This window comes from Phocoena phocoena, chromosome 20, assembly GCF_963924675.1.
Source record: "Phocoena phocoena chromosome 20, mPhoPho1.1, whole genome shotgun sequence".
Taxonomy (NCBI): Eukaryota; Metazoa; Chordata; class Mammalia; order Artiodactyla; family Phocoenidae; genus Phocoena; species Phocoena phocoena.
The window spans coordinates 57,595,698-57,878,098 of record NC_089238.1 but is presented as its reverse complement, the minus strand read 5'-3'; the positions used below and the strand labels follow the sequence as shown (position 1 = coordinate 57,878,098).

The window sequence follows — 282,401 nt, the reverse complement described above, 5'->3', positions numbered from 1 at the left end:
ACTGTGGGGAGTCGGACCCCTTATAGGAAACCAGCTAGAAAAACCTCCGTCTTCCTCTCAGAACTTTGCAGACGAGCTTCCAGGGCAGGGTGGCTGACAGCTGCCCCATGGGTTCCATCTACCCAGTGGCCACGGGCCCTGTCCCATGCCCACGCTGGCCTCCAGTTCCTGTCCCCTCCGGTGACTCACAGCAGGTGCCGGGGACCGGGGGGCACGTGATTCCACACCCCCAGTCAGTCAGGGTAACCTTCCTGGGCCCTTGTCTGGATTACTGGCTGGGGGAGCTGCCCAGAGCACGCCTGTCCCCACCAACGGGCCTTGTCCTGTCCTCTCCCCCCAGCAGGACCACTGCCCAGTCCAGCAGCTTCTTGGCTCGGTGGTTGGGGTCCCCTGTACATCCTGGCAGGAGTTCCCTGCCCAGCTCTTTCCTTAGTCCTGGCAGGATCCTGCATTCTTGCTTGGGAGTGTGGGTTGGCGGGGCAGCCGGAGGACACACACCCTTGCCTGTGTGTCCAGACCTGCCTTCAGGCAGGGGCGTCCTCCGGGCTGTGCCACCCTCCCCCAGTGGGATGCGCCTGCCCTGTGAAGCCTCCAGCCTGCTGCAGGGAACCCAATCTGCCCTCTGCGTCACCCTGACCTTGGCTGCTGGCTGGCAGCCTGATCGTCTGTGAGTCGCCCCGAGTGTAGCCAGTACAGAACCGAGGCCCCTGCCCAGAGACGTGGGCCCATGGCCCACCGTAACCCCGTGGCCCCCTAGCGCTTTGTCCCTGTCCACGTGAGCTGCCCAACGCCGGTACAAGATTCAGCCCTCGGCATGGACGCTGGCTGCAGGGCTGTGTCCTCAGCTGGTCCCCTTCTAGGGCACCCTGTCAGCCTGAGTCAGCTGGCAGGCCTGCGAGGGCCCTGGCTCTGGCTCTCCGGCTGCGTGACCCGGGGCCTGGGTGCCGGGCCTCACGGGGCCTGTGTTCCAGAGCCTGGGGCGCGGTGGGGTGATCGCGTTCTGCCCGCAGGGGGCGTGTGATTGGCCGGCCCGTCACGGCAAGGGTCTGCTGTTGGAGGGACTGTCGAGGAACGCAGCACGACAGAGCAGGTGTGTCTGGCACAGCGGCAGGTGGAGGGGCCCTGGCTGGGCACCCCACACAGCAGCAACCACGTGTTACCAGCTGTGGTGTCAGACCCCTGCAGAGCTGAGGGAAAGGACAAGGCGGGGCTGGGGTGCGTGTGTCTGGGAGGGGCGTGGGGAGAGAAGTTGCCCCCGGGCGGCCTGTTCCAGGAGGGGCTGACAGCTCGGGCTGAGGGGCCGGGTTCGGGGGTCTGGGTGGGGAGGGAAGGTCACCAGAGTCCGGTTATGAGCACTTATTCCTGGGTCGGGGGGTTGGGGGGTCAGCTCACCTGCTGAGGCACAGAGGGTCGTCGAGGGTCCACGTCTGGCCTCCTCCCAGGTGACCAGGGATTGCCCTCTCGCTGTATGGGGAGGGACTCTCAGCCCGGGCTGTTGTCCAGGGTCGTAGGGTTCTGAAGTCAGCCTGCCAGGCGCCCCCTGCCCCCCAACCACGACAGCCTGCTTCTGTGCCCCCCACGCAGCCGTCCCCTCCCCTCCACGGGTGTCAGTAGATGTGTGTTCGTGGTGGGTGGGGCCCTGTGGGACTTGCTCTGGTTGGTGGGTCTCTTCCCTGGCTGCACCTTGGACCATATGGTCGGAGGACTGACGCCCAGGCCCTCCCAGGCAGAGCCAGGTCTGTAATAGTGCATAGTGTGTGCTGGGGGAGCGGGGTGGGGAGCCTGTCACGGGCAGCTGGGGTTGAAGACCCCAGTCTAGTGGCCAGAACATGGGAGTGGGACTTAGGAGGCCTGGGCGTCCTCACCCCACTCCCCTGGCGACTGCTGTGTGACTTCCAGCACGTCGGAAAACCTCTCTGAGCTCCACTGACCCCAACTAGCAAATGAGGGGGCTGTGTGGATGCTGTAGTGTCCTCTCACCCTCAGGGGCTGCAGCAGGTTTGGGTGGGGGGCGGATTCCAGACCACAGAGGTGCGAGCCAGGGATGGAGACTAACCACGGACTCCCCTGTACACACAGCCTCAGCCGTCCTCAGCACGTCTTTACTCAGCAGGCGTGCCAGTCGGCGTGTCTGCATGTTAAAACGCACCCGTGGGGCCAGCAGCAGTATTCCTATTTAGCTGATGAGGAAACAGAGGCTCAGACCCACTGAGTAACCTGCCCAAGGTCACACAGCATGTTAGAAATCAGGGCCAACTTGGAGGGGGGCTCCCTCCTAAGGGCCTGGCTGTCCTTGAGGCTGGGGTTGGAGTGGGGGGACCTTTGGGAACCTCTGTATTCTGCAGGGCTCTGCTTCAGAAGAACCAAAAAAGGTGAGACTTGAGGGGTTTCTGTTAACTTCAGGGCTCGGGTGTCAGCAGATCTCAGAGTGAACTGAATCTGCCTTTTTCTGGTATGTTTTGTTTATTATTATTTTTTTAATTTATCTATTTTTGTTTTGGGCTGTGTTTGGGTCTTCGTTGCGGTACACGAGCTTCTCATTGCGGTGGCTTCCCTCGTTGTGGAGCACGGGCTCCAGGTGCGCGGGCTTCAGAAAGTGTGGCACGTGGGCTCAGTAGTTGTGGCTCGCGGGCTCTAGAGCGCAGCCTCAGTAGTTGTGGTACACGGGCTTAGCTGCTCCACGGCATGTGGGATCTTCCCAGACTAGGGATCAAACCCGTGTCCCCTGTCTTGGCAGGCAGACTCCCAACCACTGCTCCTCCAGGGAAGTCCTGGTGTGTTTTGAAATGAAGTGTCAGCCCTGTTCCTGATGCGCGCTGAGACCCCCACCACCAAGCAAGGGGAGCTCTGTGGCCAGGCATCACCCAGCCCCAGTTAAAAATGGAAAACGTGAAACACGTTCCAGGGCTGGTCGCATTTGAAAATGTGACTCGGCCTGTTAGCAATTCTTTTTGCAGGAAATCAGTGGCTCGACAAGGGTGGGGGTGTTGGAGGGGCATCGTCCCAACTGGACTGAGGTGTCGCGTCCTTTGGCTCCTGTGGCCGCTGCCTCTCTTGGCGGAGATCAGACACTGGAGTTGGAGCCCTTGGTCCCACCTGAGCAGCCCCTGCCCCTGAGAATTCCTTCATTTTCTTTCAGTTTTCCAGACTCTCCGGAGGCTCCGATCTGGAGTGGCCGGTGGTGGGGTCCTGGGTGGGTCAGGAGCCGGACTGTCACCCTGAGCGGGCTCTGTATTTGAGCACGCCTGGAAGCGAGGTCGGCCTTCTTAGGTGTTTGGGGTACAGCTGGGTCCTGTGTGTGCACTCTCTTAGAGCCAGTAAAGGTGAATTACACGTCGTGAAGTCACCCACTGGTTCTCCCTGAACTGTGAGAAATGCAGGTTCTCGGGCCTGCCCAGTCAGACGCTCTGGGTTGCGGGGACCTGTGTTACGAGGTCCTCAGGGATTCTGATATGCTCCGGGGTTGGGGGGAGACCTATCTGTTATTAGGAGGCAGCAGAGTTAGGGCAGGAGGGGAAGGTGCTGGGTTGTGGAGGCACAGGCCATCGTGGGGGCCGGGCCTGGGGTGGAGGGGGCTCTCGCCAAGCCCAGTGGATAACTGGGTGTCCAGGACCAGAGTGGAGGCCCTGGGTCCCCGTGTGCTGGGCGGTTTTGGACAGTAGAGTAAAGGCAGGACAAGAACGCCAGAGCGACTGGACGCTTTGTCGGTGGTCACCCCCGCTGCTGGCCACTCTCCCAGACGCCTGGGTCACTCAAGCCCAGGGTTTCCCTGGCCACAGTCGAGGAGCCTCGGCCCACCTGCAGCCGGGGCTCCGGGTCCAGGGGCCCCGCGGGTGCTGCTGTTCGGCGGGTAGAGGCTCCGGACGGCAGGTGGGCCGGCTGCCTGGGCCCAGGGCTCGTCCGGCCTCAGTCACAGTACTCAGCTTCTGCTGCTCTCCGGCCCCGTGACAGCTGCTGCCCCAAGAGACCAGGCTGGCCCGGCTTCCTGCAGCACGCCCCGCCTGCCAGCCACTTCCGCTCCTGTCTCGGGGGCCGCCGGGGGCCTGCCGGCAGAGCTGCGGGTAAAACGGGGCTCCTCTGGCTGGCGGCTCGGCCCCTCCCACCTGTGTGGGGTGGCAGTTACCGCTGGGCCTCAGACTGGCTTTGCCTCAAGTATTGGCCCTTTTTCTTAAGCGTCGTGAAGCCACGTACAGAAAGCACCTTTTTCAGAGACTCATTTGAGGACGCCACTGGCGGCTTCGTAGGACTCACTTGGTAGTGAGGTTCTAGGCTCTGGGGCTCTGACCCGTGGACCCTGCATGAAACCCAAGTGATACCTGCACTCCCCTTTCCATCCTGGAGGGGGACGGTCCCTACAGACACTGGGCCGGGGACGAGGGAGGGTCCACGGCTGCGGCCCCATCAGAGACGTGGGGACAGTAGACGGGTGTTCTCATGAGTGGGCGGCCAGCCAGTCCCCAGGTGCTTTGCTTTCAGATGGTTCTCTTGGCGTCAGTCATGCCGTTGTCTGGTGTGTTTGTCCTCGAGTCAGCAGAGGGGGTGAGGGTGAGGGGACCCCCGGCAGTGCCGAGGACGCTGAACGATGGAGAGCACGCAGCAGGTGCTCATACTTGGCCCTCGTTGCCGGGTTTGTTGAAGATTTTGTTACTGGCGTACACGAAATCCAGGGGCAGCCCTGGTCACTGGGCCTGATAAATCCCATCAGGGTGTCACCCTCTGTCAGAGAGGGAAATGGATTTGGGTATGTGGTTTCTTTGTTTTTTTTTAACTTAAAATTTTTTAATTTTATTTTCGAGTATAGTTGATTAACAACGCTGTGTTAGTGTCAGGTGTACAGCAAAGTGATTCGGTTATGCATATACATATACACATATCTATTCTTTTTCAAATTCTTTTCCCATTAGGTTGTTAACAGAATATTGAGCAGAGGGACTTTCCTGGTGGTCCAGTGGTTAAGACTCCGCGCTTCCACTGCAGGGGGTGCGGGTTCGGGGAACGAAGATTTGGGTGTGTTTTTTGTATTGTTTTGTTTTGGTGTTTTAAAATGCATTTCAAGCTCTCCCTTGGGAGTGAGACAGCCAGTCGGCTGTGGCTGTGCAGCATGTACCAGGGGGCTGGGAGGCTGGCCCTCAGTGGCTGACAGCTGACAGCAGCCTATGTGTGAAGAGTTATCACCAGGAGGTGGACCCTGGGGCCTGGAGAGTGAGATAACCGGTCAGGCCGGGGTGAGAGGTCACGTCAGGCGAGGCTGGGCAGGAGCCTTTGGGAACTGCTCAGATAAGTGCCCTCCCAGAGACTGGTGGCACCCGTCCCATTTGTACGCTGGTGGGCGGAGCAGTGGCAGCTCCCCGCCGGCCACCCTGTGCTCAGGGTCTGGGAGGGTCCCGGAGGCGCTACCCAAGGCGGGTCCTGAGAAATAACAGATGGGGGGGCTGCCGTGCATCCCCGAGCCCGTGGGCCAGCCCCTGTCCTCGGCCCGGGTGGCCCCCTGGGCACGTGTGGCCCTTGCGGTCTGCAGACAGGACTCTGAACTCAAGCCACCTGGTCCGCCAGGCCGCAGCTGGAGTTGGCGCTCATGGCCCGGCTCTAAGTGTGACCAGCTGTCCCCAGGGCCATGGGGTGAGAGCAGCCCAGGAGGCCAGCCAAGGGGTTCTCCCTCCCCCACTGGGCAGCGCTTCCTGCTGTCTCGGGCACGAGGATGGGGTATGGGTGGAGCCCCTCGGGTGGGGAGCGGTGGGCCAGGGTGTGAGTGCGAGTTCGTGGGTCCGTTGGCAGAGGAACGGTGACTTTGCAGAGGGTGGCGGGCCCTCCAGCACAGCCCCGGGGACCCCGGCTCATTTGCGAGGTTGAGCTGGGGTGCCCCTGCAGGCCAGCTAGGTGACTGTGTCACGGCGGGATGAGGGCAGGACAGGCACAGCCCTGAAGGGCGGGCTTCCCGCTTGGCCCGTGGCACCAGCCGCCAGGCCCCGCCTGCTCCCGCCTTCTGCACGCAGCCCACTGCCGCTTCTCTCCGGAGGCCGCTGGGCTCTATCTCCCCGGCCCCAGCTGTTGCGGGGTGCTTATCTGGGGGTGCTGGCACGGGGAACCCCGAGGGGGCCGGCTGCCAGCCGGGGTGCCCTCCCGCCAGTGTGCTGGCCTCACCCAGCAGCCCGCCTGCGGGTGCGCTGGGGTAGACTGTCGTCCCCCTGCCACGCAGCGCAGGTGGGGGTACTGCCGGGAGTAGTGGTAGTGGCGGCAGCAGACCCTGTGTGACACCCGGAGCCTCTCGTGTCCCTGTCACCCCCCTCCATCCTGCGGGTGTGGAAGCTGAGGCTCTGAAGAGTCAGGCACCTTGTCCAGGTGACGGGGCCTAAAACCAGTGTAGCCGAGAGGCAAATCCAGCCTCCCAGACAGCCTCCCAGCGCTGCTTTCCTTAAGGCTAAGAGACACGGGTCCTAGTGAATCCCCTGATTTACTTTAGATTCTGTTTCATTTCAGAGTTTTTTAGAAAGGACACTAGGGAGGATAATAAAGTGTTTGTTTACTCATCAGCTGAAGTCAGTGGACACTAAAGTTTCATCATATGTCTGAGTTCTTCTTTCTATAAAGGAAATGAATATTACAAAGTCCACTTTGTTCTGGGATCCAGCCCATTCCCCTCCCTACTGCAGACGGCCAGCCCGGCCTTGCCTGTCCACTCTCTGACACGGAGCTGAGCTCAAGGAACAATACCCTCTGTCCACAGGGGCTCGGACACCTGCCGGGTGGGCTCCGCTCTGCACAGGCAGGGTGGCACCCTGTGATCCTGAAGGGGAGGGCCTTGCGTCGGTAGAGGAGGGGCCCTGGGCCTCGGTCTGTCCCGCCCCCAGTGACCACCGCAGGGGGATGGCCCTGGGGCTGGGGCTCTGGGCCAGCCACACCCCCTTCCTGGATCTTCCAGGTCCTTATCTGTGAGGTGGGGAGAGGTGCCCCTGCTCCCCTTGGGGTGCACACCCCAAATGGGGTGAGTCAAACCAGGTGAGTCGTGCAGCGGTAACAGTGAGGGCAGCCGGGCAGGGCTGGCGGCGGGAAGAGCCACCTCCCCGTGTGTGGCTTGGCCACGGCTCTCCCCGCTTCCTGCCTGGCGTGAATGGAGGAGTGTGATGCAATCTGTCAGCCTCTTGGCGCGTCCGGAAGGGAAGGCCTCAGGGCTGCCACATTCCCCATAACGTGCGACTGTCCTGGAAGAGCCCCCTCCCCGCCTTACTGTGCACAGGCTCCCTGGGGCCAGTGATGGGAAAGAACCTGGGTTGCCCTCCAAGGCCCCCTCACCCTGGGTCCCAGCCACGTGGCAGGTCGCACCAGCCTGGATGCCCAGGAGAAGGTAATTCTGCTGTTCAACCTCCGCCCCCGCCCCCGCCCCCGACCTGGCGGTGGGAGATCAGTCGGGCCTCAGAGATCTGGGTCTGCCCCTAGCACCGTGTACAGGGGTCCTCTCTGAGCCTCTGTTTCCTCTTCTGTGCTGGGAATGGCAGTGCTGATGTACTTAATACGGGACAGCTGTCTCTGCCTTGGTCCCGAGGGCCCGAACTGAGAGTGTGTCCACCCCAGAGCCACACGGCGGAGGTCACTGGTCCTGTTTGTCCCTTGCACACGTCGGCCCCCTCATCTGAGGCCGGGCTCAGCTCCTGCTGCCGGAGATGGCTTCAGTGCTGTGACATGGATACTTTGTCCCCCCGTTCTCACAGCCTCGTGTAAGCGCCACCACCCTGAGGCAGCTCATTTTACCACGAGCCTCTGACAGGTGCAGACTCGGCCCGGGTCCCCACGAGTGAGGGCCACTCCAGGTCCATTTGTGACGGCTCTTTGCCTTCATATCTGGTCTGGGAACATCTGAGGGTTTCAGTTTAGGGGTAGCAGCCAAAAGCAACTGGTTTTGAAAGTTTTCAGCCTGAACTTCCTGAGGGCGTAGCAAACAGTCGTGGTCAGCCACTGCATCGGCCAGGCTTAGGGCGGCAAAGAGAAAGTGACACAGCAGGCGGTATTTGGGTATCAGTTAATTTCTGGAAGCACTAAGCGTGGGTGGGGTGCAGTGTGGGCCCCCGGTCCTAACCAGAGCTCAGGGGGCCATTTCCTGTTTTTCTCACACCTGAACTGTCAGGTCTCATCTGGTTAAATAGCGTGGATTTATTTCGTTGTGGCCTTTCCCTCACGTTGTAAAAGTAAACGTAATTGATTTAGCTGGGGGAAGAAGCCACATGGCATCTGCCCGCCCAGGGAAGCCCGGTCCAGACTTTCTCACCCACCGCAGCCCTTGGGAAAAGCCGGTGTGTGCGGGGCATGGTGGACAGACGCCCTTCCCTTGGGTCCAGGCTGTGCTGGTTAATGTTTGACCGCCAGCCTGCCGAGAATAAAAGGCCCCATTTGCGCCCCAGCCATCTCCCTGGGTAGCTGGCGTCAGCAGTGGCGTGGGCACTGGAGCGCTGGCCTCACGGCGTGCGTGTTTCCACGTGCGACTCGGCCGACAGGTAGGAACCACCGAGTAGGAAGGCACGGGTGTTGAGTGTTGGTTTGTTGCCTTTGTTTTCATCTAATTTTGTTCTGTGGTGAGTTTGCAGAGGGGCTGCTGGCGAGGTCCCTGAAGACTGAGCGCTGCCTCCACCTCTGCTCAGCACTTGGAGGGTCACCCTGGGGTCCCAGGCGGGGCCTGCGTGTGTCGGCACATTTGGGGAGCCTGGCTTAGCTGCCCGCCCCCCGTGTCTCCTCTCCCTCCCCGTGGTGGTGACTGGCATGGAGTCTGGGTCTTTAGTATCTGCTGTGACACCAGCCGCAGAGTTCGTGCTCGTTTGCTATTCTCACCACTGGGAGCCTGGGCTGTGCATCTCCTTCAGCCCCCGTGACTTGTCAGGGTGATGCCGCACCCCTTGTGCCCCTGTGGGATCCTACGAGGACCCTCTGAAGAGAGGGTTCCCACCTTGAGAAGTTTGGGTGCCTGTGGGAGAGCCTGACACTTGTGCTGAAGTGTCAGGTGGGAGCAGAAAGGTGACTGAGCACCCCGCCCCCCCCCCCGCCGCCCCGAGATGGCAGTGTGGGCGTTCAGCCTGCTCTGAGCACAGCGCTCTCCTCGAGGGCTCCTGCAGGAGGGACTCAGGTGGCGGTGACGTGTTGAAATTCATTCATTAGGACAAAAAGACCTTTTTGGCAGCCTGGGGGGCACCTGGGCTCACAGCTGTCTCTCAGCCTGTGACCTCAGGGCTGGGGTTCTCCCCACCGGCCCCTCTGCCCGCGTTTCCGCGGGACTCACTCGCTGCCCCTGTCTCCACAGTACTGCTCACGGCCGTCAATTGTTACAGCGTGAAGGCTGCCACCCGCGTCCAGGACGCCTTCGCCGCGGCCAAACTCCTGGCGCTGGCCTTGATCATCCTGCTCGGCTTCATCCAGATCGGGAAGGGTGAGTGCAGCCCCTGGGGTCTCCCAGCTGTCCCGGGAGGCCCTGCTGAGCCTGGGGGCGTGTGGGGGGAGGGGGAGGGGGCCCCGTCTCGGAGCGCCCGGCCCCTAATCCACCGCCTTAGCTAACGGGTGTCACTGGAGTCGGCGCGTCACGCGGTCCCGGGAGAAGCACTGACACTGAGTTAGGTGGGCTGCACGTCACCTGGCGGGTCGTCCGTCCCAGAGCAGCAGGAGAAACAGGTCCGCCACGCAGAGGCCGCTGTCCTGCCCACACAGGGTGGGCCTGGTGGTGACCGGGGTGGGCGGTGGTTCGTGGGGAGAGCTTGGCGACGCGCCTCCTGCATTAGCAGCACGGCCGAGAGGCGCTATTGCCGGTGCCGCTGGATCTTCCACACGGGAACGTGCCCCCAGCCCCCAGCAGGGTCCCCGTGCCCTGTGGATGGCTGCCCGCCATGCCGACCCCTCCCACGATGGGCGCCGATGCAGTGGCGTTTGGTGGCAGTGTGTCTTCCCGCTGGGCCGCGTTCTTGTGAATGGGACGCGAAGTTTATGCTGTGGGCAGGTGGAGTCTCCCCGTTTCTGGCTACTGAGAGGGATGCTGTTGGGAACATTCTCGAGGGTGTCTCTTGGTGAACGGAGGTACTGGCTTCTCCAGGATGGCTGGATGGCAGGCCCACGCTAGCCTTGTGCATGGCTGCCACAGATCTGTGGTCTCGTAGGGGCTGAGGTCACCGTGACGACACAGAGCAGCACCGCCCCCACCCCCCTAGCCCCGTGTGTCGGGGAGCGGGGAGAGCAGCCTCTGTGTCCCCTGGCTTCCTGGGATCTCAGGTTCCAGCATCTTCCTAAAGACAAGACTTTGTCTGGAGGACCCCGGCCGGGCTGGGTTCCAGGTACCAGGAGTGCTGACGGGGGCACTAAGGGAGCTGAGGGACTCCCTGCCACTCAGAGCTTATGGGTGGAAACCAGTGGGTAGGAGGAAAAATCCATCCTGCGCCCACCAGACGGTCTAGCTGGGGAGCACGTTCAGTGTCATTTGAAGAGGACTTGCTGGTGAAGGTCTTGCTTGGCTGGTGTGATTAGATACAGGCTGGTGAAGAATGTAGGGGGGCCGGAGTTTTGTAAAAACAAATTTCAGCAGGGATAGCAAAGCGCCTTTGTTCAGCTTGAATACATAACGTGTTTATAATTCTACTGCCATCGAAAACGTCCTCCCCCCGAAGCCATTCCTTTCTGAACCTGGGAGGCAGTGCAGTGTCTGCAAAATTCCTGTCCGCTGGTTTCCCTCCCAGATGGATGCCCTCCCTTGTAGAGGACACTTTGTGAAAACAACCCTTTCCCCACGAGAGTCGCCTGACTTACCCCTTGGGCGGCTGCCCCAAGGATCCCATGCTGAATGTTGGCGGAAGGGCCAGGGCCCCTCGGGCAGGGGCTCAGCGTGATGGTGCCCAGATTGGCTGCGAGCCACGGTGCATCTGGAGGACATGACCCGCATCTCGCAGACCCGCCCACGTGCCGTCTCTGCCCTTTACCAGTGCCTGGCCCCGCCTGGCCTGCCTGGTGCCCAGAGGGGGGCCTGGGGGCTGCAGAAGGGGCTGGGGCGTGGAGCCTGGCAGGTCCAGGTTCCAGGCCTCTGTTCCAGGCCTCGTCCTCGTCGCAGTCCTGCCCGCCTTCCTGTCCTCCCTCACCAGAAGTTTCTGAGGCCCCGGGTGTGGCTCTGTGCTGAGACCCAGTTGAGGACTCGGCCCTGCCGTCCGGGGCTCGCGCTGTGTCTGGTGTGCGGACATCAAACATGTGCACAGGAGACTCGCAGACGGGCAGGCAGGGCTCGGCCCCGATCAGGAAGGCCCTTCTGAGGGCCAGAGGGACGGCTGGATGAAGGCTCAGAGTTGGTGTGGCCGGGGCTGGCTCTGCAGGGCCCGGGAGGGGCTCAGGTGGCCCGGAGGCCGGGGGAGGCACGCATGCGGGGCCTGGCACCACGCGAGGCCTCTGGATTCCCCCCAGCCTTCTCAGGAGGGGGGCACTGAAATCAGGCCGGCATTTCAGAGCCCGGTGGCCATGAAGTGTGGGTGGCGGAGGCTTGGCCAGGGGCGGCCGCAGAGAGAAGCAGGCCCGGCACGTGGTGTGGAGGGGGCGCCCCGAGGACCAGGGCTGAGTGACAGCGGTGGGCCGAGGGCACTCTGTGCCCGCTTTGACTTCTCCCTGTCGGCCCTTTACCTACAACACCCAGCAGGCCCACGGCCCAAGGCCAGGCCATTCTGAGACTGGAGGGTGGGAGTGGGGAAGGCTCGTCCCTTGAGCCCCAGCCCCTCCTAGAGGACACGCAATGGGACCGTTGTGGTTTTGCTCGGCTGTGTCCTCTGGTGGGCGGGCCCCCGGCGTCTCCTGGAGCAGTTGGAGCAGCTGGTGTCACCCTGCAGGTTAAGGGTGCCCCCTGGGGGAGCTCACGGGAGGGGGAACCGACAGGCCCGGCCCCGGCCCCTGGCCTCCATGGCAGTTCCTGCGAGATCACCTGGCGCTGAGACGTAGGCCCCCGTGTCCGGGAGAGCTGGGCGTGGAGGCTCCTGGCCCCTGTGCTGATCATGTGTGTCCGGGCACTGCCATGGAGTGACCTAGGGCAGGGGTGGCAGGGGTCCACCTGGGCCGAAGGGGATCCTGGCAGTGGGGAGGCCCCGATGGAGCTGTGAAGGCCAGCGTGCCCGCAGGGCTGGGACTCGGCTGGCAGTCACTTGACAGTGTGTGTTTTAGTTCTTAGGTTAGTGGGCCCCCAGGCCACAGAGCAGTGGTGGCCCGACCCTGCCCGGCTTGTAGCAGGGTCGGGGTCCAGTCGTGACCCCACAAGGCCTGTGATGATGGGCACTGTGTGCGGGGACGAGAGCTCCCTCGAGGGACGGCCCACCCTGCGTCCTGTCCCAGGGTGGTGTCCGGAGCTGGTGGGGAAGGCCCAGCACTGGGGGGCAGGGAGGAGACCCTCGTCCTGGGAGGGTCTGGGTCTCAGCAGGGCCTTCGCTTGCTAGAGCCTCGGCGTCCTCACGTGTGAAGTGGCCACATGGCCCCAGGCCTTGGTGCCGCCTGAAACTGTCTTCAGGTTGTGGGCAGGCAGCTTGGGCGGCCTGTGAGCCCGGCTGTTGTCCTCACAGGGAGGGGAGACATTTCGGGGGCTCCCGGGCTCGGCCTCCCCTAGTGCAGGACTTAGGGGCCCTGTGATGGAGGCCGTCTCAGAGGGGCTCAGGGTCATGCTGGGACCGCAGGGTGCTGTAACGGGGGCCACGTGGCTGGGGTTCAGTTCCCCCCACGGTCACCTGTGCCCCAGGAGACAGGGGCGGGGCCGAGGGGGAGGGCGGGCCAGTCTGCTCCTCGCCCAATGCCCAGAGCAGCAGGTCACGTGGCAGACATGGGCACCCCTCAGCCACCGCGGGAGGGCTTGGACGCGAGTGGCTCTTTCCTCTGGACGCTCTTTTTTTTTTTTTTGCGGTACGCGGGCCTCTCACTGTTGTGGCCTCTCCCGTTGCGGAGCGCAGGCTCCGGACGCACAGGCTCAGCGGCCATGGCTCACGGGCCCAGCCGCTCCGCGGCATGTGGGATCTTCCCGGACCGGGGCACGAACCCGCGTCCCCTGCATCGGCAGGCGGACTGTCAACCGCTGCGCCACCAGGGAAGCCCTCCGGGTGCTCTTTGATTGTTTTTAATTGAGACCTTTCGATCAGCCTGCGTGGCTCTGCAGATTCCGCGTCCAGAGTCATCACAGATGGGAAGACACATGCTTTGCTTGTGCTGCCCTCGGGGATGAGACCAAAGGCCTGGAAGTTGGCTCTCTCCCTGCCGACCTTGCTCACCCATGCCCTGGGTGGTCAGCTGCTCGGATGGGGCCGCAGCAGGACGGGGCGGCAGCCACACAGCCCTGTGCTGGGCACACTTTGTGCCCAGGGGTCTCTGCAGCCTGTGCAGTGCAGAGAGGGTCCTTTGAGGCTTGAAGCTGATCCTGAGGCCCCGGGGCAGCTCCTCCAGGAGTTTAAAAGACGGACGACACCGGAGACAGACGCTGGCCACGGTGAATGGGCACCGTCACCACCCCCGCCCCGAGGCAGAGCGGAGAATAGGCACCAGACACCGTGCGCTCAGCCCGGGGTGTGGAGACGGGAAAGAGGGACCCGCGGCAAGCCAGCTGTGGGATGCAGCCTCCCAAGGGTGCCTGGTTTCTGGGTAGAGCAGGAGACCCGCTAAGGGCAGGGGTCCTACAGAGCTGACTCTCAGATGGGGCTCAGTCCCACGGCCAAGCACCTGCTCGCTTGGCCCGTGATGGTGAGGCGGGATCCAAGGCCCCGGCTGTGGCATGTGCTGACCTTGCCTGTGAAGGCACAGCGGAAACGGGGGTGTTGTGGGGCAGGGGCAGCACAGGACACAGACCAGGGCCTTAAAAGGACAGCAGTTACCCCCTCACGGTCTTGGGGCTGGCAGTCCAAAACCAGGCCGGGCTCCGTCTGGAACCTGGAGGGAGGAGCGTGCTTGCCTCTTCCGGCTCCAGTGGTTCCCGGGCTCGTGGCTGCATCACTCTGCCTCTGTCCTCACGTGGCCCCCGTGTTTCTGTGTCTTATAAGGACGCTCTCGGGGAATTAGGGCCCACCCTCGTCCATGGTCTCAACGTTGAGATCCTTGCGTTGATTCCATCTGCAAAGATCCTTTTCTAGAGCAGGTCGCCTTCTGAGGTTCCGGGGGGACATGAACTTTGGGGGTAACCTGTGCAGTGCGCTCTACCACATACACGACCATTATGTGGAACCCCAGAGGGTTCAGGAGGGACCAGGTGGAAGGTTCCTGCACAGTGGACACCCGCCCACCCTGGTTTGGGGAATGACTTTCTCACAGTCAGCGTCCTGGGAGGAGTACCCGTGGGCAGAGGCAGGAGGGAGAGCACTGGGCAGGGCGCGGCCTGGTCACCCTGAGGCTCTGGCATTTTTCCAGCTTGCCCCCAGCTGCCATCTCCAGGCTGGGCATTGAGAGACTGTGGGTTCCCATGCCCGGGCCCAGGCCAAGCCTTGGTGAGTGTGACGTAAGCCCGGCAGGATCTTGGGGGGACGCAGACACCATGAGGAGCCCTTGTCCTCTGATTCAGAGGGGCTGGCACATCCCCCGGGGCTCCTGGTCCCGTCCCCACGCGCACAGCTCCTGAGAGTGGGGTGCCCTGCGCCCCCGGGTCGAGGGTTGCCATGGCTCTGTCTGCATGACGCAGGGGTCTGGGCTGCTTTCCCTGAAATCGGCTCCTGGGGCCTTGTGAACACTCCCACCCCAGTCAGCCTGGTTCCCGAGGCTGCCAGAGAGCCCAGGATGTGGCTCTGCGCTAGCTTTCACCTTCCCGCGGCCCTCTGAGATGGGCAGACCCTATGAAGCGGCCTCGGGGCCTGCCTGTGCCTGCACCTCGGGTGAGCCTGGGGGCGGGGCGGGGCGGGGCGGGGCGGGGCGGGGCGGGGCGGGACCCACCCCAGGTGGCACCACCTTCTGGGTGAGCAGCGAGTTAGAGGCGGCTTTGAGGCCTGCCGAGAAGCCCCAGAGACGGGGTGGCCCAGGGGACCCACACCCCCGGCCCCTGCGGGAGGGCCTGTGCTCCCCCATCTGTCCATCGTGATGACTTTTCTGCCTGCCTGCCTTCTGTGGGCCTGGGGGCCCCATGAGGACAGAGCTGGAGTGGGGAGCTCGGCGGTCATGGGCGCGGGTGGGGGTGTTAACGAGGTCATCCATCCCGTGTCTGGCCGGCATCTGGAGCTCTGTGTTTTTAACAAGGATGGCATCCCGGTTTGGGGTCCACTGGGGGGACGGCCGAGGACATGAGCCACGCACCTGCCAGCACCGTCTATAGCGGGATCCCACCCGGCACTGTTCGCTGTGTTGGCCGTCTCGTGTGTTGCCGGGTATTTGCATCACCCAGACTCCACCCGCTGGATGACGCCCCCAGCCGTGACAATCCCAAGTGTCTCCCATCACCGCATGTCCCCTGGTTGCTGGGGCCGGTGGGTGGCTGAGACCACCGTGCGGGGTCTGAGATCTGCCCTGATCTGCCCTCCCAGGGGGTTTTCTTGTGTCTCCTTTGGTGGCCGCCAGGCACCGAGCGGCTGCGGACACACATCATTCCATGGGGTGTGGCTGCCTCCCTTCTTTTACTGCTCTGGAGACTACCAGGCAGGTGCCGCGCACGCCCCCCCAGCTCTCCAGACCTCTGCAAGCCCAGCTGCTGTGAGGGCTCCAGCCCCAACAGGACGCCCGGGCGGCGCGGGCAGGTGGAGCCACTGTCCCCGGGCGGGCTCCCCCGAGCCGTGCCTGTCCTGGGGGTCCCGGGGCCAAGTGCCGTGCAGAGCCAGCAGGCCCGGCGCCCATTCCAAGGTGCCCGTGGAGAGGAGGGCAGAGCTCGGCCAGTGTTTGGTCGGGTGCCCAGCCCGGCTGCGGGTCTGATCCAGGCGGCCCTCCAGCTCAGGCGGAGGCTGGACAGACCCAGGAGTTCTGCCGAGGGGGCCCATGTGTGCACCCAATCGGGCGCTGGCTGTCGGCAGGAGGGAGGTGACAGGGAGGGGGCAGCACAGAGGGACTTGCAGTGGTGGATGGGAGCCCAAAGCAGCCACATTCCTGGCGGAGCTCCCCCTCAACCCCCTCCCCCCCACACCACCGTGCCAGGAGAGAAGCAGGGGGTGTGCTGGCCTCTGTGCACCTGGATGCCCACTTTCCTCCAGGGCGTTCGGGTGCTTTGTAGACAGGGAAAGAGGCCCCGGATAACCAAGAGAGCTCCCAGCAGGACGGCCCGGCCACACCTGTCCTACCGCGGCCCCCAGTGGAGCCCGTGAGAGTCTTCAGTCTGCGTTTGGGCCAGAGCAGCTAGTATTTTCTTGGGGTTTCAGAGGCTGCAAAGTCACTCTAAATCCAGGAAATAACCGTTCTGCAGCAGGAATTCCATCCACTGTCTCAGGGCGATGACGCGTTTACGTCAGGACTCCAAGCTGTTAGCACGGAGCCCCTTGATGAAAACAGAGGCTTCCCAGGCCGCGGGGCTGAAAACGGTGGTTCTGTAAGCCCAGCCTGTATTTCAAGCCTTGAATTTTATTCTCAGCAAGAGCACAGCCCGTCCTCCTGCGTAGCCGTGTCTCTAGCCCACACGCGCACGTGCGTGTATCCATGGTGTGTGCACACGTGTGTACGGTGTCACTAATTCAGGATCGTGCTCGAGGTGGGAGCCAGGTTTTTAAAATATATTTATTTATTTATTTATCTTTGGCCGCACTGGGTCCTAGTTGCTGCGTGCGGGCTTTCTTTTAGTTGTGGCGCGCGGGGGGCTACTCTTCGTTGAGGCGTGCAGGTTTCTCATCGCGGTGGCTTCTCTTGTTGCGGAGCGTGGGTTCTAGGCGTGCGGGCTTCAGTAGTTGTGGTGCACGGGCTTAGTTGCTCCGCGGCATGTGGGATCTTCCCGAACCAGGGCTCGAACCCGTGTCCCCTGCATTGGCAGGCGGATTCTTAACCACCGCACCACCAGGGAAGTCCTGGGAGCCAGTTTTAATGGCTGCACCAAGATCTATCTTCCAGCATGTGCGAAAAGCAGTTCCCCTTGAAGCACAAGCAGGAGATCGAAGTATGTCCTGATGGGGAAATGGTGCAGATTGAGGAGAAAATCACAAGTGCCTTACTTGTAAGGAGCCCTTGCTGTGAAAGGCCTTTAATGTTCCAGAAGTAGTTGCAAGACCCTGACGGGCAGCAGCGACACCCTGTAGGGGTGCAGGGTCTTCTGGAGACCTGGGGTCGTGGGAGCAGCTGCCTGCCTGCTCAGGAGGCCAGACCCAGGTCTGTGGGCAGGTGGCCTGAGCCTCAGCTTCCCCAACTTGTGGGACAGATGCCCCTCCCCCTCCTCACAGATGTAAAGGAAGGCACATTCCAGAACATTCCATGGGGAGCAGCCAGGCCCTGGGTGCTGTGCTGGGGTGCCCTGTCCTGAGCCGGCTCTCTGCACTGCCCCCGCCCACCAGCCTGCTGACCACCCTGTGACCAGGCGGTCTCAGGACCCGGGCCTCCAACACAGATCCACGTGTGGGTGGCGGGCTGGGTGAGGTGCCACCCTCCCTGGAGCCTTTTCTCATCACGAGACCGTGGCCTCATCTGGGGAGCGGAAGGGACCTCCTGCGTCCTAAGTCCTTCTCCCAGCTCACGCCTGAGCACACCTGCAGGGCAGAGTCCAGGCATCCAGGGCATCTGGACCCAGAAAGGAACTTGGGGTCCCTCCCCTCCCCCCGCGGTGTTTGCCAGAGGAAATCAGTGCTGCCTTGAAGTGCAGGCTTTGGCTGGGTAGAATGACGGGGTTTTATGGGAGCTTCCCTGCCATGGGTCCGCTTTTCGACCTCCTCCTCATACCATCACCGTGTTGTGTTCCTGGGGTGACCAAGGCCATCGCCCTTGCGGAAGGCATGGCGTCCTCCATCCCCCCATCCCCCCGTCCCCCGAGGGACCTGCAGATCCTCCAGCCACGGGCGGCAGTGACCCATGTAGCAGCCCCAGGGTCACGTCTCAGCCTGGTCCCTCGGGTCCTAGACCATGTGCTTCTCGGCAGCACGGGGCACAGACCCTCATATCCAGAGCCATGGGGCCTGTGTCACGGCCGCACCCAGAGCCGCGGAGCCAGGAACGAAAACCCCGTGGACTCTGGCCGAGCCCCTGCCCGTGTCTGTCGGCACCTGGCTGGCAGGCTGGTCCCTCCTTATGGAGCGAGTCTTTCTGGGCCTGGGTGTTATGGGGCCATTTCACGGATGGTATAACAGCCTCAGAAAGGGCCAGACACTGTCCTAGTAGCCAGGGACCCTTCTAAGGCCCCCACATTTCACGTCTACCATACTGGATTGAGTGGTGGCCCCCAAAACATGTCCAACGGAATCGGTGGATGTGGCCTTATTCAGGAAAAGGGTCTCTATAGGTGTAATTAAGGAAAGGATGGAGCTGAGATCATCCTGGGTTAGGGGGGCCCTAAGTCCAATGACAGGTGTCCTTTTGGGTCACAAGAGGAGCCACAGCAGAGGTGCCAGTGAAGGCAGGGGCAGAGGTTGGAGCGATAACAGCCACAAGCCCAGGACGCCTGGAGCCATTCAGGGTGGAAATGGTCAGCAGAGAAGCCGACCCCCTGTGTCCAAGAGCCCAGTACGTCCATCTGGGTTAGGGAACAGAGCTGAGCCCACCGTCCCTCACCAGCTGCAGCCCCTCGGGTGCAGCCGCATCCCAGGGCGGGTCCAGGTCGTCTTCGGGAGCTCGTGTGCCCAGACGAGAAGGCTGGCTTACGCTTAGCAGCTCTGGGCTCCCAACACTAAGGGGGAGAGTGGAGACGCAGCCCAGGTGCCCTGACTGGGCCGCATCTTGAGATCTGCAGGGAGCGTCCTCTGAGGCGCCCAGCGCCCTGCAGCCCAGGCAAGGCAGACCCACCCCGGTGCCCGCCCGTCCCAGGCATCCTGTCCCACAGGCACAGATGGGCGCTGGGTGTCTGCCCGGCCGGGGGTCTGCAGAGCTGCCCTCCCCATCTCGAGTGGGCGGGGCCAGGGGCCTCAGACCTAGCCGAACCGCGCTCACCCTGCCTGCCTGCCCCGGCCCCTGGGAGTCTGGGGGCTCACAGGTGCATTTAATCTGTTGCATTTTTGTCTATTACTGTATTTTGATCCAGGAACGTTGCGGAACTTGTGGCTTGGCCTCCGTGCCACGATTTCTAACCCAGAATCCCTATCTGTCTGTTTGGCCCCTGCCAGGTAACATGTTCAATCTGGACCCCAAGTCCTCGTTTGAAGGCACCAAAGTGGACGTGGGGAACATCGTGCTGGCCCTGTACAGCGGCCTCTTTGCCTACGGGGGATGGTAGGTTCTAGAACATCCGGGCCCTGGGGCACATGTGCCAGACCCCAAAGTGTCCAGAAATCCACACCTCTCGGCCATCCACGGGCAATTCTACGGGGTGGGGCCCCGAGGAAGCACAGAGGGGCCCTCGTAGCAGTGCTGTTCTCGGCTCGTGTCCTGCCCCCGAGAATGGGGCCCCGAGATAAACCTCTGCTGACACCTCAGGGACGGTGCTGCTTCCCAGGGGGGGTGGCGCTGGGGAGGGGCAGGACCATCGCCATCTCAGGAGGCGCCCCCATGGCCCCAGCTGCTCACCAGGAGGGAGTGAGCGTCCCTGGGGGTGTGGGCGTCCCCTCTCCACCGGCCCAGGGCAGCCAGGTCGGACTCCCCGTGGAACCTGCGTTCTTTCTTCCCGATGACTGCGGGAGGAACGTGTAATAAAAGTCTGCTCTCTCAATTCTAGGAATTACTTGAATTTTGTCACAGAGGAGATGATTAATCCCTACAGGTATGTATGCGAACAGAGGCGCGTGTTTTTATCATTTTCACCTGAGAGAAGGAAGAAGCCTGGTTCTATCCAAGAGCCCATCCTTGGGCTCAGCCCAGCCCCCGACAAAAGCAGTGCATGGCCTTCCGGGAGGGCCCCTGGGGTCAGGATCATGGGGGCCGTGTGATCTAGAAGGAGGTTCGTCCTCAGAATGGGCAGGAAGTCCATTTCACAGATGGGGTGTGGAGGCCGGCAGGGCTGAGTCGCTGGCCCAGGTTTGCACAGCTGCCCTGCCCCAAGCGCCACCTTCCAGCTACTTGCTGGTCACGTGCCGCTTCCCCTGCAGCGAGGGACGGGCCCGGCCCCGTCGGGGGCTTCATTTTGGTGATGCGCCCGCCCGGTCCTTGCAGAAACCTGCCCCTGGCCATCATCATCTCCCTCCCCATCGTCACCCTGGTGTACGTGCTGACGAACCTGGCCTACTTCACCACGCTGTCCCCTGAGCAGATGCTCACGTCGGAGGCTGTGGCCGTGGTAAGATGCCACCTGCCGCTAAGAGCCGGCCGCGGCCCTCCGAGCCCACGATGAGAAGCAGGCCGGGCCCCTCGTCTGCAAAGTGTGCTCCTACTCAGAGGGGTTGAGCTGGTGCTTTAGCAAGCCTGCCAGCGGGTGCAGGGCACTGGCTGTATGTGGGGACCACAGGGAGCTTTAGCAGCGCTGGTGCCCAGACCACCCTGGACAGTTTTAAGTTGGCACGTCTGTGGTGGTTCCAGTGATGGTCGCTCTTAGAGCCGAGGGGCTGAGTCCATTACGGACCTCCAGCCCCACCTCAGAGGCCTGTCCCACGTTCCGAATAGATACTGAGCCCTCGGGGAGGGGATTGTGTGTGGGCCAGCCCGGGGGTGGGGGGCGGTGAGGAGCCTGCGGACGGCCAGGTGGGGCAGTCGGGGCGTCACGGGGCAGGGCTCACGCTCAGCGTCCGTCTAGGACTTTGGGAACTACCACCTGGGCGTCATGTCCTGGATCATCCCCGTCTTCGTGGGTCTGTCCTGCTTTGGCTCCGTCAACGGGTCCCTCTTCACGTCTTCCAGGTGAGCCCCACCAGGGCCGCCGCCCTCGGTCACTCAGGCTCTGGCGGCAGAGCGGGGGAGCGGGCGGGGCTGCGCGTGGGGAGCTGCCACGTGTGGCTTTCTCGCGTGCTCTCGGAGAGCTCTATTTTTTGTTACTTTGAGTAATAACATAACTGTCAAAACATTCAAGTGACACAGAAATAACGCACGTTCCTGCCCAGAGGTGACACAACTGCGGTGTCCGTCCAGGCTCTCTCGTGGGTTCACGTGAGCCCTGCGGGGGGCTGGAGGTGACAGGGCCCCTTGCCAGCTGGCTCCGTGGGGGACACCAAGGCCCACGGCAGGGAGCCCGGTCCTCAGCACAGGCCCCGTCCGCTCCCCACCTGCCTGGGTCCCTCGGCCGAGGCCGACCGCCTTCCCCTCTGTCCGCAGGCTGTTCTTCGTGGGCGCCAGGGAGGGCCACCTGCCCTCCATCCTCTCCATGATCCACCCGCAGCTGCTGACGCCCGTGCCCTCGCTCGTGTTCACGGTGAGTCCCCGCCCTCCATGGGGCGGGGGTCACTGGCGGGGCGAGGTGGAGGGTGGGCGTGTCCCTCGGGGATCGTTGTGGGCTCTGCAGAGGGAGTCCGGGGAGCGGCCACGCCGTCCCGGCTCCGCCTAGTGTCACCGGGCTGCGGGCCGGAGGCCGAGGTGGAGGTGAGACGGGCTATAGCGCGAAGTGTGTCTCCACGTCGTGCTCTTCGCCACACGCTCCCCTGAACTCCACAGGGCGCCGGATGGTTTTTTGTTTCTCGTTCCAAAATTAATACATGGTGGTTATTTAAAAAAAGAGAGAGAGAAACAAGAAGCAGAAACAACCTGGAGGCGTGTGAAGCCAAACCTCCCCCACAGGGCAGCGCGTGGCCTGTGACCCCTCCTTGAAATCCAGGCGCCTTGGCCCCTTCCCCATCAGCGCTTTCGTTTGCCGTGAGGGCCTGCGTGTCCCACAGACCACATCTTCCTTTAAGACGGGAGTGGGTGCGTGCGGTCAGCCCGCCCGCCAGGCGTGTCCCGGCGGCAGCGGCTCACGGCCCATCCCCGTGCTTGCAGTGCGCCATGACCCTGCTGTACGCCTTCTCCAAAGACATATTCTCCGTCATCAACTTCTTCAGCTTCTTCAACTGGCTCTGTGTGGCCCTGGCCATCATCGGGATGATCTGGCTCCGCTACCAGAAGCCAGATCTGGAGCGGCCCATCAAGGTGAGGGTCCGCACGGTCCCCACGTGTGCCCGGGCAGCCAGCGTCGCTCTGTGGGCCTCCGTCCCCTCTGCACACCGGGGCTCAGGGCACCCTTCTCCAAGGGCCCTGGTGAGAAGCCTTGAGTTCTGTTGATGACTGTTTGATTCTAGGTGCTGGGGTTCGTCAAAGGACACGATAGTCACCCCCCACCCCCAGCACCTAATCCTCCTAGAGCTTATCTTCTAGCGAAAGGAGAGGAGCAGAAGTAAAGCAGCTTGCGGCCCCGGGCGGCCGGGGTGGCCGAGAGCAGACCGCACGTGGGCGGAGGGGACGGGCCCCACCTTGTCTGGGGAGGGCCGCGTCCTCTGACTTTGCCCCTGAGTGAACGGAGGCTTTTCGGCACCAGGCTGCCCACCGTGCCCCCGGCCTGAGGTCGGCTTTCTGTGTCCTCATAAACTCAGTACTGGGCACAGCTGCCCAAGGGCGACCTTGTTTCTCCAAAAAGGGCATCACACCCCTGCTGGGGAGGCCTGGTGAGCACGTCAGCTATGCCCCCGACAGGCATGCCGGAGTGAGAGGGCAGAGCCCGTGGCGTGGCGGCTGCCGACCGGCAGCTCCTGCCCTTCATCCGGTCCTGGTGGCGTGTGGCCAGCAGCTGGCGCCTGTCCACGGGCCCCTCGCCCACCGAGCAGTCCTGCAATGCCAGCCAGGACCGGATTTCCTGTCTTGGACAGGTTCCGCCAGGGGACCCGGCGGCCTCAGTGCCCTGGACCGCCTTGCTCCCTGCTTGTGGGGAGCAGGCCTGTCCTTGTGGAGCTGCGGGTGGAGCAGGCATGAGGGCCGACCTGATGGGACCCTCGCTCACCCCAGGGTCTCTTGCCAAGGTGTAGACAGAGGGCGGGTTCCGGGTGTGGACAGGCCGCCTGGCAGGAGGCACGGTGGGTGCAGACAGGGGACAAGTGTCCCTGGGGCCCTGGCTGTGCTGTGGGTGCCTCTGTGGCTCCTCTTCTGGGCCCTGTGTGGGCGGGGCTGTCTGCCAAGCGGCCACGCAGCCTGTGGTCCAGTCCATCCGCAAGGACTCTCTGAGAAGGTGGGTGCCCCTTGCCTATTGGTGGGTGGCCACGGCCTTCCCAGAGGCATTGTCCCAACGCCACGGGACAGTGGTGAGGGGCGGGGCCGGGGTCCCGCCCTGCGATGTGGGAACCAGGGGGGCCCACCTTCCCCCACCTGGGAAGCCTGGTTGGTCCAGCTCACCCGCCAGCACCAGCTGGGCTTTGGGTAGTCACTGCCCAGCGCTGGGTGCTGAGGTGGGTAAACGGAGAACAAGGTTCTCAAGAGACCAGCACGACCCAGGGGAGCCTCAGGCCCTAGTGAACCCTGGAGACGCCGCAGGGCGAGTGCGGCAGCCCGGGAGGTCGGGCCCTTTTGGATCCGGAAGGAGAAGCTGGGCGCAGGGCTGTCCGGGGGGGGGTCCATGGGAGGGGCTGGGTGGGCCCAAGGGCGAGGCCGGCTCTGGCAGGGGCACAGGGAGGGTGCCGTGCTCCCAGGGCTGGCCAGGACACCGCAGGTGCAGGACCCGCGGGGAGGTCCCGCTCCCCGTGTCAGCTGCGTCCCCTCCCCAGGTCCACCTGGCTCTCCCAGCGTTGTTCATCCTGGCCTGCTTGTTCCTGATCGCCGTCTCCTTTTGGAAGACCCCCGTGGAGTGTGGCATCGGCTTTACCATCATCCTCAGTGGCCTGCCTATCTACTTCCTCGGCGTCTGGTGGAAAAACAAGCCCAAGTGGCTGCTGCAGGGCATCTGTGAGTACCTCCCCCCAGGCCGGGCCTCCTCCACCCGCCCTGGGGTCTGCCCCGCCCGCCTGGCCAGGAGTGACGCGGCAGGCAGTGCCCACGGCCCTGGGTCAGCGGGGGGTCGGGGTCGGGACGTGTGAGGCCCTGGCCGAGCAGACGGTGCTGGGCGTGTCTGGTGGTGACCTAGCCCACGTATTTCAGGGCAAGGCGCTCAGCTGCGCCCAGCTAGTCTCAGGACAAGGGATTCCAGAAATCCAGGCCGCCCTTGCCAAGTAACGAAATCCCCGTCTGCCGCCAGCTTAAACCCGGCCGGCTGAGGAGGAGAAAGCAGGATCTGCACTGTGGCCACAGGGCTCATTTACAAGCCTGGTTCAGGACCCTGTGCCGAGACCGCTGTTAGTGTGACAGGCTCCTGCATGGGCTTCAAAATCCCCCGGGGTAGCCGTCCCAGAATTCTGATGGGCACCTGCCCGGGGCCCAGGACGCTGTCCATCATGTCGCTGGAGCTTTGCCTCCAGCCCGGACTGTGGTCCCTGTTGAAGAGCTGTCAGAACACACCCAGGGCCTAGAGCAGGGCCCCTCCGTTCTGAAATCTGCCCCGAGTGATGCTCGTGAAGGCTCTGTGGGTGAAGGGTTCTCCTGGGCGCCAGCACACCCGCCTGTTCCAGCCCCTCTGAGGTCCGCGGTGGGCGTGCTGGCTGCCGGTCCTGGAGGTCTGCCAGGCGGTGGCCCGGGTGTGGTGTCACAGGCCTCCAGCAGGGGGGCCACCATCTAGTTACGTCTCTCGATGGTCCTGGGGTCTGAACCGGGATGAGGGGTGGAGCCGGCACCCGCCTGTTGCCGGGATCCTTGGCCACACCTCCCTGAGTAACGTAACCGTTAGGAGGCCTGCAGGCCCGATGTGCGCACGCGCGCGCGCCCACACACACGCAAATTGGGAGGTTCCACATAAATTTCTGGCTTTCTGGCTTCTCCTACAACCTCAGGACGGGGCGGGGTGAGTCCACATCCCTTGCTGCCCTGACCCCCCAGGCCCGGGACCAGAGGATCCCCAAGTAACTCCGCTCTTCTCCTGGCAGTTTCCACGACGGTCCTTTGCCAGAAGCTCATGCATGTGGTTCCCCAGGAGACGTAAGCGACAGGATCTGAGAAGCTGCCGGAAAGAAAACGCAGAGATTGTTTTAAACCACCCACCCCTTAGAAAGCGACTCCGGTTCCATCATCCAGGCAGCTCAGCTGGGGGCCCCCACTGTCCCTCCCCCGGGGTGGCGGCCGGGCCACTGTGAACCCTGGTACGAATTTAGTCCCAGAAGACGGATGTCTGTGGATACCTCTCGAGCGTGGAGGCGGGAACGTTGGACCGAGGAGGCCGCGGGGCTTCCTGCAGAATCGGGCCTTCTCCCTTCTCACCTTTGTGTATTTGTACTTTTTTTTAACTTTATTTTTTTGGCCGCGCCGTGCGGCACGTGGGATCTTAGTTCCCCGAGCAGGGATTGAACCTGTGCCCCCTCCATTGGGAGCACCGAGTCTTAACCACTGGACCGCCAGGGAAGTCCCTTTATTATTTTTGTTTTAACTTAATCTTAGGTCGCGTCGACACCACCAAGATGATTATTTTTTAAAGAAACGTGTGTTGGCGGGGGCGGGGGCGCGTCTTTTCTCCCCTAATGCCACCCATAGCACAATGTGTCTCAGAGGGACCAGATCCTGTCGCCAGATTCCGGCACGTCTCGAGAACGGAGGGGTTCTGAGAACCCCCCCTGAGAACCCTCTGGACGGTGGCCTGGACACACGCGCTTGGGCTTTGCCGTTTCTCTGTTACCGTAGATGTAGTGACTTTCGTGAAACTAACCCACGTGCTCATGTCTCGTTGCCTTAAAGACCTGCGTTAGCTCCCTTCCCAACCCCAGAAAAGAAGGAACATCTGAATGAAAGGCTTGTAGAAGGAAAGGCCTTGGGCTGATCGACAGTGGTGCCCTGGTGCCTGCCACGGGCAGGGGGATCCGAGCGGAAGTCAGGGGCAGCTGGGAGACCCCGGACCTCCCACCGGGACGTGCAGATCGGGGCCAGTTTGGGGGCTAGACCCTGTCACTCAGGACACCTTCGGGCTCCTGACTGTACAATCCCTCCCTGGACACCAGCCTGAGCAAAGGCCAGAAGCTTCCAGCAGCTCCTATGGTGGGCAAGTGGGCAGTGCTGTTGCAGGTCTGTTCTGCGTCGGTTTTGGAGCCAGGCTCTAGTCTTCTGAAAGCTTCACACTTGAAATCTGGAAGCAGGCGCGGTGACCCCTCACGGGCTTCTCCTCCGTGTTCCCGGAAGGTAGCTCTCCCGGGCCTCGAGGGCTGCACGGCAGACCTGCCAGCTGTCTGGGGCTGGCTCTCAGCTCCTGGCCAAGGCACTGCTGTCCCCGCCCCCGTCACCTGTCCCAGGCTCGGGGAGCTAGAGTCCAGGCCTCGGCACTCTGACTGCACCTGCTCTGGAGGCCACCTGACTCCGGGGGTCTGGCTCCCGCTGAGACCAGCATGGTACACCCACCCTCCCCTCCGGGGAGGCTGTGCTCGCAGGCTTTTGTGTTCGTGGTTCCCATAGCGTTTTCCCCAGGGGAGGCAGCCGAGGCCCAGAAGCTCCTCTGGCCTGGCCACCGGCTGGTTTTCCTGTGCTGTCACTGTCCACAGAGTCAGCTTGGGGAGCAGCGTCACCAAAGGTCAGATCGGCTCCCTCCAGGCCCCTCTTAGGCGCTGGCGGCTCTGCCTTGGTCTCTGACCCCTGACCGTCCCACCAGGGGAAGGATGAGACTAGCCCTTGGGCATTGAGCCTCACTGCTCTGCTATAGCCATTTCCCAGGGGCCATGTGAGCTCCGAGTGGCCAGTCCATCCACTGCCACCCACCTGGGCTCCGGGGCCCCACATGGTCCGATGGGCCCAGAGAGACCTGACAAGCAGCTTGTTGTGGGGGGCCAGGCTGGGCATTGAGGCTGAAACAGAGGTGGCCACGTGTCCGCCCCTCCCTCTTCGTGCTGGTCAGGAGACCCCTGCCCGCCTGTAGCGCCTGACGTGTGAGGAGGACCGACGTCCACGGAAGTCTCCTCACCAACTCAGTTGTCCAGGGGCTGTAAACCACGCATCTAGGGGCTCAGCCCAACGTCTGAAGGCAGAATGTCATCCAGGAGGTCAGAGACCTGGTTTTAGACTTTCTGTATTGGGGCCTCAGTTTTCTCACCTGTAAATGGGGCCCGCAGCTGCTGTACTACCTGCCTGGTGGGACTGTGCCCCTTCAGGAGGAGACTGGCCGCCGTAGCCACCGCAGCCCCTCGCACAGGGGGCGGGCAGGGTGCTGCCTGGGGTGCACTGCCCACTGCCTTTCCGCGGGGGTCCAGCAACCGCTGAGCAGATTTTGGCCTCTCTCCCTCCAGGGTGTTGGGGCGACACTTAGGACGCATCGTGGTCAGACCACTGGCTCTGGATGTGACCTGGCAGAGTGCAGGGAGCCAAGTGTCCCTGTCCAGACTGCAGTGGCCTTCCCACCACGTGCATCTTGGGGAAGTGGGGTGGTGCCACCCCTGCAGGAGTGACGGGGTCCCTTTACGCACTGAAAGGTCAGAGGTAGTTCTGAAGCGTGGCTCTCCACAGCATGTGGGAAGGCAGGTTGTGGGCCCAGGCTGTGATTCTTGAGGCTGTGGGGTCCCGCCCCGCCCGCCCCTTAGAAGGCAGGCGTGTCTGTGTTCTGGGGCAGAGACCACTCCTGACCACACTACTGACAGGTGTCCTGAGCGTTCACCTTCGTGGGTTACTTTTTTTTTTTAAGCCACATTTTGGCGTAACAAGTGTGCAGCCGTTCTGCTTTGTTTCGTCCTCACGTCTCACTAGCGTAAGGGATGCTGTTGGCACCGTGTTGACTTATCGTGGGAGTGGCGTGCAGCCCCGCTGCCCCACGGGCCCCAGCCACGCCAGCCGCCCCCCACGATGTCACGCAGTGACGTGTGTGACTTCACGCCTCTCTCTTCTGCCAACCGCTAACCTGTTACACGCTTGGCTGGTTCGGGATGGGGAGTTCTGTGTTTTGTGGGGGGGGTTGTTTGTTTCTAAAGAATTATAAGCACTGCTGATGGTTTTCTGTCTTGTATTCAGTGCCAGGTTCTGGCTGTAGGGAGGTTCCCGGAGGTGCCTCCCCGGGGTTGGGGGGGGTGGGGTTGATCATACACCTCCTTGCCCAGTTCGTTCGTTCATTCATTCATTCATTTGCCAACAGCCTCCTCGAGGCCACAGGTGGGTGCTCAGGGCCAGGGAGGAGGCGAGGGGATGGGGGGGGTAGTTTGGGTCCACCTCTCAGGAGGGACATTGAAGTCGGGACCTTGGGGCGACAGCCAGGCCAGGACCAGCACCGGGTCGGGGGGGAGGCACGTGCCATCTTGGGGTCGGAGGGAAGGGACAGGCTTCCACAACAGCCCTGAGGGTAGTCATCACAGCCTCGGGTGGAGCAGGGCCCAGAGCCCTGCCAGCCCTCACTCGATGCCGGCAAACTCCACTCCTCGCGGGGCCTTGCGTGGCGGGACGGGGGTGTGCCAGGATGGGAAGGCCGCCTGAACTTCAACGAGGGCAGGGGGCTCATCCACGGCAGCTGCCGAGCGAGCCCAGGCTGCTGGGACCAGGGGCCTTGGGTCCCCCTGGGGAGGTTTCCACTCCAACCCCTGGGCTTGGGGCAAGGGAGTACCAGCCACGGGCCAGGTCCTGGTGCGGCCCCCAGCGGGTTGGGTGCCCAGGGTCCCTGAGCACCATGTAGCTTCGCTTTTTGCTGGAGAAAACCTATTACTCCAGGGAGACCAGCTGAACAAAACCCCAGGGGCAGCTCCGTAAGATGCACAGACTGTGATGCATCGACTAGTGTGTTAAAAGTCCTACTTCCATCTCCATGGGAGCAGGTGGGACACATGAAAGGGCACTGGCATCCTGATCGTTCCTTGGCCCTCAACGAGTGTGCCTTTCACGGTCACTGACGGAAAAGGGTCTGGACACGAAAGGACAGGTCTCAAAGCAACCTGAATGAACTGCCCCCCCCGCGTGTGGCCTGAGCAGAGCTGGTCAGGGTCCTCTGGGGCAGGAGGGGGCGAGAGAAGAGAAATGCCTCCGGGTGGGGGACAAGGGCACATTCGCCCAGCCCTGTGCACGGAGAGAGCAGCCTGTTTGGAGAAGGTGGGGAAGAAGGTGGTGGGATGCTGGCTGCTGGGGGAGGCCTCTTCTCGTAGTCCCCGAATTCTTGGGAAATTGCCTGGGGAAGCGGCCGGTGGGGTCAGGCTGTCGGCAGCGAGGCAGGGACCTCTGACATCGCTGAGCCAGCCCTGCCCATGGGGTTAGCCAGAACCACGGTGAGGGCATGGGATCTCGGCAGACTGGGGATGGGGGCCAGGCAAGCGGAACTGGATTCCAGGCAGAGTGGGAGGGGGTGGGGGTGACATCCAGGCCCAGCGGGAGAGCTCAGACACCCCGTGATGTTACAAGGACTCCGGGGAGGAAGCAGCACCCCCTGGCGCTCCTGCCTCTGGACAGGACCCTTTCGTGCGTCCTAAACGTGTGACCCTTCCATGGCCTCCAAGATGGTGAAGGGGGTGGCCCGAGGCCCAGGAGAGCAGCACATCCTCACCCCCAAAGGCACCCTCTGCACTCGTGGGGCTGCGCCAGGCTACCAGCCTCCCTTGGGGCCCCAGAACCCTTCACCCTCCTGCCAGAAACTGCTCCCCAATTTCTTCGTGTGCCCGGCCACGCCACACAGGCCCCAAGCTGCACTCGTTACTTCTTGGGGCCCAGAGTGTGGCAAGACCCAGATCTTTGTTCTCCAGCCACAGGGTGACTTAATTCTGCAAGTGGGAACTCAACGGTGATTAAACTTAAACGCCTAGGTCACACCAACACCCCGGGTGATCAGATCTTCACAGAACCTGTCTCTCCGTTTCACCGGAGAACACATCCTCTCCGGGTCAAAGAGGGGCACAGAAGGTTCCAGAAGCCACTCTCCCTCATTGACCTCTGTGCAGGCTGGTCGAAGGATGGCATGTGGCCCCCAGACGGGCTCTTACCCTCGCCCCCTCCCCGAAGGAGGGCTCTGGGGCCCAAAGTCGGCGTGGGTCTGGCCCTGCCCACATCGTGGTCCCAACCCTTCCAAGCCTGGGCAGGTAGTGGCCACCTGCGCTCTCTGGACCAGCCAGGCCCCTGAACTTGGGAATGCAGCAAGTCCAGGGTAAGGAGCCCTCGGGGCCGACTGGGTCTCCCCGCTCCAGAGGCTGCAGGCTGGGCCGCTCTTCGTCTCCACAGGGTTCCACCTCATCATCCCTCCTGCACGGCCGGCGAGGCTGGTTCCCCCGGGGAGCAAACATTTTCCCACTGCCAAGGGCCGCTGTGTCCCGGGCGGCCATGGGAGCGGGAGGGTGCCCCTGGACGTGACTGCACTTCCCGCCCGTCCCTCTGGCTACCATGACGTCTTCCAGGCTCTGAAGGTGGTCTCGTGGGACGGCCCTGCCTGGTTCTCAAGGAGCCACGGGGGCGGGGTCTGAGTCCCCAGTTCTTCCAGTAAAGCCGCTCCTGTCTCTGGGCTCCGTCCCTTGACTCGGGCTGCGAATCCCCCAGGGAAAGAAATGTCACATGGAAGCCAGATCTGGCCTGAGTAAGGAGGGATGTTGGAAAGGTCACTGCAGATGGGCCCTGACCACAGGACGGGCAGTCGTCTCGGGGGAGCTGGGGGAGGGTTCGGTCTCCTCCGCAGGGAGGGGAAGGGGCTGTCGCCTCCGGCCGAGGGGCTGAGTTCGGGGGTCTGGGCGGAGAGGGAAGGTCACCAGAGCCTGGTTATGGGCGTTGTGTTCCCTGGGTCGGGGGGAAGAGTGGGTCCTTCGTGGGTCCGAGTCCGGCCTCGTCACAGGGAGCCAGGCAGTGTCCTCTGGTCTTCGGGGCAGGGGCGCTGGGCTGGGCTCTTCTCCAGGCTGGCGGTTCGGTGAAGTTCAGCCCCCTCTACGTGAAGTCGGGGGTGTTTTCTCCTGTCGTGCCTGGCATGCCGCCCCCCACCCCGGCCACCTCCTGCTGCCTGCTGCCCGAACCCTTCACGGGCTGTGGACAGGAGAGCCTGGCCTTGCCCTCCTCTGCTCCCCACGAGCCCCCGGGTTATGGGAGCTGCCTGTCCCGTCGGGGAGACAGAACCTCACCCGATAAGCCCGGTGCATGCAGATTCCCAGGAAGACGTGTGTACAGGGTCGAAGTCAGACGTGCCCACCGTGGGGAAGCAGGAAACAGGCGTTAAGGCCGTCTGATCTCTTAGGAACATCGGCATAGCAATAGGAAGCTGCTTAAAGAAACTGGCTCCACTGCCCACAATGGAGTCCAAGGCAGCCGTGAAGACCGACGAGGTGATGAGAAGGTTCTGTGGTGCTGGCTGCGCAACGCTGGCTGATGTACTAGAACCCGTTGGACTGTATGCTTTACATGGGTGAATTGTTCAGTATTGTGAATTATGTCTCCATAAAGCCGTTACCCCAAAAAAAGGAAGACAAAGACGGACGACTCGCCTTATAAACAGCATGTACCACTAAGCAGGGTGTGGAATGGTGGACGTGGTACGCTACGATTTTTACAAAAAAGGGGGAAAAAGACGATACAAGTGTATTTTTCTGAGTATGGAAGGGTTCTGCAGAAGTCGGTAACCCCAGCTGTCTCCAGGGTGGGAATTGGAGTACCCAGCGAAGGGGCAGGAAACATATTTTCATCTTGTACCCTTTATACCTTTTGAATTTTGAATCCCATGGGTGATTTACACATTCACAGAAACAATACTTTAATTTTTTAATATATTTATTTTTAAATTTTTATTTATTTTTATTTTTTTTTAGAAACATTACTTTTAAATTAGCTTTTTAAAAAATCAGCGGGCTCTCTGGGACGCCGGCGCTGTTCTGTACTTAGATCTAGTCGGGTGGAAATTGACCCGGCTGCGCGTGAAAGAGTCACACGCTTTTCTACACGTGTTTTAAAATGTGCGCTGGACGCTTGGCTGCCTGGATCTTGATGTGCATTTTTGATGTGCCCAGCAGACCCCAGGACCCCACCCATCTGACAGACATAATGCAACACCTACTGCATTTGAGACAAAGACCCACCTCCATAGGACCTCGCACGTCTGCCGCTGGCTGCTCTTCCAACTTTGTTGACCCACCCACGCCCTCCCTCTGCGCCCGCCATGACGGGCCGCCTCTCAACGGCTGGGACACTCCCAGGGCCTTCGCATGTGCTGCTTCCTCGTGGAGCAGCTCACCTGCTGACGTCTCTTGACCCCTCACCCCCCTCCCTCTCTGGGCGCTGGGATCCTGGGACCTCTCTCAGATCCCAGGAGGTTTATTGGAATGTCGTGAGTTGCCTTTTGGCTTTTCCCTCGCTCACCTCTGAGAACATATGGGCTGCTGGGGACTCCCAGAGACACTCAGATGGAAGCCAGAGAAGGGGGACGAGCTGCCCTGAGTCCTCCCGGACGTGAGCGTGCCGTGTTCCGTGAAGAGTCCCGGCCCAACGCTCCCCAGCTATGAGAGTTTGAGCAACCTCCTCCCCCGCCGAAGCCTCTGTTTTCCCACCTGTGAGGTGGGTGTAGGAGGTGGAGAGAGTTAAGGGAAACGGCCTCACTCTCCCCGCCCCCAAGGCACACCCATGTCTGCGCTCCTCCCCTCCGGGGACCCTGAGCCCACCACCGCTCCAGGGACAGGTGGGCCTATGGGCAAACACACGCCCGTCCAGCACGTGTTCCAGGAGCAGCCAGTGGCTCAGAGAGGCCCGAGGCCTGAGGGAAACGTGCTGGGCCTTCTGGGGAAAGTGCCAGGAAGAGGCAGTTTTCTTCCTCGGGTCGTGGCTGAGCGCAGCGTGAGGTCTGGAGCCGCTACTTCTCTGGCCGGGGCCTGAGAAAGAGGCGGAGGAGTGGGGGAGAGGCTGCCAGAGGCACCCCTCCCCCAGATGGCGCTCCTCACGGCTTGCCCAGCTGGAGGCCCCTGACGGCAGATGCCTGCCTGCCTGCCTGGGTCAGGCAGCTGGGATGGACGCTGTGGGCATGGGGCCCACCCTGCCAGGGTGGCCGCTGACCACTCTCAGCTGGGCCTCCCCGAGTTGCCCTTGGCCGGACGGGCCCTCCTCCCCCAGAGCTAACCCTGTCTCTGCGGGCGGCCAGCATCCAGTGACAACTGGACACGTCCCCGGGTGTCCCCGGTTTGGGACTGTAAGCGAAAGCTCAGCGTCTCTGTACACGGGTGCCAAATCAAATCTCAGGGGCAGAGCTTTGGGTGGAGTAGAAGGGGATGGCTTTGTTGCTTTGCCAGGCAAAGGGGGACGCAGCAGACTCCTGCCTCGAAAAGCTATGCGTCCCAACCTGGGAGGATGTGATGAGGGTTTCTAAGAAGCGTTCAGAGTGGGGTGCCGACAAGGTGAGGGGGTGTGCAGGCTCTCAGGTGGTCGGTCTCACCTTGATGGGCTTCTCTGGTCCCTGTGATCTCGCCCCAGGTGGTTTCGTGGCTTCTCCTCCCTTGATTAGCCAACTGTTCAAATCTGCCCTTTGGAACTCAGGGAAGGTCGTGGAGGCTGGAGTCTTGCCTACAAGAAACGGGGCCAAAAGGGCCTCCATGCCCGGATTCCCTCAGGGCCCCACTCGGTTTCAGGACAAGCCCGGGGCCTCCCCGCCCCTGAGCTCCCATGGGGTCGGCTGGGGTCTCGGCCGTGACCCCGTGCAGGTCAGCAGGACACGGGACACCCCAGTACGCCTGCCTCAGAGATGCTCCTGGGAGGCCACCCAAGAGGGGCCGAGCCGGGCGGGGGAGGGGTCTCTTCCACCTGTACGTTCCTCCCCGTGCCGTCGTGCACTGGAGGAAACCTAGGGGACGCGGGGGCTGGTACCCCGGGTCACGGCCCGTCTCCGCCCGAGAGTCACGGTGTCCTGCATCTCTGCCCATTTCTGGAGCTCCACAACAAGAGAAGCCCCGGCAATGAGAAGCCCGCAACGAAGAGTAGCCTCCGCTTGCCTGTCCATGCCTGCTTCTCTCTTTGGCTCCTTCCAAAGGGAAATCTGCATCTCTCGTCAAACGTGAGGTGCTGGGGACCCCACTGGAGACCTGGCCCGCGACAGCGTGTTTCTGCCGATGTCCTGACGGCACCAGAGGCCCGCAGGCCAGGGCGCAGCGGGGAATCATTAATTCTGCCAAAAGGAACTAAACATCTTGATCTCGATGATCTGGACCAGTTTAGTCCAGCTCTGTACACATTTTTCAGGACTCTGCAAGCGGCACAAATTCCATTCAGACAAATCTCCCTGGGAGCGGGTATAAGTGAATTCAACCCTTTTGGAAACGGTAAGGCAGCTTTCACTAGAATCCATGACTCACTAATTCGCTTCTGGGTGTGCACCCAGCACACACTTTCAAGATGTGTGCAAGGCCCAGGGCCAGTCTCAGAATGTTCCATTCACCACAGCCCTATCTGGGAACTGCCTGGGACCTCGTGAACCATCAAGGGAGAGACTGTGGTGAGGTCACAGGTTGGGTAATAAACTGTGATGAGGATGATGGCCCAGCCATGCCCGGCCTCGGCCACGTGGAGAAGGTCCACGAACCTCACGTTGGGTGAGAGAATCCTGGACCGTGTGCCACCCCCGTGTGACCCCATCCCAGAAAGTCCGAACTGGGGACACTTCATGGAGATGCATGGCAAGCAGCTCTTTGTACCAGTGTCCCTGGGCTGCTGTCACAACTTAACACAACCCAGGGGCTTAAACAACAGGAAGCTATCCCCTTGCAGTGCAGAGCCCTGAAGTTTACAATCAAGGTGTGGGCAGGGCTGTGATCCCTCCTGGGTTGATGGGAGAGGGTCCTTCCTGCCTCTTCATGGAGGCGTCTGTCCTCACATGGCCTCTCCGTGTGTCTCTGAGTCTGTGTGCGTTTTCCATTCTCTTACAAGGACACTCTCAGGGATTTAGGGCCCATCCTAATCCAGGATGAGCTCATCTTGAGATCCTTGCCTTAATTACATCTGCGATGTCCCTATTTCCAAATAGGGTCCCATCCTGAGGGTCTGGGTGGACATGAATTGGCGGGGGAGGGTGTCACCATCTAACCCACTAGAGATTCCGTGGGACTCTCTGCCCACGTAGGACTCTCCCTGTCTCCCGATGTGAAGATCTCCAATCTGGGTCCATGTAGAAGTCCCTGGTGTCTGGTAACATGTCCACTGGTGGGACAGCGGGGCCCACCCGCAAACTCGACCCGGATGGTAGTATGCGTGGGTGATGGGGAAGGGGTGAAGCTGGAATCTCGGGAAACTTGACAACTACCCCATCTAGACCAGAGTCTTTACACTGCGGAGGAAACGAGCCTCCCTGCAAACCACAGTTAACAGGGAGCCAGGGGTGAAGCAGACAGACCGGTGGGACCTCCCACCTCTGCCCCTCACCCTCACCCTGCAGGGTAACTGCCCCGGACAGTGAGGGCGAGAAGGCTGGGGGGCCTGGATCTGGGCTACCACGGCCTCCTGGCTGAGATGGCAGCCTCTCAGCCTCCACGTGTCCCCAACACAAGGGCCAACTCCCAGGGCCGCTGTGAGGATCGACTGAGTCAGATAAACGTGGCTGACAGGTGTCGATGCCTGAGGACACCTGCTGGGTTTTGCAGTGCTGACCCTGCACCCCATGAGATTCCAGCAGCTTCCATTTCTGGATTGGCATCGCTTACGTTAATAAGCATTCATTCAGAACCACAGACCCAGACAGAAACAGCCAGAGGCTGCCGGACCTCACAGCTGAGAGCACCGTTCCGTGCTCTGCTCTTAGGACCAGGGCACATAGCGTGCTGCTTCCCGCTGCACTCAGTAGAGCCCCTGGTAAACCAGGCCAGCCTGCTGCCCAGCCTGGGAGCCCCCAGCAGGGGCTGGAAGAGCGGACTCAGCTGGGGGCTTCACTCGGCCCCAGACCTCCCTCACCTGCTACCACGAGGGTCGGTCACAGGTCACATGCTCAGCAAGGCCTTTCCATTTGACTTTTTTTTTTTTTTTTCGCCACACCTCGTGGCATGTGGGATCTTACTTCCCCGACCAGGGATTGAACCCACGCCCCCTACATCCAGACTGAGTTCTTTTTTTTTTCTAAATATATATGTTGGGCTTCCCTGGTGGCACAGTGGTTGAGGGTCCGCCTGCCGATGCCGGGGACGCGGGTTCGTGCCCCGGTCCGGGAAGATCCCACATGCCTAAGAGCGGCTGGGCCCATGAGCCATGGCCCCTGAGCCTGCGCGTCTGGAGCCTGTGCTCCGCAGCGGGGAAGGCCGCAACAGTGAGGGGCCTGCGTACCGAAAAAATAAAAAAAAAAAAAATATATATATATACACACATATATAACTATTTTTTGGCTGCATTGGGTCTTTGTTGCTGCGCGTGGGCTTTCTCTAGTTGCGGCGAGCGGGGGCTACTCTTCGTCGCGGTGTGCGGGCTTCTCACTGCGGTGGCTTCTCTTGCTGTGGAGCACGGGTTCTAGGCGCATGGGCTCAGTTGTTGTGGCTCGCGGGCATACTTGCTCCGCCGCATGTGGGATCTTCCCGGACCAGGGCTCGAACCTGTGTCCCCTGCATCGGCAGGCGAACTCTCAACCACTACACCACCAGGGAAGTCCCCAGACCGCATTGTAATCCCACTGAGTCACCCCCACCTTTTCACCCCAGAGCCCAGTGCTCTTGTCCAGGTATGTTCCTAGCTTTGTCTCTGGAGTTAGCACCCGAATGCAGAGTTCCACAAAAGGAGGAATCTCTCTGCTGTTTCCTAATTTACAACCCGGCGCTGAAACTGCCCGCAGCTGCCGAGCGACCCAGCTTTCTCCAGCCAGAGCTCCGCGGTGACAGGAAGTCAAACCCCGCTCTGAGGCTGGGGATTGGCCCCTGAGAAGGAGGAGCCCATCAGGTCACGCCCACCGCTCCATCCTGGTCTGTCCTGGTTTGTCCGGCCCAGGTGCCCCTTATCTGGGGAGAATCCCCACCTCCTTCAGGCAGCTTCCTCTCAAAGGGTTCGGAAGGTCAGGGAACTCTGAGCCTTTTCCCTGGCCAGGCCAGGCGGAGCTGTGGGCTCCGGCTCAGAGAATAAGACCCTCCAGGGACCCTCCAGGCAGCCGAACTGCAGCGGGCATCGCCGGCCTCCCCGCTGCTTCGAGGACCCGGCGCTGGAGGAGAGAGTTGGCCCTTCCAGCTCCAGCAGGAGGTTAGTGAGATCGGGTGTGGCCACCGCCTTCCCTCCACGGCCACCGGGCTCCCAGCCTGTGGCTCTGTTTGCGCATTCAGCTCCCCCTCGGCTGCCGCTTCACCTGGGTTGGAGGGCGCCGTGCAGCGACAGGTACCCTTGCTCACCTGTGCGGTGCTCTCGGGAGTGGCCTGCCCTCCGCGTCCCCAAGCTCTGAGCGGTCGTCACGGCTGCGGGGACACGGCTGCCTCCGTGGCACCAAAAGGGAGAGGCTGTGTTTCTCAGAGGCAGCAGCTCCGTGAGTCACCACGCGGTGAAGCCACGTGGGCGCCGGTCGTGGCCCCGGGGAGAGGGGCGCAGCGGCTGCTGCTCCCGTGGGGCCGTGAGAGGCTGCAGCAGCCCTCAGCATCAGCCTGGAGGCCTGCGGGGGACACAGGCCCTGAGACCACGCACCCACCAGGCCAGGAGCGGGCGTGGGCGGTGCTGCCTCGGTGTCCTGGGGCTCAGATGACCAGGAGCCGGGGGCTCAGACAACAGAAATCCATTCCCTCCAGGCCTGGAGGCCAGGAGTCTGAAATCAAGGGGTCGCAGGGCTGGGCGCCCTCCGGAGGCTCCGAGGAAGGGTCCCTCCTGCCTCTTCCAGCTCCTGGGGGCTCCAGGCGTCCCTGGCTTGTGGCCTCATCCCTCCAGTCTCTACTCCATCTTCACGCGGCCTCCCCTCTGTGTGCACCTCAAATATAAGGACGCTACTCCTTGGATATAGGGCCGCCCTAATCTCAGTTCACACCCCACCTAAACTTAGCGAATTATATCTACAAGGACCCATAGGGACGCTACTCCTTGGATATAGGGCCGCCCTAATCTCAGTTCACACCCCACCTAAACTTAGCGAATTATGTCTACAAGGACCCATAAGGACACTACTCCTTGGATATAGGGCCGCCCTAATCTCAGTTCACACCCCACCGAAACTTAGCGAACTATATCTACAAGGACCCTATTTCCAAATCCGGTCACATCCGTGTTTCCAGGTGGAGGTGAATTTTAGGGGGGTCACTGTTCCACCCACGATGGGGTGGGTGTGTGTTAGCAGCTCCTGGCGCGTCTGGCATAGGTGGTCCCGACCGCTCCCTGGGGAGCCCCGGGTCAGTCCGAGCCCTGCAGCCCCCCACCGGCACCCCAACCTCGTCGCTTCCGTGTGGGTGGGTTTTTCCAACGGGGCTAGTTCTCCCATCTGGCAGGAGGACTGTGTGGACGCCTATATTCGGATGAGCCTGCCGACGGCTGTCACCTCCCTGGTGTCAGGCGTGTTTGCGGGTGTCCGTGAGTCTCTGGAGAGAGGGTGACCTCAGGACATCTCTGACAGGCTGGAGACTGGCCGCCTTTGTATCTCCACTGTGGAGCCACATCGCCAGGGAGGACAGGGGAGAAGCGACAGAAATGTCCCGGGGCCTGGGGGATGGGCCTGCTGCAAGTGGGAAGGGGGAGAGGGTCTCCAGCAAACGCAGAGCCGGGGTCTCAGGTCCCTTCCTTCCTAGTTGAGTCTACTGCCTGTCCTCCTGGGGCCAGCACACCTGGCTGAGCACAGACGGCCCTCACCCTGGGAGGGACTGGGGGGTGCCCGCTGTGCAGAGGTTGAACATCAGCCTCAGGCCGTAAAGCATCTCTGTCCTCTCTCCCAGAGTGTCTTCCTTTTTTTTTGCGGTACGCGGGCCTCTCACTGTTGTGGCCTCTCCCGTTGCGGAGCACAGGCTCCGGACGCGCAGGCTCAGCGGCCATGGCTCACGGGCCCAGCTGCTCCGCGGCATGTGGGATCCTCCCGGACCGGGGCACGAACCCGTGTCCCCTGCATCGGCAGGCGGACTCCCAACCACTGCGCCACCAGGGAAGCCCCCAGAGTGTCTTCCTTTTTGAAAAATTTATTTTTAGAAGACTTGTAAACTGAGGTATAGGGAGTTCCCTGGTGGCCTAGTGGTTAGGATTCCAGACTTCCACTGCCGTGGCCCAAGTTCCTGTGAGCTGCATGACGCAGCCAAAAAAAAAACATTGAGGTATAATTCACATAACATAAAGTCAGTCATTTTAAAGTCTACCGTTCAGCGGCATTTAGTATATTCACGATGTTGTACAACCGGTACCTCTATCCAGTCCCAGAATATTTTCGTCACCCCCAAAGGAACCACCGTAGCCGTCGGTAGTCATGCCCCGTCCCTGCCTCCTCCAGTCTCTGCAACCACTGACGTGCTCTCTGTGTCTGTGAATTTGCTGCTTCTGGACTGTTCATACGTGTGGAATCATACAATATGTGGTCTTCTGTGACGGGCTTCCTTCACTCAGCATGTGATGCTGTCAGCGTTCTCCCAGGTGCTAGGTGTGTCAGTGTTCATTCCTTTCTGTGGCCTAGTGATACTCCACTGTTTGGCTGGAGTACTATTTTTTGGCTTGCTGCCATCAGCGGATGGATGTCTGGTTGTTTCCGCTTTGCCACGGCGAACAATGCTTATTCGGAAGCCCGTGTTCATTTCTTTGGGGCACACACCTGTGGGTGCAGGTTCTGGTCACCTGACTTTGCTCTGACCAGTGGTTTGGGGCCGGCTCTCATCCCTACCTGCCCGAGGCTCCCAGCTGCCCAGCCTGGAGGGGAAGGGGGCCTTGTTCCCATGCTTTGCTAGCCAGCTGCGCCAGGGAGTGAGGTGCAGGGCATCCCTCCCTAAACGTGGCGGGTGCCTCTACCCTCACCCGCCCCGTCACAGCCCCTCCAGTGGCATTGAGAAAGTCCCAGTTAGAACGCCTCTCAACTCTTGTGAGTTTCCCTTTTGGCCAACCCGCAGTTCCCATCCTTTGGCGAAACAGCCGAACCTGCTAGAATCGGTGGTGGGGGAAGAAATTTCTAGGTTCTTTTGGCTGGTCTAAGAATTAAATTGACATGAGACTAACGGGAAAAAATCAAACAGAAGTTTAATGGCCAAAACCCTCACCTTAAATATCATCTTTAGCTAAACACGAAAGAGGATGTTGAGTGTAGGGGAGAGTCAGGTGTGGGGAGTGAGGAAAAGCCCGGTGGTCCAGGATGAGGTCGTGATGGAGATTTACATCATTGACTTCCCCACTGATGAGAGTTTCCAGAGATGTGGTCCTTTCCTTCTGGATACAGAGAAGGAGGCACCCTTACAGCCGGAGATTTCCCTTACAGATGGCCATGATTCTTGCAAAAGGGTAACTTCTACTTGGCTTTCAGAGTTTTTCACCATGTCTGGTGTGGCCTGGAAAATAACCAGCTTAATGTGGTACTCCACAAGGACACATCTGGGGCTGGCGAATTCTGCCCCGCTGCAAATCTAAGGCGGTGTTTTGTTTACATTGTTTTTTACAGTTACCTTCTGTTTACGGCTGGTTTTCCCTTTAAGTAAATAAAGTGAGTCCATTTAAAGAAACATAGTGAGAGGACAAGCGGCTGGGGAGAAAGTGAGATGGTTGGTTGAGTCGTGGGATGACTGGGGTCTGGGAAACCCCAGGAAATCAGTCCTATTGGACCAGAAGGTGGGAGACCAGCCCACTTGTGTTCAAATGTTGCATTACGGTTCTCTCTCTCTCTCTCTCTCTCTCTCTCCCCACTCCTCCCTCTCTCCCCCTCTCCCCCCCCCCCCCCCGCCCTTCCTCTCTCTCCCGCTCTCTCTCCTAGGGGAACAAAATTTGCCATCCCAAATGTCTCTGGCCTGGGAATTATTTCCAGCTGAGAACAATAAGGCCCAAAAGACTCAGGAAGAGGCATTGATCTTCTGTCTTAGCTTACTGAATTAGAATTTAGACAGAGGGCCTGTTTCAGGAATAGTATGGTCACCAGAGATTTGCACAAGGAATGAGGCCAGGTGTGGTGAGGAAACTCAGACTACAGTCCACTCTGTGTCCCATTGTCTCTGCAGGCTCAGCAAACATTTGTTTACCAGACATGTGCTTTTCCATCTCCCTGTGAATTCCCTCTCTCCCCTTTGAGGTCCCAAACCACGACCCCAACATCCTCATTTGTCTTTACCTGAAGGTGGTGTTTAAGGTGAGGGCTTCAGCCATTTTGGCAAGTTACTCAGTTTTTCTGGGTGATGTTATGAAATTCTGTCTGATTTTTTTCCTCTTAATCTGTCTCATGTCAATTTACCTCTTAGACCAGCCAAAAGAACCTAGAAGGTGTTACCGAACTGAAATTGGGTCCCCTCACCCGCTGTACAGCAAAGCCAATCTACTGACACCAGGTTGTGGTGAAGGAAAGTGTAGTGTTTATTTACTGATTGATTTTTCATAATTTTTATTGAAATATAGCTGATTTACCGTATTGTGTTAGTTTCAGGTGGAAAGTACAGTGTTTATTTGCAGAGTGTCAAGCAAGGAGTACGGGCAGCTCACGCTCAAAAGACCCAAACCCCTGATGGCTTTCAGGAAAGGGTTTTTAAAGGCAACATTTGGGGTGAGGGTTGCATCTTGTGGACTTGCCTCTGATGGGTTGGTGGTGAGGCAACAGGGTGGTGTCCCAGGAATCTCAGTCATCGGCCTTCTGGTTCCAACAGGGCCAGGGGTCTCAGCATGTAGTCACCATCCTCCACCTGGGCGGGGGTTCTTAGTTTCTGCAGAACTTGAAGATATCCGTCATATTATTATGTACATCCCTTGAGGAGGAGCTAGGGTTCTGTTTATTGTTAGGGCTCTCATTACTTTTCTTGCTTAACTGCTTTTCCTTTGTTCCTGTGTCCCCCCACTTCCCTAATTAGTAACTGTTTGAGTCCGCTCTCTGGAACTCAGGGAAGACTCAGGAGACTAAAGCCTTTTTTACAAATAAGAAACGGGGGACACAGAGGGGCTTTTGTACCCAGAGGGCCCCACAGGGCCCTGCTCATTTTCACAGGGTAGAGGAACATTTCTTCTTCCTCGACACTCCCTCTTCTCTTCCTTCTGTTCCTTCTTTTTAGTTATTTATTTTTTGGCCACCCCGTGAGGCTTGCTGAACCGTCACTCTTGGTAGTGAAAGCACAGAGTCCTAACCACTGGACCACCAGGGAATTCCCTGTTCCTGCTTCCTTTTTTTTTTTTTTTTGCGGTATGCGGGCTTCTCACCGTTGTGGCCTCTCCCGTTGTGGAGCACAGGCTCCAGACGCGCAGGCCCAGCGGCCATGGCTCACGGGCCCAGCCGCTCCGCGGCATGTGGGATCTTCCCAGACCGGGGCACGAACCCGTGTCCCCTGCATCGGCAGGCGAACTCTTAACCACTGTGCCATCATGGAAGCCCCCTTCTTCCTTTTGTAAAATTACACATCACAAAGTACACCGTCCGCAGTGCATCATGGGATGAGTTGGGACAAACACATACACTGAGTAACCCAACTCCACATAAAGATACCGAACATTACTAAAACGCCTTGAAAAACAGATTCTGGCTTGGCAGATCTTGGATGCAGCCCAGAGGTCCTTAGTATAAGGGGTCCCTGGAGGGTGCTGTGGGGATCCAGTTGGGAGGTGCTGGTCTGGGGCCAGGATCCACAAGCCCAACCATGGACTAGCCCCTGGGTCTCACTGTCTCCCACCCTCTCCTCACATGCACACCGTGCTCTCAGCCCCAGGCCCTGGAGTGAGCACCCTCCAGCAGGTGGTGATACGATCCATCACAGCCTGTCGGCCTGGACCACGTGGGGACTGCTATCATTTGAGCAGGTGCAGTCACGGTCACTTAGGGCGCTGGGACCTGCCTGACCAGCACAGGGGCAGCTGATGGGGACCCACAGACTCCTTTTCCCCACACACACACTATTTTCAAATAATATGCATTAATATTCAAAGATCGGGAAACTTCACTTTAAAAAATGACCAAATTTCTAATTTTTTTTTGTCTCAAAACAAAAAACAAAAAAACCCCAAGGATCTAGCAATGTCAGGCTGTCCGTCCGCAGGGACCGAAGTGGCTGGAGCACACAGCAGCTGCCCTGGTATGTAACCATCACCTCTACCTGCCCACTCAACTCATTTCTCTTCCGGGTCTGGCCCCTGGAGACATGTGAGATTTCAACTCCCGGACCATATAAAAACCATCCCTGAGAAAGCGGTAACCCACATAAGGCCACCACATCACAGGACCCCTGGAATAGGGTGACATGTGCCCCGGTCCAAACACCTCTCCTCCCTGGGGCCTGCCTGCGGCTGGCAGTGCAAATGGGCCATAGGTGTAAAGTCCCCAGATAGGAACGAGGGAAGGTGGAATGTATTGATTGGTCTCACCCAGGATCATTTACCAGGTGAGACTGGGATGGAGACTAAACTGTGTGAGCATCACCACCTTCCTTTTCTGTGCCAGTGACAGACAGAAGCAGGGGATTACAGCTCTCTTTCTCTTGCAGCCAGGGTTTACCAGTCTCGGCTATCGACATTTGGGGCTGAATCACTCTGTGGCCGGAGGGGGGAGGAGAGTGACCTATGCATTCACTGTAGGAGCTGAGCAGCATCCCTGACCCGGCCCCACCAGATGCCCTCCTGCGCCCCCCGCACCCCCTGCTGTGACAACCAAAAATATCTCCAGGCACTGCCAGGCACCCCGCAGATGCCATTCAGGGATTGAGACAGGACCAGTTGATTAGAGCTGGCCCAGGTGAAGCCTCTTTGCCGTCCTGCGGGGTGCGCGGGTCCTGGTTTGCATATCCGTGCTCGATCAGCGTGACTCCCTCCAGGACCTCGCTGCATCAGACCAACATGCAGATCCCACGCTTGGCTCTGCAGCCCCGCCCTTCAGTGTGGAGCAGTGATTCGGAGACGGGCAAAGGCGGGCACCTGTCAGAGCAGCTCCAAGGAGCGCTGGCCCCGTTACAGCCGGTCTCCATTTACACGAGGGCCGGCCTGGGCAGAGACGATGGAGCGTGTTCTGTTGAGAAGGAAGCCCCCAGGGCCACGTTCATCTCCTCGCATCAGTGAACCCGGGAGCCAGGTTAAGCCTCCGGCGGCCTCTTCGTCCCCTCCCCCTCGCGCAGAGGCTGCCTGCCGGCTGATGCAAGAGGCTCCGGGATTGCGTGGCTTCTTTCCCCAGAGCGGCAGTTCACGTGGGACGTGCGAGTGAACCGCCTGCTGCCGCGGTCGCGCGCACAGGGAAAGCGCAGGCGAGGGGTGGCGCTGCCGGCAGTCTGCTCGGCGGGGAGTTGGAGGGGCTCGGCTGGAATTCTGCAAGAGGGGGACCACGGAGGGACCCTGCGTCCTCCTGGAGCCCTTACAAACGCTGTGGGCATAGAAGGGAGGAGGGGAAGTCAGAGTGACTGTGTGCGCATCTCCCCAGGCACACCGTCAGAGAGGGGGTGGTGGGGAGGGGCGACGTCCTCAAGAGGGATAGAAACACCGGCTTCAGCAGCCCCGGGGACTGTGGACGAGGCTCAGATCCTGGACGCAGTGGGGCTTTCTAGACGTGGGAGCATCGTGCCTGCAGAGAGAGGGGCCGGGTGGACTTGATGCTGCCCCTGCACGGCAGGCACGCGCCTTTGCTTAGCTGTGTGTTGGGCGGGGCCTCTGACGCCGGTTAGCTGTCCTCCGTGTCACCATTGCCTGAATGAAGAGAACCGGGCAATGGCAGGAGTTCGGGGGCTGTGCCCTTTGTCACAGGGGTGCACGCCCACCACACGAACATTTGGGCTGGATGCACCTGGGGGACGGGGGCGCGTACGTGGCGTACGGGCGACCGTACGCGGTCGAAAAGCACCCCGCTCTCCACCTCTAGATGTCATGGCACTGCCCATCCACCCCAGTACTGACAATCAAAAATGCCCAGTGTCCTGGGGGTGCCAGCCTGGAGGCCCCGAGCACAGCCCAGTGAGCTGTCCTTTCCTCCTCTACCCAGTGGAATGTCCCATCCCGTCCCTCAGCCCGCCACGTCCACATCACCCTGTCCCTTGAGCTTCTTGGCCCTGGCCTCTCTGGAGCCTGGCCGCCCTCTGCCTGGGATCTGCTGCTCTCCTCGGGGCTGGGCTGCTGGGAGGAGGCTCCTGCCAGACGTCCACAGGAGGGGAAGCTGGCACCCGCCGCCTGATGTGAATACAGACTCTCGGTCCTCTCGGAGGTCTCCTGAGAGGCCCCCAGCACCTGCTTGGTTGTCTGGAACATGGACATCTCCCTCTCAAAAGTCAGATTTCCCTAGAAAGCGGAGAAGACACGCTGTGGCCTCTGTCCCGCGGCAGGCATGGGGCTGGGGGCTCCGGGGGCTCTTTCCCTTCCGTCCCACCTGAGTGAACCACGGGTGTTAAAGAAAACATGATTTCATCACACGTGCTAAAGATGGTGAGGCCGACCCAGGGCCGTCGCATCGCGGTGGGTGTAGGGCCGCTGCAGTGGGGCTTGCAGGAGGGGAGAGCGCTCAAGTCTGAATACAGCGTCAGCAAGTGGGGTGTTGCGGCCAAGGAGCAGGTGGGGGTCGTTGGATGGAAACATTAATAGTAGGAAGCATCAGGGATGGATGAGGGAGACTCTGGCTACCCAGACCCAACACTGAGCAGGCTTCTGGCTAAAACTGGTCTCTCGAGGACATGCCCAAGGACGAGGCCTTGTTGAAAAAGTGCTCAGAGGCGCCTGACTGGGGCTTGGTCCAGGGAGAGCCCCTGCCGCAGTGCGGAGGCCGTCTGTTACCTCTGTTACCATCACTACTCGGGAAGAAGTGGCACTCGGGGAGCCCGGGTCACTGGCTGCAGGCCCCCAGCGCCGCAGCTGGGCAGGCATATGAGGCCGGCAAGGCCACGCTGGGCCCAGGCGTGTCCCCGTGAAATGTTGGCGTCCGGTGAGGGAGGGACGGGAGGCCGGGTTTCCTCTTTCTGCCCCGCACTCCCCCGCCATCAGGCCCCAAGATATGGAATACAGTGGACAACCCTTACTCGACATCCCTCAGGGGTTTTCGGGGAGGCGGAATGAGGATGAGGCCTTTCTCACCAGTGCTACAAGCTGTTGCTCTCCCTTCAGTTCCACACCAGCAGGGCCCTGGCGGGACAGGCGGCCTCCAAGGACGGCAGCCTAGGGACCGCCCTTGGAGCTGAGGGCCCTGGGGGCGGGCAAGGGCAGGAGCAAGGACACTCCCAGGTGCCTGCAGTGGGTAGGGGAGCGGGGAGACGCAGCGCCCAGCCTTTCAGGTCCGGGTAGAGCAGGCTGCGTCACGACGCCAGGTGGCTCCGGGAAGCTGGGGTCACCTGGGGAGAGGGTCGGGAGGGGCACACCCGCTTGCAGCAGACGCACACAAAGATCAGCGGGGCGGGGTGGCTACTGGGTTCCGGGTCGCGGCTCCTGTGCGTCGTCCCCAGCAGCAGACTTCAAAAGGGCTCCCCCGGGGCTGGACGAGGCCGGGACGAGCAGTGACTACCGACCTGTGCCCGGGAGGTCGGGTGAAGTCCTGGCCCGTGGGCCGCAGGGCCTGGCGGACAGCCTGCCTGGTACCCTCCTCCACGCTCTCCTGGCACCCGGGCCTGCCTCTGCCGGCACGCTCCTCCGGCTCGCTGTTCGGCTGAGCCCCCCGGCAGCCGGAATGGGCCAGGAGGAGGGAGGGGCCCCGTGGTGACTGAGCAGCAGATGCGGTGGAGGTGTGATGGGAACGGTGGAGCGCTCATCCGAAACGGACACTCCCCACCTCCTTCTTTTTTAAGATTCTTACTTTCTCACGTGGACCATTTTGAAGTCTTTATTGCATTCGTTGTTACAATATTGCTTCTGTCTCACGTTTTGGTTTTTTGGCCACAAGGCATGTGAGAGCTCCCCGACCAGGGATCGAACCCCCACCCCCTGCATTGGAAGGTGTAGTCTTAGCCACTGGGCCGCCAGGCAAGTCCCTTCCCCCCTCCTTCTGTCTGTAGTGAGGCTTCTACTCAGGGCCGCCATGTACGGTGGCACAGACTGTGCACCGCACAGAGGCTCCCTGGCCTGGCCTTCCTTCATCAGAGGACGGGGCACCTGCGTCTTTGTACAGAGATGCTGTCCGCTACCTAAGCCTCCTGTGGGACTGTGCCCACCCAGAGGGGCTCTTTTTAACAACAAATCTCCCCAAGGGGAAGACTTTTGTAGTTCTCGCCAAGCCGCCTGCTCCAGCTATGGCCCCAAGGTTACTGGCTTAAGACAATTGATTATGAGGGCTCCTGGCTCTGGGCAGTTGGGCTCGGTGGGTGGGTCCTGCTCAGGGTCTCACACAGCTGCAACCACGGGGCGGGTGGATCTAGTGTCCTCTCCCAGCTTCTTGGTCCTGGGCTGGCATGGCGGGACGTGCGGGGGCTGGGCGGGCATCTCTCTCTGCATGCAGCCTCTCCATGGGGCCTTCCAGAGGCTGGCAGTCTCACGGTGGTCAGACTTCTTACAGATCACTTCCTCCAGATTGTATTCGTCCAGCAGCTACGGAGCGCACCCACATTCAAGGAGAGGAGTTGTAGGCCCTACGGACTTCGCGTGCCTATGTTAATCCACCCTGTACCACGTTGGGGTGGCAGCCCAAGGCAGGACCCCGTACTAGGACCTGAAGGGGGCTCAGAATGAGCAAGTCCCACCCCTTTCACAAGGCTCTAGCCTCGTCAGGTAGAGGAGCGTTCCTGGAGGGGCAGCTCGGATCACAGGGGATGTCGCTGTGCCGGGACAGGGTGTCCCATGCAAGGCCTGGTGGCCCCTGGCGGGGGTAGGAAGGTGGGGTCTTGAAATGTGAGGGGAGTTCTGTCCTGTGTTTACATTCCACCTCTGTTCCATCCGCTGGGATGGACCAAGCCTCACAGCTTCCCAGGTGTTAAGGGCAGGGCTGGGAGCTGCCTCTGTGAGAGCGGTGGGGAAGGGGGCTTCCTGGCAGAGGTGGTCAGAGCCTCGGGAACCCACGGAACTCAATTGTGACAGTGGGAGCAGGGAGGGGCGCAGGGAGGAGGAGGGAGGCTGCGAAGAAGGACCAACACCGGCCAAAGCAGGGAGGCCGGAGCCCTGGGGTCCAGGAAGCAAGCAGTTCCCTGGCCGGGGAAGGATCCCTGCTTGTGACCTTGTCCACCACTCCCACCAGGTTGTGCTGGAACTTGTCAGATTGGGAGGAAACGGCCGAGAGGACGTAGACTCTGTCCTGTCAGATGTTCGGCCCTCCTGGCGGGCACCCCGGGCTGCCCCGAGGTGCCGGGGTGTGGAGGCACTGGCCCCTTGGATGGGGGTAGCCCTGGTCCACGGCTGGTCTAGGGGACTTTCTGACAGGGCCATGCAGAGCCTGGGGGAGGGAGGTCCACACCCTGACAACCTGCTAAGGGGTGAGCGCCCGAGTCACACCCGTGGAATCAGCAGAGGTCCACCTGCCTTCTCCGGGCTTTCCAGGGGACCTGCAGCAGGCAGCCGCGCTTGCCACGGCTGTTTCCTGACCAGGCACCTCTAATCGGGGCTCCTGCGGCAACTTGGCCTGCCCTCCAGCCGCGGGTCACAGCAGCCACAGAGTTGGAAAGGCAGCCTGGGAGGTCTTCTTAGTCGAATGTGCTCTATTAGAAAGAAGAGTAGACAGAGGCCCAGAGAGGGGAACTGTTCATCTAAAAGCCACGGTTACAGCTCCTCTCGTGTTAAGTTTGCTATAAACGCAAACACTACAGAAACCCAAAGTCCTCGGCGGCGAAGTTCCCTCCCTCCCCCTCCATCCTCCTCCCTGTCGGGTCCTCAGAGGTAAACCTGGCTTCTCTCCCGGTAACATCTCCTCTGAGGGCTGGGGAGGACAGCAGTCTGGCTCTTCTTCTGGGGGAAGCTGTGAAATTAAAGCGTCCTCCACCCTCAGAACCTTGTGAGCACATGGGTAATTGTGCATTTCAGAGCAAGAGTGAGGCTTCTAGGGACAGGTTCCCTAAATAGCTCAGTATTGCCTCTCTTTCGAGTTTGGTTTGGTTTGGGTTTTTGAGAGCTGCTGTAACGAATTACCATAAACCGTGTGGTTTAAAACAATAGGAATGGATTCTCTCATAGTCCTGGGGGCCAGAAGTGTGAAGTCCAGGTGTCAGCAGGTCTGAGCTCCCCCCAAATGCTCCAGAGTAGAGCCTTCTGTACTGGTCAGGTTTCTCCAGAGAAACAACCAACAGGATGGCTCCATATACAGAAAGAGATTTATTCCAAGGAATTGCTCATGTGAGTGTGGAGGCTGACAGGCCCCAAGATCGGCACCCTGGACACCCAGGAGAGCTGTCGTGTGGTCCCAGTCCAAAAGCCAGCACGCTTTAGACCCAGGAAGAACTGATGCTTCAGGTTCCAAAGGCAAGAGAAAACTGTTGTCCCAGTTCAAAGGCCATCAGGTAAGAAGAATTCTCTCTTACTCAGTGGAGGGTTGGCCTTTTTGTTCTGTTTAGGCCTGCAACTGATTGGATGAGGCCCACCCACATTATGGAGGGCAATCTGCTTACTCAGTCCACCAATCTACTTTTTTTTTTTAATTTATTTTTGGCTGTGTTGGATCTTCATTGCTGTGCACGGGCTTTCTCTAGTTGTGGTGAACGAGGGCTACTCTTCGTTGCAGTGCGCAGGTTTCTCACTGTGGTGGCTTCTCTTGTTGCGGAGCACGGGCTCTAGGCGTGCGGGCTTCAGTAGCTGTGGCTCGCAGGCTCTAGAGCACAGGCTCAGTAGTTGTGGCGCACGGGCTTAGTTGTTCCGCGACATGTGGGATCTTCCCGGACCAGGGCTTGAACCCGTGTCCCCTGCATTGGCAGGCGGGTTCTTAACCACTGCGCCACCAGGGAAGCCCCCACCAATCTACATATTAATTTCATCTAAAACACCCTCAGAGAAACACTTAGAATAATGGTTGACCAAACTGCTGGGCCCAGTCAAGGTGACGAATAAAATTAATCTTCACACCTTTCCTGCCTCTTCCAGCTCCTGGGGGCTCCTGGTGTTCCTTGGCTTGTTGCTGCATCTCTCCAATGTCTGCCTCTGTCCTCACGTGGCCATTGGAAAATCCAGTGTCTCTGCATCTCAAACTTCCCTCTTCTGCCTCTTTAAGGACACCAGTCATTGGATTTTGTAACTTGATCACATCTGCAAAGACCCTGTTTGCAAATAAGGTCACATCCCCAAGTACCAGGGGTTAGGACTATGGACATGCCTTTCGGGGGACACTAAATCCAGTGAGGGTGGGCCCTAGATCCAATCACTGGTGACCTTATATAAAGACACGTGAAGACACAGAGAGGAGGAGGCCTTGTGAAGATGGACAGAGATTGGAGGGATGTAGGTATAAGCCCAGATGCCGAGGACTGTCGGCCACCAGAACTGGAAGGGTTAAGAACGAACCCTCTCCTAGAGCTTTTAGAGGGAGCACAGCCCCGACGACACCTTGATTTTGGGCTTCTGGCCTCTGGGATGGGGAGATAATCAGCTTCTGTTTTTTCAAGGCCCCCAGTTTGTGGTAATTTGTTCTGGCGGCCCCAGGACACTCAGACACCCTGTTGGTTCCTATTTCTAATATGTTCCTTTTTCTTTCTTTTTTTAATTGTAGTATAGTTGATTTACGATATTGTGTTTCAGGTGTACAGCAAAGTGATTTATATATATTCTTTTTCAGATTATTTTCCATTATAGGTTATTACAAGACGTTGAATATAGTTCCCTGTGCTCTATGTTAATTACTTGTTGCTTCTTTATCTTATGTATGTCTAATATATTTCTGGTCCCTTTAATCTCTATGCCGACCTTGTTCGTTCTGTGTTTTCCTTGCCATTTGTTTCTGTCTTGGGTTTATTGTGAAATCAGGCTAACAGGAAAGTATCTGACTTTTTAAAAAAAATTTTATTTATTTTATTTATTATTTTTGGCTGTGCTGGGTCTTCGTTGCTGCATGTGGGCTTTCTCTAGTTGTGGCGAGCGGGGGCTACTTTTCGTTGTGGTGCGTGGGCTTCTCATTGCGGTGGCTTCTCTTGTTGTGGAGCACGGGCTCTAGGTGCGCGGGCTTCAGTAGTTGTGGCTCACGGGCTCTAGAGCGCAGGCTCAGTAGTTGTGGCGCACGGGCTTAGCTGCTCCGCGGCATGTGGGATGTTCCCGGACCAGGGCTCGAACCCGTGTCCCCTGCGTTGGCAGGCGGATTCTTAACCACTGTGCCACCAGGGAAGTCCCAGTACCTGACTTTTTGACCAAAAGAACTAGAATCATCTTTTCTGATTATTTACGCACATGGACAGCGGTGTCTCGGGGCAGCTAGACAGCAGAAGGGTGAAGGTGAAGGGACAGGCCGTGGAGGACCACCCTCCTGGGCCTTCACCATCACCCGTGCCCACTCACCGCCCCCCACGCCTCTGACTCCGGCCCAGAGCTTCCCCGTCAACACAGGGACCAACGGCTGCTGGTCAGCCAAGACCCCATCCCCTCCTGCCCGCCTGCCGTGGGACCCTCAGCTGTTTCTTCCTCTCTGTGCTCTGTGACGCAAAGCATGTCAGCAAACCTGGGCTCCTGGGTACTCAGCTTTCTCATCTAGACCACACCAGTGGCCTCCTGCCATGTGTATTAGTTTCCCTTTGGTGTAATTACCACCAGTGTCGTGTCTTAACACACACAAATTTACTGTCTCACCGTCCTGAAGGTCAGGCGTTCAGTCTGGGTTTCACGGGGCTATAATGAGGGGATCGCAGGGCTGGTTCCTCTAGAGGCTCCAGGGGAGGACCCTCTGCCTTTTCCAGCTTCTAGAGGAGCCACATTCCTTGGCTTGCGGCCCCACACCGCTCCGACCTCTGCTTCTGTCCTCACCTCTCCTTCTCTGACTCTGACCTCCTGTCTCCCTGATACAGACCCTCGGGATGACATTGGGACCCTCGGACAACCCAGGGTTGTCTCACCTCAAGGTCCTTCACTTAATCCCAGCTGCAGAGCCCCTTTTGCCGCGTGAGGCCGCACATCCACAGGTTCCTCCTGGGGTCAGGTCGTGGTCACCCTGCCCACCTCCCCAGCCTGCTGTCACCCCACAGTGGCCAGAGTGCCCTTTCTCCAGACGACAGGCCCTTTCATGTCACAGCCCAGCACTCCTTGGTGCTTAGAACAAAATCCAAACCCCTCTCTATGCCCATCACCCATGGGAGGTGGTCCTGTCCCCCCGCCTACCCCGCATCACAGCACAGCAGCCCCTGACACCCAAGTCACTCCAGCAGGACCCGTCCTCAGGAGCCTTCCCGCCCCTGCCCTGAAGGAGGCCCCGTCCTGCCTACCAGGCTGCCCTGTTTCATTCATTCCCCCATTTATCATTGTCCCAAACTACCTGTGGCTCCGTTCACCTGTTCCTGTCTGTCCTCCTCCGAGGACCAGCTGTGAGTTCCATGAGAGCCGAGGCCTCTGTGTGCCCAGAGCGTGCCGACCACACTCACCAAATATTTGTAAAGCAACGAGGAATTCCAGCAGAGGCTAAAGCCGGCCCATCACCGGTCTTGGCACGGAGCATTGTCCAGTTCCCGGCCAGTTACTCAGACACACAAAGAGCTCTTGGCCTCGGCGGGGGAAGAACAGAAGGGGCAGTGTCCTGTGTAGAGGCTCAAGTCTCGGCCTCTGGGCGTTCACTGTGCCACTTCAGCAAATGAGGTTCCCTCCGACTGTAACAAAGCGACACCAGGAGCAGAGACACTGTGCTCCTCTCTTGTCCCCCCTCCACCCCCATCGTCTGGGAACCTTGCTCGTTTGACCTCCACCCCCAAATCTGAGCTTGGCCTTGGCTACCGGCAGCAGGGAATAATATTTATTGGCGCCGCAGCTTGGCCGAGCTCTGTAACGACGAGATAAATGGCACCCGCATCTTGGCGGTAGAGTGTGGCTGGTTCCTCCGGGTGGGAGAGCCTTGGGAGCGTGGAGGGTGGCGATGCTCAGAGACAAATGGCAGCCACGCCCGGGAGGCGCGCACGGCCAGGTCCCAGCACGTGTGCCATTCCTGCCCTCTGTCCCAGGGACCTTCACACAGTCTCGCGTGGCTGTTAATTATAGCGAGTTATACGATTACCTCCAGAGAATGCAATGTTGCATGATTTAGCCTAGGGCTGAAAAGATGTGTCCACCAGCCAAGTAGATGGAAGGCCAGGGAAGCAAAAGTCTTCTCTGAGTTAATAGAAGTGGAAACCCTAATGTGAGTTTATTTTCATTTGCTCCCCCAGGAAGGAGCCCTCTGGTGTCCTGGAGACCCCCAAGGTGCCCGGCAAAGAGGCCAAAAGCAAACACCCAATGAGAAGGACTCGGCTTGCTTTACACGGGAGAGGGTCCACGGTGCCCAAGAGGGTCACACAGAGCCTCCGAGAGGCTGCGGGGCGGGGGCTGCTGTAGGAGTTTGCCGTCAGAAGACCCCCACCTACACCACCACTCTTGGTGGGCATGTGAAACACATTTCACACGGGAAGTTCTGCATCCTTCTTAAGCCTCATTTGTATCCCATGATGGACAGTTGAAACTGACTCGTGACCATCTCATGGACGGAGGGACCCTGCACATCAGCTGGTACCTCATGGGCCACCCAGGACCACGGCCTCGGATGCTCAGGGCATGACCCGCTCCCCTCTTCTGGCCTTGTTTGTTGAAACCTGCAGGATCCTATGCGCTAATTCCCAAGGAATGAAACAGCCCGAGGGACCCCGGAATGCCGGACTCTCATTCCAGCGGATTAATGGCTCTCCCAATCCGATTGCACAGGTTTCAGAAGCTGCTTCCCTCCCACTTGACTCCCCTCCTGGTCTTTGGTTCCTCCTGCCTCCCAGGCAGGAGTCCTGGGTTGGAATAAGGGAAACTGCTGAATGCAGACTTGCGGGCCATGTAGAACACAAGCAAAGAGCGTGAGTGGCTCCTGACACTGCACTTTGGTCCAAAGATCTGCCAGTCTTTTTAAAATGAAATTGACAAACAATAACTAGTTTGGCTTTGCCTTTTGAACTGGAGGCCCCCGGTAACTGGGCAAAACCCTGCCAAAGAACTGGGGTGACCCCAGAAGGAGCCAGCAGAAGGGGAGGCCGGGCATGCCAGGCGTCAGAGTTGATGTGAGAGATCAGGAGCTGGTCTCAAGATGCCTAGACCGAGTTCCCACAGGCCCTGAGCGGTGAGGCAGTCAGTGAAAGTGCAAGCCGTGTCCTGGTTTCCTCCTTGCTCTCTACTCCTGTGGCATAAAGTGTACCGAAGCCATCTCTTTGGGGATTAAAGGAAAGTGTTGGTTTTCTGAGAAGTTACGACACGTCCGAGCTCTTGCCCGCACGTTACTTGGCACGCGCTGCCCCTTTCTGATGACACCTGGAAACTAAGCCCCTTTTCTCTCCCTGCTGCTCTGTCATCTCCATCCTCTGCATTTCTATTTCAATTTAGAATCAGCTGGTCGGTTTGCATGTGCACGGCCCGCACGTGCGCACAGGACACCCTCTGGGATTTTGTTGGGTGGCACTGAATCTATAGATCAGTTTGGGACCAATGGACACCTTTCTGATGTTGAGTCTTCCCTCACTTAGTCACATCTGTGCCTCCACCTACTCAGGGCTCCTTAAATTTCCCCTCAGTGACACTTTGTGGTCTTCAGTGTCGAGGTCTTGCTCATCTTTTGTTCCATTTATTTGTTGGCATTTGACATCTTCTGATGCTCTTATAAGTGGTAACTTTTTTTTTCAGTACGCAGGCCTCTCACTGTTGCGGCCTCTCCCGTCGCGGAGCACAGGCTCCGGACGCGCAGGCTCAGTGGCCACGGCTCACGGGCCCAGCCGCTCCGCGGCATGTGGGATCTTCCCGGACCGGGACATGAACCCGCATCCCCCGTATCGGCAGGTGGACTCTCAACCACTGCGCCACCAGGGAAGCCCCTAAATGGTAACTTTTTTTTTCCCCAGGGGAAAGCACGAACGCAGTCTTCCACTACCACAAACTATGCAGTCGAGTTTCCCACATTTGGGGAAATCGCAGAAGTCATCACATCCGGAGTGCAATGGATGAACCTCACCCTGGGAAAGCCACCTTTGTGATCATGGTATCTCCCCTTCCAGTTAAGTATATAAATGGTAACTTTCGAAGATTTTTATTGTTGCTGCTATATATATAAAAGAAATTTGGATGTTAATCTTGTATCCAGCAATCTCGCCACATTTAAGTGTTAATTCTAATCGATGATTGGTAAACTCTTTTGGTAAACTCTACATTATGTTGTGTCTGAATAATGAGAACTTACTTTCTCCTTTCCCAAGGCTTATGCCTTTAATTTCTTTCTCCTGCTGTTTCACGCTGGCTGTGTTAAATGGATGGGGTGAGAAAGGATGTCACAGCTTTAGCTATTTCTTCCCCCTTCCCCCCCCCATTAAATAGCTTATGAAGGATTCTGGGAAGATTGAAGTAGTAACATAGTTTTTGGATATTCCAAGAGCCCCGCTTAAAAACAGGTAGTACACCAGATAGAAAAAGAAAAATTCCAAGAGTATATGGTGGAGTTTCCCAGAGGCCACGTGACATGCTACAGCCCAACAGATTGAATGCACAAGCAGATGTAAGAATCCAACTGTCTTCTTTTTTATTTTTTTAGTTAAAGTAGTGGGTTTTGTTTATTTGGGTTTTTTTTTTTTTTTTTTTTTTCTTTCCTGGCTGCACCACGTGGCTTGTGGGATCTTAGTTCCCCGATCAGGGATCGAACCTGTGTCCCCTGCAGTGGAAGCTCAGAGTCCTAATCACTGGACGGCCAGGGAAGTCCCAAGAATTCAACTGTCTTCTATTAATCCAGACATTAAGACATTTGCAAGAACATGAAACAGTGACACTTTTGTTACTAAATGTTGTGTTTTCAGAGATATAGTTACTTTTTATTAAAAAATGTTTTTTATGTTAACATGTAATAGGATTATTATTGCCATTTTAAGTGAATGAAGAAATATATCTTTAAAATAAAAAACATTCCATGGACAACATCTATAACAAAACAAGGAGCTAAGGTGTTCCCACACAGCCTGGAGCCTCAGTGTGTGGGGTTGAGCGTCTGTAGGCCCAGACCGTGCGGTGCGGGGTCTGTGCGGAGAGAGCAGAGGGCAGTTACATGCTGAGTGTAGGGCCCCCGAACGCCCACAGGTGCGCCCTGCACAGCGCGGCAGCGGGCCAGGTTGACATCAGCAGGTGAAGCTGGCAGAGGCGTGGCTGCTGGGATAGTGGGGTGAGTGCGGGGCAACCTGGTCGTATCTGAAGGGGCTGGAATGGTCCAGGCCCTGTGAGCTCTCAAAATGGCCAACCTGGGCCTCCTTCCAGGACAGAGCCCTACATGGGGGGAAAACCACAGGGCTGGGATCAGAGTTAAGCAGGACAGGGAGTATGGGGACAAATGAGGGAGACGGTGGGGATGAAAGGGGAGCTGCTGCCATGTGTGTTAAAATCACATGAGACCAACAGAAGGAGTGTGTCTATGAAACAGGAAAAGCCTTTGAACCAGGTCTCCTGCTAAAAGCTCATGAACGTTACATTCACATAAAAAGCGACAGAAAGGGCTTCCCTGGTGGCGCAGTGGTTAAGAGTCCGCCTGCCCATGCAGGGGACACGGTTCGAGCCCTGGCACGGGAAGATCCCACATGCCGCGGAGCAGCTAAGCCCGTGGGCCACAACTACTGAGCCTGCGCTCTAGAGCCCGCGAGCCACAACTACTGAAGCCCACGCGCCTAGAGCCCGTGCTCCGCAACAAGAGAAGCCACCGCCATGAGAAGCCCGCGCACCACAACGAAGAGCAGCCCCCACTCGCCTCAACTAGAAAAAGCCCGTGGGCAACAATGAAGACCCAACGCAGCCAAAAATAAATAAACAAATTTATATATAAAAAAAAAAGGAACAGAAAACTATCAAGGTCAAATCCCATACAAAGTTACTACAGGAAAAATGAGAATACGCAGCAGAATGACATTCCTACAGAGAATGAGAAGACTTAGAAGGAGGCATCGAAAAAAGATAAAAACGGAAACATGCTGTTTCAAAATAAGCTAAAAATATTTAGGACAATGATACAAAATATGAGAAAAACACCATTATAAGTCAATTTTTAAAACTCAGAAATGACAGACTCCAGAAAAGAATTAAAAAGAAAAGAAAAGGGGGCTTCCCTGGTGGCGCAGTGGCTAAGAATCCACCTGCCAATGCAGGGGACACGGGTTCGATCCCTGGTCCGGGAAAATCCCACATGCCGCGGAGCAACTAAGCCCGTGCGCCACAACTACTGAGCCTGCGCTCTAGAGCCCGTGAGCCACAACTACTGAAGCCCGCGTGACTAGAGCCCGTGCTCCACAACAAGAGAAGCCACCACAATGAGAAGCCCGTGCACTGCAACGAAGAGTAGCCCCCGCTCGCCGCAACTAGAGAAAGCCCGCGCGCAGCAACGAAGACCCAACTCAGCCATAAATAAATAAACAAATAAATAAACCAAAAAAAAGAAATTAAACAGAAAAAGAAAAGAAAAGGGATGTCCCTGGCGGCCCAGTGGTTCAGATTCCGCGCTTCCACTGCAGGGGGCAGTGGTTTGATCCCTGGTCGGGAATTAAGATCCTCCGTGCCAAAAAAAAAAAGAGGAAAAAATCATTTCCTAAGTGAAGACTAAATTAGAAGAAACACAGGAGTCAATAAACACCATAAATAATGCTTTAAGAGAAGTAGAAGGTGAGAAGGAGAAATGTTTTAAAATTCAAAAGGAAACAAAGAATGTGGGACAGATTAGTTCAGGGATATTCTAATTCCATCATCCCAGGTGTCCTTGAGACTCCTAATCCCCTAGTGAGTTCACGGAGGGAATGGGGTTGGCCAAGCCAGAGGCTGGCTTTTTAAACTATATATCTATATGTTCTTTCGGATTCTTTTCCCTTGTAGGTTATTACAAAATATTGAGTAGAGTTCCCTGTGCTATACAGTAGGTTCTTGCTGGTTATCTATTCTATGTGTAGTAGTGTGTTGGCTTTTTAAAACAACAGCCTTTATTGTTTGGAGCAGTTATAGGTTCACAGCAAAATCAAGCAGCAGGTCCAGAGTCCCTGCTCACCCTGCCCTGCATGGACTTCCTGTACCACGGTCCTGCACCTGGTTCAGTCACCCAGGTTTATTCTCTCTCTAGGTTGGGGGTGACTTCTTTTTTTTTTTTAAATAAATTTATTTATTTTTATTTTTGGCTGTGTTGGTTCCTCGTTGCTGTGCGCGGGCTTTCTCTAGTTGCCACGAGCGGGGGCTACTCTTTGTTGCGGTGCGTGAGTTTCTCAGTGTGGTGGCTTCTCTTGTTGCGGAGCACGAGCTCTAGGCACGCGGGCTTCAGTAGTTACAGCGCGTGGGCTCAGTAGTTGTGGCTCGCGGGCTCTAGAGCGCAGGCTCAGTAGTTGTGGCCCACGGGCTTCGCCGCTCCGCGGCATGTGGGATCTTCCTGGACCAGGACTTGAACCCGTGTCCCCTGCATCGGCAGGCGGATTCTTAACCACTGCGCCACCAGGGAATTCCTAGGTTGGGGGTAACATCTGAGGCCACTGCTGCATGGTAAGAGGGGGTTTGTTCTGGTATCATTGTCCTGAGTAGATGGAGGTGGAAGTGGATGTGGGGTGGCCATGGGGAACCAGGGAAAGGGACGGTCACTGAGCCAGGGCACAGCTCAACGGGAGCCGGAGGGGCTGGAGTGGGTGTCACCGTGCTCCCGGCCTGTCCCAGGTACAGAAAGCTCCTCGGCCGAGAGGCCCCTGTGGCCCGGGGCTCGGGGCCTGGACGAGGGCAGCAGATCCCTGGTCCTGGCTGCATGGCTGCAGCCCCAGTGGCTTCTCTTTGTGCTGTTCCTGGATATTCCCAGATTTGCGGAATCAACCCAGGGGTATTCTGCAAAGCCAACACGGGGGGAAGGGGAAGGGGGAAGACTAATTTGGGCAGTGCATGTGGAGTGAACTGTAGCTTGGGCCTGGGGCGGGGGGAGCAGGGAGAGGGCACAACCATGGGTACGGAGCTCACGGGTGGAGCCACTGCCCGGTGTGGGGCACAGGAATCAGCGCCTCGGCCTCAACCGCCTCCCCAAGCTCCGCCCTCCCAGGTGTGCAGGGGCCACGAGCTCTCCCAGCCCAAGATTGTTTAGAGGCCACTGCAGAAAGACCGGGACCTGGGTGAGACACTGTCCACTTTCTCCAGTTCTGGCCTGAAGGGCCGAGCGGCTCCGGGTGAGCGACTCAGAACTCTGCTCAGTTATGCGGCCCCGCAGGTCACTGCAGCTTTTACTGTGGTCACTGATTCAGAAAACCAGTGCTCCTCAGACCCCTGGCTTTGGCCTCGTTTGACAATCACATGAAATAAGGACTGTCCCATGGATGAAATCACTCACATTCCCGGCTCCCTGTGGCCGGCGGCCCCTGAGTGGGAGAAACAGGTAACTCAGTGTTCCCTTTGGTGCACGGTGGGGACATTTTGATCTTTGCATCCCTTACCTAGGGGTTTGTTTTGGTTTTCTGAGTGGAACTCCATGATCTTGGGCAGCTGGAGGAAGGTATCCTGGTTACCTGGTTACCGGGAGACCAGTGGTGGAGGAGGGCCCGGCCTCGGCAAGATTCTCTTACAGATTGCCTTCCTTCTTTTTCGAGTAAAGACCTCATCTCGCTGCATGGAAGTGAGTCTTAAATGACGTCCTGTGTCGGTGCTTCAGCTATGGGGTTCGGGGGAAACTCTGGGGGGTGGGTGGGCATCAGTGAAACACAGCACGAGGATCTGTGCTATTCCAGGCATGCGTGGGGAAGGGGCAGAAAGGGCCACGGTCACAGGAGTGAGGGGAACTCTCTAAGTAATGGGACTCTCAAAGAAAGCTTTAATCCCTAAAGCCACCCGAGATTCTAGACGATTCCCACCCCAGAGAGCTCGGAACCTTCACAGCTGCTAAGCAAAGCCCGGGCTACGCACTAAGTAGTGAATGACTGATACCCAGAATCTCGAGAGCGAGGCGACGGGAGCAGTGAGGACGGAGGGTACCCCAAAGGGACGGAGGACAGCCATTGTGGAGGCTGCCTGGGGAGAGGCCAAAGGAAGGCCTTCCAGGGCTTCCCTGGTGGCGCAGTGGTTGAGAGTCCGCCTGCCGATGCAGGGGACGTGGGTTCGTGCCCCGGTCTGGGAGCACCTGGAGCAGCTGGGCCCGTGAGCCATGGCCGCTGAGCCTGCGCGTCCGGAGCCTGTGCTCCGCAACGGGGAGAGGCCACAACAGTGAGAGGCTTGCGTACCGCCAAAAAATAAAAGGAAGGCCTTCCAAAGGAAGGTCTCCATTGTAGCCCAAAGACATTTCAGAGACAGCCGGACACTTCCACTCAGGGCGTTTCTCCCAAGAGCAGCAGATGGGGTCTTCTGGGTGGGAGCCACACCAGGTGGGCAGGGGTGCTTTGCAGTCCACACTCTGAGAAGTGAGCTGCATTGAAATGTGACGTGCATGGGATCCTAAGTGGGACCAGACAAAGGATATTAGTGATGTCGACTTAAACAAATATTCACAACCTAAAAGTTGAGAGTTATGTTTTATTCGGCGGGAGTTTTTAGGACTTCAAGCCCAGGAGGCAGCATCGCAAGTAACCCTGAGAGAACTGCTCCCAGGAGGCGAGGGCGGGTACAGCCAGATTATATCGAAGTTTTGCAAGGAAAGGCAGGTAGTCTGAACGTCCAAAGATTATCGTTAATTAAAGGAAAACCAGATATCTCGAGTTAAAGGAATTTAGTGCTTTTCCATGTATGGGAAGATGCAAGAGTCTGGGCTCACTGAACTCATTCCTTTGATATGCACCTCAGCTCTCTGGGGCCAGTATCCGCTGTTTTCACCTCCTGAGTTTCCCCAGGGCTCACCATGGGGAGTGGCTGCAGTCTGATGGCTGCTAGGTGGCAGGTATTCTTCTCCTTCCAGAGTTCCCTCAACGGCTCACCACCGGCAGTGGCTGCAAGCGCTGACGACTGTGACATCCTTTGTTTACTGATATGGCAGAAAATACTCCACTTCTCAGAGGGGACACCAGCCAAGTCCAGATAACGTCTGCAGTTTAGCTAACAGGCATGTTCCCGTGTTGGTTTCTCCATTTTGACCGACTTACCATGCCCTGGAAGATGAACACACAAAAACTCAGAACTATCTTTGCAACTTTTTTGCAAATCTAAAAGTATTCCAAAGGAAAAGTATCTTATTTAAAAAAAAAAAAAGGAGCCAAAGGTGAAAGCAATAGTAAGGCACGGGAGGGGAGAGGGCAGGTGCGGGGGCAGGTGCAGGGGCAGAGGGCAGAGGGTGAGGCCGGAGAGCCCATTATAAACCCGGTGGAGAGAGCCGCGTGGGTCTGACTGCAGGAAGCACAGAGGTGGGTCGGCTCTAGTTCTTCCCGACACTTTGATGACGGAGATGATGTCATCATCACCATCAGAGATGACAGTGTTGAAGGTTGAGATTTTAAGAACAAACAGTTGGCCTCCACGTGAGCCCTTGGTAGTGCTTTCCTCACCTGGCAGGCAGGAGGGAGGATTCTTCCTGTGCCCAACAGTTGAGCAAACAGTAATTTTCAGGTTTCCATAGACATCTGAAGACACTGGGTGACTGTGCCGCCAGGGATTGCAAACAACCCTTTTCCCAGACATCACCCCCCGCCCACATCCCCGTCATCTTTCCGGATTAGGAAAGCCTGGCCGACTCCTCTGGGGCCCCAGGGCTCCGGCTGTGCCTGCCCCGGTGTCCTATCTGAAGGCTGGCAAGCCTGGTCCTCCCTCGGTTCATCCTACAAAACAATCACAAAGCCTGCACCGAAACCGCTCTTAAAAACGCAGCTTCTGGGACTTCCTGGCAGTCCAATGGTTAGGACTCTGAGCTGCCAATGCCAATGCCGGGGGTCCAGGTTCGATCCCTGTTCGGGGAACTAACATCCTGCAAACCAAGCGGCGCGGCCAAAAAAACCCTCGAAAAACCAAAAACCAACGCAGCGCCTAACACGTTATTCATCAGGGAGGTAAGTTAGTTCGAAGAGCTACTTTTCCCAGCCTCCCGTCCCGGCCCCTCTTGGCTCCCTGCCTGGGGACCAGCCAACCTCCAGTGTGACAGGCGCAGGGGGCACAGTCCGTGCCACGGAGAGCTGTGGCTGCTCCTACTTGCAGTGCCGGGGGTTTTCCTGCGGGCTCAGCCCTAGCAGCGGTGAGTCCCAGGCCCTCCTCCCGGACGCCATGCGGGGATGATGCAAGGTCAGTGTCACATGGCCTGCGGCCGTCTGTGGGGAAAGGCTGACCTCTGGTGGCCAGTTCCCATATTGCTGCCTCCGTGCTTCTCCCGGCTTCTATGCTGTCTGCGTCACCCCACGGGAGCCTGGGGACACCAAGGTTTGTCCGTCCCGTCCGGGGTGACCCAGGCCCTCCCCACCCCACGGGCGCCTTCCTGGCGGGGGGTCATGAGGGTGTGTGGGGGAGGGTGAGCTCACCCCTCAGGCCCCTTTCTCCCCGTGCGGACTGTGTCCACAGCCCCGTGGCCCTGGGCCTGGCTCCCGGCTATGGGTTCTGGTGGTCCACTAGGACCATGGGGCTGCTCCTCAACCCTAAGGGAGCTCCGTCTGCCCTTGCTGAGCCCAGATCCCCCAGTCTGCGTCTTTCCGTCCTCGGCCCAGGAGAGGGTCCGGTCGGCTCTGTCTCAGCAAAAGCCAGAAGGTACTCAGCCTGCCCTGCCCTGGCCACTCGGACCAAAGTGGCCTGATGCTAAGACAAAACGAGACACCCCTTTCTGCCTTTAAGAATATTGTCACCAAGTCATTATTTTATCACCAAGTAATGCTGACAGCAGACCCTTCGATGCCTCCTCCATGTCAAGGGTCAGAAGTGGGGAGGGGTCAGGGCAGGGGGAGGATGCCCAGTTCTCATAGTACCTGGTAATTTCCTTTTTTTTTTTGGTTGCACCGTGCGGCACGTGGGATCTTAGCTCCCCGACCAGGGATCGAACCTGTGCCGCTTGTGGTGGAAGCGTGGAGTCTTAACCACTGGACTGCCAGGGAAGTCCCAGTACCTGGTAATTTTTAATGAGGTAAGTCTGGTGACTGGGTTTTCTCTCTCTCTTCTTCTTGTTCTTTTATTATTATTATTAAACATATACTAATGTGAACATTTCCCATGTGCCTGTGGGTAGAGCCCCTGCTAGGCGGCCCAGCCTGTGACAGATGTTTCCTCATCTTTATTGGGGTATCTCAGAGGTATCCCAGGAAGACGGGAAGCAACCATGAACGTCAAATGCACAGCAATTGGTCGGTGAGCAGGTTGTAGTGACACCGTGAGCCTTGCATGCCACCCACTCGAGAGCCTGCAGTTTCATATCCGTGTCCCAGAGAGAGCACCCCCTAAACCTACTTTCTGGGAGGTGGGCATTGGCTCCCGAGACCCCACCTGCTGTAGCACTGCTCTTACAGGCTTGCTACTTTGTTTTGGATGAATCGAGGGTAACATTAAATACATCACTGTAGGGGAACAAAATTTGCAGGCCAGAGACACCCAAAATGTCTCTGGCCTGCAAATTATTTCAAGCTGAGAACAATCAAGACACCAAAAGACTTCGGGAAGAAACTTTGACCTTCCTCCAACTGCCCGAAGGATTTAGATTTAGAGGGCTTGTTCCCAGAAGAGAGCTATCACCCGATATGTCTGCAAAGAATATGGGCCAGGCGTGGAGATCAGAGTCCACTCAGCGTCCCATTGTCTCTGCCCAGCCCAGCAAACGGATATTTACCAAACATCTCCACGTGAATGACCTTCCTCCCCTTTGAAGTCCCAAACCACTGCACTCACCATCCTCGTTTGTGTTTAGCTGCAAATGGTATTTAGGGCGAGGGTTTCGGCCATTTTGGTGAGTTACTCAGCCTTTCTGGATCTCTCCCATGTACACGTGTTATTAATCTTTGATTTTTCTCCCGTTAATCTGTCCCATGCCAATCCACTTCATAGACCAGGCAGAAGAACCTAGAAGGTAGAGGAAAAGTCTTCCCCGACATGACTCGTGTAAACACATGCCCCAGGTCCTCACCAGCATTTGGTATTGTCGGCGTTCTGATGGGTGTGTGGAGGCGTCTCCTGGCTGTTTTAACTTGCAATTCCCTGATGACGTGTGATGTGGAGCATCTGCGTTACTTATAAAATCACTAGTTAATTCTGTCGTCCTCGAGAGAGGTTATCTGAGAGACCGGGAGGTAAGACATTTGGATGGGGTGTTAAGGCCTCGGAGTGGAGCCCCACCTGGGAGGGTCCGGGTGGCAGTACAGCACGAGGGCCTTGCACAGCTTCACAGCAATTTCACCGGCGTCACGATTTTGCCTTTGATCAGCTTCCACCCGTTCCCCGGAATAACCTACTTTTTGTTTCTACTCTCAACGTTGACAGTGTTTCCGGGACCCATCGGGCCAGAATTTCCCCCTGTCCACCCCAGGCCTTCCTTCTCAGGCCAGAAGGAGAAACACTAAGAAAGGAAGGGGGGTGGGGGATGGAGGGAGAAAGAAAGAGAAAGAGAGAAAGAAGGGAGGAAGGGAGAGTAAGGAAAAAAGGTTGCCCGCCACTCCACGGCTACAAGTATCGAGCCTTTGGCCCCTGCAGTCGCCCACCAACAGTAAGGGGAATTCAGGATGGAAAAAAACCAGGAAACACTCTGTGCTTTGGATACAGACCCCCTAGATAGTGAGGTTACATATCTAAGGAAACGTTTCAATGACCCCGGATGCTTGCATCTTTCCATACATAGAAAAGCACACTAAAATCATTAACTTGAGATGTCCGTTCTTTGTGATTAGCTGTAATCTTCTCATGCTTGATTACACGAATTCCTATATATCCTGGCTTCTCCCTTACCTCTTCTGAGAGCGGTATATAGTCCTCAGGAAGGTCCCCGAATCAACTTAACTGACAACTTTTACGCTGTGCCTTTTCCTTTCAGTCAAGAGAAGGGAGGAAGGAAAAACAGCAAGTGTGAGACAGGAATCGGGGTGAGAGCCTACCCCAAACCCCTTAGAGTTGAACAGTTTGCTATGAGAGGATCAAACCTGCAATCAAAGCCGCTTCACAGGGAAGACAGGACAGGCATGTGTCGACTGTGCATTTATTCACTGGTCCTGTGTTCCTCTAATAGATCTTTTGAGATCTTCATGTTTACCTCCCTTGAGTTTTGATTTCCCATGTGTGTGGTTCTTAATCTTTGGGAATGAATGATCCACATACAGGACATTACCGTGAAATATTTGACCAGCTCAAACATTCCCCTCCTCTGACCATGCTGGACAAACCTTCTCTGCATCAAGTCGTGGTGTCATTTGGGGGCTTTGATTCATTCACTGTTTATTCATAATTTATTAACATTTAGCAAATAGTGCAACATTTTTGTCCTGGGGATACCAAGGTGAATGAGATACAGCCTGAGGGAGACTGCCACCTAGCGGAGGAGAGACACAGCACATGGATAACTATTAAGCTCCTAGCGTATCCTGGGGACCATTCCAGGAAATGCGTTAATGGGAAAATCTTGACTTACTTGGAAATCAGATAACATGAACATGATTCCTGGCATGCCTTTGAAATACTGGGCACCACTTAACCAATTCTCCAGTCCGGTCTTTGAGTGCTTTCTAACAACGTAGGACTCTCAGGTTTTGATGTAGAAGTCTTTGTTGCATTTCACATGTTTTAGATTAATTGCATCATTCATGAATGACGCAGTTAATGGCCAAGGATAGGAGGATGTGGTTAGGTCTCTGCCCAGAACCTAGGTTTCAGAACTGCGTTTCTGTGAAGGGTTAACACCTGGCCCCCTCCAGATGGCCTGAGGTCAGAGCCTCTCTGGAAGAGGCGAGAGAACAGCTCTTCTGGAGAATTAGAACGTTTAGTGCCGTGCGGATCTATTTTCAAAGCCAGGCAGCTGGAATTTAAGGGGCTATGGCTGTGAACCCTGAGCATAAGTTGTTGACTGTGAGATGATCAGGCTTGAAAACCGAGCTGGTTCCTGGGTCAGGCAGGATTAAAGGGCCAGATGCTCAAAACAGTGATATTATGGGGATTTAAAAACTCAACTTAGGGCTTCCCTGGTGGCGCAGTGGTTGAGAGTCCGCCTGCCGATGCAGGGGACACGGGTTCGTGCCCCGGTCCGGGAAGATCTCACATGCTGCGGAGCGGCTGGGCCCGTGAGCCATGGCCGCTGGGCCTGCGCGTCCGGAGCCTGTGCTCCGCAACGGGAGAGGCCACAACAGTGAGAGGCCCGCGTACCACAAAAAAACAAACAAACAAAAAAAAAAATCAACTTAAAGAATCACCAATATCTCCAACTATTTGGGCAAGGAGTTTTACCTTTTTAAAAACAAATTTAACCTTGGGGACAGATTTGCAGTTTCGCACACTGCATGTTCTCTAGGCTGGTGCCTCGGAATCTGCGTGCAGGGTAGCTGGCTTTGGGCTGCGTTTGGGTAGGTTTAGGGGACACAGTGGCCGGGAAACAGATGAGCAGTTGCAGGCTCACAGGGCGGCACGCAAGGTCGTTGGCTTCATCGCAGCCTGTTCCCTGACTCGCTGTGATGTTACGGGTCCGTTTCGAGTTTGCAGTTAACATACCCAGCATGGCTCTGTCTTTTGTTGCATTTCCTGCACTATTGTCTAGGTTTTGGTGTTTCCCCCTCCCCAGTTTTGGCATCTGATGACTTACAGAATGTCCCTGATCCTCACGTGATGGCTCCGAGATGGGTGATAAAGAAGATGGGGCAATGGCAAGGATGAAGAAACCCTGCACGTGTGAGCCAAGCAGATGAGTGAAACTACAACACAGATCTTTGCTTAAAATCAGTCAGCAGGAAACTCCCCCCCATGCTAAGCGTGGATGTGCGTGGGAGCGAAGAAAGACAGGCTGTGCCTGTATTTTCCGAATTTTAACAGTTAGGGTATTAATGACGCGCTGAAAAATACCATTTAAAGACTGAAGCAGTGCTGTAATATGGTAGACTAAGTTATCTGGACCAATCCTCCCATTCAAACTAGAAAATGATGGATAAATGTTGAAATGAGTCTTCTTAAAGGCATCAGAAGGGTAACAAGGAGTAAAGAATCACCAAATCGGAACCTAACGGGAGGTACATACAGAAAAAAAACTGAGTAGAGGCTGGGCTCTGAGACGGCTTTTGCTTCTGGCATGGGCGAGGGTTGCCATGTTTGACTTGGGTTTGACAGCCTCGAAGGGCAAGGAGGAAGCTCAGCAAATCCAAGGCTGTCCCAGGTGGGAGCTACAGGGCCATTCCCTGCGGGTGAAGCTGAGGTGCCAAGAGCTGTGCCTGAGGATGAGGGTGGAATAGAAGTAAGCCTGCTGCCCAGAACGTCGGGAACAGAGAGAGTCACCCCAGTGCCGAGCGGGGTATGTGGGAAGGCAAGGTCCCTGAGATACTGTAGCCACATCCAGGCTTGCCTTGGATGCCCAGCCTCAATTTACATCACCTGGGTTGTCCAAAAGAAACTTAAGACACTAATCTGGACTCAGGATGTCATGAGCTGGCAGTGTCCGAGGCTGTCCGGCAGAAGCAAAAGCAATTACCCTTGGGAAAAAGATGCTTTCGCTGAAATCTTTCAAAGGTCATTCACGAGCAGGTCTTCAAGGATACGAGCAGCGTCACCGCAGCACAGACCGATTGACATACATTATTTAAGGACAAGACCAGCGTGAAAACATCTTCAGGGAACTGAAAGCTATAAAAGTGATCCAGCAGATTTGAGAAAAATTGAACTTCTGAAAATTACTAATCATAATAAAAAATTATATGGACAAGTGAGACAGATGTGATGGGGTTGAGCAAACAATCCACGAACCAGCAGATAAACCAGGAGGAATTATCCAGAATGCAGCATAGAGGGACAAACAGAGGGAAAATGGAGAAGAGAGGTTAAGAGACCCAGAAGAGAGAGACGAGGGGGCAACAGCGTCCTCTGAAGAGAGGATGACAGAGAAATCCCAGACCTGTAAGGCCACCACACACAGCCTCACGAGGACCAGCAATTCCCAAGCAAAGTGAATACAAAGAAATAAATATCTAAACATATCTTAGTGAAACTGCAGGATAATAGAGATGAAGGAAAAAACCGCAAAAGCAGGTGGAGAAAAAGTATTACTCTCCAGAAAGATCGTTAGAAAATCTCCAAATATCTGGAAACGAAATAACACACTTCTAAGTAGCCCAAGGGTCAAAGAAGAAATCAAAAAGGGAATCAGGAAGTGTCTTGAACTGAATGAAAATCGAAACAACATGTTAAAATTTGTAAGGTGCCGCTGAAGCAGAATTAAAGGGACATGGAGAGCACTGAATTCTGAGATCCCTCAAATCAATGAATTGGATTAGAAATAAATAACAGAAAGATCTCCAAATGTTTGGAAATTAAACAGCACACTTTGACCCCAAAGAGGAGAAAGTTTTGCTTTCAGCCACGATGGAGCAGAGAGACTGGGTTTCCCCCTTTCCCCTCAGATGTCTATTAAACTGGACAAAATACATGAAACAAAGGTTTTGGTGTCACTCCCTCCCTTGCCTTCCCTCTTCCCTTTCTCCCCACATCCTCTCCTTCTGTACTTATTCCCTGCTTCATTTCACAGAGCATTTGAGGAATGTCATCATGTTGGTCTCATTAGAAGAAAACCTCCTTGAAGCTGGTGGCTGGGTCTTCTGTTTTCTGTCTCATGTGTCCCGGTACAACATCCCCGCGTTGTGGTAACCAATTCATGTTGTTAAATGAAATGATCGTCAGCCAGTTCAAAACCGTGACCCCACTTTGCAGCACAGAGAATCTCTTAAATTTGTATTTTGCTTTTTACTTTTCTAAGCTTTTTAAATTTCACTTGATTCTCTCAAGAGTTCTGTGTAGTAGGTGGGTGGGTTTAATATGATCACTTTCCAGGTGGGAAAGTACAAAGACCCACTGCATCTATAGCATACTTGGGAGATCTCTCCAATTACACTGATTATTTGTGGTGAGGGTAATTAGATGTTAGGTGCTTTGTTAATATTTTTTTCTCTTCTAGATTTCAACTTGAAGACAGCAGAGGGCGCCTGACCACACAAAAGGTACACTCTAAATGTTAATGATATATTAGATTTAAGGTTATTCATTAAAGTTTCAGAAACGTGAATTTCACTAAAATAGGACCGTGTACTTCATCTTTCTACTATTTTAGGATCCTGATCTCATTTTAAGTGTTCTATTCTTTCTTGGTAATGAGAGTTTCAACCTCACGTAAATCACCATGACACTATTAATTCCAAGAGCCTTCCAACTGAGCTTTGAGATTCTTTCAGATAATAAAAGTACAAAATCCTCCATCTATCAGATCCTTCCAAATCCTCAGCAGGGCATAGGCTCCCCCTTCCGTAGCTCTTAAGAGGCGACCACTGTAATGTGTTGCAGACAGATGCGCTGTGACTGAAGGGCCATCTTACTTCAAGTGTATTGCCTCCAGGTTACCCAGTATTCTCAGAAAAGTATAAAAGGATTAGGCATGCTCTTAGTCATATGGCACTAGAGGGAAGGTAACGGTTTCTGAGGAGCACTAGTGAGGCTTTCGCCATTTGTAGCTCATTGTTGAAGGCGATTATGTCTGCAGGTTCAGGGGCCAGGGTACTGTGAAATTCTGCAGCTCCCTTCCAATTGGCTTCTAGCTGGTTCTTTTCTCTATCATCTCACGTGTTCTCACATTCTCCTACAATCGGTGCTGGGGACGGCGGCAGCCTGAATCCTGTTCCACCTCCCCATCCTCCCCACCCCCCGTAGTTCCCCAAATTTTATTTTTCTTCTTTTTTTTTAAAGATTTAATTTTTTTTTTTTCCTGTATGCGGGCCTCTCACTGTTGTGGCCTCTCCCATCGCAGAGCACAGGCTCTGGACGCGCAGGCTCAGCGGCCATGGCTCACGGGCCCAGCCGCTCCGCGGCACGTGGGATCCTCCTGGACCGGGACACGAACCCACGTCCCCTGCATCGGCAGGCAGACTCTCAACCACTGCGCCACCAGGGAAACCCTAAAGATTTAATTTTTAAATTTATTTTTAGCTGTGTTGGGTCTTCGTTGCCATGCGCGGGCTTTCTCTACTTGTGGCGGGCGGGGCTACTCTTTGCTGTGGTGCGTGGGCTTCTCCTCGTGGTGGCTTCTCTTGTTGCAGAGCACGGGCTCTAGGCGCACGGGCTTCAGTAGTTGTGGCTCAAGGGCTCTAAAGCGCAGGCTCAGTAGTTGTGGCGCACGGGCTTAGTTTCTCCGCTGCATGTGGGATCTTCCTGGACCAGGGCTCAAACCCATGTCCACTTCGTCGGCAGGAGGATTCTTAATCTACTGCGCCATCAGGGAAGCCCTATTTTTCTTCTGAAAGACTAGGTTAATGGACAAGGCTTGGAGTTGGCTGAAAAAGCATTCCTCCCTGGCTGCTCAGAGATTAGTAAGTTGATTGGATCTAAGTTGATTTTGTTACCGATTAGGATTCTTTTGTTACCGATTAGGATTTTGTTACCGATTAGGATTCTAATCAATAGAAATTGATAAGAGGCCAGAGAAGAAATTCAGGCAAGGCTTTATTGGGACTTGTGCTGCAGCACGAGGGAGAGAAACCAAGTAGCAGGATCCTTTGCTCGCCCCCTGACGGGGGATGGGGGTGGGGGGGGCGAGCTTGCACCTTACGTGGGGTGAGGGCACAGGCGGGTCCACGGGTTGGTCCCCAACAGTGGCTTGGGTGGTCTGCCCCCTCCAACTTGGCGGTGCTGAGTAGAGGGATCATTTGCAGTACCTGTGCTTTGCTTCCTGACTCCTCAGAAGTGGCAGTTGGGTCTTTGGTCCTTTTGTATCTTGTTCATAGTTTGCCCCAACTGCCACACGCATGCAGTTTTTTTTTGTTGTTGTTGTTTTTCATGCAGTTACTTTTAATCCCTTAGTTTCTTTGTATTTTGTTTGGACGAGATTTGTCCAGGTGCAAGCACCGCACCAAAAGGTCCCAGGTCTCAGCCTGTCTCAATTTCTTTAAGGCTGAGCCTTGTGGCGGTTCACCCACAAAGTAGGAAAGGAGATTATTTCCTGATTTATACTTTCCCTTTGCCAAATGTTTGCTTGTGCTTGTCCTTCATTTGTCCTGTTTCCTTGATCACAAGCCCAAAGATGACATCTTCTAAGCAATGAGAAGCATTTTCACTCTGCTCTGTCCAAACCATAGCATTCCACGTTCTACCTGTGGTTTTTCCCATTTACTAAGTCGTTTGAGTCAAATGCTAGCGGGCGGTTTGGCTTCTCAGACTTGGAACACTGACTGCTCTTGGAGGGGGTGTCATCAGCCCTGCTCGATCATGGAGAAACAAGTCGCCTCACACAGGACACTTAAGGAGTCACCTAGAAGGCGGACTGGCAGGGCTGTTTTTCTTGCTGAGCACAGTACCCTCAGCCCCTAAGAATATCTGGTGCTCAGGGTCTGCGAATCCTTTAAGTGCATAAGCGTCTCTGTGGGGAACGAAGGCACAGCAATCATTTGACTCGTACAAGGGTTCGCGCTGACAAAACGCGGCTCATTTACCAAGTCACCCAACTGGGTCACTGTGCAATGTGCACGCACTAAGCAATATGCGTAAACACGGCAGAAACTGAAGCCAATCTTCAGGCCCGGGCCCGGTGGCGGCGGAAACAGCAGGCGTCGAGTCCCCGGGAGGAGGTCTCCGAGCTGAGGGCGGACGGCACGGGGACGGCGACGGGGCCCCACAGCTTCCTGGCGGACGCCACCCAGAGCCCGAGGCCTTCAAACCCGTCTCCAAAGGCGGAGCACAGACAACCAGTAAAATATCCATCCCCGGGCCGAGGCCCGCCCGCCCCGCCCCGCCCCGCCCGTTCCGCCCGTTCCGCCCGTTCCGCCCGTTCCGCCCACTCTCTCGGAAGCGCGCGGTGGGGGCGGACCGGAAGTGACGCGCTTTCTGCGCGCCGCCTATCATGTATTTTTTGCGCGCTGCGCGCCGCTCGAGACTTGCGGGCGTCCCGGCATCTCCTCTGACCCGGCGTGATGGGCAAGAAGGGCAAGAAAGAGAAGAAGGGCCGCGGAGCGGAGAAGACGGCCGCCAAGATGGAGAAGAAGGTGTCCAAGCGCTCGCGGAAGGAGGAGGTGAGCGGGGACGGAAGGCGGGCTGGCCTCCTTCGTCCCGGGTCTCGTGCGTAGCCGGGCCCCCTGTGCTGGGCGCTGGGAGGGGCCGGGCTGAGCGGGCGCGCCTCTGCGAGCCTCAGCCCTCGATTTTAAAAGAGGGTACGTGATCCTCACGGCAGCCCTGAGCAGTGAGCGTCAGTGGAATAAGTAAGTGGAACTGTGGGGCGTTCCAAAACAGTTCTCTGTGTCTCTCTCCGTCTCTGTCTCTCCTTCTTCCTCCCTCCCCCTCTTACTCTCTTCCCCTCTTTCTCTCTATCTTTAGAAGTGTGTACACATGGATCAGTGCTGGGCTTAGAGGAGCGCTCTCTGCTCTTAATTGACTGTTGTTCACGGGCTCCCTAACCCGGGGCGGTTTATAGTGGTTAATGAGTGTTTGCTGTGTGCCAGGCATTGTGCTCTCTGGGCTTTAATTCTTACAACCAATTGAGTTAGGTAGCTTTGGCGTCTCCATCTGACAAGAAGTCAGAAGCTAACAGGTTACACGCAGCTCAGGGTCACACAGCTGTGAGGTGGCTTGGAGCTGGAATTTGACCGGGTGTCCCTGATCCAGAGCTCTTAACCACATACCCTTGTCCCTTTTCTTCCTAAGGCATTCGTGTCTCCATTTCCTCATCTGTCAAATAATGGGGTTGGGCTTTTTCTCTCCCTGTCTCCTATCATTTTTTGGCAGGGGGACTAAGCGAGTGGTCTTGGGGGACAACTTGGAGTTCTGCCCAGTGCAGAACTCATGTCTCAGATACCTGGTTGACACCTGCAAGTGGCTGTCGCGCAGATTCCTCCCCTTCTAAACTGTCCTATTGAAGCTCCATCTCTTCACCCTCCTGGGGAGACCTACATCACCTGGGCTCACTCCCCTCCAGCCACACAACTCTGTGCTGTGTCTCAGATATGCCACCTTCTTTCTGCACCTCAACCCCAAATACATTCTTCTACACTGGCTCCTTTTCATCTTTCAGCTTGTTGTCACCTTGGAGAGGCTTTCCCAGACTAGGCTGCCTGTGCTACCAGACCTGCCCTGTCCCAGCCCCTCGGCCCCGTGATTGTGATGCTCAGCCGCTTGAGAAGTGCTGCCTTAGAGTGGTAGGAGGGAAGCTTACCTGGCTTCTGGACCTTGTTTTAATCTGGTGAGATTTGTTCAACGTGCGGGCATGGGGAGCGGCTACTAGATTAACTGGCGAGATGTGGAGGAGGTGGGGGTTGAAGCGAGTCACCCGACAGCCACCGAACCAGAGTTGGGTCCCCTTGCCTGCACGCAGCAAAGCCAACCTACATACCCTGGGTTGTGGTGAGGGAAACTGCGGGGTTTATTGCAGGTGCCCAGTAAGGAGTCCAGGCAGCTGGTGCTCAAAAGACCCGACCTCCCTGAAGGCTTTTAGGGAAGATTTTTAAAGACAGGGTCAGGGAGGGGGTGCTGTGGGCTGTGTGATCAGCTTGTGGACATTCTTCTTGTTGGTTGGTGGTGAGGTCATCGGGAGTCAACATCATTAACCTGTTTCCAGCCTGTCTGAGGTCTGCGTTCCGGTGGGCAGCATGTAGTTAACTTCTTCCACCTGGTGAGGGTTTCCATGTCTGCAAAACAGCTCCCAGGACATGGCGCAGAGTATCGAATGCAGCTGTTGAGGAGGGACTAAAGGTCCTTGACTTTAAGATCAAACTATTATTATTTTGTCCTCCTTGACTCTTTTTTTCTTTCTGCATTTTCTCCCTTCTCTGATTAAATTTATTCTTTGGAACTCGGGAAGGCCTAGGAGGCTAAAGTTTTTCTACAGACAAGAGGCAGGCAGAGGACATGTTGGCGGGGGTGGGGGGTTGGTGGTGGTGGTGGTGCGGTTTCTTGTTCCCGGAAGGCTTCATAGGGTCCTGCTCAGTTACACGACGGCAGAGCCTGTGCTCCTAACTAAGGGGTTGATGAGGCCTGCTCCCAACCAGAGACGCCGCGCTCGTGCCTGCCCTCTCGTGATGGGGTTTGATGCTTCCTGCCGGCCTAGCCAGGTGGGTGTCAGTGCCACTCGCCCCAGGACTGATACAGCAGCTCTCCCTCCAGGCCTGCCGCTGCTCGTCGCAGCCACGCCTTCCTCCCACCTTGTTCCCGTCTTCCCTTCTCCCTTTAAGGAAGACAATTTCTCGGGTGAGTGACAGTGGGCTGGGAGCTCTGAGCTTACTGAGGCCCCTGCAGTCACTTCTCCACGCACGTCTTCCTGTAAGGGTGCAGCGGTTCAGTAACTTATCTTGAGTACCTAATTACACGTAGGAGTAGCAGGATGACGGGTGTTTTTGTGGACTCCCGCGAAGGTGAAAATTGGTAGAGCCAGTTGGGTCCTAATTTGTCAATACCTAGAAAAGTGGAAGCTACAGCCTAGCAGTTACCCACCTAAAGGTTAACTTTGGAAAAATTACCCCCAGCTACACAAAGACAGGTACTGGAACGGCCGAGGTAGTATTTCTTGTAAAGAAGAAAATTTTGGAGTTGACCCAGGATTGGTGCAGAAGCCATGTAGCTCCGCCACCATGACGACGAGCGGGTTCAGGGCATCAGACCTGCCTTTCAGCAGTGTTAAGCAGAAACGCGAGTTGCGAGGGAATGTTCAGTACGGTAACAGTTACATGGAATCGAGGGAATGTTCAGTAAGGTAACATTTACATGGAATCGAGGGAATGTTCAGCACGGTAACATTTACATGGAATCGAGGGAATGTTCAGTACGGTAACATTTACATGGAATCGAGGGAATGTTCAGCACGGTAACATTTACATGGAATCGAGGGAATGTTCAGTACGGTAACATTTACATGGAATCGAGGGAATGTTCAGTACGGTAACATTTACATGGAATCGAGGGAATGTTCAGCACGGTAACATTTACATGGAATCGAGGGAATGTTCAGCACGGTAACATTTACATGGAATCGAGGGAATGTTCAGTACGGTAACATTTACATGGAATCGAGGGAATGTTCAGTACGGTAACATTTACATGGAATCGAGGGAATGTTCAGTACGGTAACATTTACATGGAATCGAGGGAATGTTCAGTACGGTAACATTTACATGGAATCGAGGGAATGTTCAGCACGGTAACATTTACATGGAATCGAGGGAATGTTCAGCACGGTAACATTTACATGGAATCGAGGGAATGTTCAGTACGGTAACATTTACATGGAATCGAGGGAATGTTCAGCACGGTAACATTTACATGGAATCGAGGGAATATTCAGCACGGTAACAGTTACATGGAATCGAGGGAATGTTCAGCACGGTAACATTTACATGGAATCGAGGGAATGTTCAGTACGGTAACATTTACATGGAATCGAGGGAATGTTCAGCACGGTAACATTTACATGGAATCGAGGGAATGTTCAGTACGGTAACATTTACATGGAATCGAGGGAATGTTCAGTACGGTAACATTTACATGGAATCGAGGGAATGTTCAGCACGGTAACATTTACATGGAATCGAGGGAATGTTCAGCACGGTAACATTTACATGGAATCGAAGAACCCAAAACAATAACGTGCGTAGGTGAGGGGCACACAACGCGTAGTAAAAGTATAGAGAGATGGCGTGAGAGTAACGAGCCCTCCGTTCCAGAGAGTGGCTGCCTTCGGGAAGGTGAAGGGGGTACACACGGTGGGGGCGGGGTTGTGGGTGGCTGTTCAGGCCCAGGGGGTGTGATGCTCTGAGGAAAGGAGCTGAGAGGAAGCCAGTGCGGCTGGGAGAGTGAGGAGGTGGGGTGGGACGTGAGGCAGGCGAGGGAGGGAGAAGGGTCTGGAAGACCTGCTTTCAGGCCCTGCAGAATGTGGAGCCTGGGAAGGAGAGCCGGGGTAGTGTGGGGTGGGGTGGGGTGGGGTGGGAGGAAGGATGTGGGGGACAGATGCCAGGTGTCAGCATGAGCAGGGTGCTGGGCTGAGCGCTGAAGAGAAGGATGATGGGAGACTTTCCCGTGACAGACGTCGTGCATCACTGCGGGGTGGGCGGGACTACTGCAAACGCAGGGACTGAGGGCGGGAAGACTGAGTGCCAGTGCTACCCAGCTGTGCGCGGAAATGGGCGCCTTAACGTCTAAATTGGTTTCTGCGGCCCTTCTGCGAAGGTGGAGGCCTTCGTACACGGATTGGCTGCAGCTGAGAGATGGCGGGCCCCCACCGCGCAGGCGCCGTTCTGAGCCGACTGACATGTCTGGTTCATTTGGAGCTTATGTTTTATGTTGGTGGGAGGGAGGTGGCAACAAAATAAATAAGTGAGCAAGAAAGCATCAGACCCTGCTCTGCAGACAGCAAAGCAGGCTGGTGCGGTAGCCCAGGCCTGGGTTTCCAGGGGTGGCTGGAGGTGTTGGCGTGAAGTTGGGTGGGCTTGTCTGAGAGGAAGGCCTTGGGGGGCGGGGCGAGAGTTTGGAAGGAGGTGATGCACATGCCGTGCGCGGGAAGGCCAGGCCCTGAGCATTTGCGCATGTGTCAGGTCCTGTGTGTTTGAAATGGGAGGAGCAGGTTGTAATTCACCGATGGGACTGGACCCCGGTCAGGTCAGAGGGGCTGGGGAAAGCTGACCCAGGCATCTGGCCCCGTGACAGGGTTTAAGAAAACGTCTCACGTGTGGTGGCTTGTCTGTCTATAGGAGGACCTCGAAGCCCTCATAGCCCACTTCCAGGCTCTCGATGCCAGAAAGACTCGGATCGTGGAGACACCCTGCTCCCCACCTTCTCCAAGGTAAGCAGCACGGACTCTCCAGTGTAGCTTCTGACCTGAAGTTTTCTGGTATAGATTGGAAAAGTGCTTGAAGTAGGCACCGTGTTTTTGTAAGTAACCAGGCACTTGGGACATTTTCATCATGAAAACCCGCCAGATCAGCTCCCACAAAACATTTTTTTCACTTCCACTTAGGAAGAATGGGAGTGAGGCAGCTCAGCTTCATTGTCGTGTAGAAACACGGTGATGAGCTCTCCTGGCACAGCTGCTCTGCCCGTCAGGGAGGTTGTGTGGGCTTGGTTGCTCGCCACCTGGTGACAGTCTGTGGGCAGTCCATGAGCGTCTCCTTGCTTCTTAGGTTTCTAAAGGCCCATCACGGTGCGAAACTTAAAATCGTGATAGCTTTTTGCTGTGTGCGTTCATAATGCTTTCAAATTCTCGTGTGAAAAGTGTGACCATTAAGCGTAAGCTGTCTATTAGCCATTTTAGGTGGGTTTGTAGTTTATGTGAGGAGCTCCAGCATCTTTTGTGGGATTTGAGACCCTGTGGAAGGAGCAGGCTGTGGGGTTTCTTTTGCTTTTTAAAAAAGTAATTAATTAATTAACTTTAGGCTGCGTTGGGTCTTCGTTGCTGTGCGTGGGCTTTTTCTAGTTGCAGAGAGTGGAGGCTACTCTTTGTTGCGGTGTGCAGTCCTCTCGTCAAGGTGGCTTCTCTTGTTGCCGAACACAGGCTCTAGGCGCGTGGGCTCCAGTAGTTGTGGCTCGCGGGCTCAGTAGTTGTGGCTCGCGGGCTCTAGAGTGCAGGCTGAGTAGTTGTGGCGCACGGGTTTAGTTGCTCTGTAGCGTGTGGGATCTTCCCGGACCAGGTCTCAAACCTGTGTCCCCTGCATTGGCAGGTGGGTTCTTAACAACTGCACTACCGGGGAAGCCCCAGGCTGTGGTTTTCACTGGCTTCTTGCTCCTTTCTTCTCATCCCCTTGGCTCCGGAATGCCAGTTCTCTAATTTGATCACGATTCAGGCTCAGTAGTTCTTAGACTTGCTCCTGGCAGAGCAGGAGGCCAGACACGGAGTACGTCAAGCTAGGAGCCCAGGGAGGCTGAGTGACCCTGATAAGGAGATGCCGTGTCCTTTGGAGAAGGGGAAGTGCCTTAACTGCACGAGCATCCGGGGCTGTCTTGATCAGTTGAGAAATGATTTGCTTTGTTTCCCTCAGGCCTGAGTGGAGGCCTTGGTCTAGCACGTCAGGAAGGGAGGTGGTAAGAGTGCCCCCTCTGCTTCAGTGGGTGCAGGGCATGGCCCCGAATCCCACGACTTCGCCGCCGGTGTGCGATCATTACCTGTGCAGGGTCGGGAGCAGTGTGCTCACCCCTGAGCAGACACAAGCGACTTTGCAGCCGCTCCCAAAGTTGCAGATCCTTCTTATTCTTTGGCTCGTAAATTCCGTTAGGAGTCTGCTATTATTTTCTTTGTATTTATCATGTTATCGTTGAGGCCAAGCATAAGAGTCACACGTGGTCGGTGGATGTTTTCATCTGAATTGTTGAAGCGGTTAAGTCCTTGAGACCTTTGAGGCTTTATCTGTACAGCACCCCTGAGGGAATTCACTTTGAATGTGGGTTAATTTTTTTGGATGACATTTTTCCTAAAGTATGCTGCCCAAAAAGGCCAGGTGTAATGTCACAATGTGATGTGAGACATTGGCAGTTCCATGGGTCAGCTGGGAAGCTTCCTGGCAGAAGGGAGCAGTTGGAGCTGAGATGTACTGGGATGCAGATCTACTGGGTTACTCGGTGGTAACCTTAGTACCTTCTCACCTCCACCTCTCTATCGCATTATGGGGAATAACCCATGAAAATTACCAAGTTTAAGTGTGTGCGTCCCCACGTCTTGGCTCAGAGGTAGTTTAATGGGGACATGAGGATGAGGTGCTTGGTTGTACCAGAGCCCAGGGTGCACTTTCTTGACTTGAGGGTTTGGCTACAGCGTTTCTCAGCCTATAGAATGTCTCTGTCTACATTAAATCCCCAGGAGAAAAAGTTTTCAGATTTCCCAGACTTCCTTGACCTTGAAACCCTTTTCCCTTTGAGAAGCGTCCTGTGGGATTAACGTGGTGGAGGGCACCTTGGGGAATGCCGCTCTAAGGGTTTCTGCAAGAAGGGTATTTTCCCTCTCAGTCACCATACCCTTCATTACTTCCTGCTGCAATGGTCAGGACCTCCTTACAATTCCCTTATGGCTATTCCCTTGTCCTCGTGTGTGAAGTAAGCAGAAAAGTATTTGCATTTTCTAGATGGGAGGGATCTGGGTTGTATATTGAAATGCTTCAATACTGGACCTCTTGGAACAGTTTAGATTGTGATTTAAGAGGATAGACCTTTGAAACAGGAAGTTCTGGAAAATTGGCACATGAACAGGAGCCCCTGGGCTTCCCACTGCTGCTGATTTTCAGCCAAACGCTGTGTGAGTAGCCCCTGCCCTCGTAGGAGACTGAGCCGGGGTGTTAGTGTCTTGATGGTGAGGCTGCTTTTAAGGGCGGTGCCTCAGCTTCTGTCCTCAGCGCCAGGCTCCTCTTTCACAGAAGTTTAGGACAGGCACGTCCCTGGTGGTGAAGCCCTCTGATGGAAAGGAGAACGGCTCTCACTTTGGGCGTCACGTGGTTTGATTTTGTGTTGAGCTGCTGCTTGTGTCTCTTGCAGGTTAAACGCCTCACTCTGTGCTCATCCTGAGAAAGAAGAATTAATCCTTTTCGGAGGTGAATATTTCAATGGCCAAAAAGTTACGTATATATTTTCTTCTTTCCCTCCAAGTTTTCATGGGTCTCATTTAGAGGAAACTTCATTTTAAGCTGATATCAGATATTCATGGTCCTTGAACTCCCCTCTTGTGTGTTTACATGTCAGGACTGGCCTGGGCCATGGTCCTTGACAAGCCACCAGGGTCCTTTAGGGACCTTTAGGGTCGCGTCTCTTACCGCCTGCGTGAGGTGGGCCAGTACCCTGCTGTTCTTCCTCATGATGGGTTTCCAAAGGTGTTTGAATAGGGAAAGTGCTGATAAATTGCAGGGCAACTGATAAATTGTAAAACCTGTAATTTTTAGTTTTGAGCAGACCAGAAAGCCCTGGGTGTCAGAGCTATAGATGAAACAGCTCCAAAATCCTGAGTTCGCCTTCCCTGCGTGGCGGTCCAGAGATGGTCTTTGTCATTGTGTCATCACCCTGGAGGGCCCGGGGACCAGCCTTAGAAAACACGTTTCCTGAGGAGAGCTAGTGATTGAGATCCTACCTTCCACTTGCTGTCGCTTGTGTGGAAGCACCATTCGTGACGCTAAAGTACCTCTTCCTTTCTGCAGACTTTTTTATATAATGAACTCTACATCTACAACATCAGGAAGGACGCCTGGACTAAAGTCGAAATCCCCAACCCACCTCCGAGGCGTTGTGCTCACCAGGTGCGTGTCCGTATGGCCATCAGCCTCCCCTCCTCTCGCTGGGGCTCTGGCTCGGGATTCCACGACAGACCTTTAGAGCTGGTAATGGCGGGCCGCCTGGTATGGAGATGCTGGACCTTGCCCCTGGTCCTCGCTCTGCCGCCTCCAACTTGGCCTTGCTTCTGAGCTGCTTCACCCTCAGCCTTCACCTGTGAGGCTGGAGATGAACTCCTGCTCCTGCAGGTGGTGTGGTGCCTGGCGTGGAGCAGTCAGAAAAAGGCTCTTGGATTTGAGTGAGAGAGGCTCCCACAGGCCCAAGATCTGGTGACCAGAGAGATGAAAACAAGAAGACAGAACGGAAGGTGTCAGTGGTTACGGAAAGTAGCTATTGCAGAGTGAAGTGAGTCGTGCCCGGGGACGCTGAGGGAGCAGCGCCAGGTTGGCATGCTTTCAGCTCGTTTCCGCTCACCCCAGCGAGCTCCTTCAGAGCCGATGACTTACCAGGGAAGGAGTCCTGCTTTCGTGGTTCCACATTCGTACGCTCCACGAGGACAGGCATTGGTCTTTCTTGTCCATTATTGTACCCGGGACAGTGTTGGGGCTCAAAAGATAATCTGAAAGAGTGATACCTCTCCGGTGTCAGCCTACTGCGGCATGACTGAAACATCCCTCCACAGCGTGTGGTTCTCTCTTTTCTAACCCTGTGCTCAGAGTAGCCTCCCGATTGAAATGGGGTCTGTGAGGGGGAGCTGACTGCCTGAGCTGCATAGGTGTCTCATGCATAGCCGGGCTTGCAGGCATGTGGACTGGTTCGTCTTCTGGAAGAGAGGCATGCACTGCTTTCTGATTTAAAAGCTATACCTCAGTAAGACTAATAAATGGATCTCGATAAGTTCTAGTCCCTTCGCCGGAGCCCTCTCCAGCTCTGAGAATGCATCCACCCCAGGCCTCCAGGCCAAGCACTTAGTCCTGTCCTGTCCCATCCCGGCCCATCCGGCGGGGAGCGCTCAACGCCTCTCCAGTTCCTGGGCCCCAGGAACGCAGGCTGAGGTGCTTCTTTGATGTTCGTTTTCTTATCCGTTTTAATCCGTTATTGCCTCTGTCCTTGAAGTATTAGTGTCGTTGAGGTTTTTAGGTGCGTTCCTCTGGCAGGCTCCGGTTTGTGTGAGCATCTTGTGAGTACTTCATGAGTCTGAGCTTAGTGTTTCCCCTGTAGATAAAGTCGGCTTGCTGTTTACTCTGTGAATCTCACAACAAATCAGGGCCGTGGGAAACATAATTGCTTATAAAGTCTTTGCCTAAAGGTCATTACAGTTCAAATTCCACTACGTTAAATTCTGAGACATAAAAATTTCCTCATGGGACTTCCCTGGTGGTCCAGTGGTTAAGACTCCGTGCTCCCAACACGGGGCCCGGGTTTGATCCCTGGTTAGGGAACTAGATCCCACGTGCTGCGACTGAGACCCGGTGCGGCCAAATAAATAGATAAATAAATAGTAAAAAAAGTTTTCTCCTCGGGATGGACGAGGTTGTGAATGTGATGATAGAAGCCACGTTCTGTATCTTGAATCGGGCAAAATGAGTAGAAAGAGAAAGCTTATACGTGGACCCTTCGTTCTGTCTTTTCTCTAGATTTTCGGGGGGTTATTTTACTTTGTTCATTCATTCGTTCATTTAGCTGTGCTGTGTGCCTTGTGGGATTTTAGTTCCCCAACCAGGGATCGAATCCGTGCTCCCTGCATTGGGAGCGTGGAGTCTTAACCCGTGACTTCCCTGGTGGTCCAGTGGTTAAGTTATTTTAGCGTGTAATTTGAGAGTTCAGTGGCCTTTTCTGAAATGAATACAGCCAGTGAGAGAAGGGAAAGGGTCACGAGGCCCATTGAAGGTGCGCCTGACGACGACCTGTCAGGCCTCACCTGTCAGGCTTTGGCAGGTGCTCCCCTCCTTGGGCACCCTCCCTTGGGGAGAATGTTCAGACGCTCCTGCCTGGACGGGCTGACGGGACTGTTGAGGATTGAGGCGTGGGGGAGTGGGAGGTGCGGGCGCAGACGGAGTTCACATTTTGTTACTTGCCTGATGGTTTGTTTCTCCCCAAGCAAGGACTAACTAAACTCACTTGAAACAAAATGCATTCTCTCATACAGTAGAACAGAAGGTTCCTTATGGTTAAAAAAATGTCACCTCCGTTCTCATCGGCCTTGGTGCAAGCATGAGCAGTAAGCCGTTTATGTAGAAGAGTCAGCGTTTACAAAATGCCTGTTCCTGTGTGAGCAGAATTGCACCGACAGTGCCCACATGAGCTGCAGGGAGTGTTTTCCTCCAGCGCAGTCACAGCTTCGTTGCCGTCCATCTGAGAAGGTGTTGCAGGCTTGTTCCTTGGGAAATTCTGAGCATCTTTAACATGCAAGGCACTCTTCTAGAGCTGGGCTACAGCGACAAAAAAGACACACTTGCCGTTCTTGGTGATGCCCCATATTTTGTGTTTCCTTTGGTCCTGATGGCCTGGCACGTTTTTAGGACTTGGCTTTCACAAAGCTGACGTATGTGGCTGAAGTCAGAATCCATTCAGAGTCTGTATGTTGTTTGGACTCCATTGTGCCTTTTTTTGGAGAGTTGTGAAGTTAAGGTTTTCTAGACATGATTTTATTCCAGTTAAGACAACAATACAGAAACCCAAACACCTGGGAAGCATACAGCCTCGTGGGCCAAGTAGCAAAGCAGATGCTGGCTAGGACAGCCCTGCCTTGTATGGGGAGCAGTGCCGTCCTACTTTGGTCTCTGGGCAGTGCTTTGCCTCTTAGATCCAGGGAATGTTGGTTGTTTACATGTTTGTTTATTATGTTCATGTTTTCTCCTAAGTCTTTGGACATATTTATAAGTTTTCAGGTCCTTGTCTGCTGATTCTCTCATCTGTATCATTTCTGGTCTCTTTGTATTGACCAACCTTGTTGATGTGGGTCAGATTTTTCTGCTGGAACTGTGTGGTTAGATGATAGATTTTGTGGATGCAAAAGCAGATCTTAGGGAAGCCTGGGCAAGCCCCAAAGCTGAGATACATCCCTGAGCACTAGGGCGGTTCTTGTCTTTTCAGATTCTCACATGTCTTCGCATTCACAGCATTCCCCTGGGGTCTTCATACTCCTTCTCTGTCAGCTTGTCCTTGTTGAGATGCCTTCTGCAGTTCCAGCCTGGCCCACAAGGAGACAGCGTCCTCAGTCTGTGTCACGCCAGTAAAGTGGGTGGTGTTTGGGACGCCCAGACCCCTCCTGCCGTGAGCATGACGCCATTCAGCAAAGGGCAGCTGGAGGGTTGACTGTCTGCGTTTGTTTTCATTCATCAACAGATGATGCGTTTCATTCTGGTAGGTGGCTCAGCCTCGTGCAGGTCACCGTGAGCCTTTGGAGGCGCTCTCGGAGGATGGTAGCTCTGTGGCGTGGCCTTGCTGGGGTCTCTAGTGAACGCCCTGGGTATTCAGTGGCACCTGTCACTCTGGTTGGAGCTTGTCTGTCTCCGAGCCCCCCGTGAGCTCAGGTCGTTTTCAGGTTTTCAGCCTCACAGTGATGGTGCCCACCGTGTGCCCGGCCTCGGGTGGTCTCAGTCTGCACACGTGCACCTTAGTGTTTATGGGCTCCCGGGGAACCCAGCCAGACTTCAGGCTGCTCGGCCCTGCAAATTCCAGCTGCCCCAGCATCCGGGAGCTCTGGCTTCTGTTTCCTCAGCTCAGCAGGACCACGAGGCTGTGAAACTGCCTGTGGGGTCAGAGGGCTGACCTTGCCCGTTTACCGTGTCTCAGGATCACGGTCCTGCACGTCGTGCTGTCTGGCTGTCGTGCTTCATGGGTTTTGTCCAGTTTTCTCCTTGTTTACGGTGGGAGGGCTGGCATGGTGCTGATTGCTGAGCCTGGGCAGAAGTGGAAGTTATATGCCTGTCCCTATAGTTTTCATCTTCTCTTGAGTAGTATGTTAGCTCTTTCTTGGTGTTTATGGTCTTTGAGGAGGAGGTTAATACAGAGCCTTCAGATCACTGGCCATCAATCCACCTTCGTGTCGTCCCCAGAGTTCTGCCTGTGATGGGACGTGGGAGACACACTCTGGTCGCAGTCTTTTTTCTTGCCTGGAGTTTGACTTCATTTTTTAAGAATGACTCTGAAAACTGATTATGTAAGTAATAAATATTCATTGTGAAAAAAAAAATGAAGATAATGAAAGCAGCGTAAGTCCATTGTCCATTCTTCCAGAACTCCTAATTTATATTTTCTGCATCTTTTCTCTGCACCTGTGATTCATATTCCTATGCATTTCATATTAGTTGGACTGTACGCGTACATACGTGTGTATACGTGTGTGTGCACGTATGTGCACGTGTATGTGTATGTATATATACATACATTCTCCCTGTACCGTTCTTCCCAGTTAATGCATTATTTGTGGTGTTATCCTGGGACATTCAGTAGCTTCTATAATATGATATTTCAAAACTACATTGTATCGAGTAGCGTGAAAGTACTACCTAAACTTCATTAAGCTCAAAAAAACGTGTTAGGTTTGGGCCTGAGCTAATCCTCACGTCTGGTTTAAAGATTTGAAGTGGTCAGTGTCTTTCTTTATAATTACTGGGGTTTTAGAGTCCTAGGAAGCTGGCTTGTCTCGATAGGTCAGTCCTGAGAGGATGCACAAGACTGAGTGAAAATGGTGGGGGGGGGGGCACATCACCCTAAGTGTGTCACCAGGACCCTCCAGTTAGTCCAGGACAGGAGCGGCATCGGTGATGGAGCCGCGGTTCTGCAGCGTTAAGCTTAAGCGAAGGACCGCACTGCAGTGCAAGCCCCAGGGTGCTCGGAGGGTGCCCGGGGCGGGCCTTCTGGGAACCACCATCTGACCGCCCGCTGTGTGCTTGCCCGTGGCGGTTTGCGAGGGCAGGAGGCCTTCACACGGGCTGCTTTGGAGCACCTGGCGTCTAGCTGCCCCCGACCCAGTTCCCCTGCCCTGGCCACACTGTGCCTGCTGCCGTTGGCACTGCACGTGAGCCCCTGGCCAGACGGCCCCTTGACGGGTTCCCGTCCTGCACCCCCTTGGTGTGAAGGACAGGCCCAGTTGCCTCCTTCGCTGTCTGGGCCCAGGGCTGGTGACTCTCAGGGCGGGCTGGCCCACCAATGGCTTGTGTGGCTCTGTCAGCCCAGGCGGTCCCGCCTGGTTCCCACGTGGCCTGTGAGTCCTGGGCCTTCAGCAGAACCACAGAGGGGCAGGATACGAGAAGGACCTGACGGGGCAGGCATTTGAAGACGAGGTCAGGGCTTGGCACCGGGTGTTCTGGGGGAGGGGCTCCGGTTTTCCCCGAGAGCTGTATGGCTGTGCCCTGACCTGTCACCATTCTCTCAACAGGCTGTGATGGTGCCCCAGGGCGGCGGACAGCTGTGGATCTTTGGCGGGGAGTTTGCCTCTCCCGATGGAGAGCACTTCTACCACTACAGGGACCTCTGGGTCCTGCATTTGGCCACCAGGACGTGGGAGCAAGTCAGGTAAGGTGAGGAGCGTGACCCCTGGGCCCGCCCCTGCCCCGTGCCGGCGTCTGGGGTTCACGGTGACGGGGTCGGCTCTTGTGGGATAATTCCAGGCCTCTGAGGAGCGCGGTTGCCCCGCCTGGGAGACCAGTCTGGCTGGTGACCAAAGTGAGGGAGGAGCTTCCCCTTCGCGGAGCGGCCCTGCCCGGTGCCGGCTGCCTGACATCTGGCTTCGTGGAAGGCATTGCCAGGGTCTCTGGGACCAGCGCCGCATCCGGGCTCGTTTTCCTGGTCCTCCCCCCCCTCGTCGGCGTCAGCAGTGGTCGTATTTTCCTGGTCCTCCCCCCCCTCGTCGGCGTCAGCAGTGGTCATGTTTTCCTGGTCCTCCCCCCCTTCGTCGGCGTCAGCAGTGGTCATGTTTTCCTGGTCCTCCCCCCCCTCGTCGGCGTCAGCAGTGGTCATGTTTTCCTGGTCCTCCCCCCCCTCGTCGGCGTCAGCAGTGGTCATGTTTTCCTGGTCCTCCCCCCCCTCGTCGGCGTCAGCAGTGGTCATGTTTTCCTGGTCCTCCCCCCCCTCGTCGGCGTCAGCAGTGGTCATGTTTTCCTGCAGTTCTCCTGTCCGTTTATCGCCCCGGAGGCAGCTCTGGGTTTCATCTTGCTGCCCATGGAGTGCCGTGTCGCTGAGAGGAGGTACCCGGCTAGGTCCGCTTGATGTAGGAATAGTGGAAGCGTATCAGAGGAAGGACAGGGAAGCCTTTATGTCACTGTTGAATAAAGCAGGCTCGGCCATCGTTGGTGCTCGATTCCTGCTTCTGTCGGTGACATTGACGTGTGGTTGTCACGTTCACCCCTGCAGTCTCCGTGGCCAGAGCCACACACCTGACTCTGTAGAGAGACGGACGGTGTGTCTGCATATAAATTATGTACAAGAAGAAGCCTAGTAGCGTGACGGACTGAAAGTCGAGTCAGTGGCTTTGCCCTCGTGGGGCGCATGCGTGGCTCTGGGGCACCAGCTCTGTATTGTTAAAGCGGCCGCCAGGCTCCCCGCCTCAGCGGAGCGGAATTCGGGGGGGTACAGGGCTGCTGTCAGGTCCCGGGACTTGCATCCAAGGGAGGTCTCTGGAGGGTGTGCTCCGTGGTCCCCTGAGGGGCCTTTTAGGAGCCCGTGAACACCCGGCTGTCGGCCTGCTCAGATCGGCTTCCAGCCTGGAGTGTTAGACTAGCCGTGTGAAGAGTTGACCGTGAGAGTGATTGGAAGGTGCTCAGAGATTCCCAAGCTCGCTAAGCTGCCGGGGAAGCTCTGGAGAGCAGTCCTAGTAAAGTTGGACCCAGGGTGAGCCTTGGTGTGCTCTCCCGAGCGCCGCCTGCATCTTCTTGTCTTACTTGCTTTGGGAAAGGCATGGCAACTAAGAACTTTTCATATTAGAAATTGATTTCAAAAAAAAAAAAAATTGATTTCATTGTGCATATGTTGAGACCTAGTCATTTTCATTTTCCCCGTAATTTAAAGAGTGTTCAGGCCCAGAGCATGTACCCTTTTTTGTCTTTCTTGCTTTGCTTCAGTTATTCTTTTCAAAATCCAGTTGTTAGGTCTTTTGTTCACTTCTGGCGAATCGGTTCTTGATGTTTTCGTTGCATTTTTGTCAGCTTTGGTAGCTTTTGCCTGTAGCGTATGGGTGAGGGACGGTGAACGGCCCCGTGGGGCCTGCAGCACCCGTGGGGCCTGGTGTTGATGGTGGTGGCATGTTGTGGGCTGTCCCGCAGTGCCCTGCCGGGCTGTGCTGTGGCGCGTGCTTTCTCGTGGCCTCCAGACCTTTCCGCTTCTGTGACAGGTATTGCAGGTGTTGGCTCCAGGGAAGCAGGGAGGCCCTAGTGCCGTGCAGTCAGTGCCCTTTGCAGAGCTCGCCGGGTCTGCTGTCCCGAGCCTCGCCTCACTGCGCGTCGTGAGCTGTGTCCCGGCGTCGTCGGCCCGGTTGCGCCTGCTTGGCATGCGAGGCCTCTGTCCTAAGTCAGAAGTTGTTCCTGATGAGCAGGTCTCTCATTACCTTTTTGCTGATTGTAATTAAAGTGGGAGAATTCCTGAAGGTATACTGGGGAACCTGCGAAATGCTAATGTGAAGGTTCAGAGACAGAACTGAGCTGCCTCTCTCGGCACCCCTGTTCTAGCCTGGATAGAGTGGTGTGGCGGGGAAAGGGTTAGGCGCTTTATTTCTTGTCTTTTTTGTCTACAGCATCTTTTTTTTGAGCCTACCTTCTGGGCCGTCATCTCTGGTTCTCGGTGGGGAGATGGGCAGCCGGGCAGAGCTGCGCTGAGCTGTTCTCTTCAGTGGCCAGGGTGCGGCGGTGCATTTCCCCAGAGCCCATGGTCCCTGCGGGGCTGAAAGTTGGGGCACGGAGGGTCTGTCCCTGGCTTCTCCTCTTAGCCTGTTTGCCGGGAGATTTTAAACGACCGGCTCAGTTTCTGTGTTTCTGCTGCTCAGCCCAGTTCACTCACTACTGCTTCACGTGCCTGCGGTTCCCAGGTGCGTGGTGTTCGAGGCTGGCTCTGTTTTTAAGGCCCCTGGTGGGGTGCAAGAAATCGGAAGCGGTGTGTGAGAGATACTGTGGGGTGACGACCTCCGTTCCCCTTTGTCGTCGTGGGCGCTGGGCTCGGTGCCTGGGCATGCGCACAGCCGCAGCCCTTCCCCTGCCCTGCCCCAGCGTGTTCTGTGAGACCAGCGAGGAAGGTGTGCCCTGTGTGGCCCGTTCCTTGCTGTTACAGTGTCTGCAGCCACTGTGTGTAGGGAGCAAGCACGCCTCAGGGAAGGTTCCCTGAGTGAGTCACACACCGGAAGCCACAAGAGGGTGACTGTCTGACCATGGGAAGTGTTAAGGTTTTTGTATCAGGAATGATGCCACCAGGAAAGTGTGGGAGTGGTGCCAGGTTTACAGCATGAAGCGAGCTTGTGTTCAGGATAGAGACTTTGTGTAGAGTAGTGAGCGGCCAGCGGCCTGACGTGAGAAGGCAGCACGAGTGGCTCACACGGAAGGCCGGCCTGTCAGGCGGCGAGGGCTGGGCAAGCAGGGGTCCCTCCCGCTGGCTGAAGTGTCGCCCGCAGCACCTGTGGTTCCAGCGTCCTGTTGCTTGCGCCTGCCCCTCGACCCCATGTGCGCTGTTAGGAGTATACCCTAAAGAAATGTTCCCTCTCATGTTGTACAAAAAAGCTTGTGCAGAAACCTAAGGTACAGAGCAGCACGTGCCTGAGTGTGTGTGCACGCACGTGTGCCTGCAGACTGGGCCAGAGAGCCGGTGCAGGCACACGTGCGTGCACACACGCAGTCCAGAAGGGTCTGGATGTTTCCGGGTTTTCTTCTGATTCCTTGATCTTCTCTTCCCACCTGTTCTAGTATTGCTCCATTTTAATCACTATAGCTCTGTGGTTTATTTGGATAGCAGGAAGGTTTTTCTCATTTACTTAAAGCATTTCTTTGTCATGCACTCATTTTTTTTTTAATTTTTAAATTTTTTTAATATTTGGTCGCATTGGGTCTTCCTTGCTGCGTGCGGGCTTTCTCTAGTTGTGGCGAGTGGGGGCTACTCTTTGTTGAGGTGCGTGGGCTTCTCATTGCAGTGGCTTCTCTTGTTGTGGAGCACGGGCTCTAGGTGCGCGGGCTTCAGTAGTTGTGTGCAGCCTCAGTCGTTGTGGCTCGTGGGCTCAGTAGTTGCGGCTCACGGGCTCTAGAGCGCAGGCTCAGTAGTTGTGCATGGGCTTAGTTGCTCCACGGCATGTGGGATCTTCCTGGACCAGGGCTGGAACCTGAGTCCCCTGCATTTGCAGGTGGGTTCTTAACCACTGTGCCACCAGGGAAGCCCCACTCATTTTTTTTCATAAGAGCTTCAGAATGTTCAAGTTCTGTTGTATAAACGTTCCCGTGGGATTTCGATTGGCTCGCAGTTTGTCGATTTCACCTAGGGAGAATCGACGTCTGTCTAATCCTTAGCCTTCCCAGTCGGGAACATTTCACTTCTCTCCTCTTAGGAGTCTCAGTTAGGTTTATGTTTTATCCTCCAGAAACATTTAAACCGGCCCAGAGGTAGAGTTTCAAAGTCAGAGGGCATGTGTTCCTGGAGCCTTGTCCCCGGGTCTGACTTTCTCCCCAGGCACTGTGGGCACAGCTGTCTGCAGCGCACAGGTGTTTTGTCTGGGGCAGTTCTTACTGCCCTCGCTTCACAGTGTAGCACATACTTAGTCCGCGGGGTGGCTGCCCTGTCTGCACTTTGGAGGGGGTGTCTTAAAGAACTTCCAAGGTTTCACAGCAAGAGTCGGTGGTGGAGTGGCTGGGAGACTTGTCAGCCTGGGGAGATGGCTCACAGCTGAGAGGATACCTCTCTGGGTGATTCTTGGGCTTCCGTGCACCGATTAGCACCTAGGGAGCTCTGAAAATGCATGTTCCTGTCCTCGTCCCCCTAAACATCAAGTCTGATTCAGAGCCGCTTTAAGATGGGGCTCAGGAATCTGCATTTGACAGTAACCCCCCACCCCCCTTAGTAACCTTGATCCAGGCGGCCCTGGATCACAGCTGGAGGCCTCGCCTACTGGCGCATCTCAGGCATACTTGGAGCACTGTTCACTAATGTGAAAACGTCGGCTGCCTTTTCAGAAGTAAGAGAACTCATGTAAAATGCCTCTTAGATCCTTCACAATGAAGAACGGTGTGGGTATTGCTTTTGTAATTTACTACTTATTCCACAATGAAAGCGTCACCCCACTGTTGTTGGCAGGGCTGTGCATGCCTAATTGACGAGGCCCGGTGTAGCAGCGGAAGCAGGCCGACTAATTACTGAAGTTGGTCTATCGATCCTGGGGGCTGGGTTACAGCCCGTGGGGTTTTGCCTTGGAGCTGCCGCCGCTCGGAACTGGGCTTGGTTATTAATAGGCAGACACAATGGCTGCTGTCTCCTCTGTAATTTTTTCTTACTGACCTAAAAGAAAAGGGAAGGCGCTTCAGCCGAAATGAAGGCTGATATTGCTATTTCTGGGGAAAATCACTGAGTCTGGGGGAATCCACACGGTGTGAGCTCAAATCATGGGAAAAGTGCAGGAAGAGGTCCCTGTGAACCAAATTTATTCAGTCTCCAGGGCTTGGCCCGGCACTCTGCATTCTTTTTGCCATGCTGCAGGGCTTGCGGGATCTTAGCTCCCTGCCAGGTTTTGAACCCTCACCCTTCGCAGTGAGAGCACCGAGTCCTAACCAGGGAATTCTGTGCATTCATTTTTTAGGAAACATTCTTCACTCCCGTGGGGGTAGTTTTACGTTTGGGGAGACTGAGACCAAGAAAAGCTTACATAACAGTAAAGGCCGGCAGAGGCAGAGTTAAATCAGTATGTGGTATATGTGGTCCCTTTGTGGGCTTTTAAGCAGGTTTTTCTCGTGGGAGGGCAGGGTGATTGATTCCCAGGCATCCGCTTTGTCTTTCAATTTTGCCCTTCTCGGGTTTCATCTGTAGCACTGTTTACAACGAGCAGACCCTTAGGAGTCTGTATTGTCTTCCTTTATGCACATTCTCCATTCTTGCAACGTTTAATGGACATCATAACAGTTTGAAAATGAGAGGAAAGGTCGTAGTGTTACTAACGTCAAGAAGACCAGAGCTTAAATGTCAGCACAGCCTCCTGGTTTACGTTGGACGAGTGTGACCAACTTTAACAGATGTTTTGAGATTCCCTGCGATGTCTGTCTTCGGTGGGACGTGCCTGCACAACTGACCTGATTTAAAAAAAACAACCAAAAAAAGGCCTGATTTGGTAACACAGATTCTGTCCACTAATCGCGTTTTTATTTTTATACCATACACAGCCTCTCCCCCGTTCCCCGCTGCATCTCCTCCAGGAGGTCGGGGAGGAGAGTGGGCTGTGTTTAGGTGTATGTGCACCTGTGTGAGTCTGAGGGCAGTTCGACACCAAAGGCAGGACTCAGCATTTGCCTGCCTGCTCAGTCTCTCACAGCGCAGACTCCGCTATGGTAGGGTTATTATATATAAACACTCCCCAGATGGTTTCGTTACTTAATAGTAATAGTTAAGGTAGAAGGGCACAGTTTGATAGGCTGCCTGGATTCTAGAGACAGCTACTAGTTATTCTGTGCAATGTGAGTAAATACTTACTAAGTCCCAAATTTGTCGTTTAGTGGTACTCGGAAAAGTGGCGCTGAATTCTGAAGGTGCCCTGTTTGATGAAGGGAGAGATGCTCTTGCCTACGTTGCCTGCTCTCCACGTCGGAACCATTCTTGGAGGAGGGCCCTTTCCTTTTCTGAGGATGGGCCACTAGACTAAGTTCCCCGTCAGGTCGGCCTGTGTGGCCTTGAATCTCTGGGTTGGTGAGAGAAATTTTTCCTTTGCTCAGTAAATATCTCGGGAACAGCATGGTACTATGGTGTATCTTTTGTAAGGTGTAAACTTTCAGATAACTCAGGGAAGCCTTTGCATACTGAGTGCTTAACACTCTGTTTGTACCCGAAGCCCGTGGAGCTATTAGACGCGTGTGCGTCTTCTGTAAATGTCACCGCAGCAGCTGGCTGGAAGGGGCCTGGGTGATGCTGAGTGGCAGTGTGCCCTGCCGCAGCGCTGCTCTGCACGCAGCTCAGATGCGCTGGAAGCACTCACTCCCACAACAGTACACATGTATTTTTGCGCTGCTTATAGAGCTGGCTGAGTAGGACATGTTAATTTTTTAAGACTCCATATTTAGGAGTGACGGCAGTTGAAAAGTGCCTGTTGGAGATTCAAATATAAACAGGCTTTTTTGGGTGGCTTTATTTTCTAAAGGGGTATATGGAGTCTTTTTATAGAAAACATTTCCCTTTTTGGTTACAAAACACAGTGGTACTTGGCTGCTGCCACAGAAAGTTAATTGAGTCCTTAATGCCTGGCTCACCAGAGGACAGAACACCCATGAGATTTGTGGCCAGAGGCTGCAGGAAGCCCTAACCTGGCCATCTCGACTTTGGGGAGTCATCTAGAGATCACTTGGCTCGCTGGTGCTGTTTCCATAGGTCACTGGGCCATTCCATTCACGGTTACTGGAGTAACATTGGGAGCGTTTTGGGCTCTCCTGTGTACCTTTTTTGAAGTAGAATTGGAAGCAAACCTATTAGTTTTTGAAAGAAAACCTGTTTCCCAGGTTGTACTTGTAAAGTACCGTAACAGACAGTTTCTCAGAAGGGGGGTTTGTTGCTTGCCCGGCACGGTGGTGGTCTTCTCATTCACCTTCTCTGTTGTGCAGCTGTACACTGTGGCTTGTCTCCTCGGCACCCAGTCTCGGGACATGGAAAAGTCGTGCCAGCTGCTTCAGCCTGTGGAGTGGGGCCAGCTCCGAGGAGAGCCCTGCTCTCACCGTGCAGAGTGCACGGGCGGGGTCAGTGCCCAGTGATGGCGTGAACCTGTGGTGGTGATGTCGTGGCGTGGTGCAGACCCTCCTGAACCTTGTCCGTCTGGGATTTTTATCATGAATTTGGAAAAGAAAACATGCTTACTAGATTTGTGGGTGATAAACAGCTAGGAAAGGACTTCCCGGTGGCACAGTGGTTAAGAATCCACCTGCCAATGCAGGGGACGCGGGTTCGATCCCTGGTCTGGGAAGATCCCACATGCTGTGGAGCAACTAAGCCCGTGCGCCACAGCTACTGAAGCCCGTGCGCCCAGAGCCCGTGCTCTGCAACAAGAGAAGCCGCGCAATGAGAAGCACGTGTCCCGCAAGGAAGAGTAGCCCCCGCTCACCGCAGCTAGAGAAAGCCTGCGCGCAGCAACGAAGACCCAAGGCAGCCAAAAAAATTTTTTAAATAAATAATAAATTTTAAAAAATACAAAACTAGGAAGAAAAGCAAATAAATTGGTTGGCAGTTCAGCATCCAAAATTCTCTTTGTGGACCAAATCTAGCAAGATGAAATTGAAGTGGGATAAGTTTTCCTTGTAGGTTGCATATAAATGTAGCATTTAAAGAAGCTGCCCTTGCTAGTAGGAGAGAAGTATTTAGTAAGTTGAAATGCCGGTAGTCATCTACATATGGTGAGGCTACTCCAAGACTGATGCTTAAAGATGAGATTAGCAGGATGTAGTCTTCAGGAATAGGAACTGGTGATTTTTGGTTGACTTTCCATGGATGAGTACCGTGGTTGGCTTGAACGACACATTAAAAGGGAAGTTAATAAGCTGAGGGCATTAGGGGAGAGAGACTAGGACGTTCAAGCATTTCAAGAAAGGTGAGAAGAAGGGAATTTTTTCTAGGTTGGAATAAGGGAAGATCCTGGAGGTCCTCATAGCAGTGTGTGATGAAATGTTCATCTGAGATTTGCTAGTGGGGAGATGCTGGGTTGGGCAGCTCAAGCTTCTCTTTCATTTTGAGAGTCTTTGTGTTGTATTTATTTTAGGGCACCTGGTTTGGGGGAAAGCTTTGTGGAAATAAATGGAGAATAATGCCTTGTAGAGAGAAGTACTGGATTGGGCAGCTCAGGTTGTAACCATCTTTTGCAGCCTTGACGTCATGGTTGGATTGTGTAGGTGGGAGAGCGAGATTGAGATAGCACCAGCGCAAAACGGTGGGCAGAGGTACCTGGTGAGGGTGCCCGGGTGACCACGTCAGCTCTTTTCACATCAGGTTGTTTCCTTACTGTTGAGCTTTAAGAGTTGTTTGTGTATTTTGGATAATAGTCGTTTATCAGATGTGTTTTTTGCAAATATTTTCTCCCAGACTGTGACTTTTAATTCTCTTGACACTGTCTTCTGCAGAGCAGAAGTTTTACATTTATAGGTCCAGCTTATCTATCAGTTACTTTACATGTAGGCCTGTGGTCCATTTTGAGTATTTTTTGCCGAAGGTCTGTGTTCAGGTTTATTCTTTTGCGTGTGGATGTTCAGTTGTTGCGACGCCATTTGTTGAAGAGACTGTCTTTGCTCCATTGTATTGCCTTTGCTCTTTTGTCAGAGATCAGTTGGCTGTATTTATGGAACTCTGTTTCTGCGTTGTCTGTTCTCTTCCATTGATCTCCCCGTTTACTCGTTCACCAACACCACACTGTCATGATTACTGTAGCTTTATAGTAAGTCTTGAAGTCAGGTAACATCAGTCCTCCAACTTTGTTCTTCTCCTTCAAGATCGTGTTGACTATTCTGTGTCTTTTGGCTTTCCATATAAACTTTAGAATTTGTGTGTTGATATCCATGAAATAATTTACTGGGATTTTGATTGGGACTGTTGAATCTATAGATCAAGTTGGGAAGTACTGACACCTTGACAATACTGAGTCTTCTTATCCATGAACGCGGAATGTCCCTCCATTTACTTAGTTCTTTGGTTTTCTTCATCAGAATTTTGCAGTTTTCCCCATATAGATTTTCTATATATTTTGTTAGGTTCGTACCTAAGTATTTCATGTTGTAGTGCTAATGTAAACAATACTGCTTTTAATTTCAAATTTCACTTGTTCGTTGCTGGTTTATAGGAAAGCAATTGACTTTTGCATATTAACTTTGTTGCCTACAACCTTGCTATAAATGCTTACTAGTTCCAGAAGTTTTCCTGTCAGTTCTTAAGTATTTTCCACATAGATGATCATGTCATTTGTGAACAAAGAGAGTTTTTATGTTTCTTCCCAACGTGTATACATTTTATTTCCATTTCTTGCTGTATTGTGTTAGCAAGAACTTTTCAGTACGAAGTTGAAAAGGAGTGATGAGAGAGAATATCCTTACCATGTACCTGCTGTTAGTGGGAAAGCCACTAACTTTTCTCATCATTAAGTATGACTTTAGCTGTAGTTTTTTTGGTAGATCTTTATCAAGTTGGAAAATTTCCCCTTTATTCCAAGTTTACTGAGAGTTTTTATCATGAATGGATATTAGATTTTGTCAAATGCTTTTTTTCAACTGTTGATATGATCATGTGATGTTTCATTTTTAGTCTGTCAAATGTGATGGCTTATATTGATTTTCAAACCTTGAACCAGCCCTGCTTACCCGGGATAAATTCCACGTGGTCATAGTGTATACTTCTTTTTATATTTTGTGGATTCAGTTTGCTAATATTTTGTCGAGGATTTTTGCATTTTATGTTCACAAGAGATATTGGCCTATGGTTTTCTTATAATGTCTTTGTCTGGTTTTGTCATTAGGGTAATGCTGGATAGAGGCTAGAAGCTCTCCTCAGAGAGATTGTAGAGGATTGGTATAATTTCTTCCTTAAATGTTTGGTAGATTTCACCAGTGAACCCTTCTGGGTCTTGTGGCTTTCTGTTTTGGAAGGTTATTAATGATTGATTGCTTTTACTTAATAGACATAGGTCTATTCAGATTGTTTATTTCTTGTGTGGGTTTTGACAGTTGTTTGGAGGAGGAGGTCAGTCCATTTCATACAGGCTGTCAAATTTGCGGGCATAGAATTGTTCACAGTATTCCTTTGTTTTCATTTTAATTTCCATGTGATCTGTAGTGATGTCCTCTCTTCCATTTCTTTTTTTTATAAATTTATAAATTAATTAATTTATTTATGGTTGCGTTGGGTCTTTGTTTTTGTTTTTGTTTTTTTTGCGGTACACGGGCCTCTCACTGTTGTGGCCTCTCCCGTTGCGAGGCACAGGCTCTGGAGGCACAGGCTCCGCGGCCATGGCTCACGGGCCCAGCCGTTCCGCGACATGTGGGATCTTCCCGGACCAGGGCACGAACCCATGCCCCGTGCATCGGCAGGCGGACTCTTAACCACTGCACCACTAGGGAAGCCATTTTTTAAAATTTATTAAATTTATTTATTTTTTGGCTCTGTCGGGTCTTCATTGTTGTGCGCGGGCTTTCTCTAGTTGCGGCAAGTGGCCGTGTGTGGGCTTCTCATTGTGGTGGCTTCTCTTGTTGTGGAGCACGGGCTCTAGGCACACGGGCTTCAGTAGTTGTGGCATGCAGGCTCAGTAGTTGTGGCTCACGGGCTGTAGAGTACAGGCTCAGTAGTTGTGGTGCACAGGCTTAGTTGCTCCGCGGCATGTGGAATCTTCCTGGACCAGGGCTCGAACCCATGTCCCCTGCCTGGGCGGGTGGATTCATAACCACTGCGCCACCAGGGAAGCCCTCATTTCTGATATTAGTGCTTTGTATCCTGTCTCTTTTTTTCTTAACTTGGCTAGGGATTTATTGATTTTATCAATCTTCTCAAAGAACCAGCTTTTTGTTTTGTTCATTTTTTCTCTATTCATTTCCTGTTTTCAATTTCATTAATTTCTGCTATAATTCTTTTTTTTTTTCTTCTTCTGCTTACTTTGGGTTTAATTTCCTCTTCTTTCTCTAGTTTCCTAAGGTGGAAACTTAGATTATTGATTTTAGATCTTCTCATATGAGCATTCAACCCTATAAGTTTCCCTTTAAGCACTGCTATCATGGCATCCCACAAATTTTGGTAAGTTGTCTTTTCATTTCCATCTGACTTAAAATATTTAATAATTTCCCTTGATAATTATTCTTTGGCCCATGTGTTATTTAGAAGTGTGTCGTTTAATTTCTACCTTTTTTGGGATTTTCCAGTTTTTTTTTTTTTTGTTACTGATTTCTAGTTTAATTCTATCACGGTCTAAGAGTAGACGTTATATGATTTCTATACTTTTAATGTTGTTACAATGTGTTTTATGGCCCAGAATGGGAAAAATGAGAAAAATGTGTGTTCTGCTGTTGTTGGACGAAGTAGTCTGTAGATGTCAATTTTATCCACTTGATTGATGGTTGTTGAGTTCAACCATATCCTTACTGATTTCTGCTTGCTGTATCTTATCTGTCCATTTTTGAGAGGGGGGCATTGAATTCTCTAGCAATGATAATGGATTCATCTGTTTTTCCTTGCACTTTGGTTAGTTTTTGCCTCATGTAGTTTGACACTCTGTTCTTAGGTGCATACCTGTTAAAAATTGTTATGTATTCTTAGAGAATTGACTCCTTTATCATTATGTAATGCCCCTTTTATCCCTGACAACTTTCCTTGCTTTGAAGTCGGCCGCATCTGAAATTAATATAGCTGCTGTTACTTTATTTGATCATTGTTAGCATGGTATATCTTTCTTCATCCATTTCCTTTTTTAAAAAAATTATTTATTTTTGGCTGCATTGGGTCTTTGTTGCTGTGTGCAGGCTTCCTCTAGTTGTGGCAAGTGGGGGTTGCTCAGTAGCTGTGGCTCACGGGCTCTAGAGCGCAGGCTCAGTAGTTGTGGCCCACGGGCTTAGCTGCTCTGCAGCATGTGGGATCTTTCCAGACCAGGGCTTGAACCCGTGTGTCCTGCATTGGCAGGTGGACTCTTTACCAATGCGCCACCAGGGAAGTCCCCATTCCATTTACTTTTAATCCATATATGTCTTTATGGTTAAAGTGGGTTTCTTGTAGATAACATGTAATTGGGTCTTGTGTTTTGATCCTCTCCGATAGTGTCTGTGTTTTAATTGGTGCATTTAAACCATTGACATTCAAAGTGATTACTGATATAGTATCTACCATGTTTGTTATAGTTTTCCGTTTGTTGCCCTTGTTATTTGTTCCTGTTTTTATCCTCCACTCTTTTTTTTTGCCTTTTATGGTTTTAATAGAGCATTTTATAATTCCATTTTTTCTCCTTTCTTAGCATATCAGTTATACTTTCTTTTTTACTTTAAGTGGTTGCCCTGTAGTTTGCAGTATACATTTATAACTAATCCAAGTCCACTTTCAAATAACACTGTACCACTTCACAGGTGGTGTGAGTACCTTGTAAGAACAAGATAATCCTAATTTCTTTTTCCAATCCCTTGTATCATTGTGTCATTCATTTCACTTATATGTACACATATGTGAGTATATACACACACAAATATATATTCCTTAGCGGCATATACATGTATACACACACACTCACGCACACAGGCACAAAAGCAAACATAACTGAATACATTGTTGCCATTATTATTTTAAACAGTTACCTGTGTGGTCAGTTAAGTTTCTGACCTATATTGTTTTCCTTTTCTCTGAAGAACTTCCTTAAACATTTCTTGTAAGGCAGGTCTACTGGCAACAAATTCTCTCAATTTTTATTTGTCTCATAAAGGCTTTATTTCTCCTTCACTTTTGACGGATTCTAGGTGATGGGGTTTTTTCTCTCAGCACTTTAGATATTTCCAGTCTCTTCCTGCTTGCATGGATTCTGGGGAGTAGTTGGATGTAATTGTTATCTGTGTTCCTCTATAGGTGAGGTGTTTTTTCCCTTGGTTTCTTTCAGGATACTTTCTTTATCTTTGATTTTCTATCATTTAAAAATGATATATACCAAGGTGTAGTTTTTGGCATTTATCCTGCTTGGCACCCTCTGAGCTTCCTGGGTCTGTAGTTTGGTGTCTGAATTTAAGTTGGGGAAATTCTCAATAAGTGTTATTTCAAATATTTCTTCTGTTCCTTGCTCTCTTCTCCTTTCAGTAGTCCCATTACGTGTACATTACACCTTGTGTGGTTGTCCCACAGTCCTTGGATATTCTGTTCTTTTTTTCCCCCCCAGTCTTTTTCTCCTTGCTTTTTGGTTTTCAGGAATTCTATTGAGATATCCTCTAGCTGGGTGATTCTTTCCTCAGCTGTGTCCAGTCTAACTACAAGCCCATCAAAGGCATTCTTCATTTCTGTCACTGTGGTTTTCACGTCTAGGCTTTCTTTTTGGTTCCTCCTTAGGACTTCCATCTCCGCTTACGTTACCCATCTGCCCCCGCATGCTGTCTGCTTTGTCCATTTGAACCCTTAGCATATTAAACATAGTTTCAAATTTCTGGTCTGAGAATTCCAGCATTCCTGCCATGTCTGGTTCTGACACTTGTCTCTTCAAATTGTGTTTTTTGCTTTTAGGATGCCTTGTAATTTTTTCTCGATTGCGGGACATGATGTATCTGTTAAAGGAACTGCTGTAAATAGGTCGCTGGTGATGAGGGGGGACGGGAAGCGTTCGCTAGTCCTTTGATTGGGTTTAGGTCTTCTAGTGGAGCCTGTGCCTCTGGACCATGAACTTCTCCAGTGTTTCTCAGTTTTTTCCATCCCCTTAGGTGGGACAGGGTGCCTGGAGTGGGCTGGAGTTGGGTATTTCTCTTCCTCCAGGTCATTTTGGCTCTGTTGATATGCAGCAGCTTAGGCTGTGGTTAACTAGTTTCCCTCGAGGGCCGGCCTTGTTAAGAACAGGGCTCTGATGTCTCTCAAAGTGGTTCCTTTTCCTCTCCCCCTGCCAGAGGCACGAGGGGGTTTTTCTCTGATATTTACTGTGGGACTTTGGTCGAGCCCCTGGCGGTAAATCTTACAATATTGTGGGTACCCTGGTGATGAGGTCCACCTGGGGCTTCCCACTCTCAGAGTTGTCTGCACTGGGCCTCCAGCTGAGCTAGGGTTTCTACCCTGGTTTCTACCCCAGCACTGGTTCCTTCTGGGGTTTCTGCTTGTGTGTGTCCCGCCTGCCCCGAGCACAACTCTGTGTCACTGCCCGTCTCTCCAGTCTGTGGGCAGCAGTGTTCCCTGTGTCCTCACCTCTCTTACAGATCAAGAACTGTGGATTTTTCAGTCTGTTTAGCTTTTTATAGGACAGAGTAGCAACTTCCAGGCTCCTTATGGCCGAACCAGAAGCTGGGACGTCCCTTTTCCTGTTTTTTTATTGCTGTGTATTTTTATATCCGTTTTATTGAGATACAGTTACATTCTATAAAATGTATACCTTTTATGTGTACAGTTAGATGAATTTCAGCAACTATATATACCTGTGTAGCCACCCCCATACCCGAAACAGAACATGCCATCACCCTGCAAAGTTCCTTTCTGCCCCTTTGCAGTCAGTTCCCTCCTAAGCTTGGGCCCCAGGCAGCTGCTGTCACCAGGGATTCATTTTGCCTTTTTATAGTCTCATACAAGTGGAGTCACGCAGTCCGCGCTCCTCCGTCTCCCTGCTTCCCTGTCCGTGGTGTATTTGAGACCGTCCACGTCGTGGTGTGTGTCAGTAGATGGCTCCTTTCCATGGCAGACGCGTGTTCTGTCTGATGAACACGCCACACCTTGTGTATCTGTGTACTCGGAGCACTTTCCACCGCTTCCAGCTTTGGACAGCCGTTAGTAAAACTTCTCTGAACACGTGGAGGTGTCTGTGTGAACCTGTGTTCTCATTTCTCTTGAGTAAACGTCTGGTGTCACATTGCCGGGTTGTGTGCTGAGTCTGTGTGTGGCAGTTGTGAGAAGCTGTTGTCCCGTTTTCACCCTCCCCACAGCAGAGAGGGGGAGGGGGAGCGAACTCCAGCGCTTCCTGGCCTCATAGCTCTGGGTGCCATCTTTTGTCTCAGGCCCCCGGGGGGTGGGGGGGGTGCAGGGAGGAGCTCACTTCTGGTATTAAACAGCTGACATCTAATGACCTTGACCACATTTCATATTTATGTTAGTCGTCTGTATGTCTATACATAATTTTTCTATCTTTTGTAAATTTTGTTTTCATATCTTTTGTGAACTTTCTGTTCAGATCTTTTGTCTGTGGTTTTTTGTTTTCTTCTTTGCGGTACGCAGGCCTCTCACCGCCGCAGCCTCTCCCGCCGCAGAGCACAGGCTCCGGACGCACAGGCCCAGCAGCCATGGCCCACGGGCCCGGCCGCTCTGAGGCATGCGGGATCCCCCCGGACAGGGGCACGAACCCGCGTCCCCTGCATCGGCAGGCGGACCCCCAACCACTGCGCCACCAGGGAAGCCCTTGCCTGTGTTTTTATTGGGTTATCTTACTGATAAGGTAGTAAGGGTTCTTTATATATTCTGGATACAGGTCACTTGCAGATGTATATTTGCAAATACTTCTCCCAGTCCGTCACTTGCCTTTTTATTTTTTAATGGTTTATTTTGAAGAGCTGAAGATTTTTATTGGGATGGAGTCCAGTTTGTTAGCTTCTATCTATATCTATGCCAAGGTCATAGAGATTTTCTTGTTTTATTCTAGAGTTTATAATAGTTAGTTATACTCAGGATGGTTTTGGTAGCTTGTGGTCAAATTTGATGGTACCCAGTAAGTGCTTACAGAATAAATTGGTGTAAAAAGTGGTTCTTTTTTATTTTTAATTTAATTTTTCTTTTATAGTGGAGTATAGCTGATTTACAGTGCTGTGTTAGTTTCAGGTGTCCAGCTAAGTGATTCAGTTATACATATACATATATCCATTCTTTTTCAGATTCTTTTCCTGTATAGGTTATTACAGAATATTGAGTAGAGTTTCCTGTGCTATACAGTACGTCCTTGTTGATTATCTGTTTTACATATAGTAGTGTGTATATGTTAATTGCAAACTCCTAATTTATCCCTCCCCCCTCCACGTTTCCCCTTTGTAACTATCACTTTTTTTTGAAGTCTGTGAGTCTGTTTCTGCTTTGTAGATAAGTTCATTTGTATTATTATTATATTTTTAGATTCCACATATGAGTGCTATCATATGATATTTGTCCTTGTCTGACTTACTTCACTTAGTATTATAATTTCTAGGTCCATCCATGTTGCTGCAACTGACATTATGTTATTCTTTTCTATGGCTGAGTAATATTCCATTGTATATACATACCACATCTTCTTTATTTCTCTGTCAGTGGATTTTTAGGTTGCTTCCATGTCCTGGCTATTGTAAATAGAGCTGCAGTGAACGCTGGGGTGCATGTATCTTTTTGAATTGTTGTTTTCTCTGGATATATGCCCAGGAGTGGGATTGCTGGGTCATATGGTAGCTCTATTTTTAGTTTTTTGAGGAACTTCCATACTGTTCTCCATAGTGGCTGCACCAATTTACATTCCCACCAACAGTGTAGGAGGGTTCCCTTTTCCCTACACCCTCTCCAGCATTCATTCTTTGTAGATATTTTGATGATGGCTATCTGGCAGGTGTGAGGTGTACCTCATGGTAGTTTTGATTTTCATTTCTCTAGTAATTAATGATGTTGAGCATCTTTTCATGTGCTGTTTGGCCATCTGTTTGTCTTCTTTGGAGAAATGTCTGTTTAGGTCTTCTGCCCTTTTTTTTTTTTGCGGTACGTGGGCCTCTCCCGTTGCGGAGCACAGGCTCTGGACGCGCAGGCTTAGCGGCCATGGCTCACGGGCCCAGCCTCTCCGCGGCATGTGGGATCTTCCGGACAGGGGCAAACCCATGTCCCCTGCATTGGCAGGTGGACTCTCAACCACTGCGCCACCAGGGAAGCCCCTTCTGCCCATTTTTTGATTGGGTTCTTTGGGTTTTTTTGATATTGAGCTGCATGAGCTGTGTATATATTTTGGAGATTAATCCCTTGTCAGTCACTTCATTTGCAAATATTTTCTCCCATTCTGTGGGTTGTCTTTTTGTTTTTTATGGTTTCCTTTGCTATGCAAAAGCTTTTAAGTTTCATTAGGTCCCATTTGTTTATTTGTTTATTTTTGTTTTTATTTTCATTACTCTCTAGGAGGTGGATCCAAAAAAAATATTGCTGTGATTTATGTCAGAGTGTTCTGCCTATGTTTTCCTCTAAGAGTTTTATCATATCCAGGCTTACAGTAGATCTTTAATCCATTTTGAGTTTATTTTTGTGTATGGTGTTAGAGAATGTTCTCATTTCATTCTTTTACATGTAGTTGCCTAGTTTTCCTAGCACCACTTATTGAAGAGAATGTCTTTTCTCCATTGTATATTCTTGCCTCCTTTGTCATAGATTAATTGATCGTAGGTGTATGGGTTTATTTTGGGGCTTTCTATCCTGTCCCATTGATCTATATTTCTGTTTTTGTGCCAGTACCATACTGTTTTGATTACTATAGCCTTGTAACATAGTGGGAAGTCAGGGAGTCTGATTCCTCCAGCTCCGTTTTTCTTTCGCAGGATTGCTTTGGCTATTTGGGGTCAAATAGCCAAAAAAAAAAAAAATTTTTTTTCTAGTTCTGTGAAAAATACCATTGGTAATTTGATAGGGATTACCCTGAATCTGTAGATTGCTTTGGGTAGTATAGTCATTTTGACAGTGTTGATTCTTCCAGTCCAAGAACGTGGTATATCTTTCCATCTGTTTGTGTCATCTTCGATTTCTTTCATCAGTGTCTTATAGTTTTCAGGGTATGGGTCTTTTTTCCTCCTTAGGTAGGTTTATTCCTAGGTATTTTCTTCTTTTTCATGCGGTGGTAAATGGGATTGTTTTCTTAATTTCTCTTTCTGATCTTTCATTGTTAGTGTATAGGAATGCAAGAGATTTCTGTGCATTAATTTTGTGTCCTGGAACTTTTCCAAATTCATTGATGAGCTCTAGTAGTTTTCTGGTAGTATCTTTAGGATTTTCTATGTATAGTATCACGTCATCTGCAAACAGTGACAGTTTTACTTCTTCTTTTCCAATTTGAATTCCTTTTATTTCTTTTTCTTCTCTGACTGCCGTGGCTAGGACTTCCAAAACTATGTTGAATAAAAGTGGTGAGAGTGGACATCTTTGTCTTGTTCCTGATCTTAGAGGAAACACTTTCAGCTTTTCACCATTGAGAATGATGTTAGCTGTGGGTGGGTCATCTGTGGCCTATGGCCTTTATTATGTTGAGGTACGGTCCCTCTGCCCACTTTCTGGAGAGTTTTTATCATTACTGGGTGTTGAACTTTGTCAAAAGCTTTTTCTGCATCTGTTGAGATGATCGTATGGTTTTTATTTTTCACTTTGTTAATGTGTATCATACTGGTTGATTTGCGTATATTGAAGAATTTTTGTGCCCCTGGGATAAATGCCACTGGATCGCGGTGTATGATCCTTTTAATGTGTTGTTGTATTTGGTTTGCTAGTATTCTGTTGAGAATTTTTGTGTCTGTGTTCATCAGTGATACTGGCCTGTAATTTTCTTTTTTTGTGGTATTTTTGTCTGGTTTTGGTGTCAGGGTGATGGTGGACTCATAGAATGAGTTTGGGAATGTTTATTCCTGTGCAGTTTTGGGGAAGAGTTTCAGAAGGATGGGTGTTAACTCTTCTTTAAATGTTTGATAGAATTCCTCTGTGAAGCCATCTGGTCTTGGACTTTGGTTTGTCAGAAGTTTTTTAGTCAGTTTCAATTTCAGTACTTGTGATTGGTCTGTTAATATTTTCTATTTCTTCCTGATTCCATCTTGGAAGGTTGTACCTTTCTCAGAATTTGTCCATTTCTTCTAGGTTGTCTAGTTCATTGGCATATAGTTGCTTGCAGTAGTCTCTTATGATCCTTTGTATTTTTTGTGGTGTCAGTAGTAACTTCTCCTTTTTCGTTTCTAATTTTATTGATTTGACCCCTCTCCCTTTTTTTCTTGATGAGTCTGGCTAAAGGTTCATCAATTTTATCTTTTCAAAGAACCAGCTTTTAGTTTCATTTATCTTTGCTATTGTTTTCTGTCTCTGTTTTATTTATTTCTGCTCAGACCTTTATGATTTTTTTTTTCTACTAACTTTGTGTTTCCTTCTTCTTTCTCTAGTTGTTTTAGGTGTAAGTTAGGTTGTTTGAGATTTTTCTTGTTTCCTGAGGTAAGATTGTATTGCTGTAGATTTCCTTCTTAGAGCTGCTTTTGCCACATCCTATAGGTTTTGGATTCCCGTGTTTTCATTGTCTTTCATCTCTAGTTATTTATTTGTTCACTCTTTGATTTATTCAGTAATCCATTGGTTGTTTAATAACATGTTGTTTAGCCTCCACGTGTTTGTATTGTTATTTTTTTAAGTTATTTCTGTTACTGATTTCTAATCTCAGAGTGTTGTGGTCGGAAAAGATGCTTGATATGATTGCAGTTTTCTTAAATCCACCAAGGCTTGCGTTGTGGCCCAGCATGTGACCTATCCTGGAGAATGTTCCATGTGCACTTGAGAAGAATGTGTATTCTGCTGCTTTTGGATGGTCTGACGTGTTACTTATGGCCTGGGTTTTCTCATTGATGTTCTGTCTGGATGATCTGTCCATCGATGTAGGTGGGATGTTAAAGCCCCCCACTATTACAGTGTTACTGTCAATTTCTCCTTTTATGGCTGTTTGCATTTGCCTTACATGTTGAGGTGCTCCTATGTTGGGTGTATATATATATATATATATTTACAATTGTTATATTTTCCTCTTGGATTTACCCCTTGATCATTAGGTAGTGTCCTTCTTTGTTTTTTGTAACAGTCTTTATTTTAAAGTCTATTTTGTCTGATATGAGTATTGCTACTCCAGCTTTCTTTTGATTTCTATTTGCATGGGATACCTTTTTCCATCCCCTCACTTTCAAACTGTATGTGTCTCTAGATCTGAAGTGGGTCTCTTGTAGACAGCGTATATATGGGTCTTGTTTTTGTATCCATTCAGGCAGTCTTTGTCTTTCGTTTGGAGCCTTTAAACCATTTCCATATAAGGTAATTCTCGATATGTATGTTCTTATTGCCATTTTGTTAATTGTTTTGGATTTGTTTTTGCAGGTCTTTTTTCTTCCCTTCTTCTTTTGTCTTCTTCTCTTGTGATTTGATGACTATCGTAGTCTTGTGTTTGGATTGCTTTTTTTGTGTGTGTGTCTGTTGTACCTATTGTAGATTTTTGGTTTGCAGTTCCCATGAGGTTTTGGTAAAGCAGCCTATATATTGAATATATACAAGATTGTTTTAAGTTGCTGGTCTCTTAATTTCAAACACACTTCCTATATCCTGCATCTGTACTTTCCTCTTCTCACGATGGCTGGTTTTGATATCATATTTGTGTGTGGGTGATTTCCTACCTTTACTGTGTGTTTGCCTTTACTGGTGAGCTTTCCCATTCATAATTTTCTTGTTTCTAGTTGTGACCTTTTCTTTTCCACCTAGAGAAGTTCCTTTAGCATTTGCTGTAAAGCTGGTTTGGTGGTGCTGAATTATCTTAGCTTTTGCTTGTCTGTAAAACTTCCGATTTCTCTTTCGAATCTGAACGAGAGCCTTGCTGGGTAGAGTATTCTTGGTTGTAGCTTTTTCCCTTTCATTACTTTAAGTGTATCATGCCACTCACTTCTGGCCTGCAGAGTTTCTGCTGAAAAAACCTTATGGGGATTCCCTTGTATGATACTTGTTGCTTTTCCCTTGTTGCTTTTAATATTTTCTCTTTGTCTTTAATTTTTGTCAATTTCGTTAATATGTGTCTTGGCGTGTTCCTCCTTGGGTTTATCCTGCATGGGACTCTCTGCACTTACTGGACTTGAGTGAGTGTTTCCTTTCCCATGTTAGGGAAGTGTTCAGCTATAATATCTTCAACTATTTTCTTGGACCCTTTCTCTCTCTTCTTCTAGGAGTTCTATATTGTGAATGTTGATGTGTCTCACGTTGTCTCAAAGGTCTCTGAGGCTGTCCTTATTTCTTTTCATTCTTTTTTCTTTATTCTGGTCTGTGGCAATAATTTCCACCACTCTGTTGTCCAGCTCATTTATTCATTCTTCTGCCTCATTTATTCTGCTGTCGATTCTTTTCAGTGTAGTTTTCATTTCAGTTATTGTGTTGTTCGTCTGTTTGTTCTTTAAATCTTCTAGCTCTTTATTAAACATTTCTTGTATCTTCTCGGTCTGTGCCTCCATTCTTTTTCTGAGATCTTGGGTCATCTTTACTATAATTACTTTGAATTCTTTTTCAAGTAGCTTGCCTATCTCCACTTCACTTAGTTGTTCTTCTGGGTTTTTATCTTGTTCCTTCATCTGGCACATATTTCTTTGTCATCTCTTTTTGTCTAACTTTCTGTGTTTGTGGTCTCCTTTCTGCAGGCTGCAGGATTGCAGTTCCTCTTGTTTTTGGTGTCTGCCCTTGGTAGGTGAGGTTGGTGCTGGGCTTGTGCTGGCTTCCTGGTGGGAGGGACTGGAGCCAGCCCACTGGTGGGTGGAGCTGGGTCTTGTCCCTCTGGTGGACAGGCCCATGTTAGGGGGTGTGCTTAGAGGTAACTGTGAGCTCATTACAACTTTAGGCAGGCTGTCTGCCGATGGGTGGGGCTGTGTTTCCCCTGCTGGTTGTTTGGCCTGAGGCATCCCAGCACTAGAGCCTGCTGGCTGTTGGGTGGGGCCAGGTCTTGGTGCCAAGATGGTGACCTGCAGGAGAGCTCACGTTGATCATATTCCCTGGGGCCTCTGTCGCTGTCGCTAGTGTCCTTGCCCCCACAGTGAGCCGCAGCTGATCCCTGCCTCCCCAGGAGACCGTCCAAGACCCGCAGGTATGTCTGTCCCAGGCTCCAGTGGAGTCACTGCTTTGTGCTGGGTCCCATAGCCCGCGAAATCTTGTGTGTGCCCTCCAGGAGTGGAGTCTCTTGTTTCCCCCAGTCCTGTGGAGCTCCTGCACTCAAGCCCTGCTGGCCTGGAAAGCCAAGAGCTCTGGGGGCTCTTCCTCCTGAGGCCAGACCCTCAGGCTGGGGAGCCTGACGTGGGGCTCAGAATTCTCACTCCTGTGGGAGGACCTCTACCGTATAATTGTTTTCCAGTTTGTTGGTCACCCACCTGGTGGGTATGGAATTTGATTATATTGTGAAAGTGCCCTTCCTACCATCTCGTTGTGGCTTCTTCTTTGTCTTTGGGTGTAAAATATCTTTTTTCGTAGATTCCAGTCTTTTTTAAAAAATTTGCTTGTTTGTTTGTTTACTTATGGCTGAGTTGGGTCTTTGTTGCTGCGCGCAGGCTTTCTCCAGTTGTGGTGAGTGGGGGCTACTCTTCATTGCAGTGTGTGGGCTTGTCATTGTGGTGGCTTCTCTTGTAGCGGAGCGTGGGCTCTAGGTGTGCGGGCTTCAGTAGCTGTGGTTCACGGGCTTTAGTAGTCGTGGCTCGTGGGCTTCAGTAGTTGTGGCACGAGGGCTCAGTAGTTGTGGTTCGCGGGCTCTAGAGCGCAGGCTCAGTAGTTGTGGTGCACGGGCTTAGTTGCTCCGCGGCATGTGGGATCTTGCCGGACCCGGGCCCGAACCCATGTCCCCTGCATTGGCAGGTGGATTCTTAACCACTGCACTACCAGGGAAGCCCTCCAATCTTTTTTGTTGATAGTTGTTTAGCAGTTAGCTGTGATTTTGGAGTTTTCTTGAGAGGAGGTGAGCGCAATCCTCTACTCCGCCATCTTGTCTGGCTTTGAGGGGTTGCTTTCAGTCTGGATGCTTGCTGCCTCTTTCCTCAGTGTATGCTGGACGTTATCCCCTTGATACGGGGCGTGCAGGTGTGGTGGCCCGTGCGCTCCTGGTGTGGCGGGGGTGGCGATCAGCGCCTCTTGTTGGTCTCCCTGCAGTGGCCGCGGCCCCTGAGCCTTTTGGGCAGCGGGGGCAGCGATTGGCCCCTGCTCCCAGTTCTCGTAGTGGCGGTGGCAGCCCGCATGCTCCCGCGAGGGCACAATGACTGGGGCCTGCTGGCGGGTCTCTTGGTGGTGGTGGCCGATGCCCTCCGGAGACAGTGCAGGCAGCACTTGGCACCTCTTCATGGGTCTTGTGGTAGCAGCAACAGCCCGTGCACTCCTGGGACAGCAGGGGCAGCGCTTGGGGCCTGCTCGCGGGCTTCGTGGTCGTGACCTGTGCACTCCCAGGACAGCAGGGGGCAGCGCTTCGGGTCTGCTTGTGTGTGTCTTACAGTGGCGATGGCCCATGCCCGCCTCTAGAGCCCATGATGGTGGTGGCGGCTCACACCCAGCTCAGAGCTTGTGTAGGTGGTGTCCTGTTGACTGAGAGCACGTGCACAAGGAAGGAAGCTTTTATGGTGGTCCGGCTTCTCTCCTTACATGCCCCCCAACAATGGCGCCTTGCCTCTCTGACAGGCCCAGGCTTCTTCTGAGCACACCTCCAGTTGCCACAGTCCAGCCTCTTCAGGCTGTCTCCGTGTGCCAGCTCTGGTCCTCTCCCTGGGTCTGACTTCTGAAGCCCAAGCTTCAGCACCCAGCCGCCCCCCGTGCCTGTGGATGAGTTTCTCAGGCTGGGGAGTGCAGGGCAGCTGTACCGACTGTCTGTGCAGGGCACTCTCCGTGTTGCCTCCCGCAAACTGGCTGTTACGCTCCCCTCAGAGGCTTCAGAGCTCCCCGTCTGTCCAGGCTGATCTCCCTGATGATGAGTGGACTTCCCACGGTGCAGCAACCTTTCCTCCTTCACACCTCCCTCTCTGGGGTGTAGGTCCCGTCCCAACTCCTTTCACTTTTTAAAAAATTTTTCCTTTTGTTCTACCCAGTTACGTGGAGGTTTTCTTGTGCTTTCGGAAGTCTGAGGTCTTGTGCCAGCGTTCCGTAGATGTTCTGTGCGAGTCGTTCCACTTGTACATGTATTTTGGTGTTTGTGGGAGGAGGTGAGCTCCACGTCCTACTCTTCCGCCATCTGCCAAGCTCCTCTTTTTTTTTTGTTCAATTTTAGATCACCAGGCGGTCCTTCAGGACGGAGTGGACATCGGATGGTGGCCTGGAAGAGACAGTTAATCCTTTTTGGTGGCTTCCATGAGAGTACAAGGTCAGTACAAACAGGAGGACCATGTCTCCTGGAGCTGTAAGGAGTGGGCTCCTTATGTGAAGAACCATTCTGAATACACGTGGAAAATGCTGCCCATCCCTTAAACCAGGGCCAACGGCCTGGGCAGCTGCAGAGGAGGGCCCTGAGCTTGGTTTAATGCTCTGTTGTCACTGTCGTGGGATTCTTCATAATTACTGAACAGAGGTTCCCACAGTTTTATTTTGCACCAAGGCCTGCAAGTAATGTGGCCAATCCTATCTAAGATTGGCTCTCGAACTTCAGCCTATTGAGAATCCTCTGAAAGGCTTGTTCAGACTCTGATTTGTGACTCCATTGGCCTGGGATTGGGCTGAGAATCTGCATTTCTTCAGCCTCCAGGTGATGCTGCTGGCCAGGGAACCCCACTTTGAGAAGCACAAGGCTAAAATAACTTTAAAATCCGCCCGATGGGGAACATGTGGTAGCTTGCATCCTGCAGAGGGACCTGAGGGGACATCCAGGTCTGCTGTGCCTGGTTGTGTCGCCACAGTGCTTATGTGCCCAGCCTGGCGGCATGTTCTCCAGGGGTTTTAAGCCCATCATCTATACTGATACTTTCTTGAATGTCCTTATTAGTTCAGTCCAGAAAAAGAAGACACTTGGTGAACAGGTTAGTTCCTGCCACTGTTGTAAAATGCTAAGGCTCTGGGTAAGATGTCCAGACTGCTCTGATGCCTGGTGCAGGCCCCGCAGGTGGTGCGTTTCCTCTGGCCTCGGGCCATGTCAGACAAGGTGGGTGGATGGGTTTCTCGCTGGTGCCTCGTTTCACATGCTCCTCTGTTCCCTACTCCTTTAAAAAATAACATACTCATCAACTCGTTGTGGTGGCAGCACACACACTTTTTTCAGTGTGACTCCATTGGCACACTTTTTTTGGTTTTTTTTTGCGGTACGTGGGCCTCTCACTGTTGTGGCCTCTCCTGTTGCGGAGCACAGGCTCCGGACGCACAGGCTCAGTGGCCATGGCTCACGGGCCTAGCCGCTCTGCGGCATGTGGGATCTTCCCGGACCGGGGCACGAACCCGCGTCCCCTGCGTCGGCAGGTGGACCCTCAACCACTGTGCCACCAGGGAAGCCCCTGGCACACATTTTTTATGATACTCACTGGCTCGTGAAAATAAGTCCTTGCACATATATGTGGAGAGAGTGGCGCTCGGGACGTTAACGGGAGCGAGCGTTGCTGTGTTCACTGTTCCCTACCCGAGCTGAGGCATCCTGGTGTCGATCTGGCTCAGTTAAAGTTTCAGGTTTTTTTCACGAACAAAAAATATTTTCATTAGTTGAGAAAAGGGGATATAATTCTTTTTTCTTTTAATTCTTTTTTATTTTTTAACATCTTTATTGGGGTATAATTGCTTTACAATGGTGTGTTAGTTTCTGCTGTATAACAGAGTGAATCAGCTATGCATACATCCCCATATCTCCTTCCTCTTGCGTCTCCCTCCCACCCTCCCTATCCCACCCCTCTAGGTGGTCACAAAGCACCGAGCTGATCTCCCTGTGCTATGCAACTGATTCCCACTAGCTATCTGTTTTACATTTGGTAGTGTATATAAGTCCATGCCACTCTCTCAGTTCATTCCAGCTTACCCTTCCCCCTCCCCATGTCCTCAAGTCCATTCTTTATGTCTGCATCTTTATTCCTGTCCTGCACCTAGGTTCTTCATAACTTTTTTTTTTAGGTTCGATATATATGTGTTAGCATACAGTATTTGTTTTTCTCTTTCTGACTTACTGCACTCTGAGTGACAGACTCTAGGTACATCCACCTCACTACAGATAACTCAGTTTCGTTTATTTTTATGGCTGAGTAATATTCCATTGTATATATATGCCACATCTTCTTTGTCCATTCATCTGTTGATGGACACTTAGGTTGCTTCCATGTCCTGGTGATTGTAAATAGTGCTGCAGTGAACATTGTGGTACATGTCTCTTTTTGAATTATGGTTTTCTCAGGGTATATGCCCAGTACTGGGATTGCTGGGTCATATCGTAATTCTCTTTTTAGTTTTTTAAGGAACCTCCATACTGTTCTCCATAGTGGCTGTATCAATTTACATTCCCACCAACAGTGCCAAAGGGTTCCCTCTTCTCCACACCCTCTCCAGCATTTATTGTTTGTAGATTTTTTGATGATGGCCATTCTGACTGGTGTGAGGTGATACCTCGTTTGTAGTTTTGATTTGCATTTCTCTAATGATTAATGATATTGAGCATTCTTTCATGTGTTTGTTGGCAATCTGTATATCTTCTTTGGAGAAATGTCTATTTAGGTCTTATGCCCATTTTTGGATTGGGTCATTTTTTTGATATTGAGCTGCATGAGCTGCTTGTAAATTTTGGAGATGAATCCTTTGTCAGTTGCTTCATTTGCAGATATTTTCTCCCACTCCTGAGGGTTGTCTTTTCGTCTTATTTATGGTTTCCTTTGCTGTGCAAAAGCTTTTAAGTTTCATTAGGTCCCATTTGTTTATTTTTGTTTTTATTTCCATTTCTCTAGGAGGTGGGTCAAAAAGCATCTTGCTGTGATTTGTGTCATAGAGTGTTCTGCCTATGTTTTCCTCTTAAGAGTTTGATAGTTTCTGGCCTTACATTTAGGTCTTTAATCCATTTTGAGCTTTTTTTTTTTTTTTTTTTTTTTTTTGCGGTACGCGGGCCTCTCACTGTTGTGGCCTCTCCCGCTGCGGAGGACAGGCTCCGGACGCGCAGGCTCAGCGGCCATGGCTCACGGGCCCAGCTGCTACGCGGCATGTGGGATCTTCCCGGACCGGGGCACGAACCCACGTCCCCTGCATCGGCAGGTGGACTCTCAACCACTGCGCCACCAGGGAAGCCCATTTTGAGCTTATTTTTGTGTATGTTATTAGGGAGTGTTCTAATTTCATTATTTTACATGTAGCTGTCCAGTTTTCCCAGCACCACTTAAAGACTGTCTTTTCTCCATTGTATATTCTTGCCTCCTTTATCAAAAATAAGGTGACCATATGTGTGTGGGTTGATCTCTGGGCTTTCTGTTGATGTATATTTCTGGTTTTGTGCCAGTACCGGGCTGTCTTGATTACTGTAGCTTTGTAGTATAGTCCAGAGTCAGGGAGCCTGGTTCCTCCAGGTCTATTTTTCTTTCTCAAGATTGCTTTGGCTATTCGGGGTCTTTTGTGTTTCCATACAAATTGTGAAATTTTTTGTTCTAGTTCTGTGAAAAATGCTAGTGGTAGTTTGATAGGGATTGCACTGAATCTGTAGATTGTTTTAGGTAGTATAGTCATTTTCACAATGTTGATTCTTCCAATCCAAGAACACGGTATATCTCTCCATCTGTTTGTATCATCTTTAATTTCTTTCATCAGTGTCTTATAGTTTTCTGCATACAGGTCTTTTGTCTCCTTAGGTACGTTTATTCCTAGGTCTTTTATTCTCTTTGTTGCAGTGGTAAATGGGAGTGTTTCCTTAATTTCTCTTTCAGATTTTTCAAAATTAGTGTATAGGAATGCAAGAGATTTCTGTGCATTAATTTTGTCTCCTGCTACTTTACCAAATTCATTGATTAGCTCTACTAGTTTTCTGGTAGAGTCTTTAGGATTCTCTATTTATAGTATCATGTTATCTGCAAACAGTGACAGCTTTACTTCTTTTCTTATTTGGATTCCTTTTATTTCTTTTTCTTCTCTGATTGCTGTGGCTAAAACTTCCAAAACAATGTTGAATAATAGTGGTGAGAGTGGGCAACCTTGTTTTGTTCCTGATCTTAGTGGAAATGGTTTCAGTTTTTCACATTGAGAATGATGTTGGCTGTGGGTTTGTCATATATGGCCTTTATTATGTTGAGATAAGTTCCCTCTATTCCTACTTTTTGGAGGGTTTTTATCATAAATGGGTGTTGAAGTTTTTCAAAAGCCTTTTCAGCATCTATTGAGATGATCGTGTGGTTTTTATCCTTCAATTTGTTAATATGGTGTATCACATTGATTGATTTGCGAATATTGAAGAATCCTTGCATTCCTGGGATAAACCCCACTTGATCACGGTGTATGATCCTTTTAATGTGCTGTTGGATTCTGTTTGCTGGTATTTTGTTGAGGATTTTTGCACCTATGTTCATCAGTGATATTGGCCTGTAGTTTTCTTTCTTTGTGACATCTTTGTCTGGTTTTGGTATCAGGGTGATGGTGGCCTCGTAGAATGACTTTGGGAGTGTTCCTCCCTCTGCTATATTTTGGAAGAGTTTGAGAAGGATAGGTGTTGCTCTTCTCTAAATGTTTGATAGAATTCACCTGTAATCCATCTGGTCCTGGGCTTTTGTTTGTTGGAAGGTTTTTAATCACAGTTTCAATATCACTGCTTGGCGTTGGTCTGTTTATATTTTCTATTTCTTCCTGGTTCAGTCTCGGAAGGTTGTGCTTTTCTAAGAATTTGTCCATTTCTTCCAGGTTGTCCATTTTATTGGCATAGAGTTGCTTGTAGTAATCTCTCATGATCCTTTGTATTTCTGCAGTGTAAGTTGTTACTTCTCCTTTTTCATTTCTAATTCTACTGATTTGAGTTTTCTCCCTTTTTTTCTTGCTGAGTCTGGCTAGTGGTTTATCAATTTTGTTTATCTTCTCAAAGAGCCAGCTTTTAGTTTTATTGATCTTTGCTATTGTTTCCTTCATTTCTTTTTCATTTATCTCTGATCTGATCTTTATGATTTTTTTCCTTCTGCTATCTTTGGGGTTTCTTTGTTCTTCTTTCTCTAATTGCTTTAGGTGTAAGGTTGGGTTGTTTATTTGAGATGTTTCTTGTTTCTTAAGGTAGCATTGTATTGCTATAAACTTCCCTCTTAGAACTACTTTTGCTGCATCCCGTAGGTTTTGGGTCGTCGTGTTTTCATTGTCATTTGTTTCTAGGTATTTTTTGATTTCCTCAGTAATCTCTTGGTTATTAAGTAGTGTATTGTTTAGCCTCCATGTGTTTGTATTTTTTACAGATTTTTTCCTGTAATTGATATCTAGTCTCATAGTGTTGTCATCGGAAAAGATACTTGATACGATTTCAGTTTTCTTAAATTTATCAAGGCTTGATTTGTGACCCAGGATATGATCTGTCTTAGAGAATGTTCCATGAGCACTTGAGAAGAAAGTGTATTCTGTTGTTTTTGGATGGAATGTCCTATAAATAGCAATTAAGTCCGTCTTGTTTAATGTATCATTTAAAGCTTGTGTTTCCTTATTTATTTTCATTTTGGATGATCTGACTATTGGTGAAAGTGGGGTGTTAAAGTCCCCTACTGTGATTGTGTTACTGTCGCTTTCCGCTTTTATGGCTGTTAGCATTTGCCTTATGTATTGAGGTGCTCCTATGTTGGGTGCATAAATGTTTACAGTTGTTATATCTTCTTCTTGGATTGATCCCTTGATCATTATGTAACATCTAAAATAAAATAGACTTTATTTTATTTTTGTTGTTTTTTTTTTTTTTTTCGGTATGCGGGCCTCTCACTGCTGTGGCCCCTCCCATTGTGGAGCACAGGCTCCGGACGCGCAGGCTCAGCGGCCATGGCTCACGGGCCCAGCCGCTCCGAGGCATGTGGGATCTTCCCAGACCGGGGCACGAACCCGTGTCCCCTGCATCGGCAGGCGGACTCTCAACCACTGCGCCACCAGGGTAGCCCTGGACTTTATTTTAAAGTCTATTTTGTCTGATATGAGTATTGGTACTCCCGCTTTCTTTTGATTTCCATTTGCATGGAATATCTTTTTCCATCCCCTCACTTTCAGTCTGTATGTGTCCCTAGGTCTGAAGTGGGTCTCTTATAGACAGCATATATATGGGTCTTGTTTTTGTATCCATTCAGTCAGTCTGTGTCTTTTGGTTGGAGTATTTAATGCATTTATATTTAGGGTAATTATCAATATGTATGTTCCTATTACCATTTTCTTAGTTGTTTTGGGTTTGTTATTGTAGGTCTCTACCTTCTCTTGTGTTTCCTGCCTAGACAAGTCCCTTTAGCATTTGTTGTAAAGCTGGTTTGGTGGTGCTGAATTCTCTTAGCTTTTGCTTGTCTGTAAAGGTTTTAATTTCTCTGTCAAATCTGAGTGAGATCCTTGCTGGGTAGAGTAATCTTGGTTGTAGATTTTTCCCTTTCATCACTTTAAATATGTCCTGCCATTCTCTTCTGGCTTATAGAGTTTCTGCTGAAAGATCAGCTGTTAACCTTATGGGGATTCCCTCGCATATTATTTGTTGTTTTTCCCTTGCTGCTTTTAATATTTTTTCTTTGTATTTAATTTTTGATAGTTTGATTAATACGTGTCTTGGTGTTTTTCTCCTTGGATTTATCCTCTATGGGACTCTCTGTGCTTCCTGGACTTGATTAACTATTTCCTTTCCCATATTAGGGAAGTTTTCAGCTATCATCTCTTCAGATATTTTCTCAGTCCCTTTCTTTTTCTCCTCTTCTTTTGGGACCCCCTAATGTTGGTGGGGTTATTTGAATGTTGGTGCATTGGTGCGTTTAATGTTGTTCCAGAGGTCTCTGAGACTGTCCTCAATTCTTTTTTTTTATATAAATTTATTTTATTTTATTTATTTTTATTTTTGGCTGCGTTGGGTCCTCGTTGCTGCGCGTGGGCTTTCTCTAGTTGTTGCAAGCGGGGGCTACTCTTTGTTGCAGTGTGCAGGCTTCTCATTGTGGTGGCTTCTCTTGTTGGGAGCATGGGCTCTAGGTGCACGGCCTTCAGCACTTGTGGTACACGGGCTCAGTAGTTGTGGCTCGGTGGCTCTAGGGCGCAGTCTCAGTAGTTGTGGTGCACGGGCTTAGTTGCTCCGCGGCATGTGGGATCTTCCCAGACCAGGGCTTGAACCCATGTCTCCCGCACTGGCAGGCAGATTCTTAACCACTGTGCCACCAGGGAAGCCTCTGTCCTCAGTTCTTTTCATTCTGCTCTGCAGTAGTTATTTCCACTGTTTTATCTTCCAGGTCACTTATCCGTTCTTCTGCCTCAGTTATTCTGCTATTGATTCCTTCTAGAGAATTTTTAATTTCATTTATTGTGTTCTTCATTGTTTGCTTGCTCTTTAGTTCTTTTAGTTCCTTGTTAAACGTTTATTGTATTTTCTCCATTCTATTTCCAAGAGTTTGGATCATCTTTACTGTCGTTACTCTGAATTCTTTTTCAGGTAGACTGCCAGTTTCCTCTTCATTTGTTAGGTCTGGTGGGTTTTTGCCTTGCTCCTTCATCTGCTGTGTGTTTCTCTGTCTTCTCATTTTGCTTGACTTACTGTGTTTGGGGTCTCCTTTTCGCAGGCTGCAGGTTCGTAGTTCCTGTTGTTTTTGCTGTCTGCCCCTAGTGGCTAAGGTTGGTTCAGTGAGTTGTGTAGGCTTCCTGGTGGAGGGGACTAGTGCCTGTGTTCTGCTGGATGAGGCTGGACCTTGTCTTTCTCTCGGGCAGGTCTGCGTCTGGTTGTGTGTTTTGGGGTGTCTGTGACCTTATGATTTTAGGCAGCCTCTCTGCTAATGGGTGGGGTTGTGTTCCTGTCTTGCTAGTTGTTTGGCACAGAGTGTCCTGCACTGTAGCTTGCTGGTTGTTGAGTGGAGCTGGGTCTTAGCGTTGAGATGGAGATCTCTGGGAGATTTTCGCTGTTTGATACTACGTGGAGTTGGGAGGTCTCTGGTGGACCAATGTCCTGACCTAGGCTCTCCCACCTCAGAGGCACAACCCTGACACCCGGCTGCAGCACCAAGACCTTATCATCCACATGGCTCAGAATAAAAGGGAGAAAAAAAGAAGGAAAGAAAGAACAATAAAATAAAGTTATTAAAATAAGAAAATAGAACCAAAGAAGAAATCCACCGATAACAAGCACTAAAATCTATACTAAACAAACCAAAATACCCCTGACAGACAAAACCCTAGGATAAATGGTAAAAGCAAAGCTATACAGAGAAAACCACACACAGAAGCATGCACATACACACCCACAAAAGAGAAAAAGGAAAAAAATACAAATATCGTTGCTCCCAAAGTCCACCTCCTCGATTTGGGATGACTCGTTGTCTATTCATGTATTCCACAGATGCAGGTACATCAGGTTGATGGTAGAGCTTTAATCCGCTGCTTCTGAGGCTGCTGGGAGAGATTTCCCTTTCTCCTCTTTGTTCTCACAGCTCCCAGGGACTCAGCTTTGGATTTGGCCCCGCCTCTGCGTGTAGGTCGCCGGAGGGCGTCTGTTCTTCTCTCAGACAGGAGGGGGTTAAAGGAGCGCTGATTAGGGGCCTCTGACGCACTCAGGCGGGGGGGGGGGGGGGGGGGGGGGGAGGGAGGGGCACGGAGTGCGGGGCAAGCCTGCGTGGCAGAGGCCGGCGTCACATTACACCAGCCTGAGGCGCGCCATGTGTTCTCCCGGGAAAGTTGTCCCTGTATCCCGGGACCCTGGCAGTGTCGGGATGCACAGGTTCCCTGGAGGGGAGGTGTGGAGAGTGACCTGTGCTCGCACACAGGCTTCTTGGTGGCGGCAGCAGCAGCCTTAGCATCTCATGCCCGTCTCTGGAGTCCACGCTGATAGCCGTGGCTTGCGCCCGTCTCTGGAGCTCGTTTAGGCGGTGCTCTGAACCCCCTCTCCTCGTGCACCTTGAAACAATGGTCTCTTGCTTCCTAGGCAGTTCCAGACTTTTTCCCGGACTCCGTCCTGGCTAGCTGTGGCACACTAGCCCCCTTCAGGCTGTGTTCACGCCGCCAACCCCCGTCCTCTCCCTGGGATCTGACCTCCGAAGCCCGAGCCTCAGGCCCCAGCCCCCGCCCGCCCCGGCGCGTGAGCACAAGCCTCTCGGGCTGGTGAGTGCTGGTCGGCATCGATCCTCTGTGCAGGCATCTCTCCGCTTTGCCCTCCGCACCCTTGTTGCTGCGCTCTCCTCCGTGGCTCCGAAGCTTCCCCCCGCCATCCCCCCGTCTCCGCCAGTGAAGGGGCTTCTAGTGTGTGGAAAGCTTTCCTGCTTCACGGCTCCCTCCCACTGGTGCAGGTCCCGTTTCTATTCTTCTGTTTCTGTTTTTTCTTTTTTCTTTTGCCCTACCCAGGTACGTGGGGAGTTTCTTGCCTTTTGGGACGTCTGAGGTCTTCTGCCAGCATTCAGCAGGTGTTCTGTAGGAGTTGTTCTGCGTGTAGATGTGTTCTGGTGTATCTGTGGGGAGGAAGGTGATCTCCGCGTCTTACTCTTCTGCCATCTTGAAGGTCTCCCAGGGTATAATTCTTAAGTGCTTTGGGAGGAGATTTTTAAAGTCGAATTCACATAAAACAAGGAATGATTGTGTATCTTAAAGGCGTAATCTGGGTATAATAGTGCTTAAATTTTATGTCTCGTCACAAAGTTCACCAAGTGGTTTTTACAGAATTCACTTAAAAACCAAGCTCTAGGGAGAGTAGGTTATATTATCTCAAGTTAAAGATGAGGAAACCAAGATAACTGTTAAGTAGTGGAACTTGTCCTCGACCAAAGATTGCAGATGTTCAGTTACTCCCATATTCTGTCGTGCTTTACCCCTCGGCTCCCTGCCCCTGGTAACGTCTCCTGCTCCTGGTTTGTCTCTTGCCTACACCCTGGTTTTCTGTCCTGGTTAATCTCCTACCCCTGGTCCGTCTCCTACCTCCACCCCGGCTCCCTGCCCTGTCCTGGTCCACCTCCTGCCCACGGTCCGTTTCCTGACCTGCACGTGTTTGGTTTCTTGCCATTTTGGAGAAGAGAGCCTGCTCTGTTTTTTAAAATTCTTATTTAAAGGATTGTTGTTTACATTTAAAACCCTGAACAAAGCAAATAATTTTTTGCCATTGCAGACACGGGGGTTCATGAGACGTCAGTGTGTTAATTCAGCACCTGTTGTGTGCGGGACAGCGAGTGGGGTCTACACAGGCCCTTCTCCTGAAACTCACAGGTTACAAAATGAGTCAGGTTTTACAGTGGTTGTAACTTGGAACCATTTCAAACTCAGAACGCTTTTCAAAAGCTATTATCTGTTACCTTGTTTAAACTTATTTTTTATGAAGTATCTCAAACATATAGAAAAGTTGAAGTTCCTCAAACAGATATCTGTGTGGTCACCATCCATATTAAACAAAGTACAGTTTGATCTTTCAAACCCAGTGACAGTTGTTGTTTACCCTACGTGCAGAATAGAATATTTTTTTTCCTGGAAATTTGCAACGTGAAATCTGAGAAAACTGTGGAATATGGTGAAGTCTTTTAAAAACTGTGTCCCTGGTTCCTCAGTTCGTCTACTTAAAAGCCCTCCTCCCACGGAAGGATGTGTTTGGTGGAGAGGCCACGTGGCTCACCCTGTCCCCAGTGCCCTGCTTTGGACAGCGTTCCGGGGAGCTCAGTGGCCTGCGCGTTGGCTGCAGGGCGCCAGACGTGGGTGATCTGACTGCAGCAGGAGAGTCGGGAATCACGTCTGACCGGTGGGGCTGCTCGGTCCTTCCGTGCGTCCATACTTTCTTCCTGCCAACATCGGGCCCAGCTCTCCGTGTGGAGTAGCTGGGGAGCATCTCTCGTTCTTCCGTGTAATTCTGACCCGAGGCCCCTTGGCTTTGCCCGTGGCCACCTGTGAAATTCCCGTCAGGACACACGGTTGCCTCTGTGTCTCTGGCAGAACCGATGCTTTCCTCACACACGTGCTCCCTCCTCAAGGCCCCATGTGTGTTTTGAGTCCTTTGCCACTGAAGCCCCAGGAGCATTGAGCAGGGCAAGGCCGCTGTGCCTCTTGGATGCCTCAGCCATGGCCTCTGGGCTTTGGCTCGGGCTTGTGGGCTCCAGGAGTTCTCTCTCAGTTCCAGGAACGCTTTGCCCCATCTCTGCCCAGCCCGGGGTCTCCACAGCCCTTGCCAAGCTGTAATATCTCCCTTCTGAGGATGCAGGGTATTGGTACATAGTTCATTGTCCCGCTTAAAGTTACACATACAGAAAACTAATGTAGTTGTTCTGCAAGACTGACTGTGTAAACTGTGTAAGGGTGTATCACGTAACTTCCAGAAGGAAAAGACTTCCGGATCCAGGCATGTTACAGTGCTCCTCTGGGCCAGCGTTATTTCTGCCTTCAAGTGCAAACCCACATAGGCTTGCTGTCCTTTCCTATGAATTTAAACTTTAATTAAACCAATAACTTAGTACATACGGTAGCAAACGTACCTTTATTTTAGATCAAGTTCACTTTTTCATGTCACCGCCTTTTCGTTTGTGTTCCTATATTATAACAGAGATTACATCTATTACAATGACCTGTATGCCTTCAACCTGGACACTTTCACGTGGAGCAGGCTGTCCCCGTCCGGGACTGGGCCCACACCCAGGTCAGGCTGCCAGATGACCGTCACCGCCCAGGGCAGCATCGTCATCTACGGGGGCTACTCAAAGCAGGTAAGACGTGTGTGTGGGATGCAGAGTGACTTCTGTCTGCTGCCTTTTCAGTTTCACCAGCGATGAAAACTTCAAATAATAGTTCATTAGATTAATATGAACGGTCCTTTCTGTTGAATGAGAAGTGGACAGAGGTGGTGTTGATCTGCTCCTGTGTGAACATACTAAGGTTCTTTACAGTCACGTTGCGTTCTTATCCACACGCCCCTGAAACATGCAGCGTAAATGATGGCTGTGGCAGGGAGGTGCCCCGGCCACCTCCTTCCACCCTGCCACACCCCCACTCAGCCAGCGGCTGAGTTCTTGTTCTGGAAAGGAAAACTGACTTGGGATTTGTGGTTGTGACCTGCCTGGGGTGTGGCTAGACGCGTGACAGCTGGGAGGGCCCCGCGAGACAGGCGGCTGCCGCCAGAAGCTGTGTGCACTGCCCAGAGCTGATGCTTTATCGCAGTAGATGCTTCTCACAAAACCGGGTGATGAACAGCAAGCCCTCGTCAAGCTGATGCCACTTCAATCAAAGCGGCGCCTGACTCCCAAATGCGGCTTTTCTGCAGCCACACGGACAGCTGGGGGATGATCCGAGTCCCTTTGATTCAGGAACCACTCACGCCAGGCCTTCGGCATTTGATGGCAGTGAGAAGCTGCTCTGTCGGCACTCACGGGGGGATTTACCAGAGTTGGCGATAAAGGCGTGGGTGTGGCACTGGGGTTCTTCTGGGCGGGAGCGCCCTCCACAGGAGCTGCGTGGTACACGTCTCTCTCAGATGTCTTTGGGCTCCATTAATACTGTACGAGACAGAGATTTGCGAGCAGCGGAAGGAATGCTCTGTCAGGTGCACGCCCAAGTCAGCGCTCCGTGGCGTTAACGTCCACGTCCCCTTGGGGACGAGCTGAGAGCCCGTGCAGAGCCTTGCACGCCCTGCGGGAAGTTTGACAGCTCCAGAGCTTCACGCACATTCTGCGTCCTCCTCTAGCCCAGTGAGGAGAGTGAGTGTCCTTCCGGTGTGATTCGCGTTACTGGAAGGACAGCGCAGGCCACTGGGTGAGGGACTAGCGCACGGGCCTCTCATCACCCCTGTCAGGAAGGGGAGGTGGAGTGGGAGTTACATGCTTCATGGGGAGCAGCCTCCTTGCCTCCCCAGCCCCGGGCTCTGCCATGCCGGCCGCTGTGTGGAAGCCGTGGCACCGGGCGGGCAGAGCGGCGTTCTCAGGGAGGGCTCTGGCGTACAGGCCTCGGGGGGTGTATTGAAATGTGACAGCATGAAAGTTCCCCTCAGCTCGTTGGTTCTAAGGAAGGAAGGTTGCTGTCGGCGGAGCAGTGCCGTAGACGCCCGCAGGTGCAGGAGGGCAAGGGGCTGAGAGGGGAGGGCTGGAGCGCGGCTGTGATCAAGTTTGCGACACAAGCAGACGGCACTGAATTACTGCAGTGTGCGGCCAGTGGGCAAGGCCTCGTGTGGATTTATTTTTTTTAATTTATTTTATTTATTTTTGGCTGTGTTGGGTCTTCGTTGCTGCATGTGGGTTTTCTCTGGTTGCGGTGAGCGGGGGCTACTCTTCGTTGCGGTGCGTGGGCATCTCATTGTGGTGGCTTCTCTTGTGGAGCACAGGCTCTAGGTGCGTGGGCTTCAGTAGTTGTGGCATGCAGGCTCAGTAGTTGCAGCACGCGAGCTCTAGAGCGCAGGCTCAGTAGTTGTGGCGCATGTGCTTAGTTGCTCCGCGACATGTGGGGTTTTCCCGGACCAGGGCTCGAACCCGTGTCCCCTGGATTGGCAGGCGGATTCTTAACCACTGCGCCACCAGGGAAGCCCCTCGTGTGGATTTAGTTCCTGAGAGTGCTGGGCTTTTGGCCTGGAAAGGTGGGCATGGGAGTGGCAGCCACTTCCCCTGCTAGCCTGCTGGCAAAGAGGACTATGCCGTCTCCGTGCAGCATGAGGACGGGGGTGCCGCTCGGGAGAGTGAAGTGTGTGGTCTGCCCAGCGCCAGAAGCCTGGTTTGAAGCAGCAGACCCGGATGGAGGTGGGCTGTGCTGTCTACGGCTCAGGAAAGCTCTTTAAATGGCTGTGCCGGCTTCTGCACAGAGCGTTTGATCCTCGCACCGAAGCTTGAATCCCATTATCGGGAAGGCGATGGGAATTGAGGGCACAGGGGTTAGAGATGGAGGGTGGCTGTGTAATGATAGGAGGGTCCCTGCGGCGCCCCCGCCCATCCAGAGCAGGGCTCGGCTCGGAGCCACAGGAAGCTCTGAGAGGAGAGCTCTGGGGTGTCCCCAGCCTGTGGTCATTTATTCTGTCTGTTCAGAGGCGGTCTGGATGGAACCTGTTGTGTTTCAGATTTTGAGGCTGGTCTGAAGGCTAGTGAGTCACCTCCATGGAAGACGGGACCACAAGCTTGGGGGGGCCTTGCGTGGCTTGGCACAGCACGTGGTATTTGTCACAGCTCCCTTTTCCTTTTGCAGAGAGTCAGAAAAGATGTGGACAGAGGTACCCAGCACTCCGACATGTTCCTGCTGAAGGCTGAGGAGGGAAGAGAAGGTACATGCGCCGTGCAGGTGACAGACCAGGCGGGTGGTCAGTGTGTCGCTGGGGGAAGCGGGCAGAGGGTCGCAGGGCTGGTGGGGCACTCCATGAACAGCCCCCGTGTCCTCTCTGGGGCGTTGAGGACGCACTGAGTTAGAAACACAGGTGATGTCAGTCCATCCACAGCTCCCTTCTTGGGGGCGGGGCCACGGCATCTGTGTCATCTCTCATTTGTTCTTGCTTAATGTTAGGACGTAGACTTTTGGAAGGCATCTTGTGGGGTTGAAATGCCCACTGTTTGTTCGTTTGTTTTTTATTTGAAGTATAGTTAATGTACAATGTTGTGTTAGTTTTAGGTGTACAGCAAAATGATTCAGTCATACATACGTGTATATGTTGTTTTTCAGATTCTTTTCCCTTATAGGTTATTATAAAATATTGAGTAGAGTTTCCTGTACTCTAGAGAAGGTCTTTTGTTAATTATTTTATATATAGTATTGTGTACCTGTTAATCCCATACTCCTAATTTATCCCTCCCTGCTTTTCCGCTTTGGTAAGCATAAGTTTGTTTTCTTTGTCTGTGAGTCTGTTTCTCTCGTGAATAAGTTCACTTGTATCGTCTTTTTAGATTCCACATATGAGTGATCTCGTATGGTGTTTGTCTTTCTCTGTCTGACTTCACTTAGTATGATCATCTCTAGGTCCCTCCAGGTTGCTGCAAATGGCATTGTTTCATTCTTTTTCATGGCTGAGTGATATTCCTCTGTGTGTGTGTGTGTGTGTGTGTGTGTGTGTACACACACATCTTCTATATCCGTTCCTCTGTTGATGGACACCAGGGTGGCTTCCCAGTGCTCATTTTTCAAGCTCAGAAGTCGGGAGGTGGTTAGTTTGCATGGTGCACGTGATGGGAGAGGGGCCTGAGCGGATGGGGCCTGTGTGGTCCTGGCTGCCCCTTGGCCCCTGTGAGACCCGTCTCCGTAAGACAAGAGGCCTGCTGGGCAGGAACGTTCCTCTTTCCTGCTGTGACGTTCTTCAAGCAGAGGCTGCAGAAACGTCACATACAAGGCGTTTCTCAGGTCCCAACCACGCCAGATTGCGGTGACTGATGGGGACGTGGGAGCCAAGGTTTAGAGCCCCTTTTACATGTCAGCGCACTTGAACTTGAAAGTGGACTGTGTTCTAGGCAGTGGGACCCCAGCCCTTGTGTTCAGCCCCCGCGTCTGGTCGTCAGGCCCTTGGCCCCCAGTGAAAAGTACATGGCGTGTCCTGAGACGCATCCGGCACAGCCAGGAAAGCGACTCCCGCAGCCACGTGCAGGGCACGCTGGTGCTTCTCCTCTTCTCTTTAAACGTTGAGGTGCTGGTTGTTGTGAGTGACCTTGTGGCCCACTAGTGCATGCCGCTAGGGCTGCGCCTCCAGGGGAGGCTTGCTGTTGGCTGCTTCTCTCGCTTCTTTTAAATGTTCACTAAAGAAAAAACATCCCAGTTCCTTTTTCTGGACATGTTGGGAAGACTCCCACATGTTTTGTGCCAGGCCACATCTTGAGGGTTGCTGCGTAAACACGGCGCCCGCCTAGAAGGAAGGACCACAGTGCGTGGCCCACGGGAGGTTCTGGGGGTGTCTGAGGTCGGAGGGCCCCGCCCGAAGGCACAGTGTACGGGATCCCCCGGAGCTGGTGCGCCTGCCTCTCCCTCACCCTTCACATCACAGCCGCATGGCGCCCCTGGGCAAGTGTTGGGAGGGTGTGTGGACAGGTTCCCTACCTCAGTGCAGACTGACCCTCGAGGAGGAGGCATGGCCTCCGGGGTATGCGGCCCCGCAGGCACAGAATAACGGCCATGGCATTCTGCAGGCCCACCGTCCCTATTTCCTCTCCTCATCAGGCAGATGGGCCTGGACTCGGGTCAACCCTTCCGGAGCCAAGCCCACCCCAAGGTCCGGCTTCTCGGTGGCTGTGGCCCCGAACCATCAGATGCTGCTGTTCGGGGGGGTGTGTGACGACGAGGAGGACGAGAGCCTGGAGGGCCACTTCCTCAGCGACCTGCACTTCTACGACCCCGTCAGGAACCGCTGGTTCGCGGGGCAGCTGAAGGTAGCCTGGGCCCCAGACCTGCAGCCAGCTCAGGGCCTGCCCAGCTGTCACCTCCGTCAGTGATGCCCAGGGCCTCCCTGGTCCCTCTGTCTGTGAGGCTCTGTGGAGCTGCCACCATCTTTACTGTCACCGTAAGCAGGGACCGGGTTGCCTCTGCCCCTCCTGCCGGCACCAGCCTGAGAGACGCGGCACAGTGGCTGCTCTCCCGGGAATGACATCCCTGGGGGCTTCATCAGGTCAGGGGCCTCAGAAGCAGGGCCCTGTGGCCAAAGGAGGGCGGATGGTCCACTGTGTGGCAAAGGCTGGCTCCGGTTGAAGTGCCTCGGCGCCTCTGAGGGGAGTCAGGCAGCGTGTAAGGGCTGGTATCTGCCGCCCCTTCCCCTCAGAGGTCACACCAGGCAGGGGTGGTGTGCTCCCTGGGGAGGGGCAGCAAGTGGACGGGGGTCCTCTGGCTGTCGGGTGCTCGCTGACCCCCGTCCTGAGTCGCGGTGCCTTTGCTCTTTATCAACAGGGGCCCAAGGTGGAGAAGAGGAGGCGCAGGCGGGGCAAAAAAGGGGAGCCCGGGGGTGCCAGCAAGCAGGAACTGAAGGGGACTGGGGCCCAGGAGCCCCTGCAGGTGGTCAGAGAGCTGGTGGCAGAGGACGGGACCGTGGTCACCATCCAGCAGGGGCTCGCTGCCCTGGGTCCGGCGGGACAGCCCGAGGCCGACGACAGCGACGATGGCACCAACGAGGCGGGGGTCCCTGCGGTGGAGCCTAGCCCCCGCTCCAGCGCCATGCTGGCCGTGAAGCATGGGCGCCTCTACCTCTATGGGGGCATGTTTGAGGCTGGCGACCGCCAGGTCACCCTCAGCGACTTGTACTGCCTCGACCTTCACAAGATGGAGGAGTGGACCGTCTTGGTGGAGATGGATCCAGGTGAGGGGGTAGCACCTCTGGAGTTGCCTCGGGAGCCCCCCAGCTTGTCTGCCCTGCGCCCACAGAGGGTGCTGCACGCCTCTGCCCCCTCGCGCCCCCGTGCCCTCAGTCCCGGGGGGAGGGCCCTGTTGCCCAGGGGCACGTCTGTGCACGGCCATCCCTGCAGGGGGCCTGGGGGAGGGAGCGGGCTCACCCCGACACCACTCGTAAGCCTCGGACCTGCCCCGGCAAAGCGGACTGGACGCGTGTTTTCCCCGCGGTGCGCGTGTGTGCCCGGGAGCAGACTAGCGGCCCACCCGTCTCCGCTGCCGTGTTGCACCACAGGCTGCGCTGGACTCGGTCACTGCGCAGTCCTTGGGTCTGAGGCTGAAATCCCTTACAATCCACACGTCTGGGCAGAGCCCCTGAGCGGCTGTGCGAGACGACTGCTGTCTTGGAGCGCAGATTCTCACTCTGCCCGTCTCTGCCTCGACACGTGGGGATGTGATGTTTGCCGTGAGCTCCAGACGTGCTGGGGTCGGAGCCCCCGCACGCACATCCGCGTGTCCAGGCAGAAGGTGGGCTCCTGGGGGCGGCCGCGGCTCGCCTGCAGTTTACCCGGTGCCCTGGTCGTGCTGACACTGGTTTTTGCTTTTGCTTAAAGAATCTCAGGAGTGGCTGGAGGAGACGGACTCGGAGGAGGACAGCGACGAGGTCAAGGGCGCCGAGGGCGGCGGGGAGAGTGAAGAGGACGAGGACAGCGGCGAGGAGGCCAGGGGTGAGTGTGCCACGGGGGCCGCGCGGCCACAGCCGGTGCTGAGGGGGGGCCCCAGGGCTCACCGCTCAGGTCACTTCTCTGCCGGAGCCCTCATTTTTGTCGGTGACGAGGGTACGTAAAATTTTACCAAGTTTCTGTTAAAATTTGACTTTGCTATGTAGGTGTGCTCCTGAGGCCAGCTGAAGTGTTTTTTCTAATTGTGTCTGGAGTACGTTTGGGCATTCGCTGTTTAAGCAGGGTCGTGACGGCCTCGTGACGGCCTCCGTGTAAATCCGGGTGCTCACAGCACGTTCGCTCCTTCCCCGACTGAACCCGTTTCTTTCTTGTGAGCCATTCGCAGACTCCCTGCCCGGGACCGAGCAGTAGTGGGCGAAGCTGGCGCGGACGACGCCGGGCCCCCGAGAGGAGAGTGCTGTGAGCCGCCCGGGCCGTGGCCGTGGCTTTCTCTGATGGCTCAGCCTCAGCCGCACAGCAGCCAGAGCTTAGACTGCGGGGGTGGGGTTCCCTGCCCTCAGCGCGCTGCGTGTGGTTTAAAATAAACGGGACTTGGCAGGGGGCTGCTGCCGCGAAGGTGGTCTTTTGTGCAGCCTCCGGGCCCCGGTGGTTCTGGCGGGGCCTCTGGCTGGGTCGGGGCCGAGCTGATGGTGAGGGGGAGCCGCCTACACGGCAGGCGGCACCTTGATCGTGAAGTGGAACGCTGCGGGCTTTGCGGGGCTGCCCTCTGCAAAACTAGGAGACGGGTTCCGCCCGCCTGCACGTTCAGCCGACTCCTTCCTCTTTAAGAATTACCGGCAGCCGCCCAGCGCCTCCTGTACGCGTTTTCTCGCTTCTCTGGAGAATAAAGCCTGTTGTGGGCTGCTCTGCTCGCTCTGCCACGTGGCTTTGCCTGGGGTCTCTTGGAGGGCCGTGTGCCCAGCTCCTCGGGCCGCTCCCCACCTTTGGGGAGGAGGTGGTGGAGCTGTGCTCTGCCCTCTCCCCGTCGGGCTCAAGGCCGTCATGCGCACGGCAGCAGAAGAGGGCAGGAAGCCGGAGGGCGGGCCCCGCTGTCCCCACACGGCCTCGCCGTCCCCTGCCGGGCAGGCTCACCGGTGCCTGCTGCAGGGTTAATGGCCGGAGGCTGCTCTTCATTTATGTAATTGGGGCAGAGCTTGGGCTTTGAATTCACACCAGGTGAATTCATCTTCATCTAAAGGATCATCAGTAACGAGAAAGCAGGGTTCTTAGTTGTCAGTGACAGGCCGAACAGCCCATCGTTGCCTTGAACGGGCCGTCCTGCTCATGACATGGAAGTTAAAAGTGGAGAGTGGGCGCACCCACCCGGCAGAGCGGGCCCGGGCCGGCTTCCGTGGAGGGTTGAGGCCAGCTTGCCCAGAAGCAGCCCCTCACCCCAAGCAGCACTTACCTTCTCGCCGTGCTCGGCCCCCGCACCTCTGGCCGTGTGACCTCACTCGTCAGACTTCTCCCGCCTGACTGCACGCGGGTCAGAAGTAGGAAGCTCTCTCCTCGCCTCTGCCCACCAGAACTTCCCTCTGGTACGGGGCCTGGCAAAGCCCATGGGGGTCCCGGTCACAGGGCTTGGGCAGGCGCTCCGGCTTCAGCATCTTGCTTGCGGCTCCCCGTGGGTGCTGGGGCAGGCGGGCAGGGCTCAAAGCCAGGCTGGATGCCACGGCAGGCCCGCGGGGGCCACAGAGGCCCTCCCGGTACCTGCCTTGGGTGCTCGCGGTGCGAGGCCCAGGCGTACAGCTCCGGCTCTCTGGGCTGCTGCCTTGGGAGGAGGTGGCTGGGAGAGCGACGGCCCCAACGCAGGCTTCTGTTCCCGGGGCCGTTGTTAGTACAGAGGAAGGAGCCTGCAAGCAGGTGAGACTCCGAGGAAGGTAGTTTGGAATCAAAGAAGTAGAAAAAGATGACAACCCCCGGAAGAAACTTCTCTTTTGCTCTTTGCTCTGCTGTCCTATCCACGGGGTTATTGCTGAGGACGCCGTTTGAGTGACAGGAAGACAAGCACAAGCTCCACACGGGGAGCTGCCTCTGCTGTGTCACCCCCGTGATCAGAGCGTCCCTTGGGTGGGGCAGTTGCAGGGAGAGGTGGGTGTACGGTGCAGGACTGCAGGTCCCCAGGGAGGGCAGCGGCCAGCGCACCGTTCCCCCCCTGCCTGCCGGCAGCTGGTTTGCTAAACCAAATGCTCCTGGCACCTGGACGGCCAGCACAGAGCCCTAGGCCTCTGTTCCCTGCATTGCTGGAGCCAAAGCGGCAGGGTGACAGCTGTATTCAGGGTCAGCGAGGGCCCTGAGTGGACGTCTGTCTTGCCTGCTCCTGGGTTTGCTGACCTGTTGGTAAGACCCCCTCACTGCCCCCCTTTGGACGGGTTCTGCCTCTGTCTGTCGCTGGTGCCCACCAGCTGGCCCCGTCACTCCTGCAGACACCACACCAGAGCCCCTGGAGGGCTTTGTGGGGTTTGAGTGTGAATAGCTGTGCTGCTTTCTCCCTGCTTCCCAGGAGCAGCTCAGCTGGCTGACGGCGTCGGGCTTAGGTAATTGGGGAGGGTTGGTCTAAGGCGGTGGATTCCTTGGGGTTGGACTGAATTGAGCAGCAATCAAGGGAAACACACAGCGAGCTCGGAGACCCTTGTTCACAGAGTCGTCCGTGGCGTGTTTGTCAGCGTGTGACAGTGGTGCTTATTGCAGCGTGGCATCCGGTTTTTGTACCAAGTCGGTGCAGGCGGGAAGTCAGTGCTCCGTGACAGTAGAAACGTGCTGGGGGACCACACGCTGGGCGGGGCTGCCGGGGAAACGGCTGCTTTGCTGTCCACGCTGGGTAGAGGAGGCCCTCCTGAGGCCTCGCTCAGGCACTGGCCAGGTGACACGAGAGAGACTTGTGCTTAGGGCCCCCCCGCCCCCGTGTGTGGGGATGAGAATGTGACAGTGTGCCTGGAGCTTCCACTGGAGGAGTGTGGCCAGGGAGGGGCAGTAGGTCCTGCCTGGAGGAGCGCGGTGGCTGCAGCTCGGGTGGGCGTGCGATGCCTCTGCTCGCTGCTGTCTTCCCAGGTGTCTTAGGTCAGAAAGCAAAGCTGTGTGGAAGCGGTTGGTCCAGAGCTTAGACCATGGTCACCTGCACTTCTGTGGAAGATCCGTCCGAGGCCAGGCCTGGTCATCAGGGCTGTGAACACAGCCTCCAGTGGAAGCTGAGGCACCGACTGGCGCAGCTGGTGGCCACGGGGCCAGGGCCGAGGTGATCTAGGCTCTGGCCAGCCCAGCCATTCACCTCGGAGCCCCCCTGGATGTGTGCCGTCTGGGGCCGAGGAACCGCGCGGTGCAGCCAGGGCCAGGCCTGGTCGGCAGGCTGTGCGGGGGCAGAGCGGGGGCTCTCTCTGATCCTGGACCTGGGTCAGGACCGGGACCAGGGCAGCTCGTGGAGCGCAGGGCCCTGAGCCGAGAACGCAGGAGAGGCGGTTTCCTCCCGGCCTTGGGGCAGGGATGGGGGTGCGGGAAGGGTGTGGAGGTCAGAGAGACTCCAGTCGGAAGGAAAGAGTAACCGCCCCAAGAGACACAAGGCTGTCGAAGTTTCAGAAAGTTAAGATAGGTTTGGAACAACGCTGCTGGGCGGTCCCTCGGCAGAGCGTGCCTCTGCGAGTCGCCTCTGTGTCCTCCGTTGGCTGGCGGAGGGGAGCCGGCGCGAGGTGGGCTCCCGGGTCGGTGAGGGGCTGGCGCCCAGTGGGGCAGCGCTGGCGAGGGAAGGGGCGCATTTCAGATCCCTGCTCTCGGAGCTGTGCTGCTCAGGTCCTGAGACCCTCCACACACGATAGACGGACGCCGTCAGGTAACATAAACCTGGTTCCGTGAGAAGGAGTTTGTGTGTGTGCATCTCAAAACGTGGGCAATAGAAGGAATCTGCAGTGAACACGCTGACTTACACCGAGATGATGCAGTTACCAAGCTTCCAGACGGGGACGTTTATTACCAAAAGGAGGGAAAGTTTTCTGTAATCTCGACAGCGTCCCTCACTCGCAGGTAGTGAAGAACGAAGTAGCAGTACGATTTAAACAGTTACATTCGTTAAGGAAAGCTATTTTCATTTGGTAAGTAACTAAGCCAATTTTCCAGCTAAAAGAGAAGAAAGGCAAAGGGTAACGTTTTAACCGCTTCATCAGTGAGAAAAATCAGAACACAGTCGACAATGCCTTTTTGTCAGTGTGCAAAACGATTGCCTGTATTAACATTTTATATGCACCAGGACATAAGGAGGGAGAAAAGAAAGTGCAGGTTGAGACTGATGTGTGAGAGAATCCACAGGAGGGCATCTGTGTCAGGTTAGTGGCTTCACCTCTGGAGTGAGGGCTCACCCGCACGGAACGGACCGTGTGGGTTTACGTCAGGCTGCGTCGGGTGGCATTTCTTTGGAGATGGTGGGTGGTACCCATAAGCAGGGTCCCGCTGGAGGACATTGTCAGGGAAGCACCAGGTCAGCATCAGGGGCTCATCTGCCCACACGTGAGCCACGGCTCTGCAGCGCGGGGTGGGCCGCCACGCGGCAGGCCCGGCGGTGAGCGCAGGCCACATTGGTCACTGGAGCTGGGTTCCCCGAGAGGCCCAGTGGGAAGAGCTGGGGGTCCCAGGGGTGCAGGAGCAGCACGGGGGGAGGCCGTACCCTGCCCCCTGCATTCATGCCCGTCTCCTCGCCGTACCAGCTCCCAGTGTTGGGAAGCCCTTGCTGGGGCAGTGGAGCGCGGCCCCTCCTGCCCCGTCCCTGCCCTCTGCGGGCTTGTTGTGGGGTGGGAGTCACCCACTGAGCGGCAGTTGGCTGCCTGATGGTCCTGTTGATGGCGCTCAGAGGGGGGCACCCTCGGGCCAGGCCCGTGTCTTGGTCACGGCTGAACACAATACCTGCCGGAAAACCCTCGGTCTGTTCTGTGGTCCACACGCAGGAGGCCCTGGGATACCAGTGTGCTCTGCTCTGAAGGGACCAGGAATTCTCTCGCCTGCCTTGGGTGTGTCAACGCTGACCTCTCAGGAGGAGCCTGGTGTCTGAGCGTCCTGGCAGGCGTGGAGTGAGTTACTGAAATGGGCTGAACGAGGAACCGCCAGGCGGTGGAGGGCAGGGTCCAGCCGAGGCCCGTCTCGGCCACTCCTTGGGGCCTCCTGGCAGCGGCTGCACAGCTGGAGACCTGCACCCACCTGTGACAGGACGGGAAGGGTGTGCACACGTGATAGCCGTGTGAGCCCCAGCGTACCGTGAGAGGTGTGTGTTGGGGGCAGCGAGGTGGGCGCGAGAGGGGTGCTGCCCCAGATCCAGGCCCGGGCCTGCTCACCCAGGCTCGCCCGGGGCTGGCCGCGTCCACACTGTGATCCACCCCCGGGGGTGCCTGCTTCCCTGAGGTGGGGGACGATCTGGAACAAAATGTGTTGCCCGTTTGCATCCCAGGCTCGTCCACGTTGGGGTGGAAGCGGACTCCAGAAGCTCCGTCTGTGCTAACGCACGCGCCGTGTCTGGGGAGCGCTAGGCATTGCTTCCGTCGCCCTCGGGTGTCCGCCTGCTTTGGGCCCCTCCGTGCGGCCGCCTCCTTCCTGCTGGTCCCCTGGGCGCCTGGCAGCCCCTGCTGGAGGACGGGCCCCAGCATCTCGGTGCCCGGCGCCTCGTACCCACCCTGGAGGGTGGTCCACGTCCTTGAGGTCACGTTGTCCGGGCTCGCGGGCGTGCTGTACAGGAGCGCCTTCGTTCTGTGGTCTTACACGCAGGCAGCTGCACTTTTTCTTCTTCTAAGGCTGCGTTAGTGACACTAGTCGGCACTTGGGGCCGGTGGTTTTCCAGTGTTTGCTTCCTGCCCGTTTCCTGACACCTGGACAGCCCTGGGCAGGAGAGCGAGACTGACCGGGCCCCGAGCCCGGCACCCCCCTCGCTCCTGCTCCCTCATCTGGACTCTTGATCCTCCTCCTTCGCTGACCAGCAGCAATTCCTTGTCCCTGGAAAGACGCACAGTGACTCTGTCGTGGTGCTGACTCGACGTCATGACGGGACAAGCTGGATGCCGTCGGTGGGTGGGCGGCCCACGTGGCAGTGAGAAGAGAGGTCGTGACGTCTGGGAGGCACCTTCACGGTAAGTTTCTGAGACGAAAGGTGTGGTGCGTTGGAGACGAGACCTGTAAGGCTGCGCTGAGCTCGGTCCAGAGTGGGTGGGCCTCCACCCAGGACGCCTGGAGGACCCGGGGGGTGGTACCCAAGCTAAGGAAAGGGTGAAAACCAGACACAGTTCATTTCGTTCACTTTCCTGAATGTTCGTCTGCTCCAGCGGTCCAGAGCGTCTTGGGCTTGTTGCCTGGGTCTCTCCCCTGGGCTCGGGAACGCCCTTTGGTTTTTAAATGGGGCGGCTGTATAACTTCCTGTCCAAAGTGGGGCTCTTGAGATGAAAGGGAGCACTCTGATGGCCAGGCTGGGCGTTGGACGTTTGCCGGGCCCGGCGGGAGTCTGTGGGACCCGCACCGCGTTCTCCATGCAGCCCGGGGGAGCCGTGGTCTTCGTTCGTGCGTGTAGGAGAGCGCCTGTCATCCTCCCACGCCCCACCCAGAGGGTGTCTAACAGAGAAATGGGCTTATGGCTGTTAGACGGGGTGTGGGAACTCCTTGTGTTTGGAGCCCTCTCCGCCCTCCCCTGGAGTGGCTTCAGCCGCGGGCATTGTGTTCTCGTGGCCATGCTGACCTTTTCTGCATGGGCACCGTCTTCCTCGCCAGTCGTTTGGGTGCAGGTGTCGCATACCCTGTGCAGCGTCCTCTCCCGCTCTCGCAGGTGAGGTGCGGGTGCAGCTTCCCAGCCTGGGGGTGGGGGATGGCTGGGCGGCGGGGGGTGGCCTGTCCCCCCGCTCCCCGGCTCAGCTCAGGTAACTCAGTTTCTCTGCCTCTGGTTTTCACATCTCGAGCACGGAAGCAGCTGTTAGCAGAGAAGATGACTCTCACGGGGTTGCTCTGGGATTAATTAAAACCTGTCAGCGCTCCGCGCCACTAGGGCCTCGCGACAGCATCTGTTCTTGCCCTGTCCCGCGTGTCCACCAGGAAGGCGCCCGGCAGAAGCGGGGTCAGCCAGCCTAGCCCAGAGGGGTTCACGGGCACGCCTGCCGGTAACCCTGGCCTCCGGCAGGTAGGAAAGACTGGCCAGGCTGAGCGAAAGCTTTAGGCCTGTGTGCAGGGCAGCCTGCTCTGGAAACCAGGTAAAAACTAGCTTTTAGGGTCTCTCAGACCCAGTACATCGTGGTCTCGGTGGAATCCACTCGGAATTCACCCGGGTGTAGGCAAGTGGCAGTAACGTGGGTGCTGCTCTGGTTTTCAGTTGTGTTACTGGCAGCCAGACAAATGGTGGGACGCTGGCCAGCCCTGTGAGCCCCCAGCCCTGAAAGCACTGCTTGCCTCGAATGATGGGCATTTGTGCTGTTGCTTTTCTGCGTAGCTGCGTTACCTCACGGTGTGTGCTCACGTGTGAGGAGGCAACCTGCCTGTGTAGGTACCATTTCGTGTTGCAGTTACTGGAATGCACAGAAGTCTTTCTAATCTTCACAGCGCGTTGCAGACAGAATCACAAGTCACACACTCAGCACGGACGACGCAGAGAGCTGCGAGGAGCAGGCATGTTTATTTGGTTCACTCCAGGGCTGCGGCAACCACGCAGTTGTAAAAAAGGAACGGGAAGTAAGATGTACAAAAACATGAAATACCCCTTTAGAAAGTATCACCGTGAGAAACGTATTTCCTGTGGATCCTCCCTCCCTCTCCTGTGTCCCCACTCCCTGAAAGGAGACCCCCAAACGCAACCAAACTGTGAGAAGGGACAGGGGGTGAGTATGTAACAGAAAAAAAAACTGAATTTAACGGGAACATGCTCTAATCTTTAGTTTATTTCTGGTTAAAAATATAGCAATCCAGTGCAGTGTAGTAAAGAAATCTGCTCGAAAGGTAGCAGAGAGAGAAACAGCTGAACATAAGCAAAGCAAGGCAGGGTCCACGGACGGCCGTGCCCAGGACCTTCCCAGGCGTGGGTGCAGGGGCCCCGTCTGGACGTGCCCGGGCCCCACAGACACATCCATGCACGTGGCCGGGGCTGCTCCATGGCTGGGACCACGGGGCATCCAGACAGTCCGGGACCTTATTCTTGTTTGTTTGGACGGTGGGACAATGCTGGCAGGAAGGGCAGACACACCAGGAACCTGGTTTTGTTGGATTGAAACAAGGTATGTTGCATATTTTGGAGATGGATATGTCATGGTTTCTCGGGAATTGTCAAGCCACCGGGTTTCAAACACATTCCTGTCCTGGCACCCGACCAGCTCCCGAGTATGGGTGAGGCATCTGGAAGAAATATGCATATCTGTGAGGGAAGTCGAGGCAGGCACAGGACAAGAATGTGAAAACCCGTGGGCTCAGTGACACACTGAGAGGACGACATCGTGTGAGGGCCGTCGGGGCCGCGGACATCTGACAGCCTGGACGCACGGCCTGCATCCGCGGTGCGGAAACGCCGCGTGTTCTGAGCCCAGGCCCGACGGCAGGCTGTCCCGTGCGGCCCTCCCCACGCCCGCAGTGCTCCCTGGCCCTGGTGCCAGCCCCCGGGATGCCCACAGCACAGCAGCCCTGGGCTCTGGGGTTGGGGTGGGGGAGACAGTGGGGAAAAGAAGGACTTTGCCGTAAGACTCAGTGTCGGGGCTGCAGGAGGGCCGGGTTGTGGTCGTTTCATGGGCAGAAGAGGAAGCAGGTGTCTGCTTCCCTAACTAAGTAACTGTGCAGCAGGATTTACAACAGAAAAAGGCCCAGGCCACCACCAGCTGGAGCGGGCGCCCTCTCCCGTGCCTCACGCCAGGGCTTGCCGCCCACCAGCCGCCGGACGCTCCAGGGGCTCTGCCTCTGGTTGCCTCCTTTTCCGCGTCCCAGACGGGGGTGTGAGGACGGTGGTGACTGTATTTTTTGCCATTTATTTGCCGGGATCCCTTCTCTTTCCACGTCAAGCTGGAGGGTCGGCGTGCTGGCCTCCTTCTGCCATGCCACACAGCAGAGTGTTATACAAGCAAAGACTTTTGGCTAAGATCCAAAAAACATGACCCAGAAAAAAAGGCAAACTGTGAGTAATACCCAATCACGTGGTTCTCTGAGAAGACCAGGAAGTTGTCGTTGGGTGTCCGAGCTACGAGCCTTCCCTTCTGTCGTTCTGCTTTTAATGTCCCCCGTTTGTACACCAGCTGCTTTTGCTAATGCGACAATCTCCTCAGATGAAAAAGTTAATAAACAAAATGGCGACTCCGATGTTTAGCAAGATCACCATGGCCACCAGGATAGGCGCCGAGCCCTGGAACAGAAGCAGAAGAGGAGGTGAGCCCCAGGCCACACCCCCTCCTCCTGAGCGAAACTAGGGCTTCCCAGAGGGTCGGGGGAACGCACGGCTCAGGCAGTGGTCAGAGGCTCCCATGAGCTTCTGTGTGCAGTCCTTGAGGCTTTGACCCCTTCAGACCTGCACGCCTGGGTCCCAGCATAGCCACCCGAGCTCAGCCCACCCAGCGTGGCGACGGGAGAGCCCTCTCGGTTCAGTGAACAACTGCCCGGGAGCCGCGCAGCCGCCGGGAGCCCCTCGCTCTCCTGGGGCACGAGCCCACCTGGCCCTTGGACCACAGCCTCTCCCCCACCCCGAACCCGCCGCCCTTGAGCCTCTGCGGTGACGGTGCCGAGGCCACGGTGCTGGACAAGGATGAGGGGCACCAGCTGCCCCGACCACCCTGGGCCTCTGCTGGAAGCCCCCTCCCGTGGAACCACTCAGCGGTGAGTACATGCCCGCAGCAGCGTTGTTTTAAAGCACCCAGGACGCGCCTGAAGAGGTCCTAAAGCCACAACACGGTTCAGTGTGCTAATACAGAACCCCTCCTGCATCTCCCACCCTGCCGGTCACTCGGCTTCCGGAAATACCCACACGCGCGCACACACACCACACGCGTTTCTGGAACAGAGCTGGTATCTAGGTCCCAGCGGGAGCACCCGGGTTCAGAGAGGGCAGGCGCGTCACAGGAGCTAGCCCGCCTCCCAGACGGATGCTCACGGTGGCCTCGAGGGCCACCTTCCAACAGAAAGCTGCTCGGCCCCGGGGTCCGCCTGGCAGGTGCTGAGTCCCAGAGGGCCCCGTGGGGATGCCCCGCGAGGGAGGCCCTCTGGTTTCCTCGCGTTCAAGTGGGGCCGAGCACGCTGTGCCCCGCCAGCGGGTGGGGGCCTGATGGCCGTTAGCACAGGGCGTCAGCGCTGGGCCGTGGGCCGAGAGGGCATTTCACGGGCCATTCCCGCTGCCTTTGGTCCAGGGAGTGGGGAGTGCTTATGGGTGGGAGCCGGTAGGCCAGGGGTCAGGAGGTGTCCCGTGGGTGCGAGAGCCCCAGCCCTCCGCCTGGCCCAGGATCTCTGTTCTTTCCTCAACGCCACCCGCCCTCCATGGGAGGAGTGCGTCAAGGGCGGGTCTCACCCACGAGGCGAGTCACGGCTCCACCCCGCGCGTCTGATCCCACAGGCCTGGGGGGACTCTGTCCCTCTCACCCACACGGGAGCCAGACCCGTGTGTGTCCTGCCTGCTCTGGCCTCTGTGTTTCCCTCCGGGACGCGGTACGTTCCTCCAAGGTGAGGACCGTCCTGATCAGCAGGAGGAGGGCTGGGGGCAAGGGTGGGGTCCCATGCTGCCCCGTTTCTTTTGGGGAGCTTCCAAAACCACCCAGGTGCCCTTGCTGAAAGGATGGCGCCTGGGAGTAGCCCTCACAGGGACCCGTCCAAGGCAGTACAGCCCGCACCCGTGTGGGCTTCCTACAGAGGAGTGTCCTGAGAGCTGGAGGGTCGGGGAAGACCCAGGGGGCAGGCTCTCGGGCCCCGGACCGCTAGCGTCCACTCACCGTGCTGGCCTTGAGCTCATCCCCGTTCTCCTCGTCCGATTCCAGCGCCACCGGTGAGGACCTCTGGGGCGGAGAGAAGGTCAAGTCCCAGCGCAGCAGCCGGGGCTCCGCCCGGTCCCCCAGCCGCAGGCTCTCCAGCCTCTGAACCGCGGGCTCCGTGCACAAGGCCGGCCTGGCATGCTCCTTGTTCTGGGACTTGGACCGCAGTCTCTGGGCCCCGAAGCCCCGGTCGTCGGTGCCCCCCTTGCTGTAGCGTCTTTTCGGGGGGTGCACCTCCTGCGTGTACGAGTCAATCCTCAGCAGGGGCTTCATCTCCATCTCGTAGTTGCTCAGCTTCTCCTCGTCCAGCTCCAGCAGCTTGGTGCTCCCCGGGCCGGGGTTGCCGGCCCGGTGGTGGGAAGTCCAGGAGAATGTGGTGGGGGACCCCGTCCGCCGCTCCCGGGGCTTGGGGTTGCTGGGCTGCCTGTGGCCTGGGCCCCGGGCCCGGAAGGCTTCCGCGGGCTGGCCACTGCGGAGGGCGCCGCTGCGGACGCCCCTGGAGCCCCCGGCCTTCTCCTCTCCCCAGCTGTTCCGGGCGCAGTCCCCTCCCCGGCCCTCCAGGAGCATCTGGATGTCCCCACCCCGCTCCTCGTCCACCGAGACCTGCCGGGAGAAGTGGGCCATCTTGTTCCTCGAGGCGGGGGCCGGTGGAGGGGTGGCCGTGGGGCTGGCGGGGAAGCTCTGCAGGGGGCTGTCGTCGGGGGTGGTGCCCTTGCGGTACAGCTCTGGGCTCTCCTGCTGTAAGGGTGTCCCGGCGGAGATGACCTCGATGTCGTCACTGGAACGCTGCCGCTTCGGCCGCTGGTACTCGAGCCCTGGATCAGGGACGAGATGGGGAGCACAGAGGCGGGTTACTTGGGTGTTCTGTGTGGAGGCCCAGTCTCACCTGAGGATGGCAGGGGACCAGGACCGGGTTATGGTGGCAGGTAGCCAGGGCCCTCGCTGCCCACCAGTGGGCTATGGGGCGAAGGGAAGTGGGAGGGCAGTGTTCCCACAGCCCCTAATAGACCCTCCAATTTCCCTCTGTGGGCACTTCAAGGATGACCAGATTGGGACGGGCAGAGTGGACAGTTCTGGTCCATGCCCCCGGCTGCAGGGGTGACCCAAGGCCCGAGAACGTGCTGGCCTGGCCTGCTCGGGGATTCTGAGGTCCCACGCCCGTGGCCCCCTCCTGACGATAAAACATCTCGTGCTCGGTGACCTTCTACAAGGCAGGACGTGGCGTGTTTGCGGCTGAATTCCAATGCTTCTGTTCCCTATCTTGGGTCCTGTGGTTCTCGAGGCTGCGCCAAAGCCCAGGGATCCTACCAGCGGGGCCAAGAACTGCAGGCTCTGGGAGGAGAGCTCAGGGCGTGGTCCCGGGACACACTCCACCCCCAACCTCGCGAGGCTTCCACTGGCTCTGGGAAGCCTGACCCAGGTGGGGCGGCGCGTCGGGCTGGGAGGATCGCGGCCTTAGCGGGCCTCTCCGATCAACGATGTCCCTGCTCCAGCCTCCCTGCCACCCTCAGGCCCGTCCCCCAAGGGGGGATGAGGGCCTCGGGTCTAGCTGACTCTCAGTGGCTTCTAGCTCCTTCCAGCCCCACCCCTTGGACAGGCGGGAGGCCCGCCCCCCAGCGTCCCAGAGCTGTGCTGACCAACTTGGCCACTGCCGGTCACGCGTGGCTGCTGATGGATCAGGTGAGACGAGGTGAAGCTAAGGATGGATGCAGACCCGTGGCCGCAATCCCGGCCTGGCGGGCAGCAGCCTCGTCAGACAGAGCAGTCACACAGGTTCTAGCATAACCCTAGGGGGAGGAGTGCACACACAGTCCCGGGGGAGAAGCAGACGGAGGGAGGCAGTGGGCTGATGGTGGCCGCGGGGCAGAACCGTCGGATGTGCCTTGGGACACCCCCCCCCCCCAGCTGCCCTGCCCCCAGCGGCACCGGGACTCACCGTTTTCCCTGTGCTGGAAGGAAGGGGAGAACTCTTTGGCAGTGATCCTGGCGATGCGTGCTTCCTCCTGGGCCTTCTGAGCCGCGGTGAGGGCCGCCTCGGCCTTGGCCCGGGAGTGGGAGGTCCTGGGCAGGAGAGACACGGAGGGCGGTGAAGGCTCGGGGTTGGGGGTGGCTGCAGCAGAGGGGCCGGGACAGGATGCCCGAGACCTCACTCACTCGGCAAACGTCCCCGGGCACCGCCCAGGCCAGGGTGCCCGCCAGCTGTTCTGAGCATGGAGCAGACCGCACCCGAGCGAGAGCAGGACCTGCCTAGCCTGGGCTGTCTTCATCTGGGGTGAGCCCAGGTCCTGCCGCCAGGAGGCTCCCTCCGTCCCCTGGCCTGGCTACAGGCTAGAGACCGCAACCCGTGACTGACTCATCTCTGAACCTCCGGGGGCGGGCAGGTGCTCCGTGTGGACCCGACCAGAGATGACCATCTGGGGGCGGCTGTGCCCCCCCCCCCCACTGTGGGCAGAGCGGGCCACCCTCCAGGGTGAGCAACTGGCCAGCCTCGGGCAGGAAGGGGAGGGCTCGACGGCAGGACCAGCCCGTCCTCAGAAGAGGGCGCAGGGCACGAGGAGTACGGCGTGCACGGCCCGCCCTGGCCTGCCCAGCCTCCCCCCATCCTGTGTGAAGGGGCCTCGCTCGTCCCAGCGCCCTGCACCTGGGCCCCCGGCCAAGCAGTTCTTCAGCCCAAACCCTGTCCCCTGGAAGCTGGTGTCACCAGTCTGGTGTGCGCAGTGAAGTCTGAGCCCTGGTCTGCAGGTGCCGAGAGAAGGCAAGTCTGTGGCCCGGGCTGAGGCCCGACGCCGCTTAGCAGCTGTGGGGGCGATGGACAGAGCCAGTGGTGGCACTGCCCTCGGGTGGGGCACACCCCCGGGTGGACACGGGGCCGCGAATCCAAATGAGCCGATGACACCGCCCTGACGCTTCCAGCAGCACAACCTCCCGCCGGGCGCTCAGCTGCCCCTCCCCAGCTGAGTCCGTGTGAGGCCCTTCAGGGGGCAGGACTGGGTGCCCGAAGCACCCGGACGGGTCGACCTGGTTCCCTTCCCGCAGGGCGGCTTCCGCAGCCAAGAGGCGCTCTGTCATGGCACGGCCCCAGCTCGGCCCAGAACCCGCTCGTGGGCCCGAGCTCGCCTCTGCTGGATGATGTGACTTCTCCAGAACGTGCCAGGGGTTTGGCTTTGGTAGTAACGGTTTATTGAGATCTAACTCACAGAGCATACAGCTCACCCCTCTCTAGCATACAATTCAGGGGGTTTTAGTCTGTTCGCGGAGCTGTACAGCCATCACCCTAGCCGATTTTAGAACTTTCCATCACCCCCAAAGGACCCCATTACTTTTAATAATCACCCCCATTTCCCCCAAAGCCTCCCCACCAGCCCTAGGCAATCAGTAGAGCTGCCTGGTGTGGACATTTCATGCACGACCGAGTTGATGGGGGTGAAATACACATCACAGGTGCACCACCTGGGAGGTCCCCGGTCAGAGGCATCCAGCACGTCCACAGGCCATGCAGCCACCACCTCTGTCTAGTTCTCACACTTCCCACCACCCCAGAAAGAGCCCCATCCCCAGGGCAGTCACTCCCGCCTGCACCCCCAGCACCAGGGGTCTGAGCCATTCAGCGCTGACAAAGCCCCTCCCATTGCTGCACGGAGATGGCGCCCACCCCGCTTCCCAGCCACGCGGCGGGGCCAGTCCTGGGGCTGCTCCTGGGGTCTGAGCCGAGCGCCCCGCCACGCTGTGCTGTCTGATCCCGGGGACCCGGGGTCGTCGGCTGGCAGATGAGCATCACGGCTGACCAGACGGGGCGTCCCCAAAGCTGGTGACATCCACCCTGAGCCTCCAGCAGGCCCTCGGAGACCGTGTCTGGGACGGGCCCAGCCCTCGGGATGCAGTGTGCTTCCGTCACAGACAACGGAACCCCGAGAAGTAAACGTGTCAGGGCCGTGCACCTAGCGGTGGAGGCACCCCGAGTGAGGAGGCTGTGAGGACGGGAGGTCCGGGGAGGCTGAGCGGGACAGGGCTGTCGCGTCCCCAGCACACCCGTCATCAGAGCAGTTGTCTCGTAGCCCTGAGAGTGGCACGGAACAGAGGAAAGGGACGAAGTAGGTGGTTCAATAGTTAATCCCACAGGGGATTATAAGTAAAGAGAAAAGCAGGGGAGACCCTGTGAGTTAATGATCGCTCAACGGGAGCGAGACACGCCCCAAACAGTGACACGGTGGCGCCACGAGACCCACTTCCTGCCCAGTGAGCCCAGTAAGTTAATGATTCCTAGGTGTGCACCAAAAACGAAAATGGAAGGAGAAGGCGACGTCATGCTAAAACCTGAGATGATTTACCATTTTTAGCGTGTACGTTACCACCTTTTTGCTCATTTTCATTGTGCCGTGACAGTCCCGACTTGACCGTGTAGAGATGAGGAAACTCCCCTGCCGGACGTGGGAGAGGATGGGACTGTGACATCAAGAATGAGGAAGAAGGTGGTCTTCGCCCTCCCTGCCGCCTCCCTCACTTTTCCTTTGATTATAAAACTAGCCCACTGAGTTCTGGGTACAGCACCCTCTTGCCCGCCCACCTGTAAGCCTCACAAGTGTCTTATTCTAATAAATCACTTCCTATCTATCGCTTCGCCTCTCGCTGAATTCTTTCTGCCCTGAGACATAAAAAACGAGCTGCTCAGAGCCCCCTCCGAAACGCCGCCTCGCGGTCTCAAGAGCAGGCCGACGCGTGCACTGACAGTGGAGTATCTTAAGGTCAGGCGGGAGGATGGAAGCCAGGGGTGAGTACAGAGTGGGTGCTGGAGGGCCCAGGGCACCAGGAGGGCTCTGAGCTCCCCAGGGGCCAAGGCAAGCACGGACCGGCGTTGATGCCATTCAGGGCACTTGCCAGACAAAATCAAACCCCTGGCTCAAGAGAGAGGTGGCCGGGCCGGGCTCTGGGCCTCAAGGTTTCAGGGGCGGGGTGGGGGGGCTTCCCGTAAAGACTCCCAGTGCAGGACGTGGGGCCCTGCAGGGTGAGTTCAGTGCCAAATGCAAAAGGCTGGAACGACCCAGAGACCGGCACTGTGGGCCTGGGAGGGGCCAGCGCGGCTCCATGTAGGTTGGGTGGCTTGGGGCCGACACCCCTTCCCACCCCCCTACACCCCCGGGAGCGTTCCCTGGCGCCTGCTAACAGCAGGTCCCTACACCTGACAGTTACTGTTCCGAAAGCGCAAGTGCTGATGGTTGTGGAGCCCGGATGGGGCTCTGGACCAAGAGGTAGGAAGGACCGACCCCCCCAGAGGGATGGGGTGGCAGGAACGCGACCGGCAGAGGCGGGGCCGGACTGCAGGGACGCTGGGGGGCCGGCGGGTAGTCAGAGCCTTCAGAGCGACGGCCAAGTGCAGCGCGCCGGACGGAGTGACGGGGACGGGGACGTGAGCGAGGGTCTGTGTGTTTTGAAGTAGTGGGTGTGATGGCTCCTCGCTCAGAGGAATGACATGAACATTCCCTAAATAAGCGCCCATCTCGAAGAACCCAGCTTAAATCCCTTCAAAGGTCAGGCTAACAGGCATCGTTCCAGCGCATTTCTGCACACACTTCCCAATGGCACGCATGTAAACACGTGTGCCGTCCCCTCTGTCCCTGATGGACACGTGGCTCAGACACAGCAGTCTCTCCAGGGAGGGGTTCATCCAAAAGGCCGACAGAGGCCCAGCTTTCACAGCACGTGCTTCCCTGTTTGTCCCGAACCCTCGGAAATAAAAACAAAGGCGCCTCCTGCCCAGCTGACTGCCCTGGACGGGGCTGGTCTGCTCCTCGGGAGGCCCTGCTGGACAGTGAGAGCCGGGTCGCCGCCCTCAGATGGCTGCGTGGACGCCTGACTTGGGCCCGGTCCTCAAAGCCAGCGTGGTGGGTGTGGCCGAGCCCCAACCCCCAGATCTGGTCCCCATTTGGTCGACCGTCGGCTCCCAGAGAGGAGGGCCCGCTGCGCCCGCCTGCTCGGGACGCCCCCTCATACACACACGCGCACACACTCACACAGCCCGAGGGATCGAAGGGGCCACGATCTGGTTCCCGCAGCTTTGCTTAGTAAAAACACACGGCCGTTAATTCCCCAACATCATACGTATATTTACACATATACGTTCACACGTATATAAAAAGAACATACTGCAGCAACCCTGAAATAAAATTAAATCAAGGCGACTGCATTTAATAGAGGAGAACCCTCCCAAGGCATCGCGAACGCTCCCCTGAAGTGAGACTTGCAGGACTCGGCCGGCAGCCAGGTCACGGCTCCCCTGGGCACCTGTCCCTCCGGGGACACCGAGGAGGGTCGGGCCAGCGTTGTGAGCCGGCCTGCGAGCCCCCGGCCCCCCCTCCTGACGGCAGCTCCACCCGCGTGCCCGGCAGTGCCTGCACCCCCGGCTCCCCGAGAGGAGGGCCCTGCGTTCCTGCCGACCAGGGGGCAAGGCGGGCAGGGCCCCCTCCGACGTGGGACACCATCTCCCACAGACGGCGCAGGGGACGGATAGCCAACCACAGGGCTGCACGAGACAAAGCCACAGGCGTGTCAGATGGGTGGACGGGTGGGCTGTGCGGTGACCTGCCTGTGTCCCTCCCAAACTTTGTCCATCTGGGAACCGGGGAGTGTGACCTTATTTGGCAACGGGTGTGATAAAACCCTAGATGGCCTGGGCCCTCCAATCGTCTGACTCGGCAGGTCTGGGGCGGAGCCCGGGAACCTGCATTCCTAGCACCCCTGGGTGAAGCTGCTGGTGGTCTGGGGGCCCCACTCGGAGAACCACTGCAGGAAAGTGGGAGCCTAGGTCTTTCCTGACCGCTCCTGCAGCCAGTCCTCTGCACTCTGCCGACATGCGGTGAACCCACTCAACGCGCTCCTGCACCCGGATCGAGGTGTGCCCGCCCCCAGTGCCGCCCCGGGCCCTCCAGCTCTCCTCTGCCCCAGTCGGGGCGTGCCGTCCCACTTGTGGCCGCCACCTTCCCTGACCCAATCCACACGTGACCTTCTCTACTCGCCCCGTTCCTTGTTTCTCCTCCAACCTGAGCCCACTCCTCCAGCCGGGTCTGTGATACCCCATCCTGGTTTTCAGGGGACGCAGCCTCCAGGCAGCTGTCACCAGTGCTGGTCACCAAGGGGCTAAGACAGTCCCTGGGATCTCCGAGGAGAGGCCCCCTTTCCGCCCATTCACGTCCAGATTCAATTCAGCACTTGCTGAGCGCCTACTGTGTGCATGCTGGGACGCCCGGGGTTAGGAGCTGTCACATGCTGCGTCATGACACCTGTTGGCGGCCAGCAGTCCGGCTCGTTTCCACGTCTGTGACGACCCTGAGGTCGGTGTGGGGATCGCTTCTCACTGACAAGCGAGGAAACCGAGGCACAGGGTCTGGGCATCCACGTCCCTTCGCTGGTTCGGCCCAATCGAGGATCCAAGTTCTCTTCTAGCTCGAAAAGGTGCCCCGAGTCCACAACAAGTGTTCGATCCAGAGGGTGAGTGACACAGGCTGTCGTGAGCATCTGCCTGGGAAGGGCCTGTACTGGGGTGAATAGCATCCCCAGCAAATTCACGTCCACCCAGAGCCTGCGAACGTGGCCTTATCTGGAAATAGGGTCTGTGCAGATGCAATTAGTTAAGATGGGGTCACGCTGGACAAGAGTGGCCCTGAATCCAATGACACACGTCCTTCCATGGGGAAGAGGCCACATGAAGGCAGAGGCAGAGACTGGGGGGGGATACGCCGGGGCGCCCAGGAGCTGGAAGAGGCAGGAGGGACCCTCCCCCGGGGCCTCTGCAGGGAGCACGGCCCCGCCCACACGCGGGCCTCAGACTCCTAACCTCCAGACTGCGGGCCCCGGGCTTGTGGCTGCTAGTTACAGCAGCCCCAGGTCACTACCGCAGGCAGCAAGGGGTAGTGCTTGCGCTGCGGGGACAGGGACGGGGCTCCCAGGGAGCGGGAGGTACAGGCACAGCTGGGGAGGTTTCCTCTGCTCGGGAAGCAGCGGTTTTGCACACCTGCCTGGGTGGCGCTTTAGGGCCAGGCCTGGGGCTGAGGGTGGGACAGGTACACACATTTCTCTGGCCACGTGATCGACCGTCTTTCGGAGGTGCAGATGTGCCTTGGGCACATTTAGGGGGAAAGGCTCCAAACGGAAGTCAGGTGTTGTGGGGTCCCAGCTGCCCTGTTCCGCCTCCCGACGGCCCTGCAGGGTCCCGCAGCAGCCTCAAGAACCCCACGTGTGGTTCCAGCTGGGGCCGTTGGGCTGGGCGTGAAGCCCTCGATGCCAAGGTCTCCTCGACAGGCCCAGAGGTTCTTGGGGCCCCAAGGAAGGAGGGACGAGGCCCAGTCTGCCCGACAGCCCGCAGCCCTGCCCCTGCTGCCCAAGGCCGTGACCCGGCTCCACGTCCATCTCTCGTCCCCACAGCGCCTGGACAAAGGGGACACCGGCCCCTGTCCTCTGGAGCTCATGCTGTCTTCCTGTCAGGTCATGCTGGAGACATGGTGTCTGGACCTCGTAACCACCGCCTGTTTCCTCTGTTTTTACAACACCTTAATTGAGGTTGATCCACACTGTTCTAAGACCCCATCTTCACGTGGCCATCTTCTCTGGTACAGTGGTCCCCTTCCTCTGTAAGGGCACCAGTCGTTGGACTCAGGGCCACCCTCATCCAGGACGACTGCATCTCCAGATCCTTCATTCACTTCCATCTGCAAAGACCGTCTTCCCAGGAGGGCTGCTCGCAGTTTCCGGGTGGACGTGTCTTCTAGGGGGTACCGTTCAGCCCACTTGAGGGGGGATGGAGGCTGGCACTGTTTGGGCTGAGGGGCAGCCCAGCCCCGCCCACCCCTGCTGAAGGGTCCTTTCATTCTAACTGTTGTTTGCAAGGCTGCCTCGAAGGCAGTGCCAGACCTGTTACTGTCCCGGACCCCGCACGGGGCTTGTGAAGGGCAGGCGTCTCTAGGGCAGACTCGAGAGCTGTACTTCCCTTGAAGAGAAGCTGAGGGACCGGAGCCAGAACTGAGGGGAAACAGAGGCGGGAATAGCACACAAGCCTTCCTTTCGCAGGCAGGGCTCATGCGTTAGCCCTTTGCTTTCATATCGTTAGATCCTCGCTAAGGGCTGCCTTCCAGCCGAGGAGCCGTGCGTCCCAATAAACGGTGCATAAACGGAAATGCGCGAGACCACCGAGTGAGTGAGTGAGAGTACGGTCATGGTCACGGCGGCTCCCCCAAGATGACAAGGCTATAGGCAACCCGGTCAGCCCCGAGCCCCTCAGATGGGCAGAAGTGGCAGAGTGGGACCCCTGCGCTGTCTCGCCTTGAGACGGGAGAGAGTTGGGCCCCAGGTGAGCAGCTGGGCTCTGTCTCCTGCACGATAATGGCAAGGCAGGCAGGAGGGAGGAGCTGGGCTCATGCTTAGGGTCAAGGAGACCTCCCACGCTACACATGCGCGGAGACGTTCCTCAGCGGTCAGAGGAGGGAGGGGGTGCCAGCCCATAACACGTCCTGCCACCCTCCCAGAAACCCTCACGCTGGAATCCGTCGTGGGTAAAACATGGGTGCACACGTGGCAGGGCCCTTGGTCAGACCAAATATGGACACAAAGCCAGACAAAGCAAGATGATTGGCCAGAGAAAACCCGGAAGGCTGCCCCCACATGAGCAATGTGCACCGCCCCCAAAGCACGCGGCGCTCTCTCCGAGCCCACCCTTGTGTATTTCTGCGTGTACTTTGCTTCTCATAAACATTCTGTTTCACAAATTTTCTGTCTCTGTGCTGACTTCTTTCTTCAAAGAAGACAAGAACCGGGGTCCCACTTGCAGCCCCTAGCCCCTGGTTGTCTACTGAGTAGGATTTGGTGCTCTCACCGCAGTAGCCTGGGTTCAGTTCCCGGTCAGGGAGCTAAGACTCCACTTCAAGCCACCGCACACTGTGGCCACCGGAGATCGGCCTCACGTGCACCCCTCCCTTCAGCCCCAGGGCCCCACGAGGTGGACAAGGCCCCCATCTTGCAGACAAGACAACTTGGGGCCAAAGGGGTGGAGCGACTTGCCCGGGGCCCTGGGAGGTGGTGGCAGAGCCCGGGGCTCTTGGGGCAGGTCGGGGGGGGGGGGGTGGGGTGCGGGAGGACACAGCCTCCTGACACCACCGAACAGGAGCTGCATCCCAGGGCCTCGTGTGGCCCTGTCAGCTGCTCCCTGGGTTCCCCATTCAGGACCTCATGTCGTCCCCACCCCACCCCCCTCCCCACGGCCATGTCATCTCTCCCTGTCCACACCTTCGGGCCGCGGAGGAGAGCAGAGATGGGGCAGGAAACGGGCAGCTGTGGAATCGAGGCTTTTTCATTAGGAGAGGCGCCGACCGGAGCCCGCTGACCGATGGGGACGTTGATGATGCAGGACAGGAGGGGGCTGCTGTGAGCACCAGAGCCGGGGGCGGGGGGTGTCAAATCGCCACATGATCCAATTCACAGGTGAGAGAACCGAGGCCCAAGGAAACGAAGGGACAGATCCAGCATCGCCCCAGGGAATGCGGGGCTTTCGGCCCCCAAGGGCAGGTGGACTCTCCTCCTGCCTGAAAAGTGTGTTTTTTTCTTTCTCAATTCTGGGAAGATCTTTAAGCATTACCGAAAATACATGTATGTTACAGGCTGATTTGGGTTCCCCCAAATACACACGTTGGAGTTCTAACCCCGGCACCCCCGAACATGACCTCATTTGGAAGTAGAGTCCCTTTATGGAGGTAATCAAGTTAAAATGAGGTCACTTGGGTGGGCCCTGATCCACTATGACCAGTGACCTCGGAAGAAGACAGACCAGGACACAGACACACAGGGGGGAGACCACATGAGGACACGGGGAGGACAGAGCCGTCTACGTGCCGGTGAGAGAGTCTCTGAAACCAACCTGGCGACACCTTGATGTCAGCCATCCAGCCTCCAGGGCTGGGAGGAAATACATCTGTTGTCCGCGCGCCCGTCCACTGCCTCAGCCGATCCACACAAGTAAGGCAGGCGACTGGCAATATCTTCCAAAATGATTAAAGTCAAGAAACAACAGTAGAATACAAAACAAGTCGCTTGTTGCAACCATTTCAATGGGGTTTTCTACCGGAGCCAGGAAACTCGGGGTCGGGGGGAAGGGGTCTGTAGTGCCTGAACCCCACCTGAGTCCCTGAAAAGGGTATTTCATCTGGTCAGACCCAGTTTGAACATCAAAGACTGAAGCAGCCCAGAGAGCCGGAGAACATTCTGGATCAAACCACGACAGCCAGCCTCTCTGCCTCCTGCCAGGTCTCCCCCACCTCCTCCCCCCTCTTCTTTTCCTACTAAAACATCTTCAAAGACAGAGGAAGAAAAACTCAAAGTAAAGAAGGAAAGGGTGTCCAGTGTACCGGCGGGTCCAGCGAGGCTGACTCACAAGCGCAGAAACAGATGGGGGTCAAAGGCTGTCACAGAGGGACACGCAGCCTCCAGTGCTCCGCCCACCAGCCGGAGATGAGCAAGGCCCCAGCTGCCAGGGGCGTGGGGCAGGATCTGAGGCCAGGAGGCCCCTGTGCCCGACACGGAGACCCCGCCCGGGAGCAGCCTCGGGATCTGCAGAAGGGTCCTGGGGCTGCCGTAACGAGCGACCGCGAACTGGGGGCTTGAAAGAGAAACTTATTCGCTCCCAGCTCTGGAGGTGGGAAGTCCAACCCTCCCCCCACCCCGAAGGCCCAGGGGAGACTCTGTCCCGGGCCTGCCTCCCGGCTCCGGTGGGGCTGGCAGTCCTTGGTGTTCCTTGTGGGGCTGCAGCCAGCCCCTGCCGCAGTCTTCCTGTGGCCTCTCCCTGTGTCTCTTCGTCTTTCCTCTTCTGTCTCTTAAAAGGACACTCGTCACTGCATTTAGGGCGCCCTGATCCAGGATGATCTCATGTCAAGAGCTTTAATTACATCTGCAAAGACTCTTACTCCAAATAAGGGCATAGTCTGAGGTTCCAGCTGGACGGATCTTTTGGGGTCCACCATTTAACCTACTATGGGGTATTAATGCTCCATTTCTTTGGGACCTTTGATCCCAGGCCAAATATCACCCTCAGGAAGCAGTCCTGAGCCCCTCCCACCCCCAGGAGCATCCGGGCTTCCCAGGACCAGTGTCACTGCCCAGGAAGGTGTGATGGGGGCGAAGGGGTGAGTGCTGACATCCAGCCTCTTGATCACTGGCTGCTTCGTCTGGGGCAGCTCGTGCCTCTTTGGGCCTTAGACTCCTCAGCTGAAGAAGCTATAGTACAGGGATCCTCGTGGGATCTTGGTAAAGATTCCTGAGATAAGGCATAGACAGCACACAGCCCAGTTTTCCATATTAGTGGATACTCTGTAGATGAGGCTTTTTAAAAAGCAGCTTTACTGAGGTGTAAGCCACACACCAGAACGTCCTCCTATTTAAGGGAGCAGTGGTATTTAGCATATTTAGGTTATGGCGATGGCTGCATGACTCTCGTTTTACGTTCTCGTCACCTTTAAGACACCTCACATCCATCAGCGTCACTCCCTCCCTGCTCCCCGGCAGCCCGCTGCCAGCCTGCTTTCTGTTTCGTTGCTGTTCTGATGGAAGTACTTCTCTCAGGGAGGAATTAAGGGCCAAGGGCTGGCAGGGGAGAGGCAGCTGCATTTGAATCGGGTGCAGCGGGGGTGGTGCTGGGAAAGGTGGGACAGGTGACCTGGGGGCAGGCCAGCACCGCAGCCCCCTCCCTGCTCTCCGCGCTTCCCCGGCCATCTCTGAACTTCCTCTGTCGTGCTGTTCTTTTCCGAGTTAAAAGAAACCCTTTCCCATGAAAATACATAAAAGTCTAGAAAACCACCCTCCTGGAAAAAAACAGAAAACGACAAAGAGGAGGGTAGAAAACTCAACCCAGACACGGAAATGCCTTCCCACAGCAGGGCTCAGTCACCACCGACACCCACTGGGAGAGCAGATCTGTTGGGCTCACCTGTCCACTTGCTCCTGGTGTCCTGACCTGGTGTGACCATGTGCTGGACGTGTGGGGACACCACGGACCCAGCGCACAGGGGCAGGTCCTGCCCCGACCGGGCGGAAGTCCTGATGAGGAGGCCGGTCTGGACCTGACCACGGAGCAGCGAGCACTGGCCACGCTCCGGAGGGGACACGGGCCTCCCCGAGGCCCGAGAGGAGAGGAGGGGCTGGCCCGCCAAGAGCCCTGGGGTGAAGAGGCAGCGAGTGCCAAGGCCCAGGGCAGGGGGGAGCGGCGTGCAGGGGCCCTGGGGCAGTGGTGGGGACGACCCTGAAGAGGGGGGCTTGAAATCTTCCACTTTCCAGCTAGTGTGGCTTTTAAAAAATATATTATATATATATATATATATATATACACATACATGAGTGTTGTGTGTGTGTACACGTGTGTTCTTTAAAAAAAGGTTCAAAAAATAAATAAATAGATTTTTAAAAAATTTAAAAAGGTTTAGGGGCTTCTCCAGTGGCGCAGTGGTTGAGAATCTGCCTGCCAATGCAGGAGACAAGGGTTTGAGCCCTGTTCCGGGAAGATCCCACATGCCACAGAGCCACTAAGACCGTGCGCCACAACTACTGAGCCTGTACTCTAGAGCCCGCGAGCCACAACTACTGAGCCCATATGCCACAACAACCGAAGCCCACGCGCCTAGAGCCTATACTCCCAACAAGACAAGCCACCGCAATGAGAAGCCCGCGCACCGCAATGAAGAGTAGCCCCAGCTTGCCGCAACTAGAGAAAGCCCACGCGCAGCAACGAAGACCCAACACAGCCATTAAGAAAGAGAGAGGAAGGGAGGAAGGAAAGAGAGAGATATTACCCAGCTAAACAGACCATTAAAAATAGATATGATGGGGACTTCCCTGGTGGTCCAGTGGTTCAGAATCTGCCTTCCAATGCAGAGGACATGGGTTTGAGCCCTGTTCCGGGAAGATCCCACATGCCGTGGAGCAACTAAACCTGTGCCCCACAACTACTGAGCCTGCACTCTAGGGTCCGCGAGCCACAACTACTGAGCCTGCGCTCTAGAGCCCACGAGCCACAACTACTGAGCCCGCGTGCCTAGAGCCCATACTCCGCGACAAGAAGTCACCGCAATGAGAAGCCCGCGCACCGCAACGAAGAGTCGCCCCCGCTCGCCGCAACTAGAGAACGCCTGTGCACAGCAAGGAAGACCCAACGCAGCCAAAAATAAATAAATTAATTTTTTTAAAAAAAGGTTTAAATAAAACTGTGGAGAATGAATGTAAATTCCCCTTCCAAGCTTTCCCTCATCTACTCAACACCGCACAGTAGCCACTCTTAATTCTGGTTGACGCCCTTCCAGCTCTTTTTCTACATACGGGAATCCCTTGCCTCTCCAAAGGTCACTTTACGCCGCTTTGCTTTTACAGAAGACCTACACTCATCCCCGTTTCCCGTAACTGAAAGAAGATTTTCGTGCTTATGAGAAGAGAAAATCGAAAACAGTGTTCAGTGTTTGTTTTGCAGCGAGAGGGCCCCCATCAAGCTCCTTCCTGGGGGACCACATTCAGCATCTCAGCATCAGGCCGCCAGAGCTGTGAAGTGTGTCAGTATCTGTGCTGCATCTGGACGTTTTTGGGCATCCGACCGACAGCCAGATGTGTCCTGAGGTCACTGCTTCTTCACCTTATGCCATTCCGGCTCAGGAGAAGTTTCGCAGAAGCGCTCTGCTTTCGGATAGCGGGGGAGGCTTGTACTGACACACATGCTCATCTCATTTCTGACGTACGAACGGGGTCATACTCTACATACTTCTTCCTGTGACTCGTTTTTGCCTTTAATATGTCCTGAACGCCTCTGCTTATTACTTCCCCACTGTTTTCCATACTGTTTCCGATGCCGGCATGAACCTGCACCGCGTGTACGACACCGGCCCTCACACACTCACACGCTAGAGAGTCTGGACGCGGCTGTCAGCTCACCCGAGTTGGCTCTACCTCTGGCCTTCTCTGTTGTTTTCACCTAACACTGTACCTTGGAGATTGTTCCACACCAGCAAACAGGCCTTTCTTGTTCTTTTTAATGGATTTTGTGCCAAAATACATTAAGCCTGCCCTGCTGACAGACACGTAGGCTGTTCTCCATTTTCTGCTTTTACAAACCAAGGTCCAATGACATCCTTGTGCATTTGGTATCTCACACACAAATCCATCTTCGGGACACGTTTCCAGGATTGCGAGTGCCCGTTTCCCCACATCTCCAATTCAGCGGGAATCCATTTTTTGTTCCTTTCCAAGCTGACAGGTGAAACAGTATTATATCCGTGTAGTTTTCTCTCTCTTTCGTTAAATATCCTTGTAGTTTTGGGACTTCCCTGGTGGCGCAGTGGTTAAGAATCCGCCTGCCAATGCAGGGGACACGGGTTCGAGCCCTGGTCCGGGAAGATACCACATGCCGCGGAGCAGCGAAGCCCGTGCGCCACAACTACTGAGTCTGCTCTCTAGAGCCCGCGAGCCACAACTCCTAAGCCCGCGCACCACAACTACTGAGCCCACGAGCCACAACTACTGAAGCCCACGAGCCTAGAGCCCGCGCTGTGCAACAAGAGAAGCCACCGCAATGAGAAGCCCGCACACCGCAACGAAGAGTAGCCCCCGCTCGCCGCAACTAGAGAAAGCCCGCGCGCAGCAACGAAGACCCAACGCAGCCATAAACAAATAAAGAAGTACACTTATTAAGAAGAAAATATTTTTAAATGTATATATGTCCTTGTAGTTTTAATTTGCACTTTGGGAGTGGGTTTCCTTGTTGATCTGTAGCACTGCTCATGAAGAGACCCTGAGGCTGCCACAGCCCCCCCACCCCATTTTGCAGGTGAGAACACTGAGGCCTCTGCAGGCAGGGCCCTGCCGGGGGCACGGCTGGTGCGTTGACCACCTCCAGTCAGAAGCCCAGCCACAGTCGGAGCCGGGCAAGCCCACAGAGAAGGGCCTGTGATCAGGGGGGTGGGCGTGGGCATGGGCATGGGGGGAGGCACACCCCAGTTGCCAAGGCAACCCACAGGCTCCCGCTCATTAGAAACCCAAGTCTCTTAAAGGGTTGACTTTCCAACATCACTCCTCCCTCCCTCCCGCCGCCTCCCCCCGCTGTGGTCTATGTTTAGACCCAGCGCCCCCCCCTCGCCCCACACCCCGAGCCCCCGCACACCAGGAATAGCAGGCGAGCTGCCGCCCCGCAAGTAGCCTATATACCCACTGAGCGAGTGGGAGACGGCCGGTGCCAGCACCGCGTTTCCCCGGGGTTGTCTGTGCGCCCAGACAGGGTGGGTGTTGGGAGGGGCCAGGGCAGGGGTGGGCACTGTCTCTCTCCAGCATGTAAGGCCCCTCCCCATCGAGTCGCTGTTACTTAGAAGCCAGCTGGAAGTGCGTCCCTGTCCTCTGGTTTGCCTACATAATGCCCTGCCTGAAACCTGGACTTTGAAATAACTCAGCTGTATTCAGTTTAATAAGGCACCAGTCTGTCCACAACGTGTGGACTGGGCCCAGGACTGCCGGCCTCCTAGGCTCTCCGGGAACCTCGAAGTGGCCTGCCCCCCATCTCCCACCAAACTGCCGTGACCCGGCCGGCTCAGGACAGCCCTGTGCACCCGGCCTGATACACCAGGCCCCGCGGAGCAGAGGGCAGTGGTGGGACGAGGGTGCCCTCACCGACCTACAGCCACGCTGCAGGTGGGGGGCGTGCAGGGGCCAGGAGAGGTCAGGGGCGGGCGGCTGCAAACCCGCCCCTTGTGGTCAAGGCCAAGGCCCTGCTCGCTGCCCCACTGCACCTCCCTCGACACAGATGCAAAGGGTCAGGCATTTCAAGATGGTGACACCGAGTATCGGGGCCCCTTAGGGCAGGGGACGCGGGCAACCCCTTTGCCCACAGCCCACCCAGCGTCCTGCCCACCCCCACTGCGCCTTCTGGTGATGGCAACGCTGCCTCTAGACTCCAGGACCCATTCCCGCTGGCCCCTGGATCTCTGACCGAGGTCACTTCTCCAGGAAGTCCTTCCTGCGCCCTCAGTCTGCCCTTCCCCCTCAACGCTCAGAACCCCAGGACATTCATCCCAGTTCCTGTTCCCGCCTTAGAGCGTAAGCCCCCGAGCGGCATATTCCTCCCAAGTACCAAGGACAGCGGCAGGGGGGCGGGATGGGCCCCCCGTAGAGGCAACTGGTGAATGGACAAATCAGTGTATTTCTGGCGCTCTCCGGGAACGCCCATCTGCCCCCACCCCATCCCAGTCCCTTGAGAATGTCCTGCGACCGTCCTCCGGTGCCCAGGGCACAGAGGCTGCTCAGGAGACACTCGCCTGATGAATGAGTGGATGCAGAGGAGGACGGACCGGCGCGAGCCACAGGGTGGGGGGGGAGGCCGGCCGCCGTGGGTGAGGACGGACCGGCGCGAGCCACAGGAGGGGGGGGGAGGCCGGCCGCCGTGGGTGAGGACGGACCCTCACCCGGAGTCCACCCGCGGATCCCAGCACTTGGCTGTTCCCACAGCAGAAGCAACACGCGCTGATTGATGGAATAAACAAAATCAGGCCAGGTCGGGCCCTGGGGGGCCTTGGACAGCGCACGGGCCGTGCTCCGTGCCCCCAGGCCTGCGGGGAGGGCCCTGCACTGCCGACACCCCACGGACGCTACACGCGGGCTCGCTTCTGCCAGGGTCTCAGTGACAGGAGCAGTGGAGACAAAGGCCACTCAGAGGCGGTGCCATCTTCCTGGCAGACCCCCTGAGGCCGCCACCCTGCAGCTGAGCAGCCGTGGGTGCAGCACTCAACCCACCCGTGCCCGTCCAAACCCCTCCACACAACCCTGTCCCGTTGTTCCTTCTGCCCCTGCAGGGTGACAGCGAGCTCGCTCAGGGCCTCGGGCTCCTGGGAACCAGCTGCCGGCCATGGCATGGGCCTCGCTCCACCCCTGACCTGCTGCAGAAAGCCTCCACATCTCCACCCCGGAAGGGCTGAGATGGGCTAAAGGGACAACTCCCGTGGCCTCCTGGACACGGGCGCTTGGGCCAGAGGACGCGGGGCTGGGTTCCGCATGCAGCCCGACCCTTGCTGTGGGACGCCGGCACGTGGCTCCAGCCTGTCCGAGCCCCAGAGCCCCTACACGTAAGATCCTCATCCAGAGCGGGCACACACGCAGGCCCTCCGCAGGGCCAGGCACCAGAGCCGTGCCCTGGACTAGCGGCTCTTGTTGCCACGACCTTTGCTGTTCCTTTCCCTCTACCTGATCCAGCTGGGCTCCCCTTCCACCCAGGCTGGTGGCTCTCACACATCCTGCCTGCTGGTGCCAGCAGCCCAACGCCCTGCACTTCCCCATCCCAGCACCTGGTGCTAGGATGACCCACTTTACAGAAGAGGACGCCGAGGCACAGGGGAGGTTCAACAACCTGCCTCAGGTGACAGAGAAGCAGCTGGGTGGGGAGGAAGAGATCCTGCCGGTCCAGCTCAGGTGCCCGCCTTCCCACTCGGATACGGCACCAGTCTGGGCGCAAGCTTTAGCCTTCAGGTAACCAGTCTCTCCTTTTCTCAGCCTCTCCCGAGTCAGGTGTTGGGGAGACGAGACACCCGCTCTGGGCGTTGAGCCCCACTCTGCAGGGGGGCCTCCTGGATCAGGAATCCTCTACCCACTGACCTGACCAGGTTTCCCGCAGGTGCGGAGGGGAGACCAGGGGCTTTCAGCCGACTCCACCCCTGCACCTCCTGCTTCCCGCACCCCCTGCTGCAGACGATGGCACCCCTGGGAGGGCCCAGAGCAGACCTCCCTCGACTACAGATATCCCTTGTCCCATCTGGCACGAGATGGCAGAGGCCAGCAGCGTCTCAACACTCCTGCGTCCAGCTGGAGAGGCTGGGAGAGATGTCCTTACTAATTTCCTTCAGTTCTCCGAAGGCAGGGCTGCATGAGCTTAACCTCACGGGACCTCAGAGAGGATTAATGAGATGTTTGTAAGGTGTTTGGAGCTCCCTGGAGGCCAGATCTGGGCGGGTGCAAGGAGCCGGCTGGCGGCGAAGAGGTCCAGGTCCCAGCCGGCGCTCCCTGTGGAGGAGGGCCAGGTGGCGGCACTGGAGTCCAGCTGCTTGGTCAGTAACGTTGAGGGCACGAGGGGCTCAGCGCCAGCCACGCAAGGACCTCTGTAGAGACTGAGCATCCATCATGCCAGGGAGGGAGGGGACGGGACCCGTCCTGTCTGGAGCCTCACCCGCCTTGATCCGCTCCTCTGACTGTCCCTGGACACCGGGCAGGGCCAGCCTGATGGGCCGCTCTGCACGGAGTCAAGCTCCCCCGACCCTCGCACGACAGACGGGAGATGGTATCGCCTCCTCTGTGTATCCGAGTGGGATTAAGGCTCAGCCGTGCTCACCCACCATTTGAGAAGAACCGGAAAGGGTGTTCCTGAAAAGTGTGTGAGCGTGGGACCCACCTTCAAGTGCTTGTATGAGGGACGGGCCTCGGTGGAACCGCAAGTCCAGGTCAGTTCCACACCGGAGAATGCCACACTGCAGAGCAAGGCCAGCTCCAAGTGCCAGGTCAGCTCCACCTGAGGCCAAGCTCTCGAGCGTTCAGGCAGCAAATGTGCTGAGGCTGGGACGGAGATCAGGAGGACTTCCTGGAGGAGGTGCCGCTGAAGGCAGAGGGGCCGGGAGCAGACGGAGGAAGGACAAGGAACCAACGTCGGAGGAAACGGGGGGCCGGCATGCTCTGCTCGCTGATGCACAGCCAAAGAAAAGAAACCCCCAAAGCAGGACGGATGGAGCCCGAAAACTCCACTTATGGCCCAGTGCCTGTCGAGCTGGAGTCCAGCACGACGCCTACAGACAGAGTCAGGGGGCTGGCCTAGGGCAGGGGGCTGCCACCTACAGCCCACCGCCAAATGTGGCCGACACCTGGAGCTGAGAGTGGGTTTTGCATTTTTAAGGATTTTACAAAAAAGAGAAGATTCTATGACAGAGACCACAGGGCCGGCAGAGCCCAAGATACTTGCTGTCTTGCTCTTTACAGGAAAGGCGTGATGACACTGATCTAGGGGAACTTTGTGGGTCAAAGTCTCACCCCTTTATCTCCGAGGCTCTGAGATGGGGGTACCTTGTCCTAGATCCTCAGCTGTCACCACCAATCACTAGGACCCGGTTCTCCACGCAGGTGTCGGGACACTGGCGCTGCACAGGCTGCCTGGGGTCAGGGTCAACCGTTAGATCCGACTTCAAAGCCCAGGACGGAGCCAATGATGACCAACGTGCCAACTGGGGACGGGACATTCTGGAGAACAGACGAGGCGCTTTGTCTAAATGGCCTCATCAAAGGGAGGAACGTGGACGTGGTGGGCAGGTGCCGGCTGGGTGGGACATGTGCACAAGCTGGACTCGGGCAGGGGACAGTTTTAGAGGTCAGCGAGCTGCGGGGGCCCCCGAGTCCCGCTCGGTGAGCCTCTCCCACCCCTCCCCTCCACCCCCACCTTCCTGCCCCTGCCGCCACCAGCCCGTGGGCGGGGTCCAGGCCTCAGAGCCACAAGGGAAGGCGTGGTGAAGGCTCCATGCCACGGGCTCACGGGACACCATTCCCACAGCCTACAGGAAGAACGGGGTCTCCACACAGACGGGCAGGTGGGAGACACCAGAGCCCCTGCCGGCCCTGGCCTGGGGGACCAGCCCCCAAGATGAGACAGGAGGTCCCAGGCAGCGCTGGCCCAGGGTCCGGGGCGGGGGTCCCTGAGCGCTCCCCAGGGAAGAAGGTTCCAGTCCAGCCACTTGCAATGAGCCGTTACTTCCTGTCGGTTCCTCACGCGCCCACACGTCAAAGGGATGAGCTTGGGGTGACAGCTCCCAGGTTTATCTTGCAAGAAACGACCACTGCATGCTGACCGTTTGCAGGAGGGAGCTAGGTGAGCAGAGATGGGACGGTTCCCGCTCATGAGATGCTCAAATTCTGAGCAGTGGAGGCTTGGGGACAGACATCCGAGCCGGGCAGGGGGCAAGGCTGACCCTGCCATGACCTGGGCCTCACAGAGCTATGCTGGCTACTAGGTGGGACCCTGGACAAATCACAGGGCCCCCGGGGTCTCAGTTTCCCCACGTGTGAAGCACGGCCCATGACACCCCTGTCACCAAGGCAGCGTGAGGACAGCAAGGGCGGGCGGCCCTCGCTTAGGGGGTTTGAGTCTGGCATTCCCTCTCCGCCTGCCACCAGCCTCCGCCGCGGTCACTTATTCAGTGACGGCCGTCTGTCCACTAGGCGGCCCCAGAGGCGACAGAGTCTCACCCTGCTGCACCTGCAGCTCTGAACCACTGGCTCCAGTGACCTGTCTCCAGCCCTACCCAGGGCCCTCAGAAAGGACCTGCTGGTCCAATCTTGTTGTGTCTTCAGGTGTTGGCCGCGAGCCAGACACCTGGGGACAGACGGTGAAGGAGACTCAGGCTTGGCTTCAGCCACTGAGCACCGCCCACCATCCTCCCATCTGTGAAGTGGGACGGTTACTGGGTAGGTGAGTCACCCACACGAGGCCCTGGGACACAGCCAGGCTCGGTGAGACCGGGGCAATTATACCCAGACGCCCGGGGCCACAGAGTGAGGACGGTAGAGCTGCCAGACCCAGCTGAGGGAGCACGTAAAGACGGGAGCAGTACGCACGGCACCGTCTCCCACGTTCGGTGGGCAACACATACCCACTACAGTGCCTCTGCACTTGACAAGCGCGGGAGTGTGGACGGGGCATGGGTGGGATGGGTGTGCCCGAAGCGGGGCCGGGGGCCTCACACCCGGGAGCACCGACACGGTGGGCTTGGGGTGTCTACGTGTTTGCATTCCCTTGTGGCTCGGTTCAGCGGGATGTCCGCATTCACCAGGGCTTCTAGTGGATGAAACTGTGAGAAAACAGGTGATTTGTCTTATGTTCGGACTGTTCCCTACTATATCAGTCATGTTAAGCAAATTCATGTTTTCATTGCAAACGCTGGGGGCAGGGCTGAATGTACAAATACTCTTCACCCACTAGCCGACCTTGACCCCGGAGACAGCTGTGCACGGCCCAACCCTCAGTGGGCTCGGCGCACCCTGGGCCAGCCCCAGGTGGACCACAGAGAGGCCGCTGGGGGGTCGGCAAAGGAGGGTCTGAGGCCCGGGAGCCTCCTGCTGTACCCACCCCACAGGTGCTCAGCCCTAAAACAAACCCCCAAAGACGCCAGTGCCCAATTCCACCACCAACAGCCGTAAAATTAACCCAGGCCTGTTAGCTGACAGTATCAGAAATCAGACACGAGCCTGGCAAAATCAGGCAGTGGGGCAAAAATCTAACTCTTCCCATGGTTTCTGTTTCACGGGGATGCAGAGTCCACTGCCAACAAAACCCACTGGCCCCGGGGTCCTCGAAGGTGGACGGAGCACCTCAAGGCCAGGCACCTCCCAGTGACACGGGGTAGCCGTCTGCAACTCCTCTGGGCCAGCGGTGGGCAGGGGAAGCCCACGGCCTGTTTCAGGATGGTTTTAAACACACAAAATTAAAGACGTGATGTTACGAAGAAACCGACTGTTCTGTGGTGTAAAGTCATTTGTGTTACGTTTGTGACAGTCACACGTCCTGCCAGCTCCTTGGTGGGCACGTGACAGATCAAGGCCTAAAACCACCAGAATTTAGGCATCTGAAACCTCCACACATGATGAACCATGTGAGGCTCCCCTGGCAGCAAAGCCCAGGCTCTGCCGCCTCGGGGGCCAGAAGCCTACGTTCACACATGGGGAAATGGGGAAACGCGTATCTCCTCTAGAAGCCAGCGCAACGCAGATGTAACTGTCCCCATCCCACCGCACTCTGAGCCGTTGTGTTGATGGGGGCCGGGGGGATGAGACAGCATTTTTGTCAGTCCGCTCCGTGCCCGGCACTGTTCTAAGCTCTGAAAGGCAGGTACTATTATTATCCCATTCGACAGATGGGAAAACTAGGCTCAGAGAAACTACAGTGAGTTCCAGGAGATCCATCGGGTCTGTCCAAGGAGGACGTGGGATTCCCCCAAAGCTGACATCCAGCCGGGCGACTCCAGACCAGATGTCTCCCTCCAGCTTTATGAGGACTCGCCACTGAGTGCCCAGGATGCCCCATGGGGGGGTCCCGCCGTCCCATCTTGTGGGCAAGGACAGAGAGGCTCAGAGAGGTGACCTAACATGTGATCATGGGCGTATCCAGGAAGAGGTGACTGCAGGGGGCATGGAGACCCTCCTGGGAGCTGGTGGTCTCCCCTCCAGGACCCAGGGAGACTGAGGGCTGCAGGGAAACAGGAGGACAAGTGCAGGGCCGAGGGGCCAGTTCTGCAGGGAGCACGGGGGCGGGTGAGTGGACAGTCATCCAGCCACCTCCAGAGCAGAGTCCTGGGAACGACTCCCGGGGCCCCTTAACTACCGACCCTGAAGACCTCCATCCACCCGAGAAGGCGCCCAGGTCTGCTCTGGGGAAAGGCTCAGTCCCCCGCATCAGGCTCCAGGGAGAGCCCTTCTAGGAGGGAACTCGCTGGTCTAGAAAGTTCTCCTGGGAAACACTAACAACTCAGCCCCCACCTCCTGGGAGCTGAGGGCTCGACTAGCAATGTGGCACCACCCCCTCGGTCCCTACCACTGCCTCTCTACGGGTCCTGTGGCAGCTTCACTCCACAGACGGGGAAACCGAGGCTCAGAGATGTGCGGGCACTTGCCCCGTGTCTCAGAGCAGTGAGTGCAGGACTGGGGCCTGGGCGCCCACACACCCCTGGGGGTCTCGGGAAGGCCTCTCCTCCACAGGGGCCACGGCACACCTGTGACCTCTCACCAGGCCAGCCTGGCTGACCCCCTATAGCGTGAAGTATGGGGGACCCTGTCCTACCCAAGACCCCAAGACTTGATCCCCACCCAAGGCCATTCACACACCAGGACGGACGGGCAGTGGCGACTCTGAGAGGGGGCACCTCATTCGGCCTGGAGAGGGTTCAGAAGGCTCTGGAAAAGGGGCGCTGGGGCTCAGGTAAAGAACAGCAGGCAGGGGCCCTGCAGATAGAGGCACAGAACCCGAGAGTCTGGCTGCAGGGGCCAGTGTGGCTGCAGCATGGGGAAGGGGGTGTCAAGAGAAGAGACCTTGGAGAGCTGGATGGGGCTGCCACCTTTGGGACCAGATGGGACCCAGGGAGGAGGGGCTTGGGGAGGAGGAGGGGCTGGGGGAGGGGGGAGGAGGAGGGGTTGGGGGAGGGGGGAGGAGGAGCTAGAAGAGGGGGAGGAGGAGGGGCTGGGGAAGGGGAGGAGGAGGGGCTGGGGAAGGGGAGGAGGAGGGGCTGGCGGGAGGAGGAGGGCTGGGGGAGGGGGAGGAGGAGGAGGGGCTGGTGAAGGAGAGGAGGAGGGGCTGGGGAAGGGGAGGAGGAGGGGCTGGGGAGGGGAGGAGGAGGGGCTGGGGGAAGGGAGGAGGGGTGTTGGGGGAGGGGAAGGGGAGGGGAAGGGGAGGGGCAGGGGGAAGGGGAAGGACGGGGCCTGGGGGCCCCGCAAACCAGCGCCAATCCCCAGACGCGGGGCGGGCTGTCTCCGGCCTGGGCTGGGGCCCCCTGACTGGCCGGGAGTCTCGGCCAGCACCAGTGCTGACCGAGGTTGCAGACACGGTGGCACCCTGCCGGTGATCGTGCCCTTGTTCAGCCACTTCACGTAATTATTCCGCAGTCAAGCCTCCTGCCAGGAACAGCTAACAAGGGCGCATTCAGTCGGAAAGGCAGGAGCCGGGCTGAGGGGGCAGACGCTGTTGCTCCAGACCCTCACCCAGCCCGGCTCCCAGCTGCCCGCCTGCCCCGTGTCCACCAGGCTGGGGTTCAGACCCCCTCACATAAACCCCGCCAGCAGGCCCCACGCGGAGGGCCTGAGAAGGAAGACAGTCGGGAAGGCCGGCTGCTTGTTCAGCTTTCCCAGGGCGGAAGCACAGCCCTGCACGCCACCTCCCAGCCACGGCTGCCCACACGTGGGGTCAGCTGCAAGTCTTCGTTCTCTCTGTCCTCCCTTGCCCGTTATGCCCTGGGTCTGTGTCAGAGTCCACAGGTGGAGAGAGGGAGACATAGAGATGGAAGCCTTGTCCTAATGCTCTTCCCAAAAGGCAAACACAGAAGTCTCCACCCGGATGCTGCACTGAGGGTTCACATCCTGGCTCGGCTATTGAACGGCTATGACCCCAGGAACGGACTTTCACCTGCTCTCACTCATTCGTAAAGTATTTGCTGAGCGTCTCCAACGTGCCAGGTTCTCATCTGACCCCGGAGACACCAGTCAACAAACGGGCAGCACCCTGCACCCAAAGAGTGAGGGGTCTAGGGCAGGTGGGGTGGACAAAGCCAGGTCCCACAGCCCCAAGACAGGGCAGCACAGGCCACGCCGCAGGACCCTGGCCCCCAGGGCTCACCTAGGTCATCAAGAATGGCCATTCTGTGGCCAGGTATGGCAGGAACAGCTGTTGCCCTTCCAGTAACCACTGGCCCCACTCCCCTGTAGCAGTGCATGGCCACCTGGAATAAGGACTACATTTCCCAGCCTCCCTTGCAGCTGGGTGGTCATGTGACTACATTCTAGCCAATGGGGTGTGAGCACAGTACCACGTGCTCCTTGGAGGGGACAGCATGGATGTTACACGTAAGAAATAAGCATCTCGTCTATGGCGATACCACCCTGAACGCGCCCGATCTCGTCTGATCTCGGAAGAAATAAGCATCTCCTTTGCGCTGCTGTGAGCTTCTTTATCGTAGCAAACTATACATAACACCTGCTACGTCAACCATCTGGAGTGGGCGGCTCAGCGGCGGTGGTGTCGTCCGCAGTGTCGTGCGACTGCCACCACGATCTACTTCAAACCCCTTTTCACCGCCCCACACAGAAACCCTATACCAGTAACAGGCGGTCCCTGCCCACCCTGCTGCACGGCCCCTGGGAACCTCTACGTTCCTTTCTGTCTCTATGAATTCGCCTCTTCTAGGTATTTCACATGAATGGAGTCAGACAGGATTTGTCCTTTCGTGTCTGGCTTCTGTCACTCAGCACCATGTCCTCGGGGTTCATCCAAGTTGCAGCCTGTATTAGACCTTAAATTACTGTTATTTGGGGTCTTGTCAATCTGGCCTCCTTCCTAACACACCAGGTGCCATGGACGGAACTTTGTATCCCTTGAAATTTAAATGTGACTATATTTGGAAACAGGACTTATAGGAGGTACCTAAGGATAAATGAGGTCATAAGGGTGGGGCCCCAATCCAATAGGACTGGTGTCCTTATGAGACGGAGAAGAGAGACAGCTCTCTGCATGCGTGGAGGGCGGGCCACGTAAGGACACAGTGGGACGGTACCGCCTGCCCCAAGGAGAGAGGCTCAGAGCCAACCCCACAGGCACCTTCACCTTGCACTCTGCAGACTCCAGAACTGGGAGAAACTGCGTCTTGTGTAAACCCTCAGTCTGTGAGATTCTGTCACGCATTCTGAGCTAAGACACCAGGCAAAGAGGAGGACAAAGATGCCAGGAGTGGGGAGAGAGGCACAAGGCACGGAAGGTGCTCGGCTTCCTCAGCTGTGAAACAGGCGCACGGGCTCCCGTGCTACCCTGAGGGCCTGTGAGGACGGGGCATAGAGACCCCAGGGCACCCGGCTGTGCCCAGCTCAGCTGACCAGCTCGGGGAAGCAAGTTCACAGTCAGGGCACCCTGACAGGTTAACTCGGTATTGCTGGCAACCCTGGAGAGACCCACTATCCAGGCTCCACTGTCATGGGTGACACCCCGACCTTGGCGGGCCCTACTCAAGTCAACTTGCAGAGATTGGCCAAGCGGTGGGAGAAGGGAACGCGTGGGGGGCAGTGACGGCAGCAGAGCAGCCGAGATTCCAGGTGTGCTTGGGCCAGCGTACTCCCTCCTCATTCAACCCAGAACTGCCTCAGAGGCGGGCCGAGTAGGAGCGTGGACAGGGACAGGTGCCTGGTTCTCCATGCAGCTGTAGGGATGCTGGCTGGTGCTGTGCTGACTGGTTGACAAGTATTTTGACTATCACCCCTGGGAATTGTTATGACTGTTGAAGAGAAATGGGCAATGAAAATCAAAACAAAAATAGCAAATGATTCCTGTCCTACAGACAGAGAAACTAGCGCAGCAAGGAGAGGCAACATTGCCAAGGTGGCTGGTCGGCCTGAGGCCAGGTCTGCACCTGTGCGTGATGGGTTTGTGTCGAAGCTCACGTGCCCGGCAGGGATGTGATGGGCAGGGGATGTTGCGATGGGGGTCCCCACCTCCTGCCTCGAACAGAATAGTGAGACTTTGAAGAAGAAAGAGCAGGGCCACAACGAGGCCAGAGATACGGGGCCACGAGCCCTATCTAGCCCCAAGGCGCCACCCCTCTGACCCCCGAGGCAAACTGGTGGCACATAGCCTTTGTCCAAGGTGGGAGACAGGAACCCGCTCGCCACGCCCTTTGGGTGCTCGGCAACAAAGAACAGCTCGCCTGCAGCGACAGTGTCTTCCTGGAGCCAAACCAGGGCAGGGATTTATCTGAAATCCTTGCTGGAACATCCCAGGTGACCAGTCCACGCGTGTGGTCACCCTTCCACAAGGAGAGGGCGGGGCAGTGACCAGGACCTGAGGAACAGTGTCTGTGGGCGGTGAGAGGACCAGAGCCTGGCAGGAGAATTTCTCTGATTCCTGAGTTAGTGTTCAGCGAGCTTGTTGTGAGTTCCAACTGCCCCGAGGATCTCAAGGTAGAAATGCAATCCCTGAGGGCTTCCTGGGGGCAAGGATGTGCTGAGCATTCCACAGGCATCCTCCCGGTCCATCCCAGCTGCCCCAGGAGTGGGTCTATCATCACGCCTGACGTACAGATGGGGAAACAAGCTCAGAGTGAAGGCTCACATGAGGTCGGACTACCACGGCTGGTCCGACCCTACAGCCCCAACATGTATTACTCTGACGCGTTCCTCTTTATTAAAGAGATCCCCTCCTTCCCCTCCTCGCTCCTGTACCTACTGGGTACTGAGAAGGATACGGTCATAACTTCAGGGAACTCACAATTCCAACAAATAGATAAAAACTCCTCTCAGAGCTGGGGATGAGTTCAGAAAGGTGCGTCTGAACTGGGTCTTGAGGGATGCATAGGAGGTGGCTGGGTGGATGGAGCTAAGGCATTCCAAGCAGAAGGAACAGCGTGTGCAAAGAGGAAGGCTGCCCAGAGGGTGGTGGGGCTGCAGCGCAGGACTGCAGTCGGGGTGGCGGGTCACAGGGCCAGAATACAAGGAGGGCTGCCATCCCGCTGGGGATCTGGACTTTATCCCGAGGCTTGGAAGCACTGGGACAGAGAGAGCAGGCTGTGATGGGCCCCTCTGTCCACTGCAGAGATGACCCAACACGAGGCACTAGGGACAGGCCGCTGTGCACGGTCCCAGAGGCGGGGGTCCTGTGCCCCCGCCCTGATATCCCCTCTCTGCACTGGTGGAGACCTCCCATGGAGCTGGGTCAGTCTCCATGCAGGCAACACTGGCCACCACACTTGGTCCCACGAGACTAGCCTCCCAGCTGGTCGAGCAGGACCTCTGTGGGTATCAGGGGGGCCGTCTGACAAGCAAGCCTGAGGTTACAGAGAACCCCGCCAGGGCTTGGACCCGACTGCCAGCTCCCTCCACTCCCCGCGATTCCCTCTGAGAAGGGCAGGCCCCACAGACCTCACATCAAAGCCTCACTGGGGAGCTGGTGCCAGCATCACAGCCTCGAGTCCCGGGAGGGGACGGGTGGCCAACTCAAGGGGGCTTGTGGCTACAGACTTGAGTCCTCCCTCTGGGCTTCCTGGGTCCCTACCCGTGCCGGGAGGATGGGGACCCTGCTCTGCACGGCCTGCTCTGAGCCGTCAGCCGGCAGATCTCAGCCCCACCGCCGTCTCAGGGGAGTCCCAGGGGCGGTAAGGGGCTTGTCAAAGTTAGAGGCATCGAGCCACACGGCCAAGAACCAAGCCTCTAAATGTATACTCTCAGTATACGTGCATGAATGTATACTTTTCGTCTTCTTTTCTTTGTAAAGAAAGGACACTATCCACATGTGATTTTAAAGCCTCACATGAAGAACACCCTAGAAGGCAGCTTGCTCCGGAGAAGAAGTACCTCTAGCGGGTGTGTGTATCACACAGAAGTGTTCAAAAAGGGTCTGTGAATAAAGAGTGACTCTGGAACTACAGAAGCGACATGACATGCCTCCTCTACGCACGCACGTGCATTGTGTGAACAGGAAGAAAGACCCTGGGCAGTGGCCCCCGTGGGCGGTGGGGCTTAGAGGCGGCGTTTCGATCTGACTCTTTACTTGAGTAAAAAGAAGAAGAAAGTGTATTGTAACATCACGAGTGGCTGAGGGAAGAGTGAGGGAAGAGTGAGGGAAGGCTCCCCCACGCCGCAGCGGGAGGAGAGTCTTGTCTCAGAGTCTGGGGGCGCAGAGCCCCACCTCCCTCCTCCCAGCAGCTGCCTCTCCGGGCAGGCGGAAGCCAGGCAATCACCACTTCACCCACGCGCAGGGCTGCAGGGCTGCAGAGGGACCAGCACCAGGCTTGCCTGGAGATGAGCCACACGGGGAGGGGCCCTCTTTGCCTGGGGCTCTGGGGTCCAGCCAGCTGCCTGCGCAGGGCCGGAACCACCCTCCCCCACACACATGCTGCAGCAGGAGAGGCATCAGCTCAGCGGTCAATGTATCAGTCAGGCTGGGCTAAGTGCTGTAACAAACAGGCCCAACGATGGGTAACAGCTTGGATGCAACCCACGCTTACATCTTGTTCATTTAAAGCCCAAACCAGGTGTTCCTGAAACATGACCCGGCAATGGCCACAACTGACCAGTGACCTCACCCAGAGGCAGGACGGCCTTTAAGTCCTGCTATCTTCAGAGCTGCTCAGAGCACCCAGCAGATATTCTTACACGAACAAGCAAGCAGAACCAGATCACACCCCTTGGTCTAACTACCGGTTTCAGAAATCCTCGGGACAGAGAGACCTATTAAGCCCACCCCCAGAGGCGCTCAGTAAAGCCCGGACTGTGGGAAATTCTACAGGAAAAGCAACTTGGTTTTCTCAACAAACAAACGGCAAGGGAAAAAATGCAGCGAGGACTAAGAAATCAACTATACTCCAATAAAAATTAAAAATCTAAAAAGAAAAGGCAGCGAGGGCACCCAGCTTAAGAGACCAGGGACATATCAGCCAATTACAGTGTATGGTATTATTTCAGTCCTGCTTTAAATAAATAAACTAATTAAGAATGAGGCAGCCAGAAGAATGAGAACCGCAGCTGGATTTTAATATTAGATATTGGCGTTATTTGGGGGGGGGGGATGATATTGAGGTTATGTTTTTTAAAATTATTTTAATTTTCATAGATGAAAGGGTATGATGCCTGGAATTCTCTTCAAAAGTAACCTTGGGGGAGGGGTGGGTCAGAGTTCAGGTCAGCACCGGCTCTGGGCCACACCGTGGTGAAGCCGAGTGACAGGGAAGGAACCAAGCGCCCGGAGCGGAGGGTCATTTGCACCTGCTCTCCGGCTCCCGCCTGGCTTGCGGCCACCCCGTTGCAGGGGGAGCCCAGAGACACCCCCAGCTGTGCACCCAGGAAGGAGGGGACCTGCCTCTGCAGAGAGCCAGCCCTGCACAGTCAGGCTGGACAGCAGCGGTAGGACGGGGAGGGGACGAAGCCTTGTTTTGCTTAAGTTTCCTCATTTCCTCAGGAAAATTCCGACTCAAGGCAGTTTTCCAAATGGAGAGGAAGTGATGGATGTGCCCAAGTCAAAAGGGAAAGGCTGCCGGGCAGCCCCTGGGTCCCCGTGAAGGTGTGAGAGCTCCTCTTACAGCCGAGGAGGCGACACACAGGTGGTATGGGCAGGTACAGAGTCCTGAGTTGAGGCACACGCCGGGTGAGTCAAAACAATAGGATTTACTCTCTCACAGTCTGGAGGCCAGAATCTGAAACCCAGGGGTCACAAGGCCACCCTCCCTCCAGAGGCTCTGGGCAAGGGTCCTTCCTGCCCCTCCAGCTCCTGGGGGTCCAGGTGACACTTGGTTTGTGGCTGTGTCCCTCCATCTCAGCCTCTGGCCTCACATGGCCTCCTATAAGGACACGTGCCATTGGATTTAGGGCCCACCCAGTGTGACCTTATCTTAAACTACACCTGCAAAGACCCTATTTCCAGACAAGCTCACGTCTGAGGTTCTGGGTGGACATGGATTCTGGGGGGGGGGGGGGCACTGTTCACCCCAGCGCAAGCCCCCCCACAATAAGTACTGTGCTACACTTTCCATATACGTGGCCTCTCACCAGTTCCTGGCGTCGGGGTGTGGCACTGAGGCCTGAGACGCAGAGCTGGGGCTCTACTGCCTCCACCTCCCCTTCCCGCATCCTAGGAGCCCAGGGCAGGGATGGGGGCTCAAGGGAGAGGGTGTGGGAGCCAAAGAGGCCAAGCGACAAACACCTTCCAGCGTCCCTGATGCTCCTGCGAGGTCCCAGGAGCTTGGCGGCACCTCAGGTTCAGGGAGGGGGCAGGGTCTTAAGCAGCTTCATTCAGTCCCCGAGGGATCCAAGCTGGGCAGGGGTGGGGGTAGGGCCCTGCTTCCTCTAGAAGATGAGCTCACCAGGGCTTTGGGGCAGGAGGGACCTGGTCTCCCTGGTGACAACTGCAGAAGAGTCAGGTCTGTCCCCAGGGTGGCCCTGCTGCTCTCCCAGGACAGCACTGCCGGCCGAGGGCTCCGGGTCAGGCGGGTCAGTGCAGAGCAGGCTGCCGGGGAAGGGGTCCCTCCCTCAGTGCCGGCCGAACCCAGCCCAGAGCTCTCCCGAGCACCACCCCGCAGAGGCCCCGCCAGAGCACAGGGCAGCTCAGCCCCATGGGGTGGGTGCCTCCAACTAGCAAACACAGCCCACAGGGAAGACGACACAAATATTTATTAAAAATCCAAGCTGCTGACGGTTCTGCCAGGAAGACACACAGATGGCCAACAAGCGCAGGGAAAGATGCTCGAAATCAGAAGGAGATCCGCTCCACACCCAGGGTCGCGGCTAGAGCCAGAGACGCACGGTGACAAGTGTCAGCGAGGACGCAGAGGCGTGGGAACCCTTGTGCGGTGCTGACGGGAACGCGGAAGAGGCAGACCGTGCGGAGGAGTGGGGCAGCTCCTCAGAAAGTTCAACCTGGAATGGCCATACGACCCAGCAACTCCTCTCCCAGGTATCCACCCACGAGAACTGGAAACAGACATCCACCCCAAAATTTGTGCACAAACGTTCACAGCAGCACTATTCGTAATAGACAAAAGTAGAAACAACCCAAATGTCCCTCAACTTGTGAGTGGATCGACAAAATGGGGTCCATCTGTACCATGAATGTTACTCAGCCGTAGAAAGAAGGAAGCTCAGACACAGACGACAAAAGGGGTGAACGCTGACAGCACTGCACTGAACGAAGAAGCCAGAAATGCAAGACCACGTATTCCACACATTGCACGGTTCCACTTATATGAAGTGGCCAGGATAGGCAAATCCACAGACAGATTGTAGATTTGCGGCTGCCAGGGACTGGGGGAGAGGCTGGCACAGGGGTGCAGGTTTCTTTTGGGACGATGGAAACGTTCTGAAAGCAGCAGTGACGGTTGTACAACTCTGAACACACTGGAGACCACTGAGTTGTGCACCTTAAAAGGGGGATTTTTATGGCATGTGAATATGTCTCCGTAGAAAGAAGAGTGGCTGAGGCACTGCTACTTTCCACGTGGACATGACAACATGAACCGGTACTGCTCCCTGCTGAAGCTGGATGGTTTGTTTGCCCAGCGCCCCCCATTAGGGACCATCTCTCCCCCACTACACGTCCTGGTGGGGTATCAGGATGTCCATTCTCTGACCACTGTCACATTTGAGGTGGGCACATGACCCAGCCTGGCCAATCAGGAAATTCCATCCCTTGTGGGTAGTAAGTAGGCAGGTGAGTCCAGCAGAGCCAATCCAAGCCATTCCAGGTCATCACTGTATGGACCCTGGGAGAAAACGGTCTCTCTTTCCCACCGGGATCGAGAACTCTAAGGGTTATGTGAACGCAGACCTGGTGGCCTTTCCCACCACACACAGAAAACCTGCTGGAGAATGAAATTATCACACAGAGGAAAGCAGAACCAAGAGACACAGAGCCCCGACATTATCTGAACTCCTGAATCCAGCTCTGCCTGAAGCCAACACAGGAAATGGGAGCCAATACGGTCCCTTTCTTTCTTTTTTTTTAATACAAATTTTATCTATCTATCTATCTATCTATTTATTTATTTATTTATGGCTGCATTGGGTCTTCGTTGCTGCGCGCGGGCTTTCTCTAGTTGTGGCCAGCGGGGGCTATTCTTTGTTGCAGTATGTGGGCTTCTCACTGCAGTGGCTTCTCTTGTGTGGAGCACGGGCTCTAGGCGCATGGGCTTCAGTAGTTGTGGCCCACGGGCTCTAGAGTACAGGCTCAGTAGTTGTGGCACACGGGCTTAGTTGCTCCACGGCATGTGGGATCTTTCCGGATCAGGGCTTGAACCCATGTCCACTGCATTGGCAGGCAGATTCTTAACCACTGCGCCACCAGGGAAGTCCCCTACAGTCTCCTTCTGCTTCAGCTAATTTGAGCTACGATTCTATTGCTTGCAGCAGACTCCTGGTTAATAGAGCCAAGTCACGTTTTACACAGACTTTAGGTTTGGAGAAAACCTCAAGTGGTCAAGATGACTCTCCAAAATCCCCTAAAATATATACATTTAGGGGCTCCATTATGCAAAACATATAGGTCTTTTAACAATGGAAACTAAGTTCAGAGAGGTGCTTACGCGTGAGATGTTCCCATTTCCGATCTTGTTCTGTTCCTCCCTCCGTTTGTCCCTCCTGACTCACTGCCGTTACGATCAAATCCGTAACTTCCATGCTCACGTGGTATGACTTCTCCGGGTACCAGACAGGCTGGGAGAAGATGACCCCCCACCTGGCAGAGCCCACTAACAGGTCTTGGGAGAGGCAAAGGGAGGCCGGGGCAGAGTCTGAGGTGGCGGCGGGGATGGGGGAAGCTGACAGCAGACAAAGCCTGAAGCTCCTGCTGGAGCAGAGGCTGGGCACTGTGCAAACAGCCTGGTCGGCAAACAGCGACGAAAGAAACCCCCTTCCATTCCGCCAAACCATCTGCAAAGTCCACACACACACACACACACACACACACACACGGACACACCTTAGATGAGGATAAGGTAGCCTCTCACGGAAGATGTTCATGGTTAGAAAAAGTTGGGAAAGCAAAAGCAGCGCCTCTGAGCTTGGGGCACACGACCCACGAGCACATAAGACCCTGAGACCCAAAGACACAGCTACTGGGGGTGGGGGAGGGGCTACCCAGGAGAGTAGTAAGTTCTGCTCCAAGCCCTCTAGAGGGCAGGCCCAACGCCAGAGGCAGGAGGTCAAGGTGAAGCAGGAGGAAGAAAGGCATTCATGACCACGGGAGCAGCGGCCGTGGTGCAGCTGTGCAGAGCACAGACCCCCCCAAGTTCACATCCACTTGGAACCTCAGAGTGTGACCTTATTTGCAATGGGGTCTTGGTAGATGTAATTAGGATAAGGTCACACTGGATGAAGGTGTCCCTAAATCCAATGACGTGTCTTTATAAGAAGGAAGGACAGACACTGAGGCAGGGATTGGAGGGATGCAGACACCAGCCAAGGACACCTGGAGCCCCCAGGAGCTGGAAGAGGCAGGAAGGACCCTCCCCTAGAGCCTCCAGAGGGATTGCAACCCTACAACACCCTGACTTTGGACTTCCGGCTCCAGGACTGGGAGAGAACATTTCTGTGGTTTTAGGCCACCCAGTTTGAGGCACTTTGATACAGCAGCCCCAGGACACTCCTATAAAGGACCAGGAGTGTTTCCAAAAAGGACCAATAGGTCCAGTGTGGCCCAGAGCCCATGGTGTGTGGCACAGTGAAGACACTCCTTTCTTCCCTCCAGAACCACCCACTGAAGGCTGTAGCAGTCAGTGATGCCAAACATCGCTGTTTAACAACCCCGCCCCCCCAAAGTAGGTGGCTTAAAATAATCACTTATTCTTACTCCTGCATCAGGTCTTCCCAAGTGTCCCTCACCCCCAGGGATGGGGGTTCCCAGGGTGTGTTGTCATGGCGACGGCAGAATTACAAGGCGGGTGAGCAGAAACACACCGAGCGTCCCAGGGCCTCAGCCTGGGGTGGACCCTCCGTCACTCCAGGCCGGTCCCACGGACCAAACAAAGCCCGTGGCCGAGCCTCCAGTGGGAAGGGACCACAGTCACATGGCCAAGGGCACGGGGAATGTGGAACAAACATGTAACCTACCACAGGCTGGACTGAACTTCCATCTGATGAAACGCCTCAGTTTAAACTCAAATCAGGGGCTTCCCTGGTGGTCCACGGGTAAAGAATCCTCCTTCCAATGCAGGGGACGCAGGTTCGATCCCTGGTCAGGGAACTAAGACCTCACATGCCGCGGGACAGCTAGAGCCCGAGTGCCGCCAGCTACAGAGCCCACACATTCTGGAGCCCGCACACCACAACTACAGAGCTCACACGCCCTGGAGCCCACGCACCACAGCTAGAAAAGAGAAAACCTGCACACCACAACTAGAGAGAAGGCCTCATGCCACAAAGAAAGATCCCGCGTGCCTCAATGAAGATCCCGCGTGCCGCAACTAAGACCCGACACAGCCAAAAAAAAAAGAAAAAAGAAAAAAAAACCGCAAATTAAACTCCTCAGATCTGACCAGTGTGGATATGGCAGTCCCCGCACCTAGGGAGCCCCTTCGCTCAGGTGGGGAGACTGAGGCTCCACGGCTGCCCAGGAGTCAAGGGCAGGGGAGTCTTCCCTATATCCCCCACCCCCGCCTGCTCTAACAAAGGCAGCCTGGTGTCCCGTCTTTCCTGGTGATGTGTCACTCTTCACAATGACCCTGCCAGGCACACGCTCTCTTCAACCCATTTTACAGAGTTGGAAGTGAAGGCCCAGGGAGTTTATGCACCGTGCCTGAGGCCACAGCACTACTAACAGTGGAATCATTTACCATTTCCCTCAAAGATGGGAAAGAAACTGGCTCCAGCCATAACAGGAGGGTTTGGGTTTAGATTTAGAGGAAAAAATCCCTACTGTCACCAAGCCTGGGGACAGCTCACCAAGACCATTTGGGAACCCCTTTCTCCAGGGCCGTGTGAGAGACGACAGCTTCTCTTGTGAAGGGGTGAGTTCAGTGGAAGGTAGGTTCAACTGCCCCAGAACCCCAGGCCAGGGCCAGGGCATGTCACCCCAGGTGCCCTTCTGATGCCAGGTGGGAAAGCTGCCTGCAAGTGAGTAAGAGGCCCCGTGCATTCTGTCTGACAAGTGGCACAGAGCAAGGCGGGCAACGATCCTAATCCCATCTGACAGCCCGAATCCCCAAGCCCACGCGTGCAGACCGGAGGTGACAGAGGTGTGGGCAGAAGCTGGCACCCCAAGCCGACACCTGCCAGGCCCCGGGAAGCACCTTACAGACGCGAGACACAGGCCCAAGGCCAAGGGTTCCTGGATCTCCGGGACGGAGCCCAAGTTTGGGGCACACATGGCCCCAGAGGCAGCAGCCTCTCACCCCCAGGGAGCCCTCGGGCTGGTCCCCAATGCAGGCATTTCTCAGGACCTAGCACCCCACTCCCCCAGTCTCTCCTGTTCCTTTTTTTTTTTTTTTTTTTAATGTTGGGAGGGCAGAGCCGGAACAGATGGCTGTCGCCCACCAGAAGGCCTGTCCTGGCACATGGCCGGCCCTCCCCCGGAGGCAGGAAGCCGCAGAGAGCCCAAATCTGCAGGACCTGGAAGCACGGCTGCAGAGCAGGCCGCCTGGTGGGAGCGAGAAGGGGACAGGCATGCCCGCTCCAGAAGGGGGACACCGGGGATATACCCCACCCTCGGCTACAGCCGGGAGCCTATGGATTTCCTACGGAGCTGTAGCAATTCACCACATACACAGTGGCTTAGGACACCATGCATTTATTACCTTATAGATCTGGGGGTCAGAAGTCCAAAACGAGCCTGTCTTATGGGCCGAAATCAAGGTGTCGCAGGGCTGGTTCCCTCTGGAGGCTCCAGAGGAGAACCTGTTTCCTGGCCTCCTCCAGAGTCTGGAGGCGCCTGCATCCCTTGGCTCGTGGCCACATCACCGCAACCTCCACTTCCATCATCACAGCTCTGACTCTGACCTCCTGCCACCCGCTACTAAGGACCCCTGTGACGATACTGGGCCCCCTACCCAGATAATCCTGCAGAATCTCTTCATCTCAAGATCCCAGTGTAATCTTATCTGCCAAGTCCCCTTTGCCACAGACGGTCACACATCCACAGGCTCCAGGAATAATCAGCACGGGGATGCTTTGGGGGGCTGTTACCGGCCTACTGCAGGGAGAAACCCCTCGATGACAGAGCAGTCACTCAAGGCCACCCCACCTCCCCCTCCTGGAGCCTTCCCACCCAGCCACGGTAAACTGGTGCAGCCTGTGGCCAGGCAATGTGGCAGCAGCTTCCACAATCTGTAAATGCACATGTCACTCAGCCATGCCTGCTCTGTGGCATCATGGTGAGAAAGACCCCTGCCAGCAGCTCGGGGGGTGCGGCGCGGAGGACAGGGGACAGTCTCTGCAGTCTTGTTTGTAGGACTGAGAGATGGGACGCACCCGAAACACTTGCTAGCGGAGTCGGCTGGACGCTGTGGTGCCTCCACACCGTGGAATACAGTGCGGAACACACCTGACATGGAAAGCGGTCCCGGATAAAAGTGAGGGGAAAAGAAAACAAGTTGTAAAACAAGTCGAGTACAATTCCATCACCGTAACCGGGAATCACGTAGGTGTGACACACTGACCTGTACACGTGTTGAAAAAAACCGTGATTCCCTCTAAGGAGATGGACAGCCCACGGTGGGACACGGTTACTCGATACCGGTCTGCCTTGTTGCGTTAACGTTTTTTACAGGGATATATGACTCTTGACGTTTTAACAAGGAAGGATAGGTACATATTTTAAAACAATAATACACCACTATCCGCCCCCCACTTTCAGATCCTCCAATATTTTGTTTCCTTTAAGATGGAAAGAGGCCCCAGTTAGAGAGCCCCAGGCAATCTCCGAGCAATAATCCACCCTCCCGGACTGGGAGACCCCACAGGGGGTCTTGTGCGCTGTCCCCCTGCACCCAGGGCTCTGGGGACAGCCTGGTGAAGATCCATAACTCAGGGGCAGAGACGCCACAGCAGAAAGCTTAAAGCGAACAGGTCGCCCTGAGGCCCAGACACGTGCCAACGCAGGGCCGGGCATAAAAAAAGCGACTGCGCACGGCAACGTTACAATCAGAAAAAGAATGACATCGTTTCTATTTCTTTTTTAAAAAAACCAAGACAAGACCTTCTTGAAGTGAGCAGAATATCTGCTAATATAAATGTTAAACTTGTAGACTAAGTTCCCTAAATGGCTGGAACCACGTCTTACTTATCTTGGTATTCAATGCTTCACGTAGTTCCTGACATTCAATACATTTATGTGGAATAATTGGGGGAAAAAAAAGAAAAAAAAGCGACTGGGGATTTGGAAGCCCTTCCCCGAGTAGGCCTCACCCGAGGTTTTATACGCCAAACCCTGCCTGTCCCAGGGGCAGGGCTGTATCTGGACAGCACTTTAAGGAAGCCAGCCAGCACCCCCCTATTCACAGTTAGGGTCCCCAGAATCTGGTGCAGGTCTGAAGGGGCCGAGAACAGGAACAGGGCAGTAGGCAGCGTACGAGATGTGAGCTCTAGTCCCGCCTGGGCCACTGCCTGGCTCTGAGACCCGGGCGCTGCCTTGCTGGCACGGGGGCCCGGCTCTCAGGCACGCTGCCCGCGGGGTCCACTCTCCCACCGTGCTGGCAGGGATGACCTCCGACCTTCAGAAGGGCTGGACTGCCTGGCGTGAGGATTCTGAGCGCAGCCGTCAATTAGCCACGTCTGCCGTGGGTGCGGGAGAGAGGACGGCTGCCCACGTACCAAGAACTGTCATCTTCCACACCTAAACGTCCGGTCAAGGTCCCTCCCAGCTCCACCCACCGCGATTCTGCCCACTCAGCAAAGCCTCACAAGACAGGGGCGTCAACTGACGGCCGCACGCGGGCCTGGGGCCACGACGCCGTCCACCGCCCCGACCGCCCCGGCTGCCCCCACCTCCTGCCCCCATACCCGGGCCCGTCCAGGGCTGCCCGCCCCTCGGGGAACAAGAGATCCTGGAGCAGCACGGCCGCCCTGCCTGCAGCTGCTCCCCACTCAGCCGCAAGCACAGAGGTCACTCCCGGGAAGCAGAGGTGGCTCCCAGCTCCAGGCTGCGGGTGTAGCACCAGAGGGCACCAGGCCAAGAGGCGGGGTGGGGTGGGGGGGTACACGAGCGTCTGTTCCACCATCCAGCCCCTGCCCCTCTGAAAGGGCACGTTGAGGCGCGAACCTGGTACCTGCAGGGTGTCCAGGTGGGGCAGCGAGATGCCACATAATCCCCACAACGCAGGACCCTGGGGCGGGGGATTTCCCTCTCCTCCCCTCCGTGGAGCCAGGGGACCCGCGAGGCGCAGCAGCGCGGCCGGATCAGGACTGGCCCGTGTTTGCGGGAGGGCGGGCCCGGCCCCGAGACAGACTAAACCCACAGAAACTCGCAGTTCTCTCCCGTGAACTTTACCAGCAGACGCTGCCTTGCTGGACCCTGGGGTGGGGGGCGGGGTTGCCTCGCACCCTGGAGAATCTGCGGGCACCGAGAGGCAAGAAGGGACCCTCAGCCCTCTCGGGAGCCTGGCCTGGTGGTCCCCTGCCCCACCGTGGCCAGGGCCACACGTCCAGGACCCAGAACCAAAGGAGGTGGCCGGGGCCCCTGACAACGTGAGGGGGTGGGGCCTGAGCAGTTATTCACTCAATCATTCAAAACGAGCTCCTGCGCAGACACGACGCTGAGAAGTCATAGCTGGGGCACGGCAGGGCCTCTGATGCCGTCTGCCTCGCCCAGACCGACCTGCCTGGCACACCTTCCCCTCAGCCCCGGCTCCCACTTTGACCCTGACGGGGCAGGGACCTCCTCCACCTCCCGCCTTTGCTCACAGGCATGTCTGCGCACGTCTCCTCTTCCCTGGGGCCTCCTGGGAGATACAAGAGCGGCAGGCCTGCCCGACCAGCATCCCGGGAGCTCCTTGGGAATGCAGGTTCTCAGGCCCCACCCAGATCTGCTGAGGCAGAAGCTCTGGGGGTGGGGCCCGGCCATCTGCATGTTATACACCTCCTGAGGGTGCCGAGGGCACCTGAGAATCACCTGGAGGGCTTTCGAAGGGCTCTGAAGCCCAGGTGGCAGCCCCAGCAAGGAGCTCAGCATCTCTGGGGTAGGCCGCCTGTGCGTCTGCCCCCAGGTGATCCCAGCGCACACTGGGGGCAGGGATGCTGGAAACCATGCTGGGAACCCATCTCAGTGGCGGGGCCAGGGCCCAGCCCTTAGAAGCTACAGGTGCGGTCCGCCCTGAAACGGACGTAACGGGACCCCCTCTCAGACCCTGAGCTCCGTGCCACCCCCGTTTCCCAGGAAAGCCCGCGCCCCTGTCCTCACTGCAGGCGCCCTCCAGGGAAGGTCCCAGGCATTACGACGAGGACACACCAAACCGTTTCTCACTGACTCGGCTTAGCGACCGAGCCCGGCTGGGGCCCGAGGACGCAGCTCCCCGTGCCTGGCCAGAACCCGGCCGCCCCACAGCCCCAGGCGGCTGCCGTGGCCACTGTCACACTGCGGTGGAGGGTGGGCACCGACCCGCCCGCATCCGCTGGCTTCACTCTCCAGGACAGCCGCCACTGGTCCTTCTCCTCCTTTTCTCTTCTTTCTTTTTTTTCAAATCTAAGCTCATCGAGAAACACGGCAAGTGCAGCTCCCACCACAGCCTGGGACGGAGGCTCGTCCTCAATCCTGTCGTGGTGACCGAGGACACTGTCCCCTCCCACCTCCGAGGGGTGACCCCGGGCACCACAAAGCCGCAAGGCTGAGATCACACCATGGGTGTGCATTCACACCCACCTCCCCACAAGGCCTGGGGCGGGAGGGGAGGGGCCAGCCCAACTCAGGGGACCCCTGGGAGGGTGACAGCGGCGCACGCCAGGCCCCACACACGCTGAGGGCACTGCATGTCGCTCCATCCCATCCTTCCGCAAGGAACCTGTGGCCCAGAGGGAGCGAGCACCTCCCCCGGGCTGCTCAGCAGTGATGGGCCCAGGCTGGACGTCTCAGCGAGCCAGCACCCCCGATACACGGAGCCGTTGTCAGGGAAGTTCCCAGGCCTCTGCGGCAGGCAGGCAGCCGCCGCTCTCATCTCACAGGTGAGAGGTGGGAAGCCTGTCCCAGGTGGGGCTTAGGGAGCTGGCTCTGAGCTCCACCCACACCACCACCACCTCCACGGACTCCTTCATGAAGACCAGCCCCCCGCAGTTTCCGTGGGAGGTGTCAGAAAACACCTCCCGCAGATGTGTGCCACGTCCCCAGTCTCAAGAAATTCGCCTGGGTGTCGGACTTTAAAGTCAGTTCCGGGGAATACTGTCCATGAAATCCTAGTGCTTCGGCCTCACAGGCACCTCAATTTCTGACGACACTGTCCCCCTGCCCTGGAAAGTGCCTTGGGTCCACTGAGGTCAATGAGGCAACCAAACACAAAGGTGACAAACAGATGAACTACTGGAAGGAAGGAAATACGCCAAACGCCAGATGGAGTCGTCTCTGGGTGACGCGTGAGACCCGCCCTCAGGCTGCGGCTCCCTGCCTTTTCCATCCCGAGCAAGTGTTACATGTATAATGGAAAAAGTAACTATGGAACCAAATTTGATCTTAAAATACCAGATGAGTGGTCACAAATGCTGCTTCTGTTCTTGCGGCCTGAACACTTCTGGGGGCGTAGGAAGGGGTGAACAGAGCGGTGCGGGACCCCGACATTCAAGGTAGTGATTCCATCTCCCTTCAGCTTCTTGGAATGGGTTTCATTTCCAAGACCTCAGATGGGAGCCGCAGATAGTCTGCCAACAACCCACAGCCACCTTTTCTGTTCTTTCAGTGTGGATCACAGGTCACTGGAGACCAGAACCGAACGAGCTAAAGTTTTATTAGTGACAAGGCTGGGAAGGCCTGAACTGTAACTGAGCTGGGCGTCTCCCTGGAATAACTCCAGGCCTGCCGCTGGCCGGGAATACAGAATCATCCAGAAAGACTCAGCGTCTGTCCTCCAGAACACCTCCTGCCCGGGCAGCCTAAGGCATTTAAAGCAACCCCAGATCCCCGTCCCAGGCCCCACGACTCTCAGGGCGGACCCGAGGGCCTTACCCGGACCCAGGAAAGGGGACAGCGGTGGGAAGCTCTCGATGAACTCAAGTCAGGAACTGTTTCCTTAGAGCCCAGGAGCATGGCCACCTGGGGGCCTTGGCTTGCGATAGGGCAGCTTCCTTCAAGCTGTGGCTGGAGGTTTCTGCTGCCCACAGCCGAGCGGGGCAGACCCAGGCTCACACACTTACCTCGGTGCTTCCCAGGGGGACCCAGGGCCCCTTCTTCCAGCTCTGAAGCCCCCACCCCTGTACCAACACCAAAGACACCTCAACATCCAACACGGAGCCCGCCAATGGTCAGCTCCGGACCCACCGCTTAGGGCCTGGTGGCCCCGCTGAACCCTAAATGCAGTAAGTCCTGCATCCCATTCAGAACAGCTATTGGCCTACAGCGCCAAGCCTCAAGTGAGCCCCAGGCCAGTGCCCACAGCCGGTCTGTCCAGCTGGTGCCGAATCCAGGGCCCATGGGGAATCTGGGCCTCCGGCTGGGGTGGCTCCACGTCCCTGCAGCAGTGGGCACTCCGCAGCCGTCCTATGCATGTTACCAAGCAGACCGGCCACCGTCTTTATCCATCGATGTTTTACATTAAACACCAGCACACAGAACAAGTAAAAGAGAGGAAGGGAGGTCTGCTCCCTTTGAGGGGAGGCTGTAAGACCCAGAAACCCCTCCGAGCAACCATTTCCTTGCTGCACCTCTGGGAACCTCTGAGGAACCCCAGGGCTCCACAGGGCACAGTCTGAGAAACGCCAGTGTAGCCCTCAACCTGGGCAGCACCACCGAGCAAACCAGGCCCCGTGACGCAGAACCACCCCGCGCCTCCCCACGCCACCCCCTGCCCTCCTACCTGGAGGCCGCGATCTCCGCCTTCTGCTTGGCGATGGTGGCCGCCCGCTCGGCCGCCTCCACGGCCCGGTCCACCTTCTCGCGGATCTTGCTGGCACGCAGCGGGATGAGGTTCTTGCGCTTGCCGCTCACGAGGATGTTCTGCTTGTACTTGCCCTCCTCCTTGGTGCCGTCGGGGAAGGTCATGCAGCCGTAGCCGTGCCGCCGGTTGCCAGCCCACTCGCCCTCGTACTTGAGCCCGTCCGAGCGCTGGCTCACGCCGAAGCCCGAGCGCTTGTCACTCTTCCACTCGCCCACGTAGGTCTCGGTGGTGGTGGCGTCGGTGTCGTCCTCGATGGCTGACAGCTCGGCCTCGCCCTCGCCCAGGCTGATGGTGGAGTGGATGTCGCTGGCCGTGGAGCTGACGGTGCTCATGCCGGCCTCGCTGCGGAAGGAGCTCTGCTTGCTGCGCTGGCTGGCCAGGCTGCTCTTGGACTCCGACTTGCGCAGCTTCAGCCCGCTCAGCAGCGAGCGCCGGAACAGCCCCTTCTTCTTGCTCTTGAGGATCTCAGAGTCGCTGTGCACCACGAGCACGAAGCCCCCCCGGGACACGGCTGGGCTACTGGCCACGGCGGGGCAGGCGTCGGGGTGCAGTGCGGCGCCGTTGGTGTGCTCGCTGCGCAGGGAGTTGATGGAGGTCCTCAGGGGCGAGCGGATGACTGCTGCCATGCCGTAGGGGACGCTCTGCCGCACGCCATAGCCCTGACGCATGCCGCCGACCCACTGGCCCTGGTAGGTCCCTGCGGAGACACAGGAGAGGGTGAGCTTGAGTGCGGGAGGGCAACGCAGCCGCCACGGTCTGCCCTGTCTTGGGGCAGCTCGGTGAGGTTTACATCGAGGTAGACAGACCATCAGACCACAGGTGCTTTTATGATTCCTGCCACTGATAGTGTTTTTAAAGACCCTTCCCTCCTGCTTCTCACGGTTGGATTTTGTTCTCTCTCTCTTAGAGGTCGGGGAGGGCGGTGGGAGGAGTAAGAGGCTGAGGCAGTCAGCAGTGACCTGCAGGGCTCCCCAGGCCATGCGGGCAGAAGGCCCAACCTGGGAAGACACGGAGGCGGGTGGAAGAGAAGAAGGAAGAAACACATCCTGGGTGAGCAGCTCCAAACAGGGCTCCTGGCCCATAAGGGGCAGCTACAAGGACACAGATCCAGGCTACAAACTGGCTACTGACGAGGCTGCCTTGGAAGACAGTGAGATCCCCATTGCTGGAGGCATCCAAGAAGAGTTGGGAAGGCCACTCAGCAAGGACACCTTAAGGCATGAAAACTGGCAGGCCTGGTATCTCCAAAAGAATCAACATTGCACACCCACACGCACAGCAGCATTATTCACAACAGCCAAAGACAACGTGGTCCATGCAAACAATGAAACGTTATTCAGCCTTCAAAAGGACGGACGGGCAGCTCCGCTACTTGCTACGATGTGGACGAACCTTGAGGACACTCTGCTAGGTGAAATACACCAGTCACAAAAGGACACACACTATTTGATTTCACTTATATGAGATACCTAGGAGTCAAACTCAGAGACACCGAAAGTAGATGGTGGGGATGGGGCGGGGGGAGGGGAGCAGGGAATTATTGCTTAATGGGTACAGAGTTTCCGTCTGCAGTGACGCGAAAGTCTTGAAAATAGATAGAGGTGGTGGTTGTACGACATTCTGAGTATGACTAACGCCACTGAACAGTGCACCGAAAAATGGTTCAAGTGGCAAGTTTTATGTTATCTATGTATCTTTTTTAAAAAAATAAAATTTATTTTATTTTATTTTTGGCTGCATTGGGTCTTCGTTGCCGCACGCGGGCTTTCTCTAGTTGTGGCGAGCGGGGGCTACTCTTCGTTGCGGTGCGCGGGCTTCTCACTGCGGTGGCTTCTCTTGTTGCAGAGCACGGGCTCTAGGCGCACGGGCTTCAGTAGTTGTGCCACGCGGGCTCAGTAGTTGTGGTACACGGGCTTAGCTGCTCCGCGGCATGTGGGATCCTCCCAGACCAGGGCTCGAACCCGTGTCCCCTGCGTTGGCAGGCGGATTCTTAACCACTGCGCCAGCAGGGAAGCCCAGTTATCTATGTATTTTACATAATAAAGTAAACTCAGCAGCACTGGGCCCATATTCTTGCTCTACTTATAGGCTGTGTGACTCCCATGGGATGGGTCTAAATTTCTCCTGCCATAGGTAGTTATGCAAATTAAATGACACTCCACAGGGTGCGGCTCCCCACCCTCTTCCCTCCTCCCAACCCCGCCCCAACCTACAGCTTTTCTTACCTCAGGCTGCAGCTGCCCACGCTGGGGCAGAGGCTCAGGGCTTGCAGCTGGGGTTGTGAGAAGGAACCTAGACTAGCCTCTTGGTCCTGGACGGCCCCTCCCCTGCCTGGGGTGGGTGGCCTGCGGGAAGCTGGCCCTTTAAGGCCAGACCCGTCTGCCTGGACAGTGGTCTCCCTGTGGCCAGTGCAAGCTGGGCGTAGGCTGCTGTTGCAGGGACCTCTCACCCCCAGCTTACTGCCACGGCCACTTGTGGGCTGGCGACAGGGCTGTCAGATAAAACACAGGACGCCCAGTTCAATCTGAATATCACATGAACAAGTAATTTTTAGACATATTACACGGGACATACTTATACTAGAAATGATCTGACTGATGGTCTGAAACTCAAGTTTAATTGGTGTCCCATGTTTATTTGCTGAAGGAATCCAGGTGCCCCAGCTGGGACCTGCCACGATGTCACCCTGGGCTCCACTGGTGCCCCCCCGACCAAAGCTGAGGACGCTCCTACATGAAGAGACTCGGCCCACCTCCCTGCCAGCACCCCTGCATCCCTTCAAGGCAGGCTGGGCTGTCCGCTAAGGACGCACAGGAGCTGCACAGACAGCCTTGTGGAGGCCGTGGATATGGGGGCACAGGGAGGAGTCACGAGTGGAGCAGACACGGGGTCAAATCCAAGCTCCACTCCTTCTGGATCTGTGCCCTTGGGAATGTCTGCTTTAACTCTCTGTGCCTCGGTTTCCTCATCTGTAAACGGGGACGGTGGCTGTGCTGCTTAAACGCGGTAATCCATGTAATCGGTGTAAAGTGTGGGGAGGTCGTTAACGCTCAGTTAACGGTAACTAATATTCATCATCATCAGCAAAACCTTCGGGATAGGGCTTCCCTGGTGGCGCAGGGGTTAAGAATCCGCCTGCCAATGCGGGGGACACGGGTTCGAGCCCTGGTCCGGGAACATCCCACATGCCGCGGAGCAACTAAGCCCGTGTGCCACAACTACTGAGCCTGTGCTCTAGAGCCCACGAGCCACAACTACTGAGCCTGCATGCCACAACTACTGAAGCCCGCACGTGTAGAGCCCGTGTTCCACAACAAGAGAAGCCACTGCAACGAGAAGCCCATGCACCGCAACGAAGAGCAGCCCCCGCTCGCCGCAACTAGAGAAAGCCCGTGCGCAGCAACGAAGACCCAACGCAGCCAAAAATAAATAAGTAATTTTAAACAACAACAACAAAAAACAACCCTTAGGGGTGAACAGCATTTTACCTCCCAGATGAGGAAACTGAGGCTCAGAGAGGGGCCAGGCAGCCAAAGCAGAGGGATTCAAACCCAGGGCTCGCGGTCATGCCCGGGCTCTGCACCCAGTGAGCTCCTGCCCACCGCGTCCCGAGGGTGCCAGACTGGGAGCAACAGCTGGCATCCCGCGTGGTGCAGCGGACCCCACCCCTGAGAAATTGAGTGCCCACATTCCCTCCCTCAGATAAAGGGGGGATAATGGGGAGGTGTTGGGAAGCGGGCCACCCTGCCCAATCACGGAATCCACCCCACGTCTCTACAGGCTGGACAGCATCGTTCCCACCTCCCAGACGTGAACGCAGAGTCTATCACATAAACGGAGACAAAGGCAAACACCAGCTTTCTCTGAGAGACGGAGCAGGCAGCACAAGGGTCCCACGCGGGGGCTGGAGCCTCCCTCCCACTCCGAGCTCCCGGGTCCTGCCACCCTGGCCTTCCACAAGCCTCGACACGGCGCCCCTGCAGACCTGAGTGATCAGAACCAACCACGGCCTCCGAGTCGGTTTCCACATCAGCGAAAAGAACTGCTCAGCGTATTACTCCTCAATTCCGTGACTCCAGGGGTCCCCGAACAGATTAGCAGAGGCTGGGGAGGGTCAGAAATGTGCACGCAGGGTGCGCCCAGACAAGAGCGAATGGTAAGGAAAAGGGAGCTAACAGCGACTCAGCCAGCCTTTGCTCTAAAATACATACAACACTCCAGGTCCTCAACAGATAGATCCGTGGGGACAGAGAGCAGGCTGGCGGCTGCCAGGGGCTGGGGCAGGGGGAACAGGAGTGACTGCTAACGGGGTCGGGGTTTCCTTTTGGGGTGACGAAGATGACGGCCTGGAATCAGACAGAAGTGGTGGTTGCACAACGTGGTGAATGAGTTCTATCCCCGCTGAACTGTTCACTTTAAAATGGCTAGTTGTACGTTACGTGAAATTTCAGGTCACTTACAGAAGACAAGATGGTTAATGACTGGTACACAAAAATGAACGGAAGCAGTGAGAAATATATAATTTCAAATCCCAAAGCAAGACAGAAGATGAGCTGGACCCGTTCTAGGCGCTTTGAGAGTAGAGTGAGGGACACGGGGCTCTGAAACAAACTCCTGAAGCCAACGGGGCCCTGCTGGGCCAGCCTGCCGGGCGGTTCTGCAGCCTCGGGAGAGTAGAGCCTGCAGTGTGTGAGCCAGAAGTAAGGAGCCCTGAGTCCAGAGCTGGGCCTTTCCACCCACCCACGACCGGGGGGACCTCACTCCACCTCTCAGATCTCAGTTTATTCACCTGTGAAATGGGGGTGATAACTGTACCCACCCCCCAGGCACATACAGCAGTGGGCATGGCCTCCTGCACATGGCGTGACAGGGCAGCCGCGCTGTCCTTGCTTGCAGCTTGCAGTTTTTATTGTATTTGCAGTTTTGCTCCCGGTCGGAACACACCTCTGATTTTAGAGCTGAAGTCAGTAAGAAACACGGATGTTGCTATTAGAGAAACACGCTCCAGATCAGCTCTGCCGTGACCTGCCGGGGTAGCTGGGCCCCGCCGCTTGAGAGCAAAGGGCTGGTGCAGAGCAGGAGAGAGAACGCGGGCCCTCAGCGAGGAGACAGCTTCTCCCAAAGGGCGGCTCTGGGCCGGCCTCCACTGGGCCAGAGTCTTTTCTCCTCCCCCTCTTGCTTTCTTGTTTGGGGCAACAGACAAAAGGTTGAATTCAAGGCCCTGATTCCCCATGGTGGTTCCATTGAATCCGGCTGGTTATTTGCAAAAGACTAAATCCACTGTTTTGTTTTATACCCCAAGCAGCTTGCATGTGGAAAGACAGAAGCCAGCCTTGCGCAAAGAGAAGACTACGCACGGCCCGACAGGGCACCACCCTTGCGGTGCTGTGGGGTCTGTCTGGGCCGGTGCAGCCCCCAGGGCAGGGGCAACTTCCTGTCTGCACTCTGCACTCCGCAGACTCCGGGCCCCGCAGCCGTGGCTGCCCCTCTCAGGGAGACGCCCAGATGCGGACAGATCGTCAAGGGGACACCCCTGCTTCTTTCCAGGTAAGCCTGGGAGGGCAGGGTTGCACACAGGTGACCCTCTCAGGGACTCTGCCACTTCCACTGCCACCTCATGTGCCCATCGCCATGAAGATGAGGGACGACCCCTCTGTCCCCATCACCCGGAACCCAGGATCAGGAGATCTGAGTGGGCCTTAGGGAGGCCCAACCTCCCTAAACATGGCCTGTAAGATGCCAACTGGAGCGACCCAGGCTCGTAGGGAAGAGCAAATGAGATGTGACCACCGGCGGGTCTCAGGCAGTGTCCCTGATCGCAGGGCGAGTTAACACGCCCCAAACTCCTGACCCAGCCGGGTGGGCATGGCCAGAGCCTCTGCATTCCTGACAAGCTCCCCAGTGAAGCCAACATTGTGCTCGGGGACCCACTCTGAGGGCCACCGAGACCATCGCTCCAGGCACACGGTGGGCACCAGCGCTGTCTGGCTCAGGACACCACCGGGTCCAAGTCCGAAAGCCGACTCCACCCCGCGCCCCTCAGCCAGCAGAGATCTGGGCCTCGACCCCTGCAGCCGGCATCCTGGGCAGTGTGGACAGTTGGCTCTAGCCAAGTCACTCGTGCCTCCCCAGGGCCCCGCACGCCTCTCGCACGCTTTTATTTTCTTCCTCTGAAGCCCCCGCCTGCCCGCTGAAATTATTCCAACGCGTTCACCACAGAGCCCAGGGGACCAGCCTGGGGACAATGCAGCCTCTGCCATACGTCCAGGAGAGGGCCAGGTCAGTGTGGCCAGATGCGGTGACCTCCAGAGGCCAAGCCCTGGACGGGGGAGCTCTTCCTGGGAGCGGCTTGGAGCCCGCAGCAGACAGGGGCTCAGGCCTGGAGGTGGCTGAACCACCCCTTCTCCTGGTTGACCCTACACGGCGCTCACACACCCAGGTGCCGATGGCACGGCCCAAGTCTTCCCGTCCAGAAACCTCCCACCCAACTGGACTGACCTGGCTTGGCCTGGGGGCACAGATGACTAGGCCCTGGTCAGACTCTGCCCCTGGCCAGCATGTTCTCCCCCTGGGTTGCTGGGACCCTGACAAGGTGATGCCATTGGACTCCTAGGAGGGAGGAGGTGAAGGTCACATGACTACTACCTGCCCGAAGATGCAGAGAAAGAAACGAGACAGGAGCCGTGGACAGAAGCAGCTGGGCCTCTTCCCTCTGAGCAAGGAGAAGACGGCTGCTCCTCGGCCCCGGCACCCGATACACGCGTCCCTCCTTCCCTGAACCCATTTGTCACTTGATGGCTCCTTCTGGGCATGTATGTACCCATATGAACTGAAAGCAGGGTCTCAAGAAGATGCGTATACACCCACGTTCACAGCAGCATTACTCAAAATAGCCAAGAGGTGGAAGCAACCCAAGTGCCCATCAAAAGATGATGGATAAACCAAATGCAGTCCATCCACACAATGGAATATCACTCAGCCTTAGCAAGGAGGAGGGGGCTTCCCTGGTGGTGCAGTGGTTAAGAATCCACCTGCCAACGCAGGGGACATGGGTTCGAGCCCTGGTCCGGGAAGATCCCACATGCCACAGAGCGGCTAAGCCCGTGTGCCACAACTACGGAGCCTGCGCTCTAGAGCCCGCGAGCCACAGCTACTGAGCCCGCGAGCCACAACTACTGAAACCTGTGCACCACAACTACTGAAGCCCGCGTGCCTAGAGCCTGTGCTCTTCAACAAGAGAAGCCACCTCAATGAGAAGCCCGCACGCCACAACGAAGAGTAGCCCCCGCTCGCCGCAACTAGAGAGAGCCTGCAGGCAGCAACGGAGACCCAGTGTAACCAAAACTAAAAATAAATAAAAATTTAAAAATAAAAAAGGGAGGAGATTCTGACACAGGCTACAACCTGGATGAAACTTGAAGACCTTATGCTAAGTGAGATTAAGTCAGTCATAAAACGATAGATACTGTATGACTCTACATTTGAGATTCTTAGAGTAGTTAAAAATCGGACAGAAAGCACAGTGGTGGGTGCTGGGGGGCAGGGCGGTTATTGTTTAACGGGTGTGGAGAGGTACAGCTTTACAAGATGGAAGCTTTCTGGAGATGGATGGTGGTGATGGTGGTGGTACAACATTATAAATATATTGAATATCAGTCAGCCACATACTTAAAAACGTTAATATAATAAGGTTTTGTTTGTCTGTTTTGTTTTGTTTTTGCGGTACGCGGGCCTCTCACTGTTGTGGCCTCTCCCGTTGCGGAGCACAGGCTCCGGACGCACAGGCTCAGCGGCCATGGCTCACGGGCCCAGCCGCTCCGCGGCATGTGGGATCTTCCCGGACCGGGGCACGAACCCGTGTCCCCTGCATCGGCAGGCGGGCTCTCAACCACTGTGCCACCAGGGAAGCCCCAATAAGTTTTATGTTACGTGTATTTTACCATATTTTAAAAAATGAGACCATGGCGGGGGGAAGGGGGGGCTTAATCCAGTATGACTGGTGTTCCTGTAAGTGACACCAGGAGTGCACTCAGAGGGACAGCTATGTGCAGAAGAAGCAAGAGGGTGGCCGTCTGCAAGCCAAGGAGAGAGGCCTCAGGAGAGAGGCCTCAGAAGAGCCTGAACCCAGCCTCCAGAGCTGCTAGAGAATAAGTAGCTGCTGGTTAAGCCCCCCGTCTGTGACATTCTGTTACAGCAGCCCTAGCAAACTAGTACAGGATTCTCAGTCTCTAGCCAGGTGACCTACAAACTACATAAATTAGAACTAAAAGTTAGGAGAACAAATCTAGAGAAAAGATAGAAAGCCAGGTGCCGAGAACATATCAATCGCGAATTAAAAAGAGCGCCTTCTCCCCTCCGGCGTGACACAGGAAGTTTCTGCGTGAACCAGGAAACCATGCCCCAGGGGACCCAGGCAGCTGAGGAACATGGGGGGAGGCATGGGACCAGACCCGGGACTATCAGGAGGAAGTCTTCACTCTGAACAGAGACCCTGCCCGCTTCCCCGGCCCACCCAGGTGCTGGCGGCTGGAATTCCTACACCCAGGCAGGACGGGGAGAATTTCTCTGGAGAAACGGGATCAGGCCAGCAGTGAAGCCTGCACAGAGCTTTCGGTCAGCTTTCTAGTACCTTACTGCAATAAGTGAACAGCCCAGGGTCATCAGACACTTGGAGAAAGCCTCCAAGAGGAAAGAGACCAAAACATACAAGTAAATGCAGAAAAAATTGGAGGGAATCATGAAAAATGCAGGGTGTGGAAGACATAGATACCAAACATTAAATCCTCATAGAGATAAGGTACTGTATCCTCAAAATAAGAATCAAAGGCAATAAAAAAGGAAAAAGAAAAAAGAAACAGAGAAAAAGAGCTCCTGGAAGTTAAAAATGTGATGGCTAAAATAAAAATTTTGATAAGTGAGTTGGAAGATAAATCCAAGGAAACCTTTCAGAAACTAGAACAAAAAGAGGTGGGCAAAGTAGTGAGAAATAGTGAGAAGAAAATTAGAGTCATTCATGAGTCATCCAGAAGGCCCCAAATCTATAAATTAGTAGTTCCAGAAAGCAAGGAAGGAAAATTACCAAAGATATAAGATGGGAAAGAATTGGAGGATGTGAGCATCCAGGCTGAAGGGGCTCACAGACACCCTGCACGACGGAGGAAAGATTCTCATACAAAGTCATGAGAAACTTCAGAACCTCAGTGAGCAAACATCCCAAATGCTTCCAGAGAAGACAGACTTCACACGAAGGACTGAGAGTCAGCAGGGCATGAGACCTCTTGACAGCAACACCGAGACCTAGACCTCAGTGGGAAATGACCCCCACCCAAATTCTGAACAAAAATGATTTTCAATCTAGAATTACATATACAACCAACTTATCAAGTCATTAAGCCACAAAAACTATCTATCTTCCATGCATCCTTTCTCAGGAAGCTACTGCAGGATGTACTCCACCAAAATGAGGGAGAAAATCACAGAAGAGGAAAGACATGGCGGTGGGGGGGGTTGTCCAACAAACATGACGTGGCAAAGGGAATTTCCAGGAGCAATGTTATATATGTTTACACAAAAATGCCACGGACTTGAACTGTGAGGGTCCGCTTATACATGGATTTTTTCCATAGTAAAGACTACAGTACTACATGACTCATGGTTGAATCCACAGATGTATCCACAGATACAGTAGAACCGCACATACTCAGGGCTGACTATCAATTACACATGGATTTTCAAATGTGTGGAGGGTCGGAGCCCCTAATCCCAACACCGATCAAGGGTCAACTGTATGTATCTTCCAGCAAACACTGAAGGAAAATATATAAATCTAAAAAACGTGTATATACTGTATATAGAGAGAGAGAATCTGGTGGATGTTTCATGCAAAACGCAGCATTGAGAGATATTTTTCTGGGCATTTGGAAGTTGAGCAACGAATTAACCACTGTTTTAAAGAAAACTATGTATTTGAAAAAATGAGGCGATTACTAACTCAAGCTGCACGTGAAAAGTATCAATACATGCGTGTATACAGAATCAGTGCATTGCTTGCCTCAATACCCCAGTCTTTTAATAATGAGAGCTATGGATTTAACAGAATTGACCTAACAATGCTGGAATGGTTAAGAAAGGGAAGAGAAAGGTGGTTCTAAAAGACAGAATCTTCACCTACCATAGTAGGGAGTCAGTACATAACAGCTAAAAGTGATCGTAAACCAAGAAAGCAGTAAGTACAGATGTAGAAACTTGGAGTTAAGTGTCTGGAGACACAGCTGAAGGAGTTTAAAGTTGTAGTTCTGGAAGCAGTAGAGGGAGGGGGCTTTATTCTAAACACTGCTGTTTTTAGCATTAATTGACATCTTAAACTGTGGGCACATCATCTTGATAAAAATTAAAATTTTTCAAGAGGGATGGGAAGAAAGACTTTCATGAGAAAAGTCTCACAATAGTGACGTTATGCTTGCTTTTCCAGCTGTAGAAACTAAGACTCAGGATTTGTGCCTCATGGGGGCCGGGATCCGAACCTGGGTGTTGGGGGAAAGCCCTGCTCCTCACAGAGGACACTGGCCTGGTAGGTGCCCAGCCCGAGTGTTTAGCAGGTTGGTGGGAAAGCCAGAAAGGGGGCCCAAGTGGCAGGTCGGTGGCCTTCTTGGGGGGACGGAGGGGGCAAGCTTCCCTGAGAAGGCATCAGACATGTCAGACTGGAGGCAGGAAAGTGACCGGAGAGGCCATGAGCATCGCATGCAGACGATGGCCATTGCCGCGCTGAGACCAGGTCACCAGCCAGGAAGCCACCCCAAGGCCGGGAGGGGTCGAGAGCAAAAATAGACACCACGGAGACCAGCAAACACGGGCCCCACGTTCATCCTTGTGCTGCCCAGAGGGGAGGGGATTCAGGCGCGGCTGGCCTCAAACCAGGGAGCCACCCAGGTGTGCCCACCTCCACGGTGCGGGCAGGGGGTCCCCAATGGCTGGGGAAGGACCAGACTCAAGAAACAAGCTCAACCAGCACCCTAGGCCGTGCCCACCTGGCCGACTTCACGCCAGCATTGCTCCTTCTGCTTTCCTCACCCGTTCATCCTGGGAAGGTTTAGCGGGGTTGTTTTGTTTTGTTTTTTTAAGTTTAGACGTTATAGCTTTAGGTTCACAGAAAAATTGAGTGCAAGTACAGACACACATGAGTGCGGTGCATTTGTTACAGTCGATCAGCCAATACTGATACATCATCACTCCTGGTGTCGCCCATCCTGTGATTTTGGACAAACGTAACGACCTGAACCTACCATTACCGTGTCACACAGAATAGTTTCACTGCCCTAAAAATCCTCTGCACTCCACCTATTCATCCTTCCTTCCCCCAACCCCTGGCAACCAGTGTTCTTTGACTGTCTCCATCGTTCTGCTTTCTCCAGAAAGTCACACAGTTGGACTCATACGGTATGAAGCCTTTTCAGGCTGGCTTCTCTGACTGTCGTACGCACTTAAGGCCTCCGCGTCTTCTGTGGACCTGAACCATACTGTGTCATCCACTCCTACTCCAGAGCATCTTTGTTGCTTAAGTTTTGGTGATTATGAATAAAGGGAAGGTCTTTTCTACGTCAGAAAAAAAAAAAAAAAAGAAAAGAGATGGACCTAACTTCCGAAGAATGAACCCTGTTAAGTTTACCTTGAGAATTTCCCCACACTGGCTGCCTTCTCAGTTGCAGGCACCCGGAAAACCTTCCAGGGCAGCCCAGTCAGAAACCACGGCCACGGTGTCCAGGGACACCATCGGCTGACATCTGCTGAGCTCTCACCATCCACGGAGGGCCAGGAGCTGTCATCACAACAGGGGGCTCAGAGAGGTAAGGTGACTTGTCCAAGGCCACACGGCAGGAAGGGGCGAAGATCTGAACCTCCCCACTCAGCTGTCCCCAGAACTGGAAGGAGCCACGGGGATGTGGGGGCCAGCCCCAATGCCCCCTGTTCCCCACCAGAGGAGAGGCCCACACCTGGCACCGTCGGCTGACGCATGCACATCGAGGATGAGTCAGAGAAGTGGCTGGTCTGTAGACCCCGAGTCAGCGTCCTCTCCCCTGGGAGCCTGGCCCCCTCTGAGCCGCACTCCCTGAGGAGACCCCCTCTGCTCGCCTGTCGCCCTGACCTCCCGGGGATGGCAGAGGCTCCTCTCCCCCCTGCCAAGTGCTCACGGCAGGTCCAAGCCAGTCAGTTCCCACAGAGAGCCCATGAGGGAGACGCTGTACCCATTTTACAGGCAGAAAAACAGACGCGACACGGTTAAGTCACTTGCCCAAAGCCCTGACGGAGGCGGCTCAGCTAGGACCCCCGCCGTGTGCCAGATTCCCAGGCCCACTGCCCACCGAAAAACAGAGGGGTCAGCATCGAAGAACACAGCCTGCAGTTCCAACTACACCAGGTCCCTCTGGACCGGGGGTCCTCACTCAGAATAGCAGGATGACTCATCCTGAAGGAGGGTCCCTTCAGGACGCAGCTCTGCACCCGACACCCAGGAGCTGGCCCCGGGCGTCAGGAGAACCCTGGGTTTCGCGCAGGGGAGGCCGGCTGCTGCTTCGGACGCCACTGACAACAAGCACTGTCTTCTCTGTGGTGTGAATGGTTTCAAGGTGCAGGCTCTGGAGACCCGGGCATCCCTGACTCCAGCTTCCAAGTTTCAGCCCCATACCCTGTCGGGCCTCAGTGAGCAGGGACCACCCTTGTTCACCCTTCATGCCCCTCCCTCTGGGCCTGAACAGGGGAGACAGGAATAGAACGCAGGGTTCCCAATCCCGCCATCCGGGGAGCACCCTTCCCGGACCCGTGCTCCCCTCTCTGGTCACCCAGCAGGCACTGAGGCTCAGCTGCCCGAGGCCCGCAGGGCTGGCCTCTCACAGGTCAGGGGTTCATGGACGTAACTGTGAGGTGGGGCAGCAGGGGGTACAGGGCAGGGATGGGAGGAAGAATCGAGGGAGCCCCCTCACGGGAGAGGGTCCTTGACCAGAGTGGCCGGAAGTCAGGCAGGTCTGAGCTCGGATCCTGGACAGGTGACCTGACCCGAGCCTCTACTTCCCTATCTGCAAAATGGGGGTCAAAGTTACTTCTCTCTCGGAGCCACAGAAGAGGAGAACAGCGTTGGGGTGAAGAGCCAGGAGCTGGGGTCAGACCGACACTGCACTGCCCTCAGAGCTGGCCCGAGTCACCTAACTTTGCTGGGTCTCCGTGTCCCCTGCTGTGATGAGTGACAGTGACAATACCCACCCCATGGGATGCTCGTGGAGAGTAAGAGGATTCACACTTGCAAAGCACCTCAGGATCGTGCAGGGCGCGTGGCAGGCGCTGCGCTAAGTACGTCACATCACAAGCCGCGATAGTCTGGCCCGTGACCAGGCGGAGGACCTGGGGGGCCGCAATGGACACGGGTGGCCATGGCTGCTCTGTGCTGCAGCTCTCCGGCAGCATCAGCGTCACTTGGGACCTTGATGAGATGCAGATTCTTGGGCTCCCCCGGGCCCACTGAAGCAGAAACTCTGGGGTGGGCGGACCACCAGGGCTGTAACGCCCTCCAGGTGACTCAGATGCCACTCGAGATCAAGAACCCAGGTTGTCCTGTTAGAACCACCTGCAGGACCTTGAAAACTAGTAACTGACACCCAGTCCACCCAGAGACAACGATTCAGTGGGTCAGAGGCAAGACCTGAGCAGCAGAGGATCTTAAAAGCTCACAGGTGATTCTTATTTCAGGACCAACAATCGTTTTCTTTCTTATGTTATGTTTTTTGAGGACCAACGATCTTGTTGCTGAAAATCTGCCCCATGGTCAAGCTCCCAGCTTCACCCCAGGCAGCAGCCTCTGTCTCACACTCTCCGGGGAGCCCCGCCAGCTCTTCCCAGGGCAGGTGCTCTATACACACACACCAAACACGCCAGGAAGGTGGCCCAGGCCGCAGGCCGAGCACCCAGATTAAGGTGGAGGATTTGGGGGCTTCCCTGGTGGCGCAGTGGTTGAGAGTCCGCCTGTCGATGCAGGGGACATGGGTTCGTGCCCCAGTCCGGGAAGATCCCACGTGCCGCGGAGCGGCTAGGCCCGTGAGCCATGGCCGCTGAGCCTGCGCCCCGCGACGGGAGAGGCCACGACAGTGAGAGGCCCGCGTACCGCAAAAAAAAACACAAAAAAACAAAACAAAAAAAAAATGGAGGATTTGGGCTCAGGTGGGTCACCGAGCTCTCTGAGATGTGACATGAGCTATGAGCCGTTATCGCAGGAAAACACTAACACCCACAACCGCACGCAGGGGTTCCACACCACCGGCCCGCCTGGGCCCCAGTGAGACCCCCCCACAGGCCCCACTTCCTGGAGCGCAGGACCCCCGGGGGGGAGAGGGGATGGCTGAGGCCCGCGTGGGGCTCCTGCTGCAGGGGGACAGGCAGAGGGAGCAACAGGGGTGGGCAGGACACCTGCCGCACCCTGGGTTCAAGTCCAGCTCCACCACCACTAAGCCGTGAGGCCAGGCAAGTTATTTATCTGCAGCTTCCACGCCTGTAAAATGGGGATAAAATAGCTCCTAACACGCTGGGCTGCAGCTCCTAACCGACCGGGTACCAGCACCGGGAGCAGCTTGTGAGCTCTTTTATCCCCGAGGAGGCCGCCCAGGTGCGTGTTATAGCTCCACGGAGGCCACCGAGGTGCCTGATGTGTCCCCACGCAGCCCTTCCCCCAGGTGCCTGATGCATCCCCATGGAGCCCCCGCCCAGGTGCCTGATCCACCCTCAGGTCTCTGCCATCTCCTCACAGACATCCTCCCCTCCCGTCCACCCTCTCTGAGAAGGAGAGCGTGCTTGGGGACCAGCTGGCCCTGCACCGCCTCTTTTTCCAAAGCCCTGAAACACAGACAGCGGGACTGCTGGTCACTCTCTGCTCTGAGAACCTCCTCGGGGCCCCTCCCACCTCCCCCGAGCGCCCGCTTCCCGCGGCGTGGGGACACCCCCCTACTCTAAATGACTGTTTATCTACCAGGTACCTTCCGAGTGCCAGGGGCTGAGGGTACAGAGAGCAAAGAACCTCCCGGACCTGAGATGTAGGGGGACAGAGAGACACTAGGTGAACCCCACCATGAAGGAAACTAGAGTAGCGCTTGGTGGGGAGGGGCAGGAACGTGGGCAGGGCCACCTGCAGGGGGCGAAACTGAGCAGGTCCTGTGCCCTGCACAGACGGTGTGCTTGAGAAATTAGGAGTTTCTCCAAACATAGACTTCACCGCGTCCAGGAATAAATCCCCAGGTTTGGGTGAGGGGTAGAGGGCCTGTAAGGACATCTCAACTTCCAGAAGATTCTTTAAAAACAAGCTGAATGGAAATGTAAAATGGTGCAGACATTCTGGAAAACAGCCCAGCAGTTCCTCAGTTAAACCTAGAGGCCCCGCCTGACCCAGCAATTCCACTCCTCGGTTTATACCCCAAAATGCAAAGAACGAAGTGAAAACACACGTCCATACACAAACCTGTACACGAATGTTCACAGCAAAAGGGGGGAACAAAAGGGGGAAACAAGCCAAAGGTCCATCAATGGATGATGGATAAACCAAATATGGTCCATCCGTAGGCTGGAACATTATTGTCTTAATATTCACATGGCACATAGTCAAGCTACAACATGGATGAACCTTGAAAACGTTACAGGGAGTGAAAGAAGCCAGACAGTGCAGGATTCCGTCTGCATGAAATGTCCACGACGGACAGATCCATAAGACAGAAACCAGATTCGCGGCTGCCAGGGGCTGGGGGAGGGGGGATGACGGGGAAGGGGGGGTGACGGGGGAGGGGGATGACGGGAGAGGGGGATGACGGGGGAGGGGGGATGACGGGGGAGGGGGGATGACGGGGGAGGGGGATGACGAGGGAGAGGGATGACGGGGGAGGGGGGATGACGGGGGGAGGGGGATGACGGGGGGAGGGGGATGACGGGGGAGGGGGGATGACGGGGGAGGGGGATGACGGGGGAGGGGGGATGACGGGAGGGGGGTGACGGGGGAGGGGATGACGGGGGAGGGGGGATGACGGGGGAGGGGGATGACGGGGGGAGGGGGATGACGAGGGAGAGGGATGACGGGGGAGGGGGATGACGAGGGAGAGGGATGACGGGGGAGGGGGGATGACGGGGGAGGGGGGATGACGGGGGAGGGGGATGACGGGAGAGGGGGATGACGAGGGAGGGGGGATGACGGGGGAGGGGGATGACGAGGGAGAGGGATGACGGGGGAGGGGGGATGACGGGGGAGGGGGGATGACGGGGGAGGGGGGTGACGGGGGAGGGGGATGACGGGGGGAGGGGGATGACGGGGGAGGGGGGATGACGGGGGAGGGGGGGTGACGGGGGAGGGGGGGTGACGGGGGAGGGGGATGACGGGAGAGGGGGGATGACGGGAGAGGGGGGATGACGGGGGGAGGGGGATGACGGGGGAGGGGGGATGACGGGGGGAGGGGGATGACGGGGGGAGGGGGGTGACGGGGGAGGGGGGTGACGGGGGAGGGGGGATGACGGGGGAGGGGGGATGACGGGGGAGGGGGGATGACAGGGGAGGGGGGTGACGGGGGAGGGGATGACGGGGCTTCTTTTTGAGGTGATGAAAATGTTCTAAAATTGACTGGTGATGGCGCACAGCTCTGTGAATAAACTAGAAATCACGGAATTGTATGCTTTAAATGGGTGAATTGTATGGCGTGTGAACTGCATCTCAAACTATTGAAAGTAGAGCCTCGGCTTAGTGGAGCCCCTGGGGGTGAGGCGGGCCCACCCTTCCTTTGCCCTGGGGGGGGGGTCTGGGGGTCTCTGCCCACTCCTGACTGACATCACAGCTACCCTGACCACCCCAGTGGGGACACCTCCACTTCCTGTGAAGGCCAGAAACAATCCCCCTGATTACTGGGCTCCATGGGGACCCCACAGATGAGGACTTCCCAGAAAGCCTGCTCTGCAGCCAGGGGGCACCGCACAGCTGGGGAGTGCTTCCAAGCTGTGCCCTGAACCTCCACAGGGCACCCCCAAGTCCACCCACAGGCCCCAGTGGCCCAGGGGGTGGAGAAGGCTCCCGTCAGGACTCCACCCAGGACACGGAGGAGGAGACTCTGATTTCAGACGTGACATTTGCTCCCAAAGGGCGGGGCCGGTGCAGGGGCCCCCCAACCTGGGGTCTGCGGACTCCCAGGGGTAGAAACAGACTTGGGGATCATGAGGGAAGAAATTACATCCTTATATTCACCAGCCTCCACCTGGGATTGAGGCAGGCAGCAAACCACGGCGGCGTTCGCCAAACCCGTGACCCTGTCACCCATGGAAACAGCACGTCCAGTGAGGGTGGCTGCAAACGCCCTGGGACAGCGTTACACCCAGGCCTGCCGGCCCCAGAGCTGAGGATGAAGCTCACGCCCACCCTGCCGGATGCCAGAGCGGTCAGCCGAGGGGTGGACCAGGCCCAGGACACACCGTGCCAGGGCCCCACGCTGCCCCTGCGGCCCCCACGGACGCAGCTCCAAGCTGTGCTGGGCCCAGGGGGGGACAGCTGGCCCCGCACCCCGCCGCCCCAGGGTAAGGAGGGACATCGCGGGCTCCACAGGCGTCTCTGGAGAGAGCGGCTCTGAGAAGGGATCCGGAGCGCAGAGGGAGGAGCCCTGCACCACCCAGGAGGACTCAATGTTCAGGGGGCCTGAGGCGGGACAGGCCTCGGGCCAAACCGTGTACCCCAGCCCCACCCCGACTCCTGGTCAGCCCCAGGGCTGCAGCTGGGTTGGGCATCTCCAGGCGGGCTCTGAGAGAGGGTGGGGACCCTGACTCTCTCTGGGTGCCCCCAGCAAGCCCTCACCTGGCTCCTTCAGGTCCCAGCACCCCGTGCCTCAGGGAACCTGGCCAGACTGCACCCCGATCGCTCCCGCCTAAGGCCCACGCTCCTTCTAGGCCCTGCACGGTCCCCGGCCACACAGGCAGGAGGGCCTGCGGCCATGGCAGACAGGCCCCTGAGGTTGGGTTTTCCAGAAACTTCCCTCAGCCATCGCCCAGGGTCCTCGAGGCACGGCGGCCAGAACGGCGGCTCTGAGGGCAGAAGGCGGCTGGGAGAGGCGGTCCGATGCTGTCAAGACCTGAGGGGCTCCCATCCCTCCCCCAGAGGCCCCCGGACACCTGGGCACTGGCCTGACTCCCGGCCAGCCAGGCTATGCTGTCCTTCCGTTGGACGTAAACAGGACCTCAGACGAGGCTGCTCTGACCACCACGGAGTGACACAGGTCACCCGGCCACCCACACAGCGCCAAACCCTCAAGGAGGCCAAGGCACCCTTCATCATTTCAGCTCCATCCTCGCCTCCCTCCGGAGATGAGTCAGACCCCCATCAGAGGACTGTCCCCCTTTCCGACAGCACCCACTCCAGGGTGAACCCCCTTCCTCAGACCCTCCCCAAACGGCCCACCCAAAGCCCACTCCCACAGCAGGCTCTTTCTAACACCCTCTCGCTCCAGGGCTCCCCATTGTTCCAAGCAAGTGCTCCTGGGGGGCTGGCCTCTACGCCCTGAGGGAGTTCTGGGCGTTTCCACAGGAACTCCTCCCTGCTGGCCACTGTGGCTGGGCGGGGAGGCTTGGAGGCACAGGTCTGCCTTCCCCAGGGCGGGGGCGGGTGCTGAGGGAACTCAGAAGCCCCCAGGCTGACCGTGCAGCCCGACTGGCTCCGGCTCAGAATCAGCCCTGACAGCCCTCCCGCGGCTTGCTGGGCAGTGGGCTTGGGCCTGGGCCGCTCCTGCAGGACGGCGCAGGGGGCGTCTCCAAGCAGATGGAGAGCTGTCCCCAGGCGGGGGGTCCTGCTCCATGGGCAGCTGAGGCAGACCCGCATTTTCATCTCAGGACTTTGGCCAAACTGAGAGCAGCTCAAGTGGGATCAAGCCCTGGGCTGCCGATTGGTTGTGCAGCAGTGCTGGGCATCACCTAGAGACCCCCGTGCCCTGGGGACCCAGATCTACTTAGCGCCCCTCAGTGTCCCGAGACGGGGGCACACGGCTGCCCACTGAGGCAGGGATTCCTGCCTGGGGCACAGCAACAGCCGGGGTGGCCCTGCTCTGGGTGGCTTTGGGCTGCTCTGGGCTAGAGGACAGCCATCCTCAGGGGCTGCTGCTGGGACTTTATGGGAAGGTACGTGGAAGGGGCTGGGCTCTGGGCTTAGAAACAAGGGGCGAAGTGAGAAATAACACACGTGTGCCCCTGACAGCCGGAAGGGCTCATTCTCCCTCCCCTCCCCTCCATAACCCACCCCCAACTCTGTCTCTTCCTCCCCAGCCCTGCCTCTCCCCGTCCCTGTCTCTGTCTCTCTCCCTCCACTGGCTCTGTCTCTGTCTCTGTCTCTATCCCCTGCCCCCTTCCCTCCCTCTCCGTCTCTCCACTAACACTCCTGTCCTTTCCTCCTCCTGCCTGGCCTCGAGCTAGCAGGACACTCTGCGCCTGTCGATTCACGGTCACTGTCAACATGGCAGCCTGGATCCAGCCCCGAGAAAACCCGGACTTCTGCTATATTTCTGCCGCATTCTCTCTGGGACCCACGATTAATTTCTTCCACATTGAGCCCTGCACCGTGGACACAGGTGCCGTCCGGGCAGCGTGGCACACCAGGGCCCAGGGAGACTCCGGCCCAGCTGTTGCCTGGGACCTCGGTCCCCGGTGGGTTACCTCCTGGCTCTTGTTTCTCCTGACAATCAGGTTGGTTCTGTGCAGACCCAAAGGGTCAGGCCGTGGCCCCACGGCCGTGCTTCCGGGGCGGCCCTGTTCCCTCTGCCTCTGCGTGCTTAAAAATGCTCCTCCTGGTGTGCCTCGGACACCCGCCTCACTCCTGCCATCCTCGGGTCTCTGCGGGAAAGTCGCTCCCCTAGAAGGCTTTCCCGGATGCCCCAGACACCCGCCAGCGCCCCTGTTAGCATGCGCCCAGCTTCCTCCATCCCGGCAGTGTTAAATGTAAAGGATTCACTGACACGGTGCCCAGCCTGTGCAAACGGACACACCGCCCTGGGGCTCTTGGTTCCCCGCTCTCCCTGGGGCCAGCTCATTGCCCGGCACAGTCCGTGCTCAATAAACACCTGTGTGGGTCCCAGCTTCCCTGCACATACCACTGCTGTTCTCTCGCTGCTGGTAAAACAGACCCTAAATGCAGCCCATCAAAGCCACCTCGCTGAGAACTGGACAGGACCACCTGGCCGCTTAGCCGGTGGGCTGAGGTCCCGACGTTTACTGAGCCCCTGTCTGGCACCGTGCTAGGGACTCTGGGGGCAAGAGGAAGGCACCCACGATTTATTTCAAGGAATCCACCATCCAATGGGGGGGCAGCATGCCAACGGGCACCCTGGGGGTGGCTAGGACTCAGGCGCTGCACTTTAAGTCACCGTGGTTATCTACAATACACAGAAAAGCTTTAGAACTCAACAGTAAGAGGGCGAGAAACACAATCTTGAAGTGGGCAAGGACCTGAACTGACATTTCTCCAGAAGCACACGAATGGCCAAGAAGCGCGTGAAAAGATCCTCGATATCACTGGTTATTCGGGAAACGCAAATTGAAACCGCAGTGAGATACTACTTCACACCCACCAGGATGGCTACGATCAAAAAGGCAGATAATAACAGGTGTGGAGAGGATGTGGAAAAACTGGAGCCCTCACACCCTGCTGATGGGAACGTAAAACGGTGCAGCCGCTCTGGAAAAGAGGGCGGCAGCTCCTCAAAAGGTGAGACACAAGAGTCACAAGATGACCTGGCAATTCCACTTGCGGGTATTCACCCAAGAGGATGGAAAACATATTTCCACACGAAACCGCGTCCACGAATGTTCACAGCAGCACTATTCACGAGCCAAAAGGTGGAACCACCCCAAATGTCCATCAGTGAATGGATGGATAAACAAGCTGAGCTCTATCCACACAGTGGAGTGTTATCAGTCTTAAAAACGAATGAAGTTCTGATACATGGGACGTGGATGAACCTTGAAGACACCGCATAAAAGAAGCCGGACACAGAAGCCCACATAGTGTAGGATTTCATCTGTTTGACATGTCCAGAACAGGCAAATCCAGAGACAGAGAGCAGGTTAGGGGTTGTCAAGGGCGGGTGGGGGCGGGGGTGGGGGCGGGGGCGGCAAGGCTGAGTGACTGCTTCACGCATAACGAGGTTTCTCTTGTGGGTGACAAAAAAGAAAGTTCTAAAATGAGGGTGTGGTGATAGCCGCACAGCCTGTGAACTTCGAAAAGCGGTGAATTGTACACTTTAAAAGGACGGCTTTTATGTAAATTACGTCTCAGTGAAACAATACCATTTGTCTTCTCTCAGGGTGCAGGCTTGATACCACCTCTAGGATGTAACAAGGATAGGAGGGGACAACGGGGAGTGTAGAAGCGGGACTATCAGCCATCACTGGTGTCTGTAGATGGTTTACAACAGTAATACTAGCTTATTTATGGAGCATCTGTGCATACCAGGCGCCAGCTCAGAAATCCCTGCCTGGGCTCGCATACAACATTCAGGACGCCCCACGCAGGCTCGTAACCAAGGATCTGGGGTCTGAACTCAGCCCTGTGCTGTGTGATTCTGTGGCTTCCAGAACCCAAATCTCCCACGTGACTTTGACAAGTCACTCTATCCCCTGGCCTTGGTTTCCTCGTCTGTAAAATGGGCATAGTAACTGTGTGGGCCTGGCCTCACGGGGTGTGGGGCAATCAGATTTCCTAACGGACAAAAATGGTGGCCACGTGGCCGGGACAAGTGAGGACTGGGTCCCCATCCCGTCTCTGCTCCTGCTGACCCATCCCCACCCCCGGGCCTGTCTCTACCCTCCTCCCTTCCCTGTCCCCCTCCTCAGCCGATTTTGAGCCCTGGGGCCCCTCCAGGGACAACCTCTCTCCTGCCTTTTGCTACCAACTCCCAGAGTATGATACCCCACTGAGATCCGGACTCACAACCTCCACCACAGCCTCACCATCCTCACCTGGCTCCACACCCACCCCTCCCCCAGGGGCCCCTGTGTCCCCGGTGCCTGGGTGCTGACCGTCCCGGACTCTGCCCGCCTGCTCTGCTCACCTCTGAGCTCTCAGGGTTCTGGTTCTCCCCAGCCCACTGTCACCACCTGGAGCCAGGCCATCATCCCTTCCCCCCTAGACACCTGCACCGCCTCCCAGGGTCCCCCAGCTTCCTCTCTGGCCCCCCTCTCCTTCCCCACCTGGCAGCCAGAGTCATTATCCAAACACAACCGTACAACTGCCACACGGCCCAGCAAACGTACTCCTGGGCATTTATCCCAGAGAAATGAAGACTCAGGTTCACACAGAGCCTCTACGTCAAAGTTAGCAGCGGCGGGTATTCCCAACTGCCCCACGCGGGAACTATCCCAGACGCCCCGGACGGTGACGGGGCAGCGCCCCATCCGCTCTGCGGGGCACGGTGAGCAGTAAAAGAAACCGACCGTCGACGGGAACAAGGGCCTGGACGGGCTCCAGAGAAGCAACGGCAAGCGGCAAAGGTGCTCCCAGAGGCTACATTTGTAGAACACCGTTGAAATGAGAAATGGAGCGCAGATCAGTGGTTGCCGGAGGCTGAGGAGACACGGGGGTGAGGGGGGAGTGGGTGTGGCCATAAAAGGAGGACCGCGGGTCCCTGTGGCGATGGGATATTCTGCATCGGACGGCATCAACGTTGGCATTTGGGCTATAACACTGTACTAGAGTTTTGCAAGATGTTACCCTTGGGGCGGACATGGTGGAGGGCTCGGGGATGTCCCTGTATTATTCTTACAACTGGACGTGAATCTACAATTATCTGGAAACAAAACGTTTAATTACAAAAGGACAAACATCAGATCGCGTTGCTGTCCTGCTTAAACCTTTCAGAGCCCTTCCTGGCCTCTGGACAAAATCTAACGTCCTTCCCATGGCCCGGAAGCTGTGCTCAGACCCCTTACCCTCTGCCCTCACTCTGCTGCAGCCCACGCGTCTGCCTCTGGGCCTTTGCACGTGTTGTTCTCCCCACCTGTTCGTTCTCCCACTCTCCACACGACTGCCCCTTCACATCCTCAGCTCTCTGCTGGTGTGTCATTCATGCATCGTCCAACCATGGTCCCCCGAGCTTCCCCCTGCCGCAGGTGCTGCGGCCGTACCGGGGGCCGCAGTCAGGAACCTGACAGACGGGCCTCTGCCCTCTAGATCGTGGAGGCCACGGGAGCCAGCGCACAGGCGTGTGTGCACACGGAGCGCCCAGAGGGGACAGCAGAGGGGCGCCACACACCGTCCTCACCGAAGTCGACTTCAACCACTGCGGCTACGTCTCTGAACTCAGCAGTAAGCAACCCAATGGCCAGGGGTGGGGCTGTGAAAAGGCCATGCACACAGGTTGGCTGCACGGCCCACAGCCCCTTGGCTTGGCTCCTACAACCAGCCTCCGACAAAGCCTGCCCGGGTTTGTGACACCAGCCTACCAGGTAACATCCCGCCTCATACTCCTGGGAGGGGTCCCCTGGCCACCCTTGGTTCCTGAAACCCTCCCCCATTGACCTGCCCACAGTGTGGCTGCCACCCACCCCCACCTGGAAATGCCTCCCCTCCTCCCATCTGCCGTCCTCAGCCCTGATGCAGAGGCTGGCTCGCGGGGTGGGAGGGACAGGTGCTTCTCAAGGCGTGGTCCCTGGGACTGCCTGTGTCAGATGGCCCCACTGCAGGCCCCTGGGCTCTCCCCTGGGAGCCTGTCCAGGTGGCCGGGGTTAGGCGATCAGCCCAGAGACTGCAAGGTCAGCCCTGTTTCAGCATTTCCCGTCTCCACTGCCTGCCTGAGCCTCAGCTCCCCACCTGTAAAACGGGGGAGTCATGCTTCTCTCACAGGGAGACACACGAAAGAAGCCTGCGCAGCTCCCCAGCTCAAGGCCAGACACTCACCAGGCCTGAGAGTAACAGCAGTGAGCTGGGGGGAGTGGGATGGGAGGACGGTCAGAGCATCAGATGCTGGCTGCAAGGGCGGACCCAGGAGTCCTCCAGGAGAAGCTACCGAGCACCCTCACAGGAGAGGAGGGACAGGGAGAGGCCCACTGCCCGTTCCAGGCCTCCGCCTTGGACTCCGCAGGCCCTGCTCCCACTTCCCACTGGCTGTGGGATCTCGGCCCATTTGGACATCCGTGGAGGATGGAAGGGCTCTTATCCAGGGTCCATGGAGAAGTCTCAGGGAATCTTCGACCCCCAGAGGTACCCGGAAAACATCGCATGAGTACAGGTGCTTGCCTGCCACCTGGGAGAGGACCACAGCTTCCAAATGCTCTCAGAGGGGTCTGGGAGACCCCACAAGTTTATGCATGGCTGGGCAAAGGCCCAGCAAAGGCTCAGGTTCAGAAGACTGTGTCATCCTTCCCTTTCTCTGCTTCACTGTTAGACCTTGGACTCCTCTGGGCCTCAGCTTCCTCAACAGTAAGGTATGGGGTGGGGTTGGGGGTGGGCGCTGAAATGATTGCTCCATTGGGAAATGCCATCGCTAGGTGCCACGGGCGGCTCTGGGCCAGCCGAGGCCCACTGCCCCCGGCTGTGTGACCTCGTCAAGCCACGGAACCCGCCACGCTTCACTTTCTCATCATCCCTTAAATGACAGCACATGCTTTACCCTAAAGCACTGCTTTAAGGACTAAAAGAAGTAACATCTATGGTAAGTGCACAGCCCAGTATTTGGGACAAAGTGGATGTTAAAAACAGTGATTATCCTTCTTCCAAAGGAATCTCCTGGCTTTAGGATTCTAGTTAACATGTATGCACCTCGGAGCACGTTCAAACCGAAGCCTGTAGGGCATTGTAGTGGGTTGAAGAGTGTCCCCCAAAAGATATGTCCATGTCCTAAACCCTGGTACCTGGGAATGTGCCCTTATTTAGAAAAAGGGTCTCTGCAGATTCAATGAACTTAAAGTTCTTGAGATGAGATCACGCTGGAATTTTGGCTGGGCCTGAAATCCAATGAGAGGCATCCTTACAAGAAACAAAGGGGAGGGACTTCCCTGGTGGCGCAGTGGGTAAGTCTCCGTGCTCCCAATGCAGGGGGCCCGGGTTCGATCCCCGGTCAGGGAACTAAATCCCACACGCGTGCCACAACTAGGAGTTCGCATGCCACAACTGAGGAGCCCACGTGCCACAACTAGGGAGCTGGCGAGCTGCAACTAAGGAGCCCTGGAGCTGCAACTAAGGAGCCCACCTGCCACAACTAAGACGTAGTGCAACCAAATAGATACTAAAAAAAGAAACAAAGTGGAGACACAGACACAGAGGAGGAAGCCACTGCTGACAGAGCAGAAACGTAACAGCACTTACATGTGGTGCTTGGGAACGCTACAGTCTCTTTCATTTTCATGAGCCACTTGGCCCAGAGTTTTAAAAAACTCTGTCCAGAGCAGCGACTCTCAGCCCTGCCTGCTTTTATCCCATACCCAAGCCAGATGCCACCGTCCAAGATCCTGGCTGGAGCAGTGCTGGGTGGAACCCAGACGGGTGCCTCCCTGGAACTGTCCCAGTGGTTCCGACATGTGGCTGAGGCTGCTCTGGGCAAGAGGCCGTCAACCTGAGACACATGTCAGAATCACCTGGACACTCTGAAAAAGAATCTCAGCACTCAGGCCACACCCAGACCACCTTGTCAGCATGTGTGGGTGGGGCCCAGGCACTAGCATTTCCCAAAGGACCCAAGATGACTCCGTGAGCAGCCAAGATTGGGACAAGTGTGCTAAAACGGAGCCGCCCACATGAGAACCACCCGGGCGTCCTGCAAGCATGTGGATTCTAACCCTGCAGGTCTGCAGGTGCCTGAGATTCTGCATTTCTAACAGTCTCCAGGGATAATTATCCTTGGTGGTCCCACTGTGCAGCCAGGGTTAAGCGGCGCCGCCCAGCACTGTGGTTCTAAAGGTGGGGTCCTCGGACCAGCAGCAGCAGCATCGACTGAAACTTGTAAGAAATGTAAATTCTTGGGCGACACCTCAGACCCAGAAATTCAGCAGGGGGCCAGCAATGAACTCTCACACACACTCACGTGTGGGACGCACTGGCCCGAGTAACAGACAGTGGCAGGACAGCACCAGCAGTGGAGACTGCCCCTCGATTCGTTCAGAGGTCTCCAAAAGCACCAGGGAGCCCTCCCTGCATTCCAATCAACACCTCTGACATTCCCGCGAAGGTGGGAGATGGAAATGGAAGAAACTGTTATGACTCCGTCGCAGAGATGAGAAAACCGAGGCCGAGAAGAAGCCTCCTTCAAAGTCAGCAACTTCAGCCCTGGGGTACCAGCCACTCTGCCCGCCGTCACTCAGACACAGCTCAGGGGCCCCTCCAGGGACGCCTCTGCTGCTCACTCAAGGACACACACGTCTCTCCCTCCCCTTCTCAGAACTCTCACCTGTGGTCCTTCCATTTGGGATGCCCAAAGTCTGGCATAAGAAACCCGTAATTATTTTACATAGTTTAGTTTTGCATACAGGCTACGTATTCTTCTTGGTAAAAGTCATGTCCTCCTGTTTCTTGTGTTTTATTTTATTTTTATTTTTTTTGCGGTACACGGGCCTCTCACTGTTGTGGCCTCTCCCGTTGTGGAGCACAGGCTCCGGACGCGCAGGCTCAGCGGCCGTGGCTCACGGGCCCAGCCGCTCCGTGGCACGTGGGATCTTCCCGGACCGGGGCACGAACCCGCGTCCCCTGCCTCGGCAGGCGGACTCTCAACCGCTGCGCCACCAGGGAAGCCCCTAGACTGCATTTCTGTCTCCTACCCCCACCAAACCATACGTTGAAATCCTAACTCTCAAAGTGACGGAGTTAGGAGGTACAGGCTTTGGGAGGTGATTAGGTCATGAGGGTGGAGCCCTCGTGATGGGATCAGTGCCTTTATGAAAGAGACCCCACAGAGCTCCTTTGTCCCTCCCCTCAGGTAAGGACACAGAGAAGGTGGCAGTCTGCAACCCAGAAGGCCCTCACCAAACACCAAATCTGCCAGGGCCTTGATCTGGGACTTCTCAGCCTCCAGAACTGTGAGAAATGAATGTTGTTGTTTCAAACCCCCCAACCCCTGCCCCGTCCATGGTATTCCGTTACAGCAGCCCAAATGAACTAAGACACAGAGTCAGGCTCAGCAAAGACTGCCAGGTGGATTCATCAAAAGTGGACCTGAGCTTTTCAGTCTTTATGGCTTGAACACTGTAGGAACTAGTAAATGCTTCTCAATGAATGAATGAATCAAACTGAGGAAAAGGGATCTTCAGAAAGTGTGCAGATGAAAGGGTACTTATTTTTCTGCTCGTCTTTCCTAGCACTTTACAACGAAAGCTGCTCATTAGACAGTGCTCCAAAAATGTCTTCTGGGGCTTCCCTGGTGGCGCAGTGGTTGAGAGTCCACCTGCCGATGCAGGGGACGCGGGTTCGTGCCCCGGTCCGGGAAGATCCCACGTGCCGCGGAGCGGCTGGGCCCGTGAGCCACGGCCGCTGAGCCTGCGCGTCCGGAGCCTGTGCTCCGCAACGGGAGAGGCCACAACAGTGAGAGGCCCGCGTACGGCAAAAAAAAAAAAAAAAAGTCTTCTGGCCATGAATGCCTTGCAGCATTAGGACATTATCTCTATTATGCGCTCTATTCAACACCATCCACCTGACTCACGTAAGGCAATGTCAGTCTCTATAAGCAACCAGAGCTGATAACAAAACAAAACCGACAAGGGAATTATAATGGCAATGCTTTAAAGAGCTTTAAAATTCCCCTTTAACTGTCTACATCCAGTTCTAAGTTCTTGCAACGACATGGATGTGTGAAATGACGACAGTGGGCGAAATCACGAAACACTACTACATTTGCACAGTTGATCCATTCCACAAGTATTTATTGAGTGACCACTGTCTGTTGGCACTACTTTAGTTACTGGACATTCAACAGCGACCGGCACAGACACACAGCCCTTCCTGCATGACTCTTACACTCCACACCAGCGCTGTCCAACAGGACTTTGTGTGATGACAGAAATGTTCTGTCTCCGCACTGTCCAGGGTGGTGGTCACGAGTCACAGGTGGCACTTGAGCGCTTGCAATGTGGCTTAGTGTGACGGAAGCGCCGAGTCTCTAAACTTCATTTCATTGTAATTAATTTAAATTCAAATTCAAATAGCCACATACAGATTGGGCAGGGTTGGTGTAGATGACTAATCCGTTGATGCCCGTTTAAAGAGAACAGAAGCAAAACAGTCTTTCATTCGCTGCTACAGACAAAATCGTTCCTTTGCTGCCTTTGGTGTGCCCTTTTTTTTTTTTTTTGCCACACTGCGTGGCATGCGGGATCTTAGTACTCTGACCAGGCGTCGAACCCATGCCCCCTGCAGTGGAAGCACAAAGTCTTACCCACTGGACAGCCAGGGATGTCCCTGGTGTGCACTTATAACCCCTGTACACCCACAGGAACTGAGCACACACAACCCAAGGCAGAAATAAACCTCAGGTTTTATTTCCAGGAGTCCTAATAAAGGATCCCACCCCAAAGCTGCCTCCCCTAGCTGGGAAATGCTCTCTTGGTTCACCAGGAGACATCTAGAAGGCACTCAACTTTTTCAGAAATGACTGAAAGGATTGGGGTGAAAAACAAACACCCCCAGTAGTGGTGTTTCATGGATCACAGAACCCACACACTGAAAGAGCGGGAGCAGGAAGACTTCTGGTGGCCAAGCGTGGAGGGGTCAGGGCCGGTACTGGCGGGAGGAACTAGAGCAAGGCGGGCTCCCTGGCAGCCCAGGCAGTTTGCGGGGGGTGCTCTCCAAGGTGCTGAAGGGACAGCTCCTCTCCGGAATGATCGGAGAGCCGGTCCCTTCCTCCAGTCCACAGAGCTTGTTCGGCGGGGCCAGGACCCCTAGCAGTGCCACCTTCATTGACCACGTGACCTTTCACAAGCCAGGAAACTACAAGTTGGGGAGTGGCTAATCCAAGACGGGATGGACCACGGCGGAAAATTCAAGCAAACATAATCCTCTCTTCCAGGGCTCACAAATCTAATCTCTTGCTGACATTTAAGGACCTAAGGAATGTTTTATACAGAATTATCAGCTCATGCTTGATAGCTAGCTGTCTTTCGAGCTGTGGAGGCCTGGCAGAAGGTGAGGAAGAAACAGTCTTGAAGAGAAAGGGCAGACGCTCCTGGCCCACCCCCTACTGCCACCATCACCATTTTCCCCCAGGGGCGTCCTCTCTCCACGGCATCCTCAGGGAAGATGGGCGCCCGGCCCCCTCTCCCCGGGTTTGCTGCGCGAACTGTTAGCGTCAGCGAGGGCTACGCACTAGCCAGCCGGCGGAGGGCTATCTTCGAGGGTGCTGATACTTAGCTCCTCGCCAGCCCAGTTAGGCTTCCTAATATAAAGCTCGTTACATCGCCCCGGGGCGGTGCTGGATGTGGGGAGTTTTCAGCTACACTCCTTTCTCAGCTATTATTGGCAACAAAGAACTAGTTATTTGCTTTCCCCTCTCCTTTCACCTCATGGAGACTTTTCCCTCCCCAAAGGGGCTGAAAGGCTCTCCGAGGAGATGCTTTTATCTCCAATTGCCTTTTGTTTCTGAAATGAGTTCCTATTGGCATAATACCCGTGTCTATGGACCTGCTTCCTCCTAAACTGAGCATTTGGATTAAAAAAAAAAAAAACAGTTTACTTTTCACATATTCCTGGCCAAGCACCGAAAACACGACCAGTGGTCACTGACTTTGGATGAGGGTTCTTCCCTCTTCAAGGGGGCATTAACTGCCTAAATATGTATTTAAAGTGGAAACAAAGCCGCAAGTCATCTGGATCTGAGCCCTGCTCCGCGGCTGGCACCCTCCCTTTACAGGGAGAGCTGCTTCTCAGGAGCCGGAGCTGGGAGGGATCTGGAGTACCTGGCAATCGAACAAAGCTGGAGGATGCACATGGCTGTGTTTTGGAAGACAGGGTGGAAACCATCTCTGGGTGACAGGTGTACTGCGTGTGCGCGCAGGCACCGGGGAATCTGAATTTTGACTGTGGGCGTGTGTGATTCGTGTGTGGGCTGAGGGATCTGGGCCGGTGAACGGAATCTGTAACTGAGGGGGAGCGGCCGGGTGTATGCAATGACTCATATCTTTCGGGCTGTGGGAGGGTTTTATTTGTGGGGGGGGGGGTAACTTTTGGTCCGTGGGATCCTGTGTGCATGGCACCCAGCAGGAAATAGTTACCTGTACCGCAAAGCAGGGGTCCAGCGAGCAGAGAAGAGGGCCTGGGTGTGGTGTCTGCCCACGTACATCTGCCTACAACTCCTCTGCTGTACCCAGAGGAGAGCGGGTATGGAGGAAGAGGAAGGAACAAGGAGGTAGCTTTGCATGAGGGAGTTTAGAGACAGGTGTTCCACACAGGAGCACGGGATCTGGAACCACTGCCCCGAGCGTGAGTCCTGGTGCCGCCCAGCGTTCACCAGCCGACTCACCTGGCTCCTCTGAGACTCAGCTTCCCAATGTGGGAAACGGGAGGACGGAGAAAACCAAGCCCGGAGAGGTACAGGAATTGAATGCTGTAATTATACATACACTAGCCCCATGCTCGGCACACAGTAAGTGCTGAACATTGCCATTTGTCATCATTTTCATTACCATCATCGTCACGCCTGGCTGTTGGTTCTAATACTGATCATTGTAAGTGACATTCATCGCACACGAGCTGTAGCGATAAAACAGTGTTAAATAATAACGAATGCTGACTCTATTCCTGGCATTGACGTGTGCACCGCCTCAATTAATCTCCACCTACTTTACAGTTATTATCAGCCCTTTGTACAGCTTCAGAAACAGCTCAGAGAAGTTAAGGAACTTGCCCAAGGTCACAGAGCAGAGCAAAGGCACCCCCGGGATTCAAGCCCAACGGATGCCAGCCCCACAGCATGTGCTCTTGCCACCCTGGGCCCTCAGGCCTCGCCGTCAATGCGGGGTCACCTGACAGACAGTGAAGGCCACTCAGCTCACTTTAGTGAGCAATGCGTGCCTTGCGCCCGGGGGAGGAGGAACCTGGAGGAGGGGGAGTTGGCAGAAGTGTCCCCAGCTGAAATGGATTCCATACCAATTCCAGCTAAATGTAGACTACATTTGCCGTTGGTGCATTATTCATGAAAATCACCACTTCCCCAAGTCAGCACTGGGAGCTGGGCTGAAGTTCGGGAGCTCTGCTGATGCCTGCCCAACATTCCCACTCCTTGTGCAAAGGAAAAGTAGGATTGGAGTCAGGACCGTGAACTCATTAAGGCTCTCCTTGCCCTCTCCGAAACACGGCCCACCCCCGCCCACCAGCTGACTTGGGAGCAGGCGAGGAGGCCCACTGTTCTGTTCTGGCAGATTACGACACCCCACGTTGGCTCTGCTCACCCCACGCGCTGCTTGAGGGCAAACATTCTCAACAGTCCCCTCCTTCCTAATGAGGAGCAGGGACCACGTTCCAGAAAAGTGGCCCCAGATGTCTGGGCCTGATTATTCCGGGCCAGAAAGGTCAATTCGACTTTCCATCATGCCCTGTTGCCAACCAAAAGGCAGCGGTCGGCCGGGCACCCTGCATCTGTGTGCCTGCCTCGGCTGGCATACAGGTGGTGTGATGTGAGGAAAGAGGGCCCCACCCTGGACAGATCAGGGGTTCAAACCCTCGACTCTGCCACCAAAGGCTGGGGGTTCTATCCTGTCTCGGGGGCTCCGGGGCCTCCCTGGCTGTCTGTGATAGATATGACCCTTGCCCCTCCAACGTGTGAGACTCAAGCGAGACGGTGCAGACGGAAGTGCTTTAGGGAGTGGACACGGCGTAGCCGGTTGAATGGCGGGTAGAGACCCAAGGATGTCCACCCAACGACGGCAGCACTCCTCACAACAACACATCTGCTCCTACGCTCACGCCCAGCCACAGAATCAGACCCTCCCCTCCCAGCCTTCACAGCGAAATTACCACCCTTCCCTCTGAAATGGAAGCTCCGTGAGGGCACAGCTTTCCGTCTACTGTTTTCCCAGAGCCCCGACCACCTGCTCAGAGTAGGCACTCAGTAGATGTCTGTGGAACAGAGCATAGAATTCTGTGGGCCACTGAAGATTTCCGGGGAAGGTGGGCCGGCTGGGGTGCTGGACCTCACTCTCAGACACTCTGCTGAGCTCCAGAGGGACCGGGGCTCTTCTCCCCCCAGGCTCCAGTCTCTAGGCGCAGGCACAGCTGGGAGCACCTCTGGAGGGACGGATCTGCCTAGCGGCCAGACAGAGCCCCTGGGTGACAACGGTCCCCGGGTTCCCAAAGAGCCCAGCTGGGAGCGCCAAGCTGCTCGGCCGCCCACCTCAGCCACCCACATCTGCGCCTGGGCCTTGCCGTGCCTGCGCGTGCGCGCGCGCGCACACACACACACACACACACACACGCACACACACACACACACACACACGCGCGCGCGCACACACACACACGCGGCCTAGAACCCAGGGAGGGCCGTCTGCTCAGCCTGCCCCAGCGCCCCAGGGTCAGGGAAGCTCTCCAACCCACTCCAGGAAAACAACAACAGCACAGAAGAGGCCGCCTGGGACGGGGCGCCACGGCTTTGACAGGCAAGAGCGTTATATAAGTAACTGCCCCCCACGCCTCCTCCCCTCGGGCGAATAACGAACCCTGCCTCTCGGCTGTATAAGCCAAAGTAATAATTACTCTCCAGCCCTCCGTCACTTGTGGATGTGGCCGCGGAGCAGGTGTTTAACTCGGAGGCAGCGAGCAGGAGACCACACGTACGCTCGTGATTTCTGTACCGAAGCACCCAAGTCCCCGCTGGGCCCCACTGCTTTCCCAGGCATGCATGCCTGAAAAATTACTGGGGAGCCGTGGAGCCGCTTCTGGGGATGCGCTCCTAGGTGGGGGAGGGAGCCTCTGGAGAGCAGGCTCGTTTGGGGTCTGGCTTGCAGAAACAGTAAATGCTCCACGCCTCTCAGACGCCCCGAGGAGTGGACACCGGACCGTCTGGGACGGGGGGGAGGGGGGGACAGCCGCAAAGCTGGCCAGGGCTCCCTGCACAGAAACCATCTTACAGCCGTGGCGGCGGGTGGGCAGGCGGGCAGCGCGCTGGCTTCCAGCCGGGAATGTGGTGGCATCTTAGAATGAAGGCACAGAGCACCCCTAAACTAATGGTGAAAATGATTCAGCCGCTGAAAGGCGAGCTTCCTGGGCTCGCGCTAAACAGATGGGCCTCCCTCCCTCCCTCCCCTCAGCAGCCTGCTCCGGCAGTGCTAGCCCGCGTCCAACCACCTAGAAGTTTATTGCCTTGTTGTGATGGTTTGGGTTTGCAGCCCCCGCCTCTAGCTCTCCCAGCCACTCTCTTTCCATTGGCTTGGGTTGATCAGGACTAAGGGAGGCCCGTCGGCACCGCAGGAAAACAAGCAGCAGAGCTGGGGCCTGACTCCCAGATGCCGACACCCAGGGAGCTTTGCCAACAAGGGGAGGGGGCCCTCTCCCAGCCCCCCTGCGCCCTTGCTGGGTACCGGAGGAGGCCGCGGGCCCAGTCTGGCCTTTCCGGCCTCCTCTTGGACGATGCACTGACACTGCTCAGCTCCGCGGCTCCCGGGCCTGGCACTGCTCCTGGAAAGCCCCCAACACCCTTCAGCTAGCACAGGGGCACTGTCCCCCGCCAGGCAGTGGGGCAACCTGTAGCCAAGGCCGCTGTGGCCTCCAGGGAGCCCCAGGAAATGCCCCAGGTGCCCACGGCCCTCTGGAGGGAAAAGCTGGACTTCCCCAGAGATAAACAGAAGAGGCAAGAGAAGAAGGTCCCTCCTCCGCCAGCCCCCGCGCGCCCAGCGCACCTACCTCCATCGGAGTAGGTCTCGGTGCCGTAGCCGTCCTGCAGCCCGTTGCTCCAGGTCCCTTCGTACTTGGCCCCGTTGCCCGTGCACTCCCGCACCCCGTAGCGCCCCTTAAATCCGTGCGTCCACTCGCCCTTGTACACCCACTTCCCCTTGCTCTCCAGGCCGATGCCGTGGCGCTTGCCCTGCGCCCAAGTGCCCTGGTACGTGTTGCCGCTGGGCCAGGTGTAGACGCCCAGTACCTCGAAGCCGTGGCTCCACGAGCCGGTGTATTCGCCTTGGCCCTTGGGGCCGGTGCAGACGCCATGGCCGTGCGCCTTGCCGTCCTCCCAGCCTCCACAGTAGGACCCTCCATCGTCAAAATTAAACCTACCCCCACTGGACATGCATGTAACTCGGTTTGCAAATCCCGCAAACGGTGAAAAAAAAAAAAAGGCGATCAACAAACCGGAGTCTTGGTTGGCTGGCTGGCTGGTTTTGTTTTGCTTTTTTTTTTTTTTTTAAAGGAAGAATGGAGAAAGCAAAAAACACAGCGAGCAGGTCCCGGTCGGCGGGCGGCCGCGGCGCCGGCTTCGGTGGAATTTAAGTCAATTGGGGGCGATTATTCATTTTCGAGCTGCGCCGCGGAGCCTGACCAGCGTCTCGCGCTCCCGCTGGAGACAGGACCGGAGGGGAGGAGGGCGGGGGAGGGGAGGGGAGGGGAGGGGGAGGGAGGGGGCAGGAGCAGGAGCGTCTGGTGCAAACGGCTCCACCTCAGCTGCAAGTGCCCCTCGGAGGCGAGCCCGCCGGGCTGGCCGCGCAGGCCGGGCGGGGACAGCGGAGCTCAGGCCTGGGGCGCAGTCCCCCACCTGCGGCTGCCGCGCTGCGGGCGCCCGAGGGCGGCGGCGGGGCCCGCGGGCGGCGGCGGCACGGGCGGCGGCGCGGGCGGCTGCACCATATTGGGGGCCGCAGGCCGGGCCGGGCGGCGGCGGCAGCAGCAATGCGGCTGGTCGGGCGGCGGCGGCGGCGGCGGCGGCGGCGGCGGCGGCGGCGGGCGGCGGGCGGCGGGCGGCAGCGGCGGCGTGCGCTCCGGGGCCGGCTCGCGCGCTCGGGCCGGCGCGGCGCGCGCCCGTAGCCCGCGCCCCGCCCGCGCGCGCGCCCCCGCACCACGCCGCCCGCGCGCCCCCGCCCGGCCCCCCGCCCCCGGCGCGCCGGCTGCCTGGAGAGGGGAGCTGCTCCTCCTGGTCTAGGGCGCGTGGCGCAGGCGGAGGCCCCAGGCGCCCCGCCCGCCCGCCTTCCCCTCTTGCTCGGGCCAGCCTGGAAATAGGGGTCCAGCCGGGGCGCCCCAGCCCCTCCTTTCCCGGGACTTGGATTTAAAGGGACAGGAACTAAGTAACGGGAAGGCGCCCAGCACCCAGGGCGCTCTCTGCCCCCTCCCGGGAGCTGCGAGGTGAAGCCCTGCACGGCAGGCCCAGGGTGGGCCGGGGGCGCCCCGCATGTTTCGGCTCCCCCACCCCGAGCCTCGCCCCTCGCGCCCGGTTCCCGCCTGCGACGCCTGGCCCTGACTTGACTGAAGAGGCTTTTGGCGGACCACAGGTGGTTTTCTCTACGACAAATGATCCGTCCTTTTTCCTTACAGGCAGTTCGGGTCCACATTTGGGGGAAGGGTGATGCTCGCCTTAGAAAACTGGTATTTGGAGATTAGCCCCGACCCATAAATTAAGAGAAAGTCCGGCTACACGCACATACCTTGGAGTAAAGACACCCAAATTCCGTCCCTCCCCCGCGCCCTGGCCAACAGGTAGCCCCCCATCCCGGGAGCGGTTGTGCTTTGGGGGAGCAAAGTGGGATCGCCACTCGGGCGTTATTAGGTCTCTCTCCACACATACTCCCATCCCCACCCCCGAGAGATGGTGTCTGATTCCTGGATCCGAGTATCCTGGGACCAATTTGAAATGCATTTCCTGGCCCATAAATCCGTAGGCAGGAGCCCGAGTTCCCAGCTCTCCCGGAACGTGTTGGGCAAACGGCAGCACCCGAGTGCTGCGGGGGGAGATTGCACAGGGTCGGGGCTCGTTGGAGTGCAGGGGGTGACTCGGGCCGGGCAGAGTCAGAAATTGCAAGACGGGCCTTGGAGCTGAGATTTAGGACGCCGAAAGAGCTACACTTTGAAGTCACCACTAGCCAGGGGCCCTGCTCACACCGCCTGCCAGCACTGTTCCCACCTTTGGCCAAACGGGCTCTCACTGGAAAACCAGCCCCTCCTCCTTCTCCCAGAGTTCACGCTCAACTTCTTGTCTTGACCTGAGCACCAAAGCCCCCTCCCTAAAGGGCCACCAGCCTGCAGGGCAGTCCTCTCTTTACCAGCCCCCTGCAGAGGGACAATTAGGGAGTTTTCAGTTTTGCTTTGTGACTTTGCAGTTACAGTGATTCAATGCACCTTCTAGGTGGCGCCTCCCTGTACTCTCCGGAAGGTTTTTCTAAACTCCTAGGGGTGGAATTCTTGGGGAGAGCACATCTTGGACTTAATGGAAGTTGCCAAATGGCTCTCCGGAACACCTGGAGCAATTTCCTTCTCTCCCTGCAGTGCACTGCACTTCTGGTTCTCCACTTTCTGGCTAAAACTCGGTGTTATCAGACTTAGGTCTGCATTTATTTTTTTTTCTCTCTAAATGGATATATAAAATAGTATCTCACGGCTGTTCGGTGTAAATGAAAAATAAGATATCATGAATATGTAAGGGAAAGGGCTGCAGACTTTCCTCAAGATTCAGATTCAAATCCTGCCTCCATGGCCCAGCAGCTGTGTGGCTTTGGGCAATTCCCATCAGGTCGCTGTGAGAACTCAGCTCAGGTGAGCGCCCAGTGCCCGGTAGGCGCTCAAGAAGTGGGAAGTGGTGTTATTAGAAGCCCAGCCCCCAGCAAAGGTCACGGCTTTCTACATGGGATGCCCAGCCTTCAGCCTGCTTCCCTCAACACTGCTGACATAAAATTGCCCTTTCTCTTGGACAGTCTGCACTTTCTTTCATTTTATTTCCAAGCTCTCTTTTGCTGATTCAGCAGCCCTTCCTCACACAAGCAGTGGATGGCAACTGAGATCTCGCTGGGAAATGGTGATTGGTTTCGAGCAATTACTGGTCAGCACCTTCTACCTCTGGCTAATGCATACCCTTCCCCCAGGCAATTCCAAACACGCCCCCCTCCATGACCCTGCCTCCTCTCAGATTAGCTCCCACAGTGACAGACTCTCTTCCCTGAAATGCAGATATTAGAGGCATTCATTTTGTGCAATTTGGAAATCATTCTCCCATAAAGTAGGGCTGGCGGTATTGATTTCATTTTGGAGGAAACTGTCCAAGGCTATAAACACAGTACCACCCAGCAATCTCAAAACACAAGCCAGGGAGAAGGAACAAAAAGCCAGACCACCATGAGGAATTTCATGGTTCTGTGCACCAGGCTCTGGGGTGAACAGCTCACGTTAGTGACTCCACGGGCAACTCCTCAGGTGACCTGGGCTTCCACAATGACCAGGTTAAAGCCGGCTCCGGGAAGTGCGCGGCCAAAGGGAAGATATTGATTAAGCAGGATTCCAGCCCAAGCTGTCTGCTTTGCCAGCCTCCAGGGTGTGCATTGCCATTTCCCATGCCCACTCCCTCTTCCTGGGACCGGGAAGTTTTCCGGTTTCAGCTCCAGAAAGGCTTCCTGTTTTCCCTATATAAAGAATGCCTCCCTCTCACCTCCACAGAAGCCCACGTGTTTCCTTCAGAGACCTGAGCTGCAATCTATAGTTTCCCGTTTGTGTCCTTGAATGTGCCTGTGTTTACCCTACACAGTGAGACATCTGCATCGGGAGCTCCCTTTCTTCATGCTCTCATAACGTGATACTGGCGCTCTATCTGCTGGGAGGCGGGCCGGCTGGTGAGTATAGCAGAAGTGGTACAATGTGATTTTGAAGGCTAGGGTGTAAACGGTGACACAGCTTCTGCCTCATGCTCTTGAGATCTGGGAGCATGGGCCCATCTCACCATGCTGTCAGGAAGCCCAAGCAGCCTGTGAAGAGGCTCACCAGGAGAGAAATGGGCCCTCCAGCCCTCAGCCCCAGCTGGACTTCCAGCCAACAGCCAGCCCCAGTTGACAGCTCTGTAAGCACACCATTTTGAAAGTCAGTCCACCAGCTCCTGTCCGGCCACACCAGCAAATGCCACGTGGATCAGAGACCCCACCCACGGGGCTCTCCCCCCCATGCCTTGTCATAATTCCAATTTCTCTTTTTCCCTTTTGAGGTGTAACTGACACACAACATTATACTAGTTTCAGATGTACAACAATGATTTGATATTTGTATATATTGCAAAATGATCACCACAATAAGTCTAATTAACATCCATCACCATACAGAGTTACAGAATCATTTTTTTCTTGTGATGAGAACATTTAAGATTTACTCTCTTAGGGCTTCCCTGGTGGCGCAGTGGTTAAGAATCCACCTGCCAATGCAGGGGACATGGGTTCGAGCCCTGGTCCGGGAAGATCCCACGTGCCACGGAGCAGCTAAGCCCATGCACCACAGCTACTGAGCCTGAGCACCTAGAGCCCGCGAACCACAACTACTGAGTCCACGTGCCACAACTACCGAAGCCTGCGCGCCTAGAGCCCATGCTCCACAAGAGAAACCACCACAATGAGAAGCCCGCGCACCGCAACCAAGAGTAGCCCCCGCTCGCCGCAACTAGAGAAAGCCCGCGCACAGCAACGAAGACCCAATGCAGCTAAAAATAAAATACATTTATTAAAAAGAAAAAAATGATCTGCTCTCTTAGCGGCTTTCAAATCTGCAACACAGTACTGTTAACTAAAGTCACCATGCTGTGCATTACATCCTGTGACTTATTTACTTTATAAGTGGAAGTTTGTACTTTTCGACCCCCTTCACCCATTTTGCCTACCCCCCTCCCTTGCAACCTCCGGTCCAATCTGTTCTCTGTATCTGTGGGCTTTTGTTTTGTTTTTTTTAGATTCCACAAGTAAGTGAGATGAAATTATATTTGTCTTTCTCTGTCTGACTTATTTCACTTAGCATAATGCCCTCAGGGTCCATCTAGGTTGTCGCAAATGGCAGGGTTTCATTCATTTTTACGGCTGAGTGATATTCCATTATTTCTATATCTACCTCGTTTTCTTTATTCACTCCTTCAGCAACGGACACTTAGGTTGTTTCCATCATAATTTCAATTTCTGAACAAAATAGATGATTATTGCTTTGTGAAGTCAGGCAGAGGTCACGTCAACTACAGCTCAGGGGCCACTGCCTGCTTTTATAAACAAAGTTTGATTGCAACACACCATGCCCATTTATTACACATGGCTATAGCTGCTTTTACACTCAATGGTAGAGGTGAATAATTTGGACAGAAACCACATGGCCATAAAGCCTAAAATATTTACCATCTTGCCCTTTACAGAAAATGTTTGCCAAGCCCTGTGTATTAGTCTGTTGAGGCTTCCATTACAGAACAACAGAGACTGAGTGGCTTACACAACGAAAATTTATTTTCTGGAGGCTGGAAGTCCTAGATCATGGTGCCAGCATGGTCAGGTTCTAGAGAGGGCCCCTTCCTGACTTGCAGATGGCTGCCTTCTCATGGGTCCTCACATGGCAGAGAGTAGAGCAAGAGAGAGAGCAAGAAGGAGAAAGAGAGAGAGCTCTCTGGTGTCTTTTCTTATAAGGACACTAATCCTAAGGGATCAGAGCCCCACACTTATGACGTCATTTAACTTTACTTCATTAGAGGCCCTGTCTACAAATACAGCCACACTGGGGGGTAGGGCTTCAATATATGAACTGGCGGGGGCGGGGGGGGGAACAAATGTTCAGTCCATAATAGCCCGTTTTATGCCACTAAATTTGGGGGATATTTGTTACACAGCAGTAGCAACCAGAATGGACTGCATGCAGATGTAGCCACATCTGTGTCACTCACTCTCATGCCCCCCAAGCTGGGACACAGTCAGTGTACAGTACACTTTTGTTGCATGAATATGCTGACCTAAGGGTTAGTGTTAAGTACGGTGATGAGAGGGACAAATACCCTATCAGGCATTGGGGAACCTGGATTCTGGTCTCAGTTCTGACACTAACTTGTGTGACACTGGGCGAGTCTCCCAGAGCTTCCTGAGGCCGAGTGGCTTTACCTATAAAGTGGGGAGCAAGATGGTTTCCCTGGTCCCTCGGCTCTCAGGCTGCAGGACTTCCCCTAGCAGTCCCCGCCTACTCTTCCTACACTTCAGTGTGACCCTGCCCTGCTGTGCCATGGATTACTTATCAGGACCGTGGCCGTAGTAAGCAATGAGCAAACCTCTTCAGAAGGGCTTATCTTTTTAGGGTCACCCAGGCCAGCTTCCAAGGCTTGATCTCTCCACCCCAAAACTGGCCCCACTACACAAACTCATGCAAACGTGGGAATTCTGCCTGGCTACAGCTCCAGGAGCAGCTGTTAAGACAGGCATCCGTGATCTCATCTGCGCAGTCCCCTTTGCTGCCAGGGTGTGAAAACCAGCTCAGCTGTTTCTTCACTGGGAGCCCATTATGGGATGGCTCTGTGCCTCTCTCTCTTCATCTGTAAAATGGCACCAACACCTGTTCCTATTTTGTAGGGTTGGGGCAAAGAGTAAAGGACTCAACCCAGGTAAGTAAGGTGTTTGTATGGTCCTCACCGCCTCATTGGTTCTCAATACCTCATAACTGTTATTAGTATTATTCCTGCCCCTTTCCAGGGATAATTTTCCCAAGAATGAGGATGATCTTGTTACAGGAGCTGCCTCTGCCCCGAGCGGGTGGAGAGGTGCTGGAGGCCCCCGGGTCCTCCCCCTCCCATTCTCTCCTTCTCCCAAACCACCATCATTCATCTTCCAGTTGTAAGTCTCCGCCTGTCCCTGCTCAGGACCCAGAGAAGAGAAGATAATTGCTTGGAGGTGCCCATGAAGGTCTACACCTTGAGACTGTCCTGGGCTCTTCATTCTCCCCAAACCAGAGGCAGGGAAAGATGTCAGCCCTGGATGGGAGCAGTGAGGAGGAGACAGGCTTCTTGGATGTCCTTGGCCGATTTCTGTTGCAAGGACCCTGAGCACCTGATTTCATCTAATTCCTGGCAGGACCCTTTGGGGTCCAGACTGTGACCATCACTTCCTCCTTAAAGATGGGGAAACTGAGGCTCAAGCAGGTAAAGTGAGTGACCCGAGGCCACATATGGCTAGCAAGTGTCAGCTCCAGAAAGGCAAGGAGGGGACTGCCCTGGTGGCCCAGTGGTAAAGAATCTGCCTTCCAATTCAGGGGACCCGCGTTCGATCCCTGGTCAGGGAACTAAGATCTCACATGCCGCGGGGCAACTAAGCCTGTGCGCCACAACTACTGACCCCGTGTGCCTTGACTAGAGAGCCGTGTGCCGCGAACTACAGAGCCCACGTGCCCTGGAGCCTGCGCATCTCAACTAGAGAAGAGAAAACCCGCACACCACAACTAGAGAGAAGCCCGCGTGCTGCAACGAAGACCCAACACAGCCAAAAATAATTTAAAATTTAATTAATTAATTAAATATTTTTTAAAAAATGAAAGGCAAGGAGAACTCTTTGGGGCATCTCACTCCTGGTCTGCTCTGGGATGCTGGCACCCAGGCTTCAGGGCAAGCATCCCATCCCCAGGGGTTGATCTGTGTGGAGATGATAACAGAGGAATCCTTTGTTTTTGATTAATTGCTGACCAGCTCCAGGGTCAAAAGTCTGCTCAGGAGAAAAGTTGAGAACTTAATCTGAGCTTTGAAATGCTACCCTAAGACACCCTGCTGGGTGCTTCTTCTCTCCACCCTGTGGCTGCAAGGCCCACATCTTAGTCCCAGGAAATGCTGGTCCCCAGGGCACAGATAAGGCACTGAGGCAGAGAGCAGATAAGCAACTTGCCTAAGATAGGCAAGTAAATCCTGTAGGAGCTGGTTCTCCAAGCTTGACACTCCAAGTTCAAGTGTTTCCAGACTCATTCAAACTGTCCTCTCTGCCAAGAGTGTCAGGAACCCTCATCCTTGACCATCCCTCATTAGGACAGCCAGTGGGTGCTTGCTGCAAGCTGGACTCAGTGCCCTGAAACCCCCAAGCCACATTAGCCCCTAAATGGTGCCACTTTACGGATGAGGAAAGTCTCGGGCACATGAGCTAACCTGCCCGTGAGGGGCAGAGTCTAGATTCAGAGCAAGCACGCGGGCACCCCCTCCTCCCTGCTGTCTGGCAACATCCCCGCCATCCTTCTCCCTAAACTACCTTCTCCCGCTCCCTGCTGGGATCACGCCATCAGGAGCTGGCAGCAATAGCGGCAGTAATAGTACCCTGATGCGAGGTGGCCGTTCTGCTCTGCCCGGTACCCACCCCTCAGGTACCCACCCCTCACGGTAACAAGATACATGCACCACGTGGCTCAAGATACGGGACGTTTCCCTGAGCACCTCCCACCCATCGCCCCTCCACCCACTGCAGGGAATAGCTATTCTGAACTGTATCACCCCAAATTCGTTTTGCCTTACCTTGGAACTTCATGTTAATGGAATCACACGTGTGTGTATGGCTGCTTTCACTCAACGTTATGTCTCAGATTCATCTGTGTTGTTACGTGCAACTGCACTTTTTTTCTTTTCAGCGCTGTTGCTGTTTGCATGAAGGTACTACAGTTTATTTCTCTGCTCTCCTGTGGATGCACAGGTGTGTTGTTTCCAGTTTGGAGTTATTTTGAATAAAGCTGGTATGAGCACTCCTATGTGTCTTCTGGGGGGCACTCATTTCTCTTGGGTATATACACCTAGGCACGAACTTACTGGGACTAGAGGAGAAGTGTACAGTTGACCCTTGAACAACGAGGGGAGTAGGGGCACCCACCCTCCGTGCGCTCAAAAATTCACATATAACTTATAATCGGCCCTCTGTATCCGCAGGTTCTCTGCATCCACGGATTCAACCTACCACAAATCATTTAGTACTGTAGTATTTACTGTCAAAAAAAAATCCATCTATTTTTAAGTGGACCCACACAGTTCAAACCTGTGTTGTTCAAGGGTCAAATGCATTTAATTTTAGTCTTTAGTTTCCCAAAGTGGTTGAATCCGTTAGCATGCCCCCAGCAGAAGGTGAGAGTTCCAGTAGCTCCACAGCATCATCAACACTTGGTAACATCAGTCTTTTTAATTTTAGCCGTTCTAGTGAATGTGTAGTGGCATCTCATTATGATTTTAATGTGCATTTCTCAGATAAACACTTTGTAAATTAATTGGGCTTATTTTTTCCTTGTATTCACTATTTAATTTTTGATGTTTATATCTATTATTATTTATTGTTTATATCTAGTTTTACAGTTTCCTTCTGAGAATATCATATGCTACTGATTTTCTGTTTAGATCACGAATGTAAAGTTTTCTTTGAAAATAAATCTATCCATGTTTTTAAAAAGGGGGCCAGGGGAAGATCCATTTAAAGAAAAATATTATGCAAACCACAGGCCATCAGGGATAGGAATGTGCAGTTTGGTGGAACAGAGGAGGATCTCTCTGATCTTAAAGATGGAGGCAAAGTCAGGCTCTGGACAGAAACCAGAAGCCAAGTCCCTCTTTTCCTGAGCTCCACTGTCTCTCCTGCTGTTTGCTCTGCGTTTCCACTCCCCACAGACCAGCTTTCTCTGCTGCGGGGTGCCCTTCCCATCACCTCTCAGTCCAACACCCTGGCAGTCAATAACCTTGACTCTCTGGATCCTGACTCCCTGGAGAGATGCAGCTTAGGTCAGCTAGAGTCAGGTGTCCATCCCTGACCCAATCAGCTGTGGTCAGGGAGTGGGGTCCTGCCTTGTGACAGCAAGAAGAAGACATGATTGGCATTTCTAGTGCAAGTGAGAGGAAGCAGATTCTGAGGCAAAAACTCGGATGTGTGTTCATGAAAAAAAATGCTCAACATCGCTAATTATTAGAGAAATGCAAATCAAAATGCAAAATCAAATCAAAATACCAATCAAAATCATCTCACTCCCGTCAGAATGGCCATCATGAAAAAGCCTAATTATATGAGAATTCCCTGGCAGTCCAGTGGTTAGGACAGTGGTGGCCCAGGTTCAATCCCTAGTTGGGCAACTAAGATTCCCCAAGCGGCATGGCCAAAAAAAAAGTCTACAAATGATAAATGCTGGAGAGGGTGTAGAGAAAAGGGAACCCTCCTACACTGTTGGCAGGAATGTAAATTGGTGCAGCCACTATGGAGAACAGTATGGAGGTTTCTTAAAAAACTAAAAGCAGAGTTGGCATATGATCCCATACTCCCACCCCTGGGCGTATATCCAGAGAGAACTATAATTCAAAAAGATACATCTACCCCAATGTCCATTGCAGCACTGTCTACAATAGCCAAGACACTGAAGCAACCTAAATGTCCATCGACAGATGAATGGATAAAGAAGACGTGGTACATATATACAGTGGAATACTACTCAGCCATAAAAAATAATGCCATTTGCAGCAACATGGATGGTCCTTGAGATTATCATACTAAGTGAAGTCAGACAGAGAAAGACAAACATCATATGATACCACTTATATGTGGAACAAAAAAAAAAAAAAAAGATACAAATGAACTTATTTACAAAACAGAACCAGACCTACAGACATAGAAAACAAGCTTTATGGGGACTTCCCTGGTGGTCCAGTGGTTAAGACTCTGCGCTCCCAATGCAGGAGGCCCAGGTTCGACCCCTGATCAGGGAACTAGATCCCACACGCCACAAGTGAAAGATCCAGTGTGCCAAAACTAAAGATCCCACATGTGGCAACGAAGATCCCGCATGCTGCAACTAAGACCTGGCACAGCTAAATAAATAAATATTTTTTTAAAAAGAAAACAAGCTTATGGTTGCCAAAGTGGATGGGGCAGAGAGGGATAAGTGAGGAGGTTGGGATTAACACATACGTACTACTATATATAAAATAGATAACCAACAAGGACATACTGCACAGCACAGGGAACTCTACCTAATATTCTGTAATAACCTATAAGGGAAAAGAATCTGAAAAAGAATATATATTTATAATCTCAATCACTTTGCTGTACACCTGAAACTAACATGACATTGTAAATGAACCATACATAAATAAAATAAAAAATAAAATAAATTGGGATGTGTGTTCTGTCAATGGGACAGATGACTTGAAACTGAGAATGAAAGAGCTTTGAAAAATGGCAGGTATAATTTTACTTCCTTATTTACCAAGATCTAGACCTATTTACGACTCCAGGGGGCGCCGTCACCGGGTCATTCAATTTCTAGATGAAGACAATTATGAAGAAGAGAGTGCCAGAGGAATAAGGAAGGAAGAGAAGGATAAGGAAGAAGTGATTTGGATGGATTAGCAAGAAGGAAAAAGAGAGGCTGTGGTGGTGTAGGTGATGATGGTGGTGATGCTGTGCTGATGGTGTTGGTGTTGGTGTTGGTGATGGTGATGGTGATGATGGTGATGATGGTGATGATGAGGAAGATGATGGTGATGTTGGTGGCGATGATGATGGTGATGGTGATGTTGGTGATGGTGGTGGTTGTGATGGTGATGGTGATGGTGATGTTGGTGATGGTGGTGATGATGATGGTGATGTTGGTGATGATGGTGATGGTGGTGATGGTGATGGTGGTGATGATGGTGATGGTGGTGATGGTGATGGTGGTGATGATGGTGATGGTGATGGTGATGTTGGTGATGATGGTGATGGTGATCATGATTAATTATTACATCTGTGTGCCTGGCTCTGTGCCAAGCACTTGACATTTGCCATCACATTTAATCCTACAACAACTTTATGAGGCTGGTACTATCATTAACCCCATTTTACAGATGAAGAAACCTGAGGCTCGGACAGGTCAAGTCACTTGCGCAAGGTGGAAATGAACCCAATCAGCCAACAGCAAAGAATGCGCTTGCAACTACCACACTTTTCTGTCTCAAGTGTGTAAACGTCCCCTCACTGGGGAAGACAAGCTATTATCTGTGGTCAAGCCACATATCAGACATTTTAATGAATGGTTACATAGCGTTGTACATGAATAACCACCCAGGCCAAGGAGTTGAACGTTATCGTCACCCCAAAAACCCACAGCGTGCCCCTCCCCAATCATAACCTCTCCTCTCCTAAACAGAGCCATTAATCTGAATTTATAAATATCATTTTTTCTTTATAGTTTGCCACCTGTGTATATGTATCCCTAAACCCTGTAGTTTAGTTTCGTCTGTTTGGAACTTTATGTGACTAGAATTATACTACATGCATTTTTTTTTTGCCCAACATTCCGCTGAGGGTCATTCATGTGGTTGTATGTCTCTGGGATTCATTCATTCTCTTAACTGTATAATATTCCATTGTATGAATACATCAAACGTTACTCAGCTGTTCTACTGTAACTAGACATTCAGGCTGGTTGTGTCCAGTTTAGGGCTATTAAAAACAATGACTTTTGCTTTCTGATCTATGTGTTCTGGAATGTGTGCACACATCTCTGTCCCAGGAACACTTATTCAGTCACAGGACTCACCATCGGCATCCCTCTCCAGGGATCCCAGGGTAGGCAGGTGCCTCTTCTCCGAGCCTTGTCAGCACCTGTGCTCCTCTGGCTTTAGCACATGCCACTCAGCCATGTAGTTAGCTTTTAATTCATGGTCTCACCCACTCACACACATGGCAGTGGGAGCACTGCAAGGTGGGATCCCATCCGATTCCTCTCGCCCCCCTCTGCGCCCGGCACGGTGTCTGGCACACATCAGGAATGCGATCGTTGCATTTTGAGTCAATGATGAATGAACAAACCAAGGAATGAATGAACGGTGGGTGTTCCCTAAACATCTGTTGAACCGAAGCGTGTCACATAAGGGAACGGTGGAGCCCGGAGGTGCTGTTAGCTGGGGCTGCTTTCGATCTGTGTTTGACCTTGCTTGACACTGATGTCATGGCGGTGGCACTGGGGACACAGTCCACGGGCAGGGGGTGGGAGGATTAGGACGCCTCACTCACACTTCCAGCTCAGCGGGTGGGATGTCGGAGACAGAGGCGCATCCAGGGAAACCCTTCCCAGCCAGATCGCTTTTCTCTATTCCCTCCTTCTCTGCCTCCCAGGGCTGATGAGTGTGATGAGACCTCATTAGAACAAGGCAGCCAGCCAGTGGCTTTCTCCTGCCTCTCCCTCATCTACTGTGTATCCGGAGGGGTGAGCTGGAGGGCTGTGCGTGTGCGCGTGCGTGCGCACGTGTGTGTCGGGGGTCTGGCCTGAAGATGCTTGTGATTTGCTGGCTCATCAAAGAGGAAGATGAAAGTCGTGGAGTCTGGGTGAGGGCCGTGGGCAGCGGGTGAGCTGCCATAGGTGGTGGGTGTATCAAGGATCAAAGCCAGTGTAGACCGGCTCAGAGGCCGGGGGGAGGGGAAGTCACGATAGCGGATGGGAGCCCCGACCAGCACAGACGGGCTTCCTTAGGTGTGCGGGCCAGGCCAGGTGAGTTCAAGCCTGTCCTATCAGCGCTGGGTCTTGTCAGTGCCCACTGGCCTTGGGATTACACCCAGCCCTCTTAACAGGGTTTAGAAGGCCTCCCTGACCAGCACCGGGCTCTCCCTCCCACCTCCTCCCTTCCTACTCCCTTCCCTGCTCCTAGGTCCCCCGCTGGTTCTGCCTTCACCTGTTCTGTTCGCCCTCCTGCTGCAACCTGTCCCATCTCTGCTTAGTAACTATTTCCAGGAAGTCTGCCTGACCCCCTACCGCTTCCAAGGCCAGGACGGGTGGCCCTGCCTGCGCTGCCGTAGCTCCTTGGACGCTCCAAATCGTGGCAGTTGGTGTACCGTGGGGTCCAGGCTTGCTCCCCGTCTGTATTCTCTGCCAGATGATCACAAGCAGGGACCATGGCTGCTAGGTTCCCATTCCAACCCAACTCAGTGTCCATCCACAGTAGGTGCTCAACAAGTACGTTTTGGGGGTGATGAAATGAAGAAGGTGGGCAAGTATTTGCCGAGGACCATGGGGTGACTCAGGGCTACCTGGGCCTGGGGACAGCTCCTCCCCTCGTCCAGCTCTGCCCCTCACCTTGCCTTCCACATGGATGTAGCCCCCCTTTCCTCCTCTTGAGCAGCTGTGTCCTGCACCAGCTTGAGCCTGCAGTGGACACAGGGTTGCGAAGAATCCACTACCCTTTGCTCAGGCAAAAGCACTCAGATTCTCCCCGATTCTCAGCCTATGTGTTGGGCATCTTCACTCAGGTGCTGAGGACCTGATTTAGTCCCTGAATGAGGCGGTACCTGAGGGCAGATGTATGTCTGAACTTACCCACTTACTGATACAGAAGCAAACAGATCTCTTTTTGTGTACACCACTCTGAGCTGGGTTTTCTGGCACTGGCAAAAAGACCTTTTTAAACACTCCCATTTACCATTGCAACAAAAAGAATAAAATATCTAGGAATAAACCTACCTAAGGAGACAAAAGACCTGTATGCAGAACATTATAAGACACTGATGAAAGAAATTAAAGATGATACAAATAGATGGAGAGATATACCATGTTCTTGGATTGGAAGAATCAACATTGTGAAAATGACTCTACTACCCAAAGCAATCTACAGATTCAATGCAATCCCTATCAAACTACTACTGGCATTTTTCACAGAACTAGAACAAAAAATTGCACAATTTGTATGGAAACACAAAAGACCCTGAATAGCCAAAGCAATCTTGAGAACGAAAAACGGTGCTGGAGGAATCAGGCTCCCTGACTTCAGACTATACTACAAAGCTACAGTAATCAAGACAGTATGGCACTGGCACAAAAACAGAAAGATAGATCAATGGAACAGGATAGAAAGCCCAGAGATAAACCCATGCACATATGGTCATCTTATCTTTTATAAAGGAGGCAGGAATGCACAGTGGAGAAAGGACAGCCTTTTCAATAAGTGGTGCTGGGAAAACTGGACAGGTGCATGTAAAAGTATGAGATTAGACCACTCCCTAACACCATACACAAAAATAAGCTCAAAATGGATTAGAGACCTAAATGTAAGGCCAGAAACTATCAAACGCTTAGAGGAAAACATAGGCAGAACACTCTATGACATAAATCACAGCAAGATCCTTTTTGACCCACCTCCTAGAGAAATGGAAATAAAAACAAAAATAAACAAATGGGACCTAATGAAACTTCAAAGCTTTGGCACAGCAAAGGAAACCATAAACAAGACCAAAAGACAACCCTCAGAATGGGAGAAAATATTTGCAAATGAAGCAACTGACAAAGGACTAATCTCCAAAATTTATAAGCATCTCATGCAGCTCAATAACAAAAAAACTAACAACCCAATCCAAAAATGGGCAGAAGACCTAAATAGACATTTCTCCAAAGAAGATATACAGATTGACAACAAACACATGAAAGAATGCTCAACATCATTAATCATTAGAGAAATGCAAATCAAAACTACAATAAGATATCATCTCACACCAGTCAGAATGGCCATCATCAAAAAATCTAGAAACAGTAAATGCTGGAAAGGGTGTGGAGAAAAGGGAACACTCTTGCACTGGTGGTGGGAATGTGAATTGGTACAGCCACTATGGAGAACAGTATGGAGGTTCCTTAAAAAACTACAAATAGAACTACCATATGACCCAACAATCCCACTACTGGGCCTACATTCTGAGAAAACCATAATTCGAAAAGAGTCGTGTACCAAAATGTTCATTGCAGCTCTATTTACAATAGCCCGGAGATGGAAACAACCTAAGTGCCCATCATCGGATGAATGGATAAAGAAGATGTGGCACATATATACAATGGAATATTACTCAGCCATAAAAAGAAACGAAATTGAGCTATTTGTAATGAGGTGGATAGACCTAGAGTCTGTCATACAGAGTGAAGTAAGTCAGAAAGAGAAAGACAAATACCGTATGCTAACACACATATATATATGGAATTTAAGAAAAAAAATGTCATGAAGAACCTAGGGGTAAGACAGGAATAAAGACACAGACCTACTGGAGAATGGACTTGAGGATATGGGGAGGGGGAAGGGTAAGCTGGGACAAAGCGAGAGAGTAGCATGGACATATATACACTACCAAACGTAAGGTAGATAGCTAGTGGGAAGCAGCCGCATAGCACAGGGAGATCAGCTCGGTGCTTTGTGACCACCTAGAGGGGTGGGATAGGGAGGCTGGGAGGGAGGGAGACGCAAGAGGGAAGAGATACGGGAACATATGTATATGTATAACTGATTCACTTTGTTATAAAGCAGAAACTAACACACCATTGTAAAGCAATTATACTCCAATAAAGGTGTAAAAAAAGAAAAAAAATCTTTAATGGGGCTTCCCTGGTGGCGCAGTGGTTGAGAGTCCGCCTGTGCTCCGCGATGGGAGAGGCCACAACAGTGACAGGCCCGCGTACCGCAAAAAAAAAAAAGAAAAAAAAATCTTTACTGAGATATAATTCACATACCATATGATACACTTAAAAGTGTATAATTCAGTGTCTTTAGTATAAAGTTATAAACTACCACTACAATGTAATTTTACCTTCCCATCACCCCCCAAAAGAAGCCCCATATCTATCAGCAGTCACTCGTTATCCTCCCCCGCCAGCGCAGCCCCTGGCAAGCACTCATCTGCCTTCTGTCTGCATGGATTTGCCTGTCCTGGACATTCCACAGAGAGGGGAATCATACAATAAGGTCCCTTTGCGACTGGCTTCTTTCACTCAGCATAATGTCCTGAAGGTTCATTCATGTTTTAGCACCAGTACCTCACGCCTCTTTATGGTTGAGTAACATTCCATTATGTAGATGGAGCACATTGGGTTTATCCATTCATCAGCTGATGGACATTTGGGTTGCTTCTATTTTTGGCAACTGTGAACAATGCCGCTGTGAACATTTGTTTTCAAGTGTTCTGTGCACCTATGTTTTCATTTCTCTTGGGTATAAACCTAGGAGTGGAATCGCTAGGTCATATGGTGACTGTTTCACCTCCGGAGGAGATGCCAGACTGTTTTCCAGGCCAGCTGCACTACTTCCCTGGTGACTAGTGATGCTGAGAATCTTTCCACGTGCTTATTGGCCATTCGCATGTCTTCTTTTGGAGAAATATGCATCCAAACCCTTTGCCCTTTTCTAAATTTGTACTTCTATTATTGAGTTGTAGGAATGCTTTGCATATTCTGGACACAAATCCCTTATCAGGTAGATGACTTGCAAATATTTTCTTCCATTCTGTGGGTTGTCTTTTCACTTTCTTCATGGTTCTATCATTTGCAGCACAAAAGTTTTTAATTTTGATGAAGTCCTTGGTATCTGCTTTTTCTTTTATCACTCATGCTTTTGGTGTCACTGCTAAAGGATCTTAACTAACACACCTGACTCCTTTGAGACAACTGGTCACTCCTCATCAACCTACCCCTGCTTATGTCCTAAGAGCATGGCAGCCTTTCCTCCCAAAGAGAGCCTCGTGCCCTAGGGATGGGGCGGGGGGCGTTTGAGCCAATGATGTCAGAGTCATCTGCCCCCCAGCAACGTGGAAAGCATCTCAGATGCCCAAACAGACCAGGTTCTGAGCCACACACTCCTGTCCCCCACCGTGGCCAGAGCTGATCTGACACGGTAGGCCTTCCTGGAGGAAGGGCCAGTGAGAAGTGAAAGACACAGGGAGGGGGACAATTACAGAGCGTGAGCACAGATCAAGCTCCACCCTCTGGGGGCCAAGACCCTGGAGCGTGCTTGAGTCTGGTGATCGCAGCCCATCACAGCCTCCGCGAGACCCACGTGTCAGAGAACAGGCCTCGCCCTGAGCCGGCGGGACCTGCTCTGCACGCGGCCGTGTGAAGAGCTGAGCAGACCGGCTTCTTCCCCACCTTCCTCCCGAACGCAGGCCCTTCACCCCGAACCCTCAACGGCTCACACAACATTCGTTCCAGAAGCCCCAGGCCAGGGCTGGGGATGTGGCAGAGAACAAGACAGGTGTGGCCTTTGCCCACGTGGCCACAAAGCTGTCTGTAGAAGCTCAGCGCATTCGGCTGACAAATGGCAGTTACAGTTACTGACGACATGGAGGCCAGACTTGGCTGGTAAATGGTGTCAGTTCAGGAATCACCGACTGAATAAAGAACTTCCAGAAGCCTGGAGTGCACTCAGAGGATGTGTATTCTGTCCTAAGTCTGCCCCTCGCTAGCTGTGTGGCCTTGGGCAAGTCACTCAGCCTCTCTGAGCCTCAGAGTCACCCCATGTCGCATGGGAAGGAGAATCAGCCCCTCCTCCCTGCAGAGAATGAGGTCACGTGTGACTGTCAGCGTTGACCTGGCTGCAGGCGGTGACACTCCCTCTGTTTATGAAGATCTGTGTGTCGGGACCCGGCCTCGGTGTTACCCACTGAATCCATACAACAACCCCACGTGGGAGGCACGCCCAGGAAAGGAAACAGAAGGCCAGGAGGGGGTAGGGGCTGAGCCTATTGGCCCAGTGTCTCTGCGTTCCCTGGAGGGCTGAGGAAGGAGAGAGGATTCTCATAACTTCTCACCAGTCCATCCCCCCATACCTTCACCCTGCAGTAGGGCCACAGCTTTGGGAAAGGAAAGGTAGCTCCCCATCATGACAAGGGTCAGTGCCTCCCAAACTGCAGCTTTCTTCTTTGAGAGGAGTTTTTTAAATGTACTTGGTTCACGTTATAACAATTACACTTACTGTACACACTTTGGAAAATACGGGAAAGCACACACAAGAAATGAAAGCCATCATCCGCCCGACGCCCAGTGGTCACACAGTTAACAACGGATTTGTTGCCTCCAGTCTTTCTCTTCTGCGCACAGCTAACACAGATATATTTTACAAAATTAGGAAGAGGCTCTTTTGTACTTCCTTTTTTTTTTTTTTCCACTTAGCACATGTCCTGAATATTTTCTCATTTCATTAAACTGTCTTCTACAGCCCAACCTAACGGTTGCTAGTATCTGTCTATAGCTGTCAGTAACAGCAAACGTTATATGCAAATATAGTTTATATCCCTTTAGAACTTTATAACGGCTACATCGTGCTCATATGTTCTCAATGCTTTCCAAGTATTAACTCATTTAATCCTCACAACAACTGCATGAGCTAAGTGTACTATTATGACCCCATTTTACAGAGGGGGAAGCTGAGGCACAGAGAGGTGCGGCCACTTGCCCAAGGTCACACAGCTGCTAAGGGGCAGGGCCAGGATTTGAACCCAGGCAGTCTGGCTCCAGAGTCCACGCTGCCTCTGAAGTGCCCTCATTATGGGCAGAAATGGAATGGGAACAGCAGTGGGGGGACGGAGGGTGGGGGAGAAGGGGCAAGCTTCCTCCTCTCTCGGGCTCTGGAAGACAGACAGAGAGGTGTCTCTGGGTCCAGCGTGTAACTGATGCTGGGCTGCCTGTGCCCCTGTCACGCCGTCCCCAGATGGTGGGGAAGCCACCGTGCCTGTCTGTGTGGACATGTGCATCTACCAGCACCTTCAAGAACCCTGGGAACCCACTTACTGTGGAACTCCCAGAGCTGCGGTGACGGGAGGCCCCTGATTCCCGCCCTCCCCTTAGTCTTAAGCACCACGTTCTAGAATGACGGCTGCCCAGGCTGCCCGTGGCAATGCCAGCATGACTCACCGCAGACAAGGGCTTCACTGGCCACTGGCAGCCTCGGCAGCAAGAGCTGATCATAGGCCTTGGCTGGGAGGACAGGCGTGTCCCCACCCCCAGGAAGCCACGCCAGTCGGATTCTGGGATGTTTTACAGGAGCAGGAAGAAAGGAGGAAAGCACGGACGTCAGCCCAGTTTGGAGGGGTGTTGTTCAAGTGTATGTGACGGCCCTACCACGGGCTGGTATCCATGCCCCCAAACCAGAGAGCAGGATGCCCCGTTATAGAGACAGACCACGTGCCCCTTGGCCACCCCAGCGGGGTGGATGCCCCCTTACTTGTAAAGGACACCAGGATGGCCACGCTCACCCAGGGAGGCAGCGGGACTGCTGGCAGGCAGCCCAAACTTGGAGGGACCCTGGGATCCTTAACTTTTGTGAGCCTCAGTCCCCTCTTTATCAGCCAGCCCCCTCCCAGGGTTGTGCCCGAGGACATGAAATGAATGGCGCGCCCGCTGTGCCTGGAGCAGGACATCACGGTAAGTGCTGTATTACCAGGTCAAATATTTCCCTGTGTGCATCTCCGATCGTTTCCTTGGGATAAATTCCAAAACGCAGACCAGCCAGGCCAAAGGACACGTGCATTTTGCGACGGCTGCTGCTGCTTCCGCTGCCTGGTGGCCCTCCCTGTTACAGCACTGCTCAACCTCCCATGCACAGAATGTCCTGGCTCTGATTCTGATTTGGCAGGACTGGGCGGGGCCTGAGACTGCATTTCTAAGGCAGGTGGTGTGATGCCCCTGGTCCAGGACACACCCCCACCACTCCCTGCCCCTGTGCGGGGGGTGCTCAGGCGCTCAAGAGGGGCTGTTCTCTGCCAGCCCCTCTTGTAGGAAGCTGGGTGCTCGGTGGGGCAGGGCAGACCACAGCCCCAGGCAGTGTTAGTGGCGGGGCTGGAAGGCCGTCCTGGCATGCTGCCTGCGTATCCCCATGAGGCCTGAATCTCTGCCATCAGCCGCCAGTCCAGCTGGGCTGTTTATGCAGCCAATTCCAGCAAATCCAATCCACCCAGAGAAGCCGAGAGACCAGCTCTGTGCACCGAGGCCAGGCGGCTGGGGTCCAGCCCTGCGAGGGGAGGGCCTTTCCTGCAGCCTCCGGCCTGCGGGCTTCGGTCCCTGCAGCGGCACTGCGGGCAGGCCCGGAGCGGACAGCGGGCAGAGGGAGACCCCATCTGGACGGGAGCGTCCGTGCAGCCCTCCTCGCGCTCTCCCGGTAAGATGCAGTGTGCTCCACTGGGTTCCGGCTCCAGCCCAAGGGGCTGAGAAGCCTGGGCATTTCTTGGGCTCAGGGGTCAAACAAACAACTCTACTCCAGGTAAAAGTAGCGGGGAGGGCACAGAATCCGTAGGGTGTTTTTGCTTTCTGTATGAACCACATGAAATTGCAGATCTGGGGCCATTTTTGCCCTCCAAAAGGGCAATTTCATGTGGTTCAATGTTAACCTCACAGCAAACCTTTGGGGTCGTTTTTATACCCGGCCCATTCTCAGGATGCACGATGCTGACAGACAGGTACACAATCACGTTTCACACACGTTGCCACCAACACTGACCATATTTCGTGGAATCTAAGATGCCAGGTGTAGGGTGCTCTGGGCCCCTCCATCCCCGACAGCTGAGTTCCACTGTCAGTGCTTTGGGGACCTTTGGAGGGTCAGCGCCCCCCATCTTTTCTTTCCAGCTTCCTGGAGCCACACACCCATGAAGACTGATGGCCAAGGAGGAAGAAAGAGGTCCCACGGGCTGGCGTCTGCTTCACGCCGGCGGGAGCTGCCCTCCTTTTCTCTCCCACAAAGACTCTGGGGGCCCATCCCAGGGAGGAGCTGTGGGGAGGGAGGGGAGAGGGAGGCGGGACAGAGCTCCGAGCGGGAGATGCCAACCTCTGTCCTATCCCGGGAAAGCAAGATGTCAATGTGTACGTGGATTAGGGACTCACCTGGCCCTGGCCTTCCTGAATCAGGAGGTGAGAGCTCCCAGGTGTCAGTGTGCTGTGGCCAGGCTGGAGGGAAGGGGTTGGACCCAGCCCCCCGCCAAGCGGGGGTCTCACGTTGGGAGTGATGAGCCGCACACGCTCTCACGATGAGGCTCTCTGGGTAGAGCAGGGCGGCCTCCGAAGTTGGTCCAAAATGCCTGGTAGAGGAGACTGGCCTGGTCTTACTGCGGTGGGGGGCGGGGCCGAGTGAGGGGTCCTGCTCTCAGAAAGAAGCGTCCAGCAGCTCCGAAGGACGGAGCACCCACCGTCTATCAGCCTGCCTGGATGCGGGGCCTAAGCCTGGAGGAGGTGGGTGGAGGCTTAAAAGCTGCCAGCACCCCAACATCCAAGATGGAGTCAGACTCTACTACACGCTGACATGACCGCTTCCTGTATCGCAACTCAGTGACACGTGCGACCTGCACGTGGTACAAGCGTGAGCATCCGTGCACATCACAGGGAGCGTGATGACCCTGTGAGTCTCCAGCACGTTAGTGTCTATGGGGGTGCATTCAACCCACCTCCCCCCAGAACATCTTCACGGCAGCTCCACTGTCAAAACACACCCAAGGGGCTTCCCTGGTGGCGCAGTGGTTAGGAGTCCGCCTGCCGATGCAGGGGACACGGGTTTGTGCCCCGGTCCGGGAAGATCCCACATGCCGCGGAGCAACTGGGCCCGTGAGCCACGGTCGCTGAGCCTGCGCATCTGGAGCTTGCGCTCCGCAACGGGTGAGGCCGCGACAGTGAGAGGTCCGCGCACCGCGATGAAGAGTGGCCCCCGCTCGCCGCAACTGGAGAAGGCGCACACACAGAGACGAAGACCCAACGTAGCCAAAAATAAATAAAATTTAAAAAAAAAACACACTCAAGATTTAAAATTATGACTAGCTCAGCCTGTACCACCACCCAGACTGAACAGATGTTTATCTTTTTCATATTTGCTCTGGAGAGTTTTTTAAGCAGTTCAAGTTAGAGTGGAAACTCACCAGGCCCAGAGGCGACCTCTTGCAGAGTTACTGAGTGTTCTTCCCACCATCTGCCATCCTGTGTGTCCTACAGAATTTCCACGAAGATTATCACGCTGTTCAAACCCTTTAGCAGTTCTTTTTCCCTCCGCCACATGTAACGTTTTAGGTTCATCTCTGTGGATTCCTGCGGCTCTCATTCATTTTAAAGGTAGGATAGAGGTTATTCCACTGTGAGAATGAACCCCAGCTGAGTTAACTATCCCACATCCTGGTAAGCCTATGGGGGGTTCTTGATATTTGCTTCTAGTCATTGTTTTCAGACAAAGAGGACAAAATGCTCAGAGGGGAAGCAGCAGAGGCGGAGACGGCCACAAGTCTGCAGCCTCCAAATCCACCGTGTCCTCTGCTTCCCCAGCAGAAGATCACAGCAGGATCAGAGCTCCGGTTGAACCGCACACCCTAGCAGGGTGAGGCCACCCGTCGTGGTGGTTTAAAGGTATGTCCACGGGCTTCCCTGGTGGCGCAGTGGTTGATAGTCCGCCTGCCGATGCAGGGGACACGGGTTCGTGCCCGGGTCTGGGAGGATCCCACATGCCGCGGAGCGGCTGCGCCCGTGAGCCATGGACACTGGGCCTGCGCGTCCGGAGCTTGTGCTCCGTAGCGGGAGAGGCCACAACAGTGAGAGGCCCGCGTACCGCAAAAAAAAAAAAAAAAGTATGTCCACAAATTCCTGGACCCTCTGCCCCTTGAGAGGTGGAGCTTAATTCTCCTGCCCTAAGCGTGGGCCGCACACACCCTTAACAAATAGAACAGGCGGGAGTGGTGTGGCATCATCGGGTTATAAGAGGACTGGGGCTTCCGTCTTCGTCTGTCTCTCTCCCTCTCTCTGTGATCACTCACTCTGTGGGAAGCCAGCTGCCCTCTGCAGAGACAAGGCAAGGAATGGAGGCCTCCCGTGATCAGCCAGCGAGGCCCTGAGGGCTGCCGACGACCTCAGAGTTAGCTTGGAACTGGATCCTTGACACCCTGCACAACCACCTTGACTGCAGCCACTCAGGCAGTTCCTGGACTCCCGCCCCACAAAAACCATGAGCTAATACACATGCGCTACCTTAAGCCCCTGAGTTTGGGGTTATTTGTTATGCAGTGGCAGATAACTGGCACACCTATTCAGCCTCCCTCAGAGGCCAGGAGGCGGAACGCAGGCAGACTTGGGAGTCCAGCTGGCTTCACCACCCACACGTCACAGCATCCTGGCCTCAGAAGGAGTGCGATGGCCCAGGAGCCACCAGCGTGGAGCCATCCGCACATGGGGCTGAGCACGGTGGTAAACGCCTCCTCCTCTTTCTCCTCCGACTCCACCATCCTCTGCCGATTCCCTCGCAGCCCTGACCGGCTGCCCCTCCAGGGATTGTAATACTACAAAATAAACTCAGACCCAGCTCCCAGCTGCAGGCAACTAGCTCCCTGTTGGGTTTTCTTCCTGAGGTACATTACTGACACAGAATCCAGCAACTCCTGCCACGTGCAGTGTTCTGGGATTTCCCCCATGTCAAGAAGTTTTGGAGTCAGACGGACCTGGGTTTTCAATCCCCTACCGCCACCTCTTCTCCTCCCCAAGCCTCACTCTCTTCGTCTGTAAAGCAGGGTCAAAACCGTACCCATCTCCAGGACCATCTCCAGGACCATCTCCAGGACCATCATCTCCAGGACAGCAGAGAGAATTCAGGCAGGTGAAGGGAGCCGCTGGATCAGGGGATAGCCCTCAGCAAACAGGGCTGTGGGTTATCATTTACCTTGTTAATACCAAGACAGCAGGAGCTGGTGATGTTGAGCATCTTTGCATGTACCTGCTGGCCATCTGTATGTATTCTTTGGGAAAATGTCTATTCAGATACTCTATTTTTAAATTGGAGGGACTTCCCTGGTGGTCCAGTGGCTAAGACTCCGTGCTCCCAGAGCACGGGACACGGGTTCGCTCCCTGGTCAGTGAACTAGATCCCACGTGCCGCAGCTAAGACCCAGTGCAGCCAAATAAATAAATATTTTAAAATAAATAAATAAAATAAATTGGATTGTTTTTGTGATATAGAGTTGTATGAGTTCTTTATATATTTTGGAAACTAGCCCCTTATCAGATATATGATTTGCAAATATCTTCTCCCATTCTGTAGGTTGCCTTCATTCCTTTTCACGACTGAGTAATACCCTACTGTGTGGACTATGTGTGTATACATGTGTTCGCACACCTAATAATAGTTACTGACCACCCATCATGGGTCCAACGCCGTCCTAAGAGCCTTACCCTCATTACCCTTTCAAACCTCACAAGAGCCCTGTAAATGGGTCCTACTATTATCCTCATTTTGCAGATGAGAGAACTGAGGCTCAGAGAGGCAAAGCGGTTTTCGTAAAACCACACAGCTGGTAGATGGTGGGGCCAGGATGCCAAGCCAGACAGCCTGACTCCGCAGCCCACGCTCTGAGGCTCTAAGGCTTGTATCTGAAGATGTAAACAAGCCTCTTTTCCCTTCTGAGCCACCCAGTGGAGTGATGCCTCCACCCACCACCTTTCCTTTTGTTCCGGCTCCTTCTCAGCCTAGGTGCATATCTAGAGTGTATCTGGTCTGCATGTTCACTTTAAAGTCGGGATAAAAGACTCCAGAGAGAGAAGTGACTCCCCCAGGCTCACACGGCCTGAAGTGACAGGTGTGGGTCTGGACCCACCTGGACCCTGAGGGCCCAGACGGGAGGCGAGACCCCGTGTGTCCTCCAAAATGCAGAACCGTCACCAAGAGCCTGTGCGAGCTCCTGTGTCCTTTCTGCGACAGCCACCAGGAGGGAGTGAGCATCTGCCCGCAGCATGCTGGGCCGTGTCCACTCCCCACGGCACCTCCCGCCTGACCATTCATTCTTCCGAGGGTGGTTTCCTTTTCTCCCCTACTGCAAGCTTTAGTGGGAAAGAAAAAGGCTAGAGACCAAAAGGCTAGGAGCGGTGTGCCGGCAAGCAGAGGAGCTCATCACCTCCTCCCTGGCTTCTGGCCTCAAACGCTTGCTCCGGGCGGGCGGGGTCACGGGACCAGAGGAGGACGTCGCCTGTGGTGACCGCTGCCTGCGCTCCCCCAACTTGGCCGACAGACAGGCTGGCCTTGGCCAGAAATTATATGTTTTGAAGCTGTTCCTGAACCAGAAGCCCCAGGACTCTGCCTTTCTTGTGGTTAATGTTTGAATTCTCCTTGCAATTCCTTGAATTCTCCTAGCTTTTCTTTTTCCCCTTTGATTTTTTTTTAAAAATATGTTTCATTATGGAATATATATTTGCTGTAGAAAAATGAGAAAACATAAATAAGCATAAGAAGAGTTTAAAACATCCCAATTGCACTATATGGTGAGGAAATGAACCAACTTGATCTGGTACAAGGATGACCCTCACAGGCAAGAAGCCGGACCCTCTCAGGTGCCCTGACTGACCTGTGAATTAGAAGCCAGGAGGGCGGCCAGCCTGGAGGAGGTGCCGGGCCTGGAAGGGAGGCTGGGCCTCTGCTGCTTGGACTCTACATGGTGTCTGCATCTGTGAAAAGGCCCAAAGCTGTGTGTGTGTGATGCACATGGAGGTCCAACACCATCTTTACTAAATACTTGCCCTTTCTATTCCCAAGGGATCACCACGATTAACATTTTGGGGTGTTTCCTTGCGGACAGTTTCCCATGCATATATGCAATTTTCCCCACAGATTTGCTAAATCTATGTTAATTTCTTGCTAAATTTATGTTATTTTTGTGTCCTTTTTTATGGCTTCCCTCCAGTCCCCCTATAAGGACCCATATCATTTGAGGTCGTTTCAGAACAAGGAGGCGAATTTTATCACAACCATGTCCCCAGCACAGTGCCTGGCACGCAGTAGGTGCACCGTGGAGGGATAGGGTGGGAGGGGGGAGGAGGAAGGGGCCAGGGAGGGCAAAAGCATGGGGCAAAACCATAAAACGCATCGTGCGACCCATGTTGGGTCCTAATTATAAGAGACTGCAGTCTAACACAACATAGTAAACCAAATATACTCCAATAAAAATTAAGTATACAGCAGAAGCTAACACAACACCGTAAAGCAATTATACTCCAATAACGATGTTAAAAGAAATTACATAAGATATCATTGGCGCATTGGAGAAATTTGAACACAACGTGATTACTGATGATATTAAGGAAATACTAATCATTGTGTTAGGTGTCCTGGTGGTACAATGGGCACTTCTTTTTTTTTAACGACTTTATCAGAGAGCATACTAACATACTTAGGTGTGGCATGACAAAATGTCTGGAATTTGCTTGGAAATTTTGGGGCAAAAAAAAAAAAAAAAAAAAAGAGCGGCAGGTAGCTAAAACAAGATTGGCAAAATGTTGAAATCGGGAGATGGCTCCATGGGGGATTATTATGGTATTCTCTCTACTTTTGTGTATGCTTCAAATGGTCCATAATAAAAGGTGGAAACTAATTTTTCTAAAAAAAAAAAGCATCGGTCAATACATGTTGGAGATATACTGCATGACATGGTGCCTATAGTCAACAGTTCTGTTTGGGCACATGAAAATTTGTTAAGAGGGGAGACTTCATGTTAAGTGTTCTTGCCACCAAAAACCCCCAAACCAAAAACAATGACAAAGGGGCGTGAGGAAACTCCTGGAGGTGATGGGTGGGTATGTCTATTACTTGATTGCAGTGATGATTTCACGGGTGTATGCAGATGTCCAAACTCACCAAATTGTCCACACTAAATCTGCGCAGGTTTTTGCATATCAATTATACCTCGATAAAGTTGTTTTTTAAAAAAAGAGCAAGTGGCAGAGCTAGAAAAGAAAAGCAACACTGGCACAACCACTAGGGTTAGTACCCTCAGCCGAGGGCACCCAATCCAACAGACCAATGCCCTTCCTCATAGCAAACAATTTTATACCCCCATTGCTATCCTGAAAGGAAACTCGTAGAATCCTGAACAATATTTTCAACTCCACATAACGCCCCGGCTGTAATATGCAGCAGCTCTAGAAGGAATAGACAAAAACATAAAGTAACGGGTTTTTCAACGCGTCCATACTCAGCCCAGCCTCCCTGGACCTCAGCTGCTTGCACTGGTGCACAGGCTCATGAGAGCTCAACAGTGACAGATGGCACCTGACCCGGGTGTGACAGTGGGACCCACCTGCCAGTCACATGGCTTTCCAACGTGGCGGAAACCTCTCGGCAAAGTTCTGAACCTGACGCAGCGTCCCCTCCATTTGCAAAACGGCTGCATTCCTGCCAATGGTGCAAACTCGTGCAAAACCATGCTTCCCACAGGTGTGTAAAATAGAGTTTGGTCCTAAACGAGCACAGTTACAAACAGGTTTTTCCCCTGCATGACTGTCCCAAAGGATGTCCTAGAACCAGGTGACATGTCAGAAGCTGCTCCGGTGGTGTGTCTGAGATCCCTGCCCACACCCTTAAGTGCGGGTGGCACCCTATCACTGTGACAAACGACTTCCTTCCAGAAACTTCCAACTCGGCCTCTAGGGGAGGCAGTGCCCACTCTGCTGGGCAGTCCGCCAGGACTCAGGGGAGCCGGCTTGGATGCATCCCACGAATGGCCCACTTTTCGCCATTCCCGGGAATGATGGCAGCCTCGAAGCAGCAGGGGGTGGGGACCACAGCGGTGACCCAGACTAGGGTCCCCCATGTGGCAGGGGCAGAGAACCAGGTGGACCAGGCTTCTCAGGGCTGTCTTCCCAGGCGGGGAGGCAAGTGGGGACCCGGAGTGGGGCAATACCAGGGTTTGGCAGAGGAAGGTGGAGCTCTGGAATGAGACTGAAGCGAGATCTGGGCGGCCCCACCTCGGCCTGGGTGTGCTGGTCACTGTGATCGACGGGAGGCAGGGGAGGGCAGAGGGCAGAGAGAAGAGGCCACGGCGAGGACTCACAGATCTCGTGGGTCAGGCAGGAAAACGCCAGAAAGAGAGACCTCAGAGAGCCACTCGTCTAAATTTTTTTTTAATTAATTAATTTATTTGTTTATTTTTTTCTGCGTTGGGTCTTCGTTTCTGCACACAGGCTTTCTCTAGTTGTGGCGAGCAAGGGCTACTCTTTGTTGCAGCGCGCGGGCTTCTCATCGTGGTAGCTTCTCCTGTTGCGGAGCACGGGCTCCAGACACGTGGGCTTCAGTAGTTGTGGCTTGCAGGCTTCAGTAGTTGTGGCTCACGGGCTTCACTGGTTGTGGCATGCGGGCTTCAGTAGCTGTGGCTTGCGGGCTTCAGTAGTTGTGGCTCGCGGGTTTCAGTAGTTGTGGCACATGGGCTTCAGTAGTTGTGGCTTGCGGGCTTCAGTAGTTGTGGCTCGCGGGTTTCAGTAGTTGTGGCACGCGGGCTTCAGTAGTTGTGGCTAGTAGGCTCTAGAGCGCAGGCTCCGTAGTTGTGGCGCACGGGCCTAGTTGCTCGGCGGCATGTGGGATCTTCCCGGACCAGGGCTCGAACCCGTGTCCCCTGCATTGGCAGGTGGATTCCCAACCACTGCGCCCCCAAGGAGGCCCCCACTCGTCTAAATCTTGAACTGAGCCATTACTGTGGGATAAGAAGGCAGTGCGGCCCCCACTCTCGGTCTCCCCCTGACAAATGACCTGGACCAGGGCTCCCCAGGCCGTCCCCCTAGCCCTGCCTCATCTGCCTTTTTCCCACAGGGACCACTCTGCCCGCCACCGCTGCTGGTTTGCAGTGATCCTGTCCTTAGGCTTGAAGAGGCTGTGAACTCTGCTGAGCCGTGAATGGATATCCCGTTACCAGGAAAGGGCCTTCAGGGAAGAGGGAGGGCCAGAGAGGAGGCTGTGGGGTCCTTCCCGCGGATGCTCAGCTCACCCTGACTTTATATTTCCCCCTCCACCGCGTCCAGAGGTGGGCTGCTGACTCGGCGACACGGCCTCTGCGGTGGCTGTGCTGCCTCTGTGGCCACCATTTCTGAATAAGACTTTAATATTTTTCATTGAGTAAATAAGCAAATGAATGAATCACTCACTCACACGTATTTGTTAAATGCCCAAAGCTAAAAGCTGAGCGAACGAGAGAGAGGAAAAGAGCCTCCTGGTCCGAGCAAGCCCCTGGGCTGGTCAGATGTGGAAACTCTGGGTCCCCACCAGCTGTCCTTTCTCCCTCCTCGCCACTGGGAGGCCCAAGGGCTCTGCGGATGCCCGTCTCCAGGAACTAGGCATTCCTCTGCTCCGGAATATAAACACATTCCACTCAGCCTCCAGGAAAGCACAGGAGCTCTTTATACATTTTGGGTATTAACCTCTTATGAGACATCATTTGCAAATATCTTTTCCCTTCTGTAGGCGGCCCCTTTGTTCTGCTGATGGTTTCCTTTGCTGTGCAAAAGCTTTTTAGTGTAATGTGATCCCATTTGTTTATTTTTGCTTTCGTTGCCCTTGCCTGAGGAGACAGTCAAAAAACTGTTGCTAAGACCGATGTCAGAGAGCGTACTGCTTACGTTTTCTTTTAGGAGTTTTATGATTTCAGGTCTTATATTTAACTCTTTAATCTATTTGAGTCTGATAATATATAAAGAAAATACAGAAAGTCCAAAATATATCAACAACTCATATGACTCAATATCAAAGAAACACACAGTCCAATTAAAAAATGGACAGAGGATCTGAATAGACATTTCTCCAAAGGGGACATACGCAACAGGTACGTGAAAAGATGCTCAACATCATTAATTACCAGGGAATACAAATCAAAACCACAACGAGATATCACCTCACACCCATCAGAATGGCTACTATCAAAAAAACAGCAAATAACAAGTGTTAGTGAGGATGTGGAGAAAAGGGAGCCCTGGTGCACTGTTGGTGGGAAGGTAAATTGGAGCAGCCACTATGGAAAACAGTACAGACATTCCTCAAAAAATTAACAATAGAACTACCACGTGATCCAGCAATTCGACTTCTGGGTATTTATCCAAAGAAAATGAAAGCACTAACTGGCAAAGACATATACACTCCCTTGTTTGTTGCAGCGCTATTCACAATAGCACAGATACGGAAGCAACCTACGTGTCTATCAATGGGTGAATGGATAAAGAAGATATGGCATATATATACAGTGGAATATTACTCAGCCTTAAAAAAAAAACAATGAAATCTTGACATCTGTGACAACGTGGATGGACCTGGAGGTATTATGCTAAGCGAAATATGCCAGAGAGAGAAAGACAAATACTGTATGATTTCACTTATATGTGGAATCCAAACAACAAAGCAAATGAGCAAACAAAATAAAACAGAAACAGACTCGTAGACACAGAGAATAAACGAGTGGTTGCCAGAGGAGAGGGGGGTGGGGAAGGGGTGAAATGGGTGAAGGGGATTAAAAGGCACAAAATTCCAGCTATAGGGCTTCCCTGGTGGCGCAGTGGTTGAGAGTCCGCCTGCCGATCCAGGGGACACGGGTTCGTGCCCCGGTCCGGGAAGATCCCACGTGCCGCGGAGCGGCTGGGCCCGTGAGCCATGGCCGCTAAGCCTGCGCGTCCGGAGCCTGTGCTCCGCAACGGGAGAGGTCACAACACTGAGAGGCCCGCGTACCGCAAAAAAAAAAAAAAAAAAATTCCAGCTGTAAAATAAATAAGTCACGGGAACGTAATATCCAGCCGAGTGTTGTAATAATGCTATAATAACTTTGTATGGTGACAGATGGCAACTGGACTTATTATAGTGACCCTTTTGAAATGTATGTAAACATTATGTTGTACACCTGAAACTAATGTAATACTGTAAGTCAATTATACTTGAATTTTAAAAGTCTACTAATAAAAATGTTAAAAAAGTTACTCAAAGGAAACAACCCAAATGTCCATCAACTTGCAAATAGATAAACACCGTACTACAACGCACTATCATCCAGCCACAGAAAGGAATGAAGTGCTGACACAGGCTATAACATGGATGGACCTTGAAAACATGCTGCACGGAAACAGCCAGACACAGATCACATACTGTCTGATTGCATTGATATGGACTGTCCAGAGCGGGTAAATCCTTAGAGACAGAAAGCAGATTCACGGTTGCCAAGAGCTGGGAAAGGGGAAACAGGGAACGACTGCTAAAGGGAATAGCGTTTCTTTTGGGGGTGACGAAAATGTTCTGGAATTAGATGGTGGTGATGTTTGTAACAATTCTGAGAATGTACTAAGTGCCCCTGAACTGTACACTTTAAAAGAGTTCAGTGGTGAATTTTATGTCAACAAGAGTGGTGGTATCAAGAGGCTGGCCAGGTATAAACAGAGCTGGAATCTCGAATGAACGTGGCCCTGTAAACTACACCTCAGTATGTATTTTGAGTACTTGCTATGTGCCAAGATCTAGGTTGAGCCCTGTTCCTACAAGATCTCATTGCATTTTCAAAACCGTCTAGGAAGCATCATCACCCCTATTTTACAGATGAGGAATTGGATGCCCCAAGAGGCCGGGCTTCCTGTCCGGTTGAGGGTGGCAGAATGGGGCTTGAGCGGTTCTGTCTAAGGCCACACTTGTAGGCAGGTAGGCGGCTGCCTCTCCCGGGCTGTGCGAGGACCCACTTCCGGAGATCTAGGCAAAGGCGGGCCGAGGTTCCTCACTCACAGTCGGCCTGATGGGACTGGCAGATAGGATGTTTATGGTGGAGAGAAGATGAGGGATGTGTGGCTGGTGGACCACCACCTCCCCTCCCCAAGCATCCACTCTCTGGTAGGGCTGGAACTCAGAGCGGTGACACAGCCCCTAAGGCCCCAGTCTGCCCAACTGTTAAAGGGGAGTAGCAATGCCAGACCTTCAAGTATGTTGTAAGCCTACACCAGACAACGTCCGTGCTAGGCTCAGTCAGAGAACAAGGCTGTCTGCCAGGATGGAGGCTCCACCGGAACAAGTTTGTGACCCTGACAGAGATTTCACGTCCTGGGCTTCATTTCCTTGTCCGTGAAATGGACTACTGACACTTTGCGGGCGGTGACTGCCCCCACCCCCGCTCCGTGAGGATTAAACAGAACCTAACGTAGATAAAGGGAATTGTGCCCAGCCCATAGCCGCATCTGGGTGTGGCTCTGTAACTGAGCCAGGGACTCGACTGTCTGAAAATCACCGGAAGCTTGTCTCAGACAGCAGGTTGCTGGGCCCCTCTGACCCACTGGCTCCTCCTCTGTGGGCGGGGGAGCCCAGGATCTGCATGTGAAGCATATCTGTTTCCAGGTGGCAGATCTGGGAACCCTGGCCCATCACGGAGGGGTGACAAAGGGCGCTGTGCATGCAGACAGGGCTGTGCCTTCTCTGGAGAGGCAGCGCAGGCCCAGAGCTCAGCTTCCTGGGCTGAGTAGGCTGGACGGCAGCTGGGCTCTCCACCACCAACAAAAATGGCCTGATAATGAGCTACCTCATTACCTCGCAGACTGTCATTCCCCTCAGCCACCATCTGCCACCTCACCTGTCACCTGGCATGTCCCCATCCCAGGCTGCCTTGAGCCTCCTCCCTCCATATTGTGCCCACATCCTGCTGCCGTGGGGGGCCGAGGCCCAGGCTGTGCACCTCCTCGGTAAGTGTTGGAGCTGTCTGTTTGTCCTAGACAAGTAACAGCAATCCCTAGGACATAATTTAAAAGGCACATGGGGTGCCAGCCCTGTCTCCGTGCCTCCCTTCCTTTTTCCTACCAGAGCTGCAACTTTGCCCAGGGCATCAAGGTCCGGGGCTGAAAATGCCTGTGGCCCAGCCCTCCCTGCAGGTGTGGGCCCAGCACCGCCAATGGCACATGGGTGTCAGGGAGGGGCTTCTGGAAAAGTCCTTCCCACTCAGCTGGTGTCTGCCCTCCTTCCCGCCTGAAGGCCAGGATGTTGGCAGTGCAGCCGCTGTCTTGTGGCCACGAGGATAGGAGCTGGGTGAGGTCACTTGCCAGCGTGGAGCTACTGCTCCAGCCAGGACACCTACGTCTGGATGCCTCAGGGCCCCAGGACGAAACACGCTTATTTCACGGTCTGAGTCTGGTTCTGTTCCCTGCAGCCACGTGCAGTTCCCAACAGGCTCAGGGATAAAATGAGAACAAAGTGAGGACTCTCCTTCTCAGCCCTGTCCCAGCATCCAGCTTCCCTGGAGGGAAGCAGCTGACCGGATTCTTGAGGTCTCCCCAGGAATATGGATGCACATACAAGCACCGTGATCACAGGTTGTTCTTTTCCCCAAGCGGCAGCGGGGAGCACACTGCTCTGTACGTGTCCACTCTGCAGGAAAGCTCAGACTCCCCCAGGGACGGGGTGTAGCGTCACAGGGGTGGTGCATGCATCCTTCACTGTGTGCTGTGACTTGGGGGGGGGCGTCACCACTCCCCCACTGATGGACACTAGGCTGTTTCAAATCCTTCTAGGCACATGCTTTGTCAGTGATCTCTAAAGATACTGTTTGTCTGCCTTCTCCATCCGGTCAATGACCTGGCCCCGCCCCCAGTCTCCAGCCCAGGCTACATGGCACCGCCCCCAGAAAAGCGTGGTCCCACCTCCAGGAGGCCTGGCTCCACCCCTAGGAGGTCTGGTTTCCTCCCAGGAGGTCTGGCCCCACCCCCAAGGAGGCCTGGCTCCGCCCTTAGGAAGTCTGCCTCACCCTCAGGAGACCTGGCCCCATCCCTGGCTTTTTCCTTTTTCTTAGTACCTGCGTACCCGCTGCGTTCCTCCTACCAGCCCCTCCTCTGGACATCACCACTGGGACCAGCCCTCACCATCTAGTTCCCAGGCTGCTGTAACTGCCTCCCGCCAGCCTCCCAGTCCCCTCCCTGCCCCTTTCTCACCCCCAATAGATGCATTCACCCCCTGCTTAAAAGCCTTCGGAGGGCTTGTTGCCTCCTGGGGCAAGGACCGCCCCCAGACTAGTGTCTTCTGCATCGAGAGCACCCTGTCCAGCCCCGCCACACCTCTGCTATTGCAAACCACGGCTCTCCCCTCCGCGTAAAATCCTTCCTTCAACCTCAGGTCGGGTGTCCGCCCCCTGCCCGCCCAGCGAGACCTGGGCACTCTCCTTTGCTGCGGCCGCCCCCGCCGACTTTCATCCCAGTTCTACCGGCTGCCGTGCCCTGTGCCTGCCGCACCTTGTTGTACTTCTCCCGGCACCTCTCGCTCAATCCTCAATCCACCCCGGGAGGTCTGGCTACAACTGCTCCTGTCTGACACGAGAGCAAACAGGGCTGTGTGTTAGTGTCCCCTGGGCTCCACACATGGGTTTGTCGGTTGAAAGGCGGCACAAAGGAGTGGGGCAAAGAGAAATAGAAGAGGCAAGATAATCCCCAGTTTCCATAGCAACAGAAAGGATGCAGCACTATGCGGGGGGTGGGGCGGGGGGCAGGGAACACCCTGGGAGCAGGATAAATCATGGAATTTCAAGACAGAAGGGACGGACCTTCAATGTCCTCTGGTCCAGGAGTTCTCAACGGGGGTGAGTTCCCCCTGGGGGACGTTTGGCAATGGCTGGAGGCATTTTTGGTTGCTCTTCTGGTTCGGTGGGAGGTGCTACTGGCATGCAGTGGACAGAGACCAGGGAGGCTGCATAACATCCAGCAGCGCACTGGGCGCCCCACGGCAGGTATCCAGCCCGGAACATCAACAGTGCCAAGGCTGAGAAACCCTGATGTAGTTCAACCTCTGTTGTGGCTTTGAATCCTCTCTCTGGCCTCCTCCCACCCCCTCCAGAGCCGTTTCAGTCTTTGCTTAACCCCAGTGATGGGGGGCTCGCTACCTCTAGGAGCAGCTGGTCCAAGGTGATGAGCTTTGCGTCAGAACCAGAGATGGTAGGACATCTAGGGAGAGAATTTGCACATATGTCTCCATAGCAGAAAAGCAGCACTCAGCTCACGCTGAAGCCTTGGAGAGAAACGAGCCTCCAGTGAGCTAAGGCACCAGCTCCTGTCTGTCCTCAGGTTTTCAATGGAAGAGGGTCTGCCAGGAACCAGGGGTCTGGGTGGGAATTAAGAGGGTCCTGCTAGCCCTTGGCTTAGGATCTCTCAGCCTGCGGCTGCAGGATGGAAGTGGGGAGAAGCAAGGGGGAGGCAGGACTTGGTCATCTGCGTATCCAGAAGTAAGATTAAGCTTCTGAAATATTAAAGCCTTGTTAATGATATTCATGTTGAAGTATTTAGGAAGAGATGTACATACCCTGAAATACAGAAAAGTAAGATGCATGGATGGAAGGCTGGGTGGATGGATGAGTGGACAGGTGGATGGACAGACGGGGAATGGATGGATGGATGCACAGATATGTGTGAGCGAGTACAGAACACTTCTATTAAAGTTTGATTAAATCATGTTACAGATGAGGAAACCAAGGGTTCAAAAGATTAGAGACATTACTCAAGGTCACCCAGTAAATTGTGGGGGCCAGGATTTGAACCCAGGCTAGTCTGGCCCAGAGCTGTGCTGTGTCCACCCTGTAGGACTCATCCCTTCCTCGGGAGGGCATCAAGGGTCACAGCCGCCCCAGGGTTTCTGCAGGAGAGGAGCCCTGGCAGCACCCTGACCAGAAGGGGTGTGGTTCCCAGGGAGTCTGTCTATAGGGATAACGGGGTGGGGGCTGGTTAAAAGCTGTAAGTTTCCCCGAGGCACCCTTGGCGCTCCCCGGAGTGGGAGCTCACTTAGATGCTGAAATAGAGCAGTGACCTGAAGAGGCAAATCCCTGCCTCGGAGAATTGGCAATTTTCCTCCTCACTGCCATCGTTTTCCAGGCCTGCTCTAAAGCATCATCTTAGCCTTTTTTGTGCCATAGACCCTTTTGGCATTCTGGTGAAAGCTATGGATCCCTGCTCAGAATAATGTTTTAAAAGCACAAACTAAAATGTATAGGGTAGGACTTCCCTGGTAGCGCAGTGGTTGAGGGTCCACCTGCCGACGCAGGGGACACAGGTTCGTGCCCCGGCCCGGGAAGATCCCACATGCTGCACAGCGGCTGGGCCCGTGAGCCATGGCCGCTGAGCCTGTGCGTCCAGAGCCTGTGCTCTGCAACGGGAGAGGCCGCAACAGTGAAAGGCCCGCGTACTGCAAAAAAAAAAAAAAAAAAAAAAAAAAAAATGCATAGGGTATAAACAAAACAGTTCTATAAAAGTATTATTTTAGATTGAGATCTAGTGATGTGTATGTCTTTATTAGCACGTTAAATAACAAGCTCTAATGTGACTGTCCCTCCTTCTGGGGGTGGGACCTTGGAGGGGCCACCAGCAGCTGTGGGATGGTATGTTCTGGTGCACAGGTCCAGGGCGTGAGCACTGAGGTCAGATGGACCTGGGCTTGAATCCTGATCCACTATTCACAAGCAGAACCTTGAGTAATGACGTCACCCTGCCCATCCTCCGTTCTCTCATCTGTAAAGTGGGGATAAGGCTGGAGGCGAGGATGGTGTTGCTCTGAGATGCCTGCCCTGACTTGGGCTGATATAACCCCACCTGAGGTCTACTCCCACACTGAGTCTGGGGCCTGTGTGCATCAGGGAAAGGTTGGTGAAAAGAAGGATGTAATTTTTTCTTCCTGTCTAAGTTCATCGACCTCTGAAGTCCCTCCGTGAGCCCCATGGGAGCCCATGGGCATTTGCCCTTGGCTGCGGCTGGCAGGGACTCTGGGCCCACCCTGTCCTCCCTGAGCAGTGGGAATTTTTTAACCTCTTGAGCCCCAGTGGCAGTGAGCAAGCATGTCGAGGCTGTCAGAGGGCCATGGCCTCTGCACCTCAAGCCTGAGCCCCCCACCCGCCGGCCTGGAAACCCTTGGGCCTAAAGGTTGAGGTTTTGCTTTTTATTCCTCCTGGAAGGGAAACAAGGCCAGCCCTGAGCCAGGGACAGGCCTGTCAGGGTCACGCAGATCTTGAGCCCGCAGCCGGGCTCCCCTCTGGGCAGCTGGGGAGGACCAAGGCTGTTTCTGTGCCTGGCATGGCCCTGGGCCCAGCCAGCCAGGAAGGCCACTCAGGGCCAGACCCCTCAGGTCACCAGCCATCCCAGCTGTGTTCCTGAAAGTCTTGGCAGGATGGGAAAGCGCTGGCTGGCCAGGAAGCAGAGACATCACCCAGCTGTGAGTAACCAGCGGCCACAGCTGGGATTTGGGGGTGGGTGGTGCAGCCTGAGACTGCTGGCAGGTCTCCGTGGGTGGAAAGGGACTCTGCCCACACAGCAGCCCAGCCACTCCTCCCCCCGGGCACAGTGGAGAAGTGACGGCATTTCACATCAGGGGCAAAGGCAGGGCAGTGACGTCCAGCAAGGACTGTGCCCTGGCCCGGGAGAAGCCCTTGCAGGAGATGGTAAGCATCACATCATCTCGGGGGTCAGGCTCCAGGAGCCAAACCTGCTCTGCAGGAGCCCCTGAGAAGGAATGTTGCCTGCAGTTCACAGTAGAGGCCTCTCTGGCCCATCCTACAGAACCGTCTAGACCCGACCTGGTCCCTCCTGTCACCCGGAAACGGAGTCCAGCTCCCTTCCTTGCCGCTGACCCACCCTGTCCTCTTTTAAAAGGCCGTTTCGTTAATTTTGGGGTGTGGATCTTAAAGAAAACCTGAGCGTAGAGGAAGGGCAGAGCAGGCCCTCCCACGCGGCCCTGACGGGGAGGCCCCAGGGGCCTCGTCTCCCCAGGCGGGCAGCTCTGTCTGCCGGGTCGCGGGCACACGTGTGGGCAGCCTGTCCTTCTCGTCCACTTCACAGTGTGTCAGTAAGCATCTGTCCACGCGATTTCGTAATCCTGGCAAACACCGCTTATCCTTACAACATTTATTTATGCATTTATTGCAAAATCGCCATCTTTCTGGTTGTAAGAATAGTACATACTTGTTGCAAAATATTCAGAGACCAAAAAGTGGGATGAGAGAGAAGATAAAAAGATCACCCTCAACCCCAACGCCTGGGTTGTCAACGTCACCGCTGGACGCTCACTTGGCCAGACTGTGATTTAAAAAAAAAAAAACACTCTACATATCAATATATTTGTTCCCTTACAAACTTAAGATCATAGCTACATATGCACTTGCTATTATATATTTTTTTCATTTTATATACACACACGTATTCACATATATACATATATTCATACGATGTTTTTAATTTCATTTTATAGTCTTATACCTCCACTGAGATTAGGAGAGCAAGGACACTGAAATCTACTGTATTTAGGATTTTTGAATGTACACATATACTTTTGGGGGGGGGGCGGTGTTGGGTCTTCGTTGCTGCGCGTGGGTTTTCTCTAGTTGCGGCGAGCCGGGGCTACTCTTCGTTGCGGTGCGCGGGCTTCTCATTGCGGTGGATTCTCTTGCTGCAGAGCACAGGCTCTAGGGCGCACAGGCTTCAGTAGTTGTAGCACGCGGTCTCAGTAGTTGTGGCTCGTGGGCTCTAGAGCGCAGGCTCAGTAGTTGTGGCACACGGGCTTAGCTGCTCCGCAGCATGCGGGATCTTCCCGGACCACGGCTCGAACCCGTGTCCCCTGCATTGGCAGGCAGATTCTTAACCACTGAACCACCAGGGAAGTCCCACATATACGTTTTTAAATGCGGTGGCCAAATTTCTAAAATGACTGCCGTTCCCCTGGCCCCTCCACATCCGGCTCTGCCTGGGCAGGGGCTGCATTCCCGCCTGGAAGCCTAGGGGGCTAACAGCTACCCCAACCCAGACCAGGGTTGCTTCTGTTTCCCACGTGACTCTCCTTTAACCCCACCAGCACCTTTTACATTGCCCCTTCACTAAATGCCTTGAACTTGCTCATCTGTTTCTACCCTAAAACTGCATTCCACTCTGTTCTATCCAAGTTCAGTAGCTTATTCAACCAAGTCTCTCTCGGGTGACAGTGGTTTCCAATTCTTCACAGTAATTGTGAAACTCTGGCACACTTTCCAAGTATGTCTTTGAGATGAATTCGGGGAAGTGAAATTGCTGGATCACAGGACAGGCCCCTTTTAATATTTCTAACCCTCCTTTCTGACGATCCCATAATGTTTCATCTCAGGAAAGCAGCGGCGTTTATTTTGCCGGCTCCTATGATGGGACATGTCAGTTGTTTCCAGTATTTTCTATGGTAACTAACACCGAGAGCAACACCTTCACGCACAAGGCACCTTGTGTATCTAGGATTGTGCTCTCGCCTGCCTTGCCTGAGAATCTGAATCGGCTACAGAGAAGATGTACAGGGACCTTTGGGCCCATGTTTCATTTAAAACAGCCATACCCACCAAGTTGAAGTTTGAGTGAGTGACCAATCTAAGAAGAATCACAGCTTTATTTTGAGAGGGCTCTATGTCCGCTCATATCCAGGCTGTAGCACCCCCATTAGGAGGCAGCCCATGGACTGCCATGGAAAGACCTAACCTGAAAATAAAGCAACAAAAATCTAACCTCAACCTTCTCTCATAACCAGGGCTTCAGCTCCCTATTCCTCCTACAAACAGAAGCAAATACTTCAGGCCGCAGGGGATGCTCCGGAGGGCTGGACGGGGCAGGCCCACGATGTGGAGGGAGACCTCGGCCCCTCTGTCTCCTTTTGGCACCCTTGTCCTCAGGCCCCCAGGCCCTCTGCGCTCCCCTCCCTGCAGGTGCTGTTGTGATCCTTGTGAGTGAATTTTAAGGCAGGGAGCACTGAAAAGCGTAGTCTCTGAAGCTGGATTTCCAACCTGCGTTGCCAGAAAACTACACAATCCGACGTGTGCCTTGCGTCCCACCCTATTTCAGAGATCTTCCAGGTGTATTCAAGGCTTCTGAAGCTCTCATGTTCGACCCGGGAAACTCACAGCATCTGTTCATGTGTTTCCAACACTCTTCCAGCGGAACCTCTGTTTTCCCTTAAATACCTGAGTTTTAACCCCCAAACAGCACGAGAACTTCAGGAGTCTTTTGAGGGTGAATCTTACACATGGACGGGCTTTCTCCTTGCTGCTCTCCAGTGAAACCCTCTCTGAGTAAGGGCCCAGCCAGAGACAAATGCTCTGACTCTCCCACCTGACCCACCCCCAGCTTCCCCAGTCCGGGGCCGGTTACACTGCCCAGTGGAAATCAAGGAGTTGGCCGTCTCTTGTCTGTTCCTTCGTCCATCATTTTGAGAAGCATTTGATACTTACAGTAGCTATGGGGCATTTACTGAGCACCTGCTATGCACGTGCTTCAGTGTCTGGTTCTGTCCTTACAACAGCATGATGAGCTGTGTGTAACCAGCCCCTTTTACGGATGAAAAAACTGAGCTCAGAGGTAAAGTCCCCTGCTCACACTTATAAGCAGCAGAGGCAGGATTCTTGACCATGCCTCATCCTGGAGCACGACGCAGCCATGTCCTCAGAGCACACACGGGGCCAGGGAGGGATAAGGACACATGGGACACGTGTATACAAAGCACTGGCCAAGAGGTCTGCCCCTGAACAGAGAGCTGTGCTGAGTCTGGGGAGGAACCACCTCCCCAAGTGTGGCCACTGCCCAGCAGGTCTCAGAGAACAGGCAGCCCGGGAGCCAGCCCGCCCCAGGGCTGCTGTGAGCCGGGTGCTGGACCAGGCCTGCCCCCTTCCTACTCCGGTGCACACCCTCTGCACCAGCTTCCTGGGCTACCATGACAAAGGACCACAAACCACGGGGCTTAAAACAACAGAAATCTATTCTCCCACATTCTGGGGCCAGAAGCCTGAGATCGAGGTGTGGGCAGGGCCGCGCTCTCTGGTGGCTCCAGGGGAGGGTCCTTCCTGCCCCTCCCAGATCCTGCTGTTGCTGGCCATCGTTGGTGCTCCTTGGCTTGCAGACGCATCCCTCCAGTCTCTGCCATGGTGTGTGTCTGTCTCTGTGTCTTTTCTTATAAGGACACTTGACATTGGATTTGGGGCTCCAAAATTTGGAGCTCCATCCTATGCCAGCATGCCCTTGTCTTAACTTGAGGACATTTGCAAAGACCCTGTTTCCAAGTAAGGCCACATCCATAAGTAATGGGGTTAGAACTCAAACACATCTCTGGGGGGGACACAATTTCATGGACACTGTGCTGGGTGTGGGATGAGGGCAATGTTTCAGGGCCAGGCACTTCCCATCAGGCATACACCTGTTCTCCTCTCAGGGATGCAAACTCCAGAGGGAGCCCCCAGCACAGAACAAGGACCATGAAATCGTGGCACCTACAGCAACAAACCCCCTGGTGTGGAAGGAAGATTCTGGGAGTAGGAAAGCCTGCAGAGGTAGGAAGAACTCAGGCCTCAGTGTCCCCAGCTTGCATACAGGGGGTTGGGAGGGCTCCCCCCTGCCCCGACCCTGCTGCAAACTGCCTGGTGCCGCCACCTGCTGGACAGTGGGGGTAGTGCATGGGTGGGAACATGCCAGAAAAAGCTCTTGGCCGTGAGGTCCTCACACCAGGGCCCCTGTCACTGTCACTGGGTTCCTCCCTTGAAGCCACAAACCCTAGGGCGGTCATGGACCTCGTTCTTCATGTGTTCCCCGCTCCTGGCCCGGTGACAGGAGGGTGGCGAGGGGAGAAGAGACCTTGGTGGTGACCCCGAAGTCACCTGACTCCTTCTCCTGCTGACGGAAGCTTCCAGGCTGCTTCTACTACAAGGGATTCCACTGCGAACGTTCGTGCGTCTCTACACGTTTGTGAGCATTTCCCGCGGCCGCACTTGGAAGGTCACTGTGGGGTCTCCGGCGGGCGTGGCCTCTGCCCCTGCACACTGCACACAGGGACCTTCTCCGCAGCAAAGGACCAGCCGCCTGTGCTCTCAGCCTTGGCATCACCTGGTGTGCTCGTGTTCTTTGAGTTTTGCCAACCTGCCAGCGAGGAGAGGGCCACACCGTGACTGGTGTGCACGCCCTGCTGGCCTGGCCGGGGCCTGCGTTTTGCCCACCAGGCACGTCTCTCCTCTTCCACTTGCCTGTTCATTTTGACGTCAAAGTCAACAATCTTTTCTTCTACAGTTTGTGCTTTGGGGATTTTGTTAAAGAAATCCTTCCCGGGATTTCCCTGGTGGCGCAGGGAATCTGCCTGCCAATGCAGGGGACACGGGTTTGATCCCTAGTCCTGGAAGATCCCACCTGCCGCAAAGCAACTAAGCCCATTTGCCAGAACTACTAAGCCAGTGCTCTAGAGCCTGTGAGCCACAACTACTGAGCCCACGTGCCACAACTACTGAAGCCCGTGCGCCTAGAGCCCGTGCTCCGCGACAAGAGAAGCCACCGCAATGAGAAGCCCGCGCACCGCAACTAGAGAAAGCCTGTGCACAGCCACAAAGGCCCAATGCAGCCAAAAATAAAAATAAGTAAATTTATTAAAGAAAAGAAAGAAATCCTTCCTTACTTTAACGTCATAAGATACAGCTTTTTCCCTCAAAAGTTTTATGCATTTTGCTTTTTTGCCATTATAGACCGTTCTGCTGCCAAAAGCCAACCTGCTGTCAAAGAGTCATCAGAGACAGTGCCCCCCACTTGGTCCCACCTGGTGTCCTGCCCTCTCGCTGGGCCCTTCTCCTCTCTGCACCCTGGCTCTCCTCACTTCCCCACCTGGCCCACACCCCCCCAACTCCAAATTCTCCTCGGTCGATGGCGTGGAACAATTCCGCTCTCCCCAGGCCCCTGCCGCCCCCTGCTCCTGCTCGCTGTTGAAGAGCCCTGACTGACGCAGCAGCTCTGATAACTTGCTCACCGTGTGATCTTGGCCACGTTTCTCAGCCTGCCACACACACCTGCCACAGAGCTTGACAGGAATGCCCAGCCACGAATGCCTGCTCCGCCCTCAGCCTCCACACCGGAACCACGCTGCACCCTATGCGCCCTGCTCCTGCCCCAGGAGCTGGCCTGTGCCTTCAGCGGAAGGGGACACCCTTGCTCTCTGGCCTCTGGCTGCCCCCGGGGGCCCTGGTGCAGTCAGCATGAAGGTGCAGAGTGAGGGCTGGGTGTTCAGTCTCTGGATCCCTTCCTGTAGGACTGCCTTGGGCCGGGGTATCCCTTGACGGTCAAGGCGGTGGGCTCCACACACCTCCCCCTCCCGGTTCCAGCAATGCCCGCCTTCCTACCCCAAGGCCCTGCTGCCCCAAGGTAGCAGCTCTGCAGCTTTACTGCATTATTCCTGCTGGTCCCCTGCCTGCCCACACCTCTGGGAAGCACACCCCGTCAGTGCCCTCCTCAGGTTACTCTGATGTGAGTGTGCCGTGCATCTCCTGACGGACAGACCAAGGGCCACCCTTTCTTCTTCAGAACCCGCTGAGGCCCATCAATCGAGATAGGAACCCCTGTAAAAGTCAGGAAGGCCCTGGCAGGCAAATGCGCTAGCAGGTTCCAGTGATGATCAATTTCACTGGTGAGTACCGTGTCTGGGTCAGATCATTGTTTTCCTCGAGATGAGATGTCATAAAGATTTACGATGATGGTCGGCACACTCAAGGGCCAACCTTGCTGCCGGAAAGTCAAACCATCCCCATGCCTCCCCTGGCTCTGCCCTGAGCTCTGATGGAAGCAGCAAGGTGGAGGAAGGGGGCGGGAAGGCGAGGCGAGGCCCAGGTTTTCCCAAGCACTTTATCAAGGTCAAGGGAGGCAGCCTCCTCCCTTCCCACCCCTCCTGCTGAAAGTTAAATTCCATCAGAGAGAGGAGACAGCTGCCAATAAGGGACAGAGGACGGCAGCGAGAAGGGCAGGTGATTTGAAGTCAGACCCGCCTGTGCCCAGTGCCCATTTGCTAGTTGGGTGTCCAGGGCAGGCCCCTCGGCAACTCCAGAGTGAGGACAGCAATATCTCAGTGTAGAACCGTTGAGAGGATCACAGAAGTGAACGGGAAACATTCCACCAACAGCAAGTTCTCTGTTACCATTGGCTCTTGTAGCCACAGTTGGGAGCATTCGTATAATTAACACGAACAATAGAACTGCTAAACATGTTCTTTGAATATAAGAAAAAAGTGCATCTGTTTCAGTGTTGAAGCTAAAGACCGTTGGCCTCTACTGCTTTGCCATCCAGATGACGACGACACTGAGGCCCAGAGAAGGTGAGTGGCTTGACTGAGGTCACACAGCAGTAGCAGAACCGGATCTGGAGCCCAGGTCTCCTGAATGTGTTTTCACAACCTTGTGCTGTGGCAGACACATCCTAGGGTGGCCCCCTCCCCGCGAGTGTGGGCAGGACCTGTGACTTGCTTCCAACCATGAGAATATGGGATGTTACTCTCATGGTTACGTTTCATTATACAAGACTCTGTCTTAGCAGAGGGAGTGAGAGAGAAGGAAAGAGCCAGGCTATGAACTGCCATGGGGAGGGCCCAAGAGCAGCCTCCAGCTGACACCCAGGGACAAAGCGGGGCCCTCGGTCCTTTAGCCACGAGGAAATAAATCCTGCCGACAACCAGAGCGAGCTGGGAAGCTGGGCCCTCCCAGTCGAACCTCCGAATGAGCACGCAACCCGGCTGACACTTTGATTATAGCCCAAGAGACCCTGAGCAGAGACCCAGCCCAGCTGAGCCTGGACTCCTGACCCTCAGAAACTGCGAGACAGTACTGGGGGTTGTTTCCGGCTGCTAAGTTTGTGGCAATTTATTACGCAGCACAGGAAACTAACACACACATGATCCCTCTGAGTCCTCCTGAACCATGAGAAAACACCCCCTTTTCCTACGTACAGTGGGTGGCCAGACCCTTCATCCTGCCTTTGCTCGCTCAAGGATGTACTGAGCACCTGGGCTCTGGGTGGGCCGCGTCTGTGCCAGGTACTATGCTCTGCCCGTCTCTCTCTCGGATGGAGACCTCTGGCTTCCAACAGGCACATGGGTGTCCATAGTCAACACTGCAACTCCCAGCAGGGGGATGCAGCCATGTGAGCGAGTTCTGGCCAGGGACCTGCGAGGAGGGGAGGTGTGAAGCTCCTGAACCATGTCCTTGAAGACCAGGGCCCGCCTTCCCTCCCTCCCTCCCTGCCGGCTGGAACACAGCCCACGTGAGCCCACTAGGTACGCACTGTGTACCTGATTGACTGTGTGTCCACCAGTCGGGCCACCCTTCTGGACTGGAGAGCTCGTACCCGCTCTTCTGGGACACAGCCTTTCCAGAAATACCCTCAGCTGAAGACAGCTGCCTTGCCTGGAGCCATACCCACTCTGGTCCAAGACACAAAGGCCCAGCCCCTCGCCTTGCTTAGAACACCCCTGAAGGGCCACCCAGCCTCGGAGCTCCCCGTGGGGTGAGGCCTGTGGAGGCTGCATCACAGTGAGGGTCTCTCTTGGCCAGGCAGCACCCCCGGGACCCTCCACCTGCAGATTTCCACCAGGGGACCCGACCTGCACCCAGAGAAAGGCAGCACCACAGGACAGGGGAGCCACAGGTGAGAAGTTGCCTGCACCAAGTCAGCTTGACCTTGACGTGAAAGAGACAGACAGAGACACTTCCGGCTCTGCTCTTTTGGTTTCCTTTGCTAGGGCACTGCAGTTGATACCTTAATTACTATACCAGGCTGCACGGATGCACCAGCAGCCCGAAAGGATTGAGCCCCTATAATCACAGGGCACCCTTTAAACTTCCTCCACCCAGAAGGCCATGCCTTTTTAAACTTAGTCCAGATAGGGGTACCTTTCTTCTGATTTGCACAGACATCCCATGGACTGGCTCAGGTCCCACCTGCAGCGTGGGCTTGACGACTCGCTCGGGAGAAAATGAGGGTCCCTTCCTGCCAAAGGCGAGATCCACACGGGGTTGGGAACGCTGTACAAACGGGTGGCCAAGGAAGGGTCGGAAATCCTTATGAGGAACTCCTTACAGAAACGCCTCTGGTCCGCGAGACATGTGGCTTCCGCAGGACCACACGGCCCCTTCCTGAGATCCAGCCTCCATGTGCAGGGTGATTTACGGACCGCACGAGGCAGGCCTAGGTGGGAAGCGACAGCAAGTGATTACGAGGCTGTTAAGAGACCTCGGGTAACGCGATCTCTGCCAGCACTTACAAGGATTTTCAACGCGATCTCTGCCAGCACTTACAAGGATTTTCTGCTTATCTCCCAGGCCTTGGACTTTAGTATCAAATGTCAGAATCAATTACCAAGTAATTACCAATGAACGTATTTTACGCCGACTCCATAAACAGATAAATGAGATGAGCTGAGGACCAGAGTGATTTTGGCAGCGGGGCTCGGCATACACCAAGGCTGGGCAGTGCAGCCGGCAGCCTCTTCCTGAGAATCTGCCGTGAGAACGCAGGGCCACCCCACTGATGGAAACTGTGCCCACGGGTCTGATGCTCCCGCTGGGGGCCAGGCCTCCAGGACCCCTCACAATGTCTTGTTCATGGGGGCGCTACATAAAGAGAGGATGACTTGGTCATTTATGGTCCCTAAACTAGGTAAGTGCCTTTGCATCCTGCTTTCCAGCTGCTGAGAAGCTGCCAGTCTGAACCACAGACAATGGAAGCAGCTTCGGTTTCAGCAGTGGGGCGGATACCGTCAGGATCCGCCAGGGATCTCTGGAGCCCTTCGTACCGTCTCCGTGTACCCAGAGCGCGGGTGTGTCCACACCTCCAGCGGCTGGCACCTGCGCTACGTCTGGACAACCGCCTTGCCTCTTGCAGGGCACCTGCCTGCATAAGCGAGATGCCCGCGATTTATATCACTCCAGGAAGCCCTTCACCAAGACGGTGGGCCTGGGCAGGAGTGTGAAAACCTGCTCCCTAGGCATCCTCACGTGGCCTCCGTCCCTCCTGCCCAGATTCCCTCACTCCCTAATTGTCACTTCAAAACAAATCATCATGGTAGGCTCTGCAACCTGTCCCAGGAAACAGATCTGGGTTAACGATTCCTTAGTCATCGACACAAAGGAAACGGCACAGCTGTGGTTGGAAAAAGGAGGGAGCAGCAGCTACTGCTCCGGGGACACCTTTAGAATCGACTGTTAAATATACACACCACTATAGATGAAACAGATAACCAACAAGGACCTACTGTGTAGCACAGGGAACCCTACTCAATATTTTGTAATAACCTATAAGGGAAAAGAATCTGAAAGGGAATATATATATTATACTATACATATGGAATATATATATAACTGAACCACTGTGCTATACATCTGAAACTAACACAGTATTGTACAGCAACTATACCTCAACTAAAAAAAAGTACCTGCATTTAGAGCAGGGAAAAAAAAAGAACAGACTGTTAACAGTAGATGCGGTATCCTTGTTTTTTGAAGGGGAAAGGATAAGAACGTGTATTATATACATGCTTGCACCTCCATCAAGAAGGAAATACATGGGGACTTCGCTGGCGGTCCAGTGGTTAAGAACCCACCTTGCTGTGCAGAGGATGCCGGTTCGATCCCTGGTCAGGAAACTAAAATCTCACATGCTGTGGGGCAACTAAGCCCAGGCGCCCCGACTAGAGAGAAGCCGCGCACCACAACGAGAGATCCCGTGTGCCACGACTAAGACCCAACGCGGCAAAAAATAAATATTTTAAAATTTTTTAAAAAGAAGGAAATACACGAAAGTAATGAAAGCAGATACTCAGGGTGCAGGAAGTCACAAGCCCTCTGTACGTTTAGACTGCCGATGCCACCAATCCAGAAAATTAAACACAATTCCTGGGCCCCGCCCTCCGGGAGCCTGATGCAGCTGGCCTGGGGTGAGAAGTCAGGGTCTGAGAGGCTCCTGGGCTGGCCGCAGCTCAGCCAGGCTGGGGGACGTCATCCTGGGTGGTTTCATCAAGAGGTCTGATGAAACCTAACAGGCAGCCGGCAGCTCCACACCCAGGTGGTGCTGCTTCTGGGACATGAACCAGCCCCTATGGGACGTGTGACGGAAAACCTCCTCTCATTCCCGGATGACCCCTGATGACACCTGTGAGCCGGGCTGCGGGGTAGACGTCAACCGCCTTCGCCTGGCGCCCGCTTCTCATCCCGTTGCCACAGCAACAGCAGACACAATGGTTTCCGTGGAGTTCGGGTCTATAAATAATGTCTAGATCAGTCGTTGGGGTGGGAACGGGTGGACTCTGCAGGGTGGTTCGTGGTGACCAGCAGGCCAGGCCACTGTCCACCGGAAGCGTGGCCCTCGGGGAAGGGAGGTCCGTCTTAAACCTGACTCCGTCCAGTGGTAAGGGCGGTCTCCTCCGATTCTGCAGCCATTTCTTCTTCAGAGAACGTAGCTGGGAGTGTTCCACCTCTGTGAATCTGACATGCGTGCACCCAGCTGGCTACGCTGAGCCGGGGCTGGGCGGGCAGGTGGGCTCCAAGTCCCTTCTGGGGACTCGGAGACCGAGGAGGGTGCAGAGGGGCTGTTTCTGTGCTGGCGAGGACGGTGCCTATTTCATGTCTTGGTCTTGCTGGGTGAGCTCTGGCGGGACGGAAGGGCTGGGGTCTGCGGATCTGGATCCCAGTCTATCTGGCTCCCCTGGTGCAGGCAGCGATTCTGTCTGTGTCCTAAGGACAGCTTTTTGTGTTTTTTAATATCAGTGTTTCCAGGGAAGGCTCACATTCCCAATCCAAGGGTGAAGGAGGTGATCTGTGGTGAAGTCATTTGAAAATCAAGCCGATGGACGCTGTTGCTCTCTGATGAGGGTGAGTTCTCTGGTGGGAGGCCCGCAGGGCCCCTGGCATGTGGCGTGCTGCATGGTGTCGAGAGAAGGGCTGGGCATTGCTCTGACATATGGTGGGTGGGCATGGGAGTGGGGCAGCCTCTTTGGAAGGCAGTGAAATGACAGCTGTCAGCACTGACTGGGCGGGTCCCTCCATGCAGCCGTCCTGCCTCTAGGGGTTCTTTCTGACCAACGCCTGGCTTGTGTGTGCCGAGGCATATTGCATAGGTGTGCGAGCAGCCACGTCCATGAGGCTGTGTTTACTATAGCAAAGACGGGGACTGATGTCTGCCGGGAGGGTGGCTGGATACATATAGCTTGACACCCACATACCAACAACAAACACACAGTCAGACAAAAAGAAGTGCTGGGTTGTCTGAGCCGATACACAACAGTCTCTAGGACAAACTGATGAAAAAGTGCAAGATGTAGAGATGCTCCTGCTTCTGTAAGAAATGCATGATGCACTGCAAACATGAACGTACATGTGTGTACACACATACATGGGATACATATACATACACATATCTCTGAGTGAACGGATGTGGATAGAGACGATTTCCGAAAACATACACAAGAACCAGATGACTCTGCTTAGCTCTGTGAAGGCAGGTCTGGCGCCCTGAAGAGGTAGGCTGGAGGGAGACTTACTTTCATTGCACACTTTTCTGTAGGGTTTGGGTTTGGTTTCATCATCTGCATACATTAATTTTTCAGTTAAAAACAGATGAGTGGACTCATGCCCTGGAGCCCATATGTCACAACTAGAGAGTAAGGAGCCTGCGCGCCACAACGAAGACCCAGCGCAGCCAAAAAAAAAAAAACAGATAAATGGGGGAGAAGGAAGGGAGAAAGAGGAGAGCCAGGAATGGAGGCTGGAACCTTCTCTTCTTCTAATCCTAGCGCTGCCAAGGTCAGAGGACGCAGGGACTTGGCCAGAGGCAATGGAAATGCAAACCAGATTCCAGAGTGTTTTGCTCCAACGCTGCACCAACTCCTGGGAAACCCGTGAATTTGTTTTCCCCGACCGAAAGGATGGCAGGGGTTTCAAATTCTCCGAGAAGCAGCCCTCAGGGGGTAGCTTCACTGACCCTCAGCCCAGCTGCTGTCCACCTCGTGGGCAACTGAGAAAAGGGGGGGAAATGCATGAGAAGGAGCTGGGAAATAAGTTTTTCACATTTCCAAATGAATCCAGGTCTCATGCAATTGGGCCTCAAGACTCGTATCTCCAGAGGGTCGCTGTGCTAATGGTGGGGGGAGGCTGGCACCGGTGGTGAAGGTCAAGGGCATCCCCCCTTAAACAGAGTGGTGGCCTGGGTGTGACATAAGAGTCTCAAACAAAAAAAAATGGCTTTTCATCTCAAGGGAAGAAGACGGGAACTGCAGGCTGGGGAATGTGGGTGTTGGTGTGGTGACTTTGACCTCGTGAATATAAGAACTCCATGTCGTCAGCTATGGTGTCAGGCTCAGCAGGTGGGGTGACCTTGACTTGGGAGCCTGTGTTAGGAGGGATGTAAGCAGGTCTTCAGCGTTTCCCCACACTTTACTCGAGCATTTTCTCAAACACCAAGATCATGTCTGGAAAACGCAGACACTGGAAAGCCCAAGGCATATATATGAAAGAAGGTCTGTTAAAAGTATGGGAAGAAACTATTATCATTTCAACTTCAATTCACCTCATCCTTTTAAAATTTCTCTTTGGTGTTTGATGATGTGCATTAAATGGTGGCAGCGGAGCACAGATGCAGGCTTTATGCATAATCATAATAATACCTATCAGGGGCTTCCCTGGTGGCGCAGTGGTTGAGAGTCCGCCTGCCGATGCAGGGGACACGGGTTTGTGCCCCGGTCTGGGAAGATCCCACATGCCGCGGAGCGGCTGGGCCCGTGAGCCATGGCCGCTGAGCCTGCGCGTCCGGAGCCTGTGCTCCGCAACGGGAGAGGCCACAACAGTGAGAGGCCCGCGTACCACAGAAAAAAAAAAAAAAGAATCCGCCTTCCAAAGCAGGGGACATGGGTTGGATCCCTGGTCAGGGAACTAACATACCACATGCCAAGGGGCAACTAAGCCCACACGCTGCAACTACTGAGCCCGTGCGCCTCAATGAGAGAGTCCATGTGCTGCGAACTACAGAGCCCATGTGCTCTGGAGCCTGTGTGCCACAACTAGAGAGAGAAAACCCCGCACACCACAACTAGAGAGAAGCCGGAGCACCACAATGAAAGATCCCGCATGCCTCAACTAAGACCCAACGCAGCCAAAAAAAAAAAAACAAAAGAAAATAAATATTTAAAAATAAATAAATAAAAAGGAAGCACTTAACTTGACCTTTGATTTAAAAATAATACTAATAATAGCTAGCCCTCGTACTGCCCGTGTGCCACAGCCCTGCTCCAAGCTCTTTACGGGTATTCATTCATTTACTCCTCACAGCTCTGCAAGGTACCGTTACCTCCTGCTATGGACTGAATTGTGTGTCCCCCACTAGATTCACAAGCTGATGTCCTGACTCCAAGCATGGCTGCATTTGGAACAAGGAAGTAATAAAGAGGAAATGAGGTCCTAAGGGTGGGGCCCTGGTCCCACTGGATTAGTGCTATCCCATAGGATTAGCTGGCCTCTCTCCCCTCCATGTGAAGACACAGAGAAAAGGCAGCAGTCTGCAAGCTGGAAGGAGAGTCTTCTCCAGACACCGAATCACTAGAAACTTGACCTTGGGCCTCTGGCTTCCAAAACGGTAAAACAATGTCTGTGGCTTAAACCACCGAGTCTGTGCCCGTCTGTTGAGACCCCCGCAGGAAACTACCACCCGCCTCATGCAGGTGAGGAGGTGGAAGTATGGGGAAGTTAAGGAGTCTGGACAAGGCAGCACGGCCAGGAGGCGGGACCAGGGCTTGAATCCAGGTGTTTGGCTTGCAAAGCCCAGGCCTTTCATTACATGTTAGGCCACGCTCTTTTTTTTAACTTGTATTGGAATATGTTTGAAAAAGTCTGGAAACTACCAGATTAGAAAGAAAGGGTGAGAGTCTGGCAGAGAGGACAACAGCCCCCAACAATCTCCGAGTCCGAATCCTCAGAAGGTGTATTTACCTTACTTGGCAGAAGAAACTTTGCAGATGCAACTAAGTTAAGCATGCTGAGAGGAGGTGATTACCCTGGAGTATCCGAGTGGGCCCCACGTGCAATGCCAGTGTCCTTACAGGAGGGAGGCGCGAGGTCAGAGAGGAGAGGAGATGCCGGGCCCCTGGCCTTGAAGACAGAGGAGCCGCGAGCCAGGGATGCAGCACCTCTAGAGGCTGGAAAAAGCAAGAGGACGGGTTTGCTTCTAGAGCCTCCAGAAGGAATGCAGCCTGCAGACCATTTTAGACTTCTGACCTCAGATGATACACTTGTGCTGTCTCAAGTCACCAAGTTTGTGGTGATTTGTGACAACAGCAGTAGGTAATCGTACAGAGGAAAAAACTGCAGATTTCGGGGGTAAATTGCCAAAGGAGATGATACGGCTGGGGAGCTGAGATGCAGTGGTGATGCTGTGTGACTTGTGATCTCAGTCCCGAGAGACCCTGCCGTGCCCACTCTCACCCTCTGGAGGCCGCCAAGATGCCCAACCTGTCCACCGAGGATGAGGCCACGTAGAGCAGAGAAGAGCCACGCTAGCTGCACTCACAGTTGGCACCAACCGCGGAACAGCCCTGCTCCCCACCCTCCCATGCCTTCCCTCCAACCAGCCAGAACCACAGAGCTACGCCTGGGCTCAGACCCACCCACATTCCGGAAGCAGCTCTGTCCTTGGGCAGAACCTCTTCTGGGGACCAGCGGCTCTGTGATGGGCTCAGCTCTTGCAGATAGAACCCTGTGCCTCTCACCTGTCATGTTCCCTGTTGCTCTGTTTGTACCCTGGGCTCTTAGATTTTAACTTTCAATGACTGGACACTACCTTGCTAAACTCTTTTTTCATTTCTAATAATGTTTTCTGTAGATTCTAGTTTTCCAATGTAGTCATATTATCTGACAGGCAATGATAGTTTTGTTTCTTCCCTTCCAACCCTGATAAATATTACTTTTCCTATTTTCCTATGCTGGTAGCTCCTCCAATACAATGTTATATGGAAGCAAAGAGACACCCATCCTTTCCTTGTTCCTGATTTTAAAGACACTATTTTGGGCTTCCCTGGTGGTGCAGTGGTTAAGAATCCGCCTGCCAATGCAGGGGACACGGGTTCGAGGCCCAGTACGCGAAGATCCCACATGCCGCGGAGCAACTAAGCCCATGCGTCACAACTACTGAGCCTGTGTTCTAGAGCCCACGAGTCACAGCTACTGAGCCTGTGAGCCACAACTACTGAAGCTCGCGTGCCTAGGGCCCACGCTCCGCAACAAGAGAAGCTACCACGATGAGAAGCCCGCAAACCGCAACGAAGAGTAGCCCCTGATTGCCACAACTAGAGAAAGCCTGCACGCAGCAATGAAGACCCAACAAAGCCAAAAATAAATAAATAAAATAAATTGTTTTAAATGTAAAAAAAAAAACTATTTTGTGCACCATTAAGAATTATGTGTACTGTAGCATTTTGGTAGATAGGCTTAAGATATTAAGAAAATTTAATTTTGTTCTTTTAAAAAATTTTATTTAATTTTTCACTGCTTTGGGTCTTCGTTGCTGTGTGTCGGCTTTCTCTAGCTGCGGCGAGCGGGGGCTACTCTTTGTTGCGGTGCACGGGCTTCTCATTATCGTGGCTTCTTCTGTTGTGGAGCATGGGCTCTAGGTGTGCGGGCTTCAGTAGCTGTGGCACACGGGCCTAGCTGCTCCGCAGCATGTGGGATCTTCCAGTACCAGGGCTCAAACCCATGTTCCCTGCACTGGCAGGCGGATTCCTAACCACTGCACCACCAGGGAAGCCCTTAATTTTGTTCTTAACCTTTCAAGACTTCTTATAATAAAAGGATGCTGAGTTTTAGCCATTGCTCTTTCTGCATCTGTATGAATGATGGAATGGTTTTTCTCCTTTGACCTGTTAATGTGATGAATGACATTTATAGATTCTCTAATGTAACATCACTCCTGTATTCCTGGCATACACTTACGTTCGTCATGATACATTATTTTTTTATATATTGAAGATTGGGTTTGCTAATATTATGTGTAAGACTTTAGGGTCTATTTTTATGGGTGATTTTGACCTATAACTTTCTGTTCTTACACTACTCTTGTCAGGTTTCACATCAAGATTATACTGGCCCTACAGAATGAGTCTGGAGCTATTCCTTCTTTTTGTATTTCTTGGAAGAGTTCTGTGAGACTAGAATGATAGACTTTAAATATTTGGTAGAGCTCTTCTGTAAAACTCACTGGGACTGGTGTTTTCTTTGTGGGAAGATTTTAAATTACTGTTCAATTTCATTATTGGTTGTAGAACTGTTCAGACTTTCTATTTCTTTGGGGGCCAGTTTTAGTCAATTACATTTTTTTCTAAGAATTTTCCTGTTTCTCTGCCACTCCTTGAATTGGAAAAATCCTCACCTGGCTACCCCGAGGTTTCTACCTTCTAAATCTTAGGCAGATCACTCTGAATTTGCCCTCATCTCTTTGAAATTCCAGCCTTCTCCTATGTTGGCATCGGTATCAGTACTGTTTGGGCCGCAGGTAGTAGAATATGTGACCAAAAATGGCTTAAATGGCAAAGTATTTTTACCAATGCTTGTGAGCAGTCCAAAGGCAGGCAGTTCCAGGGCTGGTCCAGGGGCACAATGATGTCACTGGGGACCAAAACTCTCTCTTTCTGTTCCTCCCATCCTTAGCACGTTGGCCTGCTTTTTACATGATCACTGCTGTAGTTCCAGGCATCTTTGTGTGGACATGAAAGCTCCCAGGAATAGGGACATCTCATACTTTGCATCACTTTTAAAAAAAAATTTAACTATAGTTGAGTTACAATACTGTGTTAGTTTCAGGTATACAGCTTCAGATTCTTTTCCATTATAGGTTATTACAAGATATTGAATATAGTTCTCTGCTATGCAGTAAATCCTTATTGTTTATCTGTTTTATATATACAGTAGTGTGTATCTGTTAATCCCAAACTCCTAATTTATCCCTCTCTTCTCCTTTCCCCTTTGGCAACCATATGTTTGTTTTCTATGTCTTTGAGTCTGCTTCAGTTTTGTAAATAAGTTGATTTGTATTTTTTTTAGATTCCACATATAAGTGATAGCATATAATATTTGTCTTTCTCTGTCTGACTTAGTATGATAATCTCTAGGTCCATCCATGTTGCTGCAAATGGCATTATTTCATTTTTTATGACTGAGTAGTATTCCTGTGTGTGTGTGTGTGTGTGTGTGTGTGTGTGTGTGTTTATACCACATCTTCTTTATCCATTCATTTGTTGATGGACATTTAGGTTGGTTCCAAGTCTTGGCTACTGTAAATAGTGCTGCAATGAACACTGGGGTGCATGTGTCTCTCTGAAGTAGAGTTTTCTCCGGATATATGCCCAGGAGTGGAATTGCAGGATCATATGATAGCTCTATTTTTAGTGTTTTACGGAATCTTCATACTGTTCTCCATAGTCGCTGCACCAATTTACATTCCCACCAACAGTGTATGAGGGTTCCCTTTTCTCCACGTCCTCTCCAGCATTTATTATTTGTAGACTTTTTGATGATGGCCATTCTGACCACTGTGAGGTGATATCTCATTGCAGTTTTGTTTTTCTCTAATAATTAGCAATGTTGAGCATCTTTTCATGTGCCTGTTGGCCATCTGTATATCTTCTCTGGAGAAATGTCTATTTATGTCTTCATTTTTGGATTAAGTTTTTTTTTTTTTTCTGTGATACGCGGGCCTCTCACTGTTGTGGCCTCTCCCGTTGAGGAGCACAGGCTCCGGACGCGCAGGCTCAGCGGCCATGGCTCACGGGCCCAGCCGCTCCGCGGCATGTGGGATCCTCCCGGACCGGGTCACGAACCTGTGTCCCCTGCATCGGCAGGCAGACTCCCAACCACTGCACCACCAGGGAAGCCCTGGATTAAGTTTTGCATTACTTTTTACTGGGGAGGAAAGCTTTCCCAGAAGTACCCCCCCCACACCCAACAGACCTTCCCGCAGGTCCTACTGGCTGTGCTGGGCTTCAGGGAAATTCTGGGGCAGTGAGGGTATGGAGGTCTCCGCCTCTGTAGTGGGTGGCAGCCCCGCAGGAGTGGGCAGGGCTGGGGCGCAGAAAACCACGTCCGCTCCAGCATCTTAGGCTTTAAGCCCTGATTGTCCCGTCTGACCCCCTCCTGATCTCTCTGACCTGTTGCCACCCGGGCCAGCTTGACAGAAAGTATTAGAACCTGTGGTGTGCTTGTTAATGTTAATAGCAGGCTCTCGGGTTGGGGGAAGCCCTGATTTTTGAAGGTTTGATTTCCAGGGTGTAAATACTCCCATTTCGGTTGATTTCAAGCCATCAACATGACATCTTTGACTACAGAGCTGGGAGGAGACTTGCAAGGCAGGCTCTCACGAGCCAGCATGGGCCAGCTCCCACACAGCCCAGACCAGAACCCGCTAAATCCTGTTAATTAAGGCATCAAGGGACTTCCCTTGTGCCGCAGTGGTTAAGAATCCACCTGCCAATGCAGGGGACATGGGTTTGAGCCCCGGTCCAGGAAGATGCCACATGCCGTGGAGCAACTAAGCCCGTGCACCACAACTACTGAGCCTGTGCTCTAGAGCCCACGAGCCACAACTACTGAGCCTGCATGCCATAACTACTGAAGCCCACGTGCCTAGAGCCTGTTCCCTGCAACAAGAGAAGCTACCGCAATGAGAAGCTCGCGCACCGCAATGAGAAGCTCGCGCACCGCAATAAAGACCCAACGCAGCTAAGTTAATTAATTAATTTAAAATAAAGGCATCAAAAGGGCTGGCTGAGATGATGGAGAGAGGGTTGATGTACAAACACTATGCTGATTCCTCATGACCACACACTTGCATAGTGAGGAAACTGAAATTCAGAAAGGCTAAGGCACACAGTGACTTATGTGGAATCAGAATCCATATTCAGCCTGTCTTGTTCATGTCCTTTCATTCAAACCAAGGCCCAGATGCAGAATAGATTCCATTAGCTCTCATTCTGCACCTGTGACGTGTCAGGGGCTGGCTGGTGCCCTCATTCTGCACCTACGATGTGCCAGGGGCTGGCTGGTGCCCTAAAAGTGGAGCATTACTCATAACGCCAAGAAGTGGGAAAGAAACCAAATGTCCATCAACGGAAAAAATGAATAAGTAAACTGCGGTCCATCCAAACAGTGGAATATTATTTCTCCATCAAAGGGAATGAAGTCCTGCTACATGCTACAGTATAGATGAGCCTGGAAAACATCATGCTAAGTGAAAGAAGTGACTCACAGAGGACCACTTCTGTGAATGTCCAGAGCGGGGAAATCTACAGTGACAGGGTTGCCAGGGCCTGAAGGGAGGAGGGAACGGGGAGTGACCGCTAAGGGGTAGGGGCTTCTTTTTGGGGCTGATAAAAATGTTCCGGAACTAGGTAGTGATGAGGGTTGCCTAACTCTGTGGATATCCTACAAAGCACTGAATTGTAAAACAGAACACCAACAACAACAGAAAGTGGAGAATTAATTGAAAAGGGATTTTCTTTGCTCTCCTCTCCCCCAGGCTGAGGCCTTCGTGTAAATGTCTCATCATCGTCGAGCAGGACTTTTCAGGTCACCATGTACTGTGCTAAGTGAGCATTTTATATGCATCTTTCTTATTCAGTACTCTCAACCACCTGATAATGGGGTCATGTTATTAACCCTATATCACAGATGAGAAAACTGAGGCTCAGAGAGCAAGTAAGCAACTGGCCAAGAGCACACAGTCAGTTGATGGCGGAGCCAGGACTTGGATGCAGGTCCATCTGACCCCAAAGCATGTGCTCTAAACCCTCCACTGTCAAGTGAGGTCCAGGTCACTGGAGGCTTCCTTTTCCTCCCTCCAGGATGCAAGGTCAGGTGACGCTGCAGCTCGTAGGGCTACTTAGCCTAGAAGCTTCTGTCTTCCATCTCTCAGCCTCATTCTGTTTACCTTAAAAATTGAGGGGCCCTGAAAATCTGGGGTCCTCAACAGGGGCAGTGCTGCCTCCTAGGGGGTGTTCTGAAAACTTGCAGGCATTCCACGAGTGGGACAGGCCCCCAAAATGAAGAATTCCTCCAATCCCTCCACTTTGCGATGTCCCACCAGAACTTCATGTAAATGAAAAGTCCTCTTGTAATTTACGGGTCTAGGACCAGCTCTGTTTTCTGTTTATGCGTCTTTAGCAGAGCTGGAATATACACTGGAAGCTCTGGGAAGGCAACTATAGTATCACGTGGTCAAGGGCAGATGGTCATTTCCTCTGTTCAGAGCTTGACTAAAAGCTGTTCACCATTTTGGAAAAGCCCATCACCGGCAGCGAAGCTTCACGGTGTCTGAGCCTCCATAAGATGCACCTGTGTCACCGTGATTCCCTCTCTGGGCCAAGCGTCTACCACTTCACTGTGTCATCCAGGATGCTCAGACCTGAACATTTACCTTTTGAAATCCACATTGTTTTATTTTAAATGACTTTTCTTTTATGTTGCAGTTAGGGCATTATATGAATTTTTTTTTTTTTTTTTGCAATTAGTGTGTAGGTAGGTTACAAATTCTACCAATTTCATTTCAGAATAAGAAAAGCAGCGTTACAAAGTATTTGTTATCTTCTTTAAAAGGTGTTAATTAGGGCTGAGAGAGATCTGGGAACCACTGAGCTACATCATTTCTGCAGATCCCTTCCAGATTTTAAATAATTAAACCTGACCTCCGAAAACTTTTTCCATAATCCTAATGAAACCAAGTGCACAACGCCTTTTCAATAATCCCCAAAGCATCATTGCACCAGCGTGGCCCAAGTGCAGCCAGCAGCTGATTTCAACAAGCTGGGCCTGTGGACTCTTAAGAGGCTTAAGAGGCTGCCTTCTGACCCTGGTAGAAAAACCACCTGGCTTGTAACATAACACTTGCCTTATTTCCTTTTCACCTCAAAAAAGAGAAAAGTCGACACCTCAAACGAAAAATCTTCCTTATGCCATCTCTTTGTGCTTTGACAAGTGCAGTGCTTACCTAGAACGTTTTACTGAAGGGGAGAAAATATGCGGAGATCTGAGGAAGTCTGTGGTAACAAATTTTGATGTGCTTGACTGAGGTCACGCCATGTGACATTCCTTCCTGTTAATTATTTCTCCCAGGCTTATCTTCCCCCATCTTCTCGAACTTATTATATTTTAACGGCAGCTAGCGGAACGGTTGGGGCACTGCCTTCCCCATCTGCGTGGAACAGAATGTTCAAAACGGTCGGAATCAGGGATGCTGCATGGAACTGGCAGATGTGCCAGGGAGTGAAAAACGGCAAAAAAAAAAAAAAAGAAGAAGAAAAAAAACAGCAGAATCACGCAAAGCCAGAGAGGGAACAGACTGCAGTGAGGGATGTTCCGCATTGAACAGTGCCCCGCAAAGAGTCACATCCCCCCCAAACCTCAGAACACGCCCTTACGTGTAAAGAACAGGGTCTTCGCAGATATACAGGTATGTTATGAGGAGGTCATCTAGCATTAGGGTGGGCCCTCTTCTTGTAAAGAAAGGACAGGATCCAGAGAGAGACAGAGCGGAAGGCCAGGTGACAACGGAGGCAGAGGCTGGAGTGATGCACCACCGGAAGAGGCAGGAAGGACCCGCCTCTCGAGCCTCCCGAGGGAGCACGTCCCTGCCCACACGTTGATTTCAGACTTCTGGCTTCTGGAATGGTGAGAGAATACATTTCTATTGTCTGAAGCCCTCCAGCTTGTGGCAGTTTGTTATGGCAGCCCCAGGGCTTACGAAGGAAAACCTCAGAAGGTAAGTGTTAGGGGCTGAATGTTTGTGTCCTGCCCAAAATTCGTTATGTTGAAACTCTACCCCTAACATGATGGTATTAGGAGGTGGAGCCTTTGCGAGGCGATTAGGATTGGTGGATGGCTCGGGGTGGAGCCCCCATGAATGGGATCAGGGTCCTTCTAGGGAGCTGGCTTCCCCGGGCTCTGCTCTCTGCCACCTGAGGATACAATGAGAAGTTGGCAGCCCACGACCCGGAAGAGGGCTCTCACCAGAACCCGACCACGCTGCACCCTGATCTCGGACTCCAGCCTCCAGAGCTGTGAGAAATACATTTCTGCTATCTGCAAGCACCCCCCCCAACCCAGTTCATGGTATTTTGTTATAGCGTCTTGAGCTAAGACAGTAAGTGAGCTGGTCCCCACCCCTTCCCACATCCCCACCATGCAGCCATCAGTTGCAAAATTGATTTTATAATCAGTGGTGCGTGGGATGAAGGACCTGCCTGTCTCCTGTCTTGACGACAGCTGGGTGGTTTATACTCTCTGAGCCCTGGGTATTATTTTAGCCCCAGCGGAGTGAGCCACTTCCTTCTACCCTCTGAAGATCCTGGCATTTATTGAGTTCTTACTATGATCCTGGAACTATTCAAGTGGAAAACATCAGTGTAAACATTCTATATATTCTATTGGTAATTCTATTAATAAATAAGAATATGTATATTCCATATTTTATCCTCAAAACAATTATATTTCATTGAATATTAGACACTACTAGTTGTAAGATAGACCATTATGTTATACACTATTAAGAATGAAAAAAAATGGGAATTCCCTGGCGGTCCAGTGGTTAGGACTCCACACTTCACTGCAGGGGGCACGGGTTCCATCCCTGGTCGGGGAACTAAGATCCTGCAAGCCGCACAGTGCAGCCAAAAAAAGAAAAAAAAAGAATGAAGAAACCTGTCATTACTTGTAAACACATCCCAGTGTGTGAATCTTAGAATCAATGAAATATAGTTTTATCATCACCCCTGTTTTATGGGTAAGGAAATTGAGGCTAACATCACATCGCTATTAAAGGGTAGAACCGAGATAAAATCCTCGGGAAGCTTGCCTGGGGCCTGAGCCCTTAATCAGTGTACACACTGCCTCTCTCATTACAAATACTGCTTCGAGTGTTTTAGGCCAAGACTGCTGGTTATCACCCAATACCCATTCTCCCCTTTCTTTCTTTAGCGATACAACCCTTGAGTTTCAGTGGGCACATGGTTGCTGGCTAGAAACTACATTTCCCAGCAACCCTTGCAGCTAGATGTGGCCATGTGACTAAGTTCTGACCAATGGGATGTAAGCAGAAGAGAGGGCTAACACTTCTGGGCCAGTCCTTACAAGGAGGAAGCGGCACCCTGTGTCTTCTCTTCCCTTGTTGCCCTGGCTGGAATGGACATGTGCTGGCGGGAGCTGGAGCAGCCATCTTAGATCTGAAGATGGAAGTCACATATTGGGGTTGGCAGAACACCAAGATCTTATAAGAGCAGCTAGAATTGCCACATGGGCCTTATTTGCTTAATCTTGGGCAACTGTGACAGAAAAAAAGAAACTCCTATTTTATTTAAACCACTGTTACTTTGGCCTTTGTTACAGCAGCCAAGATGTAATCCTAATTAAAACACACTATTACATGCCAGATACTGCCCTGGAGGCTCAGTTCCTCCCCTCCAAGAGTACAGGCTCATTCAGTGAGAATGCATATAAAACACCCAATGCAAGGCTGGGCAACGAATATTAGTTCCTCACACAGACAAGGGTAACTCAGGCATTCGTTGCCTGCATATCTTGACATTCTCCTATTTTCTCCAAATCCTACCCATGCATGGCAGGAGAAACAACATGAATGTTATTTCTCTGGGTTCCTTTTCCCAACTCCCCATCACCTCTGCCTTAACAAATATTTTCTTCACTGGTAGAGCAATTCACAAGTCAGCTTGGACCTGCCTTTACAGGCTAGAATGGTTCCTGCTTCATCTAACAGCTCCATCCCCATTTTCCCGGGTGGGGTCCTGACGAGGTTTGGCTATCTCTGTCCCCACTCTTCACCAGGCCAGACCATGACTCACGGTCCAGCCTCACCAGCCAGAGTTTTCCATCCCTTTGGCCACAAGAGGTGGTTCAGAGATGAGACTCACCCATGCCGAACTGATCTGCATCGTTACTAAGAACTGATGATGTGGATGTTGGGAGAATGAAGATCTATCTCAACAAACATTTTCAGCTGTAGGGATCACGGAATATATTGCAGTTGCTAAGGCTCTATAACCAATTACCCCAAAACCTAGGGATAGAAAACAGACATATACTATGCTCACAGATTCTGTGGGCCGGGCCAAGACAAGGGCACGGTGTGGATAACCTTTCTGCTCTACACTGTCTGCGGCCTCAGCTGGAAGACTCCAAAGCTGGAGGTTGATGCTGGCTGTCAGCAAAGGGCTTCTGTTCCTCTCCATGTGGGCCGTCTCTCTGCACAGGCCAGCCTGGGCTTCCTTATAGCATGGTTGCTGGCTTCCAAGTGTCCAGAAAGAGAACAGGCCTGGCAGCAGCTGTATGCCTTTTAAGATCTAGCCTTGGAAGTTACCTAACATCATTTCTACAATTTTCTATTTGTTGAGGTGGTTACAAAGGGCATTCAAGGTCAAGAGGAGAGAACATAAACCCTCCCTATCTTTTTTTAAAATTTATTTATTTTAGGGCTTCCCTGGCGGCGCAGTGGTTGAGAGTCCGCCTGCCGATGCAGGGAATGCGGGTTCGTGCCCCGGTCCGGGAAGATCCCACGTGCCGCGGAGTGGCTGGGCCCGTGAGCCATGGCCGCTGAGCCTGCGCGTCCAGAGGCTGTGCTCTGCAACGGGAGAGGCCACAACAGTGAGAGGCCCGCGTACCGCAAAACAAAAATAAATAAATAAACTTTAAAAAATATATATTTATTTTATTTATTTATTTCTGGCTGCGTTGGGTCTTCGTTGCTCCATGCGGGCTTTCTCTAGTTGTGGTCAGTGGTGGCTACTCTTTGTTGTGGTGCACGGACTTCTCATTGCAGTGGCTCCTCTTGTTGCGAAGCACGGCCTCTAGAGTGCAGGCTCAGTAGTTGTAGCTCACGGGCTCTAGAACGCAGGCTTAGTAGTTGTCACGCATGGGCTTAGTTGCTCCGCGGCATGTGGGATCTTCCTGGACCAGGATTCGAACCCGTGTCCCCTGCATTGGCAGGCGGATTCTTAACCACTGCGCCACCAGGGAAGCCCAAACCCTCCCTTTTGATGGGAGTATGTCGACATTACATTTTAGAAGAGCATGTGGGATGGGACATATGTAGATGTGGCCAAATTTGGAATATACAACCTGACACAGAAACCTAGAGTTACCATCACCCTTCGTCAAACAAATGAGGGTATCTACAAAACGAGGCCAACACACAGAAGAAAGCAGAACAAAGAGAAGGAAAGACACCATTTGAGCCTCTGGATACAGCTGTACCCGAAGCTAGGCACACCTATAGATTCTGTTTTCCATTTAGTGAACCAATAAATATTATTTTTCCTTTAGAGATTTGGGCTGAATATCCGTCATTCGCAGCGAAAAGAGTCCTGAGTAATATACAAGGTCACTAAGCTGCTCGGGTAAGCCAGGACTCCAGCAGTTAGCAGCACGAAGCACTAGCTGGTGCTCTGAAATGACACGTTTTCCTCTGCTCTTGGCTCACCAGAATCCCGAGGCCAGCGTCCCCCGTATGATTTGCCACTTTTGAAGGCAAGAACTGATGACAGTGAGTTTTTTGTGTGGCTTGGTTTTAAGCAGCCAGAATGTTCCCTTCTGCCACGAGGACAGTACAGGGTAGCATTTGGGAAGTGCTACAAAAACGACCCAGATCGGGCTTCCCTGGTGGTGCAGTGGTTGAGAGTCCGCCTGCCGATGCAGGGAATGCGGGTTCGTGCCCTGGTCCGGGAAGATCCCACGTGCCGCGGAGCGGCTGGGCCCGTGAGCCATGGCCGCTGAGCCTGCGCATCCGGAGCCTGTGCTCCGCAACGGGAGAGGCCACAGCAGTGAGAGGCCCGCGCACCGCAAAAAAGACAAAACAAAACAAATAAAAACGACCCAGATCAAGGTGAGAGGCAGCACAAGGGAGAGCGACCCTGCGGCCTGGAACATTCCTCCAGCCTGGGTCCCAGAGGGAGATGCCGGGCCTTGGAATGAGAAAAACAGTCATCATCTCTAGGATCTATTGTGTGCCAGACTTCGGCGTTTGCACACCCTACCCCTCATCTTTACAGCAACCTTGCAGGGGAGGTCTTATCTTCATGTTACAAAGGAGGAAACTGACGTGGAGACAAGCTAGGCAGCCTGCTGAAGATCCACACCAGGAAGTTGTGCCGGCGGCGTGGTTTTCTGACTGCACAGCCCGAATTCTTTCACACGCCAAGTTAGTGGGCTGGGAGGAACACGGTGGGGGGCGGGGGGGCAGGGGGGCGGTGGCGTTCCGGGTGAGGTGATAATGGGTGGGGAGTGGGTAGGGATGGGTGAGATGTGTGTCCGGAGCCCGAAGGGCAGGACTCGTCATGGCAGTGGACGCCGGCGGGGTGGGCTTGCTGGTGGTCAGAGAGGCAGGGCCTGGAATCTTGCCAAGGCCGTGCTTCTGTGGCCTCTGCAAACTGAGGCCACCGAGCAGGATTCCGGCAGCTGCTTAGTGGCTGCGCACGGGCTCCTGCTGGCCAGCCTCCCCACTTGGGGCTTGGCTGGGTAGGCAGAAATGAGTCACACCCCGGTCCTGCCTGAGCCCCCCTCCCTCTGCCTGGGGCACAGCCTGCCCGCCAATCCCAAAAAAGCAACGCCCAGGGGTCAGGATCCAGGAGGGGAGGCAGCCCTGGAGTAAGCACTCCCTTTGCCGGAAGGACCTGCTGGCTTTGGATTTCTTTGGGGACCTGCGCTGGTCCCACCGCACCATGTCAGGGGTCTGAGCTCAGGGCTGGCTGTGCCTCCAATGAACCACATGACCCTGGGCAAGTCCCCTCCCCTCTGACTTCGGATTGTAAAATGGGGCAAATTGAGCCCCCCCTGCCTCCAGGCTGTTAACCGTGCCTCTCCCACATCCCTGGTACTGTGACTCTCCTCTCTGTCCTGTAATCTGCTGTCCATCTTTCCTCTCTATTCTGTAAACTAGCTCACCTTCTTCCAGTAACCCCCTCCCCCAACCACTTCTGTTGCTTGCAACCCCAAAACCCTGGCTGCAAGTGACCACGCTGGGCCTCACACCCTGCCTGTGAGCCTGCCCCACACAACCGCTGACATTCCAAAGGGGACAGGCGTCCTCCCGTCAAAGAGCCTGCTGTACAAAGTGCTTTATCAGCTTCTCGTGGTAGCCCAGGGCCCACCCAGCCTCCAGAGCCAGCAGCAGGATCCGTGGGGGGGGTGGGGGGGGAAGGGACCCAACAGGGGAAGCGTGGCCAAGAAGCACCCTTAGAGTCTGAGCGGAGCTTTCCAGAAGCGGGGTGTGGCCTCCTGTGTCAGAGCTGCTGGGGAAGGCAAGGCAGGATGTGATTAACGTCGGCAGTGGGTGTGACAGCCCGCCAACCCCAGCCCCATTGTTAGCACAGCACACAGGCAGCGCCCCCTTGCCCACCCCTGCATGGTGTCAATCCCCTCTCCTCCCTTCCCGTGTACAAATCCACAGAGTCAGGCGCTTAAGAATAGCATCCTACCCAAGACGCAGGCATGAGCCAGAACTGCAGAAAAGGAGAAAGCATCTCCGCACTTGCCTCGGAGCATGTGGGCTCCCCAGTCTGTGCCTGGCGCTGGTGGGGGCCGCGCTCGGTTTGCGCCTTCTGTTCCACGGGAAGGGAAAGCCCGCGTGGTAAGCTCCCAGCCTAAAGCCAGTACCTCGATTCACCAGGGCAGATGTGCGCTGGGCATCATGCCTGCACATCTGGGGTGCCTCCCCATGGTGCCCGGGGGGTGACCTGAAGAACTGTGCCCCCCTTCCTCGCCAGCAGGGAGCCCTGGCATGAGATTGGAGGGAGGAAGGAAGGGGAAGGGGGCCGGTACTTATCTCCCACCTTCCTCCCTACAAGGTCACCACAGGCTGGCTGTGCCCTTGACCTCTCCACCCACCTCCGTCCCACTGGGTCAGCAACCCACCAGACTGTACTTCCTGCCATACGTTTTCTTTGGCAGCATTGTTGATGATAGTTAAAAAAAAAAAAAAAAAAAGGAAGGAGCTGAAATGTCCAAAATTAGAAGTGGGTTACGTTAATTATGGCAGAGGCACCCAAGAATACTATATGGTTTTTAAGAAGTGTTTTTCTGAAAGCGTCGTTATTTTGAGTCTGAGATACCATCATTCC

The 282,401-nt window shown here is 54.7% G+C and overlaps 3 protein-coding genes and 1 non-coding gene across 4 annotated transcripts in view; 2 read left to right on the top strand and 2 right to left on the bottom strand.

The window, feature by feature from the left end:
- Positions 1-25,239, top strand: part of SLC7A5 (solute carrier family 7 member 5) — a 30,319-nt gene extending 5,080 nt beyond the window's left edge. The window contains exons 2-11 of the mRNA XM_065898638.1: positions 9,284-9,409; positions 19,164-19,269; positions 19,712-19,756; positions 20,146-20,269; positions 20,723-20,826; positions 21,238-21,334; positions 21,895-22,044; positions 23,646-23,823; positions 24,894-24,957; positions 25,005-25,239. Of these exons, the coding sequence (XP_065754710.1) occupies positions 9,284-9,409; positions 19,164-19,269; positions 19,712-19,756; positions 20,146-20,269; positions 20,723-20,826; positions 21,238-21,334; positions 21,895-22,044; positions 23,646-23,823; positions 24,894-24,949 (986 nt within the window). The 3' untranslated portion in view covers positions 24,950-24,957; positions 25,005-25,239. The remainder of the gene's footprint in view (positions 1-9,283; positions 9,410-19,163; positions 19,270-19,711; positions 19,757-20,145; positions 20,270-20,722; positions 20,827-21,237; positions 21,335-21,894; positions 22,045-23,645; positions 23,824-24,893; positions 24,958-25,004) is intronic.
- Positions 25,240-54,827: 29,588 nt separating this feature from the next.
- LOC136141608 (U1 spliceosomal RNA) lies at positions 54,828-54,991 on the bottom strand. Its single transcript, XR_010657778.1, has one exon. It is a non-coding gene; the product is annotated as a U1 spliceosomal RNA (small nuclear RNA).
- A 16,977-nt stretch (positions 54,992-71,968) lies between these two features.
- On the top strand, positions 71,969-128,954 carry KLHDC4 (kelch domain containing 4). The gene is made up of 13 exons (XM_065898416.1): positions 71,969-72,071; positions 76,731-76,822; positions 79,498-79,576; positions 80,151-80,249; positions 85,610-85,746; positions 110,048-110,140; positions 121,403-121,562; positions 124,018-124,093; positions 125,965-126,173; positions 126,685-127,090; positions 127,734-127,847; positions 128,178-128,261; positions 128,518-128,954. The coding sequence occupies exons 1-13, from the start codon at positions 71,973-71,975 to the stop codon at positions 128,952-128,954; spliced, it is 2,085 nt and encodes a 694-aa protein (XP_065754488.1). The 5' UTR covers positions 71,969-71,972.
- An 8,131-nt stretch (positions 128,955-137,085) lies between these two features.
- JPH3 (junctophilin 3) lies at positions 137,086-216,323 on the bottom strand. Its single transcript, XM_065899162.1, has 5 exons — positions 215,942-216,323; positions 182,011-182,788; positions 140,712-140,836; positions 138,737-139,590; positions 137,086-137,166 (listed from the first exon to the last, which is right to left on the bottom strand). Exons 1-5 carry the CDS (start codon positions 216,321-216,323, stop codon positions 137,086-137,088), a joined length of 2,220 nt encoding a protein of 739 aa, XP_065755234.1.
- Positions 216,324-282,401: the final 66,078 nt, after the last annotated feature.

What these genes read in the sequence shown, in the direction of transcription:
- KLHDC4 (XM_065898416.1), top strand. Translation starts at nt 71,973, where the DNA reads ATGGGCAAGAAGGGCAAGAAAGAGAAGAAGGGCCGCGGAGCGGAGAAG. An exon ending in GGCTTCCATGAGAGTACAAG is followed by an intron (nt 110,141 to 121,402) that starts GTCAGTACAAAC and finishes ATATTATAACAG; the next exon opens with AGATTACATCTATTACAATG. An exon ending in GCCCCCGAGAGGAGAGTGCT is followed by an intron (nt 128,262 to 128,517) that starts GTGAGCCGCCCG and finishes CCTACACGGCAG; the next exon opens with GCGGCACCTTGATCGTGAAG.
- JPH3 (XM_065899162.1), bottom strand. Translation starts at nt 216,323, where the DNA reads ATGTCCAGTGGGGGTAGGTTTAATTTTGACGATGGAGGGTCCTACTGT. An exon ending in GCGGAGATCGCGGCCTCCAG is followed by an intron (nt 140,837 to 182,010) that starts GTAGGAGGGCAG and finishes TCTCCTGCCCAG; the next exon opens with GACCTCCCACTCCCGGGCCA. An exon ending in ATGAGCTCAAGGCCAGCACG is followed by an intron (nt 137,167 to 138,736) that starts GTGAGTGGACGC and finishes CTTCTGTTCCAG; the next exon opens with GGCTCGGCGCCTATCCTGGT.